At 39.5% G+C, this 282,605-nt stretch overlaps 25 protein-coding genes across 36 annotated transcripts in view; 11 read left to right on the forward strand and 14 right to left on the reverse strand.

The window, feature by feature from the left end:
- Positions 1-1,452: 1,452 nt before the first annotated feature.
- Positions 1,453-6,999, forward strand: phkg2 (phosphorylase kinase, gamma 2 (testis)). The gene is made up of 10 exons (XM_023294258.3): positions 1,453-1,655; positions 3,092-3,203; positions 3,297-3,472; positions 3,568-3,622; positions 3,714-3,779; positions 4,189-4,352; positions 4,452-4,542; positions 4,632-4,785; positions 5,775-5,900; positions 6,005-6,999. The coding sequence occupies exons 2-10, from the start codon at positions 3,109-3,111 to the stop codon at positions 6,248-6,250; spliced, it is 1,173 nt and encodes a 390-aa protein (XP_023150026.2). The 5' UTR covers positions 1,453-1,655; positions 3,092-3,108; the 3' UTR covers positions 6,251-6,999.
- Positions 6,597-13,246, reverse strand: cfap119 (cilia and flagella associated protein 119). Of its 2 annotated transcripts, none has more exons than XM_023294274.3 (9): positions 11,264-13,246; positions 10,327-10,361; positions 10,178-10,243; positions 9,918-10,081; positions 9,603-9,673; positions 9,237-9,353; positions 9,023-9,101; positions 7,312-7,416; positions 6,597-7,225 (listed from the first exon to the last, which is right to left on the reverse strand). In XM_023294274.3, the coding sequence occupies exons 1-9, from the start codon at positions 11,279-11,281 to the stop codon at positions 7,077-7,079; spliced, it is 804 nt and encodes a 267-aa protein (XP_023150042.2). In that variant the 5' UTR covers positions 11,282-13,246; the 3' UTR covers positions 6,597-7,076. The 2 variants fall into 2 exon arrangements, with proteins under 2 accessions (XP_023150042.2, XP_054860822.1); XM_055004847.1 differs by having other exon boundaries at positions 10,327-10,380.
- Positions 13,247-13,446: 200 nt separating this feature from the next.
- si:dkey-220f10.4 (tubby protein homolog) lies at positions 13,447-19,885 on the forward strand. Its single transcript, XM_035940961.2, has 12 exons — positions 13,447-13,665; positions 15,559-15,718; positions 15,828-16,058; positions 16,134-16,268; positions 16,402-16,563; positions 16,649-16,809; positions 16,901-17,062; positions 17,217-17,329; positions 18,770-18,884; positions 18,967-19,065; positions 19,135-19,306; positions 19,398-19,885. Exons 1-12 carry the CDS (start codon positions 13,624-13,626, stop codon positions 19,529-19,531), a joined length of 1,686 nt encoding a protein of 561 aa, XP_035796854.2. The 5' UTR covers positions 13,447-13,623; the 3' UTR covers positions 19,532-19,885.
- Positions 19,886-21,992: 2,107 nt separating this feature from the next.
- LOC111584916 (interleukin-7 receptor subunit alpha) lies at positions 21,993-31,296 on the forward strand. 2 transcript variants are annotated; one of them, XM_035940958.2, is made up of 9 exons: positions 22,019-22,151; positions 22,738-22,846; positions 24,658-24,775; positions 24,872-25,068; positions 25,187-25,332; positions 28,570-28,747; positions 29,347-29,452; positions 29,555-29,633; positions 29,703-31,296. In XM_035940958.2, the coding sequence occupies exons 4-9, from the start codon at positions 24,888-24,890 to the stop codon at positions 30,132-30,134; spliced, it is 1,122 nt and encodes a 373-aa protein (XP_035796851.2). In that variant the 5' UTR covers positions 22,019-22,151; positions 22,738-22,846; positions 24,658-24,775; positions 24,872-24,887; the 3' UTR covers positions 30,135-31,296. The 2 variants fall into 2 exon arrangements, with proteins under 2 accessions (XP_023150032.2, XP_035796851.2); XM_023294264.3 differs by lacking the exon at positions 22,738-22,846 and having other exon boundaries at positions 21,993-22,151.
- ube2ib (ubiquitin-conjugating enzyme E2Ib) lies at positions 31,297-37,312 on the reverse strand. The gene is made up of 7 exons (XM_023294261.3): positions 37,154-37,312; positions 35,680-35,758; positions 35,466-35,549; positions 35,102-35,174; positions 33,509-33,618; positions 32,977-33,056; positions 31,297-32,074 (listed from the first exon to the last, which is right to left on the reverse strand). The coding sequence occupies exons 2-7, from the start codon at positions 35,743-35,745 to the stop codon at positions 32,011-32,013; spliced, it is 477 nt and encodes a 158-aa protein (XP_023150029.1). The 5' UTR covers positions 35,746-35,758; positions 37,154-37,312; the 3' UTR covers positions 31,297-32,010.
- Positions 37,313-38,220: 908 nt separating this feature from the next.
- On the reverse strand, positions 38,221-57,225 carry kctd5b (potassium channel tetramerization domain containing 5b). 2 transcript variants are annotated; one of them, XM_023294265.3, is made up of 7 exons: positions 56,874-57,225; positions 49,309-49,417; positions 48,546-48,637; positions 48,333-48,428; positions 48,029-48,133; positions 45,177-45,302; positions 38,221-41,869 (listed from the first exon to the last, which is right to left on the reverse strand). In XM_023294265.3, exons 1-7 carry the CDS (start codon positions 57,093-57,095, stop codon positions 41,840-41,842), a joined length of 780 nt encoding a protein of 259 aa, XP_023150033.1. In that variant the 5' UTR covers positions 57,096-57,225; the 3' UTR covers positions 38,221-41,839. The 2 variants fall into 2 exon arrangements, with proteins under 2 accessions (XP_023150033.1, XP_023150034.1); XM_023294266.3 differs by lacking the exon at positions 48,029-48,133 and having other exon boundaries at positions 56,874-57,215.
- A 264-nt stretch (positions 57,226-57,489) lies between these two features.
- On the reverse strand, positions 57,490-65,339 carry pdpk1b (3-phosphoinositide dependent protein kinase 1b). The gene is made up of 14 exons (XM_023294272.3): positions 65,180-65,339; positions 62,955-63,245; positions 62,679-62,721; positions 62,430-62,567; positions 62,173-62,317; positions 61,986-62,083; positions 61,786-61,861; positions 61,624-61,692; positions 61,394-61,490; positions 61,063-61,236; positions 60,680-60,897; positions 60,402-60,459; positions 59,950-60,102; positions 57,490-59,804 (listed from the first exon to the last, which is right to left on the reverse strand). The coding sequence occupies exons 1-14, from the start codon at positions 65,201-65,203 to the stop codon at positions 59,691-59,693; spliced, it is 1,698 nt and encodes a 565-aa protein (XP_023150040.1). The 5' UTR covers positions 65,204-65,339; the 3' UTR covers positions 57,490-59,690.
- Positions 65,340-65,657: 318 nt separating this feature from the next.
- Positions 65,658-69,167, reverse strand: tsr3 (TSR3 ribosome maturation factor). Its single transcript, XM_023294260.3, has 6 exons — positions 68,744-69,167; positions 67,916-68,126; positions 67,290-67,483; positions 67,003-67,170; positions 66,287-66,341; positions 65,658-65,963 (listed from the first exon to the last, which is right to left on the reverse strand). The coding sequence occupies exons 1-6, from the start codon at positions 68,862-68,864 to the stop codon at positions 65,816-65,818; spliced, it is 897 nt and encodes a 298-aa protein (XP_023150028.2). The 5' UTR covers positions 68,865-69,167; the 3' UTR covers positions 65,658-65,815.
- Positions 69,168-69,191: 24 nt separating this feature from the next.
- Positions 69,192-73,443, forward strand: gnptg (N-acetylglucosamine-1-phosphate transferase subunit gamma). Its single transcript, XM_023294259.3, is given in 12 exon segments — positions 69,192-69,350; positions 69,482-69,536; positions 69,620-69,687; positions 69,856-69,910; positions 70,625-70,708; positions 70,805-70,838; positions 70,840-70,899; positions 71,162-71,276; positions 71,360-71,442; positions 72,608-72,736; positions 72,861-72,942; positions 73,026-73,443. Coding segments are annotated over 12 exon segments (912 nt in total). The 5' UTR covers positions 69,192-69,283; the 3' UTR covers positions 73,106-73,443.
- A 5,635-nt stretch (positions 73,444-79,078) lies between these two features.
- Positions 79,079-93,939, reverse strand: LOC111580133 (uncharacterized protein C7orf50 homolog). 2 transcript variants are annotated; one of them, XR_008599582.1, is made up of 9 exons: positions 93,806-93,939; positions 93,287-93,423; positions 93,069-93,185; positions 85,658-85,863; positions 85,057-85,138; positions 82,764-83,028; positions 82,614-82,636; positions 80,525-80,683; positions 79,079-79,587 (listed from the first exon to the last, which is right to left on the reverse strand). XR_008599582.1 is itself a non-coding variant. In XM_023287732.3 (6 exons), the coding sequence occupies exons 2-6, from the start codon at positions 93,407-93,409 to the stop codon at positions 82,849-82,851; spliced, it is 708 nt and encodes a 235-aa protein (XP_023143500.2). In that variant the 5' UTR covers positions 93,410-93,423; positions 93,806-93,939; the 3' UTR covers positions 82,661-82,848. The 2 variants fall into 2 exon arrangements, 1 of the variants encoding a protein (XP_023143500.2); XM_023287732.3 differs by lacking the exons at positions 79,079-79,587; positions 80,525-80,683; positions 82,614-82,636 and having other exon boundaries at positions 82,661-83,028.
- On the forward strand, positions 86,764-88,808 carry LOC118471434 (uncharacterized). The gene is made up of 2 exons (XM_035956040.2): positions 86,764-87,042; positions 87,513-88,808. Exons 1-2 carry the CDS (start codon positions 87,040-87,042, stop codon positions 88,587-88,589), a joined length of 1,080 nt encoding a protein of 359 aa, XP_035811933.2. The 5' UTR covers positions 86,764-87,039; the 3' UTR covers positions 88,590-88,808.
- Positions 89,718-93,217, forward strand: LOC111580125 (G-protein coupled estrogen receptor 1-like). Its single transcript, XM_023287720.3, has 2 exons — positions 89,718-89,846; positions 91,403-93,217. The coding sequence occupies exons 1-2, from the start codon at positions 89,842-89,844 to the stop codon at positions 92,694-92,696; spliced, it is 1,299 nt and encodes a 432-aa protein (XP_023143488.3). The 5' UTR covers positions 89,718-89,841; the 3' UTR covers positions 92,697-93,217.
- A 1,327-nt stretch (positions 93,940-95,266) lies between the features above and the next one.
- LOC111580128 (ubiquinol-cytochrome-c reductase complex assembly factor 4) lies at positions 95,267-97,110 on the forward strand. The gene is made up of 2 exons (XM_023287723.3): positions 95,267-95,456; positions 96,566-97,110. The coding sequence occupies exons 1-2, from the start codon at positions 95,377-95,379 to the stop codon at positions 96,906-96,908; spliced, it is 423 nt and encodes a 140-aa protein (XP_023143491.1). The 5' UTR covers positions 95,267-95,376; the 3' UTR covers positions 96,909-97,110.
- Positions 97,111-97,300: 190 nt separating this feature from the next.
- On the reverse strand, positions 97,301-99,258 carry h3f3d (H3 histone, family 3D). The gene is made up of 4 exons (XM_023287724.3): positions 99,109-99,258; positions 98,209-98,351; positions 97,865-98,018; positions 97,301-97,774 (listed from the first exon to the last, which is right to left on the reverse strand). The coding sequence occupies exons 2-4, from the start codon at positions 98,334-98,336 to the stop codon at positions 97,646-97,648; spliced, it is 411 nt and encodes a 136-aa protein (XP_023143492.1). The 5' UTR covers positions 98,337-98,351; positions 99,109-99,258; the 3' UTR covers positions 97,301-97,645.
- A 1,079-nt stretch (positions 99,259-100,337) lies between these two features.
- Positions 100,338-103,440, forward strand: c18h8orf33 (chromosome 18 C8orf33 homolog). Its single transcript, XM_035956045.2, has 5 exons — positions 100,338-100,559; positions 100,758-101,194; positions 102,131-102,221; positions 102,472-102,618; positions 102,734-103,440. Exons 1-5 carry the CDS (start codon positions 100,532-100,534, stop codon positions 102,925-102,927), a joined length of 897 nt encoding a protein of 298 aa, XP_035811938.2. The 5' UTR covers positions 100,338-100,531; the 3' UTR covers positions 102,928-103,440.
- A 667-nt stretch (positions 103,441-104,107) lies between these two features.
- On the forward strand, positions 104,108-110,049 carry anks3 (ankyrin repeat and sterile alpha motif domain containing 3). Of its 2 annotated transcripts, none has more exons than XM_023287734.3 (16): positions 104,108-104,170; positions 104,510-104,698; positions 104,787-104,985; positions 105,494-105,615; positions 105,697-105,778; positions 106,114-106,231; positions 106,334-106,483; positions 106,805-106,930; positions 107,080-107,195; positions 107,286-107,450; positions 107,542-107,666; positions 108,349-108,490; positions 108,568-108,826; positions 108,914-108,961; positions 109,040-109,131; positions 109,225-110,049. In XM_023287734.3, the coding sequence occupies exons 2-15, from the start codon at positions 104,532-104,534 to the stop codon at positions 109,120-109,122; spliced, it is 1,902 nt and encodes a 633-aa protein (XP_023143502.2). In that variant the 5' UTR covers positions 104,108-104,170; positions 104,510-104,531; the 3' UTR covers positions 109,123-109,131; positions 109,225-110,049. The 2 variants fall into 2 exon arrangements, with proteins under 2 accessions (XP_023143502.2, XP_035811935.2); XM_035956042.2 differs by having other exon boundaries at positions 107,286-107,417.
- Positions 110,050-111,784: 1,735 nt separating this feature from the next.
- wdr24 (WD repeat domain 24) lies at positions 111,785-120,370 on the reverse strand. Its single transcript, XM_023287743.3, has 11 exons — positions 120,288-120,370; positions 119,006-119,076; positions 117,997-118,481; positions 117,279-117,456; positions 116,422-117,094; positions 115,336-115,448; positions 115,117-115,244; positions 114,900-115,004; positions 114,437-114,774; positions 113,917-114,101; positions 111,785-112,460 (listed from the first exon to the last, which is right to left on the reverse strand). The coding sequence occupies exons 3-11, from the start codon at positions 118,475-118,477 to the stop codon at positions 112,292-112,294; spliced, it is 2,370 nt and encodes a 789-aa protein (XP_023143511.1). The 5' UTR covers positions 118,478-118,481; positions 119,006-119,076; positions 120,288-120,370; the 3' UTR covers positions 111,785-112,291.
- zgc:112496 (uncharacterized protein LOC541336 homolog) lies at positions 120,336-123,518 on the forward strand. Its single transcript, XM_023287744.3, has 6 exons — positions 120,336-120,447; positions 120,528-120,677; positions 121,119-121,212; positions 121,976-122,135; positions 122,384-122,536; positions 123,191-123,518. The coding sequence occupies exons 2-6, from the start codon at positions 120,553-120,555 to the stop codon at positions 123,364-123,366; spliced, it is 708 nt and encodes a 235-aa protein (XP_023143512.2). The 5' UTR covers positions 120,336-120,447; positions 120,528-120,552; the 3' UTR covers positions 123,367-123,518.
- Positions 123,519-123,979: 461 nt separating this feature from the next.
- rhbdl1 (rhomboid, veinlet-like 1 (Drosophila)) lies at positions 123,980-185,571 on the reverse strand. Of its 4 annotated transcripts, XM_055004163.1 has the most exons (9): positions 185,456-185,571; positions 185,120-185,159; positions 169,209-169,367; positions 158,331-158,555; positions 157,239-157,387; positions 156,978-157,090; positions 133,460-133,560; positions 131,560-131,620; positions 123,980-129,102 (listed from the first exon to the last, which is right to left on the reverse strand). In XM_055004163.1, the coding sequence occupies exons 3-9, from the start codon at positions 169,272-169,274 to the stop codon at positions 128,831-128,833; spliced, it is 987 nt and encodes a 328-aa protein (XP_054860138.1). In that variant the 5' UTR covers positions 169,275-169,367; positions 185,120-185,159; positions 185,456-185,571; the 3' UTR covers positions 123,980-128,830. The 4 variants fall into 4 exon arrangements, with proteins under 4 accessions (XP_054860138.1, XP_023143494.1, XP_054860139.1 ...); XM_023287726.3 differs by lacking the exons at positions 185,120-185,159; positions 185,456-185,571 and adding an exon at positions 176,795-177,299; XM_055004164.1 differs by lacking the exons at positions 185,120-185,159; positions 185,456-185,571 and adding an exon at positions 176,580-176,602.
- A 2,263-nt stretch (positions 185,572-187,834) lies between these two features.
- LOC111580131 (histone H1.0-B) lies at positions 187,835-189,349 on the forward strand. Its single transcript, XM_023287730.3, has one exon. The coding sequence runs from the start codon at positions 188,092-188,094 to the stop codon at positions 188,680-188,682; it is 591 nt and encodes a 196-aa protein (XP_023143498.1). The 5' UTR covers positions 187,835-188,091; the 3' UTR covers positions 188,683-189,349.
- Positions 189,350-190,582: 1,233 nt separating this feature from the next.
- On the reverse strand, positions 190,583-202,471 carry rhot2 (ras homolog family member T2). The gene is made up of 19 exons (XM_023287721.3): positions 202,285-202,471; positions 201,426-201,484; positions 199,527-199,608; positions 199,340-199,383; positions 198,754-198,807; positions 198,583-198,635; positions 198,004-198,112; positions 197,710-197,811; positions 197,507-197,605; positions 197,308-197,416; positions 197,089-197,209; positions 196,771-196,855; positions 196,509-196,654; positions 196,276-196,376; positions 194,348-194,478; positions 194,129-194,209; positions 193,916-194,038; positions 192,691-192,893; positions 190,583-191,951 (listed from the first exon to the last, which is right to left on the reverse strand). Exons 1-19 carry the CDS (start codon positions 202,319-202,321, stop codon positions 191,834-191,836), a joined length of 1,857 nt encoding a protein of 618 aa, XP_023143489.1. The 5' UTR covers positions 202,322-202,471; the 3' UTR covers positions 190,583-191,833.
- A 1,508-nt stretch (positions 202,472-203,979) lies between these two features.
- wdr90 (WD repeat domain 90) lies at positions 203,980-232,712 on the reverse strand. 3 transcript variants are annotated; one of them, XM_055004630.1, is made up of 43 exons: positions 232,441-232,712; positions 232,209-232,300; positions 231,154-231,330; positions 230,698-230,836; positions 230,395-230,565; positions 229,805-229,931; positions 229,298-229,365; positions 228,558-228,670; positions 228,224-228,445; positions 227,990-228,052; positions 227,811-227,879; positions 227,582-227,692; positions 227,252-227,397; positions 227,083-227,140; positions 226,673-226,791; positions 225,645-225,806; positions 225,373-225,503; positions 224,505-224,621; positions 222,998-223,233; positions 222,701-222,837; positions 222,388-222,518; positions 221,376-221,506; positions 220,955-221,116; positions 220,313-220,441; positions 219,604-219,737; positions 219,483-219,523; positions 219,243-219,365; positions 217,680-217,838; positions 217,481-217,563; positions 217,292-217,394; positions 216,679-216,800; positions 215,329-215,485; positions 214,996-215,186; positions 214,022-214,190; positions 213,720-213,843; positions 211,667-211,838; positions 209,964-210,086; positions 209,549-209,717; positions 207,960-208,090; positions 206,871-207,014; positions 205,619-205,735; positions 205,396-205,480; positions 203,980-205,281 (listed from the first exon to the last, which is right to left on the reverse strand). In XM_055004630.1, the coding sequence occupies exons 1-43, from the start codon at positions 232,451-232,453 to the stop codon at positions 205,124-205,126; spliced, it is 5,529 nt and encodes a 1,842-aa protein (XP_054860605.1). In that variant the 5' UTR covers positions 232,454-232,712; the 3' UTR covers positions 203,980-205,123. The 3 variants fall into 3 exon arrangements, with proteins under 3 accessions (XP_054860605.1, XP_054860603.1, XP_054860602.1); XM_055004628.1 differs by having other exon boundaries at positions 217,680-217,802; positions 229,727-229,931; XM_055004627.1 differs by having other exon boundaries at positions 229,727-229,931.
- Positions 232,713-232,991: 279 nt separating this feature from the next.
- LOC111579684 (glucagon receptor-like) lies at positions 232,992-242,815 on the reverse strand. The gene is made up of 14 exons (XM_035955772.2): positions 242,587-242,815; positions 240,162-240,253; positions 239,906-240,011; positions 239,066-239,176; positions 238,267-238,388; positions 236,978-237,084; positions 236,509-236,665; positions 236,221-236,380; positions 235,749-235,809; positions 235,566-235,635; positions 235,315-235,406; positions 235,012-235,150; positions 233,982-234,023; positions 232,992-233,548 (listed from the first exon to the last, which is right to left on the reverse strand). Exons 2-14 carry the CDS (start codon positions 240,219-240,221, stop codon positions 233,477-233,479), a joined length of 1,299 nt encoding a protein of 432 aa, XP_035811665.2. The 5' UTR covers positions 240,222-240,253; positions 242,587-242,815; the 3' UTR covers positions 232,992-233,476.
- A 3,123-nt stretch (positions 242,816-245,938) lies between these two features.
- nlrc3 (NLR family, CARD domain containing 3) lies at positions 245,939-270,454 on the reverse strand. Its single transcript, XM_023287081.3, has 19 exons — positions 269,942-270,454; positions 266,226-266,389; positions 259,334-259,597; positions 257,128-258,874; positions 256,961-257,047; positions 256,602-256,685; positions 255,483-255,566; positions 255,312-255,395; positions 255,117-255,200; positions 254,802-254,885; positions 254,600-254,683; positions 253,848-253,931; positions 253,014-253,097; positions 251,860-251,943; positions 251,491-251,574; positions 251,317-251,400; positions 249,293-249,376; positions 248,396-248,479; positions 245,939-247,040 (listed from the first exon to the last, which is right to left on the reverse strand). The coding sequence occupies exons 2-19, from the start codon at positions 266,344-266,346 to the stop codon at positions 246,950-246,952; spliced, it is 3,402 nt and encodes a 1,133-aa protein (XP_023142849.2). The 5' UTR covers positions 266,347-266,389; positions 269,942-270,454; the 3' UTR covers positions 245,939-246,949.
- A 1,556-nt stretch (positions 270,455-272,010) lies between these two features.
- The window catches only part of si:ch211-183d21.1 (uncharacterized), a 26,200-nt gene continuing 15,605 nt past the window's right edge, over positions 272,011-282,605 (reverse strand). The window contains exons 9-12 of one of the 2 annotated variants that reach the window (XM_035955779.2): positions 281,691-281,786; positions 280,420-280,566; positions 276,773-276,866; positions 272,011-274,310 (exon numbers count right to left, since the gene is read on the reverse strand). In XM_035955779.2, the coding sequence (XP_035811672.2) occupies positions 274,247-274,310; positions 276,773-276,866; positions 280,420-280,566; positions 281,691-281,786 (401 nt within the window). In that variant the 3' untranslated portion in view covers positions 272,011-274,246. Of the gene's footprint in view, positions 274,311-276,772; positions 276,867-280,401; positions 280,567-281,690; positions 281,787-282,605 lie in introns of both variants that reach the window. The other variant, XM_023287059.3, reaches the window with a different exon arrangement.

Consider the following 282,605-nt stretch of genomic DNA (forward strand, 5'->3'; position numbering starts at 1 on the left):
ATCTTAAACCATGGTATATAATTTCCATTTTTTTTCAGGAGTTTTACAAATGTTTCATAAGGTTTCAATCGTGTTTAAAAGACTCTTTAGCCTCTGTAGTAAAATATAGTCCAAATTTGACCAGCATATGTATATTTTTGCACATAGATCACATTAGACCTGGTACAAATCAAAAAAAATATATAATGACTGTCCTATGAAGGTTAAAGACTCTTTGTAGTGACTTTACCTGTAGTCACTGAGGTGACAGTTAGTGTCCCTTAGTCTGACGCGTGCGGCTTCAAATTAAAACAGTGTCTCTGCTCGTTTTTACTGATGTTTCATTTATTGGCGGCAATTGCACGTAAGTTATCATTCAGTCAACATTAAGTCTCCAGTAAACCAATATTATACAACCTGACAACATTCACCTGCTTGACACAGCGTTTGAGTACGGTCGAAAACTGTTCGGCTTCCTTCTCCAAACTGCACACCTGCATTCATTCATTCATTCATTAGCCATTATATATGCAGTCCACTCCCGACAGTGGGCAACCCCGTGGCTCCTAAAGCCACACCCACACAGTCATACAAACATTCGTAATAATAAAACAAAGAGATCATATTTCGGCTCCAACACTCTTTGAAACACATTTCTGATTTGTGAAACCTTTATTTCGTGTGTGAAAAACAAAAAGAGACAGAGAGATATTTTATATTGTCTTTGGATCTGGAGCTGGTCTAATATGGTCATCATGCAGAAAAAGTGAAATCCCTTCTTTCTTTCTTTTTTTTTTTTTAACCAATATTTTGCAAATTTTATTTTAAAGATTCTCTCACCTCTGTGGAACAATCTAGTCCAGAGTTGATCTACTGATGTAAAATGGTTTTTGAGCTAGACCTGGTCTAATGTGGCTTACATTGGGGGGAAAAAAAGAAAAGAAATAAAAAGAAAAAGCTATGAAATCTCCCTGTAGTTTGTGCTTGTGTGTGTGTTTGTTTGGCATTTTGACAGCTAGATAAACAAATCAAAATGTGAGTTTTTAAGAATCCTTAGTCCAGTCCATATTACATTGCTTTGTTTTGTTGAAAGAAAGAAAGAAAGAAAGAAAGAAATTTTAAGATGTGAAATCTCCCTTCTTTACATTTTCACAATAAAAGCCTTTTGTAGGACAGTCTAATCCAGATCTGACCTGTTTATATTTAGCAGTTTTAGATCTGGGCCCAGTAAAACCCAAATATAGAAAAAATAGCAATAATATATGTATATATTGAAAAGAAATAAATGAAAAAAATATTCCATACATGTGTATTCTGTAAAACCCAAATATAGAAAAAATTAGCAACAGAAATATATATTTATTTAGATATAAATAATCTAAACTGATAATTAAATAAAATATAAGTGATGATGTATTTTTGCAACAGTGGGTTTTACAGGGTTAACTGTCGAACAGGAAACTAACTTCAGCGTCCTTCGTGAAGCGTTTTCTAGGAAATAAGCAGAATGTAAACAGAGCTCAGGCGCTAGCTAGCTAGCTGTTGTTCACGTTGACAGTGATATCGGTGCTGAGTCACACACAGTGATGGATCCTCGGTAGTTTCCTTTTTTCCTCAGGTGACAGTTTGACTCTGAGTCCTCGCTGATCGTCTGTTGTCGTCTGATCTGATCCACGGTGAGTAGCTTCCTGGGCGGTCAGTGAACCTGCTGCTGCTGCTGCTGCTGCATCAAGGCCAAATCAAATGACACCGACGTGTTCCGATGGATAAACAGCACATTTCTCAACAATCAACAAGAGAGGAGAGATGTACGAGTCAAATCATTGGCATGATCTGCTAACTAGCTGTAACCTAAAGCAAAAAAAGAGGATACTTCCTGATCAGCAGTTAGTTCGGTAGTTCCTCATAATAAGCAGCACTAGAGCCCAGCAGAGTTCACATTAAAACCTGATTAATGCACATTTTTGAAGTTGATTCAGAGCTAAATGAATATAAAAAAATTCAGCATTCAGCCCAATTTCATCTCAAGTGGGCCAGACCAGTAAAATCAGAGCATAGTAAACTTTAAATAACGACAACTCCAAATTTTTCCTTTTGTTTTAGTGCAAAAAGTACATTCTGAAAGTGTTCATATTTAAGGAATTATCCTTTTACAAAACATCATGAACAACCTGAAATTTCTTAAGAAAAATAAGTAAAATTTCAGCAATATTATGCCTCAGTTTATCATTTACACAATACAACTTCCAGATGACAGAGTGTCTACAAAGGCACAAAACATTTAGTCGCAGGCATCTGGAACTGAATAATCTATTATTATTAGATTAGATTATTATCTAGTATTTTACTTTATGATCAAAATGGCAAAAGTCACACAAAAAAGACAAAAAAAACCCAGAACAAGACAAAATATTACAAAAATGAGACACAAAATGACAAAAAAAACGAGACAAACGACACGAAACAAAAAAAATTATACATAAAGTTACAAAGCTACAAAAAGAGGCACAAAATTACACAAATGACACAAACAAGACCAAAAATGACAAAAGTGAGGGAAAAAAAAACTGCATAAAATTTGACAAACAACGCAAGTGTGAGACAAAAAACCACCAAACAATAAATAAAACGAAACACAAAATGGCAAAAAAAAAGACAAAAAAACCAAAAGTGAGACGAAAAGGAAACACAGAATGACAAAAACAAGAAACAAAATGACAACAACGTGAGACAAAGGACAAAAGTCAGACAAAACAAGGAAAAAAACAACAAAAACAAGACAAAATGTGACAAAATGAGGCACACAATGACAAAAGAACAATGAGCAATCTAGTATTTTGCTTTATAACCAAAACAACTTGTCAAAGTGTAGAAATTATTATAAATTTACAATTTGCAATTAATGTCTTCTCTGTAATTTTTATACTTTACAAAGTTGTCCTGTGGGCCGGATTGGACCCTCTGGCGGGCTGCTTTTGGCCCGTGGGCCGCATGTTTGACACCCCTGCAGGAGATGATCAGGATCCAGTGCATTTTTTTAGTATTCTTACTTTTGTACAAAGACAAAACTGAGCATCACTGTAACTGTTGTTTTTTTTTTTTGTTGTTATAGCTCCATATGCTGTCACTATGACCAAAGACATAGTTGTCGGAGATGAATTACCGGACTGGGTCGGGGCCAAGGAGTTCTACCAGAAGTATGACCCCAAAGAGGTGATTGGCAGGTGAGTCCAGCAAAACACCTCAAGATGTCACCGTCAGAGTCTTGTTTGATCACGGGGAAAACATGCCGTGTTGCGTGTCGATGCTTTTCTCAGGGGCGTGAGCAGCGTGGTGCGCAGGTGTGTGCACAGACACACCGGCCAGGAGCTGGCAGTGAAGATTATCGAGATCACGGCGGAGAAGATGACGGTGCAGCAGCTGGAGGAGGTGAAGACGTCCACGCTGAAGGAGATCCAAGTGCTCAACATGGTGAAGGGACACTCCTCCATCAGTACGTTGCAACTCCTCTCTTCCAGACTGCAAGATTCTTTAATTTTCTGCTCTTGAAGATGCAAAACTGTTTTATTTTTCTCTTCTTCCTTGTAGTCACTCTCATCGATTCCTATGAGTCGACAACCTTCATATTCTTGGTGTTTGACCTGTGAGTATGACAGCTAAAATCCAGTGACGTGTACAAATTCTGCCTAAAATCTGAATGTTGATGTGGTTAATGTGTCATGTTTCATTGCCAGCATGAGACGAGGAGAGCTGTTTGACTACCTCACAGAAAAAGTGACTTTAAGTGAGAAGGAAACCAGGTGAGCTCCAGCGTCAATATATTCCATCTACTCATTTATTCTGGTAGCGTTTTTTACACAGATGTAGCTTCATGAAAGGTTTTTAATGTTTTAACCTCTCATTTTCCACATCAGATATTATTCACTGAGCATTTTATAAATTGTACTGTGGATTTATGGAGTTATTTTTAGTTTATTTTTATAAAATGGAGAAACTTTAAATCAGGCCCTCATGGGCTGTATTAGAAACAAAAATTTACACTTGGAATACATAAAAAATATGTAAATTTGGTTGCTTCTTGCATTTAAAAGGTTGCTTTTCTGCAACCATAAGTGGGATGGGACAAGTACATGGACACAGCACTGTAAAACAATTCACTGTGCTCATTGTGTGGCATCAATGTCGTATCTGTGTTTGGTTTCTCTGCAGGAGCATGATGCGAGCTCTGCTAGAGGCCGTTCAGTACCTCCACTCCTTCAACATCGTGCACCGGGATCTGAAACCTGAGAACATCCTCCTGGATGATCAGGGCCACATCAAACTGTCTGACTTTGGTTTCTCAGTGCAGCTAGAACCTGGAGAGAAGCTCCGAGGTACGACTGTGGATCATATGAAGTCAGTATTAAAGGGATCGTTTCTCTATCCATATATATATCACATAAAAGGTCTGTCTTGTGGTTTCTTATGATTAGAGCTTTGTGGGACTCCTGGTTATTTGGCACCTGAAATACTGAAATGCTCCATGGATGAGCTGCACCCAGGCTACGGCCAGGAGGTCGATCTGTAAGTTATTTGCCTCCGTACTGGTTTACAAACTGTGATCACGTGTGTTGTCCTCGCTTCTGCTTCTAATTTTTGTATCTCGTGCTAAGCTGGGCGTGTGGAGTCATCCTCTTCACCTTATTGGCCGGCTCGCCGCCGTTCTGGCATCGCAAACAGATGCTGATGCTGAGGATGATCATGGAGGGGCGCTATCAGTTCAGCTCCCCAGAGTGGGACGACCGGTCTGACACTGTGAAAGATCTGGTAAGCTCAAACTCTGTAAATATCTGTGAAGCCCAAGTGAAGTTTTTTTTTACTTCTGTCAGATTTTTATCATTTTCAATGTAATACAAAGTCCTGCACCTCTCTGGAAACAGCACAACCATGACTAGAAGTAGAGCCAAAGCAAGAATATCTTCTGTTCAAAATGACAGTTTTTTTTTATTCTATATTTTACACAACTTTTAAAAGCCTCGACTCAACATGAACGACATTTTTGAAGTGCCCTTAGGTGTTACCAATACAGGAAAACATGATGATTCAGCGTACTATGGATATTTTACGTCTTATGTTTAACATTTGTCTCTGTACTCGTCTCCTATCTGCTCTGTGTAAACACAGCCTGCAGTTCAACACAGTTAAGGAGTTATATAATAGTAATAGTTCAGCCAAAATGTCGCAGACATTTTTATCCTGTGACTGTTGGTTACGGTTGAGTTAATATTTGCTTCACGTTTGTACTGAGGAGAACAGAGTTGTTTGTTTTTCACAGAATCTGGGTAGAGCAGACGGTCACAATGTTTATTTTTGGTGACATTATAAAGAGAGATGAAGAATAAAGTGATAAGGACATAATACTATAGTTTAAAACTTAGATTTAGAATTTTTTTTCACTGATGAGTAATTTAGATTCCATATCTGGTCCATCGGAAAGTTCAAAATGTGACGGCATTTGATCATTCTTTATGTTTGTACAGTTTCTGGCTCTGATAAATGATCTGAAATTGTTAATTTCAAAATAAAAAACAAGATTATATGTCTTTTAAACCCCTCGGTGGGTTTAGAGGTTCAACCCATATATGTTTATATGTCCTCATCATCCAGCTTTAGTATCCATTTAACTCTCTACCTCTTAGGTTAGTTTCTTCTATAGCATCAGCAGTAATCATAATAGTGAAATGCTGTCATGCTGTATATTCAGTGCTAAGCAAAAGCACATTATATTTCAGTATCTGTTTCTCTGTGATGTGCAGATCTCCAGGCTGTTGGTGGTGGACCCAGCTGTCCGTCTCACTGCAGAACAAGCCTTAGCACATTCCTTCTTCAGACAGTACCAGAAGGAGGATGTGCGGCTCTTCAGTCCCAGGAGGACATTTAGGGTGAGTCACGCTGCTGGCTTTAACTTTATTTGCTTTCGGCAGCTCATACGCTGTGCGTGAAGAAGCAGCTAACTTCTCCATCCTTGTGTTCTTTCTGCTTCCAGGTGTTAATAGTAACTGTGCTCGCCTGCATCAGAATGTACAGCCGCTACCGAAGGGCTCGGCCGCTGACCCGGGAGGTGCTGGCCAGAGATCCTTACTCCCTTCGCGGCGTCCGCAAGCTGATCGACGGCTGCGCCTTCCGCATCTACGGACACTGGGTGAAGAAAGGGGAGCAGCAGAACCGAGCAGCTCTCTTCCAGAACACGGCTAAGATCATGCTGCTGGATCTGGAGGACTTTGAAACATGAAAGGTCGACGTTATTCCTCAAAACTTTGATTTTATTATTTAACCGTTCGCATGTTGCCGTCGTCGTCCGTCTTGTCGAGTGACTGTTTAATTTTAAGGTGAGGAATTCAGGGACTGTTTGCGCGCCTTGATGTGCACCGTGACTCTACAAGTTCAAGATAAGCAAATATTCCTTATCTGTGTTTCGATCCAAGGTTGTGGCTGTTTGAAACTCATCCTGTCAGCTCATCCTGTTTGTGGTGCACTTTGCAGTAGAGGACATATTGCACAACTTCAGCGTATGAGTACATTATGTATATTTAGGATTTTACCTGCTGATCGTCTGTTATAACTGAGGAGAGGATGCATTTCTAAGTGGAAAACAAAGCACTGTGATTAGTTATTTAATACTTACATAGACATACTGTACTGAAGCTCAGATTTAGCTGTTCCACAGTTACAAATCAGCACTGATGGACATGTGTGAAACATTGTTGGTTGAGAATCCTGTAGCTGTCATGCATGTAAACATTCCTCCAATAGGAAACCCACTCACACCAAGTGTGAAGACCACTTATGACTGTATTCCTAACTAGAACTAACCAGCAGCAGCATTCCCTACTTAATTCATTCTTCCGTCTGATGAGAAGCACTTTTCGTGAAAGTGCCTGCTTGAGAAATGTACAGTAATTGTACAAATGGAGACATGCAATGTACTGTATAAGCAGAAAAAAAGGTTTGTCAATAAAAACAAATGTTTGGTTTGTCTTATCTCCTGTGAGTGCTTATTTGAAACTTACTACTACTACTAATACTACTTATTTAAATGGAAAAAACTATTCTAAGTGTTATTTTTTGGCTTTGTTTGTGTGCTGTGAAGGATCTAAGTGAGGCTGAAGTGACATTTCTTTCATGCGCTGATCGAGTTGTTCAGACACGTGCATCATTTGCTCTCTGACTTCTCGCTCTATCAGTGTCTTCAGTTCTGATGTGGAACCTGAAAGCGAGGAAATAAAGCAGTGACACACATTTGGGGTAGGTTTCTGCAGTTACACTGAGTCCTGTCATGATTTGTGATCCTACCGAGCGTTGCTTCCTCATGCTCTGTGGTGGATGTTTCCTGTGCGTCAGAAGACCCATCTCTATTTGGTCCTGCTTCAGCTTCTTTCTCCACCACATTTTCAGCATCTGGTGCAACAAAAGTATTTTAAAGTATTAATCTATGTAGTCCAGCAGGGTGCATTTTGCATGATTTCTGAAAGTTTAGGGGGTCACTAAAATACTGATGATAATAGATTATTGTCTGTCCTGTCAGGTCCTGCTTTGCTGAATTTAAAAATTAGATGTTGAGAATTTCTTAGAGCTCCGCAGACTCTAAATCTGAATCATTATTACTCCCCCTGGCCTCAGCACTAACAGCATTAATTAGCTCTCCTGTGGTCTGGGTCGCGTATCAGCAAATGCTCATAAACAGGCCCAAAACCTTGGTGTTATTTTGGATTCTGAGTTGTCTTTTGATGCTCAGGTGACCAAAGTAGTGCAGATCGGGTCTTTCCTCTCCTCTGCAGACTTAGAAAAGGTCACTCATGCTTTCATCTCTTCCAGACGTGACTACTGTAATGCACTTATTCTGCTCATAAATATCTAAACTACCAACTCCAACCACAGCAGTATAAAACAGAGGAAGAACTTAACTTCCCACTCAGTCACTGCCAATATTCATCTCTCCGTTTTGTAGCCAACATACAGACATGCCAAGAAGAAAACAGATCATAATCTAAACCAATCAGCACATGATGAGCACCCAGAGCCAACGGTGTGTCTTCAATAACTGTGAGCACTCATGGAAATAATGCAAAACAAAAGCTAAATCTAATGCTTTATAAATGCTGTATTTGTCATTTCACTCCACAAAAGTCACAGTGTAGCTCATGCGCTGTAGTCAACAGGCTTCTAAAGTATCCAGTTCTCAATGCAGCAAAATAAAGTAGAGCAAATGTGGTAAATGCAAGTAGGTTGAAGGTGTTTTTTTGTACTTGTAGGTTTTCAGAAGATCTTAGAAGTTCTCAGTTTCAAGCATTTACAATTTAAGAATGTACACTTTTCCCCATCATAATGTAAAGTACTGCTGCCCTTTTCTTAAGCTGCTAATTCACAATCTCAGAACTTTTGCCATGTTTTTTTTAATCATGACTCTGCGCCAGGACTGAAGCACCATGTTTTCAGGGTCTGTACAAACCGTTTTAATATCTCAGGAACACTTTGAGGTCATTTCTGAGCATAAATGTTCCAATTATAATAATAAAAGTTCACACAAATATCTAAAAGGATGAAACAATGGAGTGAAGACAGTTTACATCTAAAAGGTTAAGGTCAAAGTCACTGTGAGATCCCAGTGTTTGACAAAACACCGTACCTCAGGAACAGAAGGGGAGATTGTGACCATACTTTAAAGTTGGTCAGACTCTGAACAGATAATCTGTTATTTCTGGTTTTATAGGTCCTCTGTGCTCATGGTTTGAAGATGTGTGTAAAGCACTAATGTGTAAATGAAGTATTGTTTACCTTAATGGTTACAACTTTGTGTTCTATCAGAATCAGCATTTTTTGGCCAAATATGAACCCATTTATCTAACTATGCTCTTTGTTTCTTCAGTCTGGGAAGATATGGATGTAATCTGCAACTTGACTTGCAGATTTAAATTGTTTTCTTTCAGTTCTAGTGTGAAAAGATGTTGTTAACACTTTGATGGTGCCTGCTATGTTTGTGCTACTAAAGCCCTGTAATTATTACCTGGCACAGAGGAAACGTCCATGGCAGCTGGCTCATGCTCAGTCATCCCAGAATATGTCAAAGACAAATCAAGTTTTACCTGTTAAAATATGTAGAAAAAATATTGCATAAAAATGCAGAATCTCATTATTCTCTCCTGATAGTCTTCATAAAAGTAACATAAAGATAAACAAAAATGAATGCGCAGAAATTGTGTAGTAAAATAATTTCTTACCTGTGGAGTGAAGATATATTTGTAGAGTTTGTAGTGTCTCATGTAGTTGTTGTGGATGTATTCTAAGATACAGTTTGCCTCCGCGGAGCTGAAGATGTTGATACTGAAAGGAGGCCGCTGTAGGGGGCAGAGACAACATCAGGAAACAGCTTCATAAAAATGGAATAATGGAACAGAAATACTTTATTAATCGCTGAGGGGAAATTCTGTTATTACAGCAGAAAGAGTACGGTTACCAGCACTATAAATACAGATAAATAAGCAAAAACATGCAGTAAGGAGAATTTAACAACAAGAAAAAAACAACAAAAATCCCTGAATGTTAAAATGACTGAGAACAAGAAGACTTTTGATAGTTTTACACACCCTGACTGAGTGACAGAGCAGAAGCTCCTTGCAGTATTTCAGACACTGTTCGAAGTTTAAGAGTGGAGTTTCTGCAAGAAAGGAGTTTCAGACACGCAGTACACGACGTTAAAGAACACTTTACATTTAATGCAGGTCATGCGGCTTCAAGTCTGTCCCCAGTAGCACTTTTCGTCAGCAGGGGTTTGACTTAGTCATGTATTAAAATGCAGTATAAGCTGTTACAACACAGTATTTTGTCTTGAGCTTATTGAGCTGGTTAGGAACTTGATGAGTATGTACTGTAGAATAAATGTCCACCTCCTCAGTACTGACCTATGTTGGCCTCGTGGATGGACTTTATGATGGACAGGAGAGCAGAAGTTTGCTCTTTTTTGAAACTGTGCTCTCTGCAAAAAAGCACAGTCTGCACATAGAGCTCCAACAGAACTCCTCTCTTTGGTTCAGGGAGGTCAACTCCAAGAACGCTGCGTAAAGCACTGTAGCAGAAGAGAAGAAGAAAGGCTGAAAAATACTGTTAGTGGTGCGACTGTTAATAAATGAATGTGTTTCTGGGCATAGATGGGAGCAGAAACCTCTCCAACTCAGGAATGGACTGTAGTTTGTCCATCTCCTCCATGTCATGGTAGCTTACATCCATCCTGAAGTGTTAGACATAACATCAAGTCAGGAAATGTGTCTATAAAGCAGCATGACATTAAAATGATCTAGACTTTACGCTCACCATAGCATCAGTCTGGCTTTCAGGGCCTGTGGTACCTACAGAAGTAAACAATGTCTGCAAAGCATTACATGGTAAGACTTAAGAGAAGAGGTTAGTTGTTTTCAGCGTAAGCTATAGGAATCTTTACGGTTTAATTATTTAAAATTACAAATTGGCTGTAAAAAAAAAAAGGGAGAAAAGAGCAAAAACTGCATGTCCACGTCTTAAATATGTGTCTTTACAAATGGCTGTTACAATGTTTGACAGTAAAATTACAATATTTAAAGATTTAGAATCATTTTACAGTTTTTGCATTTTTGAATATTTTTTATACATGGAGTTTTTAGTGTTTTTGTCATTTTACAAGATATTTTTTGTCATTTAACAAAACAGGCAAAAACCTGTCCAAAAAAATCTGTCCAAAAAAACCCATAAATAAATAATTCACCATTTTCATCATTCTTAATTTACATTTTTTGTTCTTTCAAATAATGGCAACTATCTGTAAAACAATTGCATTGTTTGCTGGTTTAATGAGTGTAATTTTATGCTCACATTTTGTAAATGAACTAATCATAAAAGAACACATTTATAAATGAAATAAAATAAAGGATTTTGATTTGGACATTACTTACAGTATTGTCCTGATTTATTCATGACTAATGTTTACATTAATACTTTTCTGTGCGATTTTACAAGTTACTGTTTGTAATGTAACAAAACTGGGATAATGCCAGGTTGTCTTTTTTTTTTTTTTTTAAGGATTTATTTTACAGTGTAGGTTTGATATGAGTGACTTTAAGGCTGGTTGTTGTTTTGTTGAGGAAACCGGACAAAATCACTTCTGTCGTGTTTGTCATTTAGCTCAACACAATCCACTTCTTTACCTTCTAACAGACAATAAACAACCCAACATCTCACTAGTTATTGTGAATCGAACCAAACTAGCAGCACCTACCTTTATTTTCATATCCATCTTTTTTTTTCCTTAAATTAGAGACAAATGAGCAAACTGCCGAATTTAACAGCTGAAAAACATAAGTGAGATAACCCAACACTAGTCTGAACGGATTGTGTAGCTAAAAATAGTTTTTAAAGTATTTTTTTTTAAAGAAGTACGTTAACCAACACGGGCCTCAGTGCAGCTGCATGGCGCCATCTTTGTTTACCTCCTTGTATCCTAGCAACAAACCACTTTTTTTTTTTTTTTTTTTTTTTACCTTTTCGGTTTAACGGCCCAAAAATCTTGTTTTCGCCACCATAATTAATTAAAACAATGAAATAAATATGTTTGGCAGCTTTTTTAGCAAAAGTATGAAGTCAAGCACTCAAGGTAAGGTGAAACGGAATCGTTTTCATTTATCGACTTATATGGGAGCTCCGTTTATTTGTATTTCTACAACTTGAGCGTCCATTATTCATGACAGGCTGACACACGAGGAAAATTTAGACCAACGTATCAGTCACTGTTTATTCATGCAGGGAATCGTCTGGATTCTCTCTGCATAATATATTTTCAGCGCAAGAGTGCTGCACTGTAGAGGGCAGAGCTTGGCGCAAAACCAGTCAGTTTTAATGAGAGTGATGCGTTCACGTGCAAGCTGCATCATTTTATAAATATCTACAGCGACTTCTATCTGGATCAAACGGTCATAATGTGCAAATACACATGACTTTGTGTCAGTGGCCAAAGAAAAAGTAAAAAATGCATCTTTGTCAAACTTTAAAGTTCCTTATGACTGAATAATTGTGACCAAAGAAATGTTTGCAGTTTATAGATAAGATAGAAAGATAGAAAGACAGACAGACAGACAGACAGACAGACAGACAGACAGACAGATAGACAGATAGATAGATAGATAAAAAAAACTTTTTTATTTGACAACTTCTAATGAAGTTATGTTCAACTAGTTAGGGGAATTAGTGTTTTTATTATAGTCACAATTCTTTTTAATCAGCAGTCTTATCCGTTTGAAATTATTCAGTCACGATAAGATGAGAGAGGAGACGTAACAAATTTTAAGAAATTCTGCCAAGTATACAAACAAAAAAAAACAACAACAAGCAATTAATCAATTAATTCATTAAATTACATTAAATTCAGTCCTGTGAAAAACAAGGCAAACCTGGAAGCAAGGATGCCAGAAACAAAAAACCTAAACAAGGGGGAAATACTCTATAGTTCAAGAACTGTAAAAAATTTAATTAAAAAAACAATGGCATATATCTGGAAAATAAAGACATTTTTAAATGATTTGAATTAAGTAAAACAGTACAATTTTATGGCCACACATTGTATAAGAAGATGCAAATGTTTGAAAAGTCACCATGTAAATAAACATTTTCTGTGATTTTACGAGATACTATCTGTAATTGCACAATACAGGGGAAATCTGTAAAATAACAGTTTAAAAATGAGTTTTCTCTAATATAAACAATTCTTCTTTGCAATTATGGCAAGTGTAAAATACTGATTTTGTTTGCTGATATAAAAACTGTAAAATAGTGTAATTTTATGGGAAATGTGATTTTACTAATTGTTAACTGCGTCTTAAACTGTTCTAAAAAAGCTTTTTTTTTATCTTGCAGTTTTTGTACAATATGTGGACAAATTGCAATAAAAAAAAGCCTTAGCTGACCCTCCTTGGCTGAGATAACAGAGATAAACAATGATTATTTTCTCATTAAAGACTCTGCTGTGGCTCTCCTCCATTACTGCATGGCAGCTGTAGCCACGGCAACGAGATAAACCTGCCTGAGTGTCCCACTAACAGCAAGCAGCTAAGTGATCTTGTTTGGGTAATTTTAACAACTTTCAAGGTGACGTGCTGCACAGGAAAGTGAGGCTCTCTAACTGATACTCAGCAGCTTTAGCGCTGTGTTGTGACTGTGGCGGATCCATGTTTGACTACTGGCTAAGTGATGCAGACTAATGACTCTAACAAGCTGAGCACCTCCCTCCTGTTTCTCCTGCCTCAGTTCTAGCAGCAGACCTCCCAGCTTCTCCATAAAGCACTCATGGAAAGCTTGCCTCGTTCAAGAGACTGCCTGTCCACACTGACTGAGCTGTGCAGTGTAGTTTAAGAACATTATCCCCTTTTAATCCACTTTGCCTTCTGCTACATGCAGGTGGACAGACTGGCAGATGGAACTGGGTGCCACAACCAAACACCCGCTTCCATACTTAATTGCGCTTTTGGACAATATTTTGAAATATTCTCATACTGAACCTTAGTGGTGGACATCACCTGCTGTTCTTAGATATTGCTGAGAATCTTACTGCTTGCTTTGTTCCTAGCAGTGAGTCTTTTCTCAGACATGGAGGAGCCTGATATGCGACAACAGAAGCTGGACAATCAGGTAAACACGCAGTGATTACAAGTAGTTGATGTCATGTGAATAGCCAAGATATATGTTTGTGTTTTTCATACTGCTACAAGGATTACAAGGAGCTTCACATAACTTAGAATGAGATGTTACTTTTCAGATGATAATGTAGATTTTTTAGCAGTGATCCTTTAGCACAAACATACATGTAGGATAAATGTAATTATCACACTTCATGCCGGCGTTAGAGCTACGACTGGAGCTTATTTTGTATTTAACTATAGTTACCAAGTAGTTTGAACTGAAGCAGAGCTTTGCAAAAAAAACATCAAGCTTTCTAGAGTGTCACAAGGTCATGACCAACTGTGTCAGAAGCACCTGCTGTGTGGAGCTGCTGCTCAACTTTAAGTCCCAGTCTTATTTATGGTGTACAGTATGTGTGCTACTGGCTGATATCCAGTAAAGTGCTGCACCAATGCCTTATACCAGGAAGGCCTGCAGATAATCCATTTTGATTCTAATAGTAGCTGTAGCAACCCAATAGCACTAATCCTAAATTAATTGTCAGAGTAGTAGTAGTGGCCGTAGGAGTAATTAGCAACATTGATAGAAGAGAACCAGAGTTGGTAGCTTATCTTCTTCAGCTGGCAATATTTACAGCAGACAATTCATTCTCTCAAATTTAATAAAATCCTGCTACCAATATAAATTACACAAATAATCAGTATAAACATAATTATCTGAATTATTCCAAATAACATTCTTTACAAGTTCCTCTTTGGTCATCTCTGTCTATCAAAGTTACACCTTTTCAGTGAAAAAAAATCCCCTCCTGCTTTGAAATAGTTTAGATGTAAGGTGTAAAAATTTGCAGATGTATGACATCCCCAGCTCTCTCTAAATGCACCACTCCTCCATCACTGCAGCCCAAGCACACCAGCTCACCTACAACTCTGCTCAAACACTGTAAAACAATGACAAGTTATACGTTCGGAGTAATTCAGCCATACACATTCAAACTGCAAAATGATTCTGAAGATGAATAATGATAGGGAAAAGTTTATAATACAGTCTGACTGGTTTACTGGCTGGTCAGTGTTATCGGTTGATATTGGCCTGCCACAGTTATGTCTATGTCAGCATATATGTTGTGGTCTTTTTTTTCATATACAGAATGTAAGGCAGAAAGATGCTTGGTATAGTTCAGAAAAGGTGTCATCACTGAGTTTCTCCAGCAGACCAGCACCAACTCCATCAACTACTGCTCATAATATGTCTTCCAGTATCTATAAAACACCATATGGACATGTTAGCAATATTATAAAAACAAATAAATAACGAACAATTTTAAAAAAGCGAAAAGAAGCAAAAAAAACCCAAAACAAAACAGAATTTTACCAGTATATTTGATATACAAGTAATATATTGTATACTTCAATCGTGACCAAAAACATTGCTCAGTGCCTCACAACATGGTCAACTGAGCTTAGTTGTCATCACGTGCACTAAAAAAAAAGCAGCTGTGCCTTCAAATGCGACAAAAAGCTCTGCCAGCACTCTTTAATGCTCACAGTTTAACCAAAATGTTGTTAAAAATGAGATAATTACTGTCAGGAAAATTCTTCAGTGGAGTCCTGACTTCTCCAAATAAATACTCAGAGTTGTCTCTCAAGTCAAAGCAAAGTTTTACTTGTGCAAGGAACCACTTGAACAGAGCAGAGTCTGAATGAGTGAGTGGCAATAGGTGGAAACAATTTAGTTTTTCAGCAGGCATTTAAACAAGTTACATTGGTGTTATCAGTTTCTGAGCAGCCAGTTTCAACTGGCTGCTTGCAGGATCAACTTGCACTACTACCTCTCTAGTTGAATGCATAAATATTGTGTGGAGACAGTATAATTTATTTGTAATTAACAATTGCCCCACAGAGAAGCCTTCTGATGAAAAAGCAGCAAAAGAAGAGGGCTGATTCTCAGATGGTGGTAGCTAATCGGGATGCTCGCCAAAAGAATCGAAAGCACAAAGCTGCCCAATCCGATGAGATGCCTTTGCTGATCAGCCAGTCCCTGAGCAACGTTTCACTGACCGGTCAGTATTAGAATCATTTTAAAATGCAGAAGAGCATGTAAGTGTGTGGTGAAATGACAATTTATTCAGCTTGATAATGGTAGACATTTGTTTTGCTTGTTACCTGGAGATCAAGTTGAACATGCCCATGACAACCCATTGGATGAGATCACACTGGGTGAATACGACACGACAGAAAGCGTGGCGTTCAATGAGATGCCTGCAGAGAAGCCTGCTACTCCCAAGAAGATGAACTTGGAGATTGACAAAGAGCCTGAGGTGAAAGGTGAAGACGACCATGAAGCCAATGTGGAAGGAAAAAAGACAAAGAAGAAAGATGTGAAAAAAGAAAAAAACAAACGTAAGAACTGTGCACTGTCTTCTGTTTTTATGCAACACTATGCTTTAATAAATTACTAATGAGCAACTTTTTCAGAGGTGAATCAGACAGAGGAAAAGGACAAAGAAAAGGACAAAGAGAAAAAAGAGAAGAAACCAAAGAAGAAGAACAAATTGACAGAAAGTGAAGATGCAGAGAAGACAAACAAAACGACTAAACAAGAGCGCAAAAGTAACATCATTCAGGCACTAACACACTCCATATTATAACAGAACACATTTCCACTGACACAAAGGTGCTTTATGTAAGCTTTTACATTATTCTACTGAGCTTTTACTGTATTTAACTGTCTGGTCTTTTGCAGAGAAGCATTTACAGGAGGCTTTAACCCCTGAGACAGAGCCAGCGATGGAGGAGGCAAGTCCAAAGAAGAAAAGAGAAGACGGGAGTGACAATGAAGAGGAGGACCATGAGCCCCAGAAGCCTGCTCCTCAGTCACCTAAGAGGAAAAAACAGCTGGACACATGTGAGTATTAATCCAGCTTAATGCACTTAGTGATCAACAACCCAGTAAAGCTGCAGTGAAGAATAATTTGTGTTTATCTCCACAGCCAGGTGCCAAATAAGTGATGAGAGCAAAGAGGACGAAATCCAGGAAAAGGAGAAAAAAGACAAAAAGTCAAACAAAGCAGAGAAAACTACACCGAGTCTAGCTTCACTTAACTCCAACTACAGGGAGAGTTCATCTTCAGGGAGTGAATGCAATGAAAGAGTGAGACACTACAAATGAAATATGTACTTTAAATGTTATCAAAAGCAAACTTAGCATTGGTTTTCTGATTTCTCACCCTTTCTCATTGCAGTCAACTTCTCCGATTTCAGTGGAGGATCTGGAGAAGTTTGCTTTGCGTCCTGCTCCCAGAGACGTGACCATCCAGTGTAGAGTCACCAGGGACAGGAGAGGCATGGAGAAGGGCATCTACCCAACGTACTACCTCCACATGGAGAAAGAGGACGGCAAAAGGGTTGACACTTTAAAGTTTTAACCAAATTATTGTGCACATGCATGTAGATCTGATAATATCATCCTGTTATGTTGTGAAGCTGTCACATTTGCATCAAAGTTCTCCTCATTTTCTGTCTCTTTTAACATCTGTTTTTCATTCTGCTACCATTAAGGTGTTTCTAATGGCAGGCCGAAAACGGAAGAAGTGCAAAACATCCAACTATCTCATTTCCACTGATCCCACAAATCTGTCCAGAGACACAAACTGCTACATCGGAAAACTCAGGTATAGCTCTGTTTTTATTTCCTCCTCATGAGACACCAAATCAACTGGCCAGTTTGACTTTAGAAACCAAAAACGTGGGTCTTCTCCAAACTCTTCTTTTCTTTCTCTCAACTCTGGGAGGATGTCACTTTAGTACTCATCATTTCAAATATTAGATATATAAACAAGATGTACAGTGTTGAATTCAAAAAATGGAATCATTTTTAAGCATGATTTCAACTTTAAATTATGTTAAATCAAGCCTAAAATTAGATGAAAACTAAGAAAAATATCAATTTAAGCCTTTCTTTAAATGTTTAAAAGTGTTTTCCTTATCAAAACCTACATTTAATCTAATTCTGTTGCATCAACACTTCATACTTGATTGAAACTAGACTGAGTACTTTAAGCTTGTACTTGATGAGGTTTAAAATGAAAAAAATGGGTAAACAAGCATCTCTATATTGATTAAACTCTTTTTAATTTCAGTTCTCATCAATGAACTTGGATTGACTGAAAAGGGATTGTTTTAATTGTGCAACAGATGGTTTATTTTAATCTTAATTTGCTCATTTTCAACCTGGTTTTGATCAACTCTGCTTAGAACTAATCTTAGATTAAATTAATCTCTGTTGGTGCAACCCAAGAGTGTAATGCCAGCAGCTCTGTGAAGCTCAGCAGTGTAAATCAGCACGCTAATATACTCACAGCGACAATGCTGATAGGAAGCAGGTATAATGTTTATTATGTTTACTACCCTTCAGTTAGTGTGTTAGCATGCTAATATCTGTTAATTAGCACTAGAAATACAATCGCTAATGAGAATGTTATTCATTTTGTAGGCATTTTAGTCATAATTGAAAGTAACTATCATATTTAAATCCCCCTAATAAACATAACAGATTGATGGCAAACCATCACATACTTGTGGATATATTTCACTGAAAGCTACAAATGCTGAGCTGAAGGAACAGATGAAAAGTCAGTGGTTGACCAGACATCACTAGGATTGATCCTCTGGGCAGTGGGAGTTGATCTAAAAATTCAAGGCCTTCCATTTATTAGTTGTGATGTTTGAATCTGGACCGACGTGATGGACCATCCCAAAATAAACTACTCTCTAAGACAGGATGAGCAGCTACATAAAAAAGATGCACAGTAAAAACAAGACAAGAAATGCAAAAATAGAAGAAAAAAAACCAAATGAAATGATTTCTTCTTCATGTTTCATACATACAGATATGGCATGATTGAAAATTGTACCCAAATTTTAGGACAAATTTGGACTTGAAACGTTAGAAAGCATCACTGTGCTACATTATATTGCACTGGAAAAGCTGGACCTGAAAAGCTGACTTTGAGTGGACACGTGTACAGGTGTAACACACGTGTTTATTATTTAATCCCAGAGTGACAGAATATACAACAGATCGTATATCTGACAGGACCGATGTGTTTCAGGTCCAATGTTCTGGGTACAAAGTTCACAGTCTTCGACGGAGGTGAAAACCCAGAGAAGAAACCTTTCGTCAAAGAGTGTGAATCTGTGCGGCAGGAACTGGCAGCAATCTGCTATGTGAGTCTCTCATACAGTAAACATCTGTTTCACACAGTGTTCAAATCAGTAAAACCTGTAACAAGCATTTATCACATTGCAGGAGACCAATGTGCTGGGTTTCAGAGGTCCCAGGAAAATGACAGTGATCATCCCTGGCATGCTGGAGAACGATGAAAGAGTGACCATCCATCCCAAAAATGTACGTTTAAGAAAATTCAGCAAATGAAAACCTGTGGTGAGAGAAAACTGAAGTTCTACTTTATCGCAGGAGCTCGAGACTCTGCTGGCCCGCCATGCAAACGGCAACACAGACAAACTGGTCACGCTGGTGAACAAATCCCCGAGCTGGAACGAACAGACTCAGTCATATGTGCTCAACTTCCACGGACGAGTCACTCAGGCGTCTGTCAAGAACTTCCAGATCATCCACCCTGACAATGGTAAGATGTGACATCTCCCTACAGGAACCACTATTAGAACAATGTCTGTCCTGTTTGTCTCAGTAACCTCATCTCCTGCTGTCTCCTCCAGAGGAGTACATAGTCATGCAGTTTGGCCGAGTGTCAGAGGAGGTCTTCTCCATGGACTACAGTTTCCCCATGTGTGCCCTGCAAGCCTTTGCCATCACCCTGTCGTCCTTTGATGGCAAACTGGCCTGTGAGTGACCAATGCTGGTGTGCCTCAAGTGACATTTACAGGTTGAAATGAGAACATACCCATAATTTTCAACAGAGCCACTTTTTTCATGTTTTGTATTCGTCCGGGTTTGTAACACTTTGTAAACACTAAATATAACAAAACAAACCACCACAGACTTCGGAGGAGTATTGTTTTATTTTATAGGTGCTGTACTATTTTACCACTGATTTTGTATTAAAGTTAAAGTCATTTAAGTTGGTTAATTTAAGGGATTTCTTGTCATGTCTGCCAGATGTGTAAAGGATTTGTGCAATTAAAATATTCAGGATATCTGTGTAAACACTACACGTAAAATAATAAATTATAATTACACAACATCAGCACGTGAATGAGCGGTCATTTTTTAATGGAAAATGTTTTCTTTGGCATTAGTTCAACCACAGTTTATCTGGCAGCAGATATTTCCAGAAACTTGATCATTACAGCTTGTGCTGCTGCGGTCGACCTCACAGATGGCCATCAGTGCGATTACCTAAAATCTGAAGTCATCTTACAAGCACCATCTCTGGCCGTCTCCTATCATGTCAGAGTCTTTATCACAAAGAAAGGAAACGTGTATCGCGTACCAAAAAAACGAAGAAGTTCTGATATCAGATGCAGCAGATCTAGATAGAGGCAGCCGTATCTGGATCTTTCAAGTCTTGCACAATACAGCCAGTTGAAAATCTTTCCATCTCACACGAGCGTCGTTGCTGATGTCAAACACATTTTCAGCACAAGTTCACACAGCTTCATGGAGGGAGACTGAAGTCATTTAGGCTGCAACAAATAAAAATAGGCGTTCGAGATGCTCGGTGGTGAAGTAAGATATTGCACTTGTGTTCACCTTAAATTAAACTGAAACCTCATTTTCATCGCTGACGTGACTCTCTGAGCTGTTTTTAGCTGCTTCCTGTTCAGATGCTCTTAAAGTCTTAACAAGTTATATTAAAAATGATGAACTTTCTTGACGTTGTGTTGCAACTTGACAAAAATTGAAGCGTCTTCGAACCACAAGTGAACATTTATGCAAAATGGATTTATTCACAACTCATGGTTAATTCAGATCAGACTAAACAGTCTGAACATAGCTGGACTGGCAGGTTACCTCATGCACGATGCAAAACCATACAAGTTCGCATGTTTACAAGCTCAAAGGCAACAAAATCACGAACCTTAAAGGAAGCCATGAACCTCACTTTCAGTTCTTATCTTTTACAGAATCACAACAACACACAACCAACATCCAGCTGCTCTCCCGTCAGCACGCAACACCCTAGTTGTAAACGCTTTTTACATTATCTCATCATTCAGAGTATTGCATAACCCTCCCATAGGTTGCACAAACTTAAAATAGTCCAGTGCCAGGCTAGTTGCAAAAATCTGATAAGTGCATCACTGTGAACTGAGTTTGGCTTTAGCTTAGTTGACAAATATGTATGGGTGCAACCGTTAAGTACCAAAATCTATCCGTAAGGATTCTATCAAGGTGTCTGAAGTGTCATAAAAGTGGCCCCAAAACAACCTGCAAACAGGAATTGCATTACTTTATCTGTCCAGATGCCACAGTCAAGCAGCCGATACATTGTGAATGTATTTATTGTTACTGGAAGTAATGTTTTTTAATGGTTTGCATTATGATATTCAGCACATAGCAATGTTCTCTATACGTATATAAGAAAATTTGTTCAAAGATAGCCGATGAATGATACTAACTAATGGGTCTTAATGTAAGTACAGAGTAAATAAAGCAGAAATAGAAGTTTCCTGTGCACCATTACATTCTAGTACGTGGATGCAGAATGTAGGCATTTAGGGACCTATTTTAAATATGTATTTCTTAAGGAATTGAATGTCAAGCAAACATCAATTGACAGGTTTTCTTCACTTGGGTGATTACAAAGGACATGCAGGGAGATTTTGTGTCTGATTTTGGTTGCAGAGCTCAAGAAATGGGTTTGCACAATAGTGCTTGTTACATGAAAAGTTTGCATGCATGTGTATATTTGTTGCCTTATCAGCTCAACAATCAATCAGACTGAATCTAACCACGGTGCTGATGTGGCATGAATGTCTTCTAGCTTTGTAAGTATTCCACAGGTTAGCATACAGCTAAAGAAATCTCACTTTAAGAATGCATTCAAATGCAGCACAGTTCACTACAGTGTCTCAGCAGAGCATGAAGTGTAAAATACTGAAAGACTAAGAGAATTTCACGCTGCCTTCTAAAGCAAGTAAAGCAGCCTCTGATTAAGGACAGGATGTGTTATTGCTGTGCAGCATTTTATGAGAAGTCATAGTGAAGTCAATGTAGTGTATGACAGACAGTTTGGTTACACTACAGCTATACCCCTTTCACACAGTTTCATACAGCCACTGTCTCAAAAAAGCACATCCTCTCCCACCACCTACATGTGAGTAACAGCTCTGGGTGTGAAAAGCCTGACTGGTACCTCCCTCTCTCAGTCTGCAACATTAAAAGTGCTTTATGAGAGTTGTCATGACTTCTTCTAAGGGCTGAGGTGATGTCCGGGCTGAGGATGAAGCTGACGCTGCTCATTGTGTTTCTGCTCAGGTCCACCTGGCTGCATGGAAATCCCACCACAGGTTATATTTCTGACAGTATTTTCAAAATTTGAAAAATTATCATTTGTATGAGCAATAAGTATATTTATATACATTTGAATGTATTTAATTTTTCTGCTCATTTGAAGGTGAATAGGAAAACTGTAAAATGCTGATGTAAGGCACAACAACGGTAGGATTTAGCATCACATAAAGACATAAAGGTGATGAAAAATTAACTTTGTTATGACTGAAGGGACAAGGTCTGCTCAGCTTGACCTTTGACCTTCAAGAAAAAGTCTGGTCAGATTTCTTAGTATGAAGAGAGAAAAAAAATCCACTTTCTATAAATTGTTTTTACAGTAGTAACTTAACTCGAAGAGTATGAATTATTGCAAAATAATGTCTGTAACTATCTACATTTAATTGTTTTCAATTTACAATCAAACAGCATGCTGGTTTAGGTGGTGTTGGTTGCCAAAGGTTGCATTTTTGGCAAGTCTCGATTTTAAAATGTTCAGAGAAAATGTGTACAATGATCATACTGCATGAAGCCTGAGGATTAACACTCTGAAAGGGTTGCATTCTTGATAATTACAGATGTATACATATATTGTTCAATATACAGGTGGATGGAACTCAGTAGGCAGAGCAGGCTGTGTTTTAAGCAGCTGGATCACATGTCAAAGAGTCCTCTAGTGAGACAAAGGACCCCAAATGTTGCTGCCATGCAGCAGGTAAATGGGTGAATAAGAGGTGGAATTGCAAGGCATCATATACAGCAGAAAAGCGTGATTAATGTGCAGTCCATTCATTTAAAGCAGGGGTGTCAGATGGTCCATTTCGGCCTGCGGGACGACTTTGCAAAGGGTAAAAATTACAGAGAAGACATTAACAGTAAATTGTAAATTTGTAAAACTGTACATTTTAAATAATTTCTAGACCTTGACAAGTTGTTTTGACCATAAAGTAAAATACTAGATTGTTCGTTCCAGATACCTGTGACTGAATGTGCCTTTGTAAATAAACTGATCTGTCAGTTGCAATGCACATGTAAATGAACAACTGAAGCATAATACTGCAAATCGAAATTGAACTTATTTTAATTAAGAAACTTCAGGTTGTTCATAAAGTTTTGTAAAAAGATAATTCATTAATTGTGAACATTTTCTGACTGTACTTTTCTGAACTAAAACAAAGGGGAAAAGCTGGAGTTGTGGGTATTTATAGGTTATTATGCTGTGATTTTTACTGGTGCTGCCCACTTGAGATCAAATTGGGTTGTATGTGGCCCCTGGACTAAAATGAGTTTGACATCCCTGATTGAAAGTGTTTACATTACCTTAAAATATTCTTCTAGTTTAAAAGTCCAGTGTTTTTGGTGGGTGATGACGCACAACAAGCATGACTGATCTGTGTACGTGCAATAAAAGCAACAAGTCTCTGTTACCTTGTTAGAGATAAATTCATCCATTTTCCTCTTATTTCTGAACATTTGGTTAATAAACATCTGTTGCTTGCTTAAGTGACACTTCAGTTAACAAAATCGGTTAAAAAAAACATTTGTTCTCATATTCGTTATTATTTTGGTGCTGGCTATTGACCGTAATGAGGATTACGTGGTATATAGATAATGGATGGAAATATTGTCAGTTTGTAAGCTCATTTTATATTTTTGCATAGAATGAAGATGTGGATTTTGTCCCCCTGTTTCTCATATTGGAGTTGACTTAACAAGAGGTCTCTCTGCAGCAAGCATTAATCACAGCAACCAATAACAGTTTCAATGGGAACCTAACCTTAATGATTGCAGCTTTTAACATCAACTCATAATGTTTAAGATGTCAATTAGTCATCAGTAATGGCTCTTGGAATGGGTGTATCTGGTATTCTTCTTCTGTAAGTCAGACAGTCCATGAAAGGTGTCCATCTGAAAATGATGAAAATGAATAAATACCTACAAAATGTGGGCTGCCAGCCTAACAAATCAAGTGTTTTACTGTGTATATTTAAACAACTTGTTCCTCTACACTGTGAAAAAAAAAATCCATAAAAAAGTACAAATCTGGCAGCAAGGATGCCAGAAAAAAAAACTTTAAAAATGGTGGAATGCTGTCATATAATAATTTTAAAAACTCCATTAACTGTAAAATTAACAGCAAATATCTGTTAAATAAAACTGATTTTAACAGATTTAAATACATTTTACAATCATGTATTGTAAAAGAAGGAATTCAAATTTGTTAAAAAAAAAATCATATATTTTTGATGGGGCACACTGTCTACAGTTTTTTCCCAATAATTTAACTGTTATTTTCTGTAATTTCATAAAACTGGAAAAATCTAGAAAACAAGAATTCAAAAAATTGTACAATATTCATTGATTTATTTATTTTACAGTGTAGACAATTAATAAATCATTAATTAACCCTTACCATTCTGTAATGTAGAGTGGCACAATTGAAACCAGTGTCTGGTTAGTTGTAATTCTGTCTACGCTGATGTAGAATCGCAAACTGAATTTAAAAGTTTCTGTTCTGTTTTCCAGGAGCAGACCATAATCTTCACTGTGTGACTGATTACTTGATCACCATCAACTGCACCCTGAACATCCCTCCATCAGGAAACAGCCCCTACTGGCTCATTTTCACAGAAACATTTACACGGTGAGACACTTTTTACTTCCACATACTAATGATGGATCACCTTCACTGTGATGACGATGATATTGTGTCTCATTACTGCCTCTTTCGTCCTCACAGAGAACCATATTTGTGCATGCTGACAAACACCACAGAGGGTTATTTCTGCTCCCTTAAAACATCCGACTCTTTTCCTGATAACGACTATGATTACTCCGAAACCTTTGCAGACATAGACTCCTATGAAATCTTGCTTTGTCACGATGGAAACGATGCCTGTGAGCTGCTGGATGAAGAATTTTTACCTATGAGGAACAGTAAGCAACATAAAAATGTTCTGTTCTCACAGCTGGATGCACAGAGCACAGATCTATGTGTCCATATGAATCATAAACGCATTTAATATGTTTTAAATCAAATGTGCTCTCTCGTCAGTTAAACCAAACACACCGTGCTGCCTCACCGTGAACCAAAACTCAAGTCAACACCACTTCACATGGATGAGCACCTATGAGAAGTACAGTCTGGTTAAGGACCTGCGGTATCAGCTTCACTTCTACAAAAGGGGAGACAAACACGAGGTAGGATTCAGATAATAAACCGGTAAGAATGACAGAGACTAATGGAGGCCTGCTTGTGGAAAATCAATCCCAATAATAGTTAAATAAATTACCTTTGTTGACCATCTGATTGGCTATCAGCTGCTTTAAACTGCCAACGATGGTTTCTGAGATGAGAAGCTACCACAGCGGTTTCACTACTGGCCTCTGTGGACGTCGGCTCAGTGCGGTGACACTCTGAGGAAGATGAGAAACTGTTGTTATCACAGACATTCTGACTCTCTGAGGACAGGCTAAACTAATAGCTTCTACTTATTAAACTGATAAAACTCTGGATTCCTTTACAATTGGTTATAATTGGTTATATCTGTGCTTTTATTGCTATGATGACATGTCAAATTACCTGCTGTGATAAAACACAAGTATTCAGATTGTTATTTAAGTAAAAGTACCAGTACTCCAAAGTAAAAATACTCACAACTCCTGCATGAAAAATCTTACTTAAATAGAACTACTTAAGTATTAGCAGCAATATGTAGCTGGAGTGTTAAACTGAAAGTACTGATTCAGTCCCTCTGGCTGATATATTTTTATATATGACTTCAGTAGATTATTAATAGCGAATGATCAGTGTGTTGGCAACATGTCACTGTTGTGGTTTTAGCGACTCTATATACACTTTTATTTACAGGATTGCAAGATAAATGTGATGGGTTGGCAGATATTTAATAGAAAAGAAAACAAAAACAATACCAATACCCAAATGTATTTTCAGTTTTTGAGCTGCTTCTCTAATCTTTTGGTGAGATATTGGATAATTTGAATGTTTACTGAAACAAAACCATGTGAGAAGTTTAGAGGGAAAAAAAATACTCTCTGGTGGAGCAGATAAACAACTCATAGACTACACACTGTTTGTAAGAGGTCAAAAAGTTTTAAAAAAACAACACTAGCTTAATATTTAACAATGTGATATATTTAAAAAAAGGTCTTTATTGGGTTCATTGTGTTCAGTCTTCATCTTAAATATAGTGGAGTGTATTTGCTGAGTGAAATTATAAAGTCCCATAAAATGGAAATACTCGCATTTACTTTAAACTACAAAATTGAACTTCAGTGTGGAGCTTGAATAAATATACACTACTGTTCAAAAGTTTGGGGTCGCTTAGAAATGTCCTCATTTTTGAAAGAAAAGCAGTTGGTAACGACTGATTTTTAATGGAATATCTTCATAGGGGTACAGAGGAACGTTTCCAGAAACCATCACTCCTGTGTTCTAATGCTACATTGTGTTAACTGATGGTGTTGAAAGGCTAATTGATGATTAGAAAATCCTTGTGCAGTTTTGTTAGCACATGAATTAAAGAGTGAGTTTTCATGGAATGCCGGAAATTATCTGGGTGACCCCAAAATTTTGAATGGTGCTGCATATAATAACTTTTTATGACTGGACTAAAGTCTGTGGCAACATATAGCTCAGACTCTGAGTATTTGCACTTTTGTTCCTCAGCCTTTGTTGTTCAGCGCTTTTCATCAAAACTAAAAATAATGGATTAAATGCTGAATTTACAAGTCTCAGCTTATCATCAGTACAGAAACAACTGTATGGGAGATATTGCACCTTTAACACACAGTGCACAAAGCTTAGAGCCTCAAAAGTTAGCAGAAACACAATAAGTAAAGCAATGTCTCCATGCGTAACATCCATCCATTATCTACACACCGCTTAATGCCTATTAGGGTCGTGGGGGGGGGGGCTGGAGTCTATCCCAGCTGACTCAGGGTGAAGGCAGGGGACATTCTGGACAGGTCACCAGTCTATCACAGGGCTACACTTAGAAACAAACAATCACATTCACACCTATGGACAATTTAAAATCCCCAATTGACCTCAGCATGTTTTTGGGCTGTGGGAGGAAGCCTGAGTACCCGGAGAAAACTCATAATATTTTGCAATCAGTGATTACAAGTTTGACTCTTGGACACCTTCAGGCGCTCATTACATATCTCTCCTGATGTTACTTCATAGAGACAGTGTTAGAACTTATCAGACTGAAATCAGAGCTATATTATTAATTTCACTCTGAGAAGCCCTCAGTGTTTAGAATTGTTACTGATTGATGAAATATCAGCCGATGAATTTGTCTGACTCTTGCAGTTTATGTTATGGGGGGAGCTGGAGAACCCAAGCGCAGACACAGAGAAAACTGACAGACAAGTGAATAAATGAAGGAGTTTTATTCAACCAGATAACTAAACCAATACATAAAGGGAGAACTGAACTAGGGGGACAGAACAAAACCAAACTACTCTAAACTCTACAAACCAACACTATGAATACAAAAAAATGGAAGTTTACAAAACCAAGCTCAGGAGGGGTACTCACAAGACAGGGGAAACTGAACACAGAGGGGGAAAACAGGCTGAGGGAAACCAGGGGTTGATGGAGATGAGACAGAACAAACAGGCTGGAGACAGAAGTAAGGCGGGCAAGAATCAGGGAGATGATCAGAGTCCATGTGGGGCAGTCCAGGGGGGAAAAAACAAAGTCCAAAAGTGGGGATGTGAGTCTTTATGATCCAGCAAGGTGTGACTGAATGAGCTGAGCTTTACGTTGCAAGAGGTGATTACTGCAGCTGACACTCATTGCAGTAATCAGCAGGTGGCAGAATGCAGGCAGGTGAAGCAGGGAGAGCAGGAGGGTGAGAGACAGGAAGAGAGAGAGACAGGAGGGAGAGGTGACAGACAGACAGAGGGAGCCAAAGAGAGACAGGTCAAAACAGAAACAGATGAGGAACAATGGGAGAAAGAAGGAAAAAGAGAGAAAAGGAGGAAGAAGGGCAGAGGCTGAAGGAAGGATCATAAAAGTTTAGGCACTGCATAATAATAACTCTTTATCTCACACACGGACTTTAATGTAATATCAGTTACCTCGAACAACAAAAAACAACTTTAGCTGACTGTATGTGCCATGTTGGAAATGACTAATGATATTTTTGATCCCACTGTGGAAAAACTCAAAGCAGAAATGATAATCAATGAAGCAACTGTGAAGCAGTAAAACGTGATGACTGAGACAATTGTTTTTGCCATTTTGCAAAAGCTGCAAATCTTTAAACAGTTGGTTGTGGTTTACCCACCAATCTGTATTTTTTCTATTTCCCTCTCATCCTATGTATTGAAGTTGCACCAATGAGGCCCCATACAGGACGACTCTTTCCTTTGCAACGCTAATTACAACCTCTTCATTTCTTCCAGGACACATTACGTGATATCAACACAAACACTGAACGCTGTTCTGTGGATGATGAGTGGTTTGTGCCAGACACAGAGTACGCTGCCAGAGTACGGTCCAGTCCTAATATGGCTTTTTACCAGGGCCAGTGGAGTGACTGGTCTGCTGAGGTTCACTGGAAGACAGAACCAGTCGAATACAGTGAGTCTCAGGAATATATACAGAACATATCCCCTTTGCGCCCCACAAGTCGTGTCCTTTTCCACAGTGAAAGTTGATCCGTTCCAACCCCACAGTGTTTGGAACAGCATCCCCAACTTCTAAGCACGATATCCCGATTTTCCTAAGTGGAATTCTGAATGAATGGCTGGTTTTATTCCTTTGGGAATCATGAGAAAGAAAGACCTGACTGCCTCTACAGGCAGTCAAAAAAAGGCACTACAACTGGTCAATGTGCCCTTTGATTGGCTCCCTTGTCTCGAGCAGCTGTATCCTCCTCTACCTCCTCTTCTTCCTCCTCGTAATTCTCTTCCTCATTATTGTTCATGCCATTTCTGTGATCTCCCTCCTTTCTTGGTCCTTCCTGGCGTTTGACTTCATCCTGTCCGATGTCCTCTCCTTCCTCTTCCACCAGTTATGTCCTCCTGGACCTCATCTTCCTCCTGGTCATCGTGATTGTCTTCTTGTAGATCTGGGTTTCCAATCATCACCAGTTACAGAAACCAGCTGAATGGGACTCGATCAATAGGAATTCATTTCTAAGACGATTTTTAAAATATTTTCTGTGTTTCTCTGCACAGGTTTCTCAGCAAACATTTTCACATCTGAAGTGGGTAAGAAGGTGTTAATCCCCTTATGTGTGATGGCTCTACTCGTCATACTTCTCTGCTACGCTCCTGTTAAAAAGTAAGGCCCTCCTCCGGCTTTTGACTGCTCATCATATTCCTGATCACAGCAAACACTACTCAGCTGAGGCAATTTTAAAAACGAGAGAACGTTGTTTTTCAGGTGGAAGCAAAGTGCCTTTATCCCAAATCCAGCTCCCTATTTTGACACGCTGTACACTGACTGCCAGGGAGATTTCAAGGTAAGTTAAGCACATATAACACCAGCAATTATCTCCCGAGAACGTCCCTGACCACGGCTGTGATTACAGAGCTGGGTGGTTACACAAGAAAGCACAGCAGCCATGTCGAAAGCAGAGGAAACGCTGCACATCGACACCCTGACCAAGTGTGCAGACGCCCAGCAGGAAGAGGAGGAAAAGTGTCCACCCCAACTTCACCTGCAGCTGATGGAGGGCAGCGCATACAGTAATGTGATAATCCCAGTGTGTGATGAAGCTCTGCTGGGCGTCCCGTACGCCGTCTGCACTATGGCTCCGCCGTCGGACCAGAAGGATGATCTGGAAAGTCTAACCCTGAGCTCAGAGCCGCAGAGTCCAGGTGCAGACTCGGGCTGTTGGCTCAGCAGCAACACGTCTCTGGAGAAGGATCTACCCTGGTACTGCAATGAGTACTGCACCCTGAGCGCCTTCCAGCAGTCTGGCTGTCACAGCAGGGCACTGTGGGAGCTTGTAAACAAATAGGCAGTGGTTGCTCCAGAGGAAGCATAAAAATCTGTTTTTGTAGGACAGTGAAAGGGGGAAGTTGTATTTTTAATCATGTCAGGCCCTATAAAGCTAAGTGAAATGCATGTACAGAAGAAAATGTAATGCTTCTGCACATGTTCCAAGCACTTAAAGCTCACAGTAGCCACAGTATGCAAAGACATTTAGCCAATGGGGCTGCAACTAATTATTATTTCCAGTCTTGATTGCTACATTAGTCGTCCGCTCTATAAAATGTCAGAAAATTGTGAAAATTACAACCTAGCATGACATCCTCAAATGTCTTTTTTGGCCCTAAACCTGAAAATATTAAGTTTACTGTCACAGAAAAGTGGGGAAAAACTGAGAATGTTTAAATATATATAAAGCTGGGGTTTTTCACCTTTTCTTCAGAAATTTCTCAAATTACCATCAAAATAGTATGATTAATTTAACAGACGTCAAGTGATTATTCACTGCAGCTTCACTGGCCATTTTAATAAACAAGCTCTTATATATTTGTAGCATGTTTCGTAGAATTTTGCATGATAAAAAATATTAACTTCATATCTTTGTGCTTTTGCTAAGCGATTGAATGTGTAACGAACTGGGCTTAAACTAACCATTACTTCCACTGTTGATTATTTTCTAAATTAGATGTTTGCTCAATAAAATGTCAGAAAATTGTGAAAAATATAGAGCAGCATCATCCAAAAAACAGCATTACGTCCTCCAATGTTTTCCCCAACCCGCTAATATTTAGTTTACTATCATAATAAAAGGGAAGAAACTGCACAATATATGAAGCTGGAGGCTGAATTTTCATTTTCTTCCAAAATTTCTCAAGCTAAACATCAAAACAACTCATGATCAATAGTCGACAATTGATTACTAGTTGTAGCTCTATTTGCTGTTAGTGTTAACAAGCTGCTTATACAAGTTTTTTTTTAGGTTTTTGCATAATTGACATGATATAAAATATTAATCGCATTACCTTGTGCTTGTGTTCAGTAAATGTGTAATGAAACTGCAGCTAAAAACATCTAACAGATCTTAAACTTCCTTTTGTGACTACATTTATTTTGCTTGTCAAAAATTAGAGGGTAAAGTGAAGTTATTATATATGTTTCCTTTCATTTCTTTCAATAAAGAAAACGCCACATTTTGTAGAAAGTTTTATTATTAAGCCAACACATACATGAACAAAGCACCTTAAAGTCTGATACAGAAGTAAGCCTACCTGCCTCAGTCACTGTGGCCATTTTTATTTATTCCATAGCAAACACTCTGAATAACAAAAAGACAGCCAAGGCAGCAGATTCTATTGTATATTACAGCATGCTGAATAGAAAACCTGGGAAAGAGAATTAGACAGAGCCATCTAGAGACACTAGTGAGATACAACAGTATAAAAGTGCCATTCATTATACAGCAGTTGAAATACTGACAATGAAATAAGCTAATTTTACATTAAACTTATGGAAAATAAAGAGGGGATACAAAGGAAGAGACCCTGTGAAAGAGCAAAATAAAACAAAGACATTTTCTTCCTTGAACATTGATGACAGCCAGCTTGCATGGAGTTGTTGAAACTGGTACCGAGCTGTGTCCCTTGCACCACATAAGACAAAATGTTTAAAAAGAAATGACCAGGGTGCTGAAGCACCCATCCCCCTCCCAGCATTATGCGCCAACCGGCAATTAAGAACAAAAATGATAGGTCAGAGGAGAACGGATGGCACAGAATGTGTGGAGTTTAAATAGAAGTCTTTAAGCAAGTCCCGATGTGAGAGGAGCACATTCATTGAGAGACTGAGCGGGGAGGTGATTCTTGTTAAACCCATTCCTTCTGCCGCAGCGGAGCGAGTCTTCGCCCTTACGAGGGGGAGAATTTTTTGGCTTGTGCTCGAACTCTTTTTTCATATTCTACTCTGTTTTGGCTGGAAAGGGGTTAAAAGTAGTTATTATGGTGTAGAGCCCTTTTTGAAATCAGAAACACTTAAAGCATTACCAAACCATGATATTATTTTTCCCTTTTACAAATAAAAGTAGAAAATTCAGGATTTCTTTTGTCATATATAATACACAAATCATTGGATCCCCAGTCAACACAATAGCTTGTGAGCATGAGTTAAAATCAACATAATTTTCTTGTTTCTAGATGTTTTTGCAGGTTCTATATGTGAAGTAAACCATGATGAAGCTGCAGAACTTGGTGGATGAAACTGTGGGTTTAAATAAGGTGTGAAACATAATCTATTAATCATACAAAAACACACCAAGGCCTCCAGTACACACAGACACATAATACTGAGGAAAGATTCGGTGTTATTAACATTCCATAAAGTGCTTTCACCTCAGTCAGAACTCTTGAGACTCCACAAGTGTCTCTTGAAGTATCTTTTTTTTTTGCTTTGGAAGGTTTTTAACTCAGGAAAGTAACAGAAGCAGACAAGTGGCAGTCAGGATAAGAGCTGGTTGACTTCTCTAACTGCTAAAGAAAGGTGCTTCAGTGCTTTCTTTCTTAAAACATTCACCGTCCACAGCAGTAACATCCACCACTGCAAGATTATGCGGCTTAAGTATAAGTGTAGCTGGATTCTTTTAGCACTACAGTTGTCTTTTCCTGTGTCTAAAATTCATCTCCACCCCTTTCCTTGATTTTACAATGTTTTTATTAAGATCAAGGGAAGGTAAAGGAAAAGACAGGCAAGAAGATTGTAAGAACTTTTACATCAGTCTGGATCTACATTGCTCACTTAGTAACTTAGCAAAGCATTTCAGTGTAAAATCCAAATATGTCAACATCGTGTTTGGAAATGATTAAATAAATGACACTCACCAGTAGATCGTGTAAGCCTCTGCTTGGGCTGGATCCTGGATATTTGGCTCGTTTAGGAGTTCCTGGATACCTAATAAGATCTAAAGGATAAAATTACATAATCACAAATTGTTCTTGTTGCATCTCTCTGTAAGGCTGCTTAATATTTGTAGGTTACAAATGTTTGAAGTCAGTTTCTCATCTTTTAGTTGTCATTTTATTGAAGCATTTAAAAATGTGTCCCGCAATGTTCATTATATATAATAAAATGTGGCTAATAAGTTACATTTCATTCACGTCACATTAAACAGCAGATAATCTAGACAGACCTTCCACGATTTTCTTCTATGTTTAAAGAGAGTATGCAAAGAAAATTGAAAATGTCCGTATTATTCCCGCATCTAAATGAAATTTTTCCAGCTTTGTACAATAACTGTGACCCAAGTGACATGGATATTCTAAAATACAGTGAACTTCCAATAAAAACAGTATGAAACCACACAATGTGAAATGATGGAAAATCCCAGTGTTGTGAATTAAGTGTGGTCCCAACCTGCTTTATTGTGATGGCTGGTCTCCAGTCCTTATCCTCCTCTAGAATAGATAGGCATACTGTGCCTGATGGATACACATTTGGATGGAAGAGTGGAGGCTCAAATTTACCTGCAACACAATAACATGGTAAGAGCACTCGTGTTTTTGATCCATTACAAATGTTACATAAAAATGAACAAAACCTGCAACTGAACCTGGATACTGAAATGTTACAATGAAAGCAGCAGCCTTTGTTGTTGACACGAACAGTGACTTAAAGTCGCATTAAAGTGACATTCAGACGCCTCCATTAATACTATGCCTACTGCTTATTACACATCATATGTTGCAGTGCACTGACCCTGTGTGTGACCCCACTGTGGTTGTGTTGTGCTTTGATTCACAAAAAACAGGCCAGTAATGTACTCTAGACAAAGTTCTTCAGCAGCCTGTCAAACCCAGTTCAGAGTCACGACACTATCAGCTCTAAAATCAAAATAAATATTGTAAGATGAACAGTAAATAATGCATGTATGAAGGCATCTGTTGGTCGGGACCACAAATTAACATTCAAGTTATATCTCGTGTACTGCAATAGATGTAAATGAATTAGTGTCATTTGCTAATTTTATTTTGCTTCAACAACGATACAGGACAACCCTGTGTTTACTGCTGCTGGGAAGGTGAAAACACACAGTATTCAGCCAATCACAACCGTGGTGTTAAACAGACACCGCTCAGCTTTAACTTAAACATGGGGTTACCACTGAGGATGACGGCAGAACAGTATCTCCGTAGTGGAGTTAGCTCTTGAATCAAAATTCCACTCCTCATTATAACAATGAAACTTCAATATGTTTGGAGACATTCAAGATTTCATAGATGTCTTATTTGGCCATCACAAATAGTTTACAGATGAACTGAAAGAGCTGGGGAACTCCTTTGCTCAAGGCCTCACTTGGGACCATTTCAAAACATCAAAGTTGGATGTTTCCATCAGTTCAATGTGACTGTCAGTTAGCCTTGAAAAAGTCAACAAGCTAGACTGCTACTCTTGCCAGCATCAGGGTAGATATTCTGTTTTGTAATGCAAAATGCCCTCGGAGGAGGACATGACAGGGGTTTTCCTGGCTCAGACTGGGGCTTAGTGGGGCGACTACAAATCAAAGTATACTTGACTGTTTATGTGAAGTAAACACAATGAGTCTCTGTTACCTCGTGACAGAAATCTATGCATTTTCCTGTTATTTCGGAAAATTTGATTAAAAAAAACCCCAACATTTTATGCTCAAATAAACAAAGCCTAAATTACAAAGAGTAATTTGTTTATTTTCACTTATTATGGCACCGGTGATATTCTTTGGTGCTTTTTAAAGTCTCTTCAGGTGAGGCCAAAAATTCCTCAATGCAGGAGAAACCCCGCATGAACTGCAGCATAGCCCTGGCTTCCATATTAAACATTTCTTTTTGTCATGTTTGTTATTAATTCCATCCACTGAAGCAAGTATATAGATTTCAAAGAGCAGCTGTTACAGCAAATAACAGTTAATTTTGTGGAGGAATAATAATAACTGCTTAGTTTCTGCTGGATTCAGATCAGACAGCAACTCACATTTTGGAGGTGAAGATGGATAGTCATCCTTGAACAACATGCGCAGTTTGAACAGGCCTCCTTCCCACGGAGTCTGAGGAGACACAAAATCGTTAGTTTAGGTTTGTAACATGAATTTTTAATTAACATGAAAGTTACATTGTGAGAGCAAATTTATAACTCATCACAGCTCAATCAGTTTTTAAAAACTGGCTGAGTAATTTGAGTATGGTGTTTAGCAACTATGCTGATACAAAAGCAAAGGAAACACATTCCCCACAAAAACTTTGTGTGATCTTGTGCATCAGAAGTCATTACTGTGTTTCTGTGGTCACTACTCAAAGCCAAGCTGGTCTGAATGCAAACACACAAGAAAACACATTACCCCTTTCTTGCCAGGAATAGCACATTCCCAATTCATGAGATTCATGGTTCCGTCTGGATTTTTTGTTGGAACAGCAACAAATCCCTGGAAAATTGAGGGTGCAAACAGATAAGATTTCAGCGCACAGTAGGGAACATGATACCATCTGAATAAAGTTCAAACAGACTTTTATTGAAGAAATCACAACAGGTGAATCTCCTGAGATCCTACTCACAAAAGGATGGTCCTTCCGCCATGCCTTGCGCTCCTGGGCAAGCCGGCTCAATGCAATGCCTGACATGATTTGTAGACTCCTGCAATGGAACAGAATGACAGGTTGATTCTTCGAAGACATCAATCAAATCAGTCATTTATACAGCAAAAAACGCCAATCCTCTAGTCATCTCAGCTGCACTAATATAAGGATTTGAAGCTTGTCTCTGCTTCAACTAAATATAAATTTAACATCTTTAGGTTGTGGACTATTTGAATAAATTAGCCCATAGTAAATGGGCTTTGAAGATGGGCATTTTAGTCCATTTTTCCAATATATTATATACCAAACTAATAGTAAAAGACTGGAACTGTTACCAAAAATAGTCATTAATTACAGTCTCAATTGTTTTTCAGATTCTGGCAGTTTGTGTTACCAAAATACATTGGATTAATCAGCCCTCTCCTCTTTAGATAAAGGTGTGCTAATCAATTGGGAACACCTGGGTACAATTACAGGTAAATATAAGTCGATTTATTTTCAGTGCATCATGGGAGACTGCGTGATTATCCCGACTTTTAGTAACTTATATGCTTACGGATGTGGCTGTACGGCAGTCTGTTTCGATGCTAATTAAGATTTCTAATTAGGGGGCTCCAAAGTAGTGTGCAATAATCTCTATAGCAACACTGCTTTGGAGATAATGGCAACGAGGTAAACCAGTAAAACAACATTAGCATTAACTAGCAACTGTCACCGCAGTATCTGCAAACTTATTAGCAATACAGTCGGGCTAGACGTTACACTGTCAATTTATTACCTAATGATAAACCGTTTTCACCAGCCTTTCGAACAATATGTTTAAAAGCAGCTTTTAATCCGACATGTCTGGACCGCTAAGAGAGCTAGCCAAGTTAGCCAGCGGTGATACAGGTCTACAAAATACGTTTTTCCTGCTGTTAACCCGCCTGGTGTTTAAACGCCAAAAGCGGGGCCGAGAAAACTACGTCTTTAACATTTCATTCGTTATGTGTTCGCGGGGCTTTATTAAAAAGTTGTTGTCACCGCGAACTGACTACTAAAGCTATTTGATTAGCAAGCTAGCCGGTTAGCTCGACAAGCTAACTCATGTGCGCCAGAATCGTGCTACATCCCAACAGGCGCTGGCGCTGTTAGCGTCTGACACGGCCTGATGCAGCACAAAAATGCGCAATTGCACTTGATTTGGATACAATTTTTGGATGAGAGAAAGTGATCGCTGCCTTTCGCCTGACGCTTAATATCACCCATCCTGGCACAACAAACCGGGATGTGAAATATTATACGGGATTAAACCATATCACAATCCATTAAAGAATAGGGACAAAGAACGCCAGAGCTAAAAGGCGCACATTTATGCATTACCAAACTAGCGAAAATGGCGCAAACTGAAGCGGGTAAAATATCATAATACACGGTAAAAATTTGAGTTGCTGTTATCGGGGTGCACTCCTACCTTTCAGTAAGGCTGCACTGGCTCTGGTAATTAAGCGAAATGAATTAATCGTGCTCAAATCCCGTTAAAGCTTGTAAAGTTTCCCTCCTGAAAAACCACCCGCTCTGACTCCAACCAGACACAGCGAAGCGAAACAGTCACCCACCGTTTACTTCCGTCTTTGCTTAAATACCCCGAGGAAGATCCGACTGCGCATTTATCGTTTAGCGACTTGTGCTTTGCGTGTATTTTCTCAACTGCCAAGGATTGAGGCAAAAACTTCATCTGGCTAGATATTTACTGGTTTCCATTTGACTGGAGAAGCACAGCAGCTCGCGATAGCATCTCAGCGCATCACAAACACATCTAAGCTAGTAGCGACGGTAATCTTTGTTTTGCGGTTGTTTCTCTTCGCCTCTGCGCCGTGACTCGCTGCGTTACCGGCTCACAAAAACATCAAATAGCGCTGAAAATATACAAAAGCATGCGCTATTTTTCTATTCAGGACTGTCCTGTTTCAATTTCAACCGTTTATAGCCATTTAAAGTAAATACAATGCTTCTTTACATTAGCGGGAGAGCGATGTATCTCATTAAAACGACCGGGCGGATTTCTATCTTCTCCTATATATCATCTTTGTCCAGACTACGGCCCGTTAACCCAAACAAACATGTCTGACAAAAATGTTCTTATCTGTAACATCACAAAACACTTTAGGGTACAGTAGCATGCATTTTTGAATGAAATATATATACATATATATTTTAGAAAAGTTTTTGTAGTCAGGTATGAATAAAAGGAGTTCAAAAATTTTTTTCGTCTAAATTTAAACAGGCATATTTTCAGGCTACTCAGCCACAAGAGCGAGTTTTGAGGACACGACACACGAGGTCGCTATGTATCAAAAATTATGATTTATTGTCACGACTTAACCATTTTTTGCCAGTTTATACAAGTGCAAATGCCCTCCGGTATCATGTACCGATGTAATTACTGATGTTTACTATTGTAAAACGACAGTATGACATTAAAGTGAGTCCTACCAATGGCATAAGAACACACGAGAAATAAATGTACACCGACAGATATGAATGACAACATTTTTATTGGGTTTACCTTATGCAAGACCATAAAGATCTATCCCCTTAACCCTCATACTTAGTTTGTACATTTGCCTAACATTGCATAAGATCATATAGAAGTGATCTATGTAGTGATATGAGAACCATATTAATGTAATTGTTAGATTGAGGAAAAATGACACATTCATTCCCTCCGATTACAAGTGTGATCATCATCAATCATGCATTACAGTGGTCTGTGGTTTATGACTCGAATGCAAAACAAACTGGGCACTTAAAAGTATTAGGCTACAGATTAGATAAGTTTGTCCATCACATGAAAAATTATCAATGCCAAGATAGTCGACCAGACAACCTGTTTGTGAAGGGCGTTAAATGTAATGTAGCTGCTAGAGGGGTTTAAAGACCTCAGACCAGAGCATATCAAAACAGCTGAACCAAGCAATTCAAAACACAAATACAATTTAAATCACAGAATAAAAGTCTTAAAAGACTCAAATAAACCTTAGCTCTGAGCAGGTTCATCCTATTAAAAACGAGTATTTCTATCATCAGGGAAGGGGTGGGAAGCAAGATTGTCTGCAACGCTCAAGCATTGGCTGTTAGAAATGGAGTATATTCACATCAGAGTGATTATCAGCTCATGGGGAGTGCTAGTTGCCATCGGTGCAGTCAAACAAGTCAGACGTAGGTTAACGTGTGAGGGAGTGCAAGACAGTACATAATTGGAAGGCTTCAGAATACTATAGCAAATGTAAACATAGCCTAGCTCTGGCAGGAAATCCAGTCTACTTTGATTGAACCTCTGCAGATTTCAAATTTTGCACTTTAAAAGCCCTTGTGTGCGTTTGTGTTCATAGATATATATGTGTGTATATTAATTTCAAAAACATGCATCCATACTTGTTTCCCCGACAATATAAAAACCGTTTTAGTCAAGTGTATACGTGTACATGTGAGTAAATGGAGGTTTGTGTGTCGTTAACAAGTCTATATGTACAAAGTGTGCCAGCATTAAGAAAAGTTTACTCATCCCTGACACTAAGATCAATGTGTACAATACACATAAGACATTGGATTTTGGTCACTGGGAAAAAGGCAGCACTAAATGATTATTTGTGAATGAAATATCCAACCTATCAAAACCACTCATCAAACCTGAAAACAACTTTCTATTAAAAAAAGTGTTCTAAAATGCAGTATTTACATTAACAACATTACAGGCTGTAAGCAATGTGCAGTGTTTTCCACTGTAGTGCTTGTAATGCTGTGTACGAAATCTACACAATTCAAAATGCTAAGAAGAATCTATCACACTGCAAGAAAAAATACATTTGTGTTTAAATGTAACAGTCAACTTCATAGCCAGCCAAGTATAGCTTTGTTATTGGTTATCAAAACATGTTCCAGGCATGTTCTCAGTGAAAGACACTGTATTCAGCATCAGCTGTTTTAAACCCCAACTCAGAAATCTCCTGTACAAACAATGCAAAACAGAAGTTAACATTGTCAAGATTTTCTCATTTTTAAAGATCCAGTACAAACAACTTCCATTTTGAAGTCGTGTTTTCTATACAGTGTACAAAACGTGCAGTTGTCTTAAGAGTTAAATATTAATATTGAATTTGGATTATTTACATGAAAACAAAATCTTCTTGATATGAACAGAAAGTCCTTCACCACCATCTTCAAACAGTTCTAGTCCCCCAAACACCACAAATACCTCCCCTCAAAAAAATAAGAGAAAAAAAAAGGGAAAAAGGTCATAAACAAGATGTTCCCTCAAACATATGAAAAAAATGAGTTAAGGATAGCTCAGATGCCAGTGGGCAAAAAAAATGTCCCCGTTGTCTTGAGGACATTTTTCCAGACAGGAACAGGACATTGTTGGACAGTGATGATTAAAAAAATGTTATCACTTTCTAACAGAATTCACATTTGAAACACTGTTTTTGGCAGTTGACTTTAGATTTATGAACATGAGGTCTCAAACTAAATAAGAAGTTCCAAACAACATAGCTTTAAATAAACCGTCACTTCAGAGTCATTGTAGTTCTTTACATCACCACAATTTTGCAGAAACTGCAATAATCTTAATCTCTACATATGCATCCTGAAAATATAAGAACTTAAATCCCACAGAACACCGGTATCTGTGGCAGAGCTGTAGTCTCCAGGTCAACTTGTTGGTCAATATGCTCTCATTAAACCAAACTTTCAGTGGTAGGAGAATCGGCGGTGTTGCTTTCATAGAGAGAAAAATGCTACATCGGTAGCCTCAATTAGTTGACACCATGTCAAAGAAGTCGCCAGCGTGGCTGCATTTGTGTTAAAACAAATGGCCAAAAAAATCAAGTGTAAACTTTGCAAACAGTAGTTTGCAACAACCAACATGGCAGATCATCTAAAAACAATAGGCTTAACTTGTCTGCATTATATTTATCAACATTTCTTGTGCTAAGATCACCAGCTGTTGCAGTTCTATTTTCGGAAAACACGAGTAAGGGCAGGTGCACGCTGTCGGCTCCAAGTCTGTTTTACTATGTTAGTATCAAATAACAAGCGTAAAGTGATTTAATGCTGAAAATACCAGATTTTCATGTGTATTTGTAATTTATTTAGGCTAATAAGGCTAGTAGGTGGCTGATTTTTTTTTCCTCTTTGACCAATCGATTGGTTAAAGAATAGGTACTATTTTAGTCGACCGAGATGTTGTTTGGTTGACTACAGGCTTAGTTGGACTACTAAGGTGGCAAGATACACAATACTTTTATTTCTAGTACAAATATTTTAAAAACTATGTAACTTCATAGCATTGCCATAGAAAGGAGATATTTCCATCTCAAAAACAGGCTTGGTCCATTTTTAAATGGAACTTTAATATACCTGTTATTTCCTCATCATGAATAAAAGCCGTTTATTTACCCAATGCCCCTTTATCAACAGTCAAATCACAGACATTTTTGTTTTGTTCTCATACCCTACTGTCCTTTTTGACAGCATATTCTTACTGAAAAAATTCAAGTAAGACTAAAATGATTCCTCAAATGCATCTCTCAAAATGTGTGTTGTGTAGTTGGAATCCTCATGATCACAAATCTCAGTAAAACTGTTTCAAATCTTTGGATTAACATTTTGCTTTTGGGGTGTATTTCTTATTTAATAGCCTGACCCTTTATCAAGTAAATGCACAATTCCCTTCTTAACATCTCTTAACAATGATTTTGTGTTTGATACTCAGAGTTATAAAGACCATACTGATCCCTTACCAGACCCTTGAGTTGGAGGATATAAGAATTAACTCAATAGATGACCCTGAGAGAATCATTGGCCTTATATGACGCTGGCCATATTTTATAGCATAAAACATTTGTAGATAACAATTCCTTACTTTCAATTAGAAAAAAAAACAACTTTCCACTAATTCAAAATGGTCCAGTTTTAACGTACAGGCACAAATTGTCAGTAAACAGACTTATTTACATCAAGAAATAAAAACAAAAGTGGAGGGAAAACACAAAATAAATGCACAATCCCCCTTTAAATCTCCATTGTGCCAAACGTTCTTCCACAAAGATGATATGTTTGCATCATAACACCTGGAGCTCATAATACTGAGTCCCTTTCACATCCGGGAACCCCTTTCCTGAAGAATCTGCAGAGATGAAGACAAAAATTACACAATGAACAAAAACACATCATACAACATGGTCTGAAAGTCGCTCAATACTTGACACTACACAGCCTCCAGCATGTTGGTAGTCACAGTTGCTTTTATAGTTCCCCCCCCTACAGAAGCATGTGTTCTTGCCACAGTGATTACTCTCCCAGCCAAGAGCACTCATACATTTACACTATGCGGTAGGCGAAATAAACATTGAATAGAGGGCAGAGAAAAGGAACTTGCATGAGTGAAAGCAATGAAAGCGTGAAAGAAAGAGTTCCTTTATGCAGTTTACTCATAAATTTGGGAACCTTGTCAAGCAGAACAAACCTTGGTGCTGGAAAGACATGCTGCTAAAATATTCCTCTTAAGGTCTGAACACTGGTTCAAAGCACTTTTAGTGAAACTACTGTGGGTTTTAGGCCACCATCATGCATGTTGTGAAGAGATCATTTCAAGAATCAGACCACATTTCCGTTCTCTGTGGTGGTAAGTTAGGCTTTTCTCATAGTACAAGCCTTGGTGCTCAATTTGGATTTCTTGCTCAAATCCCAGGGTTGTTCAGTATTTATCTCAATCATAATTCTGGCTTCCTAGAATTAACAGTTCATGTTTGATTGTAATATTTACATTTAAAATGCATCCTTGGCCACATACTTGTCTGAGATGCTGCACCACTGTACCAAAAAGGGAGACTAGAAGCTTCTTTATGCACAGCTACCTAGTTTGCATCTACCGTAGCCTGCGTGTGACGCCTTCACTGAACATTGGTAAATTGTAATGTCTATTGATAAGTAGCTGTTTAGCAATTGGGGCATTGTGGGTAAAATCCTATTCATATTTTGTATCTGGGACAGGTTTTAGGTGAAGAACTGTTTTTAAGTCCTATTTGGATAATGAATAATTGTGATAATCATGCACTCAATATTGATCATTTTTGAACACTGTCAGATCAGATTTTTTGTTTGGCTCGATTCCGGTGTTAGCAGGTCATGGTCCTGAACTGACCCGCATACACGAAGAAACAAAGACATCACGCACAGCACACTGCCGTACGAAACTAAATATGGAGGCCACTAATGGCAGCATTCTATCTATGACTCGATGTGCACTGGAAGGTAGCGATAAGGAAAAAGAGAGCCAGACTTTTAATTATTACTTTTTGTAGAGTAGTGGCTGCTACTAATGTACGTATGTGTGTCGTGAGTTGTACTGTAGTCTCAAGTGGTACCATGGAGACATAAAGGGCTTTACGCGAATAGATTTCATTAAAAAATTTTGGTTGTCAAAGACTATTTTTACCTATGTTGGTCAGTGTCTCGCTAATAGAGTCTCGCAGCAAGGCATTTGTTGAAGGCGTCCGATCTCCTTGAGAGAGGACACAGGGCTAGGCTGTATTGGCTGGACACAGGGCCCGGTTACCCTACGTTGTTGAAATTAAGAATTGTGATGAAGGTCGATCTAGAGGAATGTAAAGGTTGCATTATTTCTGATATGACTAATCAAATTGAGGTCCCATCCTGTCTCTTCAGGGCAATATCTGGAAGTGGCCCAAGCTGGTATTGGCTGAAGGAGAACTATATGATTTGTGTTGTTCAAAACTGATCTGAGTCACATACAAGCAAAAAATGAAGACATTAATAGGAGAAATGTTGCAGTCTAACTGTAGTTTTAGTGTTGGGCGATATGACATGGAAGACAAATGGTCATTTTTACTACCAATGTGTAATTTTGAAAAGCTCATTGGTGGTCTGACTGTAAGAACACATACATAGAGACTACTGCTAGTTCTGATAGAGAAGTGGCAGAGGGAGTGCATCAGTCCATCCTTTCCTTTCAATGTCATTCTCTGGGAGAATGAGTCAAAATGCAGCAGCTGATGATTCAGCATGCCCTCCATTAACCAAGGCGATGAGCATGTCAATAATTACAAGGGTCTGAAACAAATGGAGTTCTTCCCATCTGGTTTCAAAGAGAGCTTCACCTGCTACAAAGTCTCCAGTCTCAGCAGGAGCCATCTGGCTTTTGATTTAGCTTTGGCTTGCACACTTTATTCCAAAGCTGATTTCCAACCTGGATTCTGTCACTAGACTTTGGTGTTAAGTACCTCATATCAGCTCTTGTTGTCTTTGAAAGCAAATGTGAAACAGGAGTGTTAAATGCATCGAGGGGAGCTGAAAAAGGAAGAAGGACAAACTAAGGAGGTGTGGTGGTGGTGGAGGGACTACGAGCTGTTGAGCGCTCACCAGTGAGTCATAAGTGCTCAACTCTAATCAGAGTCATTCATTTCATAATCCGTCTCTTCGTCCTCGCTCTGAGCAACATGCAGCATGCAGACGGCACAGAAGAAGACAAAAAGGTGTGTTGTAAAATAACGGAAATGAATGAAGGTGTAAAAAGTTGGGAAGGAGGACAAGGTGAAAAATAAAACTAATGATTATGTTTAAAGGGGGTCAACATTATCAACTAACATGCAAAACTCAAAAATAATATCCAAGGGCACCTTCTTGCCAAGCCCAGTTCTTTTGCTTTGAACTGTGTGCACATCAGCTTTGACAGAAGAGAATTTCAGATCACAAATCTTTGTATAAAAAATACAGAGTGTAAATAAGTCATAATTAGGAAGCTGGTTTGGATAAGGTGCCTTGGAAGGAATCACAACAAAATCTCTACATTTGCTTCAAAGATGCACTGGTTAATCATCTTACTAAACAGCAAAATGCAACCATAAATATAGATGTAACAATGTACAGCTGTCTTCAGAGAGGGCGTCCCTGCAGCTCACAAGCTGATGGAGGTTCCTCTGGGTATGAATTCTATCTGCATCACTCCCTAAACCTTTGAGAAAATGTCAGACCTTGCCAATCGCCCCACTAATCTGCAGACCTCTGCTCTCTTAATGCTCCTAGCATGGATTATACTGTTTAGACTTCCAGTTAAATGTAACATGGCATACATTTTAGCAGTAGAGTGTAGAGTGAATGAAGCTCTGTTTATGCCTAAATCCAAACAGAAGCAGCAGTTATTAAAACATCAAAACTCATATCTTCCTTAATTCATACATTTTATGTTCATTTTTTTTGATTGCTCGTGGTTATGCAGGCAGTTTTTTCACTGAGGGGCTGAGTATTCACAATGCAGTCCTTCATTGGGATTTGTCATCAATAAACCAGAGGTGCTTTCAGTCCCCCCGGTGGCACGTTCATAAATGCAACACATTTAAAAACATCCAGCACAAGCCATCTTTCACAGCTGTTTGCTGTGGATGGATTTTCAACGGTCCTTTCCACACGCTTACCTTAGCCTTCTCACTGGGCTCACTGTTTGTCCCATATGATTGATTGTGCAGCTCCTTGGAGACTACACACAGGAACTCAGCTTGGTCTTCGTTTCCGTAGTTATAAGAGGAGCCGATGCTGACCAGCTAAAGAGACACGAGAGCAGAGCACACAGGAAGAACTGGCTTTAGACTGATGAAGTAGAGGCAAAAACTGAGTTACTCATTTTGGGAAAACAAAAATAGGGGGACCTTAAATTAATGTAAAAGAAACCAAAAATGGAGCACAGAGAGTGTACAGGGTCCTGCAACTTAAATTTAAGCTGTGATAGTTTATTATAGATGGTACTTTGGACAAAACAGGACACGTTCTACGAATTAGACATAGCCCAAAATAGTTCTTATGGACCAATCCAAGCATGACTGTATAATTCTTACTTTGTAGTTTGCTTCTGAGATTAGTTACCTCACATTTATAGCCCTTTCCATATAGATAGCAATGCAGAATGCCATAAAATGTGGGATAGGGTGGGGATGACACATGAAAAATCCTTGGTCAACCCAGGAGGCCATGGTTACACAATTACATGGTACACCGAGGGCAATAGGATGCGTCACTTTAAAATTTAAACTAGAAAGGTAACACACCATGAACGGATACATTGAAACATATGAGAATTAGGTCATTATATTTAGAAAAAAAAAAACAAACACAAATTCAAGACCTGCAGGCATACAAGCATGGAATCAGAAATAAAACATTCAGAAGATTTACAGGGAAAACGGAAAATTGAATTATCGAAGCAGACATACGGAAAGAAAATGATCAGTGGTCCACAAAATAAGCTAATCAGGAAAAAAAAACAGCACAAAGACACTATACACAGAAAAGGTTGATCAGGAGATAGTTATTGACAATATACAAGTGCAGGGACTTGACCACAGGAAGCAAACATGCTGGTTGAAAATCAATGGGGAATGGTAGATTTGACTTGAGGACCAGGCTTGTTTAAAGTGAACAAGTAAAACTGAGGCTTTGAAAACTACAGCATCTCTTACAAAGCAAAGAAAAGAGCAAACAACAGACAATCACTGCCGTCCATGGATTCAGATCCAATTTTAAGCTCTTTGACTCAAGATCGAACTGTTAGTATTAGTATGATGTAGATGGCACAAGTGAGATTTTTCTCCATTTCCTCCATTGTCAAACTATCTGGGATCAGTACAATCAACACAGCATTAGCTAAGCTGCCTTCTGTACTTTGAGTCTGTCTATTAAAAGAGTTTACTCGAGACTAAACTGGGACTGGGCCAACCCAAAGTTAACCAAATGAAAACATCACAGAAACTACCACTTGCAAGAGCAGGTTAATGTTTACCTTCACACAAGGAGTGTTGTCAGAAAATCCTACAAATGACACCTTTAAACTATCCAAATAACAAAACTGTTCCTGTCTCTAGTCATGTCACTCCAAATAAACAACAAAAACAACACAAGAGGACAAATAAAAGCAACTTTAAAAACAAACAGCATGCACACCTTGAAACTCAAGAGGAAAAAAAGTAATTCCCGTTTCTGAATATCTGCTGTTGAACATGAAGTGTGTGTGTACTGCAGGCTACATGTATATGGCCTGTACCCAGGTGTGCATGTTCAGACATGCATCGCCTCATTAGTCACTGCTGCCAGAGACTTGTTGTTGTTAAGTCAACTCTCGAACATTAGGCATTTATGTAGAAAAACTGACCAAACAATCTCAACTAGCTAGTAACTATTCCACTTGTCACTCTGCTGAAACACTCAGCATGCACAAACTCTATTGACTTTGAAGGTAAAACAAATTTAGACAACAAACTATCAGTTATAGTCTTTAAAACAGTAGTAGGTAATTAAAGCTCTTCTCTCCAAAAGACTCACCTGGGCAGATGCTAGAGCTTTAGGCTTTTTACCTTGTTAACTTGTCCATATGGTGTTTTGTTATATGCTGGAAGACCTATCATGAGCAAAGTACGCAGTAAACACCACGGCTGAGTATTTCCACCTTGAAACTGTAGTTGTACTGATGACTGTCTCAAAAACACAGAATTAGACTTCCAAGGTTTCATGGATAACAAACCTAAAAAACACAATTCTATCAGTTTGTGAGGTGGGGCTTTCTTTAAGATTACTCTTATTTTTCAAAGCCTGTTTCTGGTTTCAGCATGCATGGAATTACTCTAACTTTACAACTTGTAAATAGTGTAGAGTTGTGTAGGTTTACAGTGTTTGATCAGAGTCATTGGTGAACTGGTGTGCTTGAGCTGCATTCGGTTACAGAGGAGAAAGTGGCATCGATTTTCAAATTCTAAAGTACACAGCAGTGGAGAGTTATATCTAAGCTATTTTAAACAAGGAAGGAACGGTTTTCATGGATTTCATGGATTTTTAGAGGCTTAATCAATGACCTGAGAGGGATTTTAATGTTTGACTATTTCAGTTAAGAGGTACATTATGTACTTGGAAGGAGATGAAAAAAAAACAAAACAAAAACTGTTCACCTCCACAACAAGAACCAGAACTACGTTACAGCCCCAAAAACAATCAAGTGTCTACATAAAGGCAAAACAGAGAAAGCTTCTGACAGGCTGACAAACTGTGAATGCAGAATGAACAAAAAAATAAAACAAAATCACAGACAAGACTAAAAGTGTCAGGTTCTCTTAGCCTCACTGGTGAGCAAGCAGTACAAATGAACACTGAAAATAAATATCAACTCAAAAAGTAACCAACAGCTACGTGTCTACTTGGGACAAACAATGACCAACGGGGTGTGTATGGACAACATGGGGACCATGCAGTGACCAGCCCGTGGACAGAAATTTGTGGGACACACCTCTCCGCTGTTGTTTGGCAAAGCAGACTCCTCTCCCTTCACCTCCCTTGACACAATCAGCAGAAACTCTGACTGGTGGGCCCGCCCGTAACCTATACTGACAAGCTGCAACAACCAATCAGAGCACAGAAGGGATGCCCGGATCATGTATGCGGACATTGAGAAAGATGTGATTTGCTGTTGGCTTTTTTTTATCCATTTCCAACATTGAGGATTGGACTTTCTGGGTCAACGTGAGCATAGCGGGGTGGGTGAAGCACATGAAAGGAGGACTGCTGCTGTGGCCCTGCGGGAAGAGATTTACCTGTTCAAACTTCCAGCCGTCAGACATGGTCGACACCATTTGTGTCAGCTCCTCCTCCTGGCACTGCAGCACCCGATATACGTGCTTCACTGGAACCTGAAGGGAAGGACGAACGCATGTGAAAAAAATTAGCAAAAACAAAATGAACTTTAATCAACATAACTTACTTATTTTGTTTGTAGGAATTTCATAATTTAAACAGAAATTTCATACCTGTGATGTTTTGCAGTCACGTTCCCTGATCTTGTCCTTGATGAGCTTTATTAATGATGTGATGTTGTAGAATTCAGCTTCCTCCAACACACCTAAAAACAGGGAATGAGAAACACTTTTTGAGCAGATATATTGTGTTACTACTCCTTAAAGTCATGGTTTTCTACTAAGAAAAAAAGGCATCTACTATTTGGAATCTGCAAAGATGCACCGGCACAATGCGTCGGAATCAACCTGTACACTTGTCTGGCCAATTGAAATATTTGTACTGCAACTGAATTCTGCTAACCAGGATGTGGGTGGACATGTAGGCAGCTCAAATGGATTCATTTATTTTTTATTGATTAATTTTCTGCAATTGCCCTGTGTGTTTTAAGTTTAAAAAAAATATACCGTGTTATCTTACATAGAGACGGACTCCTCTGGCTTGTAGTCTTTTTGCTAATTTAAATATTTGTCAACAGTCTATATCCTGCCTCCTTGTAAATATTTCTCCATTTTACTGCTTTAACTGATGTGAATAATCAATGCAGTACTGATACGTGTGTGGGAGCTTATTTGTTCAGTAAGTTGGATGTCTGAGAGATTGAACTCCCTGCACCACAGAGAAGACCAAGCAAGTGATGTGCCTTCTTCTAATTTGCCTTTATTTTCTTGCAACAACTGCCATCACTACTATTTAGACACCAAAACATTACCATTTAGAATATTTAAACTATGGTTGAATTATTATTATTTATTTTTTTTTACACAGAGACATTACCTTCCTCTGCCAAGTCCCTGTTGAGCACCAGTTTGCCATGCCTCAAGTAGTTAAGCACTGGCCCAAAGTATGTGGGGTCTCTGTCTATGAGATAGGCACCAGTTTCATCCTGAAAGGCAAAAAGCGAAAGATTAAATTAACGGAAAAATACTGTACTCCATGTGAGTTTTAAAGAAACAGAAAGACAACTAACATTTCTGTATTTCTATGACTGCTCTACAGAGATGAAACAACTGCATTTCCTAAAAACGACACTGTTTTTTTTTTTTTTTTTTTTAAATGAATCTTTCAATGAGCGGGTGTAAACCTTGATCGAAACATAATCTGAGCGGAAAAAAACTCCCAGTGCACATCAGTGAACAAAACTCGAGGGATGAGAATTATCAGGTCAGCTCCTGTGCTGATAATCTCCACAGCGGTTGAGAAGACATGCGCGTGCAGGGCCACACATATAACCGCTTTGGGATATCACACCCCTATTCCCACAGGCCTTGGGTTTTATCCTGATTCCTTCACAACCGCTGGGTATTCCCCTATTTCTGTAAGTACTGTGATTAGGCCGTCTCTGTCTCATGGGGGAAGAGGAGGCTAAAACAATTAGAGCAGAACAAAAAAAGATTTGGAACAGCAGGCTGAATCCACCGAGGGGACCGAGAGAAAGCACCTTGGCTTACAACCAAAAATTAGCCTAGTCTGGTCTGTTAGATAATTGGCCTCACACATAATATGAAAGTCAGTTTGTACGGCTGTCTACCATCGGTTTACATCTAAAAGTTGTTTGATTCAGTGTAACATTTAGTGAGTCATATGTGTGTGACATTAAGTGAAATACTAAGCACAGAGGAAAGGCCTTCAGCAAATTTTGTACTAATCCTCAAATGCTACAGGATGTTTGCCTTTGCCTCAGATGAGTATATGGCTTCAGGAGCAATCTTGGCGAAGAAGCAGCATTGCAGGTTGATGCAACTTGTGACATTATTTACTCAAGAACACGGAAATATCGTCATACACTCCAGGCTTTGACCAAAATCAAACATGCAGCCAAGCCTTCACTGACAGACACGTCTACATTCAGTTAGTTTCCTCGTCTAAAGATGGATTCAACTCAAAACCCATTAATCTTTACAATAATGAGACAGTGTCCCAGCGCTTCTCTTTTGTAATGAATCTGAGCCCTCTTGGCTGGTTGACCTCTTTTCCATGGCAAAAATACTCCACAGGAGCCCAGTGGAGCTCTATTCAGGTTTCGACTGCCCAGTCTCAGTTTCTGACACTTCCATAGTCCTTAGGTACAGGTGGGCCTTCATGGAGGACTTTCACATGTTCCATGCATAGTAAAGGCTGATGTACACCAAATGTTCCCATTTCTGTCTAGCCAATGGCCACCTGTAACCATGGGAAATCCCTTGACAAAAATCCCTACAGTGCTGAACAGGTGTGGAAGGCACAGAATCACTCACAATAGGACACTTTCATTATGCGTCGCCCACAGTGATGATGGTATCATGATATATTTTGAAAGACTTGATACATTCATCTATGATATATCATGATAGATAGATAATTGTGGAAGAAAAAGTACCCCTAAACAGGCATAAAGCAGGAATAATATATTTCTTCACTGCATTGTGATAAATGTGGGTCTGTATTCATAATATTCTATTTTGACAAAATGTCAATTGAAATAATGAGTTCTCTAATTTGTTTTTGTTTACTTGCCATCTGCTCTGTCTGCCACTTTGCTTGTGAGGTTCTTCTTCAATGCAGGTTAGTTAACTTCCATTCAGTTTATCAGAAATAATTTTTCAAGCGCCACTACAAAGAGTCATATAGTAGTAACTTTGGTAACTCAAAGTTGCAGGGGAGTCTGTCTTACAGTGCCTTCATGTTTTAGTAAAAATATCTATATTTGGCAGAAGTATATCAATAATATATCAAGAGAAAAAAAAATCACATGAAGCATCACCGTACTGATATTTTGTCCCTGCCCTGGTGAAGATGGTAAAACATTAAAAAACTGCATTAATGTTCAAATGTGCCATTTCCAAATTCAATTTATTTGTTTTGTTCATTTCAAATATGTACATTTATATGCATGTCATTCTCTTCCATCTTAATAAACATGGATTACAAATAATATGTGAAGAGTCACTTTGATAGTGTACTGAGCAAATTAAAACAACTGACTCATTTAGGTCATCATCAGTTAAAATATTCAAAACATTTTCATTAAACAGTAGTTTCCAACCGTCTTCTGTCCTACCTGCTGTGGAAGCACAAAATGTTGATTTTTTTTAAAAATCAACTTGTGAAAATATCAGAGAAACGTGTATCAAAAGTAGAATTATACCAACATCACATATAAAACAGCAGCTAATATGTTGTTGCATTACAGTAATTTATCTTGAACACTGCAGACATCTTTTATTTGTCTGATAAGTATCACCAGTTTTGTCTTTTTTTCCCTGTCAAAAATCTTGTAATATACAAGTCAATTTGCTTTCTGAATAAACATTGAAAACACGAATCTTTGCTAGCACCAGTGTTCTCACTGAATGCATCTATATGCCTTTGTTTAAAGCAAGCATTTTTGACTTGTTATAGCAGGAGAAGCACAGGTGGAAGTTTAATGATGGCTGCATTAATGCCACTAAAATGGAAGTAGCTATACCTGTGTCTGATTGTCCACGTCTGCTTTAATGAAAGAACTCTTCAATTTTAGTCTTACACTCACTGCAATTACTCTCTAAGAACATGGTTTGGTAACCTGCACAGGAACTTGTCGAGGTCATAGCAAAAAACATCAACATTTATGTTTCATGGTGGATGTCATAAACAACAACACCAACAACTAAGGGTTTGTTTTTAGGAAGCTTTCCCCAGCTGGATAAAATAAACTTGGATGAGTTTAAAAGCACTATGAGCATACGTGTGCAGCATTTTTCTCAGAAGACAATGTGACTGTTCCCAGTAAGAAAAGCACAGGATTCTACAAAATTAATAATAGGTGAATTCCATTTTGCTGCTTTTGTTTCAGTGTTCCTGGTATTGTGTGCACTTGCTCACTGTCGCACTGGGAGACTTGAATAACATGGACAATGTTAATGTTATTCATAACACCTGTGCTCATCTTAGTATAAGTCAAAACACCTGCTGAGAAAAAGGTCAAATGCACCATGCAAATATACTTGATTCGCACACAGACTGAAAGCTATGAACAGCTTTAACAGAAAAATACTGGTGCACTCCTACAAATGAAACACAGATACCCTATGTACTCCACACTTCTGTAAACTTGCTGCATGCTGACCTGCTGTACTATAACGTCTGTTATACAAAAACCCTCAGCTCAATGGAGCTGGTCCTCTGGGTGCACATGTTTCTATGGGGAACTTGGGGTGGCAGTGACCCAGTTCAGATAGAGATGATTATGGGGGCTCTGATCCAGGCCCATGTGCACAAAGAGGGCAGTGTTTTTAATTAAAAACAAAAGGCTGTGTCTCTGGGGGCCCAGGCTGGGGAGCACTGGGCAACAAACAGAGGGGTGGGAACACTGAGGGAATAGGAGGATGGCTGCTGCTGCTGGGATGTGCGGCAGACGGGCAGGAAAGAGGTGGAGAAATTTATTGAATTAGAAAGCTCCAAGTGCAGCCTGAGAAAGTTTACCATCACTGTGTAGTACTACAGTCATGATGAGAAAAACTATCTTGACAAATATGAATTTAAAGGTTGTGAAAATGGTTCTAACACTGGTGACAAAAGAGAGACCTCCGAAAACCTTATAAATGTTTATTAAGTACACAAAATGTGAGGCTTATAACCACTTAACCAAGAGGTCACATGATATTAACACATACACTGACAAGGGCCATCACCACCTACAATAATCACCATAAATCGGTCGGTTTAGTCTAGACCAGACATGCAACATGGTGCGTTTGGCCAGCAAATACTTCTGTATATACAGCAACAAGAGCCAAGTCGAAGCAGGCCTAACCATGACTAGATTCAAACCACAGACAAGTTCAATTTTAGATAAACAAAAGCCAATCAGATGGGTGGGTTTCACAGCAAAGGGAAGTGTGGTGTATGAACCTTATCATTCTTCTCCTACAATACATATCCTCCCACAGGAAACACCGCAGTGACCCGCCCTTCAAGCACATGATGTCCAAAAAGGCTTTATGCAGACATATTAATACTGAAAGTCAATCCTTAAGTCAACAAAAAATTACAAGTCCCTACATGTTTGCTTCAAATGACAACAATAAGTGTGCATGAAAACTCTGTACGGATCCATTCATGAATTCAATAATAACAAAAGATATTGATTGCTAAATTTCATACAGACTTTTACTAAATATACCAGCTGGTTACCCGTAATTATGAAAGAAAAGGCGACAACAGCGGGAGAGAAAAACAATTAACACTGTCATGCGAAGCCATTCCAAATTGCTCAGGCCAAGAATAACAAGAATGAAGACATTATCAAATGCTGCTCTGCCTTCCCAAGCAGAGTTGCTGTACAAGCCTCTAGCAGAAACACAGCTTAAAGATGTTGCAGTAGATCTTCTGAGTCACATGACTGTAGCTACTTAGCCAAGTGGAAGTCTGATCCTTGTAGAGCAGGAGCCAGGAGTCCCTCTGGAGTACAGGCAGTAATGGCATAGTCAACTAGGCCTCCATCTTTTAAATAATACACACATCACATCAAGGCTATAATATGGGAAACTATCTCCTATTTCAAAGTATTTGACACTGACATCTGAATTCGAGTTGTGGCCTTTCACCAAGGCTGGAAGAAACTTCTCGCCTTTTTACCGTTTTCAATTTTGCAAAGCAACACCGTCGGTGCATTTTGCAGAACAATTTATGACTGAGGAGTGTTTTTGGCACTAAATGAGAAGCTCCTTTTAAGTCCCCTAAAAGCTTTGCTGCCATGATGAGAGGCAGTTAAGTAAAGCTCCACAGCGATGCTGGCAAACCATGAAAATCACTGCAACCTGGAGCTTTCTCTAGACAGACCTAGAAATGTTGATTGCAATATAAAACGAAACTAGATGCAAAGACTGGGTTTGGTGCAGAGTAAAATATCTTCTGACAACACTTTAATCTACTGCAGCACAACTCAGTGATCAATTTTAAGTGCCTGGATTTTGTGAGGAAAGATGCTTTAGACTGATAAAGGTGATAAAATCCGACTTGCGTCAATTCTTATTTGTCAGTAGCACTCTGCAGTGTCCTTTTGAGCACTTACTGCGAGAAGACAGTGCAGGAGGAGACGATATCACCGTTAAATATTTACGTCGCCTCCCACAGTGGGCTCAGACATGACACACAACCTGAATCAGGCATTAAATGCAGCCATATTTCTCTCACACATGCCGCAGAGAGAAGTTCTGCAGGAAGCAAATGGATATGAATATGAAAAGAATAAGATGTTGAAAGAACAAGAATCCTTTGTGATGGATTTCTTGAAAAATTGATGCAGCTCGAAAGCTGGGTCTCTAGTGGAGTGGTCCTGAGCTGAGTACTTTGAGAGCAGAAGTCTGCCAATGGGATAGAAGTGCATCTCTCAGCTCGTTGACTGGGCAGTTTTAATAGCAACAATGACGAGCATCAGTTGGTCACTTAATCCTTACAAACCTAGTAACATCAATATCACTCCAACATGACAACAGTGATCGGCATTTGTCAATCCCAGGATAAACAAATAAAAAGATGACTATTAAATACACAACTACCAGCTGTTATGGCTGTGCACGTGACAGCACTTCTTCCACTTTCTCCCTGGTCTACCCCAATGTGCAAAACAAGCTCCAGTCAACAACATGAATAATGCAGTTCTCCTCAAGAGTCCTGCTGAAGCACGTCAGCCTGCGTGACTGAGAACTGAACCACTCATTTCCTTGGCTGGGAAACACAATACTGCCTTCGTCCAAAAAAAGACCTCTTTACTGATCTGTCAGTCTGATGGGCTTCCTATTCACATGCAGGGATAAGTGACGCAGAAACACATAGCTTTCTGGGCTCAGTTGCAAATAAGGTGAAATTATGTCAACATAAATAGTTACAGGAACATCGGCAATGAAATATTATCTAGTAATAACCTTCCCTGCAGCGGGAGATATCTTAAACTTGACAGCCTGCAGGAGAGAGGTACCGAGATGGTTTGAGAGTGTGATACACACTTAAGACAAGGGATTGAGATGGACTGATCCGTTGCTCGTGGAGGATAAACTGACAAAAAAGAAAGCTGATTATTCAGAGATTAAAATATTTGCATTAAAATACGAGATGAGCCACAGTCTCAGCTTAGCATGGGGGGTGGGGGGCAGAGGTTAAGATTAAAATCTAGATGAGAACAATGGATAATGGGGCAGTAAAATGAACGTGGAAAAACAGAGCACAATACACTATGTATTCAGACACTAATACATTGTGTTTGACAACGGTGAGGGGCCTTAAAGCGCACACGCATTCTGCTGTTAAAGTGGGCAGATGGACAAACAGACGCCTGGAGCATCGGGGTCATGCAGGGAGATGAGTGACTTCATCAGGAGCTCTCAGTTGTCAGCAGCACCTCACCCCACCTGGCAATGACTTATGTACTAATTAGGGGAGCCTCACCAAGAGCACAGAGGCTGCAGAGCAAACAAAGTAAGGGAACAAATAAACCTCAAGAGCAATATTTGATGTGTCGGTACTTGTGAGTTCATTATAACAACAATGCTCAGACATTACAATCTGTAGGTCGATGGGTGGAGCATCAAAACACATCAATATGACAGAACGTGATATTTTGTCTGAGGCTTTAATAAGTGAATGATTACTCTACAGCCATGTGAAAGTTAAATCTAACCGATGCAGCCTTTCTATATGTATTTGACTGGCAAATTTTAAGGAAATAACACAGCCTTAAACCCATCCAAAGCTTTGTTTAAATATTGCATGCAGTCATGCTTACACTATCTACTTCAAGGCTGACAATGTGATATTTATATTTCAACACAGTCCAGGTGAAGAGAAAAACGAGGCTGCTGTGAACTGTTACTACGGTATCTGACATTTGACACCTCGATGAGTGCAACGCCATGCAACGGCCTCACTCGGATGGGGGAAAGTTTCCAACTACTGAGGCGACTTGATGTTTTCACTGCAAAAGCTGTAAAAATAGTTACCCACAACCCTGCCCTGCTTTTTTAAGATTCAATAATTTAAACGGTACGCTTATGTAACCACAACACCTGCTAACTTATCTTGTGAAAAGAAACATACACACGCAAGCTAGCAGCGAGATCGTATGTCATGTGGTGACTGTCGGAATCTAGCTAGCTTAGCGGGCTAATGCTAGCTAGCCTAAAAAAAATCGAGTTAGCACTTAGTATATTGATAAAGACTGATTTCTCCAAACGAGTTGAACTGTTTGAGCAAGCGGATAAGTACAGTTATCAGTCCTCCTAATTTCTCCACAGTGTCGTGAGTACATATAAGCAAATTTAGTGGAAAATAAATTGGAGTTAACCAAGTGTGCTCCTAACTAGCTCAACTAGCTTAGCATTTACCTTGTCGGAGTCGAGCTCGGGGTCAGCTTGGCTCAGTCTGTACAGAAATGATTTTGGATCTCGACACAGCGTCTGTCTCGTTGTTAAAAAATACGTCCCCCCGACATTTAGTCGAATCCATTTGGACGCCCCGACGCCGGCTGAAATGTTTCGCTCCGCCGGAGAATGGGCCAAACATCTCCGGTGAACGGAGCCGCTTGTCTCGGAGCTGTTCTCTGCCATCCCTCTCCTCGCCTCCTCCGCCCTCGCCTCGGCTCTGTCTGCGCGGCTGACAGGAAATATCGAAGCTGCAGCCACTAACTTGGACTCCACGATTCATGCAAAGCAGGCTGCCAGCTCCTCAGCCACTCCTACTAGAGCCACTCCACCAGCGCTAACAGACACTTGCATAAATTATTCCAGAGAAAGGAGGCCCTCCCCAGCTTGATCTCCTGACGCTTCAATATGGAGAATAAAATCTCTTGATTCCGGGAGCCTGTAAATGTCAAAGCGTATGACAATATACAAGCACAATCTTTCGAGCTGGGCTGACAAATCGTACATTTCCCCGAGTATTATTACTTTATGGGCATTACATACACGCTAAAAATTAAGTTTCACGACACAAAAACACTGATAATGGGCCGGTACTTTATTTACAAGCTGCAAAATGTGAGATGCCATTGCCACTGAATGCTGCCGTTTTGCTGCTGTGTCATGGTTGTTAACAGAAGACAGGACACATGGCTTTATTTGTATGCCTAAATCCCTACATGCTTTAATTACTGGACTACCAAGCATTAAGTGGAAAATTCATCATTCAACATCTACTGACCTAGCGCACAAATAATCAGAGAGAGAATGAACAGATTCATTAAATTATCAGAATATGATTAAATCACTGAGCAAATAGAAAATGTATGATATAGTAAGAAAAAAGCTGTAAAATATTATAGTTTACAATAATTATTCACATTCAAAGGCTTTACATCTCAATACATACACAACATGGCCCCTGAACATGACTTCAATCCAAATATGATTCATATATTAGAATTTAAATAACACAGAATGAACTATAGGCTAAACAATAGCCATCAAATAACCTTATACAAGAATAAAAATACAAAAACTGTATCCTAATATCATTGCATTACTTGCTTCAGATTTTAATAATACATCATCTGTACATCACAGTTCTAGTCAGTTACAAGCCAGGTAGAGTATTCCATACACAATGCAACCGACTGCCATCGACTTGATTCAAACAATTTTTCTAACTAGAGCAAAACACTTCTCTAGTGTTTCCTCGACTTTATAGACAGATACAGCAATTTCATCGGTTATTTGGATCAGATAGATATCCTTTAACTGACATCCAACCACATCGAGCCCTGGGCCCCAGGGCCTGCGGGTCCTATTCACCTATACTCCAGTCACACACTGCACACACAGACTCAGCTGAAGGAAGAGGACCTTTGGAAAGGACCTTAAGGTACTATGTCAAAAATTAAAAGCATTATGATAATACATATTGCTAAAACAAGAGCACAAGTTAAATCAATCGCTTTAATTTCTATTGGGCCAAACATCTGAATGAAAACAACAAAAAAAAACCAACAAAAAAATAGATGGGCCGATGAGCCCAATGAGGCAGTTCTGCCATCTTGCCCAGGGACAACAGCGTTACTGTGATTGCTTCCAAGAATGATAGTATGTGTGTATGTATTTCTGTTGATGAAGGTTTTCTGTTCAGCATGGGGTGGTCAGCACATAAGATTTTGTTTTCAATGGGACGTACTGAAGATGAGCCGACTATTCCACCGAAAAGGAAATTGAAGAATTCACACCACAAAGAAATAGCCAGTGAATGGTACAGAACAACCATATCATCCAATAATATTCGCTATGGTTACCAATGCAGTCAAAAATACCCACCTTTAAACTTGAATAAACTATATCTCCAGTGCCCTAGGAGAGAGAAGCGGACAAGTCTGAGCTACAAAACTGGCCATGCAGGAAAGATAAGCAAGTTATGATTAGGAAGTACAAGCTAGTGGCATGTTTACCCGCCCCCTGTTAGCAAAACATCCTCAGTAATGGCTATGGAAGGCTCACACTTAGAGACAGGTTTAGACCGATGTCTCACTGCAGACCAGCACTCCGCTTTCTTACATAGAGACCTTAATTGGACTGCAATAAGCAAGTACCAAGAGACTAAAAAAAGCAACTCAAATACCGTGGGAATATTTGGGCTCTGACAAAAATATATATAGGATTTGAGTTTGGTAAACGTGTGGGACTGAATCAGTTTACAGTATCCGTTACAACTATAGAGTATATGCACTAAAATTGGGGCTTGACTACAGCTTGCACATACGATGTAGGATTAGGATATGGTTTAATTAAGATATCATGACAGGCTCTGGTTCACAAAAGCTAGATTTTGTGTTATCATTGAAGCAGGAAACCAGTCCTTGCATTTGAGATAGTCCCAGCGGTACCCGAGCTTGTGTCACTCTACAAGACAAGCTTCGCCTTCTCTTCCCCCCTGCAGAATGTACAAAAAGCAGATGTGCATGGTGGAAGTCTTATCATCCATACATGGAAAAATGCAATAGAAGCCTCACAGAGAGCACAAAGAACAAGCAAAGCAACCCTGAATCCAAAGTTGTATTTTTCCCATGGTTCTACTCAGGAAAACAAACAAGGTCTAGATGCCAGCGTCTCTAAGAGTTTGTTTACATTGCGGTGATGAAGGGCACTAAAGAGGGTGTTACTCTGCTCAGTGATTGGCCTCAGAGCTAAAGAGGAGAGGGCACAGGATGAACAGTGCTCCTATAGGCCAGGGTTTTGGTGCTTTTGATAGATCTTTCTCCACACTTCCTGGATCTTCTTGCACCATCTGTCTGCATTTCCGCTGGGGTCCATCAAATAGTATGTCCGGTTAGGCTGCAAACATCAGAGGGCACACAAAAAAAAATACATTTATTAAAAGAGAAAATCACATTTGTGAAGAGATTCCAAACAGTGGGCTAGTAGCAACATGCTGCTGGGAGAATATTTGCTGGACAGACAGAGATAAATCATTGTGTACCGTGTGAACAAAGAACGTTTTGAAGTTCTTGGCCTCGGGGCGTAACTCAAAGGACCAAGGAATCTCCCCTTTCAGGACCCTGTTGACAGGATCCACGTAGTACAGGTGTGGTCCTTCAGTGAGAAGCAGCTGTCTCCGTCGAGCAAACAGACCCTGCAATGGAATGCACACAACTCAAGACATTATTTCACCAACAGAGGGGGCTATGAGGCCAGCGAGACTTTCCACTCCACAAGAGGGAATTCCCCTTTACTTCCTATAAGCCAGCAGTTGGAGCAATGTCATGGGAAGTGACTTCACTGATGTGGAGTCAGCTAATACAGGGAAACACTATACAGTCTAGCTTGCAGGAAAGTTTTAACCTCTACACAAGGTGTAACCTGGAAGGATTTATACTACTTACAGATTTTAAATATCTAATGAATAAAGTAATATAAGAGTTTAATACACACCTTTCTTTTATCAACTGGGCCCATTTTCAGGATCAGGTTATTCTCAACAAACTGGTGCCTGGGTACATAAACAACAGCAGATTACTGACATGCAAACATTAATTTTTTTTCTCAACATCTGAATGTTTTAGTTGCCACATAATCACTTATCTACAAAACAATAGTATTTCACTTTGCTCTGCATTTACAGAACATGAGCAAAATTTTGATTCCGATACAAATACAATGATACACACACATATTAACAAGTTGACAAGGATAAAACACTTGAGGTTTACCATGGGTTTCCAGAGGTTTGTTTGTCCAGCAATAACCGCTTCTCTTCTTCAGTGAACTGCAGGTCCAGCTCAAAGGAGTTGTTGTCCAGGTCATGGATGTACTGTTCAATGTTGCTGCTGGACCTCTGTGGGGGTGTGGATTCGTGTGGCGACAGGGAGTGTGATGAGCTGGACTGGGCCACCTGCATGTTGCTGAACTGGCTCAGGAGGTCATCATACTGAGATTCATGATGAGACAGGTGAAGCAAGAAGAGAAATAGTATTTGTAGATAGTTTTAGACATTTGGAGATCTATACCTTTAAACAAGGCATCACAGTTCACCCTGACTAAACAAACAAAAGACTAAAAAAAGTTAAATGTAGGCCATGATAAAATATCTTACATTTCCATAGCAATCCTCATCATCTTCAGACATAGCCGGCAAATAGGGTGTGAGCTTGGGGGGTGTCTGTAGGTGTAGGTCACTCCAGGAGATGGTGTCGAAGAAGGGGTGCCGCTTCAGCGGGTCGTACCCTCCCATCTCTTCACACCCAATCCTCTTGGAAGGGTCCAATGACTAATGGAAAAACAGATACAACATGTGTTCCCACTCAAAAAAAAAAAAAAAAGCACTGTGGCACAACAAAAAAACTAATGTAAGTATTTGACTTCACTATAGATATGAGGAACACTGAATTGTGTCCTACATATATCGCAGTGGTTTGGTGACTTACCAAAAGCTGTTCAACGAGATCCTTGGCTTTGGGGAAGAATTTCTCTGGGAATTCGTACTCCAGTTTTGTTATTTTCTGGAATATTAGGTACTCATTTCTATAACATGAAAAATGGGTGAAAAAGGACAAAGAAAATACACAGTTACGCAGTGTATCACAAGTGAGATTCTGTATCCTCGATTAACATTTGCTGCATGTAAATAACCTTAAAGTACATCATTATTATTTACCCAGCTCTGAACGGTGGTAAACCAGCCACCAGCTGATAGATAATACATCCCAAGGCCCACAGGTCCGAGCTTTAAAAAAAAGAGAGAAAAAAAAAAAAGATAAACAGTTATAAACTGTGATGCCCACCTTTATCTGAATAGTCTTAAAAATAACCTCCTTACCTTTTGCAGGCTGATTTCTCTGTTAGCAGCTCTGGCGACACATACTGCGCTGTTCCAACAAAGGAGTTTGCTCTCGCTGCAAAACAATATGAAAAAAAAAAGTAAAAAGACAAGTTTTTCCTGCTTAAATGCTTAGTTCATGACACTAATCTGCTGGTTATACTTAATCGTGAGAAGTACAATCAGAACTGTGGTTATACCTTGTTTACTGTCTGATGATAACTGTTTTGCTGTCCCAAAATCTGTTATCTGAATGTGCATTTCTTCACTCAGAAGAATATTTTCTGGTTTCAGATCTCTGAAATGAGAAGAAAATGTTGTATTATCAGTAAAAACAACAACAGCAAACAACAGCAAAAAGGAAGGGGAAAAAGAGTGACATCTTACCTGTGTATTATCCCCTTATTGTGTAAGTATTCTAGAGCACAAACTATTTCAGCTGAGTAGAATCTAGTACAGGTCTCATCAAATGAACCAATTTTGCGAATGTATTTCAGTAGCTCGCCATTCTTTGCGTAGCTGAGACCAAAATCTAAGAGAAGCTAGTTAAGGAACATTTTTCATAAAAACACAAAACAGCAAAAACTCTAGAAAATTATTAATGTGCAACATGCCTTGGCAAAGAAAACTTGTTAAAAGGATACACAACTTCTCATCATCTTGAAATGTGAAGTAGAGCTTGACGAAGAATGGATGATCTAGATTTGACATCAAATCCCTTTCTCTTTTCACGTACTGGGCTTTCTTCTCCTTCATAATATGGCGCTTCTCTAAAATCTTAACTGGAAAAGATAAAAGAAAATATCAATAAAAGCACACCTAGCACCTTCTGGATTGTTGTTATAATGTGCAATATCACTGCATTCATTCAAAACTGTTGCATTATTACTTACTTGCATATTCTTTCCCCGTTACCTGCTCTCTTGCCAGGACAACCTTAGGGTAAAAAAAAACAAAAAAAAAAAAAAAAAAACAGAAAAGCATAACATGGCATGTAAGCAGTTTGTCAGACTTAGGAAGAACCTTAATAACTGTTTGGACCCATTTGTCAGTTCACCTTAAATGAACTGAGGATGACTCATCTAAGTCCATTAATCAAAAGAATGCTAGCATGTAGCAACAGCTACCCAGGTATAATTCAAAAGCTAAGTGGAATGCAAGTTACATACCGTCGAGAAGGAGCCCTCTCCCAGTATCTTTCCAAATTTGAAGTCCTCTGGCTTCTTCTTGCGTGGCTGAGGGGCCTGGACGGCTGGCTGTGTGCGGAGGTCTGAGCCCTGGCTGCTGGCAGACGCTCCTACAGCACGAGCCTCTGAGGCTGAGCCCTCCATGCTGGGGCAATGGCTGCTGCTTGCGCCTGGGATAGCAAGTGGCGAGCAGGAGTCAGGGTGGTTTCTTACCATTGATGGATGCGAGCAGGAACAGATGACAACGCTGGGCTGAATGGGCACAACATCATACTGGAACAAAAGAGGGAGCATTGAGAATATAGCAGTCAGCAGGGTGATGCAGTTGTAGTTGTTTCTATTTTTTTAAAAATAAAAGCCATGTGCACATGTGGTTTAAATAGAGAATCTTTACTTGAGAAATATGGGGGAATGAAATAGCTTGTAATGCACTCAAGAACTACTATTGGAAATGCTAATTTCGCTGTGACTATCAACTGGTATGTGGGCAAGTTAATGCCCAACAAATCCTGCAACCATATAATTATCAAAACATAACAATAACTGCAACAAGTAATTCGAGGACTACTTTTAAGTATTTTAAATGACCAATCTGTAAACAAAAAGATTCAACAGTTGCGTGTTGGTAGTACATGATAATTCACATTTTCTCTGAATCCCTAGTAAACAAGAGGACAACACTGAATACCTTGATGTACTACCTGTCTAAATAAATATATGGTGCAACTGTTCAATGAACATAATATAACGTACCACAAAGTCAGCAATTACCCGACCCATTTCTTAAGGAGTGTACATGATACTACAAGAGAAAGGGTTTTGATCACATAGACACTCCACTTTCCACAGCTGTTGAATACAAATTACTGTTTCTGACACTGTTGGTAAGCTATCATAACTTAAAAGTGCAATTTCAAGTGAGACCACTTGCAGAGCAAAGTCTAGCTTTGATAAAGACATACAACTATTGAAGGAGCAGCTTCTGAGCCTGGTGGTCCCACCCTACAGTGTTGAAGTTGTAAAAACTACGACAAAGATACTGCTTTCATGTGACAGCAGTACTACTTAGTACCATAACTGCGCTAAAGTGTTCCCATTTGTATAAACATAATCGAATTGACATGGCAGCTGAAGTACACAAACAGAGAAATACAACAACTGCCTGTTGAAGGCTCAAGGACAGCACACAGCGACAGCTTGTGCTTTCCATCTTTTTTTGTTTGGTGTTCCTACAAACAATAGTTATTTACAACTTACTGAACTATTGTAACAATCAGTGTGTAGTTAACGTTAGTTAGTTCAGTTGGCCTTAGCTTCTTCTCATTCAAAACCAAGGTGTGGCCATTTAGCTGCCTATTCCGGACTTGACTGGGTGGTTGTCAGCTGGCCATATAACTATCTACTCACTCCTTACGATTAGTCAACCATGTAATGGTTGACAGAAAACGTCAGCTAGCGATATCCTAACACTGAGTACTCGGGTAACAACAGGCCTGTGCGAAGTTTCTTTGCTAACTAACGCCTGCTAGCACGCTAACGTTAGCTCCTGCTGCCTTGTCAAATAATGCCGGCCATCACTGACAGTGAGTTACAAACTTAACGCTAACAGCCAATTAGCTAACGCTAGCAAACCAGGTAACATAAGTAACTTCAAAACCCACCGGTGTTTTCACGTAACCTTACTGAATCGTCCTCAAAGTTAGTGAGCTGGTGTTAATGTAGAAATTTTAAAGTTGACGGGTTGACAGTCAAACAGTACAACGTTACCCTTAAAAACTATGTTCTAACGAAAGGTGTAACGCAATAAAGCTAATGTTTGCTCGCTAGCAAGCAGGAGCATCGTTCGAAAGCGCGAACCTGTTAAGCTAACATTAGCCAACAGTTACTGAGCAGCAGAAAATGGTCATACATCCTCTAAAATTACTATCAAGCACTGGCAGATGGTTCTCCAACACCAAATAACTCGAAGAACCTTTAACCACGAATCAAGTTAGGTGATGGGCAACCCCGATTAACGTAGCAAACACTGGGTGTTGTGTTAGCCAACATTAGCCAGCTAATGTTGCTAGTGAGTCGTAACGATCTTTTGCGGCTAGCACCGCTCTTCAAATGAAGGCCCGACATAACTATTTGTTACACAGCCACCACACTGTACATTTTGAGCACCGGCTTCGAATCGTTATTCACGTCAAAGTTGCAACACTTACCAGCTGACTTGTAGCTCTTGCCATGGGAGTTTTCCGCGAGTATTTATTTGGAATAAAATAATTAGAGAAGCTCCAGTAATGGCTGCCTCTGCGCCTTCATTTTCGAGCTGTGACGTCGTTCCACAACAATGTTACCGCAGGACAGCAGAGGAGAGTCCCGCTGTGTCCGCCCCCACCACACATTAACAACCTACTGAACTTCATCTCACTGATGGCACTGGAGCCACACGACAGCAGTTGTTGATATTCAAATATCGCAGTACACGTGGCCTAGAAACTCTCTTTGCTCCACTTTGTTTTAGTTGACTAATAGTACATCAAAGTGAGGCCCATCTACAGGTCCTTTATTCAAGTCTGACTCAGCTTCACTGTGGAAGGAGCCTGAATTCACACCATTATCCATCAGAGCATGTGTATCCAACTTTGTACATTCTAATATGTATTTCAAATGAAGCATATATTGCACGTGTAGTCTGTGTTCACGTAAAATAAGAATTTATTGTATCACTTTTATTAATTTTTTTAGTATACAAACTTTTTGTGTATATGAAAGACTCAGGGGTGTCAAAAGCCTTTTGTCAGTTCTTGTATTAAAGGATCCATAGTTAAAATATGGTTTATTGTGAAGTCTTTCATTTAGTCATCATCATCATCATCTTCTTTTTCGTGATGATGTGAGACTGCTCTTGATTCATCATTGCTTTCTGGTTTTTCATTTTCTGCTTCCTCTTCATCCTCCGCTGACGTTTCCGCATCCTCACTCGAATCATCATCTTCAGGTGCACTAAATACAGACATTACAATTTGATGACCTCGGAGAACATATTCACTCACAAAAACAAATAAGGAAAGCCTATTTTGAGAAAATACAGTGTTTTCCACAGTAACACTGGATAACAGATTTTCACTCCATATAAACATTCAACTAGGAAGCAAACATAGTTAATTATGAATAACTGACGTCACTACAATAACTATCAGTACTTATAATTAATTTATCGATATGTGCATCACGACAAGGTTTGCCAATAAACAGTTCTCCAGAGGGATTACCTAACTCTGACTGAAGCTATATATTTAATGCCTTCATGAGTGTTAGATGCTTACCAATGACGTCTGTTGAGGTTCATACATTCTACTCCAGAGTTTACGTCAAATGGATCTGGGAACAAAACAGATGAGCAGCTTTCACAAAGAGGAAAATTTGCCTCAACATTACCGGTTATAAGTCAGCAACAAAACACAAATTTCCAGACATCTCCAAACAATCAGCCTAGATCCAGACTTCTGAATCACTGCCCACATTTCAGACGTCTCCAGAGATGCAAACGGACTCAAATGCGTCAAAATCAAATTAGCCATAGTTAAGCAAAATGACAATTCAGTCTGATTATCTGGACAGGAAACAGTGCAATGAACACTGACGTCAGTGTTCATAGAATTATGAATCACTACTCAGTGACCTTTATTTTTTGATGCATTATATTACTCATAACTAATTCAGAAGCTTCACTGTCTTAAGAATTATGTTTTATGAGTTTTGTATCCCAAGAAGGGAATGTGAGACTAATGGTTCCCACATACTGGCTTAGTAAAGGGAGCAAATATAAAATAGAATTGTAATATGTTTGTCCAGTTTCCCTAAATGCATTTACTAGTGATTTGGCATTTTGAAGGTGAGCTTTTCCATAATAAGGTTTAATGAATGTGAATTATTTTAGGGCCACAAATTGTATATGAAGTCAAATTAAAACTAAAAGATACACAAATGCACAGGGGAAATATCTTGTAAAAACAAGGGGTGGAACCCCAGTTTATTTTACCAAAGTCATCCTCCTCTGGTTTAGACACGAGAAAGTCCTTCTCAACCGAGAGCAGCTCCTCCTCTGACTGACATGCAGCATAGCGTTCAAGAAGAACTTTATTGAGCTCCAGAAACACTGTCCCCCACTTGAATTTCTTCAACAAGAGCACTGCCAGTTCCTCAAAACCTGAAATGTTAGGTACAGTATGTTAAGGTTTCACTGTCGTGACTTTTAAAAGGATAAGGAAAGCAGTCTGTGAGACAATATGGTCTGTGACTCCTATATAACTAAAGCTAAACCCTTACCTACAATGCAGAATGTGGCAGCAAATGCTTCAACACAGGACAGTTTGCAGGGTTTGCCGTAGTTGACAGGGTTTGCAGCTACAAGGTACGGCAGTAACCTGGGGTGAGTTCCCACCATCTTATTGAAGGGCGTCTCCTCCAGTTTGGCCCACGAACAATCGATCACTGCCAGCCCGTTTTGAGCCACAATCTCTCTGTGCATAAAGGTTCACACAAATGTTTTGATTCACATTCGATCATAATACAGGACATGCATCAAAGAATATTAGAATAAAAAATATTGGTTATGGTCTAATGGTAATTTCCTAATTATTCACTAACTTTACATACAGTAAAAAATTGAGAACAATTACTATTTGCTGTTTGGGCCCATCCACAGATTCAAAAATACTTTATTTTATTTTTAATAATAGTATTATTATTCCATACATTTGAATATCTCAGATTTGTCCTTTTCAAGTCAGATACAACAAATCTTAGGATCTTAATTTATCATTCAATTATGAACTTATTGATTATTGACTTATGAATCATCATTATGTGTTGGAATAATAAAAACATACAGATTCCATGAAGGGTTGTACTGACTTGAGTGGGAGCAGTATGAAGGAAACAGCTCAACAAACCTGTCAGCTGGCGTCACATACTTTGTCCCCATTGGACTCAGTATGAGTCCATTAAATCTTTGATTAAGGCGCAGGTTGCGTACAAAGCCCTTCCGTACCAACTTTCTGCCAGTGCAACGTTTGGGATCGCAGTGACCCAACTCCCACATGGCAAGTGGACACGGCAGTTTCACCTGTGGGGCCTCTGCTCCCTCCTCTACGTGAAGACTTGCTGAAAGACAAGTTACAGTGGACAGAAAGTACACATTATGTTGTGAAAATGAAGAACACTGTTCATCAGGTAAAAAGCAAGTTAACCTTTACAGCCTAGACAAACTATTTCAACTTGTAACTTGAAACAATGCAGTCGGAAAGTGACAAATAATGCTGTGATTGAATTTTATTTCATTCAAACAGATTGAAACTTTCAGCGGTTGCTTATGCTTGCCCATCCATCAATATATACTATGTGGTTCAGGCTAAGCCCAGTCTTTTTATTTAACAGTCAGATTTTGCACATTTTCAGTGCATCTCACCCAGGGTTCAGTCTGTTGTGTCAAAGGTTTTAAAAATTTATGCTCCATGATGTTTTAAATCTATTCCATGGTGAATATTGACTGAAGTCTGCTTAAAAAATCCTATCAAATCAAAGCTATAGCATTAATAAGTTCACAGTTATTTAGAATTTCACTTTCACAGGTTAACACATCAAGGCCTTATGGGCCTAAACTTAAGTAATGTCATGCATTAAACTACCACTAAACTAATGAACTTATAATGTGGGTAAAATGTAGGTATTAAAGAAAACATACAAACAGCTGAAACATGTTTGGGTTTTTGCATTATTACCTTCAAAAGCAGTGTGCATTTCTTCTGTAAAGGCCTCTAAAGATTTCCCTTTCATTTTATGCCGTTTGTCTTTACCCTTGTTGTCAGAGCGCACAAATTTCCCCTGTTTCTTTCGCCCCATGTTGCAAACGCTGGTCTACTAGTCAGATCCTGTCAGATTAAAGCCTGCGCTAAAGCTAACCAGCATTTGTTTATGTGCTTCACCCTGACATTAGCTAGCTAGCTAAGAAACTGACACAAGCTTATCTAAATAGTATATCCAAAACAATCTATGCGTACATAGTTTTAACGCTCAAAGCGTTATCACATTACATCTAATATTAACCCACGTTACTTCTACACCACTTAAACATAATTTTAAACCCGGTTCGTAGCTCTGGCTGCTTGTATCGTGTGAAGCACGTCGTAGGCTCGTATGTGTATTGCGCATGCTCAGAGTTTATTTTGATCACGTGATTTGTCATCTGACGAAGACCAGCAAAGGAGGAAATGTGGCTTCAAAACTAAGCCGTAAGAAAATAGTACCTCAAAAAATTAACAATGTATTGTTTATGTAAGGGAATATTTCGTTTAGTACGGCTGTGGATAGTCTGTGTGTCTCTTTTAGGTAAGTACTTACACACCGTAGTGTGCATTTAGTATGACTCACAGTAATTAATGATAGACATAACCAGCTGCGCCACATTGTGCTGCGCTGCTGTTTGTTACTGAATGAATGTCGACTTGTTTTTAATACAGTTAATCATGGATTCGCCGGTAAAATGAAGATAGTTGAAGAGCCCAACACATTTGGGTAGGTTAACCTAAAAACATATGCGTTGAGTTGTTCACTGTGCGTACATTAGCCCCCACCTGACTGGTTTTCTTTGTGTTTAGGTTAAACAACCCTTTTTTGTCTCAGGGAAGCAGACTACAGCCTAAAGTCACACCATCACCAGTATCTGGTAAAACAATCCGACAAGTTTTAAGGCTCACATTTATTTAAACGTGTGTCTGAACATTATAAATGTATAGAGATTGAAAAGTTGATGCTGACTGAAAGTTCTTAAGGTTTTGTGTCTATCAGTCAACCACTAAATACATATTATATAAACAATAATGTCCCCCTTCAGGCCCAGAGCATCTTCATCGACTTGCTGGAAAGTGCTTCAGTCTCACAGAGTCAACGTATGTAATTAGCATCACACCTTATCATGTGAGCACTATGTTTGTGTTCACAGTGGTAGAAAATAACTCAATACGTTAACTGAAATACTGTATTTGAATACAACACTGAGCACTTGAATATACTTGATATACTTGAATATTCATTTTCCTACTTTATACTTTCATTCTTCTACATTTCAGAGGGAAATATTGTACTTTTTATTCCCCAAATGTATTCGATAGCATCAGTGACTTTGCAAATTAAGTTTAATTGTACATGTACAATCAACAAATAAATTGTGATGTTACATTATAGATTAAGATAAAACATTATGGATTCCGAAGGGGAAACTCACAAGATACAAAGCAGAATAACTACATAAAGTAGTTAATCACCTTTACCACTGAACATTATGCATAAATAACACATTTGTGAATCAATAGTTATAATCCGAAATACGCATTTTTCTGAAATATGCCATACTGCATGAGGAGTATTACCTTTTAAAGCTTTAAGGATAGTTTGATGCCTACCCTTTTGAAGTTTTTCCTTTAAATGCATGACTTTTTCTTGTTATATAGTATTTCTACACTGTGGTATTGCTACTTTTACTTAAGCACAAGATCAGAGATCAAGATCACCACTTCTAATTCTGTACTTTCTACTTTACAATATTTCTACCGTGCTGATTGTTGAATTATTGTTGTAAACACAATATGTTTGTCACTTTGTAGGTATAAATATGAATTCTGTCCATTCCACAACATCACTCAACATGAGCAGTCATTTAGGTGGAATGCCTACAGTGGGATACTGGGGTAAGAAGGTGCAGAAAACGTAAACATTTCATGGGAATGCTTTTTTTTGCAACTATACTATAAGTACATGAATGGACTTTTGTGTGTTCCTTAAAGGATCTGGCAGGAGTGGGAAATGGCAAACAACACTTTTCACAGGCATGTGGATGAGAGACGGCGATACTTGTGGAACCAGAAACAGAGAAACAAAGGTGTTAAACACATTCTGTTAGTCATTTCACAGAATCTAGGAGTTCATGGAAGTTTCTTCCAGTGTCTTGCTCTCTCTTAAATAGAGCACCTGTTAAGTAACGCTAATGGATGAATGAAACACATCGCCACTTCCTAAAAACACCATTTCAATTAGTGAAAAGACTAATGTCAAATGAATACATCAATTTAATATCATGATTTAATTAGTAGTACAGACAAGAAAGCTTGTTGTGTAACCTGTGTCTCGTCATGGTTCTGCAGGTGATTCTGGTCTGCAGTGCAAGCAGCAAGCTTGCTCAAGTCTCAGAGCCCAGTACCTGTGTGTACTCGCTCACCTTTGAGACTCCGCTTGTTTGCCACCCACACTCCCTGTTAGGTAAGACAAAAGAAACTACTCAATCGAACAGAGTATAGCAGTGGTGATTGGGATTACTTATCATTTTTGATGTTCTTTTTAAGTGTATCCGACCCTGAGTGAGAAGCTACAAAGGGAATGGGATGAAGCAGAGCAGGCTCGCTATGAGGGTCTTATTACTGAGCAGGTGAGAAGCAGTTTGAGCGATAACACAGCAGGACTTGTTTGATGTAGAGCTAGATCCAGTTCAATAGGTCTTGCTTCCAGTCAACACAGTTTGCCTAATGCAAGACTAAACGTCAATATGTTTACAAGACGTGATTGGAGAGGCTGCTATCTGCTGATAAACGCTGTTGATAGGTGCACTTAAACTTTGTTCATTCATGCGTTTAGTTTTTTTAATGAGTTGTAGACATTTATTTACTTGATACGTTTTTTATTTAAAGTAATTGTCCTGCAAACAGATCTGCTATAGCAAACGCAGACAATGCAGATGACAGCAATGTTCTGTTATGTTCAGCATTTTTACTGCTGTTGTTGTATTCTATCAACATCAACATGGCATTGGCATTAAACATCAGCTATCATCTGTCCTGTGCTCTAAATATCTTCATTGGCCATTAAACAATCGTATCAGTCCACCACTAGCTTGTGCCACTTGCAAGATGACGAAATGTACATGCACACTTCTATTAAATGCTTAGTGTAGTTCAAACAGAGACATGTATTCCTTGTTCTGATTGCAGTGATTACAGTCAGGCCCATAAGTATTTGTCATGAAATGATAAGGATTCATTTCATGACAAATCCATTGCGGTGGTGCGTAGAGGCAAAAATAAATAGATGATATCACTGTTAGAATACTTAAAATTCCAACTTTATTAGACATAGTGTAAACTTACACTACCAGTCAAAAGTTTGGGCACACCTTCTCTTTTAATGGTTTTTCTTTATTTTCAAGACTATTTACATTGTAGATTTTCACTGAAGGCATTAAAACTAAGAATGAACACATATGACTACCTCATGAAGCTCACTGAATGCCAAGAGTGTGCAAAGCCATAATCAAAGCAAAGGGTAGCTATTTTGAAGATTGTAAAACATATTTTAACTTATTTCACACTTTTTTGTTTACTAAATAATTCCATATGTGTTCATTCATAGTTTTGATGCCTTCAGTGAGAATCTACAATGTAAATAGTCATTAAAATAATGAAAAACATTAAATGAGAAGGTGTGTCCAAACTTTTGACTATTAGTGTATTTACAGGTTCAGTTAAAGTCCCTTTTGAAGGTATTATTTTTTCTGAATTCATCAAAAGAACCTTGCCCACTGTGTGTGTTTGCTGCAGGGATACAACAATCTCTTGAGGGATATTTTTGAGGATGCTGGGCTCCTGAAAAGCCATAAAGTGAAAGTCACTCTGCCAGAGGTTTCAGCGGATTCAGAAAGACACAACTCTTTACAGAAATGCACTGAGGTATGTAAAGTACTTACCAAAAATGAACCAACTTAATACTAGACCGGAAATGGAGCTTTACAGTATTAGGTTTTAACATGTGATAGCAACTTATTTATATTCTTTATCATATATTTTTCTATAGGACTATCAAAAACAGAGGCAGGAGATCGAGAGACTGCGCGCTCTCCTTACTCAACACAATATTCCTTTTGATTCAAAGCCAAGTAAGTGAACTTAACCAGGCTGTCTGCACTGTTTTAAATCATTCTTTGTTAATATTGATGTATTTCTTTTTTGTACGTGTCAGATGAAGCAAAACCTACAGTGAGTGTGACGGTTAAGGACCAACACTTGAGAGGAGACAACGGCCTTATGGACCTACAGTGAAAACCATCTGGACTAAGTTACGATCTCCGTTTACAAGCTACCTGACAGGACTTGAAGACTTTGATGACCAATCTGAGTAACACAGACACTAACTTGACTGCATCGCTTTCACTGGGGCTGGAGAGACCACAGCTGAAATTCAACAAAGAAAAAATGACATCAATTTTGGATCACACAAACTCGTCAGACTTTGTAGACTTTTTTAAAAGAAGTTGCGAAGCCCAGCAGCTCTCCAAGACTTTTAACAGAAAGCATTATGTTATCATATGTTCAAATTCTGTGTGCATGCAAAATCCTGAGAAATAAAAATGGTTTTTGGAAACAAAAAGTTCAAAGCAGTTGTGTCCCAACTTTCGAGTCTTTGGCAAATTCACATTCTTTACAGAACAAAACAGAGCCCCTAATAAGTGTTTCAGATGAAGATTTAAACACATTCTCACTGTTTTAAGTGGTGAAAACTGGATGCCTTGTTCCACAGCATCTACAAGAGCATATCTGTCTGTGAATTTCACAAAATAACCTTTTTTTTTTCCTGTGTATGCAATGATAAGTGAAAAAGGTGAAAATAAGAATATTAACAGTTTACGGTGTTAAATACAGGGTTAGGTCAGATTACTTACTTTAAAATGTAATCAATTCTTAAATAGAAACTACCAATTAGATCGCAAAAAATAACCTGATTACTTTTTGATTACTTCAAAATGAAGGATTGAAAATATTGCACCTTGTGTTAAAAAAAAATAGGCCTCCACAAAATCTTGAGTTCCACAAATACTCTTTTTCTGTTAAAACATCTCAACACAAATACATTTTGCATAATTAACGTGTTCTTTGTGTGAAAACTCAGAGATTTCAGGTATCAGAAGGTGGTTTTCAACTTTCTTTGTTAACTTTCTGCTTCAAATTTAAATTAAATTTCCTTCACTAACCCAGCCCTCTGGACTTCCAGTAAGCTGTGTTCCTATTGGCTGTCCAGGTGGCTGCTTGGTGTTATCAGGAACACCTGAGCAGCTCAGTGTCTTCCTGCTTTATTTAGCTGCAGCCAAACATTTCCTCTGCTTCTCTCCACCACACAACCGTGTTTGGCTCCGTTGCTTTAGGTTGTTCTTTAGGCGTTGGCTTGCAGCTTCCAGCAGTAAAATCGTCTTTAATGTGTTTCTTGGTGTGTTTTAGGGCTTTGTACTGGATAGTTGTCTTGGTAAATGTGGTTCTTTACCCACAGTTAGCACATGGTGCTAATGTGTGCAGTGATTAGTGGATTTGGTACAGCTGAGTTGTGTCTTTATCTTGGCTGTAGTGAGTCTTCAAAGGTTTTGGTCAGACACATTCTGTATTCTTGTTTGTGAAGCAACGTTGGTTGTCCAGAAGGTAAGAGATCCTGTCCTGATTCTCTGTTCTCAGAGGTTCTCTGGTAGGCTGCAGGAGACTTAAGCATTTGGGTTGTGCTAGTTTGGTTTTTGTATGGTTTCATTTGGACGACTATCTTGAGGCCCCTCCATGTGGTTTAGTGAGGTTTTCTGGAACAGTTCTACAAAGCAACCTGCAGCAGAAGAGACTTTGAGAGTTTTTAGGAAGTTTTGGAGACCAGACTTTAGAGCAGCAGAAACATTTGTCAGCAGTGTGAGCAGGAGAAGGTGAGCTTCAGAGTAGAAATGAGGAGAAGGAAACCTTCTTGACCCGTGTGGTGAGGTCCTGTACCAAGAGTTTGAGCAGGTTGTGAAGAGTCTGTAGTTCTTTGGTCTGAAAGTACAAGAAGAGTCGACTCATTAAAGGAGAAAACAGGAGATATTGTTGGTTCTTCTGTCGCTCTGCAGTTTCCTTACACTGAATATCAAATTTATATTTTAAATGATTTCCCATGTGAGCCCAAGAAGACTTCAATAAACTCCCTCCATCCCCTGGACACAACATATTTTATTACCATGTTAAATCTTTTTTTTTTTTTTTTTTTTTTTTTTTTTTTTTAATGAGTTTTAATCATAGTTTGAGCACATTTTTTTCTCTTTGCTTGTTTAGTTTTGTCATCTGTGTGGAAGTTGCTAAACAAATAAAGTTGAATTGATAAACTGAATAATTGACTAACTCATGATTGTGACAACAGAAGTATTTTCATTGTGATTTAAGGGTTTATTTCATTTTTAAGGTTGGGGTTAAAATCTTGACAGAAAAAGAAGATTAAAGAAATAAACTACATAACAAAAAGCAATTAAATCAAAGGAAAAAAATAATACAACTTTTAAAAAGTTTTATTATTACAAAGATTTAAGAAATTTAAGATGTAATTTTCTAATTAAACATTTAATTTTTAAATTAAATATTTTGTCTTTTTAAAGGTTTAATAATCGAATTAAATGTTTTGCCTTTTATAAAATGTTTAATATTCTTCTTGTTTAATTGTATTTTTTAAATGTTTAATTATGGAAAATATTTTATCTGTAATTTTTAATATTTGTATTTTAAAAATTTTGTTTAATTTCATAATGACATGTATTGTATCTTGTTGAATTATCTGATTCAATATTTTGTCTGTTTAATAGAGTTAAACATTAAGTACAATTAAATTATATTAAACAGACAAAATATTGAATCAGATAATTCAACAATATACAAACATTTAAAAAGAAAAACCTTCAAGATTTAATCGAAACATTAAATATTGTGAAAGGAAAAAAACTCAAACAAGCCGATAAAACATTTGAAAAAACAAACATTAAAAAGACAAAACATTTGGAAATCAAATCAGACATTAGAAAATAAAAGGTGAGAAAAGAGCAAAACTAAACATTTAAGAAGAATCAAACTAAAGACAAAACATTTGAAAAGATACCAGTTAGACTTTAGAAGATCAAATTAAACAGAAGAGACAATAAAACGATCAAAAAGAGCAAAAACAGATAAAGGTTTTAAAGCGTTTTCTAGTCTGAAATGAAAACATCAAGTTGTTTCTTCAAACATTTCCTCTTTCTATGTTCTTGGTTTGATTGTGGACAGATTTACTAAGAACTCATTTCAGAAAACTGTTTTCCAGATAAAGTCTACTAGTAGCTGAAGGCATTTATCAAACTAATGTTACCTTCTGATCTCCACAAACTTTACTGTTCAGTGAAGAGAATCAAAGTTTGTTCAGGATTTCTAAAAAACCCACAGGTGAAGGTCTGAGAAGAACTCAGATGGATGGTCTACATGTGAAATCAAGACTCATGGTCACAAGTTTTAAGGCTTCTGTTAACCAGAAAGTTCAAACTAACAGAGAAGTACTGAGAAACTTCTAAAACTTCAGTCCTCAGACTTTCTGAAGGTTCAAACTAACAGAGAAGTACCCAAGAACTTCTAAGATTTCAGTCCTCAGACTGTGGAAAGGTTCAAACTAACAGAGAAGTACTGAGAAACCTTTAAAACTTCAGCCCTCAGACTGTCGAAAGGTTCAAACTAACAGAGAACTACTGTGGGACTTAGAAAATTTCAGCCCTCAGACTGTGTGAAAGCTCAGGTCCTGAGGACTCGGGAGGTGTGGAGGCTTTGGAAAGTCTTGGAACTGAAGGTTCAACCCACCAGCACAAAGGCTGAAGCCCAACCTCCTGAGAAAAACGGTCGAGTCGAGACTCGAGTTAAAAAAAAAACTCGAAAACGACAAAAAATAGATGATAAATGCGCAAAAAAAAGAAGAATTAGTATCTGAGCGAGTAGCTCAGGGGGATAAGAGGAGAGACTACAGAGCGGAGGGTCGCAGGTTCAAGACCCACCAGCGGCAGTTTTCTTTCTTTGTCTTTGTCAGAATTTTGAGAAAATTTAAGAAGTGTCTGGTCTTGAACCAGCGACCTGCAGCTCCATAGGCAAATCCTTAACTCACTGAGCTACAGATCAGATGAAAAGAAATAAATTCGTCGTCCCTTTGGCATCGTAGTTCGTGAAGTGACCACATGGGCAGGGCCAAGGCGGAGTCTGGGTGGAGTCAGGGCGGAGAGTAGGCGGGGAGGTAGGTGGCGGCCTCCCCCCTCTACTCCCCCACCACCCACCACACCTTCCCCCGCCCGACGAGTTCTTCGAGTCTCCACGAGTTCTTCGAGTCTCCATGGGTTTTCCCGAGTTTCTGGAGTTTCCACGAGGTCGGAGGCAGAACAAGCTGTCATGAAGAGGTGTTGAAGTCGGTCAGGATGGACTGACTTTTTACAGCGACTAGAAGGAAGATGACTAGAAGAGCAGGTCTTTAACCACCATCCATAAAATCCATGGAGTCGCTCCAGAGAAATGAAGGGAGGTCAACTTTTACCAACCTCCATCCAGATGTTCAACTTGATATCTTTACTTTGACATTTTTAGCACCACAAACCTTTAGTATCACACATTATCATTTATGAGGACTTTAATGGAATCCACCAGCAGATTTACTTTTTGTTGACAAACTTTATTCTTGTCATTGTGGGACTGCAGTATTTAAAACTGTTCCTTCTATTTGACCTCATGTTTATTAGTTTTAGTGGAGAAAGTTATTTTAGTTGTCGATTAGTCTCTTAAAAACCAAATAATAAATTGGATTAGTCAAGAGGTTAAAATTTCTTACTTTGTCATATTTTAAATATGACAAAAAACAAAGTGTCTTGAGACAATTTGACCTGTAATTGGCGTTATATAAATAAAATTGAATTAAAACTGTATGTATCTTGTAATGTTGGAGTAATTCAGCCATATATGTTGGAAAACACATTTTCTTTGTCCATTAATCTGTTGATTGTTTTCTCCAGTAATTCATTTCTTGTTCTGGTTTACAAAACGTCAAACCCAAATATATTTAGTTTACTGTCATAAAAACCAAAAAGATTTACATTCATGATGCAGGAATCAGGCAGTTTTTCACTTTTTATCTTAGTTTAGTCAGAAAGATAGTTGATAATGTGTGAATTGTTGCAGCTTGTGAGCCGTAGAAGGTTTTAATCTTTGGGGCCGAGTGTCAGAAAACATTTAGAAACCAACATCAACAAAACACTCAACAAAGATTTGAACATCATTAAAGGGAAATCCAACTTTTGCATGACAATGTCTAATTAAAGGACATTTATTTACAATGTAAATGTGTGATATTCATCCTCTGGAGCTTTCTCTTCACATCGTCTTCCACCTGGACTGGTTTGGTCGGGAGCATGTGCAACAAACATTTGAAAAACTGCACTTTAACATCAATGAATGACACTGAAGTTTAATCTCTACATAAATGAGACTGAGTCTGGATGTGCTGCTCTGTCATTAACTCCTAAGTTTAGGGAAAGTTCAAACAAAAGAGGACAGTTCAGATAAGACTTGAGAATGAGCTTATTTTGAACAAACATCTCAGACTTTCTGAGCTTCAGCACCTACAGCAAGATATTTTAACAACAAGCAACTCAAGAGATCCACAAGTTGGAGAGAGTTAGCTTTAGCTGAGCCAAAGTACATGTGGGACGCTAACCTAGCAAACATTTCAGACTTTTCTCTGTGAATTCTGAGAAATAATTTCCTATTTAATGACAGAGCTACACATCTTAACTCAGTCTCATTAAAACAGACTCTAATTCAGTGTCATCCATCCATATTAAAGTGCAGTTACCCAAAATGTTTGTTGCATGAGCTCCAACAAAACCTGTCCAGGTAGAAGGCCACTTTGACAAACAGGAAGTGGACGATTCCAAGCAGATTTATAGAAGGGGGAACTGGACTGTACTAAGTGTGGTCGAGTATAGAGGGGTGTTTTGTGGGTTTTTAAGGCTGATAATGATTATTAGCGAGACATTTGGAGTAGATATTCATTTGCAGTAAATGAAAGTATTTAAAATCTTGGAGTTAAACTTTGAAGAACACAAACTCTAACAGAAAACTTTGTTGATACGTTTTTGTTGTTTCCAGATGTTAAGTTAAAGGAGTTTTATCCGTGACGTATAACCAATCAAATCACTCCAGAAGACAGAGCGACCACAGGTAGATAAATGTTCAGAGCCAAAGTAGCGCCATTTTTAAATTAATTTATTACCGTAAATCAGTAAAAAAATAAAATACTGATAATCAGTAAATCAGTCAGCCCACAATTACTACAATTCTACAATGTATGTCTCTTTCCTTTGACTTGTTATTTGTACAATATACGATGTATATGATGGCGTTTTTTCATCCCAAAGGCTATACTATGATGTTTTCTCAGAGACATACGATGCTACTCTGTTTGTTCTGGCTCTGGGCTGCTGCACTCCTCCTCTGTTGTTTTCTGGATTGTACTCAGCTGCATGCCTTCGTCCACCCGGCCTCCGTTGACTCGTCCCGCCTGCCGTCTCTGGAGCTGAAGCTGGATTGGAACAGACCAAAGTACAGTCCAATCACGATGCCAGCTGCCTCTGAAAAGGCTCCTTCATCTGGCAGGTGGCGGCACTTCTTCTGAGGGGAAGCTGAGCTGGCCCGGCAGAACTTTGGAGATGTGTTCCAGTGGTTGGTGGATGTGTGGGGAGATAGAGAGGGACCTTTGAATTGTTCAGAAAGGAAAACAGAGAACCCATTGGTAGTTTTAGTTTAGGGTGCTACTGCGGTGTGTTTTTGGGTTTAAAGAGGTGGACAGGAAGAGTTTTTTTTCGTATTGATTATCTTTTACTTTGTTCCTGGTTGGAATGCCCATCAATGTCAACATGAAGTTCACTTTTAGTTCTGTTGATTTATTTTTATTTTAATAACACCCATTTGTTTTTAACCCCCTCACATGTTGTGTTGTTGTACACTTACTCTTTCAAATAAATTCTCATCTAACCCTCTGGAAACCAGCGTTTGGACTGTTTTTGTGTTGCTCCTCACCTACTGACAGCTGTGGACTAAAGGCTATACTCTGACGTTTTTAGAGCGACATGCTATACTATGATGTTTGTTGGGCGACACGCTATACTATAGGCTTTTTTAATTGACATATTACTGTGACTTTTTTTGTTTTATTTTGTTTTGTTTTTTTAGCAACATATAAGAATTCGAACAGTTTTAAAAGTTACTACACTTTTACTTGTGCAATGAAATTATTATTCTATGGCATTTTTTAGATGACATATTATACTCTGATGTTTTCTTGAATTACATACTATTTTGACAATATACTGCAATATGACATTTTTTGAACCACATATCATACATGACAATTTTAGGCAACATCCTATCATTCTGCGCTTTTTGAACCACATAATAATCTATGTTTTGTTTTTTTTTCTTGCCAACATGCTGTACTATGAACTACAGGCCATACTATATTATTCTTGAGTAAAGCATACTATACTTTGACATTTTCTGAACTACATCCTATACTATGGCGTTATACACAGAGTGCTTTGGTTACATGTTGATTTATAATCTAGATTTTTTTCTGTTTTGTTTTTTGACGGGATTACCACAGACCTGACTGTGAACACCGTCGACACCCACCTCAGGGAGACGCTGCCTAAGATCTCAAGGCTGCTTGGTCGTGGTCTTTCTGGCACGTACTCTTCCAAGATGAGCCGGGAAGTTTAACACTGATGGAATGACACCAGGTCTAAGCCGACAAACTTCCAATTCCTCCTCAACCCATAGTCTCTGGGAAACCTACATGGAGTAAGAAAAGTAGACAGAGACGTAATTAATCTGTACACAACATATTAAAAAGAAATCGTGCTAATAAATTAAGTACAAAGAACCAAATTCGCCAATATACTGGAGACCAGAGCTATTTAATTTGATAAGTATAACCTTGGTTTGTAACATTTCAATTATTTGAGAGCAGTCCTAAAAAACTGCCTCTAATCCCAATCATAAAATGGGTTTGGAGGAAGAACATAGATGGTAATCTGGATATACATGAGTTAGGCTTATAACTACTATTGGTAGTATTGGTGGTAGTAATAGCAATGTGACTACTACTACTAGTAGTGGTAGTACACTAACTACTGCTGCTGATACTGGCACTGCTACTACAACTTGTAATACTATTACAAATGCTGATACTACTTCTATGACTCTAACAGCTGTTTATACTACTACTGCTGCTTGTACTTTTAGTATTACTACTACTGCTTGTACAACTATACGACAGCTACTATTAATCATCTGGTATTTGGCTGTCAAGCTGCTAGCTCGCCTTAGCGTTTTGCTAGTGGCTAACTAGTTAGCTCTCATAGACTGGAAGCTCTCAATAAGATTTCATAATGAAAAAAGAGCCAAAAACTATTCTTAACTACGAAAAGTCATTCCAAGTTTCCTTGTCTCAATCGCACGACGTAGTGTGTAACTGTATGCAGCACAGTGAGACGGCATACTTGCTGTTTCCATTTTCACGCTGTCTACATCAACGGAATGCACTGAAACTTCCCCCACTAGCTTCGCCTCGCTGTAGCACGCAGCTCAAAGGGGCGTGTCCTATCTACTCATTCATATCTATGACAACAACGATGGCTGCACATAAGGACGTCTGACGTTGATTAAATACGTAAATGCGTAAATACCATTATATACAGTCTATGGTAAATACGTATGTGAATCGCATCATTGGCTGCAGCAGCCAGTCACCGGTCACTCACTCACATTGAAAAATAGCACAGAAGGAATTGTTACGTGTTTATTTAGGTTGGATTTTTTTTTTTTGTGCGCAGCACAGATTTTCTGTGCGCGGAGACCGTGTCAGCAGTGCGCAATTGCGCACGCGCGCAGTTTAGAGGGAACAGTGGTTGAAAGGCTGATTGATGATTAGAAAACCCTTGTGCAGTTATATTAGCACATGAATAAAAGTGTGAGTTTTTTATGGAAAATATGAAGTTGCCTGGGTGACTCCAAACTTTTGAACAGTAGTGTGTGTGTGTGTATGTATGTATGTATGTGTATATATATATATGTGTGTGTGTATGTATGTATGTATGTATGTATATGTATATATATATGGACTTGTTATGCAAACAAATAACTTGATTTTCACCAGAGGGGTCTTTAAGTGTATTGCACTTGGGTGTATTCACCTAGGTGGAGTCTACATATAGACTCTGCTTCCTTCCTGTGTGTTTGTAATCTGTTTGTGACCTTCCCCTGATGCTGCACTCAGAAGTAGCAGCTGCTCTTTCTAATCTAAATTTTTGCTTGTTTGTGACACAAAGGGGTGTGACTGCAGAACTATACACAGTGCAATATATGAACAGTCTGTTATGTGAAAGTGCCAGTTAGATTATAGCCACAGCAGTCTTATTTGAAATTAACATTGTTTATCAAGTGGATAAGCACAAATCTAGAAGTATGAAACATGAAGTACTGGTTTAGATGCTTTTGTCACAAATAAGTTATAAAGGAAAACCTGTTTATCATGATTAAACCTTGAGTGGATAAGAAAAGCTGCTCACATCAGTGACTTCACCGATTATGGGCCTCGACACGTACAAACATGTCTGGACTACAAACATTCCTGAGACTTTTAACTCCAGAAGTGTCTCAGCTTTCTGTTTTACCTTCAGACATTCATAACTCTCCATACTGGTAAAAAGTGACCACTTACTTCTGAATTCTTACAAAGTAGACCTGGAAAGAGAAATGACAATCAGCTACAATAACAGAGTTTAATTAAAACATGAGAGCAACACTGGTGAATTAAACAAATAAGAACCATTCCTAAATACTCGATACAGAACAACTGTTTGGTACAAGCCTGTGATCAGGGCTGTAATTCAGTCCTTTGATCCACAAACTGTCTTTTTGCGGCTGATTTCGTGTTCTCCTGTTGTAGCTGGAGGTCAGGAAAACAGCTGGATAACTTCTTTGGCTCTGTGCGCCCTCTGCTGGACAGCTACATCATCTGGTGCTTGTCCCGATTCCTCCACCAGGGATAAGGCCTTCTGCACTGTTGTGTCCTTCGCACCTCCACGAAGCCCCTCCAGGTACTGAAGTAGCACAGAGAACTTCTCATCTGGAATCTGGGAAGAAGTAGAAACTTCTTTTATCTTGTTTTTTGATTATTAGTTTACATAGTTATTCTTTGCTGAAGGATGAGACAGGAGAAACCAGACTGTAATCTCAAGACTTGTCTATGCATTCTTGCAGAAATTGCAGTGTGATTGCTGCTCCTCTCCTTTGTCTGTTGCTTGCAGGTAAACAGCTGAAGTGAAGTAACTGGCTTTAAACAACCAACAGACAGGCAGCTTTGTGTCTTGACACAGTGAATTCTGACAATTTATTCTTAGTTTCAACGGGACGCGATCATACCAAAGACCTTATAGGAAATCCTCACCACTGGGCACCCAACTTGGTAACACCCCTGAGCAATTATATGTGGCTGAGAGACCAAATTCCTATCTAAATGAATGGGCAGACAGCCATTACTGCAGTTTCAATGGTCAATTGGTCATAAAAACTGCTGTACAGAATCATGAGTCAAATCTGATGAAATTTGCTTTCTAAGCTCAGTGGCTTTGCCCTAAAATAAGATTTAAAAAGTGGTTTTCCTCCATAGGTTATGCTTTTACCATGCACCTGCAGTTTCACAACACTGTGCTGAATGTTTCCTGGTTAAACTGTGATATAAAGTTGACGATTTGCTTTTGGGGTTAAGGGCAGGACGTATCATGCAACCACCATCTTTGGCGTTACGAAATTCTCCCACAGATTTCTATTCAAGAAACTGTCACATCTGCATTATAACGTGTCTGACTGCAGGAAACGGAGTCTTTGAGCTGTTTGCTGGTGGGCATGAAAGCATCTCTACTACTTTGTCTGTCTATCAAAATGATTGCCAGTCAATATAATGTATTGGAAAGTGATACGAACACGATTGTGTCTGTATGTGTGAGGACTCAGTGAGATGGCAGAAAATGAAATAAACTGCGGAATGACTCAGCAAAACTGGACTAAGAGAGTATTTCCACTGACACCTTTTCAACCTAGTGGAAATCAATGTGTGTCTTGTATTGTAGTGTGGAAACAGTCAGTAGCAGCTATGTGAGAGAAATGCTTGTCATGCATGTGTCAAGAGCACAGAGACCAGAGACGCTACACATTAGTAAATAACCATCAGCCATGTGTGGTATAGGTAGTTAAGGTTACCACGGTGATGGTACCTGTGATATTCATACTCATCGACTCCTCTCGCCTCCCTAACTCTGGCAATTGAGTAAAAAATTGAACTTCTACCACCAAATATTACCGGCAGACTTTGCTGAACATGTCAGCGGAAAATAGAGCGAGTTAAAGAGTCCATGTAATGCACATTTACAACTTTAGATTTCTGTTTCTGGGATCTACAAAAATATGTTTGCATGCTTTCATTTTTAAGTTTGTAGACCTTTCACATGCACAAAAAGCTATTACACACCGAAGGAAAGGGAAAAAGCCCAAAAGCCGGAAAAAAAGCCTAACTTCTGCTTTTCTCTGAACATCCAGGTCTCAGTTTGTGTTGCACTTTGTAGTGCAGTGGGAAAGTACTCTTGCTACTCAGATGTTTGTAGAAAAATACAAACCAAGTCATATTATGGGAAATTTGAAGGCAAATTTTCCTGTCTGGTTAAAAAAAACCTGTAGATTGAAAATTGTCAGTGTAGCATCACATTAAATGTACAATTTTCTGAATAATTATTCACCTTCACCCACTTTGTTGGGCAGATGGATTGCTCATTTTGGTTTCTCACTGGGGTTTCAAAAGGTTTTAAAAGGCAGCACAGATGTGAGTATCTCCTTTCAATGTCCTCTGGCGACAGTTCTAAAGTCCTGGTTGTACAAAGATGACACAGCTCTGTAAAATTCTGAAATTAACTTTTTGCACACTAACACAACTTTCCCTCTGCATTTCATCTCATCTATCAAAGCAGATGAGAGAACGAGCATGACTCTCTAACCACAGCGGGACTGTCTAACAGTCACATATAGCTCTGAGGTCAGTATCTGCAGCACTTTAAACCTCAGCTGAGAAACCCCCCCACCATCAAGCGAGAACACAAGGATAACTTCACCTTTTCAGAGTCGAACATGTGCTGCAGTAACCATGTCTGCCTGGTCTTCTGGAACTTCCACGCTGAACGGTTTTCAGCCCAGCTGCAAAGACAAAATACAGTGTGGTTTGTGTGTGTAGGCTGCACTTAACTTTTGCTAAAACCAAACACTCTGCATAAAAACAAAACAACAGCAACATTTCTGACTCTTACAATACTTTTGCAGTAATGTTCCTGTAATTCACCCACTTATATACATACGACAAAATAAAACAAACACTTTGAAGAGGTACCTCTAGTGATCTAGTGGTGAAAAGGTCAAAATCAAAGCAGCAGAGTTTTAGTAAGTCTTGACTTTTTGTAAGTACAAGGTGCGATTAAAAAATTCCACAACTGTGCCGATAAAAATCTAAATTTGGTCACCTTCCCTATCACAGTAGTTCTCTTGTAGACTGCTCCCAAAGCTCCTGTAATGCATGTAATTATCTGTGAAAGTCGAGTAGAGCAACTTTTGCGATGGGTGCTGGCTCCTACACTTCCCATAATGCAATGTGATAGCAACTTGGAGATACTATGGCTCTAAGAAGTGACAGGCAGGAGGTCAACGTTTTGCTTTTCTTACCACGTGAGGTAATCCAAGGCCTGCTGAGATGCACTTGGTCCTGATGTTTCAGTGTTCTGTGATGTTTTTCCCTCTTCTTTAAGCCTCTTCTTCTCTTCCTTTTTCAGAATCTTCTTCATCTTCCTCTCCAAGACCCGCTTCTCTTCCGGACTCAAGTCCTCCTCTCCCTCCTCCCTCTCCTTAGGTTGACCAGGAGGATCTGAAATCTGTCACAGCAAAGCAAAATAAAGCCACAAGGGAGGTATATATGTTAACAAAACTTACTCTGTAGAAATTGTGAAACAACTCAAACTGACTGTGGCTGTGTGATAAGGAAAATTTTGACCACAAATTCAATCATATTTAAGTATTTACCTTAATATTTAAATTAGTCATGTAAATTTGTATCATATATAATACTGTAGGGTCATAACTATACAATGCAGTCAAGTAAGCTTGTATAGTAAATGATATTCTAGGTTCAGAACCCATATATTTTAACAAGTTACTCACATTTGCAATGTTAATCTTATCTCTTTATTGAAAAGAAACAATCATCTGAGTGTACAATATAAAAGGCAGTGACTTGACTTCATTTTGCAAGTTACTTAATACCATTTTTTGGTATTTTTCTGATGTGTTGTTTCTACTAAACACAAAACAAATGTGACATTTTGCTGTGCCACTGCATAAAGAGGAGTGAAACCTAAATGCAGGTTTGAAACATCCTGCTGCTCTGCGGCTCAGAAGGATGGTTCCTGTATTTACAGTTTTACGAGGTCACCATCACACGCATTTATTCTGAACTGCAAACAATGCACTCACTCTTACCCACAGCATTAGCATGCACTGTTTAAAAATAACCACCTGCTGAAGTGAGCTTTGTGTCAGCCTCAAAATTCTGTATTACAGAAATTCTACAAGAGAGAGAAAGGAAATAATAATAGCCATTTTTCACTTGCTTTTTGGGTGCAATTTGTCATTTATCAGCACAATAATTGCTGCTTTGTAAAGGACTCATGAAAATGTGCCCCGAGGAGAACTGCTGAAAAAAATTAAAGCTGTTTCCGTGCTGGAAACTATAACCACAGCTCAACTTAAAGACCGTCTTCACTCTCAGGCAGTCAGTCAAAGTTAAACAAGGGACACAGTATGCTCTCTGATTTAACGGACCTCAGTCACGGTGATGAAAAAAAAAAGAGGGAGGGGAGGAAAAGACTTTGATCACATGGCCACGAAGTCACTCTGAAAGTATGCTGCCACTGTATTGCCCACACAAATATAAAAACCGTTCAGAGTGAGGAGCCGTGTCCATGTAACGAGCATCATTTTCAGAGCTTTGAGTCAATCGGCAGCATTGGGCTGGTGGATACAAAACAGACGAGAGGGTGACGCAAGCAAAAATGGTAAGTGGAAACATGTGTGAGCAGGGACAGACAAAAGCTTACCACCGGGGACGTGGTCATAGAAAAGATTTTTAGAAAGAATGCATTTCTTTAAATGTAATCAGCACTTTGTGTATTTTTTAGAGACCTAAACCAATGACCTCTAGTTCAGCTAAAATTTTAGCTCAACTTTTGAGTTAATTTGGGAAGGAACTGCATGTTGTAAGGGTATGTTCCTGTGGAAAGTCCATATAGTTACTCATAGGCTGAGCAACAGTAAATACTGATTAAAATGTCTTCCAAACAGCTGATAAATGACAAACAAGGTCGGTTTGAACAGCGTGTTTCTGGTTGTTTTGTGCAGTAATGGAACAGCTGATTTTTAGAGCCAAGATAATTTGAAAGTAGCTGACTAATTTGTTTTCATCCTCCCAATAAGAGGAAATGCTTGATGAGAAGTCATCAGTTGGTGTTTTGTGTTTCATTTCCAGTCAAATCACACCACGGACGTTTCCCCCACCCAAGGGAGCACCGTGCCTTCTTTTTCCAACAGCTCTACCATCATCAGCTCCACCATCGTGGGCAACTCCACCTCAGTAAACTCCTCATCCTCTCCGCTAGACGAGATTGCAGCCAATGACATCATGTCCACAGCAATCTACGTCTACAGCTTCTTCGCTGCCCTGGGCTTCTTGGCAGGCTGCTTCCTGCTCTTCAGCTTCGTCCAGACCTACCGGGCCCACCAGCGGCTGGCGTGGCTCGACTGCCTCCTCTGGGTCTTCTGTGGCCTCCAGCTGCTGCTTCTGCTCCTCTCTCTGCACACTGTGACCAGACCCAAGTACCTGAGCATCACAGCTTTGAGCTGTGCTGCTCTCTCCTTCACCATCAACACGGTGTCTCTGTGCGGTCTGCTGGTCTTGGTACTCATGGCCTACGTCCTCACCCTCGACCCACCGTCCCACGCCCTGCTGAGGAGGCCGGGGGTCTGTGTGACGCTAGTAGTCCTGACTTCTGTACTGATCTCTCTGGTGCTGGCTGGGGTACGTGGACCGCGTGACGGTCTACATGAAGTGACCGACTGTTCTATGGATCCCACCAGTGCTGGGGTTTCATACGCAGCTGCCAGACTGTTCATGGTTTTTCTGATTCCCTACATCCTCCAATTGGGACTTCTGATAAGTGGCTGCGTCCGGCAGTGGAAGTCTAAAGGACGCTTCCTCTCCGGCTCCGAGGAAGGTCCCGTGTTCCTGACAGTCACTGTGTTCATGTTTTTCTGCCTGTTGTTCTACAGTGTGTCGCTGCTGAGAGGAGCTCAGCTTGAAAGTGAGAAGACGCTGAGCTATCACGAGCGAGCGTTTCTGACCATAGCCGAGTTTGTGTTGTTCTCAGGGAGCAGCATCAGCCTGCTGCTCGTGCTCTTCATGCACAGGCCGTGTCGAGAGAGCCTCCACGGGGTTATGAGGCAGCTGAGGGACTGCTGTTATAGTCCTGGGCGCACACAGCCCAACAGAAACATCATCGCTCCACACATCGAGATCACAGACACTCTGCAGGACATAGAGTCATAGAGGACAAAAACTCTCTTATGTCTGAGGACAGAGCTCTTCTGGTGCATCAAACTGAAGACTGTGGAGATCTCTCATATTAGAGATATGGTTAAGTGATCTTTTAAAATGCCTTTTCTGTTCCTGACTATGTTAATGTTGTTACAGACATGCATTTTCTTTTCTTTTGCAGAAAGTTTTCAAATAGTTTTTTACACATCTGCAATAAATAAATGCTGGTAACACGTGGCCACAGTATTGTTATTTTTAATTTGTATATCGAGTTGTTGTGAACCAGCAGCTTGAATAAGAACTGACATTGGGTACAAGGTAAGAATTTGTATCTATTAGACTTGTTCATGGAAACTCATACCGTTTGCATCAACTTGATTAGCACAATAACGCATTTAGACAAAAAGCCTGGAAAAACCTCCGCAGCTCCCAAAATGTCACATAGGAAACATTTAGTCAAGGAAAATAAAAGTCAGATTCTAAGTTTAGGGCGACAGTTTCTAACCTTTATGTAATTATTTTTTAAAAGCTGCTAAAGAAGCAGAAAACTGTACCAGTGAGCCTTCCAAGAAATTGGTGGGCACCAGTTCTAGGAATTACTGACCTGCATGGATAATATACTGCATCAGTGCCACCACAGAGTGGCACAAAACCAAAGACCAGCAGCAAATGAATGCAGGAGCAGGGTTGCATAAGATGCAGGTGTTATGTCAAAAAGTCAGATTCACACTCAGTAACATCACAGCAGCAAGAGTCAAAAAATGCCTGAAAACCAAAGCAAAAAGCCACATAAACTGCTACATAAAGCATCTTTAAGAGATTTGAAGGAAGGAAAGATGATGCGAGATAATCTCTGTCTGTCGTTTCATCTTGTTTTGTGTAAATATGTTAGTGTGTCTTTGCTAAAAGTCGCCTGACTCCCATATTTACACATTTGAACTTTATACAATTCCGACTGTGTTCACCTACTTCAGAGAAAAAGTTGTTCTTATCTAACCTAATTATGAAAGAATAAAATGTACTCGGATAAAAATACACAGTTGGATGTTTTATATGACTACTTTCTCTTTTTCTAACAAACTCTGGAATATATATAATCAATAGGTTTTGTTTTTGTGTTTGGCCAAAAAAAATGTGACTTATGATTACACCTGTCTTGTGTGTTTGTGTTTCTTGCTGTAAGTGGTGGGCGGCACTACCACACTACTTTGGATTTACTCTTTCATAGTGATGACCGAGGGACAGGGAGGATTTTAGAGACCGCATGCGGTAAGTTTAGACTATTTTATATGATGTCTTAATTGTTTACCACAAGTTATTTAGCTCAAAGTCACTATTTGTTAAATATAAAATGAATTTGTTAAGCAGCTGTCATCAACAAAAGGACAACCATGTTGCATGGTAACGAGTCTTTGGGCATTTAAATGTTCAGATAATTAATAGTAGAGAAATATGAAGAAACAACAGAGAGAAACTGGACTAATGTGCAACAAAGATCTGTCGCTGGACACAAATCAGTGATTCTGGGGTTCATTGTTGGACCCTTAAACATGGATCACCACAACTGTCCATTTCTATGCTCACAATAATCTATAACAATTCTAAAGTTGCTCAGCTCAAAACAAACATGATTTACACCAGACTTTGTTGATGTTCGGCCTAAAATAATTTAAAAACTGCTGTAAATCTGACACACATAGGAACAAGTACAGTGGGACTAAATGACAATGAACTATATAATATATAATGTTGTTTTGTATCATATCATGTTTGAGTGACATAAAATGTGTCTATGGCACACATATTTCCAAAGTAATTATCAATTCACATATATTTAATGTTGTTAAATGCATTATTATGTACTGAAACTGTGTACAGAAGTTCTGCCTCCTAGAAATCTGTTCTTCTCCACTAAGTCTAGCGGTGGAGGAAGTACTCAGATCCTTTACTTAAGAAAAGTACTAAGAGCATACAGTAAAAATACTCTTTTATCAGCTAAAGTACTGCTCTTGAAATGTTACTCGGAATAATATGCAAGAATAATCATGACAATGTAGTTAAAATATTGAAGTAAAATCCCTCAATACAAGAAAATATCTCCTGTGACTTATATTATTATATTATCTAAGATATCACTGGATTATTATTACATATGCATTTTTGTAAAAGTAGCATTTTGTTGATGTAGCTGATTGAGGTGAAGCTCAATCTGACCTATTTTCCGGAAGACTGCAGGTAATTTCCATTATAAATATAGATGTGGATTTTTTTTAATGAAGCAACTGATTGTTTGGCTTTTGAAAATTCTAAAAAAACAGTCAGAAATAATTATTACTTAGACCCCAAAGCAACACCTTCATAACCAATCACCCAAGCCTCAAAGTATTTTAAATGATTAAATGGAAAAGCTGCAAATTTTCACATTTGTGAAGCTGACAATGTAAAATGTATTTACATAAAAAAATGACTTACAAAATAGTTGCCAATTAACTGTCTTGTCATTTAGTTAACTGTTTAATTGACTGTTTGAGCTGCTCTTGTATAAACAGTTGTGTAGTTTAATGAAAACATATTTTCAAAGCTTTTAATATGGTGTGTGTGTAAAAAAGCAGATTTGGTAAGATAAACCAGATAAAAGCAGTGAAGTGAAAAGTAGGATATTTCCTTCGTAAATGTAGTGAAATAGAAAGCGTCATATAAAGAAAATGTTCAAGTCAAAGTACCTGCAATTTGAACTTATGTCAATGAAATTAGTTAAACTCTGCTACTAAATCTTAAGAGGCTGAAAACAAGCTGTTGACTTCCTTCATTTCTCCTCTGTCTAGAACAAACAGCATCAGCTCCTCAATCTATCCAAGCAGCCTGAAAGAGGAACCGAATGGCACCACAAAAGCTCCAAACTCTCGGAAAACTAAGAACTATTACTGGTTAAATACTGCTAACATCAGCGGAGCACATAAGTGTAACATGGACACAACCATGTACTACAAAGTCATCGCTCAGAATAACTTCACTCTACATCCAAATGACACACAAGCAATCCTCTCCGATTTTCTGCAGGCGGCGTCAGAAAATCATCAGAGTTACATCATCAGCCTCTTCCTCTCCGGCCTCTACACAATATTTTTCTTTCCTGTGGGCTTCATTGGGAACATCCTCATCCTGGTGGTCAACCTAGACCACAGCGGCCGGCTGACAGCTCCAGACCTCTACTTTGTGAACCTGGCCGTGGCCGACCTCGTTCTGGTGGCCGACTCTCTGATCGAGGTGTTCAACCTGAAGCAGGGCTACTACGACAAGGCCGGACTCTGCACCTTCATGAACCTTTTCCAGCAGGCCAACATGTACAGCAGCGTGTTTTTCTTAACCTGGATGAGCTTCGACCGGTTTGTGGCGCTGACCAGCACCGTGGGTCGCAGCGTGCCGCGTGCTCGCCTCAGCTGCTGCCTCATCTGGGTGTCCTCCTCCTTGCTCACTGTGCTGCCTTTCGCTATAGCTCAAATGCAGCACGCAGGAGAGCTGCACTTCTGCTTCGCCAACGTGACCCAGATTCAGTGGCTGGAGGTGATGCTGGGATTCTTGCTGCCTTTCTGCATCCTGGTCCTGTGCTACTGGAGGATCGCACAGGTGCTCCTACGCAGCCAGAGGGAGCAAAACGGCCCACAGCAGAGGCCCCGCAGGCAGAAAGCCCTGCGAATGATCTCAGCAGCTGTGTTGGTTTTCTTCCTCTGCTGGCTCCCGGAGAACGTGTTTGCTAGTGTTCACCTCCTGAGAGGCGACACAGACGGCGGCACACTGTGGCAGGACTACCCTCTGACAGGACATGCTGTCAGGCTGGCAGCCTTCTCCAACAGCTGCCTGAACCCGCTCATCTACGGCTTCCTCGGGGAAACCTTTCAGAAAAAAATGAGGCTTCTTCTCCAGGGGAGGAGCAGATGGTCCAAGCTGCACAGGTCAGCCTCAGGAAAACTCATCTATGTACCCGCTGCACAGAAATGCCTCCATGTAACATGTCATAGAGCAAGTCAGTCCACATGTTTAGACCCTAATATCCTCCCACAAACTGTTATGCTCCCTTCAAATAAACTGCATACAAAAGGAAACACAAATTCTTCTTGAACAATATTTGTGCCACGAGATTGAAGACAGTTTGTTATTAATGGACAGTATGGAATGAAGGACTTCAAGTGCTAAAGGAATATTGAATCAATTGTTTTTAAAATGAAAACAGAAAAATCAAATTTGTGTCATTTAGACAAATGACATGAAAATAAGTTCTGCTGACTGACTGCTCTGAACGGCGCCTTCAATCCCTTTTCAGTTTCTTTCAGAAAAGACATAACATGATATACAAGATGAAGTTATGACCAGCACTGGCATGCAGCATCTCAAATGTAAAATCAAACTTCAGTTAACTACTCACAAAAAACAGAAACAAAAAACCATCAAATCTCTTTAAATCATTGCATTTTCAGCAGTTAATATCCTCACCTTGGTTTGCTGTGTCTGTGGTTGCTCAGTCATCTGTTTCTTTTTCTGTTTCTTGTCCTTTTTTTGTTTTTTATCATCTGCTGTGATTGTTTCAAGAGGAATCTGTACCGGAGCCTCCTGGATGAAATAAAAAGAGTCATTATTTTTGACTGCTTTCAGGTGGTGTCATTACAAAAAAGGTTCAGAGGAATGAGGAACATTTTTACTGCAGTACTCACCTCTACTTCCAGCTTTTTCCTCTTCCTTTTTACTTCTTCGGGGGGAACATCACTTTCATTTGAAGCAAACTTCTTCCTTTTTGGAGTATTTGATTCTGATTTTACAGACTTGCTCTTGGCCATGATACTAATTAGTCCTACAAACGAAAACAGATGTGTGTGCTACTAAATAATAGCATACAGATATATTGTAGAAAGTTAAACATGGAGCCACAACAAGCCTTAGAGACAAATCTGTCTTTTGCAGAGACATACGAACCCTAATAAATACAAAACACTGCCGTCTAATAGAAGTAAACACGATAATTCAGCTGTTAACTGCATAGAAATGTTTCTATTCCCAGTTTTATCCTACTAGTGCCTTTGGTTTGAGGGATAAATAACTACAGAAACAACATTAACATTAACTTAACGCTGGCCACCAGTGTTTTACTTGTTGAAACATGAAAATAATACACCACTTAAACTAAATCATGGACCAAACGACCACAATATTTTGATATAATATCGTAAACTTACTTGAAGTAACAGCGAAACGTGCAGGAGCCTGGAAAGCACACAAGCATGGGAACTCAACCAGGAAGCAGTACCGCTCAAGCTGAAGCGTGATTGGACAAGAATCTGAACGTGTTTTGTGATTGGTCGACGGGTGTAAAGACTTTCAACATATCCGATACAAATATTTATGTTGGAAAATGACGGTAAATGTAATATGTAAGTGATGTGGAAATATTTATGGGCGAAAATATGCAAAACAAACAAATAAAATGCTCAGCAGACCAATAAAATAACCAATAGAATAAAATAAAAGTAACACGTGATGATTAGACACCGGAGTAGCTACACTTGTAAAGGCTCAATATAGCGTTTTACTTAATTTATTGCGATATTTATACAAAAAGATTAAAAAAAAAAAAAGAAAAAGAGCGACAAATTATGTAAAGTGATTCCAGTTTTCTCGAGAAGGGTATGTCTGCAGAGCCGCAGGCTGCACGGAGAGGGCTGCACACTTCCGGTCGCACATTTAGAGAAGTTTTTTTAGAAGTTACCACAATAGATGATCACTAAAGTACACAAGTTAAGGTTTAAATGCAGAACTTACGGTTTTAAAGGATGATTTCACTCGAAATATACTTAGAATTTAAAAGGTTTTTTCAAGGAGTATGCAACTTTCATTTAGGCCCCAGTAAATTTGTCTACAGAGCTGGAGGCTGCACTTTCAGGACCACATCGAGTATTCCACACAAAGTACTACTTCATATCCTACCTAAGATTTTAAAGGCTTGATTCACCCAAATAGCACTTATTACAATATCGTGACTGGGCTGCTAAGACTTGTGTTTAGCAACATGAAATGTATATGTCTTTACTCATTGCGTTTCGAGACATGCTTTTATTTTGACGGAGATGTGCACTGATACACGGAAGTTAAGTATTCTGTGACTTCCGGTAAATTGTTGGTTGTCGTTTGACGGTCTATGTTGATGAAGTTCCGAATACCTGTTCCATGAAGAAGCCTGGAATTAATTCCTTAACAATCTGTATTTGGACATATTGTGAAATTATCAGGTAAAAAAAAATAATGGAATTATGTAAGGCACCTTTGTGATCTGAAAGGTTGGAAAGAGGCAATACACACGGACAACTCTGGAGGCAGATATATATTTATATTTATTTCATACAATAACATTAAATAAAAATAAAAGTTAAATACACAAACACACAAAGGTAAATTAGCTCTATTACTCCTTGATCTGCATAAATCTAAATGTTTATGACGTTAAACATGCACAAATAAAAATGTTTATAACGTTAAACATGCATAAATATAAATGTTTATAACGGTAAACATGCATAAATATAAATGTTTATAACGTTAAACAAATAAAACGTTATAAAACAAACAGCCCTCTCCATGCAGTCCTATTGGTTTTCTCGGCAATTTTGCGGAACTAACCACACCAGCGCTCCAGAGCTACCCCGGATGGAATTCGATGTTGCACAACTGTAGGTTACATGACCGTTTGGTTAGAAAACCTTTGCTTTCTATGACCTAACGTCGTGTGGAGTAAAATGACCAGTTGCCCGAGATGTCTACAGTAGCAGGACGAGTTTTTAGCGGTCTGACGCGGCTGACTTTCAGTAGAGGGATGTTTGTCCGGACCGTGAGGTGAGTTTAAATCTGTGGACCGACACGTTCTGTAACGTGTCGGTCCACAGAGGAGGCTAAGGTTCAATGACAGGAGGATAATAAACTGGAGACACTGTGTAAGCTGCTATCAACACTTATGGATAAATCCACGGAGGATAATATTTACAGTTGTAGCTATTAACATATGACAGTATTTCCTTATTTTGCTTAGAGAACCCAGGGAAAAAGTCTGTGAGTCTTCAGTGCATTCATTCATTATTCATATGAATTCACTTAATTAAAAATAAAAATAGCCATGTGTTGTTAGTGTTTAATTAGATTATAATTAACTGTCAAAGGAGCAAGTTCAGGATTTGTCCCTAGATGGCATCATCTCTGTGTCCAGACTAAACCCTGGTCACAGCATTTTAAACAGAGTTTAAACAAAGGTTTTTTTTAAAAAAAGGTATTAAATCTGGACCAACACTGGATTAGCCAGAATTACATTTCAGAGCTGAAAAAAAAGATTATTCTTGATGTTTTTGTTTCTAATGATTCATTATTTTTACATAATCATATTTACATTTTCATCCCTGGAACTCAAAATGTTCTGTGTGGAACATTTTACCTCATCATCTACTGCCAACCTCTTTCAACACCTGCATTTGCCTGTCCCAGTCAAAAAAAAAGACCAGAGCATGAAGGAAAATAAACGTTTAACGCTCTAAAATTTTGTAGCCTAGGACCCTCAGACCATAACTTAATGAATACCCCAATGAAATATAGAGCCACAGTCTCTACAATAAATCCAGGTCCTTTACTCCAAGTTGTAACGAAACAATGTAAAATTAATTACAAGTAAATGCCTTCAATTCCTGATCTTTATTATTCAAAATAAATCTCTCAATATGCAGAGAAACTGCAGCTGTCAGTGATATATATTATTACTTATGTATTTATGGGTATCACTTTACTGTTGTAGTTCAATGTGGAGCTTTATTGTTGTACTGTATATTTTATAACCTGATTTTGTTTGTTTAGTCTCCAAAGTACAAATACTCAAGTGAAGTACAAATACTTCTAAATTGTTATGTACTGTACTTTCCACCGGTCAGTCTTAACTGATGCTGTTTTTTTTTTTTTGTCAGGAGACTGAACGGTGTGCGGTCTCTGGCTCTGAGCTCTCAGATGTCGGCCAGGTCTAAAAAGCCCATGGATGAAGAAAAGGAGGTAAACAACGAGCCCATCAAGTTCTCCACCAGTAAAGCCAGTCACAAGGCTTGGAATGTTGATCGCTCCATGGGGAGTAATTTTGAGCGGCCCTGGTGGAAAGTCCTCCCCATCAGCCTCATCTTCACAGGATTCCTCCTGTGGTGTGCAGTGAGAGAAGAGACGGACATTGACGTAAAGCTGGAGAAGCAGCTGTACGAGCATTTACCCAGTTTGCTTCCAGATGAAGAGGAGAAGGAAGTTCAAAATAAACCAACTTAACATATGTGGAACTTAAGATGTATATATTTTAGGTTATATTTATTGTGTCGCTGTATCATTTCTGTGGACCAGGGGCATAAATGATGAAGCCGGCCATTGCCACAGAAATGTATGATTTTTTTTTTTCAGCAAAAGACTTCTGGATTGTTAGATCATTGCCTTTACAAGCTAAAACATGTTTATTAAATATGCCTTGATATGAGTTACTGAGCTTCTGAGCATTTTTACAAAATATTGATGGACCCAATTTACACTTAACTAGGTTTTTCAGTTGCAAGACTCCATCTAAATGCAGTGAAATATTGGTGATCCTGATGGCTACTGTAGGGCCCATCCATTTACAGAGTTTCTTGGGATTCATTTCCATATACAGCACATGTACACAAGTCAGGTTGAGGTAGCGGAAAGTTTATTTACAGCACGACAAGAAATCCTATGACATGCACACACAGGATTAAAAAGGTACAGATTCTAAAATATATTTGCAAACCTGAGAAAGAAAGTGGAATATTCCGTTTGAGCATTTACAGATATGAAGCTCTACTCTACAGTGAATAGGACAGTGGAAGAGGAAAAAATTGAGTGAAATGATAGATGTAGTACAAAAACATTCCTGAAACTACAAATGACAAAAATCAGGTGGCACACATGCTGGTAATAGTTCAAGATTTACAAAACAAACCCCAGACAGTCCCACCCACCCCCACTAAAAAGATAAAACCCAAAAGGGAGCAATTTTATGCACGCTCTCCTCTAATTCGCCTGGCCAGCTGAATGTCCTTGGGCATGATGGTGACCCTCTTTGCGTGAATGGCGCACAGGTTGGTGTCCTCAAACAGTCCAACCAAGTATGCCTCACTGGCCTCCTACATGGGGGAAAAAGAACAAACAAGAAATTATAAACACACAATGACATAAATACACAACGTAGTAATAAAGTATAAACGTCATCTCACCTGGAGGGCGCCAATTGCTGCACTCTGGAAACGCAGATCTGTCTTGAAATCCTGAGCGATTTCCCTGACAAGACGCTGGAAAGGCAGCTTCCTGATGAGCAGCTCAGTGGACTTCTGGTACCGACGGATCTCACGCAGAGCAACAGTACCGGGCCTACAATGACAAAAAGAGGAGGTGCATTTAAAAAACAAAGACAAGAATGCACAACAGGTAGTAGCAAAATGATCATTACACATTACATTAAAGCTAACAGTTTATTATCTTGGGAAACAAATTTATTCTGTCATTTGCTTTTCAGTTTTTATAGCCTTTTGAGGACGGCCAACAACTGAGCTGGGGTTACCTGTATCTGTGGGGCTTCTTCACTCCGCCGGTGGATGGCGCGCTTTTCCTGGCAGCTTTGGTGGCCAGCTGCTTCCTCGGCGCCTTTCCTCCGGTGGATTTACGAGCGGTCTGCTTGGTACGAGCCATTTCTCACCTGATGGTCTGAAGACAAACAAAAGATCGAGTCAACAAAAAAAATACGATGCAATCTCGGAAACGATACACACGTGTTTACTTCATCGAGCCACCTGAGCAACAGAGCTATTTCGCTATGCGGTCCCACCGACGACATGGATGAGTCACATCCTCGTTAAAATGACACAATATAGCCGCTGAAGCATTAACGATAAATACAAACACAAACCGAACCAAGCCATTAAGCACGGCAACTCAACATAAACGAGGGAGGCGCTTCTAAATAAACGGAAACCACGTCTAAAACCGAAATTGTTTAAATTAAATATACGCAGTGTACAAATCTTTTCAAATCCTCGCCACCATTAAGCTACAGAGGACACACACGTTTCTTTGCTCGTCTATCGAGCAAATTTAAAGCTAGCATGGACGGTTGCAAAATGGCGCCAGCTAGCTACCACGGAGGCTTATGCCAATATGAAGCCACCGTTTCCCTGAAAACTAGTAAAATATTCAGCCACACAAGTGAAGTAAACCCTAAACGTGTATTTTAGAAGGTTTATTATGATTAAAAGTTCGTATAAAACACATTAAATGTAGCCAACAGTTAGCTACCCGCTATGGCGCGCACCGTTTTGTTGTCAATCGGTTGACGATTAAGGCTCGAGTCCGACCGCATTTAAACGGCCGTAAATGTCTTGGAAATTAAAGATCACTACACAAATAATGACGACTAAAGATTTCTATAAAACATACAAAACTAATCGTGAAAGCGGTAACTTACCTTTTGTGTTTATTTTTCCGGAAAACAGTACGTCCTCCCTGCCTTTCAGTTCAATGTGTCCTAAGGGGGAGCAGGAGGCGGTATTTATAGTCCGAGTGGAGGGGCTCTCTAAATCCCGCCCTCCAACCGAAAGGATTGGCCCAGACGCAAACCCCTGACGACATGTGATTGGTGGAGGAAAATGGAGGCTCTTCCTCTGCGTTTGAAGCAGCACGGATCTAGAAGTGGATTATTTTAAAACCAAGTATCGACACGACTTCATTCATGCAGCTGAAACTTCCTCCTCTAATCCCACACAATTTAGCCATCGGCTTTTGGTCCTACAGCTTTAGAGTTTTTCAAGGATTTTTTTGTAGCGTGGAGCTCGCTGATACTCCTCTTTGTGAAAGAGAGACAAGACGGCACAATACTGCACAACAGTTTCCACTATAAAAGCAGATATGTCATCAACGCAGATGGCAATCAGTTTCTGAAATGCAGTTCTACTACTTACACACATCACACTCATACAAAAAAATTACAAACCAGTTTTAAATAAACAAAGAGAACCAAGCCACGTGAACTTGTGTTGCAACAGCAGGAGCTGCAAAAACAAATGTCTGTATTTACACAAATGTTTCTAAAGAACCGCAGGCCACTGTAGATGTTCACACAACAAATCCAGCATCATTCTGCAGCTCACTGGAGGGATATTTATTGTTCAGGCAGCAGCCCTGATAGTTGTGGGGTCTTGTCAAGCATCCTGTTGGAGGGTCAGTCTGATTCTTTGTGTTTGTTAAAAAAGGAGGGAAATGAACGCACAGAGCACCCAGCCTCTTTGAAAACAGCTTGGTGACAAAGTCTTGTGACTTGTTTGTCTTTAAAATTACCCTATGGTGTCACTGATGCATTAGATTTAACAGCATAGCGATATCTTTTTTGCTTTTCACATTTGTACCTACTTTTGTAGTCATCAGTTTAAACCTTATACATTACATTTGTTCATTTTTTTCAATGAGCAACATTTATCCCTATTATCTAATGTCTCATTTTCCTTGTCTTCCGATATTTTAGATTTTAAAAATGAAAATCAGCCTAAAAACTCCTCCCAATATTGTCTGTTTATTTTTTTTTCAGGTAAAACACCGTTCTTAACAACAAATACAAAATGCGTGTCAATCCGCTCACTGGGTCACATGAACGTCGCTAAACGGAACTGTAGCGTTGGTGTTGGGGAAACATTACCAGACGGACCTATTCTCGAGTGACACAGGTGGTGAGTTTCTGGATTCGACATGGCTTGATGGAAAACAGGGAAATAGAAGAATTTAGGCTCCAACTTGTGCCTGTTTTGGTGATCATGTTTAGATCTCACATGTGGCGTTAAATAATTCAGGCGAACGGACGCGTTTCAGCTGAAAACCTGCAAATCTGAAGAACCAGCATGACTGAGCAGAGGTTGCTGTTTATAGGTACATCAGGGCCAAATTACATGTTCAGTACAGCATAAGATAAATAGTTTTCCTACGAGCCTTTATGTTTGCATGTGTTTGGAATGTTATACTAAGAATTAGTGGACAAAATGTGGGTTTTAGACAGTTACAATTAAAATCTAACTAACATTTTCAATTCTTTGCCCCTAAATGTAAGTTTCTACGCTCATTCAACAGATATAGATACTCAGTCAATCAGCTCCACACCTGCAGAAGGCCGAGCCGAGAATCCCCTCTGGACCCGCAGTGACAACACCTTCAGATTTAACTTCCTTGCCGACAACGATCAGGAGAAAACATCCCCATCAGACAGCACAGGGACATCAACAAGCCGGATATCCTTCGCAGGGCCGGGATCAGATTTTGCCTTCAACTTTCAAATCCCGCCTGCAGAAGACATGGACACGACAGACGCTGCCGCAAACGCCTCTTCTCCAGGCAGCCAACAGTGCATCAAAGATGAAAAGCCTTCTATTTTGCAGGAGGGTAACTCTGCATCTGAACCGTCTGTGCAATCAAAATCAAAGAAGAAGAAGAAATCTGGAAGGAAAAAAACATCTGAGCCACCGCAGAAGCCAGCTGAGGGGAGTCAAGGAGGTGAAGAAGCAGAGCTGGTCAGTGTGAAGTGTTTTCCTTCTTACTTCTGAATCTAAAGCATTTTCTGGGTGTTTTTTTTGTTGTTGCTTCTGTTACATTTGTACTCAATGTAGACTAATTTTTCACTGCAATATAAAGTCCAGGATCTCTATGGAAACAGCACAACCATGACTAGAAGTAGAGAGAACTCAAAAAATTATAGTACAATAAACCATAAAAAAGAAAAAAATATTAATTTCTTTGATTGTTTAGTTTACAAAAATGTAAAAAAAAAAAAAAAAAAAAAACTGGAATCAACATGTGCAACATTTCTTCCAAGTTCCCACAAACTGGAAAAAAAAATGCGGTGCTACATGCAATAGATAATATTTTACTACTTGCATTTTTACAGCCTGTACATATGAGGGGTTTTTCACATCAACTCTGCAAAAGAAATAGTTCACCTTGTAACAGTAGCAACTTTTTTTAAACTATGCCATTCATTTATTTTAATGATTAACTCATTTTTTCCTCAATCTTTCTTATCATGTCCTCTCTTCTCTGTGTAAACACATCCTGCAGTTCAGCTGAAAAGTTCCTGAATTTTTGTCATGTGACTGTTGGTCAGTTATGACTTCTCAGTTGCGGCAAGGAGCTCAGAATTTTTAGATTTTTACAGAATTTAGTGCAAACGCTTAATTTTGGGCAAATTTCTAAATTAGACACACAGAATGAAGTAAAAGTAAGTAAAAAAAACAATTTTGTATCTGTCTGAAAGTTAAAAATCCAGTAATTCTTTCATTTTTTTTAAGTTTCAGGCTCAGATACATGATATAATTATGGTGATTTTTAAGCAGAAAACATACCTTTCAAACCTGACAGTGGCTTTTGGCGTTCAGAAGATTGAAGTCATCGTGATGGACTCCTGTAGATTATTTCTGTGAGCTGATTTCATGTCTGATTGTGTGTTTCAGAGTGCAGAGGAGCAGCTGAACAGGCAGCTGGACTGGTGCATCGAGCAGCTGGAACTGGGATTGAAGTGCCAGAAGGGGACACCAAAACAGAGTCAGTGTGATTTTTTTACCTCATGGTACTCATTTACACGCAACGTTAAATTGCTTTTTGGGTGAACTGATCAGAAGGCTCTAAATACAAGTGTGAATGTAAAACATGCATAGATCGGTAGAACCACAGGTGTTCCTTTAGCACTAGTTGTAAATGGGGTCTAAACCTACACAGAGCCATGTAAAGCAGGTAAATGTGAAGGAAACTGATTTGTTTTGAGGTCTGACACCTTGAATATTTCCCCCTTTAGAGGAAGAGGCCTCTCGTGCCCTGAAAACTCTGCGGAGCTCCAAAGCTCCTCTGGCCAAGAAGAGGCAGCTGATGAGAGCTATGACCGGAGACTACAGGAAGAAAATGGAAGAAGAGAAGAGCAGGCAGTTCAAACTTATTCAGAGCGGTGAGTAGATTGTAGCCGTGGGATGGTTTGATAAGTGAAATTTGGAATGTAGACAAAAGTTTATCTTTCAACTGTGAACGTGTCATAAATTGACAGATTTCTCTGTTCCCGACAGAAATTGCATCAGCTCGGGTCAAAGTTGTATCAGATTCCCCAAAGAAGTCTGTGTTCCACCGGAGAGCTGAAGTGAAAACGCAGACACCAGCAGCAGAAGACAACCTGCAGCAAACTGCAGTCCAGACTCAGGAGGAGACGTCAGCTTTTGTCTTTACTCCATCAAAGGAGGAATTTCGATTCAATTTTCTCTGATTTTTTTTTTTTCTGTCCTGAAGACAAACCTTTCACCATCAGCAGTGTGTTGGAAATAAGTGACACTTACCTGAACAGTCTGAACCGTGTGACGAAGACTCTGGTGATAGAAATATTACAAAAAAACATAAAAATCCATGAACTGCAGCTGAAGATATGCAGAGAAAACATACTGAAGTTACAAGTCTTATATTCAAAAACATTCATTCTTTCGGTTTGTAACATACTTCTAAATAAAAACATGTTTTTGTTTTAAGTGGTTTGTTTCAGCATGAAAATATAAATGTATAATAAAGTAATTTTTACAAAAACATGATTTGATACAGTTTTGGAAAAGGTATGTACCATCACTTCATAATGTGAGTTTTAGCAATTTTTGATTTCGGTGCTTTTCTTTATTGACACAAATCAACCTCCATGTCTACTGCTATCTATATTCTGTCCACCCTCCTCTTTAAAGTGGTCAATTGATGTGACGCCGTTTCTAAAAAAAATAAACTTTTACTTCTTCGATCAATTTGTAACATTAATCTTATTACTCTACTAAGAAGCACTTTAGCTCCAGTCCTCTAGACTGAGTCAAATGTTTGTCATTTTCTTTATACAAATGAGTATATGTATATTCTGTCTCTGCTAACTTGATCCATTTAGTATACTGGTGCTGGTTATTTGTTAGGCTATCATAATAACTTCACAGAAAAAACTACCTTTAAGCCTTAAGTCTTCTTTTTTACCTTCGTTTTTGTCTTAGTATGTTCGTTCTTTCATTTCATTCTGATCCTACTAAACTAATGTCTACCTACCACATGTACATAAAGTGTCAATAACTCTGTTAATTGTTAGTAAAATAGTATTTCGTTATTATCAGAATCTGCAAAATTTGCATCAAAAGCCTGGGTCATTTTTAAACATGGACTTTCACACATATCCAAAGCTGTATGTAGGTAAACCCTTATGAACCCTATGAACTTTTATTCCTTGTCACCTTTAAAAATAGCAAGAGCCCAGTATTGCAAGGGTTAAAGAAAAACAGACAAAACGTTAGATAACGTGTGCACCAAATAAATGACTTTTTCTTTCTTTCTTTTTTTATCTCTGATTATATTTTAATCCTTCAGATTTTTTTCTCTGAAAATCTGTCGAACAGGAAAGGGCGGGGTGTGTTTCAACACGAGCCTAATTGAGTGTGACACACAAAACACGAAAAGTTTCTACTGCTGAGAAGACAAACTGCCTGCTGACTGTAAGCTTTTAACTCGTTGTTTTTAATCTACATTATGAAATATTAGTTTGTTTGTGTTGCCGTTTGACGGTTTTAGAAGTTTATTTTAGTTTTTGCTCGTTGTGTCCTTGTATCGAGGAGAAACGTTTAAACCGTTATCTGGCTAAGCTAAACTAGCCAAAAGACTAAAGTATGGAATTAGCTTCAGCAAGTTAAATATGAAATCATCTCTAGCTTTAACATTTAAAAAGCCTGTATTAGTTAGCAGTGTTTGTGTGTTAATTATGAACAGAACTCTACAACATCCAGTGGCTCTTGCTGTTTAATAATCAGGTAACAGATGTTTATGTCTGTGTCCAGGTGTGAGGAGTCACCTGTGAAAATGTCCGAGTTGAGCGATGAGGCCAGTGAGTCGGAGCAGCTGGGTGCCAGCCTCTCCCTGTGGCTGGGTGACTCCCTGGTGAGACCCGAGGAGCTGGACGTCCCTCTGGACCTGCACACCGCCTGCTCCATCGGCCAGTACGACGTGGTGGCTGAGTGCATTAAAAAGTGTGTTCCTTTTCTGAAAACACTCCCAACGTTAGCAGGTGTTCCCATTTCCCCCTCAGCCCACATCTGTGATCGTGTTTGTTTACAGGCGTGAGGTGGATCTGAATGGGAAAAACATTGGAGGATGGACCCCGCTGATGTATGCAGCCTACATTGGCCATGACAACATTGCAAATCTGCTGCTGGAAGCAGGTGTGAATGTGAACGCTACCACTGCTAAAGGACTGACGCCCCTGATGCTGGCAGCGAGCTGTGGCAATGAAAGCATCGCATACTTTCTGCTGCAGGTACAAAACAAACCCGTTAATAATTTACAGACGTGTAGCAATCTGTTTTGTTAGTGAATGTACGCTCATGTGATGCTGGAAAATCAAACCAAGCCGCCAAACTACACAAACATTGTTTTTGAATTAAGCTGCGTTTTTAAAAAATTAATAAAGTTTGTTTATCTTCTGTCTGCTCTGTGTAAAAGCCTGCAGCCCACAGTCAAACGTGGTTCTTCCGTTGTGCTGAGGAGTGCAGAAATTATAGTTTGTTACAGAATCTGGTTCATGCTAACAGTTTATTTTTGGTGATTTTTTATTTATTTATTTTTTGGAAGGAAACATGTAGAATTAAGATTTTTTTGATGAAATATCAGAATTTCAGCCTTACTGATGAATGGTGTAACTTTGAAACATGTCTTTTAATGTCAGAATTTCAGTCCTATGCTGTAATATTTAAAATGAGTTAAACAACCTGAAAGTTTAGCATCAGCACCCTTCATTGTTCTTTTCTTCTTCGTTACCCTTAAAGCAAGGGGCCGAGTTGGAGCTGAAGGATTGTCGAGGCTGGACGGCTCTGTTCCACTGCACAAGCACAGGCCACCAGCAGATGGTCAAGTTTCTGCTGGATAACAATGCTGACGCTAACGTCAAGTGAGCGTCTTTTTGTACATTTAAATCACAACAGTGACAGTCTGTACACATTTTTTTCATGGCTTTTTTTCTCACCTACAGGGAGCCGGGGTCCGGTTTCACTCCTCTGATGGAGGCTGCTGCTTCTGGACATGAAATCATTGTTCAGTACTTGCTTGATCATGTGAGTTGGTTATAATCTACAAACATGCTTTTTTGCTGTTTGTCAAAGATGGTTAGGATGTACACTACATGGGGCTAAAATACTTTTCACACCTGACTTCTAAGTTCAACTCTGAAAGTAATTCTTTTGCTCTATTCCCCTACATTTTCTGTTCATCTCTACTGAGCTCTCTAAGATGGAAAGTCAAAGATGGAGCCACAACACCAGAAAATGTACCTAAAATGATTCACATGCCACTGAGGATGATGTTACTAGAAGGAAAAAGTTCAACGTCCTGCTCACACAGAGTTCAGACCTTGTGAGTCTAACATCTGTTTTCTTTCATCATTTTACAGAAAGTTAAAGTAGATGATCGCAACGCTAAAGGAGAGAGTGCCCGAGCCCTGGCCATGATGTACGGCTACACCAAGATTGTCAGCCTCATTGACTCACGCACTCCAAGAATGAAACCAGGTTCTTAGCTTAACACCTTAGTTTTCATTTTTACAAAATAAACGGTAGTTCTTTCTTCGTCTTTTGCTGTCTGATTGATCTGGGTGTGTTCCACCTTGTCAGGACACTTTGAAGACCTGAGCTCCTCCGAGGACTCGGACAGCGCGCCACCGAGGACGAGGCCGGGTCGAAACCGAGTTAAAGGTGTTAGCATCCACGATGGGCCTCAGGCCATCGCCAAGTTCCGAGTAGGAGGAACCAGCAAACTGTGTGGTAGTGTCACATTATATATCCGACCTGTATTTGTGCTGAGCCACAGTTTTTACAGTGTGGTGGATCTACTTATGAAGGAAACTTATACAAAAGATTTAGATTTTAGGAGTAAATTCAATCAGTCTGTGCATGAAGCAGGCTGATGACTACTTTTTATGTACAATTTTTCCTTGAATGCTGAAACACCATTGACATTTCATGACAGAAATTAAATCAAATGCAGTTAATTAGACAGCTTTATTCTGTATAGTGAAATGCTTCTATTCATGGCTAAAGTTGTGGGTTGGACAGGGGTTGTTAACGTCACTTTTATCCTCTCAGAGCCTCCTGCTGTGCTGCCAGGCTACATGACGTTTCGTGATATTGGTGAACAGAACGACGGCATCTGCTACCGAGACGTGACGTCACCGATCAACGAGATGGACGGCCAGAGCAACAGCAGCAGAGGTGAGAGTTGTGTGACGTCTGAAATACGTCTTTGGAAAAAATTCACCGCAAGAAGTACAGCAGACGGTGATTAAACTAGTGTCCTCTGGCATGCTGATGAGCGGCGCTGAGTGTCAGCCAAAGAACTTATTTTGTATATGTTGCCGCAGACGACAGCCCGTTCTTTGACAACGACATGCCCACTATGAGGAGCAGCAGCAGCAGCAGTGAAGGCCTCTCTCATGTGATCGGCCTCAACTGGGAAGGCTCTGTGGAGAGTAACGAGGTGAACACATGACCTGCAGTTTTATGGACAAACTGCAGATTTTTTTTTTTTTTTTAAACTGTGACCTACAATTGCACCTTTCTCCACCAGGACTCTGACCAGTGTAAAAAGAGCAGCTTTCGCAGAGCAAATAAGGGGCATCACTCCAAAGGCAAGACTCGCCATGGAAGCAACGATGCAGCTCACTCCAGTGGGACAGGAAACTGTGGATTACCCACACATGTCGGTTTGCCACCTTCCTACACTGGTCCAAAGGCATGCTCACTTTTTGATGTCACACTCTTGTTTATAGCCAGTTCATGCAGATTTGATTAATTTCTTAGCCTAAAATCTCACATTTCTGTAGGATCTGGCAGAGTTCTTGGAGCAAATTGGCTTCTCCAAGTATCTCCCTTTACTTGAAGAGCAAGACATCGACCTGCGGATATTTCTCACCCTGACAGAGAACGATCTCAAAGAAATAGGGATCACGTAAGAAACTGCAAAGCCATTCTTTCATATTTACCCCATAAATGCAGCATTAGTTCTCTTATTGAGAATCAAAGTTCAAACCTTCTGGTGCAGCACATGTGACCTTATCTTGAAAAATCTAATTTTGTGGTCCTGTTTGAATTGTGCAATGAATTACACATATTATGTTTTCCAGTTTAAAAGATCATTTTGCAAGTCAAGAAAGTTGCATTTTGTTGCAAAGACATAGTTCAGCCCTAATTCTATTTGTGTGAAGATGCTCAGTATATGACAACAGCAGCTGTCTGTCCTTCCAGAATGAGGGGAAAAAGGATTCAAAGAGGTAAAAATCACAACAAGTCTCACATGTTGAGAGCTAAAGTCATGTGAATATAGTAAATCTATCAAGATCTTCAGTGGCTTTGGGTAGATTATAGAGAGAAGGTTACTGTGACATTTACTTGCTATTTTGGAGTGTGAAGTCTATTAACAAGTTCACATTTTCAACAGGTTTAAGAAAGACTGCGACTTTGACTTGCAAAAACTGTTTTAAAATGTGTAACTTACAGCACAATTTCAACAATGACCTTTTTCTCGCTGTGCATTTCTTTTCTGAGACCAGTTCCAGTGGCATACACCTGTGAGTGGTGGGACGTTGCCATTGGTATGAAAAACTGACTCCCGTCTTGCTTTCCTTTTCCAGATTGTTTGGACCAAAGCGCAAGATGACTTCGGCCATTGCAAGGTGGCACAGCAGCGCTCGGCCTCCCAGCGACGCTCTGGAGCAGGCTTATGCTGACCAGCTTGAGGCCGAGATGCAGGAGATGGCCATTCAGCTACACAAGGTAACCATGAAGAGAATTCTCACTGTAACTTCACTTCTGTGCTTTTTCTCAGCGTTTATCTAACCCTCCATGTGTAGCGCTGTGAGGAAGTAGAGAGCCTGCAGAGTCAGGTGTCTCAGGAGAAGGAGCTGCGTACGGTGATGGAGGGATGTCTGATGGAGGACAAAATGGCTTGGAAGAGGGTCCACGCTGAGCTGGTGGAGAACCACCGGCTGGCTCAGGACTTGAGCAGCACACTGGCCAAGGCGAGGGCCTCCCGCACTGAACTGCTGTCCTGTTTCACTGCAGATGGGAACAGCATGGAGGATAAAACTAAAAGTGACACTGGTGCTAAAGGTGAGTTAAGGTCGCCTGTGTTGGACAACATTGTAATTTCTAAACTGAAATTTCAAACATATTAAGTGATTTGACTTCTTGTTCCAGCTGGGGAGGAGCTGATGAAGAAGCTGGATTCCTTTGAAGAAGAACTAGGTAAGACGGTGTAATCTCAGTGATTAAAGCGGTTTTGTGTCAGTCTAATGCTAATGTCTGGTTGTTTGATTATTACAGCAGGGACCTTGCAAATCATGCTTCAGAGTCTGAGGCGACTGAGTGCTCCTGAAAAAGTCTCAGATAGCTGGGAGCGGCCTTAAGCTTTTCAGGTGACTACAAACTCTCACTGGACTGACAGAACAAATGTTGGAAGAGCTCTGCAGCTACTGTGAACATAACTTGCTTTTTCTTGTATTTTGAAGGGGCTTCTGCCAACCTTTGACGGAGGGTGATCTAACCACCCTGAACAATCTCAGTGAAATGGGAAAAGGCCAAAGACAAGGCCGGCCCTGCCGGACCAGAGCAGCTGGAGGAGCGAAGCAGACCCGCTGCTCGTCTGATGAACGAAGGCCGAGGGCAACGCAGCTGCTGCAGGAAAATGACAAGCAGGCAGAAAGGGTATCTGACCCTCACACGCTTGTGCTGGTGTTTACTGGACTCCTGTAGTTGGATGCAGATGCACAGAGAGGAGGAGGGACTGATTGTGGATCAGTAATACTGTGATTTTACAAAACTGTATTCTCTTCCTGTATGAAATGTGGGTTAAATTATGTTGATGCCACCACATGGAGAAGTACATTTTTGAAAAGTAGTCTAGTAGACAAACTTAAAATAAGTTCTGCAGAGCTACACTTTATTTGAATGAAATCTTCTGGTTTGTATGCTGTTGTTAGGGGTTTGAAATGATGTCCTGCTGAATGCATGTTTAAGAAGCCACACAAGAAAAATGTATGAAATCTATAACACATTATGCTTCAAGCACGGCAGCCTTTTTTCTCCGATATATTGGACTCTAACATATGTTGACACAAAGTTATGAAGACAGTAAGATGTCAGAATGGCCACATTTATAGAGCTAAATAAGTTTAGTATTTGCTCAGACAACAAACACCTGACGGTCTGGTTTCTGATTTCTTTCAAGTGGTTACTAATCACTGTAGAGTCCATGAAATCTCTGAAATCTTTAAAATTCCATGTTTTTTCTTGTGATTTTAAATTAACAGGTGCATTAAATATGCAACAGATGAGCCTTTTTTCTCATGTAAAGATATTTCAGTGTCACATTTTAAAGAACAGCTTCCTTCTAAGAGACGTCTTTTGATAGATTTGCTCCATTCATCTACCAGCTGATAATTATGTAACACACATGCTAATTTCATGACAGCACTGTACAGTATTCCTGTTAGCAGAGCCTGGAGAAAACCAGAGTGGTATACATGGGCAGAATGATCAGAACAAACAGAAGAGAAAGAAATAGAATACCCCACAGCTTAAAATACTTTGTAATATATCTAAATATTTGTCTGTCCTCTTTTCCTCTTACTGAGATTTGTGGTGCTCATTAGGCTCTGCGTTATTTTTTTGTGAACTACAGACATTTTAGGATTTTCCTCTTAAACCAACAATGAACTTTGCTGGTCTCTGGTCCTGGATGTGATTTGTGATTCTGACACTCCGTGGCATGTTGTTCGATCTAATCAGGCGGTTCAGTTTAGTCTGACTATTAATGTGGTCAATATTTAAACTGTTGTCACTACAGCTTAAAGTAGTTCAGAGCAGACTGAGCCTCGGGGTCAGGGAATCCCCTCTTGATTTTCAGGATGTCCTCACATGGAGTACATTTGAAAATCCTCGATTGTGCCTGGGGCCTTGGCGGTAAATCAATGTGGTGACACTTTCTGCACAGTAACAACCTTGGCACCATGTGGGTGTTGGCTGAGTTTAGCTTTAACAGCTGATCCAGATACACCAGCCTCAGGCCTGCAGGTTTTTCAGTGAGCACAGACTCCATCCAGCTCGTACATCTGCACTGTGCACTAATGACAGAACAACTAATTTATTACCGAGACTAAAGATGTCAAGAAGACAAGATGATCGCTGTTTTTACAGTCGTAAAAGCGACCCTAAGCAACTGGCTGAAGTTCTGATTTCTCCGGTTTGCCTCCTTAGCATCTGTGCTACTTTAATATTTATCTTTTGGCTTTAAACACCCAAAGTACAAATAATATCATCTGATTTTAACTTTACTGCCATGAGGGGATGTCATTTTGAATTAGTCTGTAATCTGAAACCTGTGAAAGCTTTCTTGTTTTGGACCCAACACAGAATGCTTTGAACACTAAGCTGAATCTTCAGTTAATAAGGTCTCTGGTCATCCGTAGTGATGCTCTGTTGATGATTAACACTCTAAATGGCAGACAATAGAAGAAAACACTTGTGATGCTGAGTAGCCTCCAAAATGTAAATGTGCCCAAATAAACACAATCAGACTTAGGACTGGACTAATAAAATATTCTGCACCTCCCAGAGATCATTTCCATATAAAGACCTCTAACCAGTTAGAATCAAGCCACACAGCAGCACAAGGATATATATTTAAATATTAAAATTCACCCAATATGGAGCAGTTCTGTTGAGCTTTATCTGGACCAGAGATGTCTCTGTTGGCTCCTACACTTATCTGTTGTGTATCACACCAGCAGTGAGATATGCAAACTATGACAAGCGACTGTTACTCTGAGCAGCACACATTATGTGCAGCTGCTGGACTGGAGGCTAGAGACGTTGGCAGGTTGCCAGCTGGGATTTCTGGGCCCATGACAGTGAAGTGTGGTTGAGGAAAATGAATAAGTAGTGTTCTTTCTGTAAGGTGCCCTCGAGTGTGACGTTTTACTCACACGGCTCGACGGAGATTAGATGTACTGCAAGGAAGTGAAGCTTTATCTTGTGAATGTCAGACTACGCTGGACCAGGACAACTCAGTGTCAATTCAAAATGTATTGCTTTAATGTATTGCTTGAATATAGTCATTTATCTCTCTAATATAAATTAATGCAACATTATCTACAGTACTTCAAAATAAACCTTATGTACAAACATTAACAATTCACTTATGATGAGCTAACATTTCCTCTTGTACAGCCTTCTGGGTTTAAAAACAATGTAAAAGCAGCAAGTGTGAACTTTGAATATCTTTTGTAACTTCTGTTTATACAAATCCACCAGAGGTTCAAGAACCAATTCAAATGCAAATATGAATTCACATGCGATTGTGTTTGCTCTTGAATGGCTGTCCAGGAGAGCACACAGAAACCTCCCCCTCTTTCAGACCGCTGGTCTAATCTCACTTCAAAGCCATCCTTCTTTCCACAGTGACAAAACGCTCCAGGCTCCAGGGACGGAGACATCCCGTCTGTCTGTGGTGTGTGTTTGTGTGTGAGTCAGGCTGGTGTGTTTCCCCTCTCCCACAGAGGAGCAGCTGTAACTGGCTCAGGTGTACTCACACAGGTGACCACAGCCGGCAGGACAGTGAGCGCTGCTCTTGAGCCAGTTCATCATGTGCTCCAGATGTCCACCGTGGCTGCAGCCCTGGCACCACACAAACAGTCCCTTCACCACATGGTGACACACGGCACACACACTGGCACACTGGTGGCACCTAAAGGAAACACACATGATGCTTGTCAGAACCTGTTCCATGTCAGAGATAAATTAATTCTCAGTGTACAGCGACAAGTGGCATTTAAGACCAAAGAGAAAAACATTAAATATAAGAATCAGCAAAGGCTAGGGAACCACTGCTAGGCAACCAGGGGAATCTCCTGACAAAGTGCATCTCTCAGTGTTTTATCATTTTTGCACGTTGTTAATTTCATACAGAAGAAATGAATAAGATCCAACATGTTAATCAGAGAGCTTCAGAGGTTCTTCTAGCTGTTTTTTTTACCTTTGGAGAGCAAGACCAGCTATTTATCACAGCACCCAACAGGCTTGTTTTAAGTATTTCATGATCGCCTGATCACTGCACAGTGGCGTAGTGGTTAGCACTTTCAACTTGCAGCTAGAAGATCCCCAGTTCGCGTCCCGGCCTTCCTGGGATCTTTCTGCATGGAGTTTACATGTTCTCCCTGTGCATGTGTGGGTTTTCTCCAGGTTCTCTGGCTTCCTCCCACAGTCCAAAGACATGCTGAGGTTAACTGATTATTCTAAATTGTCTGCAGGTGTGAATGTGTGATTGGTTGTCTTTATATGTAGCCCTGCGACAGACTGGTGACCTGTCCATGGTCCCCCTGCCTTCACCCCAAGACACCTGGGATAGACTCCAGCCCCCCACGACCCTAATGAGGATAAAGCGGTGTATAGATAATGGATGGATGGATAATCGGCTGATTACAATTATTCGAGTTAACTGCAAAATTTTTGCACAATCATTAGAAATGTTTCTATTCACCAGTATAAGAAGAGCTGGAGAAAACTAACAGAAATGTCATTTTAAATGACTGTTTTCAAGTTTTTCATCGGTTACTTCCTACTTCTGCTGTGGTTTAATGGCAGCAACTATTTATCCTGCTGAACTTAATTTCTGGCTATCAGTAGCAAAGAAGGATTTAGTTGCAAAGCCAAACACTACAGCACTGCTGTGGGCACATTTTGGATTTAAGCCAAATGAAAAAAGCAGAGCCCAACAACATGCAGGAGATGATTTGCCAGATTTGCAGCAAAGAGGTGGCATTCAAAGGCACTAATACTGCTAATCTGAAGCTAATGGAGGCATGAAATTAACAAAAAAAGACAAACCATTAATTGCAGCTGCTTGTACAAGAAAGAATTGTCAAATTTCATGATCATGACAGCTCTAGTTCCTTTATGCTGAGTTAGCCCTCTTCTAGCTGTGGCTTCATACTTTCCATACAGACAAGATAGTATAGATATCAACCTTATTTTCAATATTAGATGTTAACATCTTGTTTGTTGTGTCATAAAAGCTAAAAAAGCAAGTAAGTCGAAACTCCCTTTTATTAAAATTTAACTGCAAGAGACAAAACATCATGAGAGTGACCAAGTCAATCTGATAATTGTATTTTAATACAATAACAGTGATGCGGTGCTCATACCTGTCACATATCCAGCCCTTATTGCTCATCGGTCGCTTGCAGTTGCTGCAGTTGATGTGCAGCGTTGTAGACGTCTGGTTCAGGCAGGTGATGGCGCTGCACGTACTCAGCTTGATGACCTCATTAGACACGTTCCACAGCTCGAAACGCTGCAGCAGGTCTATGTAGGACATGTACCAGTGCTCCTGAAATGGAAAACACAGTTGGTTTTGCTATAACTGAATCATGTTTTAGTAGTAGAAGAGAATTTACAGTCAAACATATGGCCTAAAGGCTCTCTAAAGCTTGCTGGATTTTTTTAAACCAAAAGAATCCAATGAACTTCTCTGTGGAAACAATATTTGTTCAAACAACGTGAGCTTATCTGTAATTAAAGGAGCTAAATCTTTCAATTAATGGCTCTGCCAACAACAAACTCTTACGTTCAACCCATGAAATAGTAAAAATTTGAACACAACTACATTTCAGAGCAGTTTTATCAAATTCAAGTAAGATAGTGCTTTTTTGTTTTGTATCTGACCTGCGTGAGGTCATCTATCTCTTTACGGATTCGGTCCCCCAAGACGATGAGCACGGACACGGCCATCTGCACGTCGCCCTGCTCGGCATAGTAGCTCAGCATCTCCCGTACGATGGGGCAAAAGAAGCTGGCGGGCAGATGTGGGCTGTACAGCGGCTGGGAAATGGAGATGAGAGAGAAAGACTCGATGGGCGTCAGACAGGTGACTTCGGCCTCGTTGCCGCTGACGTGCGGAGAGTCGGCCTTGTCCTGCTGAAGGTGCTCCGGAGCAGATGGGTTGTCCATGATCTCGTGGCGCAGCTGGAAGGCCTCCTGGGGCAGCGCGTACTCCTGTTCTTCTGTTACCACAAAAGAAGCAGGGATAATATTAGACAAAAGACCGCTGAGCACAGAGGCAGGTATAAATAGCAGGTACTGACGTAGGCAACTCTTCCGTTTCCTCCGTGATGAGACCGTGACTGACCTGTTTGGTTGTCGTGCTCCACAGAATAGAGGTCATCGTCGTCTAACTCAGCATCACCAAACATATACTCAGCCTGGCCGTCGCTGCCTTCTGTCTCCTCATTTTCTGAAGGGAAATGAAACAAATGTTGATTATATAAGTCATGAAAAAACAACATAAGGACATTAAAGTCCTGAGTGCCCAGACTAGCCTCTAAGAGTTTAATGACCACTCTAACCTTCATTATTATTGCTGATGTGCGAGTTCCCAGGCTCCAGGTGGATGTTGTCCTGCCTGCTGTCACCTTTACTGCGCTCCAGTCTGCTCTCTGTGCCCATCCCCGAACCCATTTCCTTCATACTGAAACTGAAAGCATCACCGGCACAAACATTCAGTTTCAGTGTGTAAATGTCAGGCATTATTGTTTTGCAACGGCGCACTAAAAAGCCTCATTTACCTGTTCATTAAAGGCAAGGTGCCGAGTTTACTGAGGTTGTGGTTTGGACCAGGCGCAGTGAGGTTCGCTGGGTCAGAGAACATAATTCTCAGCATGGTCCATGTAGTGGAAACCTTTGTATTAAATTAAAGAGTCAGATTGTTCACAGCACAAAATGCGCTACAAAGAATACGTTACTGCAATCATATTACTCTTTACTAAACTGGGACACAGCTACTGTATACTACAGGTTAAGTTCACATCTGTTATTACTTACGGTAGTTAGCCCAATAACGTGGGTTTAAGTCTACAGTATTTCTTTACTCAAAGAATGACTGATGCACCTTATTTAAAGGTTTAAAGCAAATATAACAAGCTGTTTGTTGAGAGCTCAAAATACTAATCTCCAAAAATGTAGATAATTTTACTAATGGCTTGAGCTAAAGCAGCAATAAATCCCTGAAATGTGAACATATTCTGTTTTTTTTTTTTGAGTAATGTATGATAAACTGAATATCTGGTTGGCAAAAGGCAGATCAGAGCTGTAGTCATTTTGAACTAATTGTGTTTCTTTTCCCTCTTATTGGTCAAAATTAATGCATTTTGTTATTTCCATTTCTGCATTGTATTGTGGTTTTATCTGAATGAAATCTGTACGGTGTATTTAAATGCACAACAAAGATCATCAGCAAGAGTTATCAATATGTATAACCTCTCTGTGCAGCACGTCAGCTTCATGCTCTCGATTGAAACGTTGTTAAATTGCATTGTAACTATCAAATAAAAGGTCAATTTAAATTCACTATCTTTGGGTTTTAGATATTTGAGGACTTCACATTGAGTTCCCTGTATTTGTGACAGCAAGTGGGTTTTTTTTAGCATTTGCTGTCATTTGCATACCAAACAATTTAAGTGGTGGATTAGAAATAATAAAAATGTCCACTACAATCCTACTGCAGTTACAGACATTCTAGTAGTATTGGAAAAATGCTGCTGCTTCTGTTAAAAACCTACCCAGCTGAAATATTTGTGGGAAAATGAAGCAAACAAACAAAAAACCAAAAGCAGCACAAAGTACAGATTTGTTCCTGTGCTGATGTGTCTGACCTGAGGTCTTTTGAGCTCTTGTGCCACCTTGGCATTGTGATCACACAGTTCAGCAAACGGTTTGCCGCTGAGGAGGTAGAGTTGTGCCGTCTTGACAAACCAGTCCATGCGGTTACTGTCCAAGTCTGTCTCAAAGACGCTAAGAGCACTGGACACATGGGCAAACTGTTCTGTCGGGTCGGGCTTCTTGAAGAAAAAGATGGGGTAGCGGCGGTCGCCTCCAGGGTAGGGCTTTCTGTTGGCGTCACTGCTGATCAGACTCTCCTTGGCTGCAAAGGCCAAATCACCCAGCAGTCCAAAGCACAGACCCTCGGGGTTGGCCTTGTCCACAGGACGAGTGGCATCCTTGAACATATGCTGGTAGAGCGTGCTGTCTTTAGAGCCCGAGAGCAGAAAGTGAGGGTCGTGCTGGTGGCGCCACACAATACCAGTGGTCACGTCTTTATGCTCCTCGAAGGTGGCGAAGGGAATGAAAGGTCTGCGAATATCCCACACATAGATGTTGTGGTCCACCATCATGGAGCAGGTGGCTAAATGAAACTTCCTCTCAGGCCGCCATTTAACTCGTGCTACTGAGGCTATCGTCTGGACGCAGTAAATCTCTTTGGCCCTGTTGGTGGTCATGTCCCAAACCTTCACCATCTTGTCTCTACCGCCTGTGGCCAGCCAGCCCCTGAAATAGAAACAAGGTGAAAATTGACAACCAGACTTGGACGAACGCGTGCTTGATGTCTCGTAAATATAAAACTACTCTGTGATTTTAGAATTGCAAGTGACATAAAATGAACCAAGACAAGCTGAGAAAGGAAAAGACTGAAATCTTTTCCTTTGCTGATGCTACAATGTTACTTTTTCACCTGTCGTCAGGGTGCCAGTCGCAGCAGAACACGGGACCAGTGTGGGCCGTGAACATTCTCTCATAGCGGTCTGGTCGCCTGATGTCCCACAGCTGGACGTTGCCATTTTCAAAGGATGCAGCAAATGTAAAATAATCCTTCATGCTGAACTGCACATCCCTCACACTCTCCGACTGACCTAGAGGAACGGGAGTATCAACAGGGGGATATTAATGATGATTACTGATTAGTGAGAAGGGCTTCATTAATTTAAATGAACAGTTTAAACTCTAGAGATTAATTTTCGATAATAACATGGCTTTTACTTAGCAGAGGCAAATCCTACTCTTTGTATCTGTGTAAAACAAGCATTAACACTGGTACATCCTTAGAAACAGACACTGTACTGCTGTGAACCACAGATATCAAGAGTGTAAGTATAGAGGGTTTAATGTATACACTGTAGAGGGCTCTGAGGCACATTTATGATTTGTAAATGACTAGATATAGTTTGCTTCCTCATTGCTTTCAGAGAAAATGTCACTTTCCCCAACATTTAACAACTGCTGTCGAAGATTAAATGCAACAACCCGTCAATAAACTTGACTATTTTACACATAATCACATTGTGAAAATGTATGAAGCACTGTTACTTTTCATGCAAGGACAACAGAATTTACACATAATGTCGAGGATTTTTTTCAGTCACCATTACATTTGCAAAAACATATCACCCTACCTGAGAAAGTACTAACAGACTCCTTCTTGCGCAGGTCAAAACACTTCATGAAGCCATCCTGTGAGCCACTTAGCAGCATGTAAACCTCCGTGGGATGGAAGCACACCTTGTTGACGGTGCGTTTGTGCTCTGTAAACAGCTGGTCCTGCTTGTTGCGAGAAGGTTTTCCCAGATTCCATGTGACCACGGCTCCGTTGGTGGCAGCCGTAGCCAGTAGGTTCTCCTCCATCTGATGCCACATGACATCAGCGCAGCTAAAGTTCAGGGAGGGCTTGCGACCGACGCGTAGATTCAGCTTCTCCACAAACTGCTCCTCCTCAAGTCCGTAGATCTTGAAAATGTTGCGTCCAGCCACGACCACCTGCGTGGCGTCACGGCACACGCTGATGGCGTTGGCTGGAGCGTCCAGGTGGCAGAACATAGTTCGGCCACTGATGGTATTGCTGCTGAGGGCGGTGGTAACCCGTGACATTTTCTCCATGTTCCTAATGGTGCAGAAGAAAAGTATGTTTTCTTCAGCTCAAAGGTAAATAAAAGGGACAAGACAGATAGACTGCAATTTCATTTGTCATCTTAATTTTACAGCATTGCTGAAAAATGTCTCCATTACACAACCATATCACATTTTTGTTTGGTAATAAATTGAAATAAATAGAAGGAAAATGCAAAGATTTGTGTCAAACAAGCTAACAGACTCATTGCCTTTACAATACACAGAGCGATCATGCTAACTGTTGTGTGTAGTCACCCCACCAAGGCTCATTCTGAGTCAGGAAACACCCTGACTCCACCAGCAGGTGGCACTAAAGGAAAAACAATCAACTTACAAAGCTCTTGGTTAAAGGTGGCAGGGTGTAACAAAGCTATATATATATATATATATATATATATATATATATATATATATATATATATATATATATATATATATATATATACATATATATATATATACATATATATATATATATATAGTCATTTTAGTGAATGAAAAACCTGCAATACTTACTTGGTGAAGAACTGATGGCCTTGTCAAAGTCTGCAGCAGGACAGAGTCCTCTTCATGTGCTCCCATGAGAGCTAATTAGCAAGTGAGAGAATGACATCCAATCAAATTAAATCATATATACAGAATATTTTAAAACAAACCTGAGCTGACTGCTGTACAAGTTATAGGACAGACAAGAACAAAAAAATGTGTAAAAAGCAAGATAGAGAATGGAACAAAACATATAAAATCAAAATGATTAAAAACAAGACAAATGGTATGACACCATGTAAGATCAATTTGCTGAGTTAAAATAATTATGAAATCCTAACATTTTAGGACCACTAAGAGCAACCGAAAGCCATTGAAATCACATGCATAGTGAGATTTTGAAGTGTCAACTGAAGAAGAACATTTGAGAAACATTTGATTGAAAGAGGAAAGCTATTCCAAAGTTTTACAGCATGTCAGCAACACACAGCATAATGATAGTAGGGTTTATGGTTAGAACAGACATCTTATGTTTATCAAAAAATACAACATAAAATATACATTCGCTTGGTGCAGTTCTTTCAGTAACATGTGAAATGAAACACTGACTGTTGTGCGCTGAGCTGCAGACTTTAAAATGAAATTTCTGTAAAGATCTAACTATATAAAATATTACCAAACTATTTTTATTGGATAAAACCACAACATTAGCATTCTATAACGTTTTATTAGACCAGTACACATTGGCTACCAAGCTCAGGCTATCTCATTCAACAGATTATTATTTGATGCAGCAAGGCTAAAATATTTTCAGCTGTCGATGTTGTGGGTTTGTGTTTTTTAATCCTCTTTCACCGGCTGCTTGGTGCTCACATGGAGATACAACATGTTGGAGTGATTTACTCATTGAAGCACCATATTCATACATACTGCCCAAGCTGTCAAATGAACGTCTTAACCATAAAATTGCTAATATAACACTCACTTAACTTCGCACATTCACAGTGGTTAATTGTACTCCAAGGTGTGAATCCATAATTTATCAGTCTGCTGCTTCTGGGTGTTCAGTTGTCTGCTGGTGAGTTTTTACTACAAACAGCTCCACTCGCTGCACTTCAACCATAAACATGACTGATGCTAATGCTACTTACCTACCCTAGCCGGGCAGTTTTATAGAGACAAAATGCGGACGACACAAGCTCGTATTCTCCCAAGTATGTCAAACAATTTGAGAAATATCACAAATGCGTCCTATTAAGTAAACGTGTGAATGCAGAGTAAAAAAAACCCCAAAGTATTTCAATCGACATACCTTTCTGCTCTGTAGCTGTTGCTAACTGCTTGCGGTATCGGAAGTTGTGGTTTGCTGTAATCTCGCGGGAACTCCGCGTCTAGTAACGGAAGCACCATGACACTTGATTTTCTACCAAACTAAACGCGGTATTTGCTCAACAAAATCGGGGTGTTTGAAGGTGAAAATACCACCTTTTTGATGTTACAGTGTTGCGGTGCATTATTCCTGCTAAATTAAGACTCTGTCCTGTTCTGGTAGGTTATGCTGGGAGCTGTGTGCTGCCATGGCTGCTCTGTTTGCCTGTGAGGATCCAGCCACATGGAGGAGAGTGTTTGACAAATACTGGGATGTAGTGGAGGCAAAAAGCAAAGGGAAGAAGCCTGAGAAGCTGCTGAGCCTTGACAAGTGGTAATCAGCCCTCTGACAGCTTCACTATTGTTTGTGTGAGGTGGACACACTGAGCCTCTTCTTCACTCTGCCCCTGACCCAAGATCCTCTTTATTACTTGGTATTCAAGAACTTTTCAGCTGAATGACATTGTCTTTGTCAAAAGAGGATTTCTCTGTTGTCATGGAGATAGTTGATTGATTTCATCAGCAGTACTTTTCATGCACGAGAACTTATGTTACGTGATAAAAGTTCTGTAAACAGCTTGTAGGTGGACAGTAATCTGGAGTTGTATCATCTCAGCCTGCTTTGACAACATGTTTTATTTTTTCACAACTGTTGACATAAAAACTGAATCTGTGTCTGTAGCTGTAAATGACGTGTTTATTTCCACTGAGATGTCTTTGCTTTGAGTGTAAGATTAAAGGTAGCTGATCCTAATCGGTGTCAACCTGTCATCAGGTACCAGGAGGAGCTGCCTGCACTGATTTCAAGTCGACCTGACAAACATGTTACTTTGTCAGAGCTGGTGAAACTGATGGAGTGGAAGCTCACTGTGAGTTACATCTCAATATCAAACAATGAGTGAAAGCTTGAATTAAATTTCCTCTCTATCTTTCTGTTTAAGGTCGTCCTTTGCAAGTGAAACTCAGACATGAGATTCTCATACGAGGGCTGAACGGTTAATTGATTTCAAATCGAATTGCAATTCAAAACGATGCAATCCAATTTAGGATACACATTATGCAGTGTGTGTGACTCAGGGTAGGGCTGAACGGTTAATCCAATTATCGAAATTGCAACCTGGCCAAGTGAAATATCCACATTTCAGGAGCTGTAATTTTATGAGTCACTATATAATTATAAATGAAGCATTGTGGTGCTACAGGGATGCTGCAACCTAGAAACTATATTCTCCAGGTGTTCAAGAACATCTTTTTTTGTAAAGACTGCAGTTAAATATCACATAATCTTTTTTTATATTTTTCCGAATGGGGAGAAAAAAGGAAAAGTGACGTTTCCCACTTAAATCGTGACTTGTATTGCACTTGCAATGTGTGTCAAAATCATCACATTTTTTATTTTGCTACTTATTCAGCGCTCTAACCCAGGGTTTAAACTGTTGTGTCAGGGATTTTACAAATTTATGTCATCCTCCTTGTGTGACAGTCGTGCTTTTATGGTTTTATGTTTTGCACTTCAAATCGTACCTGTCAGAAAGTAAACGTTTTCCTCAAATCGTTCAGGTTTGAGTCACACTGCTCCAGTAAACACTCCTTCAGACATGTATTGTGGTTAGAAGTGTTGCTCTCCTGCAGAGAGGGAAGTTCAGGCCGAGGCTGCAGCAGCTGGTGGCGTCCAACAGCGAGGACTCGGTGGAGAAATGTTCCAGAAAGGCCTTCAGCCTCCTGCCTGATGTACCGGCGGCGATCGCAGAGCTCAGCCTCCTGAAAGGCGTCGGCCCAGCCACAGCTTCAGGTCAGCACAACAGCTCCTTCTTGAAAACAACTTAATCAAACCTTCTATTAGCAAATAGATGAAGCTCAAAGACTCAGCAGTTCACACTGATAATATGTCTGTGATCCTCTTAAAGGATCAAGTCATTGATTCTCAATAAGGTCACAGTAACACTGACTGACTGAGGATGGGACTCTGTTTAAATAGGTTGTACACACTTAATGGCAACATTCAGCTCAGCTTGTAGCTGACTGTTTGTTTTGTTCCAGCTGTGTTAGCAGCTGGAGCTCCAGAACAGACTGCATTCATGTCTGATGAGGCCATGGAGAGTGTCCCAGGACTGAAGCCCATCCAGTACACAGCCAAGCACTACGCTCTGTACCTGGACAAGATGGTTGAACGGACCGGCAAACTAAACAAAGGTGAAGTAACAGTTGCATTTTGTGGTACAGCTGGTGTCTGTATTAACAGTGCAGTAAACAAAGTGTCAATACTGCTAATTAAAATTAGACTGCAAGCTCCAAATCGCCTGCTGAGATTCAGTGCTTTCAGATCACCAGAGTCAAAACAAAACACAGATCAACATGTTCAGGTTTTTTGCGCCACACATCTGAAAAAAAATTCTGCTCCAACTTTCAGTTTCTCTGTATCAGTAAAAACCTTTTCTGTTTGCTTCTGCCTTTAATTAAACTAAAACTGGAGTTATTCATTTTTCTCTTGCTGTGACTAATTTTTATTCTCCTGTCTAATTTGCTTTCATTAAATTTAAACGTAATAAAAGCGCTTCAACTAATAAAAAAATGAAACTGTAGAATTACATTCTAATATTTTATGAAATGTAAATATTTTTGTCCAGTACAATTTAAAAATGTCTTGCTGTTTTACAGTATTGTATAAAGTTAATTTATTGTAGCTTTCTGACACTTGAACAGAAAAGAGACCTTTAATGTCTTTTGCCTTGTCAGGCTTTGTTAGACAGCTTAAATGCTTACTGCATATCACACATTCAACTATTTATGTTGTTGAAAAAAGCACTGTATAAAATAAACTCTTGCCATTCTGCCTGTCGTCCTCAGTGGATCCGCAGCAGGACTGGACGCCCCACAGGCTGGAGTTGTGTTTGTGGGCGATGACCACAGCAGCACAGCAGCAGCTCCAGCTTCTGAAGGACGTCGACGTGACGGACGGCAGTGCTCAGGGAAACGGCTCAGACTCCGACCGCAGACCTACGAAGAAGCTGAGAACTGCGTAAAATGAAAGCCTGTATAGAAAGTCTGTATATGAAAGAGAATCTGCTGAGGAGCTTTGTGCTTTTTTATTGTCGAGTTTTTCAAAGATTAAAAATTTGTGGGTTGTATTTTCAATTTAATCACACTTCACACATAATTAAAAGCCTTAAAAATGCTTTCTGAATGTGTAAAAGTCTCCAAATGTAGGTTTAACAATAGTGAGGATCAGGGCGCGGTTAAGAAGAAACATCAATCACATTTGAGAATTGTTGTCCTTAAAGATGCCTCAAATATAATCAAAAATGTTGCAAAACTAATGATTTTTGTTGACCAATACAAGTTTTCAGGATCAATACTTGCAGTAAAATGAAAAATCTTGGTATCAAAATTTAGAACAACACAAACTCCAACCCAAAGCTTTGATTAAATGCGTTTGTTTATATATGGTGGTCACATATTTAACTAAAAAAAGAACATTTCTGGCTTTATCATTTTGTTTGCCGTGAAAAGTCACCCATCAGACATTCATTTATTTTATCAGGAATTACTAAAAGTGAAACACGTTGCCAATAAGTGACTTCATTTGATCTAGCTCTAATGATAAAGATGCTGAAGCAAACTAAAAAAAAGCCATCGTTGTTGCCACAGTATTGTTCTTTATTTATATTGTTTCTAAATTAAAGCAAAGTACAATGAACAGTACAAAATAAAACAAAATATATTCATATATATACAATATAAAATGGTTCCGTTCAGAACATTTAAAAAGTACAATAGATTGTGAAATAATTAATGAGGACTTTGATATAAATTATCCATATGTAAATTTAGTTTTCCTTTAGTTTCCTCTTGACCGAGAGAAAAATAGCTTCTTCTGCTTTGTCTTTTTGTAAACGCTGTGTTGGTCCAACCTCTTGTCTGGTCTCAGAGGTTGAACCTCGTAAGCTTGGCACCATTTTTTTAAATCGATACAAGTAAGCAGCTCGTGAAAAACTACCACAGCAGCACAGATATGACTTCTTTGTTGTTGGAAACCGTCGGAGGGAAATGACTCGTTTGAAGAAAACTGCCTCGGGATGTTTGCGTGAGCTCGAGTTGCTGCGATCGTGGAAATATAATCTACATTAAAGCCAGAAATCCAAGACTTTAGCGGTGTTGCAAACCAAAAAAAACGGTTGCTTCTTTTACATCTGTGCTCTAATACAGACTGATAATGTGCAAGAGTTAAGTTAATTTAAATTTGAACCCTGTTTTGCACATTTTGACGCATCAATATCCAGAGAAACTTGTGTACTAAAGCTGAACGTCTGCACTTTTGGGGCCCTTGGTGTAAAAATTCAGGTTTAAACATCTTTACTCTCACTAAGAGTGTAAATGTTTGTACTCGTGAGCATCCAATAACTCTTACTTGCAATAAAACTCCAAGTAACAAGCTACAGCGGCTTGCTTTAGAGTTACTACCATCCAAGTAGAGCTAAACTAAGAAAAGGCAACCTGACCGGCTTGTTGGCACACAGCTGTTGAGAGCAGCTACAGGATATACAGATGTTTGCACTGCGGCTTCTGTCTCTTATGAATTATGTGCATGATCATGTAGAATATAAGATACAGCGAAGAGCAAAGCAGCCTTTTCTGCCCGATGCTTAGTTTTGGGCTTTTCTATATGTATAGCTATATATATAACAAGGCATTGGGCATAACAGCACAATGGATTGGCATAGGGAGGTAAAAAAGCCTTAAAGAATGATCATGGCAGTAGAGAATATGGCACACAACATGTCACATTATAAGAAGTGCAAAAAATAAAAGCTAAAAAAGGCCCACTCATGACAAAATACAAGAGAATGTCAAGTATGTTGCTTTGAAGTTGCTGCATTTTTGAAAGAGATGAGCACAAACGGTCCCATTAACAAGGGTTCGAGGACGAAACCCCAGACATGCTCGGCTCAGAGTTCACCTTCTGTGTCCTAACAGCAGTTACGATCAGCTAAAAGGAGGATGAAGAGGCTGTGAGAGTGATGGATCGCATGTTATTGATAGGCTGCTACTATTCAGCTCACCAACGCTTCCCTCTTCACTGTGGCGAGCGAATGTGTCACTTAACACCAGCGATTAAATTAACATCACGCCACCTGTCAGATCCACTTATTAAAGGAGGACATCCTGTTTGGCTGTGGGCTCCGGAGCGTCCTCACAACAGCCATGAATCATCGTGACGCTGTGGGTGATGTGACATGAGGATGGAGCAGAAGCACTGCTGGATGAAGAGTTGTGTTTCCTCACAAAGCCAAACTGAGGATGAGAGTCAGGCGTCTCCTTTATGAGGAGCAGGAGAGGCTGGTTTTTTATGAAGGTGTGTTGGTGCTGTTGGTTGGCTCAGACTCAGGGCCAGGAGATTTGGCTCACGGAAAAAGTAATAAACTACTGCTGAAAATTCCCCCCCGCCGGTCGATATTTTCTCTTCTGTTGTCGTCTGAGGACACGACACTGGACACTTGTATGGGGAGAACTCAGCCGAGGATCTTTTATCTTTCAGTTGTAGGGGCAACATGAATTCACGAGCCTCTGATTTTAGTCCTGCATGTACTTCCAGGAGGGGTTATGTTCACAGTTAGTGTTCTACAAAAACATAGCCATTTACTAGCCCTTTTTACAACCCTTCTGGGTTCCTATGAATCTTAAGTTAAAGAGGCACATTAACCTCCTCTCAGGCATCCTCTTTATCTTCATTATAGGCTAACAGGGTGGGTATGCATTATTCATCAATGTATCGTTGCAATTCCAAGCAATAATATTTCCTAGTATACACAAGAGTTTCCATCAAGGATACATCACTAACGCATAATGGCTGATCTTTTCTTGTTTCAATGTATCAGAAAACTGCTTATTATGGCTATTTCAAACTCATTCCCTCATTTAACACAGAGTCTTCTGTCACTACTGACAGTTTCATGTGGAAGTAAATGCTGAGGACTGCCAACTGTCAAGTCAGACAAATGCAAAAAAAAAAAAAAGAAAAAAGGAAAAAGTAAGAAAAAAACATTTTCCCCAGGCAGCCAGTGGACATTCAAATGAATTATTGATTGAAAGACTGAAAAATGGAACGTAGCATTGAGTAAATGTAATGGCTATCCTCGCCTCGGCTCTCCAAAAGCTTCGAACCACTCTGGAGATAATATACGACAGAGGCCCCGTTCATAATTTCTGATTTGCAGAAGAAGATTTGCGGCGAAGCGTCCGCGCGCTGCAGGGGGAGAGTTTGGAGATGTGGGCACTTGTAAAATTAAGCTGCGTCGACTGCAAGCATAAAAGCTGGCAAACGAGTTGTAAAAAATAAGGATTCTAGCTACATGAAAACATCTCAAACAGTCTGGGGTTTCACAGGCATCTACTTGCACAGTTTGTCTTCTTTTCACTTCACCTGCAGAATATTCACAAAGAAGAAATTACGTTCTTTTTCACACACACAAAACAAATGAATTTCAACTGAAGCTACCAGTCAGCGGGTTTGAAACCAACAAACACATTTTTTTCCCCATTGCTTTTGCCCTCTCCAATTAGTTCTTTCTATGGCTTATACTGTAAAGCACTGAAGATTTATAAAATCAAGTGACTTGTTGGTCGGTCGCCTAACAAACCAGGGGATTTCGCCTCGTTATTTTTGAGAGGATCAAAGCCATACAGGAGTTATCAGAAGGACAACAATCATAGAATCAATTTTGCACCATTTGAAACTTTTTCTCTTTTCCCCTTGAAAGAGGAAAAAAAATACAAATAAATATACTCTTGGTTATGAACATACAATATACACATCCACTATCAAATGAAAAACGGGGACAACTTAATAACACTTTTTTTTCTCTTTATAGGTACATTCCTTTACAAATGTATACAGTCCCTAAGAATGAGAAACTGAGGTATCGACTGGGCCTGACGTAGAGACCCCAATGCCCTCTGGGACGCAAAGGTCAGAGGTCAGATGATGACACATCCCTCCCCCAGTTCAGTCTGTCAGAGCGAGAACAGGCCGAGGCCAGTGTGTGTGTGTGTGTGTGTGTGTGTTTGTGTTCGAGTGTGTGTGTGTGTGTTTGTGTTCGAGTGTCTGTGTGTGTTTGTAGTGTCTCTTCTCTTCAGTTTGTCCTACAGAATCAGTCGGCGGCTGCTCTCAAAGACAAAATAGGAGAAGTGTGTTCGTGTCGGTGTGTGTCCTCGTCTCGCTGAGAGCCACAGAGCATGACATGGCATATTTTACATGGTGCGCTTAGCAAGTCGGTGGTTGACGCAGCAACAGGAGGAGTCCGCTCGCTGAAGTGATGACCGTCCGGGAAACTTCAGCAAGCTGTCTTTTCTTTTTTCTTTCCTCTCCTGTCACACGGTCACTTTAACTTCCCGCCTTCGCGTGTTGTTTTTGTTGCTATGTTTCTGTATCCACAGTGTAGGTATAATGTCAAGGAAATAATGCAGAAACGTCTTCTTCTTTTAAAGGACTCCATGGAGTGAAAATGACAGTGGTGTTTTTTTTATCCTTAAGGTATTCCTTGAAAATGACAGAAGCTGACAGAATCACATGAGATGTGCCTGAAATCGTGAATTTGAAACTTGTTCCTCCGTTTGTTTTTTCCACTCGGGGCGCCGCATTTTTACTTTTCGTCAGGCTGGAGATCTTACACTGCAGCTCCATTTGAAGGAAAAGTTCTGTTAGTTGGTTTTTCACTTAGTGTCCCAGAGGTTTTGCAAATAAGCCACAGTGAGTGACCTCTGTGAGTTACAGCAGGGATGTGAAATTAAAAAAAAATCATCTCAATAATTCTATTTCATTGGTGCTTTGTGTATTTTTTATTGCCGCCATCAGAAATAAACATGCTCTTCCTGAAAATCCTCTTCACATCTTCTCCTGCAGATCTGATTTGTGGTGCAGATTCAGGCTTAAGTGCCTTACAGCAAAAACACTGACACCCCATTAGTTGAAGGAGCGTCGCTGCAGCTGATCCTGATCTCTCACTTCTCATCCCTTTAATTCACTTTCCTTTTCACCAGAGGCACACGTCATGATTCTTCTAATTTGAGGTCTTTACATGAGTGAAAGATGCACTCAAAGAAAAGACGGATGAAACCTGCTTTCTGAGGTTCTGAAAAAAGAGAGAGCACGACGGTTAAATGCTCGCAGAAAGGTTAGCGCTGGCTATGTGGATGAGATTCAACGTATATAAAAAGATATAATGCTCCTCAAAGTGGATCTGAGGAACTTTCACCTGTACTTGTTGCTACTGTAATCCCTCTTTAATAAAAGAGACATATTTCTTTGATTTGCAAAGTACCTGTAAAAAAGGATTCTTGGTCAATTTTTAGTTTGGAGGATTTCATATCCTTTCATTTGGGTATAACTTGAGAGGAAATGGAGAGTTAACTATGGTCAAAGGGGAACCTTTGTTTGGAGCAGGGCTAGAGTCAGTGTGTACATGGAGGAGGCCCGCTGGGGGGCCGTCATCAGGGGGGAGGTGGTATCTGTACCCCCAGGAGGTCGTACGCAAAGATGTTCCAGAAGATGGCAAAGAGGAGGAAGGTGATGAAGGAGAAGACGATGACCCACCAGGAGCACTGTTTCTGCAGACTCTCCTCGTAGCTGCGCAGGATCAGCAGGCCCATGCTGATGCCGACCACTGCCCCCGACAGGTGGGCCATGAAGCTGGGCTGGGGTCCCGAGGAGGGTAACGGTGGTGAGAAGCGGAGCCAGACTGCACGACCCACCTCTGAACTCACTACAGAGGAAAGACACAATCAGATTAGTATCTGCCGGAGCTGCGAGGAAGACGGGTCAGAAGACACTCCTGCTCCTAAAATGGGATAGAAATTGTTTAACTTATGGGGGAATACATTTATTTGGCTTCAGGAGAGCGAGTTAGATGAGAAGATCGATGCCACTCTTTCATCGTGATAAATATGCAAGCTACAGCCAGCAACTGGATAAGCTTAGCTTAGCAAAAAGACTGAAACATAGAGGAAATAGTTGGCCTTTTCACAGGTCAGAAAATCTACCTTTCTTTACCTCTAAAGGTTTGTAATTAACAGTTTATATCTGGTTTGTTTAATCCATACCAATGTCTAACGTAAAAACTAAAATTTGATATTGTACGGAGGGTTATGTGTTGGATCGTTTCTTGGATGGCACCAGTCACTTTCTGGAGTCTTTGCCATTTGCCTTGCCAAGAAATACTCTGGCACATTATCCCTCTGAAAAATGTCTGTCTTTTGTTCACACTGAGATTTTCTTGTAAAGAATACAAAAACAAGATGTTTTACTGGAGTACTAGTGACATTTACATTTGTTTTGTGCCTTTTGTCTAATGATTATTTACCTTAAGTACATTTCTACAAATGAATGAGTGTGTGAGACAGGACTTAAAAAAAAATATTACATCTAAGTCTCTTTCTTGTTTAAGTTTTGTATGGAAACATCATCAAATTGAAAGCACAGAAGTTGTTTTTAACTGGTGTACGATGAGCTGGTCAGACAGCGTTGAGGCTATAAAATCTGCATTTCAGCGGTACAAAGCAGCAGCCTGGAAATGGTTCTGAAGTGAGTGTGTGTGTTTTAGTGGTCATTTATAGCTGTTTCCTTGTCTGTCAAAGAAACAGCTACATTTGTAAATGAGAACAGATTCGTTGGGCATTCAGTTGTATTAAAACACAGTATATGTGAGCACAGAGAGCAGGAGAGAAGCAAAAAGCTGTGAACACCAGCTGAGTTCAGGGTGCACTGAAGAACAACAGGCAGCATAAAAACACAGTAACATACTCAGTGCTCGTTTACTGGTTTCAAATCTGTCTTAATCACACAATCAAAGCTAATGGGAACGTTAGCTACACAACATGCTAACACTAACGATTTCCCTGTTTTTGCGGTAATATTGTCATCAATAATAAAAATAATCCACTAGGTATTCAGTTCCTCAGAACCTGGGGGTGCATGAAGACTTTTGTGTTCATTCTTAAAGCCAACAGCGGAACTTTGGTGTGCTTTGCTCGTAGTTGAAACATTTTAAAGTTAGCAGAAACACCTTCAGAAAGTACATAAACCTGGTAGACTGAGAGGCAGTTACTTAATTGGAATGGATCACCAGGAAGCAGCGGATAGTGTGGGGGCAGGATCATACAAAGTTTGAGCTAGACGATAATTGGTTCCACAGTTGGAACATAGAAACAGAGTAAGACTCTTACTAGCTTGTGAAGCTGGGAGTCTTTCCTGTTGTGTAGAGGCTTGAGGAATGACTAAAGTAAATGTCTTCATATCTAACAGCTTTTACTTTACACTAGTTTAGAATGACCATAAAACACAGTAAAAATTGATTTCCACCATATGGGACCTCTGAAATCCAAACATTTTCATTATGTTTCTAAGAAATGGAGCCACTTCTCTAACTCAGTTACCCATGTTTAAAGAGCAGGGCTGAGTTGACTTTATGACATTGCCTGAAGATGACTGAGACGGTGTACTGCCGTTTAAGTGCTTTGTCAAAGTCTGCGTCTGCAGGCAAACAAACGTCCCAGGAGGATTTAAATGGCTCTTTATTCTAAAAATTGCCCTCAAATGTTATTTGCCGTTGTTTGTTTCTGCTCTTGCAAAGTCTCTTTAGCTGAATAAATACTCAGCACTGATACGATAAAGCCAGAGCAAATGGTAATTTAGTTTTCACAGTAGCACAGGCAAATAATGTGTCACATTTTATTTTGAAATATCTATCCCCATGTTTGTAAAAACACTGAGGAAATAGAGCATTCCAGCAGGGATTCGCTGCTCTCTCAGTTCGGGGGCGGAAGGCTCGGGACAGATGGAGGGAACATATTGCTCACTAATGAAAGTCACAGTGTATCGGCCCTCGTGTGGAGAAAAAGGACAAGTAGTATGACTCAAATGCTTTGAAAACAAAGCAACATGTCCAATCAGAGAGCCTCTCACTCTGAGCCATTAGTGATGATAGCTTAAGTAGTGCATCTGCTGCTCAGTTTCGGGAGGGTTTCTAAAGCTCCGCTCGGATGATAAATGTTGTGGTGCTGTGTTGAACTGTGAGCAGGTGTGTGTGCATTAAAAACGCTGAAAAAAGAAAAGTAAAGGACGGACTCTCTGTTTAATGACTGGACTATGAATTAAACACAAACAGCAGCAGCAGACAGGAACAGAAGCGCAGCGGCTTTGAGAGTAAATCTAGAGAACTTACTGCAAACTAGCGCCAGGATCATGCGGAGCAGCTTGTACGGGCAGCGCATCCCGGCCCAGTTCTGCAACAACAGAGCAAAAGTGTCTCGTCAGCGCAAACAATCACGACACAAACAAGCAGCAAATATGTGACTAGCTTCCCCGCCTGGCACTCACTTCCTATCTTCGGGACATATTTAGACCACTAAGAAAGACAATCCATATCCATATGAGAGTGGCAGCAGCACTTACACAAGACAGAGATGCGATTATACACCTGGCTGCTCTCCACTTACTGGTTCCAACCCAGTGGCACTCTATTAATTAGGGCTAAGATAATTTAAGGGAATGGGAGAATGGGCCAATGAATAGCCCTTGTGATTCTCCGGGGAAAAAAGAACAATGGCATCCTGACTTAGAATAACACATTTACTCCCTGGGATGAATATTTGCACCAATCCCTTCTTTCCTTAAGCTGTAGGAATATGAATCAGAGCCAGAGTTTCTCTTCTTTCCTCACAGCAGAAAAAAAGAAATGGAGAATGACATGTAAAATTTAAGAGAAGTGTATAAATAAAACCTGATGTGACCATAAGTTTAAAAAAAGGTAGTAAAGTGGCAGTACAGGTGATGTCCCGATACTTTTCACAAATAAATGATTAATACTGGTGGAAGGAGAGCATGAGAGGAGGTCTGAGATGGGACTGATGTGATGTTGCTGCTCTCTGACGGGAGGCAGTTTGCTTTGACGTGCCTCGACTCTTACAAAGGGAGAAGGGCAAATCTTTAGCCAACGCACGGCCGATCCATCTTGTCTGTTACAGATCTTGTTATCACATTCAGGACACCGAAATGGAGAACTGCTGAAGGAATCTGACATGTGTGTGAGGTGCGGAGGGTCATTCAACAAAAAGAGTGCTTGCCGATCAGGAGTCACAAAACTTGAAGGCTCATTTTTCCTAAAAAACAACTATAAAAACACTGAAGTGTGATGCTCAAAGTTGAATCTGTCGTGCTACATTGTTGGAAGATGTATTCTGACAACTGCATGGCTTCTAGGGCGTCAGGTACACGGCAGGGCTCGAAACTTCACTGAACCTGAAAATGGAATTTGAGTGAACCGGATGATGACGCCTGATGGCAGATGGTTTGGGATTTACTGGGTCGAGACCGGACGAGAAGAAAACAAAGTCACCGAAAACTCATCAGAGTAGAACTAAGAGGCGCCTTAAAGGATTTCCTAACAACACGCGGGCAAAAATAGCTGCTATGAGCACACAGTTACAGTTATAGAGGCCCATCACTGCATTTTGATTTTCATTCCTGTTGGCATGTGCACTGCCCACAGTGAAGTGACATTAGTTAAAGTGATTCGTCAGATGTAACACCGCCTCGAGAGCGGAAAAGAATGTGGAAGGCATTTCGCACAGAACCTTGTGACAGAAACGCACGCAAACAAATGCTGGAAAAAGACTCGAGCAGCGTCGAGGGAATTCACTTCATGTTTCTTCAGTGGCCACAGATAAACAAAGTCTTAACAATTAATACATAACATGCCGATTCACTTAAGATTCATTGATATGGGTGACAGAACTGTGAAAAAAACTGAAACGTTTAGCCTTTGGGGTACGTCACTCATCGACAACCTTCAGCGAGGACTTTTATTTGGCTAATGACAAGATAAGAGATAGAATATCCAATTTCCAAAAAACCGGCGGGTAATAAAGAGTACTTATCGCATCATGTGATCCTACTGTAGCGAATGAAGAAAAAAAAACAAACCAGACAGCAGAGAGGCCCAGAGTGTTGGTTGGTGGATGCCTCTGACATTTCGCCTCTATTAAAAACCGATTTTCAGACGTAACAATGGAGGAGGCGATGATGATGATGATGATGATGATGATGATGACGGTGGCAGTTACCATGACGACATTGGCCAGATGCGCTGAGCACAGAGCGTAGACCCCTCCGGAGCCCCCCACCACTGGAGCACGCATGTCGGTGATGGACACTGTCAGCGAGCCTGCAGACACAGAAAGAGGAGATATTAGGACTGCAGATGTATAAGGGGGAGAGGGAGCACGCAATGCAGGCAGAGTGTGTGTTCTGTGTGTGTTCGGAGCAGAGGGAGCGTAAGCAAAGGACAGCGTTTTAGAGCAGACGGGGGGAAAACAAAGGGAGAGTCAGATTACTCATCACACAGCAGCACAAGTCACCTTCCTCGCAGCATTTTTCTAAAAATCTCAGTGTAAAAATCACAGGGGCCACGTTACATCAGCTGACCTTCACTTGCCCTTTTATATTACTTCCACAATACACACACAAACACACACACACACACACACATGTGCGAGGTATTGTACAGGCTTTTCTTCCCCATCTGCTAAAACTGGAGCTGACTAATTATATTAACATAGTAAAGAAATGAAAAGGAATATTTCCTAATTGGATTTTGCTTCAGGATACTGCAATTTAAAAAAAAAAAAAAAAAAAGTCCGTCTTATAATGATCTCTGATCAAAGTGAGGCCAGAAGAACAACGTCAAACCTCGCCGAAGAGGATAATTTCCAATTTGTGTGTTCTGAAGATGCTTTGTCTAATATTCATGAGCATGTCTAATCTGGGATATGTAGATATGGAAAGAAGCCCAATGTGTTTAAAAAAAGAGAGTTGTTAGACCAAAAGTACAGTGGTGGTCATGGCAACGACCAAGGGAGGCTGCACACTTATATCACAGCTGCATACGGAAGGTTATTTTTTTCCACACGGGACATTTTGACATGTCACGGCAGGAAAAGCACAGGTGTAAATAATAAAATTAATGATGGCTGAATTTCACTTAGCTGCTCCTCCCATATGCTGTCACACTGACACACTGTCACGGTTTAGTGGGACGCCTGAACGGAGCAGAGCAATAATGTAAATGGCAACAGCTGTACCTTTCCTATGATGACAAGTCAAAATGTCTGTTGTAAAGAGGCTCATTTGTACACAAGCTGGGCAGTTAAAGACCCCACTCTGAGAATCTTCTTTTTTAAACACCATTAACACATCCATATGGTGTATATTATATGCAAGAAGACACATCATGAGCGAAATATGCACTCAAAAACATCGATTCAGACTTCTAAAGTTTCATACATAACAAATTTAAAGAGCAAATCCTGTCACCTTTCAGGGTGAAGCTTTCTGTGTTATTCTTTTTTATTTTAAGGTTCAAATGTGACTGAAATTCTCCTACTTGCTATTGTGAAGTGTAGAATAGTTTTACAGTCTTTGAGCAGAGTTGTAGGTGAGCTGGTGTGCTCGAGTAGGGACACAGACAGGATCTACAAATAGATCTACAAATTCTGGAGGAGGCAACAGTGAAGACTTACATCTAAGCTTTTTTAATAAACATATGTAACAGGGATACACAGAGGTGATTCTTTTAGGAGTTTAATTAAAGGCTAGAGATGGATTTCAAACAACAAAAAAAAATCTACCTGCAGTGATTTGGTGCCTTGTAATTTACTACATAGTGTGAGCAATTTAAAGGCCTGCATATGGGTGTTTTCAATTACCGTAGCTGATGAGACGTCTGGTCAGGTTCCTTTTGGTGGTGCTACTTTTAAAGAGCCCATTTAAAACTTTGTGGGTTTTTCCCTTTTCTTTAGTGTGTCACATGACTGCTTTTTGTGCATGTAAAAGGTCTACAAACTTACAAAACCTCCAGTCTACACCAAAGGGAGTTTTTCTCTCTCACAGAAAGCACTGCTTCCTCACCTGCCTGAAACACCTCATCTGAAGCGTAGGCTTTGCTTCTGTGACTTATTTACATCACCATGTAACACATTAGCAGAACACCTACCAAGCCGATAGTTTTGCACGCCCTCAAATAAAGAATAAGCAGCGTTCTCATATTATTTTCTCACTAGAGCTGCTTCTGTTAGGAAGTTCCCTCCACTTAAAGATCTGGGCTGACTGACCAATCAGAACAGACTGAGTCTTAAAGAGACAGGAGATAAAACAGAGCATTTTAGCTTAAGGGTTATAAGAGGTGCGATACCATTGTACGGTATGTAAAAAAAATAAAGTTTTTTTTTTTTTTTTGCACATTAGAGCAACATAAAAATAAAACTTCCAATGTGCAGGACATGAGCTTTTTAGAATGATGCCCTGTCATTAAACCATATGTTGTGATGACAGTTATAATTATGTAAACTGTCCCACTCTGACAGGTGCAACTAAATGAACAAAAGAGGACTGAGGGATCTGTCAAGCAAGCCCAGTCTGCACACGCCCACACAGTGTCGAGAAAAGGTCTAATCAAGCAACAGAAGTCAAAACACGTGTGGGTGAACAATACCTGCACACAGGAGCTGTCTCATGTATTCTACATCTATTCAAATGAGTGATAGCAAGACCGTTTTCTGACAATCATGGCCTATTATACTATCAATTATATGTTAAATGAGATAAAGCGACGTTATATGTTGAATTACATTGTGGTCTATAATTTTAATAGACTTGGACTCTTGGCTTCCTAATAAAAGATTTATATAAACTATATATCTCCTTAAGTTTTATTGTGGTACTTATAAAAAAAGTGCAACATACAGTATTAAAAATGTAAAAATCTATTTATATGGATTTCAGAGATCCATTTACATTAGAAATATCTGCACCAATGTGTGCCTTGTAATCATATTTTAAGACCAGTCAGAGATTCTATCAGTGGAAAACCTTTTCCTTATCCGCTGGTATTGATTTCATCATGTATAGATGCTGATTGTAAATGTAGAGAAAAATGGTAAGCCTTAAATTACACTCTTATTCCTTAACAGTCTGACACAGAAAATTTGTATTACTATTGATCTGATCTTTGCTAAGATTGATTCAACTGTCATATCTGCACATTAAATATGCAGCTCCAGCCAGCAAGCCGGATAGCTTTGTTTAGCATAATACATGCTGCTTAGAACGGAGCCTTACTCTGAATTATTCCAAGGTGGTTAACACTTGTGGCACATCTGCAGCAATTCTACAAACAGCTTGTTGACATGTCTGTACTTCTTTTCACCAAATGGGAGGTACTGTCTGTGTCAGAAATTCCAGATATCTTCAACTGTAAATCACAACTCAGAAGCTGAAGTGTTATTCTTTACCCAATCTGACAAATATGTGGTAATAAAGTGTTTCACCTTCAGACCTCAGACAAAAATTCTGTTAAATTCAGCGAGTATCTCCACATGAGCTGCTCACTGTCCATTGTGTGTGTGTGTGTGTGTGTGTGTGTGTGTGTGTGTGTGTGTGTGTGTGTGTGTGTGTGTGTGTGTGTGTGTGTGTGTGTGTGTGTGTGTGTGCAATGGAAAAAACATCTGATGTTCACAAACAGCCCTGGCTCTGTAAATGTGACACCAATTCACACAACACGATTTCAGCCAGCTAGCAGCGGATGACATTTGTGCTCATGCACATTTAGACTACGAGGAAAGGACGGAGCTATGAATCTCTATACATTTTCCAGAGTACAGTATGAACACCTTTCCCTACAATTTTTTGCAGTGTATGTAGAGCAGGAGTGAGACAGTAGCAACCACTCCTCTCTTCTCTGTTGCTGAGGGGAAATGTCGAGCAAGAAACTGGTTTAAACAACCCCGGCCTCTGCTTCTTCACTCATGGACACAGACTGAGACCCCTGTTCTTCCCCGGTATGATGAGTGGATAGTGCCCTGGGCTCCTACTGTGCAGCAATCGCAGCAGGAGGCCCCTCCAGGTGCTGCCTATCGGGGAAAGGGTGGTGGCTTTTAAACGGCTCTGTGGTTCTTCCAGTCAGTAAGAACAGTTTTATATGAAATAATAGGGCTGTGTGATATAGCTGAAAAGTTCATCATCACAATTTTGTCTGTATCTGTCAACACTCATCATTTTAATGACCCATTTTAACTAAGAAGCACAAGGAAAAAGGTTTAACACTTTACTTTGAATTTAACTTTAGCCTATTTATGATTTTTTTAGCATGTTTTTTTATATGTGAAATACAATTACTGCTGGTCCTCAACCGACCACAGCCTTGACCACTGTCAGCAGGTGACCAAAAGCTCTGGTGGTCACAGACTAGCCTGCCTCGGGAGACCTGCACAGCAGCCACGAGAACAGCAATGTCGGGCTAATGAGCTCTGTTATCAAGGCATATGACAGACTGTTTATGAATGAGAAAAGGAGCATGTATGAGGTTTGTGCATGAAACCATACTTTGCATTTTCTTTATGTCCTTTCATGGCAGTTTTTGATGCATTTATTTGAACTACCAAACATTTTTCAAATTATTTTTTTAAATCTCTATTTATGAAGAGTCTATCACTGGTATGTCTTGCTATTGTTTTATTGCCCAGGCCTATTATACATTTTCAGCTATGACAGATAGACATCCACTGCCATGTCTGTAAGACTGGAACATTTCTATTTTAGTCAGCTACCTCAGATGTTAGCGTTGCTGCCATAGCAATGAGCATTCATAAATTTGAGTGACAAGGCTTCTGAAGGAGCACTGAAGTGAGGATTGCATTTGTTTGACTGTTGAATTCAAATAATCTTTCTCCAAAATTGTCGACTTCATCTTCGAGCACAGGGAATATCTCAGTGGGATGTTTGGCCAGTTTTTAATAAGAGTAACAAAATTACAACAGACAGCCAAAGGATCTAGAAATTAACTTTACATAGCCAGTGGCTGTTTCGTGTTTGGGTGTTTAAAAGCTATACCTCTAAGTGTGGTTTTCTACACCTGTTGTCGAATTCACCGAGGCTGGCTGTGACACTATGAAGTAGGACAGAATTCCAAGCTGGAGAAATCACTGTGGCAGTTGCTTCTGAGGACGGCGTCAGCCTCTGTTAATTATGCAAATGAGCTGATAAGGGAAGCGGAGAGGGCTGATAAAACAAAACAGCCTCTTTTTAATCACAGTTGGGGTTTGCTGGAGTTGTGATCTCAGATCTATAATGCATGTTGTAACATTCACAAGCCTGTATGTGTGTGTGCGTACGTGCTCTGGGACCGCACAGAGTAAACAGCGTCTTAAAGAACGCCTTGTCAGCCCCTGGTGCTGGTGATGATCATGGAAAGACAGATGGTAATCAGAACGTGTTCCTGAGTCATTCATCTCTCCTCGCTCTGACACCTATGAGCTATTTTATGTGGATTTATGGGACACATGAAGGTTGGTGCTTCAGCGAAAGATTTGAGGAGAGTCACAGTGCCCCATTTTTGTAGTTCCACTAAATTGCAATTACACAGTGTAGCATACAGTATGTGGTCTCTGATCTCTTCAAAGTAAAGAAAAATTGAATTGGAGCAACATCAGCAGCATCAACATCTGAGTTTCTCGTTTAGGCTTTTCTGGGGCTCTGTAACTTTTTTGCAGTTAATTTATTATTTCCACGTTTCAGGGATGGGTGATACAATGATATGAGTGATAACATCTGGGGTTTTAGTTCTGGTAATACTGTGATTATAGTTAAATGCAGCCCTTTAAAGATTCAGTACAGTTGATTGATACGATTTATGTAATGTATTTTTTATTACTGGATTAGAGCGAGATGCCCCAGTCACATATATGTCGATATGATCCTGATTCACACTATCTCACCTCATTAATTTGCTACTACTCAGATTCACATTTCATTTGCAGTCGACGACACTAAAACTGATAACATCGCCATTTGTTTATTCGCTTTAATCTTCAATTATTTGTGATGTGCACAACTTTTACACTGTAGGTGTAAGTGACCATGTGTTCTATTAATTGGTATTTCTTTGTATTTAAGTTTCTTAAAATCTGAAATCACCTTGTCAGATCAAACCATGTGCTGCAACGTCATGGAAAGAACTTGGATTTAGTTGGGTTTTCTTTGTATATAATTGCAATTGGTGTCCATCTTGTATGGCAAAACCACTATATGCACCAATCATGGACACAGGACCTCTGGGTGTGTACTGTAGTGTTTTTCATTGGGATGGCGGCAGCTCCGTTGGGTCCTGTGGGTTATGGGTTTGGGCCTCTGTGGACCTGACTAGTTTCTGTGTATCCGGTGGATGCTTGACTGGACTGGGATTTAGGGAGTTTGGCAGCTGGCTCAACAGTCTAGACTCTTGGCCATGTTCCTCGAGCTCTTCCTGAGGCTGATCAGTGTATGTTCCCTTGAATGTCATTGCGTCGGGTCACTTTTTTCATTTAACATCTTGTATAGTTTCTGTAATATTGAGTGATTTTAAAATCTGTTGACCTCTGTTAGAGGCCGAGTTGTTAAACGACTGGTTTATATTGGGGTTATTTTTGCATTTTTTTTTCATGTTAAATAAAACCTAGCTGTTCCTTTATGACTCCTGTTTCCTCACTGTCTCACTGCTTGATCCCCAATACAGAGTGGCATGCTTTTTATTAAAGTGTTTAAAGTCTTCAATGTAAGGATTTCAAACTCGACACTTTGGTAAAATCCAGTAGCTTGCAGCTGAAATACAGTTATTACAGTTTGTAATTCAAGAATACGTTAGACTATCTGAAGTGCACCGTCTTCAAGAAAATAAAAACTACACTTAAATACTAACATCTCATCACCTTACAAAGCTGATGTAGCGAACACAATAGCAAACTCTTCAGACCTTGAGCAACATTAGCATTGATTTGGGTCATGTTTCTGGGCACATGACAGATACAAAGTACAACATTCACTCTCTTTTAGCTGTCTTCCCTCCACAAACTCCTGAGGGGAATTATTAGAGGTTTTGCTGCTAAATCTTCTACAAAGTTTAACAACTAGTCACTCACTTCAGTTACATGTGTTTGGCTGCTGTTTGGTGCGAGACAGGTAGCAAACTGAATTTTCAGAGCTTTGGCGGTGTAGCCAGAAGCTAAACTGTAGGTGAGAGTGATTGTTTAAAAGAAAAAAGTAAAGTTTCAGGCTGTAAAGACATGAAGTTAAAACATATTTCCTTACAGCTGAGAGGAGCTGTTTACAGGACATCCTCAGTGGATTCATTTCTACCAACACTTTTCACATACATGACGTCAACTGAACCGAAATTAAAGCAAAAACTTTGGGTTAGAAGCTTCATGAGCTGCGAAGCTGTCTGTTTTGTTGCTAAAATGACACCAGTCCAGACCACCTCTTCGTAGGAGACACTTGTCAGTGATGTGACACCACCATCTGTGGGTGAGGACGAGGAGACAACCTGAGACCTCCGGCTCAGAGGAAGAGACGAGCTCCGCGGGGAGGATACGAACTGCTCTCTCCTCCTGCTTTGGTGAGACGCTCCCCAGTACAGTATGAATACTAAACAGGCCTGTCATGTGGGCTCTATTGCTTGAGGGGGATTTAAGATTCAGGATTCTCGCACTCAGCAGGAGCTGAGACATAAGGTGTACGATTATTTCAGCACTGAGCTGACACATTCCATCTCATGCACATAATACCTATTGTCGCCGTCCCGAAGTCATCATCAAAATCCTCAAATCTTTTTTGTGAGCTTGCAACATTCACAAGTGCTCTGCAGCGTAGACAGCAAAAATGATGCACTTTGTACAGAGTGTAGGTCAGCTACACACTCAGGGCTGTACTCCATCTAATGCTGTACAGTCATCAATGCAGCTCAGCGAATGGAGACTCTCTGTCAAACCAAAACCTGCTACGCCATTACTGTTACTCCAGGCTGCCCTAAAGCTATGGGTCAACTTTGTACTTCCAGTCTCTCTGGGACAAGGTGCAGACAAGGGATGGTAAGCTGATCCGAGGACAGACTTTGACAGTGCCTGAGGCTGCGCCGCTCTGTAGCCACTTCAGTGGAGGCTGCAGTAAAGCAGAGTAAATGCTCTAATCCTCGGAAAATATGGCGAATCATGCCACAAGGCTTTTCACGCTCTGCTTTATAGGCTATATATATGTGGGCAGCTATAGATTGTGATTACTGCAACTATTTATCTTACAGTTACCAGTCTTAGGCAGCATTTTTTTCAGAATACATGTTTACAAGTTAATAGTTGTAAATGTTTTAGGTTAAAATCAGGACATGGTTCAAGAGTGAAGTGCAGGTTTGTATGCTTTCAGGCCAAAATGAATCACTGAAACCACAAAATGTCTGTGTAATGTATTCACTGCTTGGTTTAAAAGTGGGTTGTAGTCAAAAGACTGGAGGATTGAATGTTAAATCTACATTAATAGAATTTTTGGGCCACTTGCGTAGTAGATCAAGCTGACTAACAAATACAACTTGCTTACAAAGCTGATATTGTGAACATTTTAAAAGCTGACTATCCGGCACACTGTTGGTCTTTCAGCAACTAAAAAAATGTCTCCATTTTACTGCGGTCTGTCTAGTTTGTCAGCTGCTAAATGTACTAATGGTTTTCATATCTATTTGCTTGCTTTCTGTGGTGCTCGTCGGGTAACGTCCAGCGGGTTGTAGCGTTTTTTTCCACTACAACATTGCCTGCTGTGCTTACAAACAAAATCGATGAAGGTGAACTGAAATGTTAAAGCTGGAGGCCATAACACCAAAACAATGAGTTGAAAGACGCAGAAACTTAGTAGAGATGAAGGGAACTGCAGAGCTGAGTCATAATTATCTGTTGACGTCTCAGAACCTTCACATTAACTACAGTCTGACCCATTCCTGATACAAAAATACTGCTTTTTGCAGCTTTAAAACACAGATGTCACACTAAAAACAAGTTCTCACACCTTCAGAAGTCAAAATCCAAACCACACAACTCCATATCAGCAAACTGTTCATTTGCAGAGATCGTTTCTGGTGTTTCCTGATACCTTAAAGGACAACTGAGCACATTAATATGCAGTGAGTTGGATTTCTTGGTTGGTTAGCCAATAAATTACTCAGAAGAGGACAATTAAAGGACAGTGAGTGTTTATTTATTCAGGTGATTTAGTTTGGATAGATTAGAAAGAGCCAGATTTATCCTCTAATGCTGTCTGCAGGTCTAAGCTGTAAGGAAAGAACTAAATTTATTGCCTTTGTCAAGAAAGTTTTGTTTTCAGTAGTACTTGTTTGTCTGTTTGTTAGCAGGATTACTCAAAAACTACTAGGTGGATAATCACTGAGAGGTGGACCATAGAAAAAGCAAGTATTAAATGGGCACCATAGCCAAATTATTAAAGACTCGAGGATCAGTAAGCTCCAATGTTATCAGTTCTGCTGCTACTTGTACTGAAGAAATTAAGAAAATAGATTGTTTGTTATTGTTACACAAAGATTATCTTGCACATTTTATCTCATTGACTCCATTTCTAATTCATCTGTGATTCATTTTCATCACCTGCACGCTGCATCACACACAGACCCTGCTCTTAGTGGCAATGTTGAAGAGAATTAAACATTTAAAAGTGTTTTTACACTTCAATAGAGTCAATTCTGACAATGCTTGTAGCCACAAATACAACTACTCTTTAGCACGTAAGAGTGAATAAATGATGAATCTGTCAAATCATCCGGCAAAAGTCCATCACATACAGGCAGAGAAATGCCGTCTGACTGCATGGCTCACAGTTCATCTCTTCCTGCTCCAGGTAAGTTATGCAAAGCAGCCCAGAGCCAGCATATGGAGTTAACTAAATTATACAAGCACGAGTTAATGATTAAAAGTAACCTGATGTTTTAGTAACCTGATGGTTTATCTTTGGTGTGCTCATAAATTCAGTCTGAAATGGTCAAAACATCATCTGAACTATTATTCAGAAACTCAGAATTTCATTTTCAGAGACGTCGGAGCAGATTTAAAAGTGAAGAGAGGATTATTTTTTTCAAAGAACAGAAAAATTAAAAGATAAGATTACCATTAAAGTGCTGGATCAATAATCAGTAGGAGTTGTAGTACTGCTAAAATCTTAACGATACCAATTCCTTTGTAAACCTTTTTCAGTAAAAAAAAAAAACCAGTTGTTTCTCTCTTCTTCAGCTCACAGCTCAGAACAATAGCAGGACAGGCATCCTCTACCCATTGATACCATGGAATTGTTGCCTTTTAGGTTTGTGTAGCTCTATTTGTACACACTTGCTCCAGACATCCTGTATGCATTAAATCTAGTGGCCCTGCACAGAGATGTGCTGCAGTCAGCACCTCTGTAGTCACAGGGCTGCCTCCGTTGGCTAATAAACGGAGGAAACGCCGGATCAGATTTATTTACTAAGCACAAATAAGAAGAGGGGGAGACTGATGGAAAGAGTGGGAGAGCGATGATGTGCAGGGGGAACAGTGACACACTAATGCTGCAATCACACAATAAGATCTACAGGTTTTTAGATTACTGAGTATGTTTCTTTAGCTGCAAGATGTGAAGAGAACCCTGTTTCCATTAAATCTACAGGTTTAGTCAGTGAGTGTGTTGTAATTTTTTTACATTTTCTGGAGCCCAGAGAATTTCAGCTAAATTAGCTAATCATGATGGAGCAGTTTGTACCTGCCGCTTTAATTATTTTGTAGCTCCAGCTAGAATTACATTAAGTAACAAATGAGTATGAGCACACTGTGGTTTGCGGTTCGTTTGTCTGTCAGGTTTCTTTAAGTTGAGAACCTATTAGCTAAATATGACAACAAATTTTATGTTATGTAGTTAAAGGAATAGTTGCAGAAAAAGTGATGGCGTTATTAATTATTCGACCTGTCGTACTGAGAACAAGAAGGAAAACGTTGGATTTCATAACTGCTATCAACACGCGTGACCCTGTAATTATCATGTTTCACATCTATACCATGTCCATGTAACACCATAATTATATCGCTGTGTGTAGGGGTGAAAATAATAGTTACTTTCAGATCACATACTAATCATTTAGTCTATTAGCTGGGAGAAAATATCTACTTATCAACCATAATATACACTAACCTGACAATACACCAATACTGGCTCAGCCAACACAGTGACATATACGAAAGGATAAATGTAAAAAAAGTTAAAATGAAATGTAAATAAAGAAAGGCATTTCAATAAAGTTCAATATGCTCTTAAATCACACAGAAAATAATAATAATAATAATAATAACCAATAAAATATTTTATTTATGGAGTGGTGTTCAAGATAGTATTTGCACAGAAGAAGCAAAAAATCCCAAAAAAGACAAAAGCACAGAATCTTTGTTATTAAGACAGAACTACCAAATACATGATTTTAGCAATGCAATATTAGAATTGTTGCAAATAAATTCTGTGCTATCTTAACGTGTAATAAAAGGAGGAATATTATTTGATGTGATTTTGATTTGAACTTTCTTTAGATGGGTTTTGTGTGCAGACAGTTTGATGGCGACTGGAGTCAAACTGTCTGGGTGACAACTGGAGTCAGACCATCTGTCACATGGTCTTTTGTCTACTTTACAGGCTATCTGAAAAGCTCATAGCTTGAAATGTCATTTACTAGAGTGGTGTCCATTTCAAAGCCTCATTTTCTACTATAATAGTGCTGTCAGACTGGTGGAGCTCTATTAAAAAAGATATTTTTGAACCTGGGAAAAGGAGATGGACACTTCTGTGTCACCCAGACAGAAAGAGATAAGGGGGAAATATCGTCTCTGTCGCCGATGCTTTCCTTCAAGTGCAGCCGCATGACTCGCAATCAGTCCCCATCCAATCTAACATCTTCATCCATCTCCATGGGCCCTGGTGGAACGTGGGCGGGAGGGGATGAAAACCCTCAGATGATGCAAAGGGAAAGACAGTGTTTGCAAAACTTTTTACTTATCTGCAGTGTCAAGCTGTGGCGGAGCAAACACACTGTCACCAGCCTCAAAGTGACAAAACACTACACACCTGTGCTGCAGCGCTGCAGTCACAGCAGATCATTGGAGGAACAACTTCAGTAGCAAACACACACATCCAAAGGCAAAACACAACATAAATCAGAACCTCTCCTGTCTACTTATTCAAAAACACAGCATGATTCCATCACTGTCAATGTCACGTTCTGGTCTGGTGGAACAAATGCAATTCATCAGTTCACAGTAAACACACCTCGCCCTTGGTCTCCTTAGAGATTTCACAATTTTCTACCCTGTCCAAAATTTCCACACGGGGAATATGATAATATTAATGCTACCCCGGAGCCCAGGGGGCATCAGGAAAAATCAATAGACTCCACAAGAAACATCCTCAGCTGCTGAGAGGAGACCACTCAGCTCAGCTCAGCTCAGCTCCAACAGTCAGGAAAAACTACAATCATATCTGATGTGGCGGAGTGTGTGGGCACATGAGCACAAAGAAACAGAAAGACCACATTCACAAATGAGTGTATGTATGTAAAAATGTGCTCAAAGCTCTTAAAATTGTTTAGCTCCAATGCAAAAAAAGGAATAAATTCTTGTCACGACCAACACAACGATTATCACTCACAGCTGCTTTTCAGCTAACAAGCACAATGGCCGACCTTGGACGGAAATTACTAAAATCCGTCCATCATCGGCATGAAAAAGAGCCTGAAATCACTTCCAGCGCTCAAGGTTATTAAGCCACAGTGATGGCTACAGGGTTCATGATGTACTTCTTCATCAGAGAACCTTGAAACTAACCACTGAAGTAAATGGAATATAAACGAAGCAGAGAAATCGCCTCCTCTCTGACTCCAGCAGAGTGCCTGAGAAATATGACTGTCCCGAATTGGCTTGGCACAGTAGATGCAAATAGACAGCTATAAACACAGTGGTCTCGCTCCATACAAATGGATACCATCAACGAGGCTGCATTACAGTAAAAATATTCATCGTCCTCAGTGTTGTTATCAGAGGGGCTGCAGGGGACGGTTGTAGAGGAAGTAAGCTTGGTGTCACCTAGGAAGAGTTGTCTGTGGGGTGGGATGGGGGGGATTGGGAATTACCATAATCATGCTGGCAGGCTCTGCAACGCACCAAGGTCACCCTGCTTCCTCAGTTCAGCAGAGTACAGCAGGAACACAGGACCAGACGCTTCATATGCAGCATGGAGGTTTGTATACATACAACAGTCTGCAGCTCTGCTATAAAGACAAAAATCTGACCTTGCAAATCCCACACTTCAGCAATGTTGCACTGTCACCACCAGAAGGCCTTCAAAGCAAGAAAATAATTGGATATTCAGCTGGCAATAGCAGCACAAAAATGTCTCCACAGCTCTCACAGTCCTGAAAATACCCCACAAACTTCCCCAAATTCCCCTCCAGCCAATCAAATCAGTGCGTGTGGTTAAATGCCTCGACACCAGCGCTTGAAGTGAGTCACCACCAAAGTCAGGGAATCAGAGGCCGAGTCACATCCCTCTGGTATCTGATTAGTTCAGCCCGTGGTTCTCTGATGCTTTCTCTCTCCTGTCCTACCCTCTCTTGTCTTTTTATCTCCATCTCTTCCTCATTAACTGTGTTCGGCTGTCGATGCTGCTGATGCAGTCAGAAGGTGTGGCGGCGTCCGTTTATCTCACCCAAACTTACTCTGAGAAATAAAACTATTTTCCCCCCAAATCCCACAATTGTCTGCTCACAGTCAGTGAATTTACTGATCCCATTGTGAAACAACCCTTTGAATCTAAAATAAAAACTTTTTATTTCAGCATTGCATTCATTTCCAAGCTTAACTCTGTGTCATACAGTATTGGCAGTAAGATTCACAACTGATATACATTTGTAGATCTGCTATTCATCGTGCTTTTGCTAAAAACTAAGTTTAAGCTAAAGATCAGCAAAAGACTGAAAGGAAACTGGAAAAGGCAGTAGGTGAATTTTATTCAACTTGTATTTGCTAATAGAGAATAAACGATGAATTGATGAATTGACTAGTTGTCAGCGTGTTAACTCTACAATTGTACAGTTGTATTAATGAACAACAACTTTGCCAGTGGAATAATTTGTGTGAGTGTTTTTTGAAAGAAAATAGTGGTCAAAATTCTCTGATTTCAGCTTCTCAGATTCTAATAGTTTGTGGTTTCTTTCCTCCTTAGTGACCGCTAACTGAATATCTTTAGGTTGTAGACAAACACTCTCCAATCACAATCAATGTTTTTTCTCTCAAAATGGGTATTAAAGCAAATGTTTGAACTTAAATTGAATTTTAAAAAAATGAGGAATCCAAAGCATCAAACTGTGAAATTACATGTTTACCAAACTGGAACTCTTAAATAAAAGTTTTTTTTTTTGCTATTACACAATTGCATTTGTTGATTTTAATCTTGTAAATTCCAACCCAGATCTATACGGTATTTGTGGACTTTTGGGCATTTCCATACAATAACATCACTTGCAGCTTGTGTGCCTCAGACAAACATCAAACATCAGCAAAATGGATGATGGACAAAGCCACTCTTGGCTGTGCACCAAGGCCCTCTATTCACTGGCAGCAGATATAATCAATTTACCCTGCCTAAATACGTGCAGCGTGCTTTTATAAAGCATCAATCAGTTACACAACAGGAATGTGAACACAGTAGAATAAGAAGCAAAAAAGTCTAAAGACCTTCAGTAGTTCAGAGACTGAATAGGCTTTTATTAGCCTGAGAGAATGCAGAAGCAATCATCGGGCTAAATTAAGACCAACAATACAGCAGGTCTCACGGCCGCAGCAGAAATCTGACACTGCTGCAGTCCTGCCTGGTATCAGAACAACATTAATCAAACGCAGAAGGATGAAACATCACATGTAACTTGGCGTGGTGCTTTTAAGAAACGACGACATTAACTGGCTTGCAACAATGAGGTTATACCAACATGCAGCCATTTATCACATTGCCATTACGATTTCCCTTCAGGCCGCATATCTCTGCCTTCCTTCTGACTAAGGACAGGAATAAGCACTGCTCTACCTCTGCCTGGCTGGTAGATTTCAGTAAACAGTTTATTCTCTTGGTAGATTCCTCATGCACAGTTCAAACTATCGGCTCTATCGGTAGAAGAGGCAGTCAGAGGTGAGACAGGAGCTCGTAAAGTGCTCACTGACACGGTGAAACCTCTCAGTGTTTCCACTTCAGTTACTCAGTGACATCTATAAGAAATATTTAATCTTTACTTATCCAGGGACAGTGGTGGAGGAAGTCCACGTATCATTTACTTATCCCTGTACCATAGTATATAAAGTACTCAAGTGTAAAAAGTCCTGCATTCAAATTTTTGCTCATGTAAAAGTTTAGAAGCTTTTCAGTGACAGAAATATATCGTGAAATAGACCCAGTAACCTCAGTGTCTCTAACATTTAACTGAATAGGTTTGGATTTTGGACTATTGGTTAAGCGAAACATCATATGTTAAGACATCTCTATGAATGACAAGAAGGTATGACATTGTTATTTTTTACTATTTTATATCATTTTATACACAAAAATCCTCAGATGCCCAAGTTTCTGAAAGATTTTTGCTTCTGGTACATTTCTGCTCACTATGGGTTCATTTTTCACTGCACTACAAAGTCCTGCACCTCCATGGAAACAACAGAACAAATAAGAGAGAATAATCAATTCATTAATTTCCAACTTTGCAACAGTCTTTGAACTACTGTTCTAAAACTTGCAAACATACAAATATAAGCGTAAAATTGTGGAATTTTAACAAAGTTCCTTTATTCTACATGTTTGGCTTAAAAGATGGCCAGAAATAAACTATCTGCTCTAACAAGATTCTGTAAAAAAACTAAAATTCTGTGCTCTATGGTGCAAACGTGAAGCCATTTGTGACTGAACCGCAACCCAAAAGCCAAAATTTAGAGACTATTCGGGTGAACTAGGCTGAAATGCAGGCAGTGTCTACACAAAGCAGGTAGGAGACAAGGATGGGAAAAAATGAAAAGTTATAAAACGTCTAGTGTGTACAATCATAATTTTTTTCCTTGCCCATTTTTCATGATTTTTGGCATCATAAATTTGTTATTTAGCACAGAAGACATTTTTTAAGTTTTCTCTCTCCCCAGCCATAGTTGTGCTGTTTCCATAGAGGTGCAGTAATTTATATCGTGAGAAAAAATCTGACAAAAGCCTAACAAAATTTTTTAGAAAATAAAAAAAAAAAAAAAAAAAAAAAAAATACCCAGACATGTCTTATGGTTCAGAGTTAAGTGAGTTGGTTTGTACCATCTGGTCCCCCAACAAAGACAGTTAAGGAACTTATTCAACTCTATTCAAAGAGTTTTGAATGACAATATTTCAGTAGAACTAAAACACACTGCATGTATGTTCCATCTAATGGATTTGTGCTTTATTGGACCACTGCCTCCTGTCAGGCTATATAACTTTCAATATGTTGATTCCATCAACTAGCTTGGTAATGTGATTACAAGTCAGAGTGATGACAGCTCAATCAAGTGCCAAAATCACACTTCTGGCCAAGCGGAGATGATACTTGATGCAGGTGAAGGAAAATTTTTATAGAGATTTTTTTTTGTCTGCTGCAAAGAGATAGAAACTGATAACTTCAGTTTTGTATACTGGCTGACGATGAAGCACCAGTGAGGTGTTTGCGACAACAATACAGATGCTACGATGGCTTAATGAGAACACTATCATACAGATTCGTGTAGCATTTACACACATGGACAAATCATATCTTTGATATACTGCAGCTTTATTCAGTCCAAAATGGCCCCTTACGTAAATTTGCACATTTCATGATTTTTTGTGTGCCTGCATGCATTGTGCATCTGTGTGCAGTGTGTGTTCTGCAGGCTAGATGTGTCTTTATTAAACGTTAATATCAGTATCTGGCATTTAAGTCATGGGTAATATGGATCCTTGCTTAGAATTTTACCTTCTATTAAAGTACTTTCATTATCATTATTTCCTGTTGTTTATTTGCATATGTACTGCTTGCAGTTTTATTGCATTTATGGTTGTATTTTCCATCAAACCCCATGTGCACACAAGCATCGCAAAATAATAACTGCTGTGATATCTGTCATTACTGTGCTCAGGGAATATGCTGTACTTATGTCCTCATTAAAATAAACTAAATACAAATAAATTAAAACAAGTGTAATTAAATTATGTTCTGAAACTGTTTTTTTTCTGCCACAGTAAACAGAAAAGAGAGACGGGGACGATATGTTAAAATTCAAAATGCAGGATACATGACGCACTTCTCTGAGTGACAGTCTTAAAACTTGTTTCTTTCATGCTTGACTTGAACTTTTTTCTTCACAACCCAATATGAAATTCTCTCTCCAACTAGAACTTGTTGACAATTCTGCAAAAATCTGATGACTCAAAGTGAAAGTTTTACCCTAACGCGATGTTCTGTTGCACCAAAGACTGCAGAATAAACTGACAGGCAGCAAACAGCAGAAGAAAAACCTATTACAGTGTGTCAACAGTGAAACCTCATCAACACGCTGATATCCAAGTTGAACGCAGCATACTTCCAGCAGCCTCTCTTGCTGTTATGAGAGCCTGGTGGATTTGGATTGTCTCAAATGTAAGGTGCTACAGGAGGCAGACACCCCGAGGCACACACAGGGCTACCAGGAAAAGAAAAAAACATGGTGTTCTGGCACCTGTTGATGTCCTGAAGCACATAGAGAGGCTGAAGGATATGTCGGCCCGAGGGAAAGGAACCAAAAGCTAGTGTGAGGGGGAAGAAGTAGATGGGAAAAAAAGGATCCCCTGCTGGTTTTCTTTCACAACCCAACATTTTTACCTTCATCTCGTCAACACAGTCTGTAACTCTGACCGACACTGCTCACGAAATTCGAGTGGAGCTCTTCACCCACTCTTTGTGCAGCAGAGTCATGAAAGGTGACTGAGTGGACGCCAAACGAGCAAGGACGAGGAACAAGGTCTGAATAGCACTGTCAAAAAATAATTACAGAATTGTTCCTTTTCTCACCACACATCCTAGGACAAATTGTACAATGTCATACTTTATTTTCAGAGGGTGCAGTACAGCATAGCACCAATGCAATTGTGTCAAAATCAGCCCATATCAAAGATTCATATAACACTATATCACCGGGATTAAAATCTTTCTGTTGAACGTTATGTTCAAGATAACCACTGCAGAGATGCGTGTTCATGCATGTAAAATAAGAATAACTGTAAGAACTGTTTTACACTTTCACAGCATTCGAGGCATCTTCGAAAAAAAAGACGTGGTTTTTCTTTGGGCTTTGAATTCAAGCCCTGCAGAGCAGAAATCCTTGCAGTGTGTTCAGGCAAATACATGAAGGCACAATACCTGCAGCACGTCGCTCCATAAACGCACCCATTGAGTGCAGCTATAACCCGAAACCTCTGCTGCCCTACAAAAATAACAAGCAACACGCGTGCACAGGCGACATGATTGAGCTCATGAGCTAGAATAAGACTGCATGAATATAAACATGAGACAGCCATGGGCAACAAAATTGGAGAAGGAAACATCAAGAATTTCACAGAGTAACCTAAAGCGCTGGGTGTAATTTCTAACATCCACAAGCAGCCAGAAGTTTCTAAAGATTGAGGGAAAACAATGGCAAAATGCAAAGTGCAAGACAGGGAAACATCATGTAGAATCAAAGTTTGCACCCATTCAGACTCACACATTGTGAAAAGGACATGGACAAATACACTGATTCTATATTCCAGATACTTATAGGCCCCCTCTGGTTAAAATCTACTTTTATACCAACTTATCAATGTGTTGCATAGAACATTTGTTGTAGTGGAGGTGGTGTGCTCGAGCTGTAGTGCGTTTAGAGCGATGGAAACTATGTAGATTCATGCATTGTAAATGAAGCAACAGTGTAGTTACATCAAAGCTATTTTTAGGGCAGGAAAGGAAAAAAACTTTGAAATACTTAACTGTTATAAGGAGAGTTTTTAGAGTTTAATTTCATGACTGTGGAGGGACATTAATTTTTCTATCTATCTAACTGCAATATATTTTTCCTAGTTTGGTTTACGATATGAAACCATTCCCAAACATGTGGACAGATGCCACAACAGCAGCTTTGTGAACCGGTGCTAAGACACAGTGATGCACAGGTAGGTGACGCAATAACATAAATGCTAACATGCTGACGTTAAGCCACTATGACGTTGCTATGCTACATGCTATGATGTCATGCAAACATATGCTAGTAGCACTGAACACATAGTTCAGCTGAAGGCAAAAGGAGTGTTAGCGTTTCAAGTATTTGGTCACAAACTGAACTATTGGACACATTTATGACCTGATGGTGGCGCTAGATGAATAGTCAAAAGATCATCAATGGGGTTGTCATGATTTCACATTTTCACTACGCGATTATTACACCGAAAAAAACTCACGATTAAGATACTATCAGGATATCTTGAGAGAATTTGAAGACAGAATAATGCTATCAGTCAAATTCATCTTTAACTTTATTCCTCCGCTAAGGAAACGGAACCTCAGCAGTGTTACGTGATGATCGGCATTGGTTTGTCTGTCTGTTTTGTCTGTTAGCAACATTACTCAAAAATAGACAAATGGATTTGGATGAAACTTTTTAGGGAAGGTCAGAAATGAAACAAGGACCAAGTGATTAGATTTTGGCAGTGATGTGGCTTATAGACTGGATCCATCGATTTGTTAAAGATTTCAGTATCATTGCGAAATAGTGTCATGGCATTGCTGAAACTTTGACAACAGGTGAACACTACATCAGCTGCTTGCTGATAATCACATGACTGCGATCCTACTACAAATCCACCGCTGCAGACATATCAGCACTTATCTATTGGAAATGATACAGTGACTGAACAGCCTTGGCAGAGTCTGTGCTCTCTGAGTGTTTTTCCAGTTTATTGTGTGTTAGGCTGCTTTTTTGAGGGAGAGTCTGTAACCATAATCATATGTTCACCCTACATATATTGCAATGTCAACCAGATAGTTAGTTATCATAGATATATTAATAATCCAATATCAATATTTAATTCATCATATCAGTATTATGGGCATAATAATCAGAAAAGGAATTGTCTCAAAACTGTGACAATCCCTCTTATAGATTTTGAGACATTTCAAGTCGAGAACAGTCTGATATTACCATCTACGAGTCAGTTCATACAAAAACTCATTTTTGATAACATTTTTGATACATCCATATTCATATCCTCACATGTCAAACCTGAAAATGTCAAACAACTTCTTGTAAGGTCATTTTTTATTTGCTCTAAGGGCATTGCTTATTATTTATTTTATATCTTATGACCATGAGTTCAGCTCTACCAAACTGATTTTCTTCTTCTTCCTCATTTGTCAGACAAAAACCTGATCAGAAGAACTTAAACTCTGCTAGTGTTGACTCCAGTAATCGTGATGCTTATTCTGACGGTATTCAGTTAAAGGTTAAATGCAGTGAACTTCAGAAAGGTGCACACAGCTCCAGATTGAACTTGCATTATATGTATTCAGTATTTGATCACAATGTAGGACAAGCATATAATTCAAAGCAGAGCATTTTTTGACTGCAGGCTCTGGGGGGAAAAATGTCACCATATACGATCTCCTTGCTGCTTTATCCTCCTTTTTGATTCGAGCTGCAGCTTAAATCTCCAAACAGCATCTCAGACTGCACTTAGGCTAATTCTCCAGAGAGCAACCCTGCATTACTCTCCCATTTCTCCTCTTCTAAGTCCCACGCTTGCTTGCTTGCTCTCTCTCTGTCATCATTGCTAAAATAAATCAAAGCTACAATAATTCATGAGTGTTAAGAGTGTGTGTGCATGCGAGTGTGCAGAGGAGAGGGGGTCTTTTTTACAGAGGATTTTTGAGCAGCTCGAGTCTCACTTTACTACGAGCAGAGAGAGGACAGGAGAAGGAAAAAATGAGGAATTTGTATTTTTAGTCACACAGAAAGAAAAGCCTAAAAATCTGGCTAGTGAAAATAATGAATTTAGGACAATATGCATTAGACTGTCGCTCCCAACGGTAATGAAATAACGGTTAGCAAGAGACGTATGAGATCCAACATGGAAAGTGTTCCAGTGAAGATGAAAGGAACAAGAGTTTAGAGCAGAAGTGTTGATGTGACTTCTGTAAATGCAATGTTTGTAATGCAAACACATGAGCAGCAAAAAGAAAGAAAAAAAACTCAGCATGGATTTAAAATTTCCAATCTCCAAACTGGCTTGGAAGAGGATAAAAGTTAATGAGGTTTCTTGTCAACAAAGATTTGAGAGCTGCAGTCTGACCTCTGGGCACTGTGAGTCACTGCATTCAGTTTGCTGCATTCTGTATTTACATTCAGTAGGTTCTTTTAAAGGGCTGGGCTACCCGTCAAGTCAGGTTTATCAAAACTATCAAACAGGGACATCATCGATGTCGACTCAAAGACAAGATGTTAACAAATCCGGTCTCACTGGAAGCGTATGTGCGCGTAAAAGTAGCGGCAAACAGAGCAAACATAAAATGCAATACAGCACCTTTAACTTGATAAATGATAAACCGCTGGCAAAAATAAAAAAGAAAGCATTGGTGAGTTGCAGATTGTAAACAATAATACAAGATAAGGGGGGGGGGGAAGAAAAAGTAGGTCATCACAAAAATGCTGCAGACTGGCAAAAACACACATGAACAAAGAGCAGGGCAGAGTAGAAATAGCCTTTTACTGTTTTAAGGAAAGTATAGACCATTACGCACTAGAAATGATCTCACATTTCAGGTAAAAATGACACCATGGATATATCTTATTAGTGTTGCACTTCTCATGATTGGTCTTGTTCTCGAAACCATGTTTTGAAGGTTTTATCTCAGAATAAACTGCCTTTTTAGTCAAACTTGTCTTGGTCTCTAACAAAGAGACTCAAGCCTTTATTTCAAAAACAGTCAAGTCCAGACCACCACTGCAGGGACATCACTAAATTGTCTGATTTATTTGGTAACATCATGACTGTGTTTGGATGTAAAACTTCAAATGCAACCAATAACTTCACTCACTTCTAATTTGAAGTTTGTGTTGAACAGCTGTCACCCCTTCAGGCCTCCTTCATACCCACTCCAATGAAATGAATGCAGTACTAGAGGCAGGAGAAGAAGAAACTGTGGCCGTCTGGGAGGAGATGTCAGCCAAATCGTCTCGAGTAAAATTTTGCCACATAAACCGCAAGGAATTGATGTGCAAAACAGTGCCCAAAACAAAACTGACAGCAGCATGTAAATCCTGGGACGACTGGGACCACGTTAAAATTTTATTTGCACTTCAAATTGAAACATAAGGAAAGGTGAGCTAAATGTAAGTGACAGCAGCAAAGCTAGACAGCTAATATTAGCAGTCTTTCTCCCAAGAACATTTAGCAAACATTAGCTATACATGTGGCCTTAAGCTTGTTCATCCATCACATCACCAGTACGCCCAACTCAACAACCTTTTCATCCTTACAGTCCTCATTAACAAGGAGGATTCTCTTGTTTCAGCACACCTAGCCAACGATGAAGAACCACCTGCTGCTTAAGAAGCAAAGCATGGAAGTGGATAATCTTTTCTTGATTTCTAACTCTATAAAATTTATTGGTGCATCCAGAGGCAATACAAAAGCACCCCTCGTTGCATCGCTTTTTAGTCTGGAGTTCCTCATTTTCCATTTTGTCAGTGCTGTCATAGCTAGTGAACCCAGTGATGTTGTATTGTAGGCTAAGAGAAATGGAGTTACACTTAAATCCAATTTCACTTACAGTGTTAAACCGTAAAGTATTTCAAGAGAGGGTATCCGGGAAATTATGCTAACTTCTACATCTAGGGTTTTATGCCTACTTTGACTCCTCAAAGTCCTAGTCCTGGTCCCGGTTTAGTCTGTGTTTAGGTGGCCTCCATTACAAGTGTAAGTTGAAGTTGTTTTCTTATTTTGCCCAGTGAATGTGTAACATTTAAAAAGTATTGTAGTTTATTTCTGCACCTGCCAGTGCAGCATCGCAATAGGAATTGGCATAATAATATGCTGATTCCACTACAGGAGAGACCTGATGTTCCCTGCAAGTAGGTGGAAAAATACATGTAAATATTAGTATTGGCATCGACAACTGGCCAGAATGATGGCTAAAGATAGAAAATATTAGCATATCGGATCTCTGCAACTAAATGAAATGACTAATACTGTTTTAAAATGTGACATGCAGTGTATTAACCAACACAAACATTGAGCTAAATAATATAAGCATTATCAGAATTGCTCTAAATGAGTCAGTAGCTTTAGACAATTTGGTTTGCTAATTTGCAGATAACATAAACACTGAAAAAATAATAAATTATGACAGTTCATTATTTTTCAACATGATAGCCATCATATCAATATAATTAACTGCAGCAATGCTATTTTTTATCCTATCATTTTTATATGTTTGCAAATGTAAAGTATCAATGTTTATTTGTGGTTGATGTGGCATCCTTTCTCATGCAAGGAAAATGTGAAGAACAGAAAGGAAATCTTGCGTCATCTTTGGCCCCACAGTGCTCCTTTACGCTCTTTGTGAAGCATTCATTTACACAACAATACACTTCTTTTAAAAAATCCACTCACCGGCCAACACTCCCGCCATGTAAAGCAAACTTATTCGTAAGATGCCGTGGACCATCTCTAAAGGGACACCGATCATCAGCTGCAGTAAAGCATTGAATCCCAGCTGCTCTAAACTGAAAAGAGAACACACGGAGGAAACAAGACTCAGTGACAGCATGTGATTTTTGTTTCTGCTACAGTTCTGTGTCATCTGCAACCAGACATTAACTGAACTCATCCTGCGGAAATCGAGATGTGGTAAGTGGAGGGTTACGAACGTACCCGACGTGCATGAACATGTAGCTGAAGAAGCGCCACACTTGTGCACGGTGGCCGGGATGGTAGACCAGAGGGCTCTTCATGAAGTCAGGCTGATACGTCTGAAGCACCCACTTGTTTAGCATGATGCCATAGCACATGAACACGATAATCTGCAGCACAGACACGGAAATGACACCAAAATATCAGTTCTTGCTGACATGTCTATAGCTTCATATAAAAGCTGCAAACTGCCCCACAAAACAAAACCCATTGTGCTTTATGGAAGACACTTGATGTTTTCTTCTTTTTTTGTATTCCTCAGCTGATGCTTATTAGACTTGTAGAGACAATTACTGACTGCAGAGAAAAAAAAAACGGCACATCTGGTTCAATTCCATTAATTTCTTTTCATAGAATAATGACTCATTGTCTCTGTGAATTAAAATGAATGTGAACTGTTATTATCATATTCTCATTGTCATTACAGACCATTCAGTGCCATTTGGAGGCATTATAGGAACACTTGGCTTACTTTCCGAAGAATTATGATGATTTCAGGGGAAATGATGAAGTTTTGTTAAGAAGCTGTAGGTTATTTTTGCTGCTTAATCTCCAACCATTCAACTGTGGTCCACGAGGCTTTCATGCTCATGGTTTTCTTTTTTTTTTCAAATGAACATAATAGGTCAATTAATGCCCCTGTGGTGGCCAGGGTGCTTACTGACCTGGTTTCCCAGTTCCAAAATCGGTGTTTGAAAAAAAAAAAAAAAAAAGAGTGAGAGAGAAATCCCTGCATGCAGGCTGACTGAGGGTTTCAGCTTGGAGGAATGGCATTAAATGCACCCACTAAGCCCCTGACTCCCAAATGGGTTACGAGCTCCTATCGAGCTCACAGAAAAAGCATGTGATCAAAGGCAGAAAATCTTTTCAGGGGGTCTAACGCGAACGACTGAGCCAACAGACTCGAGTCAGTTTTAGGGGTCTGTAGCACTGCCTGCTTGAGTTTCCAGTAAAATGTTTCAGGAATACGTGAATCAGTGGGGATAAATCAGCAGAATTCATCGAATGACTTATTCGGTGACCTAATACAAGCCAATTATGTCATCTCCTAACCTGGACGATGGTGACGATGGCAATGAAGACAGGCGGTGGACATAGGCGGTTCTGGTGGAAGTACCAGCGTCGGTCCGTCTCGCAGGGCAGGATCTCGTAGGCCACATAACGAACAAAGCGTTTGTACAGACCCAGCCCCGTCTCGTCCAGCAGGATCTCCCTCTGCAGCGTGCGGCGGCCATTGGCGATGGCCCGTCGGAAACTGCTGGAGCGTTTGCTGCTCATCTGAGGAAAGAATGAAAGCCATTCATGAGTTCAACAGACGTAAGATCTCGTTGGCAAGAGCTTACGTTTTGCAGAAACTTTGAGGAATACTGAGCATAATTTTTCCAATTAGACTCATGGGATCATAAAAACATCTGTTCACTTGCTATTTGTGGTGTTTCCAATTCTTACTTTATTTAGTTTGACAGTTAAGGGAAACAGACTAGATAAGAAGATCAATACAACCACCAGTTAGCTTAGCATAGCAGAAAGTCTGGAGATAAGATAGCAGCTAGACTGACTCTACAGCAAATCTGTCTACCAGCACCTCTAAAGCTCTCTAATACATTATATCTCACGCAACTTCCTCAAGGTTTGATGTCAATGTAAGGTTGTCTATAAGGCAACCGAAAATCTGCAAATAGCCCCCTGATCAAACCACTTGTCTTTTTACTTTTTTATACTTTGGACAGCCACAAACTATTATTTTCTATCAATTATTCTATTGACTATTTTAGTCAATAATATGCATTTTTAAAAAAAACAAGCTAAATGACAGTTTCATTTAGGTTCCTTTATTTTGACAAACTGTATGTCATCGTATGCGGCAGGTTTAAGAGGTGAACTGGAAACTCCAACATGATTAAATTAAATAAAAAGAGGGCTAACTATTGCAAGTCCAAAAGAAATCAAAGTTTCTTTTAAACCCCCGGCAAAGTGAAAAAGTTCCATCTGTATACTCAAAGTACAACATAGACATTGGATATTCTGTAACATGGATATTTTACAGATGCTGGGTATTGTTTGTTCTCTTCATATTCTATGAAAATAACACACAATTCATTGCACCACTGCTTCTTTAAACATGTGTGCAGTTTAGACAACTTTGGAGACACAAAAACTGGATTTAAGCGTAACAGAGCAGCAGCTTCCTGTAGTCTGAATGAGCCGTGCTCCACTCATTATTTCATACTCGCTCTGTTGTCTGGCAACAGGAAGAGAAAAATATATAAATGAGAACTGCTCTATTGGGAATTTGGCTGTATTCAATACAGCATGTATGAGCATAGAGAGAAGGAGAGAAGTGCCTCCTGTATGCTTTCTGTGCTGCCGTGGCATGCTAATGAAACTCTGGACAGTGTGCAAACCACCTTTTAATTGTGTGATAGTTAAAAGTACTTCCAAACTCTGAAAGCCTTGCATGCTTTACACTAAAACGAGTCAGACTCTGCAGCCACTGCCATCATCTTGAACTGCAGCTCTAACTGCAGTTGACATATAACTGGAGCCAAAAATGACTGATGTTGCATTTGGCAATATAATTGAAGTTAAAAGAAAAAAAAGCATCATGATGTTGGCACATTTTCATTGTCACTGTCCTCAGTTATGCTTCCTCTACAACTTATTAATAAGTGAGCTTCAGATTTGCTAACAAAAGGGCTGATTTTGTTATATTTGGACAAAGCCAAGCTAGCTACCTTCAGTCATTATGCTAAGCTACGTCAGCTAAATGTGTTGGGAGACTAGACACACATCGGAATGGTATCAGTCTTCACTTCTAACTTTCAGCAGCTGAGCAAATAAGCATATCTCCTAGCATAAATTGTCAAGCAAAGTCAGCTTTGACTGCTTTGTAGGATAAAAGAGTCTGCGTGGCATCTCAGAAGACACCAGCTATGGACACCATAATAATCTTAAAGACTGTCTGCTGAATATAAGACTTTGTTTCCATTCTTTCTTTACTCATTTCACACAGCTCATTCATTCAACTGCATATGAGAGGCCATCTAAATTCAATATACAGAAAGACAAGCGTTTGAGGTTGTGCTGTATTTAACAATGATTGCCAACTTTTTAATGTCAAATGTAATGTTTAATGAAAAACTGGATTATGGTCCCTTAATGAACAGGTGAGAAACTTAAGACTAGTTTCTTGTGACTTTACAGAATCAGCACACAGCATTTTGCATTCATTTGCTGTCTGTGTTTGTTTGCTATACGACGCCTTAATGCCTTTTTGCAAAAAACCTTGTCTCGAGTCATTTTATGTGCATTACTGCCAGCAGCTGGAGGACACCTTACCAGGATAAACAGATCTCATCATCGCCTGCTGCTGCATTTCTCATCTCGGCAATTAAATCCATAACTTCCTTCACACTAAGTGGATCAAACATCAGCAAAGGAGGAGAGTTTGTTCGCATATAATCTGGGGGAAGCTCATCAGCGTGACTAATCATCCTCGATGAGGACAAACTAACATTCAGAAAGTGCTGATTTCACAAGGGACAGCCAGGAAGAGGGTAATGACACTTCTATCAGACTTTTCTTTCTTTTTTTCTGGCATTGTTCTGAATTCCTACTTTGCTATTCACGCTAAATTGTATTCTTCACAATTCAGGCCCATTCACTTGGTAGTTGACTGTACTTCAAATTCCATTTTATCCTTCATCTATGTGTGATTTCAATGTTTCAAGTATCCATTATTTGCATTTTGCATGTATGGACTAAGTGGAATCGCCCTCTTATAATAAAGTAAAATAAAGCAAAAAATGTCTGAAAAACGTTTGTCACACAAAATGATTAATCAGCATCTTAAAAGAACTCAATTTTCTCTTGTTCAGCACTTTGACCCTCTCTTTAATCCCATCTGTGTAACACCGAGATAAAAGACAAACGCTGGTACAGAAGCTATGACGCAGTTTGGTAAAAAAATACGAGTGACAGTTGAGGATTTTGTTCTAATTGAAGCTGAATCTGGAGGTAAAACAGTACTTAGAGCTTAATAAATCTGTAATGAGTGTCATTTTTAGGAGTCAAGAAATATATTTCTCTTACATATTCCACCAGCAACTATAATATGAACATCAAAGCAATGTTTAAACAACTAGTGATTGTTTTTCTTGCCACAAGAAAGATGATAAAACTTCAGCCAAATATTCACATAGATAAGGAACTTAAACAATCTCTAAGTGGTTTGTGATTTAGCCTAAATGTAAGCGCGACTGCCAGCAGGGCTGATTGCTGCACAACAAATGGGCTGTTGAAGTGATTCTAAAAAGCAAATCTTTGTTAACAGGAACTATTCCGTGGAAAGCGAGAAAGCATGTGCGCTCATGTTATCACAGACTCCAGGTTTGCTTAGTGAGCAGGGACTCTGCAGCAGCCTGCAGGCCAACACAACCAGCGCTTGATAAGTTCTTTAATAGAGGCTTAGGATGAAAACTATCCTAATGCCAGTATTTTTGACAGCCCAGGCAGAGGACTGTCGGGATAACAAACACAGGGAGTTCTTTTCCACCAGAGTTACCGCTGAAAATGTTGTGGGACCAGATACCCACAGCAAGAATCCTTGAGAGTTTATATCTGCATATCCTTGCAGACAACAAGCTTGTATATCACAGGAAAGATTTACTTAATAGCTGAAAGTCTCTAGTGTAGCTGTGACAATACAACTCGCATGAAGCCAACTGGCTGACTAAGCAGTTACCTTTAAAGCAAACTACTGATGTGATGTGACACGATGAAAATGAGTCTCTAGGAAAAACACCGAGGAAAACGAGAGAGATGGCATGTGGGCAGCAGCTGCATGAGTCTTGAACAGCAGACCTTATGTACAGCTTTCACATAATGGTAACCTTAGACAGTATGGCAGCTTCATATGAAGCGTAATGAAACCTCTGGAGGGGGCCTGTAGGAAGTACAACCCACCATTAAAGCACACCATTCGTAATTCATTAGCCGGGTCCCGCTGCTTGTAGACCAATTATATGTAGAGACAGCAAGGGGCACGGTGAAAGAAATTGGGGGTCAATATCCATAAAAGCTAATGAGTTAAATATACTGCAGGACAATGGCTGTAAATAAACGAACAAATAATGAGGAACCACGAATAGAAGCAGCTGTGTTTTTCCCCTTTTCAAGTAATCACTCAAGAAAAACAGGAAAAAGTGCTAATCCCTTTTGGAAGTTAGCAGAGCAGGACGGGGTAACTAGCCAAACTGTGGGTAATTATGACACCGGTGGTTGTACAGCGAGGGTGTGAGGGCCTGTTGCTCAGTGATAACCACAACGATGTGGAGCTGGGCTGCTGGCTTCTCCCACAGATGGAGGGCTGCATATTTAGTATGGAAATCAGGCCTAGAAAATGCAATTATGTTATACTTGAGGCAGGGAGTGAAAGCAGGAGAAGAGGAGTAGGGGGACATTAGAAGGGAGAGAAAGAAAAAGATTAGATGCTGGCCAGGGTGAGTTTGATTTAAAGATTCAGGAGGCCACAAGTGGACAATGATGGAAAGGCAGCCCTTCTCTCACTCTAAATGTCTCAATATTATTCACTAATACAAGATAAGGGAATGTGTTTTCTTCTGTGGTTGGGTTTCTTCTCTAAGTAAAACCTCTGTTTTGGAGTTTATTGAATCTGGCTGTGTGACAACACCTGCTGCCTCTCTACGTTGCACTGCAATCTCTCCCATTCAAACTGGCTCGGTGAAAATTCGTTCCCCCCTGAAGACACGACTGAGCGTAGCTGTCACTCTGCTTCACCTTCTCTGACATGCAGGACCGCCGCCTCTAAAGTGAGCATTAGCAGCCTTTTGAAGTGACGACAGGAGAGAGACGGCGAACACACAATGAGGAAACACGCAAGCAGTCAAAACTTGAGACAGCGTGCTTAGAGGAGTGACAGGGAAATCACATGGCATCAATAAAATGTTAGAGGAGGGTGGAAAACCTCTGACATAGGCATCAGTAACAGTGGAAGATCCCTGATGAAGCAATGTCTGCCAGGGAGTAATTGATGCCGAGGCTAAGAGCACGAAGATAAAGATAGTATTACCCCTTTAGGGATGGCTGAATGGTCCAAACTGACAGCAGTGTGTGTCAAACAGCGAGGGTCCATCCTCCTCCTCTTGGTAGCTGCATGCTGCCTACTGTACATGCTGCTCTCAGCTCAAGTCAATCGTCCTTGATGGATTAATTAGCCACACCACATGGTCAATACTTCACAGCTCAATAGTAATTAGTAATAGCAATTTAAAAAATGTGGTTTAAAGGCCATTCAGGTGTCTGCACTGCAGGTACAAAAAAAATCCATAAATTATTCTGATTTTGCTCAGAGTTTAAGCAGGTGACTATGTGTGATTGAATGCCCTTGACACACACAATAAATCAGTTATCGCTGTTAAAACATCGCTGGACTGCGCCAATTAACTGGGCTTCCATAGTGCTTCACCATCACCAGGCTAACAGCGTTACTATTTCCATTTACTATCTAATTTGTGAGTCATCCAGAGCGCCAAAATTCTGCTCTCCTTTGCTCTCTCTCTCTCTCACTCACAGCAGAATCTAAATCACTGCGGATCTCAGCCTCGCTGATTCTACCCTGACCCAGATACTCAGGTTCTTTCTTGCTCAAATCCTTTTAAAATGAGAGTCCACCTTTTTTTCCTTCAGCAGTTTGCGGCCACAACCTTCCTTCATGGTTTAATAATTGCAGTGCTAAAATTCTGAAAAAAAAAAACAAAAAAATTGCTCCGAACACTTAGGCAAAGTGCATCACTTTTAGTCGGCAATTCATCTAAAACAGAAAGCCTTGACAGGAGCTTGGTGAGGGACGTGATGTTAATAGGTAACATCTGTGTCCCTGGAGACAGATGCACTTACTGTGACTTAAGATGACTTGAAAACTTTAAAATACTGTATATCAGCTATTTGCAGAACTGAAGTTTCTGCTCTCAAACTCAATCAATTCAAAGCAGAAGCACTGAATACATATTACACAAGTGCTTCTTTAGCTGTACCTCCTGAGGGAACAGAAAACGTAAGTGCAACATCTGGGCAGGAGGGTAAAACTGAGGCACAAAACAACAGTCTTAAAATCCTCCAACCTGAACAAAGAGAATCCTTTACTATAATCTCTAAAACACATTCTCCATCCGTGTAATTAACCATGGCAGCCATTTTGGATCTCCGTCGAACATTAGCCAAATTACCACCCGAAGGAAAACAATGACATACTTCTTCAATTACACAGCTGGAACATGATAGCATCGGAGGACTCTCTTTAAAGAAATCGATACGTGCAATTGCACACGTAGGAATATATCCGACTCCAGGATGACCTGTTTTACCCTCAGTTCAAAAATAGATGCTGGTCTATCACTAAATATTCCCCCTAAAGCCCTAACATGTGAACTTTGACACGTTCAGCGTCTCTCAGCCACCTGCACTTAGTCTGTGAGTTTTAGAGCAGCTGAGCGTAAAATGTGTTGGTCTTCTCGCTGTCTGAGCTTTGTGCACAAGTTTTCTGTTGATTAGCAGTCAGATACAGACCAATACTCTTTGTAAGTGCAGCTTTATGCATGAGAGTGTGTGTGTGTGTGTGTGTGCACAGTTCCCCAAGAGAGGTTTTAGCAGAGTGTTACTTATTCACCCCTCTGGCTGAACTGATGGAGTTCTCTGGCTAAGATCGGCCTGCGTGAGAGATGGGTTGAACATGAGCGATGTGCGAAGCAGTCTTGTACTAGTGCGCACACACATTCGCACAAACACCAGAGAAAGCTGTTGCCTAACGGTGCGATTCAAACACATTTACACCCACTGAGGTTGAAAGAAGCAGTGCGGATTCACGGCTGCTAAACTCACTGAGTGAATGTAGAACAACAAATCAGAAATATGTCGAACACACCCACCAGAGACACAACTGAGAGAAATCTCACCAGCTTGTAAACAGAAAGCAATGACAATGCATAGACTGAGCACACACACACACACACACACACACACACACACACACACACACACACACACACACACACACACACACACACACACACACACACACACACACACACACACACACACACAGTCTGCACTTTGCCATGTCCATTCTAATAATGCGGAGGGCTGTTCCATCTTCCACTGAGGCCAGACCCCGAATCAATACAGACACCAGACTTCAGGCAGCAGCTCTAAAATAATGGCGGTACTGAACTTTCTAAATCAAAATAAGACTCTCATCTCTTCTGGGGAGAAGTTGTAAATCTGCCAGAGATACAGAGATGTGAATAGAGTTGGGAGTGACTGATATGGGTTTGTTGGGGCTGATATCAATATCAACTGATATTTGGACCTAATTATGTACATTCCCAGTAAAAATTAAGATCTTCTTGTCAAAATTTTGAACCAGAAAAGCACTCAAAGAGCGCACAGTGTTCCGCCAAGGCTGCTCACTGGTATCATTTCCGATGGATGAAATCGTGACAAAAGTCGTGGCAGAAATCACGGCACTATAGAATGTGGCCTTTTAATACAGATGCACCCACAAACAAAATGACCTTGCACTGAGCACAGGCGTGTGTTATGCATGTGTACATTATTCATGGACACCATCACGTGACCTAAATATGTAGCGGGCAGCAGGAATTGATGGGACTCGGAAACACCCCCACAATTTAATCAATTGTTCCTTGCATCATTTCCAATGGATATGTCCTGATAAGTCTGTAGTGGTAGAGTTGTAGTAGCATCGCAGTCATGTGATCGTCAGCAGGCAGCTGACATAGTGTTCGCTTGCTGTCATATCTATATCCATGGATCCAGACTATAAGCCACATCACTGCCAAAATCTAGTCACTTGATTCTGGTGTCATTTCTGACCTTCCCTGAAAATTTCATCCAAATCTGTTTGTCCGTTTTTGAGTAAAGTTGCTAACAGACGGACAAACAGACAAACCAACGCAGATCGTCTGCCGAGGCTCCGCCTCCTTGGCGGAGTAATAAAACTAACTCTAAGACAACACTCTGTTGAAATGTTTTTATTTATGTTTCATATATGTTTAACCTTGTAACCCCCAAAACCTGCCAGTGGCTTTTTAAAAGTCATTCTATCTTTGAAAAATCATAAAAGTCTCACCATTTCTCTCAGTGGCATTGTAAAAATTGGAAATTTTGTGAGATTTTCAATTTTCCCTGCTGATCAATAAAATATGCTTGATGTGCAGTTCTGCTGGGAAAATTAACAAAATCTAACCTTTAAAATTATAATTCATAAAAGTCACTTCATTCTACTTGTCTTGTTTAAAAAATTTGCCCAAAATAAAGTGTTTCCTCAAACCAGATGCTGTAAAAAACAACTGAGAAGTCATGATTCACTCAGCTGAGACCAAAAGTCGGGCTACAAAATATTCAGAAAATGAATGCATACACTTGGAAAATGTTGCACTTGGTGATTTCAGTTTTCTTTTTAATTAAAAAAAAGATAATTAAAGACATGTAACTTTTGTTGTGTCAGGTTTTTAAGATTTATGGAATTACAACTTATTTATACTCCACAAAAGATATATGTGAGTTCGCTCTCTTCATCTTGTCATAGTTGTGCAGTTTCCATGGAGGTGCAGGACTTTATATTAGAGTGAAAAATGATCCCACATTGAGTAAAAATGTGACAGGGGCAGAAATGAACCAAAAATTTCATGGAGTTAAGAGGGTTAATTAGAAGAGACCTTTTCATGAGACTTTTTACTTGTTGATGGGCTAATAATTTTTGAGTATGGGTGACCGATTCAGAAAGTGCAGGACATTGCTCATGAACAGAAAACAATGTTTAGAAAATGAATATGAAAGATGGAGAAAGCCTAGATATTAGATCTAATACTCAGCCTAGGCCAATACTTGGTCGACTGCTAGAACAGGGGTAAGCAAAAAAAGAGGAAAGAGGACCAGACCAAAATCAGCAAATAAGAGATTCCGAGAGTGACACAAACTTGACAGATGTGGTAAAAAAAAAAAAAAAACGCTAAAAGTCACTGAGCAGCAGAGTGAATGACAGCCAAAGGTGTTCGCTGATGACCTGGTTGATAATGTCAGGCTACGGTTGGCACCGTCCCTGTGGCAGCCTGGACCTCGTCCCAGAGAACAGAGACCTGCAGAGCCCACACATCACATGCTGCACGACGGGAGGCCAGATTCACATCAACATTTGAATATCCTCTAAATTAGTCAGCAAATCTGTACTGGCAGGGCTCATGTGTATGAATGAGAGTCTGTCTGCGTTTGAGACAGTGTGGGTATGTCAGGGAGAGTGGGGGGAGGCAGTGAGACAGACAAAGAGGAAGTGGGTGGCTGCATTAATTAGTGATAAACTTCTTGAAGGTGTTTGTATGTATGCAAATCATATGCATGTGCAAAGCAGAACAGCGTGAGGGTGTTCTGTATGCATTCACGCGTCTATCAGACGAATCTTTAAAATCAGATGTGGGGGTCAATATCTGTGTGAGGCTGGGCGCTCTGAAATTACCTCAGATTACTGCCTGCTACTACCAACACTGGGCTAATCGAAGGCAATTTGCATTTGGCTGATGGGCAGTTTCAAAAGTGTCTCCCTGATGCTGTTAGAGGCGAAGCAGGGCTTTTTTTTCTGCTGAACATATGCTCGCAACGAGAAGAGAAGAGAAGAGAAGGAAAGAGAAGGAAATGAAATCTGAGAGTTCAAGGAGGCAGGTTCAAAATGGCGAGGAGGGGGGTGACAAAGCACAGAAATGAGATGGACAGAAAAACACACTTCAAGAATAGTAGAGGAAGAGACACTTCTATGAAGGAGAGCCGATGTGTGCAGGAGAGGCTGCGCTGCGGGAGTAGCACCTCTGCTGCTATTTCTCTGTAGTGCCAGAAACCTCAGAAATGGGACCAACTCCAAACTGAGTGGCCTCATGTGGCCTTCATTAGAAACCTCGGATAGCACAACACAGGGAGGGAGAAAGAGATAAGAGGAAAGAAAAGAGGCAGATAAACAGAGAGAGAAAGCAAGAGAGAGAGGGGGGGAAATGAGCTTAAGGAAGTGAAAATATGCCAAGAATTGCATTGCGTTGAATTAATCACGGCGCTTACACCCGTATGGTGCCAGGAGCCAAAGGCAGGTGTACGTCTATGTGCTCAGAGAGAATCAGCCTCTCACACATGAAGCTGTCAGTGAATAGGAGCACAATAGTGCACACAGATAGGTGAAGAAGCAGAGAATGAATAAGAAGAAGAGGCAAAGAAACAATGAATGAAGAGTCTGACCTCACACTCCATGCAAAAGGACAAAAACTGCCTCAGAATAAGGCATTTGTGGCTAGTTAAAAGAATATAATAGACTGTCCTCACATCAGTATGTAAAACATGTTCTGGCTCAGTTTCAGTCTTCAGCTAATCAGCCATTAGAAAATAGAGAAAATACAGTGGTTCAGAATTGAGTGAGGTGTGTTTGCTAAATTACAAAAAAACAATGATATGCAGCCACACTACATTTAATACATTCATTTGTTCAGGATATAATTGCTTTTGGATATATGAGGCATAATAAATAAAACGTATTGCTTTAATACTGTGCTCTGTCAGCTCGGTGTGGGTGTTTTTCTAGTACTTGCTGTGCACAGCTTGTGAGGTTAAGTGTCTGGATTTACCGACACATTAACTGGAAAGATTGATCCTTCTTGTGCAGGACAGCGACCTGAATGGTCGAGTCAATTTTCGCCACTGCAGAGCTCACAGGCTCAGTCTGAATCAATTCTGTAACCTTTCTGAAATCCAACAAAAATGTGTGGAAATTTGCGTGCGACTGTGCTGCAGAATCTCAAGCTATCTGATTGCGACTCCCTCCGCATAACTGTGTGCATCAGCGTGGTTTGCACTCACCAGCTCGATGAGCTCCTGGTAGCACACCTGTCCATCTTCGTTGCTCTGGACGAGGGCTAACAACATATCCAGCTTGGATGGGTCCAGCTGCAGCTCATGGTGCTCCACCAAACTGGTGAAGTTCTCCACTGCGATGAAACCGGTGTTCTCTGGGTCCAGCTGAAACAAAAAACAGCCCACTCTCAAACCATTGGGATAAAAAAAAAATAAAATGCAGCAGTTGCATTGCACTGTTATGCATCCTGACTTTTAATAAGCAACGCTGCAGAGATAAAGTTTTGGTTTGCCCTAAGGGAGAATGAATCAGTAATAGACAGCTAAGATGTGGAAACAGAGACAATATAGATAGTCGTAAAGAGAAATGAGAGCTACAGAGCTTTTGGCACAAGCTCAGACAGTGACACTGATATTATTAAAGCTGTGATGCCTCTATGATGCTGCTGAAAGAATTAGACCTGCCCCATTCAACACATTAAAGAAGCAAATCTACAGGATGGTTGTTGTTGTTGATGTTGGAAGCAGAGACAGAAGACATGAAGTTAAGTCATTTTAATAAATAGCGACTGCAGCTTCCTAGAAAATAAAAAATGAAAAAAAATCCCTCAGCATTAAATGAGGTTGACTTTTCAGTCTTCGGTTCAGAGCGGATGCTTCATTTGACTGTGTGAGTCCGTCCTTGGTCACATTTGCAGTTCGCAGTCAGTGTGGTTTTTATAATCACTACTCACTCACTGAGACACACAGCCCCATGGGTTATTACTGTATGCCAGTGCTGCTCCTCGTAATTGATTTAAGCAGGAGAGTGTCATAAAAACGGCTGAGCGCAGTTGTCTGAAATAGCAGCAGGTTAAAAATGGCTTGTAAAGTATAGGGTCTGTATCTACGCTCGATTTATGTAATGTGGGTTTTTTGAGGCGGCAGCTTCATGCACTTATTACTTGATTTTTCTTCACTACCTCCTCTTCTTAAATGCAATTCAATTGCTCTTCAATGAAGCGTTAATTTCTCATGCCAGCTCTCCTCAGTGCATCTGACTCTGTTTGTGAAAATGTGCCCGAGGACAAACTGAAGCAGTACAAAGAGACCACATGGGAAGAGTCCTTGCTGCTTCTCATTTTACTGTTTCCTGAATGCTAACACAGCCTCATTAGGTTTTGGATAGTAAACCAACAGCCTCTTGTTGCCCCAGGGAGGAGGGAGCTTTCAGATGTTGCGTCAGTGTGTAGTCAGTCATGCTGGATCATCGCTGCCCATGTCATGAGTCCACGAGAAGAAACCAGACTCGGGCGCCTTTAGTCTGGACGCGATCTGCTCTGACACGGTTAGACAAAGATGTTACACTGGCTGCATGAGGAGGACGGCATTAAAATCTGCTACACCGTGTCAGTCTCTGCTGCAGGAGGCTCAAAGCTTACGGCTTTGCTGCTCAACGAAGGAGCAAAGAAGATCAATCGGGGAATCCAGTGGTGTGTTTGTGTGTCTCTGGCTGAACATGTTTACTGTGTGCTTTGCTTCCCCCCTACACTGTTTGCAGTGTTTTTACAGTCATTTAGTTAAACACAAGCTTCCCTTTAATTCCATTTAATCAGTTCTTTTCACTCTCATGTATTTATTTACCTGGGAAAGCGCAGTGGGGGCAGGAACTAATGGGTTAGTTTTGATGATGCTCGACTTAGAATGAGTGTCTTCCCACTGCTAGTTGATCTATTGAAAGGTTTTTGTTGCTTATGATACTTTTGCAATCCTCAATGTGCAAAAACACAGCTCTCACCGGCAGAAAAAAATCCTTTACCCAATATTAACAGAGATTCTGGCTCTATTTACTTTACTGAAAACACATAATAGGTAGAATCCAAAGAAAATCTCACACATCTCACTGTAATGTCGATACTCAGCTTCTGGTTGGCAGAACTTGATAGCCAGCGATGTCAAAGCATCTTAAAAAGCATGCAAAACCACGTGGACGAAAAATGAACCAAGATGTTAAAGAAAACAGGGCCCATGTCTATTTTTAGTTAATCCCCTTAACTCTGTCTTCCATGGATGTTTGTTAAAACATGGTCCCATTCTTCCCTTGAGGAGAACTGAGCGAAACGGTGCAGATAGCTCCAGCGTTTGTGATTTGTGAGTGTACCAGGATGACATGTGGGTGGGGGGGAACGAGGGGGAGAAAAAGCACAAAAAGACAGCAGAGAGGCAAGAGGTGGAAGAGGGGAGGTGGGGTTGATGAAATGAAAAAAATGAAAAATGGTGAAATTAAAGTAGAAGGAGGGGAAGGCATGAAAATAGAGGAGCGAAGAAGTGCCGGAGAGGCGATGGCAATGAAACTAAGACGCACAAAGAATAAAAATGCCTCACCACTGTCTGTTATATGCGCGTCTGTCTAAGCCAGCGGTCTGGCAGTGAGTCCTCTTCTTCTCTTTCCTGTAAGAGGGCTGTGACACACTCCAGTGCTCTGCATCCACTTGCCACAGAGGAGAGATAGATCAGATTCTAATGTGCTCCTGGCTCAGCCCGGGCTGACAGGGGGAACAGAGAGCCACACTGGGGACGTCTGATTACTGTCAGCCTCCATATGTCAGCACATCACTACACTACACATGCAGCAGCAGCAGCACAGACACAAAGGCACACTGTATATGGCTGCGCGCAACATACACCGACCAAGTGTTGATGCTGAGCTGTCACACTGCACTGATACTCTTCGCTTCGAAGTCTGACCTTATTCAGGAAGAACGTAACACAGGGGAGACCGTCTGCTGAGGATACAAGGAGGTGGAGGATTGGTTCTTGTAGCCAATTAGGGTTATCAATTACCGAGATGAGGTACACCGAGATGAATGAGAGTTGGCAAGGAGAGCCTTTTTCTTTTTTTCTTCCTTGGACAGGCTGAGGACGTGCACGAACAGGGGAGGAGGGCAGAGAAATGGAGAGAAGAAAGAAGGAGGGAAAAAGCACCGAGAGGGAAGCGGTTATTGAAGCGATCCAACACTGGTGAGGGCGACACTTTGACAAGCTGCATGCGTTGCCATGGTTACCAATCGCCTGTGTGTCATCCCTTTCTTGCATTTCCCCTTTTTTCCCCGACATATTGGCATTCGAGAGGCAAAGGAAAGAAACAAAAAGGAGGAAGGGGGGGTGAGAAACAGACGATGAAAGGACGGACGGATACAGATGCCTGAGAGGGAAAGGAAAAAAAATGAAATGCAGATGGATGGAAGGAGACCAACGAGATAAGAAAGGGGCGGTAATGAGACGATGCCATGGTTTGAATGTGAAGGGAGGCAGGATGGGAGATTATGGATTGAAGGTGGAGGTGTCAAGGTGGGGATGGTTGGCTCAAGAGCAAGTGGTAGGAGACAGACATGGGATGAAAATGTATACACAAGTACGAGGAGGAGGAGGGCAAAGAGGAGTGGAATGCTGACTACAGGGGAATGATCTCAGTGTTAACCCCCGGGACCTCGATTACCTTCAGCACAGCTACTCTGACTGACCCCAGGCAACGGCTGACTTATCAGACTGCTCCATAGGGGGCTCCGGCATGCACCCTCCAGCACAGCGATAAACCAAAAACCTCAGCCATGATAGAAATACAGCCAGCGGGCTGAACACAGCCACCTCTATCACCCATTATACAGAACACATGATACTGCCTCTGTACTGTATGGAGTTAATGCTAATTTGCAGTCACATTATAAGGAGCAGAAATTAGAAATAATAAAAATGTCCACAGTAGTTACACCTTTCATACATACTGAAGATGGTAGAATTTGAAAAGTTTTATCAGAATTCCTGCTTTTGTTCTGCTGAAGGTAATCATATTGAATGATGCCGAAAATCTGAGCAAATCCAGCTTCTTGAATGTGAAGATTTTCTGTTTCCCTTTTCTTCTCTAAATTTTTTGGACGTTCACCCATTGATCAGAGAAAACAAGCAATATGAAGATGTTACCTTGAGGAAACTGAGAAAGACATTTCTCACCATTCTCTGACATTGTATAGACAAAACTATTAAGAGGATAAGCAGCCATAAAGCTTTAACTGGATTTACTGGGACTCCAACTGACTTAAGGTCATCCATGTTGTCACACAACTCTGTATTAATTACCACCTGTCATATATACTAAACTTAATATTTTGATCTGTATAGATTAAATAAGCAATTAGGCAATCAAAACAAAGGTAATTACTCACTCGTGCAGTACAGTAGGTTCACCAAAGCCCAAAAAGCTACAAGCAGAAGCACTAATTTAATTCACCTACCCATTTTTAATATATAAATGATGTAAGAAGACATCTAATAAGACACTAAAGGGTTGGCTCTAGTTGTTAATAAAGAGTGTTTACTCTTTGGGAGATGTGATTACAGTAAGTCGACATGACAGGAATGCAGCAGCAGCACTGGTGTGGTTTCCAAGCCCAGTCTCAGTAACAGAGTGCTAACCCTGTGGCACAGCGCCAACACCACAGACCACTTTGGACTCTGTGAACAAGACCATCAAGCTTGAACAGGGCTGTGCATCAGCACAGGGGCAGTGGCATTTACAGGGAACAGTGTATTTGCATGGCATCGGATAAAATCCTTTGAATTGTGTCTGCTGCCCTCAGGACACACTCATGTTCACCAGCAACTGGGCCACCGACTGTAATTATCCCAGTGCATGCTCTGCTGTGCGGTTGCTATCAGCGCGTTCAAACTTTTCCACGCCGATGGCCACAAGATGCCAAGCACACTCTCCTCAAGTGGACACTACCGGAGAGACATCCAAGGAATTTTGCTCGATGCCAACAATCATCTAGCTGCACTTCCTGCAGTTTAAACAGAGCACAAACAGCCAAAAGCATTTTCAAATACAGCTCAGTGCAAATTAGCATCAGAATATGAAGAAAAGGCGGCTGTGTATAAGAGCCCTGTTCTCTCTACTTGACATAAATATGTCAGAATAGTATTCAGAACCCCAAGTCCTTATGGGCTGGATATAAATAAGTTAGATAAGAGCTGAATGGCACTTAGGGAGATATTCACTAACAAATGATGGCACACTTTAGTGGCTGACTGCCACTAACCATTAAGTTGCCTTATCAGTGGCGCTGCAATGGAAACGGTAGCAGACAAACTGTGTTTTTGTACGTGTATCTCTGACGATGAGCAGATGTGTGAGCCTGCACAGGCCAGAAATAGCCTGAGCTCAGCATTGCAACCTCCAGCAGACAAAGACTAATAAACTCACTCATGTTGCCACTGCTGCTTTCTCTTTCCCTCTCCCTGCAGCTTTTTTCATGTGGTTCAGTGTGGCAGGCTTGCAATATCCTTTCTCCTTTAGACCTGCAGTGCACATATACACTGAGCATGTCCAGGCTGCCTTTGGAGGCAAAACATCCCATACTGATTAACAAAAACTACAGTAAACCCAGAGGCATTAAAGTTTTAATGCATGTCTGACTGAGGGAAATCTGGCTCCTTAGTAGTAAAACTCATGGTGCATAACTGCAACATCTCTGGTTTGATTGCAGCAGGGGAGATCTGTGTTGTATGTTGTAACACCTCCCCCCTTCCCCACTACGTTTCTATCTGCTTAAAGCCTTAAAAAAAAATCTGAGAAATACAAGGCAAAAGAATCTTGATTGTACAGAATTTTAAGATTGCAAATTCAGAACCCAAGACTACAAAAAAAATTAAACTGTGAAAGTGACTGAATAATCCTTCCCTTGCACTTTAAATGTCCTTAAACAAAGCACTTCACTTCCACATGCTCTTGTGGATTTGCTTAGAGGCTGATGGGACAAGGTGGCCATCACGAGAAGCCTCCGATGACAACATAAATCTGGAGGGTAGAGCTGCAACAACACGAGGCATGCCCTGCAAAACATTTACCTGGATAAAGATGAAAAAAAAAGAAAGGAAAAAACATGCCCACTGTTTAGCCAGGCAGCAAGCTCTGGTAAAAACATGCTTGCCTGTTCACAGTCCAAAAACTGTTGGCAGATTCCACTTCATTCTAGTTTAATTAGAGAGACCCTTTTCAAATCAAAGGCCGCTGCATGGAGTCCCAAAGGTGGAAAAAGTCTGTCGTCAGCCAGGTTGAGTGATTGGGCCAGACTTGAGCTTAATGGAACTGTGGTCTGCTCAACTGTGGCCTCACAAACTGTCCATATGAACATTCAGGCACAAGCAAAATGAACCCTATAATCAATAACACAACTAGCCATTTGCAATGTGGAAATATTGGCTTCATCTCCAGGCAACATTGAAAGAGGATATAGACACAGATGAGCCAGCCTCTCTGAGGTACATTCAAATATATGTATGAAGGAATATGTATTATTGAGGTATCACTAAGTTGTTATCACTAAAGTGCTCATACAGTAAATGACTCACCAGTGCGACCACAGAGCATCTTTTCACTCAACCCACACAGGCTTCCTCCACTTGTTATAATAACACGCATTCATAAAAAGGCAACTGTGCACATGATCACGCACACACACAGATTTCTGCGTTCTCTAGAGACTGCTGATCAATGGGTTGCTGATTGGGCCACTCGTGACCCCTATACCCTGCAGCTGACAATCAATCCGTCCCTCTTGGATGAAATGATTGCTCAATCTATCTGCCAATCAGTTCAACCCCCAAAAGGCCAGTTCATCACCATCAAAACCTGGAGAGACATGCGTTAAATAACAAATCAAACAGAGCTGCAAACACACACACAAACTCACTTTTGCCTTCAAGAGGCACTACCCAAATAAACATGTTTTTTGTTTAGAATCTGATCTCTATTTCCATTCATTTTGGTTTGTTAATTTTGGAGATGGCAGACCGAAGCTAAATATGATGATATGCTAAATATATGGGGAGTAAAAAAAAAAAAAAAAAGTGGCAGTTTGGCCAGAGGATTCTAAGAAACCAGATGTCAAGGGGAACATTTTTCACCGGCCTAAATATGGTCACCAACACTGGGTTTGGACTTGGCAGGCATCTCCAACAACAAGGCTGAAAAAAGAAAAGTTGAAAGTCAAATAACAGCTTCTGAAAAACCAGCAGGGGCTTCACAGAAACTGCCTTGTTCTTTGACCCCGAAAGCAAATAATCTTGCAATCTTTGCTTCTTGTGACTCTCTGATGATAGAATGATGTGTATGGTAAGTACAGAAAAGCAGTAGCGGAAAAAACCCCCCAAAATAACACTCACAGACAAACAACTATTCACATAGAGCGACTGGTCAATGCAGCAGCTAGAATGGACCAATAACTTCATTCATCACTTAGAGAACATAGCAATCAATGCATCTATCGTCCATTTGCACACACGTCCCCTCTGTAAACCCTGACATGATGGTCCCCCTCCTGCTGTGGCTCATGATCTGACCTCACATTCTCGGGGCCATCACAGCTCCGTGATGCTCGCATCTGTCGTGTCGTCTCATGCGCTCATTCTGCCCGAGCAAACAGCCTCTGCTATCTATCCTAACATCAGCTCTCACCCCCAGCCTCCACGTCTCGGTCCCTGGATAGACGGCGAGGTGGCCAGGAGCCTGTAACCATAGAAACCCTCTGCCGCTGCAAACCTTGCTCGTTGCTTACCTGCTCTTGTATGAGCTGAAACAGGGAGCTTCTATCCATATACTGGCCAGGGAGGTGAGAGGAGCCGCCGAGGACAAGGGCATAGGGAGGAGCAAGAGAGGAGTGGTGGTGGTGTTGGTAAGGATGGGGATAAGGTGGAGGGGGGGTATGGTTAGGTAGCAGCTGGTGCCTAAATTGTGGCGTTCAGGCCGCTTTCGCTGCTGCTGATGTGTCCCCCCCACTGCTGCTGATGGAGAAAGCCTGGCGGTTGCTTGGTCCCCGGTTTTTTTCCTTTGCTGGTGGTGTCACTGGAGGGATAACCGGTGCTGAGTGGTGGCGTCGGCGGTGCAAATGGGCCGTGACTCTGCTCTGTGCCAGTACAGCGTGGCGCGGTGGTAAACCCAGCTTCAGCAGACGACAGGCAGGCGGGCAGGCATGCAGGCAAGGCAAGGCAGATCCAGCAGCTCTCATTCACTCTCCTCCTCCTCCTCCTCGCTCTCCTCTATCCCATTGCACTGACTGCTACCTCGCTCTCTCTCTCTCTCTCTCCTCACACACACACACACACACACACACACACAACTGCACCGCATGCATACCAATGAGGCAGGGGAGGGAGGTGGCCTCGCTCTTCCAATTGCAGGAGGGGAAGGAGTGGTCAGGGGCTGCGGCTCGTCTCCTCACTACAAGTCTAAGGCATCTCAGGGAGGGAGCAGAGGATGGGTTCCACTGCGGCTTTGCGCTTACTACTAGCACAGACACACACACACGTCTGGTCTGTTACTGACAGCCATACACAAACCCACACACTGTAAACAAGACAAAAGCGACTAATACGCAGGCATGTGGGAAAATCCTATCTGTGCTGTGATTGTGTTTATTATAGCAGGACGTGATGAATGGCAAAGGAGAGACAATATGAAATCACTACTGGTATCAATACCACTGCTGGAAAAACCATAGACTGCTGTGCAACGTTCCTTTCCATCTCTGTGCTAATTATAAGCACAGGCACATTAGCACGCTGTATGGACTATTGCAATGATCAAATGCACTCCCATCTGCAACACACACACATTAAACTGAATTAGATGGTTTGGATGCCTCACTGATCGTCCAATGAGCCCGAATGAATACCACAACAACAATAACGCAAGACCAGAATCCTTAATGCAATAGTTCATTACCAGTATTATCAGCACAAAGGCTCATTTCATGTTAATTTGATGCATAATAAAGAGACGGCATGCAGGGAGCAGAAAAAGATGATCAGAACCAAGAAAGGATGGAAAGTGAACTGCTCGTGTGGGTGGCAGACTTTCTTGAGATCCCCTCTTTTAAAGATGTTTTCTCTCTGCACAAACCCGCAGTGACTCCTCCTCCTCCTTCCTCAGGACAATGGCGATAAGGGGGAGAAGCAGCAAGAGGGACATAAATCTCAACTCGTAATAAAAGTGAAGAAACGCTCTGGAGCCGATTGTGGCTGAGGATGTCAGCAAGGTTGTGACCTGGTGGTATCCTAGCTAACATCACGACTGTAGCAAGGATGTTTCTTGTCTTCTGCCTCTGTGATAAACAGTGCCTCTGCCTGTTTAAATATCATGATTGCACCACATGTTTGATTCTTACAGATGGGAATCCTCTTCAGAGTGAGAAAAGGTTGAAAAATATCTGAACCTCCAAACTACAGCTATGTGTCTTGTGCTTTATTGGGTCAAATGGAGGCAGCTGACTATATGAAGCCAGGAGTAACTGCTGTATTTATCCTAATGGATTGGGCCGAGGCCACCTTGAGCATGGCAGAGCTCCCAGACTTTCCCTTTGTCACCTTCCATTATGCCCATCTGACACACTCTTGTTTAAACAAAACCTTAACAACGACCCTGCGAGTCTATAGAAACGACAGGATTCCCTTTTCTGCGTGGAAAGGCTGAAGTCACTCCATGGGGTTCTTTGTTCAACTACTAATCAATGTTAAGAATTAATTTGCCTCCAATACTCTGTAGTTGTGAGCATGAATAAGACGAATCTAATTATGAGGTCACTGCTGAGGATTTGCAAACTGCAATAAATGAGACAGATTGAAAGAACAGGCAAAATGAAACTGGATTCAACTGTTGCCTTGGTAACCTCAAAGGACTTCCATCAAACAATGATACACAAGTACCATGAAGTTAAAAAAAAATCCAGTGCAATAAGAAAATAAAGCAGGCAGCCCTCCTAAGAAATATACCCAGGCTCTCACATGTTAGAAAGCTGAACAAGAGGCCAAAGTCTAGATAATCTCTGCTTTTTATCAAGAAAACCTATATATTATATAGTATATGCAGCAATATTCCACCACACGATGTTAAATGAAAACGCTCAAACGGCCTTGATGGTGCAAATAGCAATAGAAACGGGTAAACAACACTCCCAAATGTATGAATGAGATGCCAACTACGCTCACAACCCCACCAAGGGTCATGCCAGTATCATTGTTTCCATTACACGGCCACCAAGGGATATTATACAGATGACTGACAGAGCGAGATAACCCTCCCAGAAAATACTGTCTCCACTGCCTGAAGCATCCCCTACTGAATGCTCTCTCTTGAGCCTGACTAAACCCTTCATGTTCTATTCACCTCTGGTGGATAGATGCAGACGGCCGGACAAACCCAGGCAGCCGACTGCACTTTAACAAGGCCTGGGAGCAGCAGACAAAACACTAGTCCGCCCTCTGCGTGAGAGCAGGCAGAGAATAGCAAAGCCTTTTAGGGAGGAAGAAACGCACATTAATTAGACTGCCAATCTGCACTTTTTCCTTACTTAATGACCTTAAGGAACATAAGGCAAGTGTTGCTTTACATCCTGTTTCAAAAAACCAAGTAGGCAGTTGTTAAATTCTGAACTTGTGGCTTCGGAATGGTGGTTCACAAACTATGGCTAGACATTTCAGTGGAAAGCGATAGCATCTGCTTGACTCAGCTGGTAATATAACATCTAACAATACCTTCTATACTATATTGGTAAACTATGATGAGGTGGCAGTTTGGTGTGAGAATATCCGTTTTCTTTCATTTAATGTCTGTTGCCATAATTCACAATCCCAAAGTTAGGAGTATTAATGAAGTTAACACAACAGAATTTAATGCACAGGCATCCTGTCATTTTCACTTATGGCTACAGATGCTGCTGTTGCCACTGCTCAATAAAAATAACCTAGTGTTACTTTAATTGAGCTGTCTGAAAGTTCAAGATAAGACAGAATGAAATTTCAACCACAAGATTAAGAGTTCAAGGGATGAGAGCACTAATAAATACTGGCACCTGTATGTAAAATAAAATGAACACTCAGCATGTTGTTGTCCAGGATGACATCATTACAGTGTTGCTCCATTGTTCTCTTTGTTGACATAATCTTTTACAAATTAAGAAGAGGAGTTGTTCTGAGGGTTTTCCAGAACCTCTTAGCCTCCACTAATCATGAGAGTTTAAATAGATGGCACTTCACACTTAAAAACTCTGAATGTCAAGGAGTAGTGATTGTGCAAGGGAGGGAATCACCCTTCAGATGAAAAATGGCAGAAAAATGAATCAGGTCACTGAATGACACAGTTTTAATGCAAACTGCTCCACTTAGACAATCTCTGGGGAACATAAAACGGAAGAGGCAAGGAAGAGGAAGGAGAGAGTTAGAGGAAGGAGGCTGAAATTAGAGGGGATTAAGAGGAGAAAGGGGAAAGCAGAAGGGGGAAATTAATAATTAAAAAAAGAGAGAGATGTATTACTAATTCTACAAACTCTGCCAACTCTGATATATTTCATTAGATGAACACTGTTTCAGCTCCATCTCTGCAATATTCATATGTTGTACAGGACTAATTAGTCTGTCAAATGTCAATTGCTATGTTTGACATTATGATGTTACAGTGCCACTTCTTGGTGAGTTGAGAGCAGGTTTTCTGCTACTTATGACAGGTTTGGCAGCAACAGCAGTAAAACTGAAGTGTGGAGAGACCTCTGGTGTTTAAACCTGCAGTTGCACCACCTGAATAGGAACTCGTCAACGTGTACTTTCATGCAATACCATGTTTAGGATTCAGCATACAGTATTGCACGTATGGTAAGAGTATGCAGATGGTACTATTCACTCAAAGCCCTGAACTCAACATCACAGACTGAAGGCAAAATGTAGTCACACCAAATACTGATTTAGTTTTTCTGCTTCTCTGCATTTTGTATGAAATTAACCAAATAAAAGCTATTCATAATACCATTATGGTTTAAACACTTGCACAACGCTGAACACTGACGACAGAAGTTTGGATCTTTTCTGCCTGCACTCATTGCGCTGGTTCCACTTTGATTACCATCTGACACAGACATAAATGTCCGACACAATTATGCGTCCTCCGCTCATGTAGCAGCACTAATTACATTCATGCCAAGTCAAAGATTATGTGGATGGAAATGACACAATTAACTAACTAGTGTCTTTAGGCTGCTACTGCCCTCTGCTGGTAAAATCAGTTCACATCAGAAGTCACGTGTAAAAAATGTAAGCAAAAAAATATACTGAAACCACAAGAAATATTAAAAAAACAGCATTTTTTTGTAGTTTTCATGTGGAGGTTTCAATTAATACTATAAGACAATGTTGAAGAAAGAAATGCCTCTTCATAAATGGCTATTTTAATTGGAGCTCCAGAAATTAAGGACTGTTTTGGTTGCAATATTTTGAAACAAAAATCCCAATTACAATGAAATCTGCTCATACAAGATGATTCTGATCTAACACATGTATTTTGCTGCAGCTTCAGCTTAAGTCACTCATGAACTCTACCTAAGTCCCAGTGTATTAAAGGGGCAAGGGTTAAAGTCAGGATTAGGGCTAAATGTAGCATTCTTCAACAGCAAAGTATCTGACAGATCAGACGAGAAAGCTTATGGTCAGTATGTCACTTATGACGGGTAGAAGACAAGTTGAAAGTAAGTTTTGCTCTGAGTTTTCCTGCTATTAATGACAATGCACATAATTCATTTTTAAAAAGCCTAGTGATGCGTGACTTTCAATGGAGTACTTCACAACCGACAATACCTCACAGCAGCTTCTGCTAGATTGGTCCCAGCTGCTCTGACTGACAGTCCACAGGTGCTCTGACAGACGTCGTCCAACGAGAGGCCTGTCATGTGAGAGGTGGTTTGACAGCTGACATTGTGGAAATAGTTACCTGCTCTACATACTGACATGAACGAAGTTGTGTTTTTGAGCGAGACGCACACACAAAGAACATCTTGGTGCGGACCGAACTGATGGGTGTCTGTTGGCTCGGCTGTGCAGCACTTGGCTACTGACACCTGCTCAGACATCCAAGTGTTGACACAACTGTCAAAATCCGATAGCACACACACACATGTACATGTACACTTCCTCCACAGAACGCAATCACACCCCAGCTGGCCCGAGGACAACTGTATTAAAACTGCGTGTCAAAGACTTATTCGCACTTTGTTGCCTCAACATGGCACGCTGTTACTTTAGTACAGGTCTAATCATCAAGACATAAACAGTTTTAAGCATGATTGGTAGCTGAAGTGAACAGTGTCCCCCTCATGGGCACAGCTGGCATTTTAAATTGTACATACTGATCCTTCTCTCATGGATTTTTTTAATCAATCCAGAGAACTTTTTTTTTTTTTTTTTTTTTTTACAGAACTCCGCAGCTTTCTCTTTGGATGCTTCTATGAGCTACATCCTTGCCTTTTCTATTTGTATGTTAAAGTGAATCCACTGAGTTTCTGGTCTTCTGTTTGTTTACAAGGAAACGTGTACACCTCCGTCTCAGACAGCAGTACTGACTCGCTGTGCAGTCATAGAGAGATTTTTCGTCACCATGCAACAGATTTTCCGCTCATCTACAACACTTGTGCTCCTCGGCAAACCAGGTCATTTCAATCAATTCGGAGCCACATGTGAGCTCTTTGCAGCGTGAACTAACAATGAAACGGCACAGAGCTGCCCAAGAAACATTTAGCAGCCAAGTGTCCAATTACATGCGGGCCAATGCAATATGGGAGCTACATGCTGAAAAAACTAGATCTCAAACACAGTTTCTTTTAACATTGACACAAACAAACCCAAACTAAATCCAAGACTTGGCACTTAAATTTTTGCATCCACTAGTATATTTTAAATTGAATGCACTGAAGCAAAGAGCCTGAAGAACCAAAAAAAAAGCTCTTTCCACGCCTATGCAAGACAAAAAGGTGTAAGAAAAGTTAAAGTATCTCGAGCAAAGAAAGGTTTCTTGTGTCAATAAAGTGTACCCTATAATGCATACATTTCTTTTTTTGGTTTCGATTTTTCTTACATAACTCTGAGAGCAGGACTAATATTACAGCCTCTCACATGCAGATGATGGTATAACTCAGTATATGTAGAAGAAAACACATTTGGTGCATTGCTTGGAAATGTAGTGGATAGTTGTAAGTGAGGGCTTCTGCAGTTCAGGAGGTGCTGTAGTTATTTGTTTTCGTGACTGTAATTGTTGTGAAGTCCTTTGAGACTGTAGCTACGCAAATATGTTTGGCTTTTGCTCCGTGGCAATCTACATACTTCCTGACTTTAAAATTGTATTTACATACATTTTGTAACAATGTTTTGAGCTATTGCATTACTTTATAATATAATACGGGGAAAAAACACTTTATTGTCCTTTTATGGACATTTTTCTACTGTAGCTGTATTTAAAGTGGGAATCTGTCATTCCAGAGAGAGGTAGTTGATTTTAGCATGTGTCCGATTTTCCGTCCCCCTCGTTGCCACTGTTCCATTTCCCCTCATCTCACCTCCCTTCCCAACCGTCCTGTGCACAAGCACTAATGTGAACAGGACACGCTTGAACAGTGTTGTGTGAATCAGTCCGAGTCCCTCTGTTTGTCTCCCTTTAACAGAGCCAACGTTGTGTACAAATTCAGATTTTGTTTTTCAATGCATACACAGACCGGAGAGCTGGCGGACCATGAGGAGATGTTAAAAACAACAACAAAAACAACAACAACTAAAAAGTGTGTACTGGATTACTATCACTAACTCTACCTTTTAGATACACTTTCCATACACAGACAGTCAATCATACACTAGTGTACATGTGTACAGACATACTGTAGTTAAACAACATTTATGTGAATAAAACAGAGCAGCAGCAACAAATGATCCTTTACAATGAAGCAGTGTGATCCCCCCCCTCACATTTGAATGTAAATAGCACTCTTGCTCTAACCTACTGGAATTTTTTTAGGTGCAAGTGAATTTAAGAAATTATACTGACATTACTTGAATAGTGATTAAAATAGTTGGTGTGATATATTTATAGAAGTGTAAGGCAACTCTTAAGATTCACAAAAAAAAAGATTATCTAATATAAAACCTGTCAGGTGACTTCTTTCTTTGCCACCTGAGTAAATAAAAAATGTAATTCATTTTGACCTTATTTGACTTTCACAGCCGCACAGTCTTTTAATCAGTGCACCTCAGAGTTTTTCACGTAACCCAATGGATCATGTGCTGGAGACTTTCAACCACATTGAGGCCTTCAGATGTGACATGGTGGAGGATGTTTTCCAGAATACTTTGGGCCAGAGACAGGACAAGACTTGAGAGGGTTTTGGCCAGCTAAAATTACAAACTGGCATCAGATAAATTTAGAGGCGCGCCACTAAAACGTACCTGACCCGATGGTGTGGCTGTCTGCCGTAAATACATATGTAATGTAACTCCCAAGTGACTCTCTCTAACTTCTGACAAATAAACCAGCGCTGGCATTATGTAAACTGAATAGCTCTCCACCTCAGACTCTGGCATGACTGAAGATAAAATTAAAAGATGGATTTCAGTGTGGTGGCTTCAGAAATGAATGACTATAATGGCACACTTGTTTCGCACTGTTGGAAGAACTGACCCACATCCACATGAGACTGCAACTACTAGATTTTTATTAATGTTGATTCTATGAACAGCATTCTCTGCTTTTTGCACTGCATCATGCAATTATCATTTGTACTACTGTGTTTTATAGCAATTATCATTTTTGCACTACTGTGTTTATATATTCCTTTCTAGCTGTAAATGTCTGTATATATTGTCATATTTAATTTTATTACTACTATTTTTTTCCTCCCTGTTCCTCTTTGTATAGTGTCTTTATTTTTTATTACTATCTTCCATATTTCTAGGGTGACACCAGCAACCAAAACCAAATTCCCTGTATGGTGTGTACGTACTTGGCCATTAAAGCTGATTCTGATTCTGATCATTTCTTGACCTAATCAACTGAAAGCAGAGAAAAGATGCACACCTACCGCCCAATCACCTAATAGCTTCTTTTGTTATTCAGGTTTTCTGTGATGGGAGACAGAAAAGCAGCACATCATCACAATGAAGAAGGTGGAATCCAGAAATATTTGAAATTTTGGAGCTAATCAGCTGTCAAAATGGCTTCCAATTAATATCTCATTAATAATTAATTAATTAATTAACTCATCTTTTGAGCTATCTGTCCCCTCTGGCAGGGATTTAAGAGCAGCCATTGGATAATTACACATTTTTATCCAATTATCAGTCGCCTATGAAAGGGGAACGCGCAGCACGTGGCCTAATAACACCGTCAAGTTCTACACTGTTCCAGTGATAATTACTTTGATGGTGTGCGGATCCCCGGAAGGTCCAGTCACCGGGGAGGACGTCCCTCTGTCGGTGGATGAAGGGAGTGGTCTAACCGGGAGAGAAGTCAGTGTTTGGCTGCTGCCCTTTCTTTATTCTTTTCTTCTTCTTTTTTTTTCTTTGAGCACCGCTTCCCTAAACGCGGCACAAGACAATAACATCACTGAGGGAGAATCATCGGTGACAAAAACAACCCAACGCAGGGCTATATATATATATATATATATATATATATATATATATATATATATATATATATATATATATATATATATATATATATATATATATATATATATATATATATATATATATATATATATACATATACATATATATATATACATATACATATATATATAAATAAAACCACACATGCACGCACGCACGCCACGCACACAGGGCGATGCACGACAGCTCTCCCTGCTGCACATGGCCCGAACAGCCAAACAATAGGCATCACATTAACACACAACCATTACCGACTAGTTACACAGTCTGCGCACAACTGCACACCCCAATTACCTCCCTCCTCCTTCTACTTCCCCCATGCAACTGCGCCATATAAATATTTTTATTCACTCAGTCACCCCAGCTCGCCTCAGCTTAATTTATTCACTCCTTCACCCCCCCTCCCTCCCTCCATTTTTTTGCACTTGTGCTATAGAGTATAAATACTGTTTGATATGGACCCTCCCACACACACACACACACACACACACACACGCACACACACACACAGTCTCACCCATTCACCAACTCATCCTCTCATCCATTCCCTCCCTCTTCAGCTCAGAAAAACACTCACTCATTCACTCCCCCTCCCTCCCTCATCGTTTTCACTCATTCAATCCCTCCTTGCTCCCTAATTCACCCATCCTCTTAACAAACACACCAAAAAAAAACAACACACTCCTCACCTCGGTGGACACAGGTGGGGAGATAAAAGAGGGAGTAAAATTCAACTAATTTTTGATTATTGTTTATCAGCTGCAACACAGCAACAAAGCAGACAGATGAGATGTGATTGTAATTAATGCAATTTAAATTTATAATAGGGGAGTCTTCATCGGTTTAAAATGGGTTGAATCCCTCAGTAGTGTGCACAGTAGAGGACCTCCTTCACTGACAAGCAGCCTGTTTGTCCGGCTTTGTCGCGCACCATTGAGCATGGTGAGGAGGAGGACAGAAAATGTCCTTATTGTCCCAAACATAGTCCTCAAATAACGCCACAAAAGTCGAAGGAGGGGAAAATAAGCACTACTCCAGTGGCTGTGACTTTCATATAGGAATCAAAATGGCGTTGCAGGGAGGGACATGAGACCTGATGTTAAAATAAGAAATAATCCTGCGGAATTAGTGCAAAGTTTATAATGTGGCAGGTTTTTGTTCCTGTGCACGGGCTCCTCACATTAATAACATAATGTAGGGGGACCTCATGTCAGAGCTGTTACTGCCTGTGGTCCTGATGCGCCAGTTCCTGAACAAAAGAAAGCCATCACTGCGCTCTATATTGAAGGACTTTGGTTTTGCAGTCCCCCCCTCCCTCCCCGCAGCTGGACACACACCTGGCCACGCAAGCACCCCACTTGGCTTTGACCCCTGTCAGAAATAATGTGATCAGTTTTATTAGCCGCTATCAGAATCCCTGATCTTTGGAGGTGTTGGCAACTTTCCTGACAATGGAGCTCGAGTGGCGACTGCCATAGTGACAGTTATAACCAAATCTGCCCCAAAACCGGCGAACACAGCAAACCCGCCCGCCGAGACACAACCCGAATAAACCCCCGTTACCGTCCCAAGTGTCACCTGTGACTTACATATTGTGACATTTCGTTTATAGGAGGTTTAACAGTAAATAATCTCGACCACGTCACTCAAAGTCAATGGCCGGACTGTGTTAGTTGGGAAAATGTATCGATGTATTAAAAGGAAAAACGGGATTCTGCGCCGATCGAACCTCTCGCATCACACCGAGCAAAGATTCGATTTGGATTTGCGTCGCGTCATTTTGCCACAGGTTCCGTCTGTTTGGGTCAATTTAGCGCGAATTGTGCAAAATTGTTCACGGCACGCGTTACTTCCAGCGGGTTTTCCTGGAATAAAAGTTGTTCGCCGACGCGCACCGAGCTGGACAAGTGTGTCTCCGTGAAGCCCAGTGTCTCTGCTTTCAGCCCATGAGGCTCTGCGGACCACAACTCATCCGCAGTTTTTATATTTGTCGCGAGTTGGAGGATGAAGAAACACAAACGGGACGGCGCCAGTTCCATGGAGTCCGCTAGATCAGCTGCTGGCAGTTGCTGTTCTCAATCACGTCCGCAGATAGGCTTCATAGGCTCACTGAAGCGCCTGTGGAATAAGACACTTAAGTGATCCAGTGTGCAGACGCGTCACTTTGCGTGGATGATTACATTAACGTTTTTCCTTTCTTTTAAAAACACAGCGTGACATTGTCTGACTACAAGGACTTTGTGGGAGGATAAAGCGTTTATTTCTGGCCGCGCATTTTTTTTTACGCTCTTCCTGACGTTCCAGCGCAGCGAGCCGGCTGAAATTACACCTCCAGGACTTGTTTAGTAACTTATTAGAAAAGACAAGGAAAAAAGTCACCATGGCAGAGACGTCGGCAGCTCCAGCCAAAGCCAAGAAGACAGCAGCCAAGCCCAAGAAACCCGCTTCTCATCCCAAATACTCGGAGATGATTAAAGCCGCTATTGTTCACGACGCGAGCCGGAGCGGAGCGTCCCGTCAGTCCATTCAGAAGTACGTGCGCAAGAACTACAAGGTGGGAGAGAACTCCGATGTGCAGATTAAACTGGCCCTGAAGAGGCTGGTGCACTCCGGGATACTGCGCCACACCAAAGGCGTCGGCGCGTCCGGATCCTTCAGGCTCACCAAGCCGGAGGACTCCAAAAAGCCCACCAAGGCAGCGCCGCCCGCCAAACCCAAGAAGGCGGCGAAGCCCACCAAACCCAAGAAGGCAGCCAAACCCAGGAAGGCGATCAAGGCGCCGGAAAAACCCAAGAAGGCTGCTGCAAAGAAAGTGAGAAAGGTGGCGAAGAAAGCGACGCCGGCGAAAGCCAAAAAGGTAGCAGTTAAGAAAGCCAAGGCACCCAAGCCCAAGGCAAAGCCAGCAAAGAAGGCAACCAAGCCCAAAGCAAAGACGACCAAGAAGGCAGCCAAATCAGGAAAAAAGAAGTAAAAAAAAAAAGGACACTGAGAAAGACAAAGTCACTGTAAATAGTTAAGGAAATGTTTTCGTATATGTATTATTTTTGTAAGGTCTCATGCAAACTTATGCTGTTTTTACCAGTAGTTTTCTCTCCATTGCACTATAGCCTGAAGAAGCTGTAGAGATAATTGTGAGCGTTTTTATTGCGTTAATAATACAGTTAATTTCTGTCTGATCCTTGGATACATATAAGCTAGACTGGGATCTTGCTGAAAGTGTATATACAGTTCGACTAACTATAGTTATCGTTAGTGCACGGGGTCATACTGAAAATACAAATGTTTGAATGGTGAGCATTGTTGAGCCTTTACAATGTACAGACCATAGGCAGTGGACGTCAGCAAGATTTTTCCTAAAGGCTCTATAGTTGTCATTCAACGTCCATTCTGTAAATTATTCTCATGTTCAGACGACTCATGATATACAAACATCCCACTGTGTTCAGTCACTTTTAAAGACTGTTGACACTGCAGTTCAATAAACCTTTGTCATCTTCTAAAAAAAAAAAAAAAAAAAGTGTTTGTGAACTTTATTGCGCACATTTTTCGCAAAATGCTTGGTGAAGTGTTTGGAAGAATTTCTGGGCATATTAAAGATGGAAAAGCTTTCATATAAAATTAAATCCTCCACTGTGAAATATATGTGTATATATAGAGGTATTTCAGACATGCAAACCTCCTTAGCCTGATTTTTTTTACACCAAGACATGACAGCTATTGTGCACCAAGATGTTGCAGACAAAGCTCAACTAGAGCAGCTTCAGTGGATGTTTTTCTGTCACTGGAGGGCTGAATAAATATAGTGACACTTAAGAAGACTGCAAGTTATAAAGTGTTAAATGAGCACTACATAAGTCACATGAAAAGCAGTAGTGTTAAATATCACCAGGTTACATTAATAACTGCAGTCTTGCCTCTAAACAACTTCTTTACCAACTATCCATGGGGGCAGACAGGGGTTTTGTAGTGATATAAAGTGGAGTCCTGCATATCAGATCAAACAGGTAGATGGTGATCAGAAATATAACACTTTGGGGTCAGAATATTAAGTGGGGGGGATAATGTGGGGTTCTTTTGCAAAACTGTCCTAAATAGAGGACATAAAGGCTAACTTACAGCATGCCAATTACTTTCTCCACACTGGCTCGAACATGCTCTCCAAATTCAATCGCCTCCTTCTCCGCGAACGGCTGCGCATCACTGAGGAGATGCCTTTGCAGACACACCCACCGCTCACTGTCCTGCTCCTCACCTGGCAAACACTGCCATCTTGTGGTGCCTCTCAGGAACAGCATCTCCACTGCAGTTGTGGGACTGAGGCAGCAGCAGCCAAACCGGAGCCAAACTAATGATGAAAGTCAAGATTACACAGAAATTACCATCTATACTCTGTTATTCATTACGCTGCTTAAAGACAAGAGTAAGATCATCAAACGAACCTTGTTAAACAGCTCCTGGATGAATGATCAAAGAGGAGCACTCGTTCAAGCTTGTTGCTGCATTCTGAGATGTGCAAAAGGGTAGTAATTGGCGTTGCATCAACACAGTAATCCAATTTCCAAAGAACAGCAGAATATCCATTTCGGAACACATTGTTTGACACAAACGTGGTTTTTGAGACTAAGATCATATAGCATTTAGACCATAACACTTGAAACATCAAAGCTTCCTTTGACTCATTCACTCGTACACACATACAGCATTATGCGTGTAGTTACGTCTCTGAGGTCTGATACTTGTGCATAAATCCTGGAAACAAAATTCTGTCAAATCAAGATCAATAAAGCACCCACTGTCAAATATATAACATATTAACAGGAGGCAGAGCATTCACAACATCTTTCATCCCAACACCCACAACGTCTTTTGGGTCAAAGTCCCCACCCAGTGTGGTCTGGTCTTTTATTAAGCATCTAAATCAGTTCACTTTCAGTAAGAAAACAGCGTTTTAAAAGTCACAGAAATGTGTCCTGCAGAAAGAGCAGGCCCCCGCCTTAATTAATCAACAACACAGACACTATCATGACTGACTCGTGGTGAAAACAATACAATGGCAGATTGTGTAACACAGTCGAACTGTATGCACAGTGGCAGGTGCATGTAGAGAAATCACAAATTACTAGTCTATTTCAGTCTCAATTAAAATGAATTCCAATTCATTCTGAAAAGAAAAGTGGGGAACTGAGCAGAAGCAGAGATCAATCTGACCACATTTTCTCTTGCATTTTATAATTTTCAAGTTTTACCTGGCTTCATATTAGAGAAGACGTCTTTCGCTTTCTTGTAAATGCAAACCTTCGTCTTCCACATAAAGCAATCTTTATCATGCACAAAGAGAAATCTCTCCCTGCTACAGCATTTCCATAGATGCCTTACTGCTAAAAATATTTTAACAATAAGATTCAAGCTAAATACAATGTATTCTCAGGCAAAATTATATGCCTAAGGGCAGGCAACATGCTACGATTATTCATTGCTGCTGGAGTTATTTGGCAAAATGGACAGGACCATCTTTTATCATGTCTTGGAAAAGGAAAAAATATTCATTTAGGATTTTGTGCGACAGCCAATCATTTGCTAAAAAGCTTCATGTGTTCCCCGTGCTCCCCTTTGGTTCTATAGTCTGTTTATTTTGGCATTTTTCTATTATGCTTGGGAAACACTGCATGTATATAAAAACCTCACTATTATCACTCATTAGAAGATTAAGGTGAAAGCACTGCTGTCTTCCTGCATTTCTTCCCCAATGATAAAGCACCTTTTTGGACACTAACAGTAGCAGTTCGTTGTGCATCAAGCGCAGACAGGCTAACCTCTACTTAGCCTGGTTAGATAAGGCAGCAAAAGCTGGGCACGGCAGCACAGGGAGTAACACGATCATCATCAGCTTCCAATTGCCTCTGGACTGTTGCGATGAACTGACTTCAAAGTGAAGAGGTCAGACAGTGAGAATGGCAGAGATATGGAAAGTTTCCTTTGAGTCTTCAGGGTAAAAAGTATGATGATGAGGGCTTCGTCAAGTTCAAACTGCAGTGGTTCTGCATCTGGCCTCAGAGGTTTGGTCTTGATGGATGGAGCATCAGGTTGACAAACAAATAATAAATCACCCAACTAGCTGTTGGTCATTTCAGTCTGGCAACGGCTCTGTAGATAGCAAAACCCAGAACTGCAACCACAGCCGAGCCCAATGCCACTCTCAGCCAGAATGATGTGTTGCTCATGTCTGAACCATTCAAGTGTCTGCAGATGGGAGGGGGAAAAAAATCACAAAAGGTTAGCAACAATACATAATAAAGATACTACATTTGAAGAGCTATATTATGCATAATTACAGGTTTATAATGATATTCTTAGGGTATACTACAATGTTTATATACCTAAATGTTCAAAAACATGTGTTTCTCTCATTTTGTACATTGTTGCAGCACTTCTTCTCACCCTGTCTGAAACGTTCCATTTTAGCTCCTGGTTCTTTAAGGTCCCCGTCACTAAAAAGCTCAGTCAGCTCTCATTGGCCAACTTGCTCGACAAAAGTAAGTCAATGCTGGTTACGTAATGTAACCCCAGATCTTTGAGAATAGGGATGTAGCACTAGAAGAAGCAGCTGTAGCCAAGACTTACTGTTAAACTTAAAGCAGAAAAGCTGGGGCTTCAAATCATATGTTTCAACCAGGTAGGGAGCAGTGTAGGAAGGAATTAGCTCCACTGGTGCGGACTTTGGTCTTTCTAAGTTTGTTGACCATTTACATGCACAAAGCATGGTTCTAAAGGAAAGGGAAAGCTTAAGAAGCATAATCTTGTCTCTTTAACAATACAAGCGTCTATATTTTTTTACTTTTCTACACCACCTTGATTATAAACAGTACACCAGGGCACACTGAGAAGACAATCACATCTGATTTGTAACATTTTTATCCTTCTTAAAATTCATCTAGATGTCAGTGAGTGAGTAGCAGTAGTTTGTGTAACTCAAACGTACGGGTACATTGCTGCCCAGCCAAGCCTGGTGTAGATGTTCTTGCTGGTGGAGTCGAGTAACAGGCTGGAGAAGGGCAGTGGTGGAGGCAGTCTGTGTTTATAACAGAACTCTGCTGGAGTCATCCCATGAAACTGCTTGACTTCAGAAAGGTCCACCTTGGAGGCAACCAGCACACATGGGATGTTGCTCTCCATGTAGTGTTGCTGAATAAAAAATGGGATAAAGAGTTTAGTCAAGACAGAAGTCATTGTATTTTCTAACAGGGGCCCTGAAATTCTGAAAAAGAATTGTAATACATGACTGTGATGTTGCTAGACACCCATTGCAGTTAGCAGTTTTTAAGTGCTCGACAGTAAGGAAATTATATCACAAGTTGTGTTTAAATGGCGCTTTTGATTCAACTAGTAATCAGAACAAAACCATAGCAATTAAATATTCCTTCTGCAAACACCATGATAACAACTGAGACCCAATTCAGGAATATTTTTGAAAAGGTAGTTTATGTTCTTTATAATTCTTGTGACAGATAACAAAATGGACATGCATGCAGTTCTCATGACTTTTTTTGGGCCCTTTTTGCCTTTATTATATAGAACAGTGGAGAGAGAGACAGAAAATGTGGGTAGAAGAGTGGAGGAGCCCCTGTTTACGGGTTGTCCGCTCAGACAAATGCCCCGTCCTGATTACTTTAAAAATTTTCACCAATGTCCCTCTTCATCTCAATAACTACCCTGAAACATTTATAGCCTTTATCCAAGTGGTGTATCTTTCCAATGGTAAATCTTTGTCATGAGATCTCTTTACCAGGTGATTCTGAATCATGGCAGGAGCTGGAGGCAGCCTGTCATCTCCTGTTTATTAAATAACAAATAGTATTTACAGATTGAAGTTTTGCTTTGCTTGATTACAAATCAATAAAGCAACAATGAAGATGGAAGCAGGTTAACATATCTCTCTCTTGCTATTCTATTTATTATTACGGATTAGCTAACCCTGGCAATTTTCAGCTCTCCATAATCTGCTTTTTGTAATTACATATATGGACAGTAGAGACTGCTAAAGACTAGAGAGAGAATTAACACACTATCAACTAGGCTGATTGTGTGCAACCACAAGCACAAAAGACAGTTAAGGAGATAGAAACTGATCTCAATAATACAAGTGAAAACGACAATAAATTAACACTTAATCACTTAAAAGCTTCCTTTACATTTTTGTGACTGACCTTGTATATGCTGGCACAATAGTCAAAGGAATGCGGGTCACTGGTGTCATACATGAGACAAGCTACATCACAGAACGCATCTGACGCCTTCAGGAACTCTGTCTCCACATCTACTTCATTGAGCTGCAGAGGAAGGATAAGAGTGGTGCTCAAACTTTAGCCAGGGTCAGATGGCAAAGGGTCAGCATTAGGATAAGCATGGGAGCTACTTACAATAAGGTACTTCTCCTGGTTGCTGACTTGGACAGTATTTATGACGTATGGGGAGAAGGCACTGGTGGAATTTCCCTTATTCTATGAAAACCAAAGAAAGGAGAAAAAACAGCCACATCTCAGCAGTAGCAATATAATTAATGATGGAGACCAATATATCATGCCTTAATAATGCAATATATGACATTTTAAACTCCAGATCAATTGTTGGTTCCATACCGCAATGTTGCGGCCCACAAAGGCCTGGAGAAAGGCGGTCTTGCCCGTCCCTCTCGGTCCGATCACCTTGCAGAGAAACACAGTCCGCTGTGTCTGGCGCTTTTCCAGGTCTACCTGTTTCTCCCGTGTCACTGTAAAGCACACAGATAGAGAATGCAAACACAACATGCAAACTCATCTAAAAACTAGCATGTTCTTAATTTTCCAGGCAGCATTCATAGCTCTGAGGTTGAAAGCCAACATCTGCATTAGAAAGGAGTCAACAGAGGATATAATTCTTGCACAAGCTTAGACAGATGAAGCTGCCACATGAGTTCGAGTTCTTATATATGGCAAGAAGAGTCATTTCTCTAGTGTTTCATCGCTGTTTCATTCATTTCATTCACCACACAGAACATAACAGGTTACAGATCAGCTTGTAGAAAACATCACGTATGCTGACCAGTTTATCTTTGAGGAATTGTAACAGTTCCATCTAAGATCTCATCAACAAAATGTAATGTGCAACAATAGGAATGATAATAAACAATATGAAGATTCAGACTGTAAAAAATGTATGTCCCTCTTAACAGGTCTGCTTAGTTTCTCAGATAATTACTAACCCCACTCTTGGTTTTAAAATGTATTACAACATATATGATAGGGATGTACAAAGTGGCTGCTTAATTTAATTCAATACATTTACGCTGTGCTGAACAAGTAAAATTAATGCATATATTGATGAACTCAAACCTTAGGTAAAGTGACCTCTAGTGGCAGTCAACGTGCTACCACAATGTACAACAACCACAGTCTGTTTAGAACATTCCTATTAAGTTTGTGGTTAGAGGAAACAACACTCATAACCGTAAGAAAATTTGACTAAAATTATTGGAAAGATAAAAGAAGGAGACAGAAATTCTTGAATTCTAAACACTAACCATACACAAACTGTAACATTTGTCCTGGACGTAGTCGTACAGTAGATGTTGTTATCCAAATCCAGAGGGTTTATCCTCTGTAAAGTAGCCATTTGAGGATATGTGTGACCATCAAGAACCACTTTGAATAGTCACTCTTGACTCGACTAATTCTAAATCTAAACTGTAATTTGTCAGCTAAAACTGTTCTGTAGGGAATCACCAAAGTCTTCTGACTTAGTCCTCCACAAGCATTATTTCAACTCAGAATCAAAATATGTGACTGACAACCGAACTGACAGGTGATCAGAGAAACCCACTGACACCAGCCTTACCTGAATGATACATTAGCATGGCTAAACATAAAGCACAATAGCAATTAACATCAATACTACTTAATTAAAGGTTGATTCATCACTGAATACAGGTTAAACCAACAACCATTTACCTTGTAAAAAAAAAACCAAAAAAAAGACCTAAATCAGTCTTTTCCTGGTCTCTCTGACACCTATGGGTCAGTTCAACTAAAAGGGTGCTTGCAGAGAGAGACAGTGCTCCATTAACAGCAGTGAGACATAGTACAGCACACTTTCAATCTTGTTCACACATTCTTGACAACTGTTCTTTAAACTGGCAACAGTATGTCTGCAGACACCCTTCTACTGACTTTCATCTCCTCATGCAAGCTCAATTATGAATCACTGATTTAATGTGCAATTATGACAAAAGTGCATTAAATATCGTCATGCATACCTAAATGGATTGACAGAAATACAATTTAAAAACTCACTACTCAATGTGAACTATCTATTTACATCTTATGCAGCAAATGCATATGTATGTTAATCTATCAGGTTACAGCGGGCAAGATTAAGGCTGGTAATCCTCCTATAGTGCTTAACTATGAGAATCGGATAAAAGAAAGATCCATGTCTCCCATATTCCATAGCGATAACGTCTTAACCTTTGTAATATTCACAGTATGTCATGTGTCAAGATTGCCTAGAACTGGCAATGTCAATCACACACCTGTGACTGCAGCAGTCTGTGACTCCTGTTCAGTGAGGAGAGGGAAGCCTAGGTATCCTAGATGCTCCAGGCAACGGTGGATGTCAAGGTATGCAGAAAGCCTACATGTGAAAGGCATACATGTGAGCTTTGAACAGTGCAGACTAGAAACTGCCTTTAAGTGCAATAATGTGTAATCCTACAGCATGCTTACCCATGCAAAAAACACAGCAACCATTTAATAAGATACTTACATCCACTGGCAGAGGTAGCCATGATTAGAGATGTAGCCCTCGTCTGTGGTTGGGACAGTCATGTACACTTCTGCGCCCCATGGCATGTAAGGACATACGCAGAATAAGTTCCTGAGTTCTGCCGGTGACAGAGCAGAGTCCTTATCCTAAGAGGGGAAATGAACCACTTCTTTAAAACATGGAAATCTTGTACTATTTAACAATGAGATTGACATTGACAACCAGATACATTGTGACTCAAGCAGCAAAGATTGCTACTCACTTCATCATATTTGTCAAACAACCGCTGGAGGAACTGGTGACCTAAATGATTGAGCTCTGTGGTGCAGCCTACAGGAACTCGTAATCTGACAACAGAAAAACAACAATTAGATATTTACATAATTGAGCATTCCCAACTAATGTGTGCAAACAAACAACACAAACACAGTGAAATGGAAACAGGACAAATACAGCATGACTGAGACAGATAATTATGCACAATACAGGGATCTTTCCTGTCATCTGTTTCATTATAACCCACTGAAATACTAGTTACAAGCGATGTAAAATTGTACAAATGGACAGACACTACACATACTCAGGGTAAAGATAATCATCAGTCAGCTCAAGGTTGTCATCGTAACCAAACTTCCTGAGGATTGTCCATGTGGTTTCATGCCGGCCCCTCTGGATAAATAATGTATTAAGGAACAAGAAACCTGCAAAAGAGGAGATGTGATACTTGGCCATTAGTTGAATGTGACCCTTTAACAACAAGGTTTCAAGTTACGTGTTCTCATTCATGACTGTTTTTTACCATTTAGCGTGAGGCCATTGTCCTGTACCCCTTCGCTGGTGTTCTTCCAAACTACAGTCTTCACATCTTCTAAGGCTTGAGGCGCCAAAGGATTCCCGAAACAAGATTTCTACATAAAAAGAAGGATTTTTTTTCTTTTTTTTATAGCTGGCAAAATATTTTGTCTGACCAATACCTGAGAAAACATGCTAATTGGCACCTGAAAGCTATTGAGTTCAGCATCACTTAGAATGCGGTCATTGTCCTGGTCGGATATGTAGAATATTCTGCTGAGTGCTCGAACACATAATGGTTTAAGCTGGAGGAAAAAAATGGAAATTGAATGTTGGTTATTAATTTGTTTGTGAGCACTTGTGTAAACAATTGGATGAATCCACAATCCATAAGTGGCATCTAGCTGACCTGTTTGTCCTCAGGGTCATAAAGTGGAGCAGTCGGGTGGAGAACTGCCTTCTGTGCATAGTAGAACAGCTCTGAAATGTTTTTAAGGTTCTTTGCAGAACACTTGGAAAAAAAAAACACAGCATAAAGAATATTTCAGATAAAACTATCAATGCAATCTAAAGGTCAGGTAATGTGTGTAAATATTTGTGTAAAACCAGGCAACCACATGTGATTCAATGGTGAAGTTAGCTGGTATGTACAGACTGGAGTAATTAGCACACTGGATAAGTCTCTGAAAGAGTTAAGCTTTACCTCAACACACGTCTCGATCTCAGAGAACTGGTTCATGATGGGAAGAATGGTTTCCATTGAACTCCCACTGCGGAGATCAGACTTGTTTCCCACAAGAATGATTGGAACCCTGATATAACAAACAGAGACAGGGTATCACTCAGTACAACACTACCACGATTCCACAGTGCAAGATAAAATTATGGGATTCAAATACTGTGTCATGCAAGGCACTCATTCTACACATTTGGGGCATTAAGCTGATGCTCTTGAATGCTTCTCAGGTCTAGTAAGTGAAATGGTAAAAGTCTCTGGTCTCTAGATTACAAAGTTTGTCACCACTACATGCAAACACTGAGAAGCAGTCCAAAGTTTAACAGACAAGCTAAGCTCAGGCAACACACACCCATAAACGACTAATACATACACTCTGATGAAAGATCTCTGAGTCAAAATCCATCAATTATTCATGTAATAATTTATGATTATTAATCTTAAAACCAAAGTTCCTTGGAAACTCCTAGGACCGCTGACCAATAAGGACTTCAATTAATAGGAAATGTTACGCTCATTATTTCTTCATCTTTAGCTGGTACATACTTGTTCCCTTTCTCTGCATCTCCATTGACAAGAGGTATCCATTTGGTTTTGATCTGAAAAACGGAGGATGGGACACAATTATATTCTGAAAGCATTAAGTACATGTAATATGCAGTATTTGGAATGCTTGCAGAGTATTAGAGAATATTGGCCAAAGAAGCAGGGTACTACCTTGTCTATCGTGTCCTCATTGGTGACATCATACACTACACACACCACATTAGCCTGTGTGGGTTGGAAAAAGGAAACTTACTTTATACAAAAAAAGACAGACATTCAATCTTTTCCCATTTAAATCCCTGACTTTCAATATACATATATATTTCATCATTTCATAGTAAATGCACAAAAAAAATTGACCTGAACAAAAGTAGGATAGTAAAACTGATTGATCGAGTAATAATATATATTTAAAAAGCATGCAGTATTCAGGTGCAAATTACAACGGGCAAGAAACTCTATGTACAAAAATACCTGGAGCCAGAGGAAGGAAAGGGATCAGGCTCAGGATGTTGTTGCTTTGGGTATTAGGGTTACAAAGCTTAAATCGACATCGGTTCTCCAAGTATATCAGACTCAGGGAGACTGCTGGATGGACCAGAAATATGCTTTTTGTCTCAGGAAAATTGTGGAAGCATTTTTACAGGCAAATTCTGCCTTGATTGCATTTGTTTGTATTGTTTCATAAAGTCCACAAGTAGCGCTACTGGCGGAAAGTATGTTTGGTGTGTTCATTTGTGCTGTGTGGTGTATTTACCTTGATGATCTCATCTCTGAGAACTTCATCACTCTGCTCTTTCTCTGTTGGGGTTAAAGACAAACATGGAGAAATGTCAAAGTCATGTCATTCAAACCCACACGCCCGCACCTGCAAGAAGCACTGAGATCAACCAAACATGTAAACATAATGAGGGTGCTACATGTTTGCCTTCACGCCATGTTACCTGAGTAGTCCACTATGTGCGTGGGCACCTTCTCTGGAGTCACGTCAGCAGGGATGGTGATCTCTTCAGCTCTAGGTGGAACCTGTTAAAAGATTTTACACCACAAGCTGTATAAACTTTGGGTCACTTAATCAAACTCCAACAGTCTGTAACACAAGGGCAGATTATTTAATTATTTAATCACACAGGAAACATGGTGTTAAGTGCCTGTTCTGACGCCACAAGAAACCTCAAGTGACAACATGATTGATCAGAATAAAAGAGTACAAGGCAGAGTAGTCCTGAGTTGATTTAATTGTGTAGAAACAGTACAAACACGTGTCAAAAGCATATCAAACACGACAATTAAATTGAATCTTTCTCGTTCTTCCACACAAAAAGGCAGTTTTGTTAATCGATTTCGCAATTTCAATCAATGCAATCAGCAAAGCACAAAGCCTGCAATTTAAGATACAAGTATGGCGAATAAATGATGACACTAATGATAAAATTTATTTATTTAGACGAGATTGAAACTTTCAGGGGGTGTTTATGCTTGTCCATTGACCAGTGTATACTATGCGGTTAAAGCATGCATGCTGTGGTCCACCTGACATAAGCCCAGTCTCATTATTTAACAGCCACACCTTGTGCATTTTGCAACAGTTCTGACCCAGGGTGTAAACTGTTGTGACAACGGTTTTACAAGTCATGTTGTCATACAGTTACACATTTGTTAGTGTGTCATGTGACAATACTTCATCACATTTAAATCTATTACATGGTTAATACAGAACTGAGGCTTAACTTTTAGAAAACTGTATCACAAATCAACTCGTAATCTGTCAGAAAAATAACAATGGTATAATTTCATAAATTGTTTAGTCCTAGTTCAAAGTCCTATCAAACAACACAAGATTTAATGATATATCATAATAGTTTTATTACTATGACTATGACTTGTAACTGGGACACTAATGTCTCTAAATTAGACATTGGTCTGCCTTGTCCTGTACCATCACATGCTGGCAAATACTGTAGTATAATATTCTGTGAGAAGTATATGTGTGTGAAGTACTTAATGTTGAATATTGTAACAACCACCAATGCTCTGATTGTACTGAAAGTGTGTGAAGGAAAAGAAGGTCTAGAAACTGTGTAAGGATGACTGAAGGGTTGATAAGAGATCACAAGGTAAAATCTGTAACCTTGACACTGTCTAGGAGATGAAATGTGGAGTGCTCAAGACATAATGGTGTATACTTACGGTACTATCACTTTTAAAATATATTTGAATCATAATAATACATATAAGTATATTACGCATGAAATATGTCACAAAATAATAAGGGTAAGATGGGAAGCAAAAAGTTGAACATGTCTGGGCATACTCTGTGAAACACGACCTGTCTACTGTAAAATGTAACCTAAAAATGAAATATGATATCTTGGTGACGAGATCTGACCAATGGATTTAGAAAAGTATAATGATGTCAAAACTGTCACTCCTATCATATGCCCTATGGATGTGGAATAATGTTCAACTCTCACAGTATGAAAGACACAACTCAGTATCTTCAGTTTTTTTCTTGGGGTGTTAATCACTGTTAAGAACTATTCCTGGGTTTTCTATTGACAATAAATCCTGCTATCCTCGAATGCTGACTCTTGGTGATTTTTTGAAGACCCTTAATGTTTGAACACGATCAAGTCTTAAGACTCTGGCCCTTGATTTGGGACTTCATCAATACATAAGGCTACTAAGGAATTTGTGATTACTGTAGCATAACTGCACCACTACTTGGCTGACAGAGTGCAAGGTAGGGAACAAGAAGAAGATGTTTAGTGACTTGGAGTCAACAAAAGGCACGTCTAAGCAGCTTAAACAAAGCAGGAGTGAGTATCTGTGCTCACACTTACCTGTTCAGGGAACTCCTCACCAACCAGAGACATGATGAGTGATGTCTTCCCCACCTTGGCTGTTGGAGGAGAAAATATAAAGATGAGAGACAGGGATTTAAGTTTCCAATCGGGCTAACACCACCTGTAAAAGCAGCTACATATGCTATCAAATTTGCTAACGTGCTATTCTTTACGTCATCATTTGCAAATGTTCTGATATAGACTGAGGTGCTCCTTGTTTATATGGAAATAAGCCAGCACTGTTCTATTCCAATTGCACAGTATGCAGCATAAACATTTAGTTGGACGCAAATTGTTTCACTCTCAAGAAAGCGCAGCCACATGAAAGTTTATTCTAACACATCATTTTTAGCATCTTAACGGTTTTAACGCTAATAAGCTAATGAGGCAACTGCAAGACTGCAGCTAATTCCGGGCAAGCTAACATACCGATGCTTTGCAACTTAGGGATACATTTAAAACAACAATAAACGACAGCCTAAATACATCTGTGTATTCTATACTGTGAATTTCTGAGGGTAATTGGTTAGTTAGTCGATTATAACTAAAAGTACTACCGTTAGAGCAACAATCCAAGGGAAGTTAAAAACTAGCGTAATTAACCGTTACAACTTTACAGCAAAAACACTGTGAGCTAACATGGCGGAATTTGACATTTGGACAGCTGCCACTTCACATGAAACACCTCGTTTCATTTCATGGGGCAAAACTACTCCAGAGACTTTAATTTCCACTTTTAAGCGGGTATCGCCACTAGGAGTAACCGAAGTAAATTCAGCTCCAAGTTAGTTAGCGGCTGCAGCTAATGTTTGCTAGCTGTTTAGCTTGTGGCCAGCTGTCAGTTTGAAAGACTTACGTTCCCCCAATAAAAGTATCCTGACGTCTTGTTTCATGTTTCCTCTCTCTTCGAACAACAGCTGGACGAGCCGCAGTACTACAGCGACATTTATCTTTCATTTGAATGTCAAATTTCTAGCTAAAACCAAACGTGTGCCTCCTCACAGCGGTATGCACCCAAGGTGAAACCATACCGTTCCGGTTCACGGCGGCGCTGCAGAAACACGCCCCCTGCTGGAGCAGCTGAGTTTACAGCAGCTGCTCTGGATTTCACCTGTAAATGGTACAAACACATAACCTGTACGCGGAGTGGAGTGAAAATATTTTATTATGTAATATAATTTCTTTAAATTTCCTCTACAGCAGAACGCCAGTATACCTCCGAAATACACATATACATATTTCTGTAAATATTCTTTTTTTTTCTGCCTCTGCATAAAATGATCATAATCCCCCCTTTAAAACAATTGTTTTTAATATACGTAAATATAAGGCAAATTAGAAAAATAGTTTTTATTCCCAGCAGTAAAACTGGTTATTTAGTAACTAAATTATAACAACTATTATTATTATTTTTTAGTAGCTGATATCTCTAGAAAAAATACAATTGAAATACATACGTATTTTGTTTTCAGTAATTTTAAAATATTAATAAAATATCAATGAACTGCATCCTTATTAACAACCTTGAGTGGCTGAGTTATTTTTTAGACTTTTGTAAAGTACAAACACCACAATCAAAACACTCAGTTAAAGTTTTTACTATAGTAAAATTTAAATATTAGTAGTAGTTAGTAGTAAATGTACATTTAAAATATTCATGATGAATGCACAACGGTTTCTGAATAGTATAGCATTCTGTATATAGTATTAGCATTTAATTAGTAATGTCTTAAGGTAATAATGTGTGGAGCTCAGTCTACTTCAGATCCTGACAAGTCATTTAATCGAAAGATTTATATTTTTAAGCATATCATAGGTTGATCAATCTTGAAAGCAATGTCCAGGTCATGGTAATCCTAAGTGCTTCAGTGTAAGACAACTGAATTTTTCTTTTTGATTCTTGAAAATGTTTAACCTTCAATGAGCAGTCAGAGGCATTTCTTGCCACCCTGAAATTATATGGTTCAAAACTCATGAATGACCCGAGTCACATGGTAAAGTGTGAATTGTGGTGAAACTGCCTGAGGACTGCATTATAAGCACCTGATAAGTGGTGTCCTACACCTTCGTCTCCATTTAGAGTTTAGCGTAAATGGCTTCCTTCTCTCAAACCATCTTCTCTTCCAAGAATGTGAACATTGCTGTGCTCAAAGAAGTGTCCCTTATTTTTAGATGTAGGTGGACTGCTGACCTGGTTTTTCTGTGTTGAACCCTGCATTTGTAGAGCAGCTGTTTACTCTCCCCTATGTGTAGGTCTGTGCACTTCTTGCTGTGTTGGACTGCACATACAACCTTACTTAGCTTGTATTTGGGTGTTTTCTCCTCAGGGTGAACCACTTCTCATCCAGGGGTACTGCTGAATCTGAAATGCACTGGGACAATGCGTTTCTTGGATACAGACATTGTAAAAGTACAGTATTTTTGATACAAAATGAAGAATGAAGCAGCAGAAATACGAATACAGAAAGTACAAGGACCTCAGAATTGTATTGAAGTACAATGCTTGAATAAATGTACTTACTCTCCCACTACTGATCACAATACAACTCTCCCAATTTCAACACTATGCTGTTTAATCATCCAAATTATAGACCTCTACCATCTGATGTCCGATGTACAGTAGTTCTACAAGAGCAACATATGAATGCAAAATTGACAATACTAAGAAAACTCCATTAACTGATACAAATGTTAATGTTGATGATTATATATGATCTGGGGTATTTCTGGAAATCTATCCTTTCTGTATTTCCAGCGTTCTGCTCCACTAAGAAAAGTCAAAATTAGGTTTTTGTTGTTTGCTCCATTACACAGTGAGATCTCAAGTTCTCCTAAGTACCAACTAGACAGAAAATAGAAAGGGCAATTTGCACCCTCAGCAGTTTGGTTTCACATCAGCTGGTGTTTATGACAGTCTTGGTGCCTGTTAACTGGCTTTACTGATCTGTATTTTAAGTAGCTGACCTATTTTTTTCTAAGCCAATGCTATCAGTGCGTGCATTTTTATCATTGAATCACATTGTGGGCCATTTTAAACATTTACATTTGTAAAGTTTTAAGCAGAGTTATTCTTTTTTTTTGCAAGGGGAGGTGGTGGTTTCTACAGAGAATATGCGTCATTTCTGAATACCCAACTGAAATCTTCTGACAGAAGTATGACCCTGTACCAGTAATTAGGGAAGCTGTCATTCAATTTGACAAGCCATAATTTAAATCAAGACATAGTATTATGGGGCTTTTTTAGATTTCCTTTTATAGAAAAAGAATCTGAGCAACATCTAGTATAGTTTTCTGAGCAGTGCACCCATCCACTGGCGTTTTGGGCAAAACACTAAATAAAAATACAGATGTCTTTGCCTGCACTATGTGGTGGGTCATTCGAACAGCCCACAAACAACAATTCCATCTACAAGTGAAAAATAACAAACAGGAAATCATCTTTAATCTGTAATCGGTATCCATTTACATTCTGACTCACAGTAAGAAAACCTCAAATAAATAAACATTAGAACAGACAAAAGATGCAAGAGAAATTCTCTGTCACAAACCTTACAAAAAGTTTCCTAAAAATATTGAACCGCTAAAAAAAATCTCTATGAAACATTGAAATTGCATAAAGTAACAATAAAACCTAGGCACATGTGAAAGAAGATAAACCTGCAGTGTTGGAGGTTCAAACAACAGACCAGAGGCGTTCAGAGGCCCTTCACGTCCCACAGCATGATCTCATTATAAGCCACAGAGAAGAGAAGCGTCCCAGATGGGGAGAAGTGACACGTCTGCAGTGAGTCGCTGTGCTGCAAGAAGTCCTGAAACCTGCCGCTGGTAGACTGGAGCAGCTTCAGCACTCGCTCTGAAAGGAGATTAGACACATAGTGGCAATTTTATAACACAAATGCTACAAATCTGCTACAGACGTTTCTTTACTGGCACCATACGGTGACAAAAAATGAAAATCTGAGTTTACCGTTTGATCCCACAGCTACCAGTTGACTCTCAGAAGAGAGGCTGATGCATGTGGCCCAGTGTGGAAGGGCAATCTTTTTTATTATCTGCAGAAAAATAAAATATACTGTAGGAGATTCCATACACATTTGGGAGCATTCTGCCAGTCACATCTGCCCCGTACAGATAGGAAAATCCACAACACAGTAGTGGAGCAGCTAAGCAGAGGGACACCAAGCTGTTACCTGTTTTTTAGTCAGGCTGTAAAAAGACAGCTCTTTCTCCACCCCGTAGCCAGTGTAGACCACCAGGCTGCAGTCTGCTGGGCAGAAGGCAGCCAAGCTGGGCGGCAGGCTGTCACCCTGCAACACACAAAGTTTACAGGGATATTAGATTTGCAGTGGTCAAAAATAGACTCAAATTCTATGTAGAGACTTCTGAAACAGGCTACAAGTTCACATCTGTTTCCCTCCAGTATTTATACAGCTCTGCACGTAATGGAAAAGTGGAAAAACCAGACTGAAAAATGAGTGTAAACTGGCTCCCTTAAAATTGAAGATGAAAAAACAAAGGCTCTTTTAATTTATGCTGTGTATTTTTGAGGTCTAGCAGGCATGGTAAAACATTTCCCTCCACTAAATTTTGCATTGTTAGCTTTTGCATCCATATTTAAGACTGTGTCTGTGTGGATTCTCAGTTATCCAGGTCATAGTAATTATGGGGCTTCAGTAAAAGCAACTGGACTTGCTCACTTACTCTTGCCGTAAATCACTTCATGTGTGTACTTATAAAATTCATATTAGTTTAGATTATTTATTATTAGTTAGTCTACTTATAATGTTCTCTCTTAGTCCTGGAACTAAAATATTGTTTTGACGCTTCCAAAAAAGTATTTTAAGATAATTAAATTAGTGGGAAAATAAGTGACGGCAAGTCAAGTTTGAAGCCACTTGGAAACATTCTTATTTTTGAAAGAAAAGCATTTTTTAATGAAGATAACATCAAATTAATCAGAAATACAGTCTAGACATTGTTAATGTGGTAAATGACTATTCTAGCTGGAAACGGCTGATTTTTAATGGAATATCTCCATAGAGGTACAGAGGAACATTTCCAGCAACCATCACTCCTGTGTTCTAATGCTACATTGTGTTAGCTAATGGTGTTGAAAGGCTCACTGATGATTAGAAAACCCCTGTGCTATTATGTTAGCACATGAATAAAGGTGCAAGTTTTCATGGAAAACATGAAATTGCCTGGGTGACCCTAAACATTTGAACAGTAGTGTATATTTTCACTTCATCCTGAAGAGGGTTGGAGGGGTCTTTGTTGCCTCATTCATAGAGAAAAGCTGAACTTTTCTAAAGTATGTCAATGTGTTTTAACAAAAGGGGTGCTCAATATGAGTGAATTTTAAAACCAGAGAGAGAGACGGCAGAACTTTGGAGTGACATTTCAAGTCATTCCCATGTATTATCATTTAAAACATAGATGTACCGCAAAATATGCTGGAGCAGGAAATGTCAGCCAGTCTAGCAGGTCACACTTGTCCTTCAGCCAATCAGAAGCCCACACACTGACTCGTCTGTCCGCACTGGCAGCCAACCACATTTCGTTTCCTTCCAGTCCAAACTTCTTACACTGGGGATTAGAAGATAAAACATCCTCACAACCGATAAAATAAAATGTCATAAAATGTCACAAGAACCAAAGAAAAATCGTCTTTAAATCATTTTGCGTTAAAATAATATCACAAAGAATCTATTGCTTTGTACAGCGTAGCTTAAGAGGTAATAAAAGGAAATGTCAATAAATTCTTCGTATGACAGACAGAAAACCCTGAAAGTGTGCTTGAAAAGTTTTTTTTATTTTTCTGTCAAATAAGTGTAAGTTATCAGTTAATATTTGAAAGACGGCTGAAGGCTGCTTCTAAATGGATTGAGGCCACTTGGAGAGAATGAGTCATGATGTTTTTATACAAATAAATGTCAGAATTGCTATTTCTATGACTATAAAATAGTGTTTATACAGACTATAACAAGTTAACTAAACAGCTTACATTTGTACTAATAGGGTAAGTCTATTAATGTAACAGTCTTTTGGCAAACAGAGTTGATGTTTTTCAACTGCATGAGTAAAAACATCAGTTTAAAGTAAATTTTCAAGCAAGGGTGTTATTAAGGCCAAAATTTTGCACTTTTTAAAAATTTTAAAAGGCCAATAAGTTAAAAATTGGCTACTGATCGAGCCATTTGATCATTTGGATCAGCTGTAATCAATTTCGTCTGTTTCCTCACCAAATTTAATGACTGTGGGAGTAACTATTGAACTCTTAAAATTCTCTCCCAGGTAGGATGTTTTGATGGTGAAACTACATGAATGCCCAGATGTGAAAACATGAAATTCTCAAAATTCAGAAAACATATTTTATACAACTTTGGGTCCTAAATAACATGGAAACTCTGAACAAAACCTAAGATGATGGAGCAACACCTGCTTTCTGAAGCTACATAACCTGACCCTGCTGGGCTGCCATGTTCAGCTCTGATAACGCTTCTGTTCTTGGTGTGATTTCGGCAAACTCACCTGCTCATTCACACACTGAATTGTGGTAATCGTCGCTCCTTTGTGGTCCCTGATTACACGAATAGTTCCCCCATCTACTGGGCTGCTGACAGCTACCAAACCATTCTTCCCCGCTGAAAGGATTACGTGACCTGTGGGAATCAAAAATCAGTTCAATCGTCAACTGGATGAAATATAGCAGATTTACTATAACATTAAACTTGACTACACAGTGATGTGATTATGGACCTTGAATTCAAAGTCTTTGTCTTGACTACTCTGACTTGGTCACTGATACATAGTTCTATCAGTGTTTAACCACGACAGTAGCAACCTATTACACTGGAAAAAATGCCCCTCCCAAAACAAGAAAAAAAACTTATTTCAAGGAATTTTTACCTTGAAATTAGTGAAAAAATCTGCCAACAAAACAAGTAAAAAATGGCTTGGTAAGATTTCTTTAAATAACATATGATATTTAGAATATTGAGATCTTAAAATTAGCTGTGAAAACTTATTTGAAGCTATATTTTACCAGGATTGTCAAGCTTAGGTGTCTTAAAATAAGCCACACATGCTAAAAAAAAAAAAACAAACAAAAAAACCCCCCAGTTTTTCACTCAAAAATCTATTTTTGCTTTCATAACCTCCTAATTTGAGATGTATTAACCCTCCTGCTGTCTTCATTTACGGGCACCAAAAAATATTGTTACCTTGTCTGAAAAAAATCCAAAAAATCAGCAAAAAAATTCCCCAAATTTCTGAAAATTTGCAAAACCTTCAGGAAGAAAACTCCAATAATTCCGTAAAAGTTTCTCTTAAAAGTTTTATTTTTTTTAAAAAATCCCCCAAATTTGGCAAGAAAATTCTTGTAAATATTTTCAAAAAATGAATAAAAATCTTCCAAAAAAATCCTAAAAATATCTAAAGTGATTACCTATATATCAGTAAAATTTCTAATATTTTCTTTAAGAATATTCACAAAAAAAAAATCAAGCAAAATCCAGCAAAATTCTCTGGATTTTGGTTGATTTTTTTGTGAATTTTCTTAAGAAACATTTTTAACATTTCTTTTTTCCACCAAAAAATGTTCAAAGATTTCCCAAAAATGTTGAAAATGTCAGAAGTTTCACTGTAAAAATATGTATTTTTTCCACATTTTTAAACTTTAAAACGGGTCAATTTTGACCCGCAGGACAACACAAGGGTTAACCTTATTTTGAGTTTTCTTGCAAAATACAGCTCAAAACAAGATAATTTCAAGATTGTTTGACTTAACAAGATATTTAAGATACATTGTCTTAAAACAAGTCCCTCCATCTTGCTGAAACGTCACTTGTTAAGTGAATTTATCTTAAATCGAGTGGGATGAGACATTTTGATTAAAAATAAGACAAACAGACTTGGTAAGATTTTGAGTTTTTGCAGTGTAGGAAAAGTTTATGGCTTCTATGAAACAATTATATAAATAAGTAGGTGTTAACAAGAAAAACTCAGGCAAAGTAAGGTGGCCCAAAAATCTATTTTTTGTAATCACAAGCTAACTTCTGCAAAGCTGTAGTATAATTACTGTAAATAAATACAGGAGATGCACTGCAGTCCTCTCTCACCGTTAGCAGAGTACTGGATGGCAGTGACAGCCACCTGATGAGGATGAAGCTTCAGCTCCATTTCTGTCGAGGCGAGCCGGAAGATCCTCAGGGTCCCATCACTGTATCCTGCAGCCACACATGTGCTGTCTTTACTAGAGGAAGGGCTCCAGCACACACAGCCGCAGGCCTGACCAAGAGATAAGTACAATACAGACTTTGAAGTGCACTCAGATCTGCTGTCACGTTAAAGATTTTAAAAAATGTGACACTATAGTGAAACAAGTTGCAGAGTACAGTCTGTTATATTTATGTCATTTGTGTCAATATCTTCTGTGTGTTCATTACAGTTTTGGCTTGATGCCTGAAAAATAAATGGGTGTAAAACCTAACACTCATTTTCATTTACAACCTTTTCTTGTGTGTACTTCCTCACCTGGTTGAGAACCTGGAACTGCACCACCAGTTCGTAGCTTGAGGTTGACCACACTCTCACACTGCCGTCCTCGCTGCAGGTGGCAAAATGGTTCTCATCGAAGCTAAAAACTACATCATTTACCTGGAGAACAGAGGGGGAACACAATCAGAAGCAATTTCTTTGGCTGAAGACATACACAACAACCTGCATTGCACTGTTTCTAATCTAAATTAGATGGATCTCTGCATGCACATCAGTCACCACACCTGTCACGGTTGGTAAATTTTTAACGTGTGGAAAACACTGAGATACGTGAAAAGAGGCAGCATTAGGCAAGGCATTTATTGCAACAGTGCAGCCAAAAAAAAGCACAATGTCTCCAAGAAACCCATCCTATGCATTGACAGCTGATGGAGTAGAGCCCCTCCACAGTTGTAGATCCCAGCAGTGAGCAGTCAGGAATGTTAATTAATAAATGTATAATTTTAACAATGCTTATAATAAAGCCAAAGAGCTACCTTTTACTAACTTTAAGTCCCAGATCATACTTATAAAATAACAAATACAATCTACAAAACATGATCACTCATCAGCACCTTTATTCTTGTTTGTAATCATTTTATACGTTTTATATTAAGAAATTCCCAACTTGTGGGAACTGACAAGAAAGCTACTGAAAACCACATTATTTACTGCAGCTTTCTCTTAGATGCTCAATCTATTTTCTTGACTTTCAATGCACTTTTATTAATTCGTCTGGAACAGGTGAAAGTACATAAGTAAATGAATGTGTAAAATAAATTAGAATAATAAATAAAAACAATAGGTTGATAGGGTTTCCACAGTCTATAAGCCCTAAAGACAAAAACTTTTCTTCTGAGTCAGCCTTTGAATTTAATAAACAAGCCAATTATCTGATGAATTCTATTTTTTTAACATTAAAACATCCATGTAATCAAATATTTTCTGTTCTTCCAAGCTCTACAAAGTTATTTTTATCTTCCTGTCTTAGAACTACCAGAAACTCAAAATTATTTAAACATATTTGTTAACTGCGTTGCCATCTGCTCATGGAAATTTCATCAAATGTTGTTAATTGCTTCCCTACTGTTTCTTTCCTTTTTAGCTTTATTCCTGGTTCAGACACTCTGTCCTCAGCACCTGCTTCTTCTCTGATATTCGACTTTGATGTATAATTGACAGTGCAGACCTTTGGATTTTAATGCTGGCAGGAAAAGCAGACATTAATGATGTATTTTTCATTTAAGTGAGTCAGTGACCAGCCTGTAAAGCTCCAGCAGGGATTTCTGTAGTGCGTTAGAGAAAGCAGACTGACTCACTTGTAATTACAACCACCCCCTTTAAGGTCACAGGAAATGATCACCTTTCAATATATAAAGTGTCACTGTTAACTGTCTTTTGAAGAAACATTTGGAAATAGTTGTACTTCGTGTATAGTACTGTACAAAAGCTTTGAGCACTTCAGATGTTTAGATTCTTGTCTATAAAGGACTAAAATCAGAGAGGTGTATGGTCAAGCTGGCTGGATATATTATCATGAATATTTTACTAGTGCAGCTACAGCTTTTAGGAGACACATTAACACGTGGAACAAGTGTCATCACATCAGGACTTTGTGAACATATCATAAGGATCTGTTTTCATGAAAATAAATCATGTGCATGGGGTTATCTTTTTTCTTTTTTATCTTCCATTGGTACCTTGGTCTTGTGCCCGCTGACCAGTCGGATGTTGCTGTTGTCTGCCCAGTTGATGTACCAGAGGGTTCCAGCTGTGGTGCCAACGATGCCCATGTCCATTGTGTTATCAAACGCTGCACTGACTATAGTCCCGTCCAGCATTACCTCTTGTTCCAGCACCACCGTTTTCCCACTGAAAGACAGACAGAGGTCACCAAAAAACAGTGTTCCTATTATCAAACAGAAAAACTTGAGGTTTCAGAAGATATCACATTTTCTTTCTTTATCTAATTTAAACATTTTCACTGATTTCTCACACTTTGTGTGGCTTTTTCCCCCCTTTTTTTTTTACACGTGACACAGAGAACTAACTGCAAAGAAAAAAAAACAGTAAATGGATGAGCAAGTAGGGGGACAACCACCTTGAACGCTGCATTTATCCGTAATTACACGTTTGCATAACACACTTTGTAATTAGGAGAGCCCCTATATTAAGCATACTAAGGTATTTTAGTTTAAGTGTTTAACTGTATGATGTTGGTTAGTACACCTTTTATTTACTGAACATAACAAACAAAAAAAAATTACAGAAGTCATGGCCTGTGCAAAGGCAAGCTAGAAGGCTTTCTACGCTTGATTTACATATTTTCACCCACTCGTTCTTGCAAATCACTTCAACTTCTGAGATATGTTTGCACAGACAGCATTTGACTTCTACCCACAACGATGGCCATTCTAAAAACTACAGTTTTTGTTTATTGAAGTATTTTACCATACAACCACAAAGCAGAACATTTCCATCCCCATGCTAACAGTAGGCAAGGAGTTCTTTTCATTTCTTTGGTGATTGTGGCCAGATGGAAGAATTTCAGCTTCAATTGCCTACAGCATGTTTTGAAAATGACTCATTTAACTGGATTTAGCTTTGCACCATTCTGACATTGACTTTATGATAAAGTCAAATAATAGGTTTCTTTCTTATGATGCATGTGGACCCTGCACTTAACCAAGATATCTTAATGACATTTGACAAATGTATTTTGCTACCTTTTTCAAACCTTTCACTGCTCTGTAGGCATCACTCAGCTTTAGAATACATCAAGCTGTAGAACTTTCATCAGCTGACAGATCCTAACAAGTCCTAATGAGTGAATTAGGGTCGAACCAGTAAATTAAGCTGTGAGACTTGACAAGTAGAAGTACGCCAAAACCTAATTATGCAAAAACATTATGCGTTAACATTTGGAGAAAGTTAATTATTCATGTCTGCGCTGCAGCAGCATTTGTTTTTTTAACTTCAAAATTCAACTTAAGACACCACAACTAAGTGAGCTCAGTAAGAAGAAAGAGACCGTCGTTTCTTGAATCTGCTTGTAGAACAAACTGTACAAAGCAAACCATCAAAGTAAAAGGTGGCGACTCATGGTTTAGATGTATTCAGTGTTGTTCAACACTGTATAAAATATGGAAAATAAGAAAAACCTTGAATAGGTATTCTTAACCGGTAGGGTCTGCCCAACACTTTGGCTAACCAAGTCATGAGACAGCTGAAGTCAACAACATCATATTGATTGCAATACTGATTAGCATTATTGACAGAAGGAAAACTCATTTAAAATGTATACAGAAATAAGCATTTTGCCACAAATCAGATAAACTAACCTTCTTGAAATGCACATCAAAGGATTGATTAATATGTTACCCAATATAAATTTTTTGAATCATTTTGTGTACCTTGTTATAAACTCATGGGAAGCACAACTACCCCTCCCAGAAGTCTTTGATATATACTATCACATAGCAAAAGGAAATGCATGGTGGTAATTCAACAATATAATGATACAGAATGACCTGTGGAAAATACGGTATGAAAACACAAGTGATTCTACAATTTGCAATCTCTCTATGAGAGGAAATTTAGAAAACTAATTTACCTTTTGCTAGTCTGTTCTCTGTGTCAATTAAATTCAGACTCAGGATGGCATGTATGTGTACATCACAAATTATAATCAAATAGGTGAGGACACTACCAAAAAAAGACACAGGAAAGGTGATTAGAAAATGAGCTACAGACCTGTCCTCTACATTGGAGACCTTTTCCTGAGGCTTCATGTCCTGTACAGCTTCTACCTCCCACTGCCGCAACCAGCGGGTGTTGCTGCCTGTCAACAGACGGTTCCCTCGACACAACAAGACTCCTACACCAAGAAACCACATCAATTCAGCTACCATCTATATAGGCTCTGGACTAAAATGCACGTAAGCTATATGACTAAGCTAATATTCTGTGCAGTTTTTGCATGTGGACCCACTTTAGAGTATTTAACTAAAATTATTGCCAAGTACATGGTCAAAATATATAGTGTCCGTTTGTACCGATCTCTCCCTCATCGGCCTCCCAGGTCATGAAGCATCGCTGCATGTTGACGTCCCAGACGCAAACATGTCCTCGATTTGTGCCAGTGAACAATAAGGAGTCCATGTGGTAGCAAAGAGCAGTCAGCTCCACATCACCCACCTCCACAGGTGTTTTCACCCTCTGGACCTACATAGGGGGGAGAACTGTGAATCCTTATGTACCAAAGCAAACACAAGCACAGCCCTACTTATTTTATAGCTAGATGTGTGTTTTTACATTCTAAATATATGCATAACACATTTTAAGGCAATAAAAATAACAAGTTCAAGAAGTTATAGACAGTCTACCGGTATATGACAAACAAGAAAAGCACTCAGAGAGCGCAGTACTCCGCCAAGGTTGCTCAGTCGTATCATTTCCAACGGATGAAATCTTGGAAAATTTGTGGCAGAAATTGCGGCACTATAGAATGTGGCAATTTAATATAGATGTACCCACAAACAAAATTACCTTATGCTGAGCACAGACGTGTGTTATGCATGTGTATGCTATGTACGGATACAGAATTGTGTGATCTAAATATGTAGCGGGCGGCGGGAACTGATGGGACTTGGAAACATCCCCACAATTTAATCAATTGTCCCTTGTATCATTTCAGATGGACAAGTCAAGATAAATCCGCAGCGGTCGATTAGTAGTGGGATAGCAATCTTGTGATCATCAGCAGGCAGCTGATGTAGTGTTCACTTGTAGTCATAGTTACAGTGACGCCATACTACTATCTCGCAATGATACAGAACTCTTTAAGAAATACGTGGATCCAGACTATAAGCCGCATCACTGCCAAAATCTAATCAGTTGGTCTGATTAGCGTTCCTTGGCGGAGTTATGAACATCTGCTCCTGAAAACTGTGTTACATGGTGAAAAGCTCCAGAGCGAGCAAGTAAATCTTGAGTTGTGATTATATGTAGGTCATCGATCATCACTTACCTTAAGCTCTACATCCAGGCCCTGTGAGTTGATGAGGCAGAAGTAAGCACCTTGACTTCCCACACAGGCCATTTGGCTGTGAGTTGAAGGGCTGAAGGCAGCATCATGGATTGGGCCTGATACATTTACGCTAGACAACAGCTTAAAGTTCTTTGTGCTCCACAGAGCCACCTCTGGGTCAGAGAAGTCTCCTGCAAGGTGTTGTGAATAAATAGTTGAGTCATTTATTACTGTACCAATGTCATATTTTCCATATATTAATTGTACCCGAGTATCATATTTAAAATTGCATAAAACTCTTGTCACTTTGTGTTGCAATCAAGATTTACTGACCAACAGAAAGAAAAAAACGGTCATCCCTGGAAAAAGCAAGACACTGCACCGAACCCCTGTGGTAGGAGATGGTGTTACGACAGATTCCTTTCTGTACGTCCCAAATGCAGATGAGGCTCTTGTTGCCGTTACTGCTGCCAGCTGCCGATGCCACCGTCTGTCCAGGAGAAAATCAGACACAAAACACCACTGACTCCAAAAAATTAAATGCTTAAAATACTAAATTTTTAGGACAAACAAAAGCCATGATGATGTTGATGGAACCAGTTGCTGTAATAATTAGATGGAAGACTACTGTGAATTTGTTTTTGCCACTGATAATTAATTTTGTTTATTTTTAGAACTTGTGGCACATTCGAAGTGTTTTCAATGGGATTTGCTTTGCTTTAAGGGAAAACTGACTGCGGACGACCACCAGTGCTCAACACAAACACAGCACTGACCACCCACGCAGCAAAGTAAGCAGGAAAATGCACCCATTCCCTGATCATACATGTCCCTCTTTTAAAATCCTGCTAAAAAGATAGCTAGTTTCTTTTTGCACCTCTTAGTTGGTCAAACAATATTTTCCTTCTGAGGTAGAAAGTTAAGCTACAGCAAAGAACTGTATCTTACAGAAGCTATGATGCAACACAACTGTGGTTCTCTGTAAGCACATTCATTCTGTGTTAGCATTGCATTTTGTTCAGATAATATGATTATTTCTCACTCTCTTGCTCATCCACTTGTGGTCACATTCCCTCTCTTCTCTCTCTGTTTATGTCAGAGCAGTTATTTGTTACATAAACGTGAAACAATGTCAGAAACACTTAAAACTCTGCTGACTTACTGGGAAGTTTTGTGCTAAGCATAACACTTGTGCTTTTACAATAATACAGAAGTAATGTTAATTAGCTGTAACTGATAACATCAGATGGTGCAAACTCTTCTTTCACATGATGAAATCAACTGTCAACACCTAAAAATGAGAAGTTTTCATTCATTAGAAGCTTTTTATTATATGCAGAGTAAAAATCTAAATACACTATAATAATAAAATAGAGTTTTAACTTTCTATGGACTGGCCAATCGGTCACTCAGGAAAATCTCAGCATGGTGAGTCTGCACAGACTAATAATGTTCAGACTGAGAGCACACAATGAAACTAAACAGTTTAATATTTCATGTTACCTGCAGCAACATCACCAGCTGCACCCCACACTGTTTAAAAAAAAGATATCTATGAAACCATGTTAGGAAGATATGATAGACCTGAATGGATAATAATGCCAGCTCTTTGTTATTACTACACACATCACTGTCCCACATACAGCGTTCTTTAACTGTAAAGTGTAGAATTGAAAAATGTACCTGTGCATCATTTGTGACTGCAAGACAAGAGATCTCCTCGCTGTGGCCCTGAAAGTGTCTCTGACGTCCTGTATCGAGGTACTCCACCACCACCACACAGCCGCAAGAGTATGCAAATAAACCTGCAATGGAAATTAATACATTACTAATTACATTAACGAAGGCTCTGTTTTATTTAGGTACAGAGTCTTTATTAATGTCAGTAGTACAACCCATACTTAGCTGCTATTTTGTGTCAGAATTGCAGCTTTGAAAAAGGTCTAATACTGGACATAACACTCAACCCAGCACCTTGTTTTCAAAGCTGGCGTAACAGACAAAGTGTATTGTGTATTTCATTTAAATTGTATTAAGGTTTAAATTAAAGGTGAAATTAAAGGTTTACATTTCAGTATTCAGTCTAGTTTTAGTCAGTATTTGGTGTACAATGGATTCATTTTACCTGTTCAATGTTAGGTCAAAACCTGAATTAGAATTAATGTAAGCCTAAAAATCATGACCTCATGTTTAATTTACTGCAATAACTAAGCATCTGGATTTGACAGTTTGTACATAAAGTGTTCTCACGTGATATTTCCAAACATTTTTTGTTATTTTTGTTTTGAAGGTTAACCTTGGTCAGGGCTCCACACCATGTTGCCACGCCCGTTGCCATTGTAGCCAATAACTGCTTTCAGTTTTATGCCCTCTTCTTGTGGTTGTGGAGCTACAACAGCCTGAGTCAGAAAAAAACTTAATTTAAAACACCAAACTCAAACACACTCAGTGACTGTAGTCTATCATTACACAAAATGCTCTTTACCTGATCAAGAGAGGAAGTCTTGAAACGTGGGATAAAGTGCCTGTAACAATCTGGACGTACAGGCTTCTTCTGTTTCAGCTCAACTAAATGACAAAATACCACACATTAAACCACAACAGAAAAGGCTCAAATTTAACACAAAAAAAAAAGACAACAGTCAGGTGAGTGGTAATGCCATTACAAGCAATACTGTACATACCAGTGTCCATAACATTGGTGTTCAGGGGAGACATGTGGACGAGGTCCGTGACTTTGAGGAAAGAGGTGGCAGGATCAGAGGAAGAACCTGGACCAGAGGCCTCAGCTGGGATGGCTGGGATTACTGGAGTATCATCACAAATAGACAAGGACCCCAAAGCTGAGTGATACAGGAGAGAAAATATTGGTAACAACTGGGACTATTTTACAGGCACAGTTTACTTCACTTTGTATGAAGTAAACTGATCAAAGAAAACTACTCAGGAAGTATTTTTAAAACCATCCTTACTTTGTCTTTGGTACCAAAACAAACCACAGCAGCAGGGATATTCTTTGTATATGCAAATAAAATTAGCAAGATTGTGTAAAAAAAAAATCTGAGGCAAACACTTAGCAGTGTAAATATTTACAAGAGATACAGCATCTTAAGGGCATGTATTTCCAGCAGAGCTTTGCTTATATGTTTTGTATACTGGGGGTGCATGAATGCAAATTCAATATAGTTTATCTTTCTTTCTTTCTGTCAGTACAGCACTAATGCCTAATAACTTATGGACAGTCTTTTTTGGCTCCATATTGCAGCACATTCATTCCTTTCATAGTGGACAAAGTTTAGTGGTTCAAAAATAATGGGACAGATGCACATGAAGTCATACAAAACAATCATATTCAACATTTAGCATTTCACATTTCCAAATTCCTTTTGCACTTGATGACCGCTTCAAGTGTTAAACCCACAGACAGCAGCAGATGCTTTGCATCTTTGCCAGTGATGCTCAGGCCTCACTGTAGTGATCTTGGGCAGGGAAGGATTCCCAGTTTGAAGAGACGATAAAATGGTATCATCACGTAAACTTTAACTTGAAGTGAATTACTGTCTTCCTCATATGCATGGCCATCTCTCTTTATTCGTCATATTGACAGACAGCTTCAAGTCATTCTAAACCCTCAATTAACTCTGAGCCATATGCGAGCTCTCTTGTGCAAAAACTAATGCCAAAATATGACACATATGCCTAAGAAAACATTTAGTGGATGGAATTACTTTTGAGTCATTGCAATTTAGCCACTAGTGTTCAAAAGGGCAGCATCTCTCACACACTTCTTGAATACAAATGTGAACCTAAAAACCATAAAGCTAAGATTTTCATGTAGTATCCTTTATTTCTGAATTGAATGTGCTAAAGCACAGAGACTGAGGAACATAGAATGTGTAAATACACTTGTCACTTGGAACATGAGATGAAACTGAAGACAAGCAAACATATACAAAGCTATTGATGATGATTTAAGGGAATGTCATCAACAGTGAATAGCACCTAACTAAATGCAATTTACAGATTTTAAGTTCCACCTGTTTATAGCTGTTTTTTAAGCCACTGAAAATATATGAACCTATCATGCTATTGGTAAGTTACAAACAGGCAGAGTTGTGTGTATCTTATATTTCACAATAAACTTGAAATTTGCCAGAAGTGATCATCCGTCACAAATGTGTGCACATGTTTTCTTCAGATTTGCATTTTGTCAATTACAGGTGGGTAAATTAAAATTGAAAACATACGTTCTTGGTCAACTTGGTCAATTGTGCTGATGTCCAGTCGAGGTGGTGAGGAAGGGAGGGGCGCTGTCTGTCGAGGCATCCCATTGGACAGCTGGACTCCACTTGCATCAGTGTCTGGTGGAACTGTTGCATTTAATGATTAAATCACAAGACCATCTATTTCTTTACAACTGCAAAGAGTAATTGAATCATTCACATTTTATGCTTTTATAGTAAGACTGTGAACTCTGAATAAAATACCTGTTTTACAAGCCGAGATGCAGCTGACTTTGAGAGGTGAACTGCAAGTGAAGACAGGGTGAATCAGACATTTATAAATATACTCACACATTAATGAGAAAAATGAAATAGTGATTATTACCAGCTGTTGGTCAAAGAGTCGACAGGATTTGCCAGGAAGTCCCAAAGAAATATGGCGTCTCCAACTGAGACTATGCCCAGCTGATCGGGAGTGAAACTGACTTGGCGAATGGGCTGACTGTGACCTATGAACATCTGGTTCAGAAAAACACATTTCAGCTACTAATACCACAATATGAACCGCTAATAATCCCACAGCCACATTATATAATGACATCATTTTTGCAATGATAATCAGTGAAGTGTTGCAGCACATAACTGGTCAATCATAACTGCTCTCATGAGCTTATTATTTGTACAGAAATTACAGTTAGAGAGTTGTCTTAAATAATTTGATTCATAATGACATAATGTGTATCTTTTCGATGACACTAAATGGACACAGTCCATGGTTAAACAATTTGTTTGCAGAGCAGAAACAATTATATGATCAATTTGTTGCTTGACAAAAAAATTATGTGAAATTGTAATCATTTTAAGATTTTTAAAGCTAATATTTACAGTTAAAATGTATTTCCACAACTCATTTGTTTTTTCAATTGCATCTATCAGTGACACAGACAACTACAGGCTTATTTAACTCATATTTGTAAAATAAATAAAGCAGCAGAATGAATGTTATTAAACATAAATATGTAGGAAACGTGTAGTTTGTATCCCTGTCAGTAGTATTCATTCTAAAAGATCGAGATAATTGAATTGTTGACTACCTGTGAGTTTGTATCATACTGCATGTTATAGTCCCACACTTTAACAGCGTTGTGTCCAGCTGTCAGCAGGAATCTACTATCCTCACTCACAGCCAGAGAGGAGCACTGGTGTTTGTGCACCTTGGAAACCTATCAGAAAAACAGAAATTCAGTCATAATCTGGCTGAAAAAAGGATCAAAAGACTCTGTAGACACAAACTGTACAGTTCAAAACTTTCAATGTCATGTTGCTGCTTCTATTTTCAGACATGTTTTCAACATTTTCCTAAACCTGTCAGCCTCTTGTTTAGTAGAGTCATATTGCTCCTGATAGCAGCTCAACTGAAGCACTGTCTGCTGTTTCAGAATCACAGTTTGTTCTTACAAATGCAGTTAGAACCTTCCAGATGTATTCTCACTAATTTACAGACTGTCTACATTCACAGATCAGACACTATAGGATCATTACTACCAGGCAAACATTGCTATTCATTTTTTTTAAACACAAGTAGTGACAGAAATTAGATCTATTTTTAGTTTCAGTTCTAGTTTTTCTTCCTTTTTAAATCTCAAGTAAACGCTCAATCTTGCACCTTGCCAAGTCATTTGTGGATTTGAAGACTTAACATGATAAGCTGATGTGTTAAAGCTCTCTATAGTTACCTCTCGGAGCAGACGGCCTGTCTTAGTGCTAACCCAGAGGATCTTGTTAGCAGATGTGGCAACTAACAAGTGTTCAGTAGAGGCTGGAGAGAAGCAGACCTTCAGTGCAGAATCCAGACGGGGGCTTTCTACATCCAAAATACTCACATCTACATGTAGCAACTAGACAGAGAAGGTATGGGTCAGTGTGGAAACATTTGAACACAATGACAGCCTTGATCTCAATGTACAAAGCTAGGATGATGTGATGAACATATTCATTAGTCAGAATGGAAAATATTACAAACAAACTGTAACATTTTTTATATGCTACAAAGTTCTTTCAAAACCTCCAGGAGCAAAAGCACACATAACCTACAGGTGATGGTCTACCATGTGTGACAAAGGTGCTTGTGCTGAAAGTTAACAGCATGCAAAATACCTCATCGAGAGATCGGGCATCAGCGATGGTTACTATGTACTCCGAGGGACCAACAAAGGCCAGACAGCGGCTGTCACTGCTGACTGAGAGAGCGTCTGGAGCACGCTCAGTGCCACGGGCCACCACATTACCTAATCAGTGACACAGAATGAATCACACAACATTACTATTGTGTACGGCTTCATTATGTGCTAATTTGTGGCTGTGATTTAAACCAGTCTACTATTGAGTAAAAGACTGCATCAAAGCAACTGTACAGCAATATTTGGACAAGACAATGTTATTTTGGTTAAATTCAGCTCTTTGCCACAATCTTTAGCAAAAAGGAGGTACATTTGATGAGAAATACACCTTCCCTGCTGTTAAAAATGAAGGTAGAAATATTCTGCTTGGGGTTATGTGACAGCCAATATCAGGAAACATTTCACTGATGAAAGGAAGACTGAATTCCACTAGCTATAAGCAAACTGCAGATGTCTTGTACTGAGTAAATAGAGTGAACAGGTGAACACTACAACAGGTCAACAATCAAAATCAAGCATCAGACTCCATGAATTATTTCAAGAAGCACAAGGTAAAACTTTTGAAATCTGACCCACAGTATCCTGATTTGAAAATCATTAAATATCTGTGAATAGATCCTAAATGTGCAGCAACACAGCTTAAAAGTATCTAAGAACTGGATCTGTACAAAAGTGGGCGAAACACAAAATTACATTGAATTTTAAACTTCAGAATCTAAAGGCTCTTAGCTGGCTACAAATAGTGTTAACAAGCCGAAACTTTTCAAGATGTAAAGAAATACGGAATTTAGTCAGAGATGCTTAAACTTGTTTATTACACTGTATATAAGTAAGTGGATGTTTTATAATAGGCTTGTCCAATTCATCTAATTTATATCACTGTTAATAAAATTTGATAGCGTGCCACATGAGTGTTTTACTCTATGACTAATGCAATTTAGGATCATATTTGATGTACAGAAGTTAACTTTGTGCATTTGTATACATACATGCAACTTTGATCACATTGTGATCTTCCTCGGAGGAGTTATAAAGTGCCAGAGAACCCTGGGAGCCAGCGCTGTACATGAACTCCCCATCTGGAGAGAAGGCAAGACCCACCACTTCACCTCTGTGCTGCCTATTTACATATGCACAAAAAGAAGCACATATTATTCTCTCTCTACATAGCAATTATGGTGACATTTGATCATTAATTGATTAATTGAGCCCACGCTGCTTTGATATCCAAAAACAAAACAAAACAAAAAAAAAAAAACGGAACCTGCTGCTGTAGGTGCTTTCAAGTAAGTTACAACATACTTATGTTCAGCCAGCAGCTTAGCACTGGAGATGTCAAAGACCCTGACGATACCAGAGGTGAAGCCACAACAGAAGATCTGCTCACTTGGATGGAAGGCCACAGAGCAGGGGCTGTCCTCGGACACAAAATCATACAGCTAAACACAGGAGACAAGACAGACTTGTACTTAAACAGTAAACAATCTCTTGAGCCCTGAAATATGTAAATATTTAATAATGAAGCATTTAAAGTAGGACAGAGTTACAATAAAAAGGTAGTATAGTTGGTGAAAACATGTAGTTGTGACACTAGTTGACCTGATGCAAGGAATCCATATTCCAAATGCGCACTGTGCCGTCAGACGAGGCTGTTGTGAGATGCCGATGAACGCCATCTACGCTGAATCCAAGCACAGTGTCTGTGTGTGACCTCATTAATGTGTTATAACCACGGCTGCTCACATCAAGGAAACCAAGGTTACCAGTAGAGGTGGCTGCCAGGACACGAAAGCTGTCAAAGGAGGCTGACACCACGCTCACAGGTCCCTCGTGCTCTGGAAAATAATAACAGTTATTGTAACAGAGTTATTTTTGAGTTATTGAAGGAGCAGGTTTCATCTGTGTGAAGATGTGATAGAGTGCACTTATACAGGATGTGCCATTTTCATTAGAATGAACACCCATAGACAGTTGCAGTAACAGCCAAAACACACAATGTGCACATAGCTTATGTCAGGTCTGCTTGATTTTCATTATTTGCACTATTTTAAACAAAAGCCCAGCTAGTACTACTGAAAATGAGCCAGAATTAAAAGAAATATGAGTCGCAGGTGTTCTATTTTTTCACTGACGACCACAAGTAGTGACTGAATCCGATACTGTACTATTAGGTCATTCTCAAACAATAAAAGTTCAAATAAAAATACAAATACAGCATTGCAGGTTAAAAGATGTATAACATTGTTGCTCTAGAGAGGTAAAAGACAATTGAAAAAAGGGTCCAACTGCAGACCTCCTCATCCTGTGAGCCAGTGGAGTTTGAGCAGGATCAATCCCATTGTACAAGGCAGGATATGTAAACCTTTTCTTATTTCACATTACAATCCATCAAAATATGTTTTGGAACAAATTTGAGGGAAAAAATAATCAGTTCTGTTGTTCACTTTTATTAGATCTGCAAGGTCAAATGTAAAGGTTTGGTCCAGCTTTCATAAAGGAAGGCCAAATTCCCAAAAGGCTACACATGTAAGTAATGTTAGTATAATAGAAGTTACTTTAATATTTGATTAACACTTCTAAGCTACACTGCAAATTGTATTTTCTTTCCATTCGACAGGTTTTACAATTATGGAATGGCAATCATCAGTGTAAATGAAGGAGTGTTAGAGCCTTATATTTATCCCCTGTGGTTTATAATGATTGAAAAGTTACTCATAGTTTATATAGTATAATGTTAGAAACATATAGGTATTAACTGGTAATTATACCAGTAATCATTTTAGTAACTGATATTTATGTAATTTAATATTAGTTAGATATATTTTATAAGCACACCAGTGTCTGGTGATAATAACTGCCAGAGGAAAGAGGTCAGGGAGGGGCTGTTGAAGAAGATGTGGAAGTAAGCAATTCAAGTGAGACAGCAAGTGCAAAACTCCTAACTTCCAGTTTCTTGGCCAAAATTTACTTTATTGGGATTGTTGACCTGGAAGGATGCAACCTGACCAAGATGAATATGACTAAAAATACAAGAACTAAATATTGAAACACTGTCTGTTCAAGAGGGACTGTTCACATTTACTGCAAGTAAATGCTCTGTGCCTACCAGCCTCCAGGAAGACAGCAGAAAAATCATGGGGCCAGAGTCGTAGGAAGCCATCTTCAGAGCCTGTAGCACAGAATGAGGAGGAGACACTGATGCTGTTGATGGCAATGCCTGGACCTGGGATGCAACACACACATATTTGTTGTGAGGACATAAATCAGTTTACACAGTCACATTATGGGGACTCAACTCCCTTTCAGGGACAGAAATGAAGGCTCCATAGTGTAAATCATCAAATTGCACATTGAAGACTTCAGGTTAGTTAGGTTAAGGTTAGGTAAGTAGAAAGAATTGGTGATTTTCATTTTGCTAACTTATGCTTACTCATTTACTCTCTTTTCATGCCTTCGAAATTATTCCGTGTGCCATCATGGATTACTTAAATACATCTCAGGGAAAAGACGATCAAGAAAAGAGGAGGCGTCAGAAGGAACTTAAAGTAAGAAGATATGGGTGTACCCTATGAGGAAGTGTTTTATCAAGTGATATGACATATAACCTTTCTAAGTATCTGTTGGATTTGACAGGTGGTGGACTATGCAGCATGTCCCAAGTAACTGCCATGGCTTAAGACTGACACTACAGAACATTTGGCAGCACTAGATCCTGAATACTAATCTCTCTCTCACAACTTTGCTGGGAGGACACAATGAACAGACATGAATAAAGGAAGCAAGGAGACACGTTAGCAGAATGAAAAGCACCCGATGGTTAGTGTACAAGTCCAGGAAATTAATGTTATTCAAAGTAATGTCCTTGGAAATGAAACACTCTGATGTCCTCACAGGGTCTTCACAAAGTTTTTTCCTCTGCCCAACCCTGACTTTAAAACACCTGACTTTCTCTGTCTCACTGATTTCAGACCCACCTGTGTTAAAACTCCACTTCTCCCTGCGGTCTGCATGCTGCTGCTGTGCAGGTAATAGCCTCCTCACATTTCTAATGGCAACCCTGCTGTAGTCAATCTCAAAGATATGGCCACTCCGACTGCTGACAAATCTGTTGGATGACATTCACAGAGGGGGAAAAATATATATATTATGCATTACAATAGCATTTTTAGTGGATTCTAATTTGATTCATACTTGCTCCAGGGCTAAACGAACCCAGACAGTTTCAGTAATTGATTTGTGCACTCACAGTGTTCGATCATCAAGATGCTGGTCAGAAGAGTTTCCCTCCTCAAAGGCCACATCGGTAAAGTCCATCGAGTGGTATTCACCCAGGTTGACCGGACAGGAGCGCAGCATCCCATTTCGCACTCGCCACAGACGAATATTGTCCCGACCACATGACACCAACCTGAAACCAGCACACTCACAGATCAACCTGTGATCTCAGACTTGCAGTGAGATCTACTTCTTTCGTTCTGCTGCAGCTTGAACCTTTTGATCTGTTCCCAGGTTTTCATCAACGCCTTCTACACCTATACCTTCATAATGCCTGACAGCAAATGATTGTCCAAAAAAATCTGGTCAGATCAATATGCAGGCTTGACATTTAGATCTGTTTTTCTCTTTGCAGAACACCTAATACCATAAGGAGGATCAGTTTCTTCTGATGTTCACCAAAGTGTCTCTCAACAGCACCATGGGGAGCGTGGCTTTTCGTACGCCTGCATTTAAAACTGAACAATCCCCTGAAATGAGATGTACTCAATCTGTCCTGAGGGCGTAGTGCTGTGAGAGTCTTCCAGTGGACTGCCTTGTTGTCATTGCGAACTGCCAAAGGTACTATCCATGAATCAAATTATGGTAATGTGGTATTCAAACATAGACATGACATTCTTCGCTCTACATGTTGTAAAATAAGTGACATAGCTCTTTAGCATATCCCTGTATGTTGTCTAAATTTGTAGTCTTATCACAGGAATCTACGCCCTCCTCATACTGATGTTGGTGCTGTCCAACTAGCTGTTATTAATCATAAGTCTCAAAGCCACATCAAGTCATTGTTGTTTATATAGCACATTTAAAACAACATACATTGAGAGAAAGGGCTTTCTAGTAGAGTAATAAAGTTACCTAAAAAGACATTTTCTCCAATCATTCCACCTTAGTATAAATGCACAAATATGTTTTCAAATATGCAAACACGCACTACTGGTGAAAAATGGTGCTGGTTAAAAAAATGAATCAAAACATGCATTTATGCAGTTGGCAGGGTACCTTGTGTCATCGAAGAAGGTGACCTTCATGGTGTGAATGTCCACATCTGTGTGCGCTTTGGCTAAGATGGTCACTTCTCCACCTTTACTAACACTGTGAGTGTTCCATACCACCACCATCTAGAAAAGGTTGATTAATAATGAGAATCAGCAGGCAGCTTTGTAGAGTACAGACTCCAATAAAGGAAGCATGTTACCGCATGGCACGGCATTAAATATTATGCTGATTAGCCCGCCTACATAATAACAAAAGTGTTGCTTAGGATGTTTTCCATCTTGATCTAATGACACCCCACTGCTCTGTCTACATATTTAGAGTGCAGCTAGCGATAATTACATTGATACACAAATAATGAAACAAGCTCTTGAATTTCCATGTACTGTAGGAAAATTTGCGTCAGTGGAGCTTACTGTTTTGTTGTGGTTATCTTTCCCAACTCCACAGAGAATACCACTGCCACGTGAGAAGCTTCAAAACGGAACAGGATTAACGAAAAAGTCAAAATTGGCCGAAACAAGCAGCGTTGAATTCTGCAAAACAACTCTGTGTACATGAGTGAATGTGTCTGCAGCTGTTTACCTAAGACAGGATAACGAATGAGCATGAATCCTGAACATGGCCAAGCAGTTCCCTTTGTGGTAGTTCCATACTCGAACTGCACTATTGTTGCCAGTTTGTGCTGAAGCCAGGAGTGTTGTGTTGCCATTAAAAGCCAGCGCAGACACCTACAGAGAAAACATATGGATAGATGGTGAATTTTTACCAAATTCCCTCCATCTACTGAAGGTAATTGTACTTGAAGACCAGGAATTAAGTGAGTCGCCAGTTATTTAGGATTGTCAGAATCAGCTGTGCTATCTTATACACTGCTGTGTGCAGAGGCAGAGGAACACATCACAGCTCATTTACCTTCTCGGTGTGGCCGATGAAGAATCTCTGCTGATTAGAGGATATCTTCATAGAGACGATAATTGCATGACAGGGATACACCACTGCATCGCCAGATTTGGTCCACAGCACCTACAATGAAAAAAAGTACAGTTGTTGACCCTATTTCAGGCTTGGACTAAATGTGTTTCATTCGTGACCTTCAAAATCACACTACAGAATATGTGCAGCGAGGGTGATAAGGGCGTACACATTTAGTAGTGGCTCCTCCAAAGCCGATGATTCGACTGAGTCTCAGAATCGGGTCTGGCAGCAGCTTCTAATGAGGAAAGCAGATGCAGGAAAAGTGAAGGTTTTACAATGAAATCTCAAACGAACTCTGTCTTGGCATCCATTTTCATTTCACTCTCCACTGTCCTCATCTCTTACCTGCTGTTTGGTTTTGTGGGACGACAGCAGGGAGACAGGATGGGGGACTGGAGTGCACACAAACTGGAACACGAAAAGATCAACAGATTTTCTAATGCTGTTAGACAACAGTGCAAAAGGCATAGTGTAATCAATGACAAAAAGATGTACAAAAAGAGAAAGCAATGCCATTTTTTCATGCTTTTACGTTTGCTGGAATGTACAATCTAGTCAATATGAAGCTCAGAGCATCACCTCTTCTTCACTTTCCCCCTCATGTTGGCTGAAGAAATCCTCGGGATGCACATACACATGAACTCCGCCATCATCAGGATCACCGGGTGGCCTTGATATCAGCTGATGTGAACTGGAGCACGGTGACTCCTGCTGTCGGTCATCACTATGGCAGAGCAAGTCTCTGGGGACTACATCCAACTCAGGTACACTAGCTACCACAGAGGTCTGATTCCTTTTCAGCTGAGAAGACAGGAGGTGAAAACTGAACAAAATCTGAACAGCAGCCTTCCACATTAAGCTAGATTTGAGGGTGAAGGCAGCTTGAAAAGGTGCTAGATGTTTTCAGTCTTACTAATTTTGGATTGGTGATTTGCTGGATGAGTGACACACGGTCTTGAACTGCTTTACTGAGGTCGACACAGCGAGACCTGTCCTTCACAGGGCTTCTTTGGTTGGATGCAGATCCTGAAGGACAGATATTTAAGTCAGTCAGCCACATTGTCATTAGGGCTACCTTGCAGTGTTTAGGTTTAAAGAAATTGTCTTCCCCCCCCCACAACATCCCACATATCTGTCCTGTAAATAGAGCTGCAGCAATTAATGAGTTCCTTTACTTTCTGTCAACTATTTTGAGGTTCAACTGACTGGTTTTACCATACTTTTTAAACTTTTGAAATGCAATGATTCCACTTTCCTAAGTTTGAACATTTTCTGATGTCACTGTCCTCTATGACAGTAAACACTTTAAGTTGTGGATATTTATCATGTTGGACTTTGGGAAACATTGATCAACACTTTTCACCATTTTCTGACAGATGAAAATATATTGGTTGCAGCTCTTGTGATATTTTAAAAGTTTTAATGGGTCTAATGTATTAGAATGAATCAGTAATATGCAGTAACTTTAACAGGTAAGCGCAAAATTAGATCAATTCACTTCTCATGCAGAGCAAAGTTATTATAGTTTCTTGCTACAGAAAGTGGAAAAATGTAAAAAATTTTTAGACAAAGTTTTCAGGGAAAATTTAAAAAACTGTCTGATCAAAAGACTATTTCAAGGATATTTTAGTGAGCAGTGTATTTTTTACTTACTAGCCTCTGGCTGTGGACTGGCTTTTTGAATGGAGTCAAAGGGTAACTTTGTTCCTCCTGAGGGAAACCTGTTGGGGTAGGACAAGATGAAGGACACTATAGCAGTAATATGGTAATATAGTTACTTCAAAATCAATAATAATTAGGGCTAAAAATGTTATTTTACACAAACAGTGTCTTGAGCAAATAAATATGATTGTGTTATACTTTATAAATATCAGTAGTGACTGTAATATAAGAAAAAAATCCACCCTATAGGCACACTTGTAGAGCTGCATCCTCACATATTGTCAATCTGCAGTATGTGCCATTATTTTCATTTCTCAGAATGACTTGGAGTTCTTTTTGTAAAACCTGTGCAATATTGCTTGGCTCAAACAAGTCAGTTCAGGTATGACGCTGATCCACTACACATCAAAACCTCCACACAATGTGTATCCAAGAAACTGGTTTGGAGTGGATTTTGCCTTTAATACAATGTCCTGCTCTGTAATGAGGTAACTGTACTTGATGTAATCATAGAGGTCATGCCAGTAGCTTCCCTTGGGCACAGGAAATGACATTTCTCTGGGCATGGGACCTGTTCCCAGAGAAGAGGCCAGGCCCATTAGCTTGGCTTCACTGAAGGAAATTCCTGTTGAAAGAGAAGAAGAATACTGTAATTTAATCAGACATTAGAGGATATGTTCTGTTCAAACATCACCCTGAATGAAACTGCATTTATGTGAACAAAGCTAAATGACTTTAAGTGCTTTGAACATCTTGTCAGTATTTAGTTGCTTTTCATAAAGGCACATGCCTGCTTGTTGAATTGAGTGGTTTGAATAAGGGTTTAAAATTGATGGAGGTCTTGAAAGCTCAGATAATGATAGCATGATTTTATGCTCTGGAATACTGAAAAACACATAATTTATCTCTTCAATAAACACTAGTGCATTTTTCAATCATCCACCTCAGGACAAACTAGAAGCAAACAACCTGTGACTAAGCTGCAGAAATGAATTGTAAACTGTAACACAGGGCAGTAGCACATTAAAAGAATGACAGTTGTATATAGTTTTAGGGGGAGTTTAAACGTTAAAAGTCTTGATTCTCACCTGGATCTAGCAGCAGGTCAGTGGTAAACATGTTTTTCACTGCCATGTTGGCACAAAGCTTAATGCTCTTCAGGTGACTGTAGCAGCGGTTGAGGTAGATTGAAAGTATGTACTGCAGATCCAGCATCAGGCAGGTCCAACGCACTGAGGTGGGAGCTGGACCCACCAAGCCTGGATCACATACACATATTGTAAATACTGACAGCAATGTAGCACGGCATGCAAGAAAACCGATTAAAAATAAATGTACATGAGCAAAGGCTCAAGTGTACAAGTATGGTTGCAAGTGTGCATGTATTTTACCATGTTTTGCAGATTTGGAAGTGCTTTCATAAACTGAATCCTTTGCAGCTCCACACAGGAAAGGAAACTGAAGCCACGTAGCTGTCGATTTAAACTCTTTGAACATGTTGGAAAAGGATATCCGGATCACCTGGCCCTCCTATGAATTACAGCACAGAGAGAGATAGAGAACGGGAAAGAGGTCTTCATTTTTTTCAAATGTACGGATGGTATTTAACGTGAGAGAACTTGCTTGTACTCTGGAATTTCAATGAGATTAAAACGTCATTTTGATATGTTACATTAAAGTTTATAATACAGAGTCTGGCGTTAGTCTCCCAATGCATTGCAAAATCAATTCCAATCACATGATGGTAAGTACAAAAATAAATGGATTCACTAAATGGTAGATTGTTTAGATTCTTTTCATGTCATCACACATGGCGCAGGTTCACTCCATTAAATCAGGTCTGATACCTCTGCAGCAACATCCAGGTGGACTACAAAGTATTTGCCAGGGGTGGGTCTGAAGAGAAGGTAGAAGAAGTGTCCTGTCAGCCCGAGAGACTGGCTTATGATTTTGGGAACCAGAATGTAGCTGTTAGCAGGAACAGGACCCCTGATTCGGTACACTGGACACTTGAGTTTCTTGTCCTGGGGGATTTCAAAGTGAACAAAAAGGAAATAAAATTTGTCTGAATATTCACAGCTAATAAAACTGAACTCCAATCACAATCAATTTGTTTTTTTGAGAAACAAATTATTACCCTTAATAAAATACAAACTGGATGCTATTATTATTATCAATCTGTCTGATTTAACACAATTTTCTTCAATTTATGGGCACTTGGATGCAGAGCTGTTTTTTTTTTTTTTTTATTTATTCACAAGACAGCATTTCTTGGCATGCAGGCTCTACATCCGCACAACAAAATGAGCGGGAAACAGGAAAGAAACATTAAAAAGGAAGATGGAAATATTTCAACAACAGAAAGATGATGTGGACCAAAACCAGGTTATCTGTCGGCACTGTCTTGCAATTGTTACCAACACAGAAAGCAACATAAACAACTTCTTTGAGCATTCAAATTAGCATAGCAAAGCTCTGTGTGACAAATGCAAAGCCAGATCTAAATGGCATTCAAAGGAAAAAAATGTTTTGGATACTTTTGCCAGTGTTACATAATATAAAAATGGTTTTAAACAGGCCTTTTCAGCTTTTAAAAATATATATTTTTGTCATTGCAGATGCACTTCTCTAAAACTTAATCATTTTAGAGTGACTAATTTTTTTTTAAAAAAATCTGTATTTTTTTTGTAAAATACATATTGCTGTAAAACAAAATGTCACAATGTCAGTTTATACAGTATCATGCAGTCCCACTTGTAGCTGACAGCACAAATGCCCCTGCGCCTTATAACAAATTTGTGGTCTGAACTACACACACTTTATAATACACTTGGATCACCGGGGTGTTCAATAGAGAGTTTCTTAACGTTAAATATCACAGGTATAGTGTGTAGTCAGTTACCGTGTATGAGGACACGTCCCCCTCCTTTGCTGACCTCCTCCAGTCTTCAACTTTGACATGTTTGAAAATGTTCACGTAAGGATGCTGCCAACCTGCAACAAACAAAAGGGTTTTGGAGGAGTTAGGCTCCACTTCACACTACCAAACTCGTTTCTAAACAGCAGTCTCTGTCGTTGGATTTGACATGCCCATACTTGGAGATTATAATTCAATACCTAAACGTTCATTTTACCTTTGGAGGCCATTGATAGATACTGGAAAATCCACCTGTAGATGTTTCAGTCTGGATGTTAGCTACTCTAGCAAGTTGACAGTTAACCAAATAGCCGGGGAAACTCCTCCTTCGTTTAAAGGTAGATGAACACGATAAATATGTTCACGTTTCACATCATTATAAGCTTTGAAAGCTTTTCCAGCTCTCCCGGGTAGCGACTAAACAATAGCCGACGTAGCTGCACTTAACACAGGAGTTATCTCCTTCCCGCTCCAGCCTCCGCCGTTGCCACCGACAGCATGATGCTGGTGACGTCATGACGTATGTGCGACAATGGTGCTTCTGGGTAATGAAGTTCAGGGAGCAAAAAGCGCACAAAAATGAAACTGGATTTGAAACCAAATAAAGCGTTTCCTCAAAAAATATGTTGTATAAAAGACATTGCATAAAATTTTACAACCTTATTAGCGTCTTCTTTTTTGACTTTTTTTTACTAGCCAACTATTTAATATACTGTGATACTGCATTTATCACACATGAGAAGAGTAAGTTAATATACTTTTATTTTTCAAACTTAGTTTGTATTGTTTACTTACAATATGCAATGTCTACAACGATCACAGCTATTCACAAAATTTTATAATTTACATAAAACGTATTTGCATCATTTTTTTTATATTTACAACAAACCACACTGAATTTTCAATGTGATGCAAGATTGCATTCAGTCTGAATCTGTATTTACAACATTTGGGAGCAGCTCTATGGGGTCTTTAAGATGAATGAGGCAGGACACCTGCATTCCCATAGACAACTGTCCAGCCACATCCTGATCACCACATTGCAGGGTGTTCCTGTTTGCCGCCGAACCAGGGTGCAGCAAAGAAGCATCAAGTTGTGGCGGGGTTTGTTGAACTTGACGTCTGAAAAGCTGTGAACTGTCAGGAGTGGGCGAGCCCTCGGCTGCTGCCCTGGCTGCTGAGACAGAGGATCTGTTGCGCTCTGGCACTGAGGCGATGGAGAAAGTGTCCGCTCGAGAGTCAAGCATAGCTAGTCATGGTCCACAGCATACAATCTCTGTCTCTGTTCTCCAGCTGCGGAGCTTCCTCTTCAGCTCTGTCTGCACCTGCACCCAGAGTGGAGGTGAATTATTCACCAGAAAATGTGACACTCATTTAGTAATATATTCCAGCCTCACACTTGAGAATTGGATGTGAACTGAAAGGTAAAAAAGTGAATATGTCATGGTGTAGATCAATTAGCCACCATAAAGAACTACAATTCAGATTTGGAAAATTAGACCCCATGATGAAAATGTTTTTAATAACAATGTAAATCCATTTATTCTATTGCATCCTTAGATGACTTGTTCAGCTGCGAGTCCCAAATGACAACCCTACATGGGTTTCTTAAAAAGATTAATATAATCTAGGTCATCATTTTAACTATATGATTTACAAATAGTATATAAGTACTTTTACACTTGGTACACTGGTATATATGGTTAATATGCAGTACCTTCTAAAAATGAGATGAGTTTATCAAATGAAACAACAAACCTCTTTATTGGCATAGCAGTAGAGTACAGCCACCAGAAAGCCCTGGAGAGAGGGCAAATTTTAAGAAAAGACATTTTTGTAGTTTCTAACAGGTATATTGAATACCTTGAATCCTTGAATTATACACTGATCAGCCATAGCATTAAAATCACTAACTGGCAAAGAGAATAACATTGATTAATTTCTGATTATCTCGTTACAGTCACATCTATAAAGAGGTGGGATATATTGGGCAGCAGGTAAACAGTCAGTTCTTGAAGTTGATGAGTTGGAAGCAATAAAAAAAAAAAGTGCCCAAGTTGCCCTGTCCACTACAATGGGCACATCAGCATCCAAACTGGACCATGGAGCAATGGAAAAAGGTGGCCTGGTATGGCAAATCATGTTTTATTTGGACAGCTGGGTGCATGTGCATCATTTGCCAAGGAAGAGACACCAGCAGGATGCACTATGGGAAGGTGGCTCTAGGAAGGTTCTGCTGGGAAACCTTGGATCCTGGAATTTCTGTGAATGTTACTTCCACACATACCACCTACTTAAACACTGTTGCAGACCACATACACTCATTTGCACCAACGGTATTCCCTGATGGCAGGGGTCTCTTTCAGCAGCATAATGCTCCTTGCCAAGCTGCAAAAATTGTTCAGGAACATCTTGAGGAACATGCCAAAGAACCCAAGGTGTTAGCTTGGCTTCCAAATTCCCCAGATCACAATCTGATAGGATGTGCTTGAAAAACAAGTCAGATTTATGCAACGTACAGAGCTTAAAATAATCTTCTGCTAATTTCCCTGTGCCTCATGCCACAGGAGTGGTGCAGAGTTCATGTCAAGATGGGTCAAATTCATTTTGGCAGCACAAGAGGGACCTACACAGTATCAAGCAGATGGTTTTTATGTTGTGGCTGATCAGTACATTTACTGTGCAGGAACCCAATAGATAATGTCTTGATAGTAACATGGTTTGAGAGCGGTAAATATAGTATACTTGCAACAGCAGTCACCTAAGTCCCAAGTACTGTTGAACTCACCTGGAATGAACTGATGAACAGGGTGAAGAACACTTTAATGTAGTGCAGAATGCCTGTTGTCTGCTCGTCTGTGGCGAAAATGAAAATTACCTCATGAATTCCAAACAGAGGAATGAGGGTAAGAGTGGCCTTGGCGAGCCTAAAAGTACAATCCAGACAGAAAAGCAATTTGTCACATACATGCTTTGTTTCAACAGTCATTTTTTCCTTACAAATCCTATTAATGCTGGGGAAGTTTTGGCGTCATAAGACAGAGGCTCAAACAAATGTAATCGTCACTGAAAACAGGATGAGATGACTCGCCGAAGTTTGTAATCAGGGTATCGACTCTGGTTGTTGGCGCGTAATTTGGAAAATATGACCCTCAGGATCTTCATGAAAATCAAAAAGTTGATCTGTTGATCAGAAAATCAGAACATGAATTGTTGTATCCCGTGCAAAAGATACGTGAATTGTGACATATTTTATGCAAAAGAGTCCAAAATATGAGACAATGATGCAATCAAGGTATGTGACTAGACACTGAGTAGATTATTTGTTGAAGTCATCCTTACGAGTGAAGCAAAAAGAACTGGAAATCGAATAATCCACCAGTAGTTCATGTTTTCATTGACAGCCCAACACCTGAAAAGAAAAGGCAGATGTTTCTTTTCCTCCCATAGATCTGTGGGGCCGAGTTCTTCACACTAATTGGTCTGACACAGGAGGACACCACAGACACATGCAGACTCACTTACTCTTTATTTTCTTTCAGTGTCTTCACCACCACCCAGGGAACCACAAATAGCAGTGGAGTTCCTGAGGTAAAAGAAACAAAGCCTGCAAGGTTTAGAGCTCAAAAACAAGGCTTTGAACTGCATGTGGAATCTGTGCAAATGTTTCCATGGCATCCATCTAAATAAAACACACTGCTGTTACAGGGCACACTTGGGTGTCACATAACCCTGATTTGATGCGTATTTGTTAACAGCCTTGCTAGAGAAGGGCAAGGGCTTGATGGTCAGATGTGCTTCCTGCTGCTGCTTCTGTGCAATGTCCTTTTAGTGTAAATTCTGTTATTTCTCTGATGTGCTTTTTGGTGCAAAACAACTCTTTGGTGCAGATTTTAAAGGATAGAAAAGGGAATCATCTCCCACAGTTGTAGATAATAAGCCCCCAGAAGAACTCTGTAGATGCATGTTATGTTGGACATAAAGAGATTGAACTCACCCCAGCCGAGACAGATGTACGGAAGGTATTTGTTGTTGTCAATAAACACGGACGCAATAAGCACTGTGTACAAATAAATTGCCTCTCCAAAGAACCAGTAGTGATTGGCCAGGACGCAGTACTGCATCATGACCTGTGCTATCCTGCAGCCAGTAGCAGCCTAGCAGAAATATAACATAAACACAACAAAGACTAAATAAAAACTACACAATATGAACATAAAAAAGCATATTATAAAACACTAATTTTAACAACAGCAAGCGCTCATCAGCAAATCTGAAGACCTACCTGATGACTGAGCATCTCACTCACATCCGTCTGTTTCATGATTTCTCTTCCCCAGTGGCGTTCCAACATATTGTCCTTTACCATGACAGCAACAGCTCGCAGGATGAAGGACAGGAAGAGGTTAGCATGAATGTAGTTTCTGGTGCAATGCAGCTTCCTGGCAGGGGGAACATTGAAATAACAGAAACTGAATGTTGTATGTCAGGGCTTTGTCTTTGTTCCTGATATTGCTGATTTTCTGGTATCCAACACGCGCAAAGCTAGTTTCTGCTTGAACATATTTGTTCTTGTTATATTATGTGATGATTTATTTGCATTTGAAAGCATCTCTCTTAGTATCTGGAAAGGCGTGAACATGGCAAATTGTCAAGCAGACTCTTTGTAGTCCATACTATTATCCTTGTTGTAAGGTACAATTTATACAATACAATAAAATACAAAAGACAGGACATTGATCTGATCAGCTTACCTGAAGCTTAGAAGAATGATAAGAGCCATTATAAGGGTGGACAGGGACAATGAATAGCCAACGGTGTACAACATCCTGAAGGTCACCATCAACTGTTTGAACCACAACTGTAAAGACAAATCCACACTCGTCACTTTACTGTTCTCATAACATTACTTAGATTATAAAGATACTGAACACAGAACTAACACTGAATCATCACATAATGGTGTGCTTTATTTGCAGATAATTGCTTATCAGATGACTGTCACTCACTGCATCAACATATTGTAATTCACATAGTGTTGTTGGATATAAATCTATCGTTAAAATCTACTACTGGCACTGCTAATGTATTTAATGTTATTATGTTAATTTAGCATTTTTCATAGAACCTTAAGGAGCCTTGTGTTTCATGTTTGAATAAAAGACATCTGAGGTATCTAGAAATGTTTAAGGGAGTAGGTGTGACATGACAACTTTAAACAAAAAGTCTTTAAAGGCCCCATATTGTGCCCCTTTAAAATATATTTCTGAAAGTCTCACTTGTTCTCTGAATATGTCTTTCAATTTTCACCTCAAAATACTGCAAATAAGGTTCATTTCACCATCACTGCATAACTGTTGTTTTTAACTCGTGTCTCGTGAGTTTTTCAGATGATGTTACAGTTTTAAAATCAGCTTTTTGTGGTGCAGAGCAGCAGCTTGGAAATGCCTCTGAAGCAACTGCTGGTTAACATGTAGGGCTGCATGTCAGTTGCGATTTCACACTTGTTCAAACAAAAACAGGAAAACATGTAAATTAGTACAATTTTACATGTGAGCACAGAGATCAGGAGAGAAGCAAACAGATGTAAACAGCTTCTGAGCTTAGGTTGCACTGAAACGCATAATACATTAACCAACCCAGTCCCTGTTTATTGATTATAAAGTTCCAGCCTCTCTGAATGTTCCTCAGTTTTGCAATTTCCATAAAGCTCTGACCTGTGGGTATATGAGCAAAGCCGGTGGTAACATTAACCACATAAGCTGAAAAACATGCTAGCACTCAGGATTTTCCTATTAATGTGGTGACATTTCCATCTACAATACAATTAATTCACTGAATTTTCAGTTTGTCAGATACCGGAAGTGCATGAAGACTCTTGTCTTCACTTTTGCAACCAATAGTCAAACATTTGATATACATTCCTCATGGCTAAGCTATATTAGAGTTTGCAAAGGCAGGTTTATAAAGTAATTAAACCCTGGAAAGTTTAGCATAGTTAATAAATAAACCCTTTAACCTGGATACATTCTTGTTGCCATACCTCTTGGGATATGACTTCTTTTTCCTCCTCACACTGGGTCATGTCTCTCCACACTTGTCCGCTCTGCTCTCTTTCCCAGAGGCCATCAGATCCACATCGCCTACGTACAACACCCTGAGACACTGGATGGGAAACAGTCAGTCCTTCAGTCATTACCTCTCTACTTCCAATTCAAAATTGTACTGGCAGAGAGATTGTATAAGTAACATCGAAAAGTTAGCATTTTAGCACAGAGGAAGGAAACACAAGGAGATATGCATAGCCACATGAAACATACATGCACAGAGGCAAACAACTTGTCTTGACTTAATGTAAAGATAAATAGTTCCGCATTTGGGGAAATACCTTTATGTACTTACAGATCGTTCAATGAGAAGTTCAGTACAAATCTTAAGTCTTTTCAGTAAACAAAAAGATGTAGCCAGTTGACCATAAAAGTGCAAAAAAGCGCAACAGCTAGGAAACATGTCATTTTAGCACTTTGCCTTCACTTTCCGAGTAAACACAGAACAATTAATGTGTTTTTGAAGGTCTGTTAGGTTCATTTTAAGTTTTTCCCCTTTTGATAGAATCTGGATAACATCTGCAGTCTTTGTGCTAAGTTAAGCTATAACTGCCCTCACAGACTGTGTACTTTGTTCTCATTAGTGGGGATTAAAATGCAAAATTATTTAAATATTATTTAAATATCCACAGCAAAGTTCCACTTAACTGTATTAACTGAAATACGGATGATAAACTGACAAAACGCTTATGTCACTTGAACTTATGCTAAATGTCAGTTTGTTGTTGCTATTACCTTTATCATACCAGGGCAGGTATAGAGGACATGAGATGTTGACCATACTTCCAGCAGGAGTATCAGGCCAGCAGGCATATCTGTCAAAAGTCCTGTTACAGAACAAGCCTGCTAGAAGGACAGACAAAAATACACTAAAAAGATATCTGTTGCTTAGCAAAAAGACATAGATGATTATTCTATGTGCAATTTAAAATGACTTCCCATACAAACTTTTCTGACATTTGTGGCAGACTTGCGGTTCTACCTATCTTTGTGAAAAACATATGACAAACAGTCTGATCCATTTGCTATTCCGACTTGTATTTTCACAGTGTCACAGTGTAACAGGCCAATTTAGAATCTCCATTTAACTTACCATGCATGCCTTTATTCTGCAGTAAACCTGACATATTTTTTTCCACAAAGATAGACAGAAGTTTGGAAAAATAAATTTGCTGTTAATTTGTGGCAGCATTGACAAAAATTTGGAAATTGAAACAATTTTTTGCCAGAAATACTATCACCGGCAAACTTAAACTTTCAACTAATTGCAAACCTGCTACCAGAAGGTTACCTGTAGCTTAGCAGTCCTGGCAAACTGTGGTGGCAAAGAACTGGAAAATATGTGCACCAGTAGTGTTAAACTGGACACTGTTACCAGAATGTTGCTGGGGCTTTGCTGCCGGCAGCCAACACTGGAAAATTTGAAACAAGTCCTGGAAACCTCATTTAGTTGCTGCAAATCAACCTCAAGCTTGTTGCAAATCTGCCACAAACATTTTGCTTTGGTAACATTTTTTCAAGTTCCTTTGCCAGATTCCCCTTAATTCTATTCAACTGAACAAAGTTTCTCCGTACCTTCAGGCAGCGGCTCATTTTCTATCATTTTGACACAGTTATCTTTATACTGGACCCATTTCCGGTAAGTCTCCTCTAAGACTTTCCCAGTAGTGACCATCTCAAACTGTAAAGACATATTTTATATATGTGTATTTAAAAAAAACATACTTCAGATATATGTTTCTTCACTTTTATGTCTTGTTGGAAGATTAAAAAAAAAAAAAAAAACTACAGTAAAACTGATCCTTGCATACTACTTTTTTCTCAAACTAACCTGAGGAAATTTGAGAAACAGCAGGAAGATCACAGCTATTATGTCGTGTGCCCGTTCCATCACTGCAGGCTTGGTGTTCCTTATGGAAAAGACTGTGAGGGAAAAGTAGATCAGAACACTTGTGACTGCTGAAACACAAGATCACACAGTCTGAGTTCAATAAGTGCTAACTTCATATGTCAAATCCACCTTCGCGAAGACCACCTATTCATCTATCGGCTGATCAAGAACAGTGAAATTAGTGTCAAGCATGGTGGTGGCAGTATTATGAGGTGTAGCTGTATTGCTGCCAGTGCAACTGGTGCTTTACATAAATAAAAAGTCCAATCTGATATCAAAACTGGTAAAGAAATGGCTAAATCAGGCCAGAATAAAGGTTTTAGGCCGGTCTCCCGAAAGTCCTGACTTAAACCCCAAAGGAAGTGGTCAAAGAAACAAACCAGAAGCTTGTGGATGCTCTCAAAAGTACCTTTGAGGTTCTTGTACTTTACTTGACAGATCTGTTTGGTAATTCTTGCTTCAGGCTATGATATAATTTCTGAAGATTATAACAACGCTTAATTGTGCGGCTTGTTTATGAAAACCAGACAAAATGGTATCTGCATAGTAATTTGGAATAAGATGCAATGGTGCTGTGCAGCTCCCCACATGTTAACCCACGGCCTTGCTGCCATGGAACCACATTCATTAACACAGTGGACTCAGGGGGCTTCATGTCCTCATCATCTGTAGGGGTCCCACCTCAGGCTCAGTGCAGCCTGTCGGGTGGCATTTGACAGTCACTGCCTGTGGCAGCTTGAGGAATGACAGAGACTTAGTTTGTTATTGCAGGAACTGCCTCATGTTGAGCTTTCTCCACTCTCCTTGGTGTGATGGCAGGAAGCAAAATGCCGCTTACTGATTTCTGAGTGGCAATTAATACAACATTTTTTATTTCAGATAGTCGTGTGATGAACAAAATCTTCTCTCATGAACCATTTCAGGGTTTTACACAACTTCCATGCTTTCTTGCTATTTCACACCTAAAATATAACGTATGGCTTCTCCATACACTGTTAAAAAAAAAATGTAATTTTACAGATTTTTTTCCTTTTAATTTTAGAGATTTTTTTTTCAGTATTTTTAAAAATATATGATAATGTTAATAAAACTACAAAAACTGAAGATAAAAACGAGATGTTTTCACAAAAAAGGCAAATAAATGTGTTTACATCATTCTTCGTATTATTAAAAATTTTTATTAATTTAATTGTTACACATATAAATATCTTTCAGGAAACATTAAAAAGCTTTCATGAAAAAAATATAGCTAGAAAATGTTTTTATTTCTGTAAAGTTGTATTTTTATGAGATGTTCTTTTACAGTATTTTTTTTTAGAAATACTTTTTAAAAAAAAAAAAAAAATCAACCTTAGCTTAGTTTTTATGAAAGTCATCTTCTTTCTCAGTTTTCAACCAGCAAGGGGTAAGATTGCTAGTGTAAACTGATTTTTTGTCATCCAATCAGGACTCGTTGAACTGTCTGACTCTATTAAACCTACAGGACTATGATTTTATCTGATTTGATCTGAGTGCTTGTATTTCAGCAGCTGGGGTACCCAAAAATAACCATCTTGTAAAAACATATATTTACAATATTAAACTTGAATTTAACAGTTTAATCTATTTAATGAAAAGGAAATATTTGGAAAATCATGACAAAATTCAGAAACTGCAATTTCCTTTTTTTTTTTTAAGGATTAATTTTATGGTTACCTGCAGTTACTAGGTTTACTCTTTATTTACATTAGACATGTAAATACACAGTCTATTTGTATAATTTTATTATTATATTTTGTGTAAACAAAATACAGCAAAATTCAACAAAAAAACTACTTTTTTTTAAAGAAAGTCAGTGTGGGCTTACTGACACAGCAGGGGTTCAGCTCTTGTAGCTGCTTTGGGACATCATAAATCACAATAGAAGTCAAAACAACGCTACTGAGCACAACAAGCAGATCCTAACAGATCATCGAAACCATGAGTATGTGAGCAGCATATGAACGACTAATAAACGTAAACAAGTGATGCCTCAGCTAGAAATATCCTTAAGCATCCCTTACATTCTGTACAAAACAAACTATGGTTACGTTTTCCAACAAAGAATTAAAGATACTGTCAGATGTGGCCATATTGCTTGAATTGTCTTCAGATTAAACCACAAAACCACAACAAAAATAGATATTTTTGCCAGCGGCCATCATAAAGAAAGCATAACATGGTTATTTAAGTAGATTTTTTTTCACTTAGCCCACAGAATGCTGGTGTTGTAACATGTTCCTTAAAAATGCGTTATAGAAAAAAACTATTTTCCTATTTTAAAACATCTACATAGAACAGCTCCAGTAGACAACTGCTAAAGAATACAAAACATTTAGTCACTTACTGTCAAACGAGCCTTTGGAAGAGCTGCTGTCAGAGATGCGGATGTCCAGTCCGGAGCGTTTCTATGTGTGTGAGAGAGAAGCTGCACCTGAACCTCATCACAACCTTCCTCTCAATACACCGAGTCCTCCACTCGTCTTCATTATCAGCTATGATCAGGCTGATTGTTTAATAGTCCCCCAAAACTACATGTAACTGATGCGTTTTCTATCTTCCACTGACACCAAATGCGCGTCAGAGCAGCTTTACCAAATCGCTCACACGTGTTTTTCTGTTGTGCATTTAAAAAAAAAAAAGTCCTCGATCTGTTTTGAGGAACAAAAGAACGTTTCCGAATTGTTTTTGACCGGTTATGTGTGTTTTCGTGACTCAATGAAGCAGCCTTTTAGGTTGTTTTTGCGCAACTTACATAATGGAGGAAACTTGAGAAGGTGCATTTTCAGAAATCCACAGTATCTTGGTCAACATCTAACAGACTACCTCGAGGGGTGCTATTATTAATTACAGGGCTACTAAATGGCTCAGCATGGCTAAACTTTGCGCAAATGTGGATACTAGTCTATTCATTTTGGATGTCGTCTCCCCCCAACACAAAGTAGAAAATATGTTAATTATGTCTTCCTTTTACTATCGGTTTGATATGTCCTGTTTATTCTCAATGTATGTCTGTTTGCTTGGAAAACGGACGCGCAAGACTCCCCCTCCCAGTTCTCCACTAATTAATTAAATCCCAATTACGCATGGTCGGCTCCATTAAGCAACAGTGATCGTCTTGTGGAGTCACAAAAAAAGGGCACAACTGAATTCCCGAATATTTAGACCAGAGCTCAGCATATTTGTGCTCCTCATCATTCACCCCTGTCATCAGTCATGTGTCCTGGGGTAATCGGATTATTCTAGTCGTTCAGCATCACATCTCCGTCACCCAGGCGACCCAGATCAAGACCCAGCCTGTGTCCGTTTGGGTTTTTAGGACACACATGCTTGGTCAAGGAGGTCAAAGCTTTGGAAATAGCTTTATAAGCCTCACCACAGCTTTATCACAGGATCTACAGAGAGTTACTTAATGGTTGTCTTTTTGTTCTGACAGGTATGCGTGAATTGTGGTGTGGGCCTTTCTAAAATACGTCCAGTGGTGTACTCAAGCCAAGTTCAAGATTTCAAGAATGATTAAAGCAAAAATCATCCGAATGCTATTTGTAAATGAGAGACTTCAGCTTGTGTTTTCAAAAAAGTTGCAAAAAATGCTAAAAAGATGTTTCTGTTTGTCATTATTGGCAATTGGATGTAGATTAAGGGCAAATTCATGTACATTTATGTGTGCAGAAACTGAAGGGGCCTGGCTACTTCCTGGACAACTGTGTGACAGTGTGTGTGCCTTCTTGACTTGTACTGAGTTTGTCAGAAGTTTTTACCTTTGAATGTGCAAGGGATAGCGTGTCAAAACTGTCACATTGCCCAAGATACATATCAAACTTTTTTCTCTGACATTAGCTTCATCTGTGAAATTCAAAACAAGCCTGAAATGCTGTTGATTTGTGCAGAAAACGTGGAGGAATCACTTCTTCAGATGAGACCACTTAGTTTATACCGAAGCAGAACTGAGAGCCTGCGCTGATAATGTCACCAGAAATAGGTTTCGAGCTTTGTTTACCATCCTTCGAAATAAATTATTACTGAGATCTCTAAAGATTAAGGAGACAGAAAGGTTCCTGAGCACAAACTATCAGATGCTATTTCTCCATTCAGGTTTTGATTGGATTCTTTTATTCTGCATTCGTTTCTTGGACATGATTTCTCAGTACCTGACACACTTGAACTTTGTTGTTTTTGTGAATTGGAAAGCTGAAAAGAAACTGGGCTGTTCAGTCTGCATATTAATGCTAACTTTTCCGCACAGACAATGGTAACTGTTGTCTCTGGTGTGACTGCAATGGAGTGAAGATAAATTAGTGGCAAGTTTCATTGGAGTCTGGACTCATGACTGACAGCAACAGAACAGACAGTTTTAAGGAGGGGTTGAGCTATTTTCTTATCACATCTCTGAATTTATTCATACAGAAATAAAATGTCATTTTAATATGCACCGTAGATAAAATGGCAGCCTTTATTCTCCCTGCACAATGATCAATACAATTAACTTTCAGGACTGCATGATTCGAACAGTAGGTGAATTTCACTTCTTGCCAGTTAGACATGACATGTGCTAAGATGAGGTTTTTTACAGAAGCAATATGCTCATTGAAAGAACAGGTTAGATTAAATGACAGGGCAATAAATCAAATGTCGCTATTGAATTTCTTTTGAAGTACAAGTCCCGATTTAAGAAAAGGCAACTTTATATTGAAAACTTCCCAAACAATGATAGCCTGTTTTAAACAAGACATCTTGCTAAAAATTCAGAATAAATGACATGGAGTGGATACAATATCAGACTGAAAGAAAAGCAAAAGAAGTCAAGAGAATAAAATAGAGGAGAGAGAATAAAAATTCTAGTGCATGTGTAGTCTAACAGTCCAAATTTCAACAAAGAGCAAATAAGGACAGATGAGTTTTAAGCTTTGCAAAATTCAAACTTGAGGTCCGCTCGATGTTGTTTTGATCCGTTACTATTTAGTGAGTGCTAAAACTTTATTTAAAATCACTTTTTTGTGTAAATGTAGACATCGTAGGACCAACCCTGTTTTCTACACATTGTTCTCATAATAAACCTTTTCTACAACAGACATTTTGACTTGACAGTTCAAACTAATGATGGATCAGTTGCATGAAGTGTCTCTGTAATAAACCATGACAAGGAACCAGCATGCACAGTTGTAAGACCTCCACTAAGTGGAATGCAGCTGATGTTGATACATTTGTTCTGTCTTTGATGTGAAAAGTCAGAATGTCTGCTGTGAAGGCGATTATGTGCACAGGAAGCTTCTTTTGTTTTAAAACAAATAAAATGTCATTTCATTTGCATTTTATTTAATAGTCATGACAAGGTGGCTGGCATTGATGATGGGTGTACAAAACTCATCAAAGAAACAAGGGCTTGCATTCACACTGTGGTTAGGTTTATGTAAGAAAAACTAGTTTTGTCAAGGATACCACAAAAATGTCAGTTTCGATTAAATGTAAGTGTGTCTCCAGTCGTGCTGGAGTTTTTCTGTTTTAAATCAGAGCAGCTTTTCCTGAACCTTAACCAAGAGCTGGCATTGCTTAAATATAACAATGGCTCATAATGCCGTAATCGTCACAAGTAGAAATTGTAATACTAGATCAGACATTCTGAAGCCGAGAATATGCCAGTATTACGGAGGAGGTTAGAGGCTCACACACTGGATGACAAAGTAGCAGCACACCAATACTTGAATAGAACAATAATTTATTTACAACAATATATATACACACAATTATGCACACAGAACTGGTGGCAGAAACAGAAACTTCTGATTAGTATATGTAGTAAGTGACTAGCGAACCCTCCACAGCATTTAGACATTAGTTCATGGCATAAGTCTTTACATGCAAAATGTTTGAACAAGTTGTCATAATATGTCAAGGATATTTCTATACATTTCTATTAAACTTTTTTTTCTAAATGTGTCCTGAATCTGTAAATTGCTCCCAGGTGAATCTTGACTTTCTCTACAAATGGCCCTCAAGATGTTCTTTCTGATTCTTATTATATCCAGAAAATATGTTTGCATCCTTCACATGCAAACACAAGTAAGATCCATGTTTCAGCCAAAGATTTGTTCCAAATGAAGTCCACTTCAAAGTGAAGTCTTGGTATAAACAATCTTCCTCACAGATAGAAATGATTTCTGCAATGAATCATATCGGTATTTCTGGTACGCAACTGTTGCCAGGAAGACATAATGAAGCCAACAGATGATGGATTAGACAAAAGTTAGAATAAATGTGTTTACAAATCTTGGCAGGGTCATATTTTAACAGGTGGAATAAAACTGCTATGCATTGTGTCTTATTCACTTTATTACTATACATCAAATTCAATTGTGCAAAAAGAGCAAAAGTACAGAATGACATCTTTACTAGGACAAAAAAAGGGATATCTGATCTAACTTGTTGTGCATACTGAGTGTATTTTACATTATATTCTATTTACATTTTACGATATGGTGCCATTCATGTATTCTCTTGATTATTTTCCTGTCATGAACCTGAACTGTAGCTTCAGGATTAATGTGACTGTCAAAATATATATTACAATATTTATCTGAAAAAATAAAATAAAATACAGTGAACCTTATAAAATGAATCTTTTGTACAGCTAGAGTTTGACTAAATTACATAGTTTACTGGTATGCTGGTGCAGGCATGATTTTCCTCGCTAAAGGCTGCTCTTTGCTGGGTTAGATGTCGACCACACAGCCGGAAGCACTGGCCCTTATAGCATCAGATATGACCTTTGCTCCTGATTCTCCAATGCCATTTCCCTGCAAACTAGATAGATGGATGGATGGATGGATGGATGAATGGATGGATGGATGGATGGATGGATGGATGGATGGATGGATGGATGGATGGATGGATGGATGGATGGATGGATGGATGGATGGATGGATAGATGGATAGATAGATAGATAGAGTTTCCAGTCATTCCAATAACTCTGAATTTTGGAATCATTACAGTCATTACATCTTCTTTGTCATAAAAAACAATCATGTATTTTAGTTCTTTAATATTTTCACTATTGGGTCAAAAGTATACATACAGCATCCATACATTGGGTTTAATGGCACAGACTTTTCAGCACAGTCCAAAAGTTCTTGAGGGAATTTAGGTGAGGATTTTGGGAAATCTAAGACCTTAGCCTCTCAGTCCAGCCATAATTTGGTAATTTCTTCACAACTTTTGATGTACGTTTGGGGTCATTGTCTTGTCAGAACACCCAACTGTCTCTAGGACCCAACTTTCCAGATGATGATTTTAGGTTTTCTTAAAGAATATGGAGGTAATCCTATCTTCATAGCTATTCTATTTACTTTATGTAAGCATCAGTTCCACTGGCAGCAAAAGGGCCCCAGAGCATAATGCTGCCACCACCATGCTAGGTTCAGTGCTCCTGGTTAAAGGCCTGAGCATCTCCCACCCAAACACACTTCTGGTTGTTGTGGACAAACAGCTCAATTTTTGTTTCATCTGACCACAGACCTTTTCTCCAGAAGACCTTTTCTTTGTCCATGTAATAACGGCAAGCTTCAGTTGAGCCTTAAGGTGCTGCTTCTAGAAGAAGTGCTTCCTTCTTGCATTGCAGCCTCTCAGCCCACGGTGATGTAAAGCACACTTGACTGTGGAGCAGCATGTGATAACTTCTGTTTTCTTCTTGATCGTAGCAGTGACAAAACTGTATCGTGCACTTTATACTTACAATTATTTGCACAGATGACTTTAGGATTTGTAGCTGCTTTGAAATGGATTCAAGTGACTTTCCTGACTTGCTCAAGTGAATGATTTGCTTTTTCAGATCTTTTCTGAGCTCCTCAGACTTTGCCACTGTAGTATTTGTGGCTATGTGTGATGAGTGTATCAAATGGGCCCTACTGACATTGGCTTTGAGATGTCACCAGCTGTAGTCAATTGTAATCACTCAGGAGAAGTTAAGAGGTCATGCCAACAAGAAATTTTGATTAACACCACTTTCTATGTCACCAAAATTGACATTCAAGGTTGCGTATGTATATTTTTGACCCAGCAGATTTTGTCATATTTCCTACTACTGCCATGATATAGACGGTATTTAAAAGTGTATGTAAACGCAACAACTGTAAACAGATAGATAGTTAAGGAAACTCACTTGATGTATGTCAGTTGGTGGTTTCCCTTCAAGGCTGTTGCGATGAATATGGCTCCATCCATACCCAGAGAGTTCTCCTGCAGACTGATGATGTCAAACTGTTATTGCTTCTTTATCTTTAATCAAATGTCCAGAGATGTAATATAAGGCTTGAACAAAGAATAGAGTGAACATAAATCAAGGTAGCTCGTGAGCCTCCTGCAGCTTTACAAAGAATTTGATTTGTACATGAATCATAAATTGTTCTTGAGGTTGATTAAAAAAAACACAGAAATTAGGCGTCTGGAAGAGCGAAAGCTGCAGGGAGTTTGTGCTAGTCACACTGATATACACTGTTTACACGCTGCTTTATGCGACTCTTTTTCTACTCAATCTAATGGATTCAGGAAATGGATTTTGTTGAACTTTTGTTCCCAGATACGAATAAGTCACCTCGCAGATATGAATCCCCACAATAGGAGCTATGCTGCAGCTAACCAAGCCATGAACTCGCATTTTTAACAGTCATTTCCGTTACTGGTTCAACAGATAAGTAAGATATAACATTAAACTGCTGCAGGCTGCTGTGGAAGAAGTTGCAACCTCATGATGACAATTTATAAACACCCTCAGCCAAGTACACTGTATGTAAGAGGTTCAGTCTTAATCACGAGAAATAAATTTATACTGCACCTGTTCTTATAAATGCAATAAAATCAGTCATTGCATTCAGTGTCAGCTTATAATGCAATTAAAATACAATTACTGCTTGATCCAGTTACATGAAGCAGTAGAGGCAGTAAAATATATTCTATATCAATTGCCATGACAGTTTTTATGCATTCTAAATTAGTTAAATGGCACAGTGACCAAAATTTTGGTTTGCATAGATCATGATAAGCTCCAGTTGGGCCTTACTTCAGTGACTTGAGGCTTCTGTTGCTTTTCAAGGCATTGGCCAGAGCCTTTGCTCCTTCCATCCCTACAGCGTTCCCACGCAGACTGAAAAACACAGTAAAGAAAATGGTACAATTACAAGTCAGGGACACAACTAAATGCAGAGAAGGATTCCTATAGAACCAGATCATTCTCTTCCTTTACTGTATGTCACTTGGAGGTGACATTCTGAAAATTGGTTCTTTAGGAGGATTGTGGTCATTGACAGCTTTACAATAAGCTGTGGTATAAACACCGCACAATCGAACATCTAATATCCTTCAGTTAACAATGTGTTTTCTCATAGACGTTTTCTTTTCTTACTCTCCATATATATTTTAAGCTTGTTCACCCACAACACTGGGCTGTCTTCTTCATTACCCTGTTTCTCTGTTGGAAATAATTAAACATTTTGCTATATTTCATTTGTCTAAGTTGTAGAGAGACCAAAAAAAACACCTTTATGAGAACATACCTTGTTGGGCGGAACCTGAACATAGTATAAGATATTTTATATGGTAGTTTAACAAAATAATAAAGTGTATTTTCTGGAATTCAATTTCAATTGAGAAAGAGGAGAAAGTCTGCGTTGGTTATTTCAGCAATTTAAATAATTAGCGTTTTAAAAATTTGCATTTATTCACTGCACACCAATGTGCAAAACTACATAAACTGGGATTATAGTGCCCAAACAGACAGCTGTGAACACCATTGATGCCTAGTTCTTCTAAATTATATTAGTTTTTAGCCTGCCTAGAGAGGGTATTCCAGTCATGTGCAGTAAATTTACATATTCTGTGTGAGTGCACCGCTGCTGAGCATGTGCACTAGTGCTAGTGCGGGATAGTGACAGCATGGATGCCACACTGAACACAACTTTCGGGCTTCACACGGACAAAGTAGGGTTGGCATAAACCCCCACAGGCCTGGACAGATAATCAAAATGACATCAGACGGGCCCGAGGAGATCCTTCATCGAAAAGTATAACACTGTCTTTAGAATGATCTAATGCAGGGATAATCAATTTTCTTTACCACCTTGCAAAATGAAAGAGGCTAGGAGCCTGATTTTAATCAATAATATTTTTCTGACACAAAAAAATCTGATAAAAAGATCAGATTTACTGAGTAACAGCCTAGGGACATTACTGAGCATTTACTGGCGAGATCAACAAGAAAAATCGTCAGTGTGAATCAATTTGTTTTCCTTCAAATTAGATAGTAGTTGACCAGCCTTTCAGCACCATATAGTGGCCTTAAGTTGGCCTGTAGACCATAAGCTGAAATCTATTGATCTAATACAACCAGAGATGTCAATGGGACAGTTGCATTAACAAAATCTCTAATTACTTATTGACTGTTATAGGTTAATATTGTAATATTATGTGACCCTGACTGTGATATATTTAAATAATGTCAACAGAGCATAATAAAGACACATCAGCGCATATAAATCGAAGAAGTTAAAACATTTCAAGTTTTGGTTCATCTACGTGAATCAAACATTCATTGAGCATTGCTAGGAAACTCTTAGAAGAATTTCCTATCTTAGACCTCACATTTGTTCAGACAGAACATTTGACAGCGTTCCAGAGATTTTTTTTTATAGTTTGGAACATACAAATAAAGAACGTTTGAGCATCTACAGCCGAGTGAGTGACGCATTCATGCAGTGAGGCGTAGGAAGAAAACATGCCTATGACCTGCCAGTTATCTACTCGCACGTCTACGCACATCTGAAACAGCGAGTAATCAAAAGAGGCTACATGTCTTTCCAAAAGAAAATTATCTTTAAGATGAGTAACTGCTTCTTGGTCTCATTTTGAGCCAAACATTGTCTTGGTCCAGTCGGTAAACAGCCTGATTTGAAGAACAAAGAAGAAAACAGCAACATCACCAACTAGCAACACAAAGCTTCGCTGGATTTAAATTGCTTTCCTGTTTTATAAACCTGAATGCAAAAATAAGAAAGGAACAGTATGACAAAGGAGCGGTCTTGGACTCACTCTAATGTTTGCAGGGTTTGGTTGGTTGTTAGAGCTTCTGCCATTGCAATCGCACCAGTCATGCCTGCAGAGACTCCCTGGAGGCTGAAGAGGAAATACGTGTCATTTGTGTCATCTCTAAGACCAATAAACTGCATCTATCTGTCTATCATCATATACAATTGTAATGCCAACCATAATGTACGCAGACACGTGTTGGTTTTCAGAGCTTCAGCAAGACAAATGACTCCTTCGTTCCCAATAGCGTTTTCCTGTAGACTGCAACAAGACATGGAGACATGGAGACATGGAGAATGCACACGTTGTCACAGCTGAGAAAAACAGCACTACTGAAAATTCACATAACTGCTTGCAAGCTGATCAAATCACGATCAGTCAATGAAAGCCCCAAGCAAGTCATTTATTCACAGTAATGCCGGCACAGGCTTCCTCAGTGGAATACAGTTTTGACATTTTTGGAAAATCAATGTAATTACAGAGAAAAGAGCATGTAGGGGGGAGTTGGGGGTTAATAATAGGATAAAGGGGCTGACAGGGCCTTACTCCAACAGCTGCATGGTGGAATTGGACAGAAGTGCGTGGGCCAGAGCTTTAGTAGCCTTGGTCTTGATGAAATTCCACTGGAGACTGCGAAAAGAGAGGAACAGACACGAGGTCAGTTATGAGGCAAATACTGTATTTATGACATTTTGGCGGAGGTGGGAAGACGTGTATTTAATCCTGTGGTGTGCTTTGGATTCCTCACAGTCCAGAGACGTGCATGCTGGGTTAATTGGTGGTTCTAAACTGGCTGCAGCCTCCAGTGACCCTCCACAGGATAAAGCCGCTATAGCAAATGGACAGATGGATGGAATCCTGTAGCGTACTCAAGTCCAATTAACCACTAGGATTATTTCATTTTCTGAAGGTGCAATATGCAAGATTTTGAGCTTAAATATGTATTAATTTAGCAGCAAACAACTATCTGTTAATGTTAAACATAGTGATGTGGTGTCACTCCTTTTTTTAACTAACTAATCATGTATTACATTAGGCAGGACTTGCTGACGTAGTAACTGGAAAATGGTGGAGACGCTTGAAATATGTAGTGAAAATATGATATTTGAACACAAACCATATTTTTTTTCTTATTCCTAACCAAGTCATTTGGGCACGTAAAGTTAACCAAACTTCTAATGTGTTTCTGACAAAGCATTAAATCTGTTTAATCTCAGCCACATAGCTTTTGATGTAAACCCAATCAGAAAGACAATGCAACGCATTATAGAGCATGTGAGTTCCTCCCTTTGAAACTGTTAGCTAAGACTGACAGTGACCTCTCACGCTGCATTGAAAAAGAGAAACAAAGTATTCTCTATGGCATTTACTTAATTTATGTTCACCTGTTTCATTTCAGTCCAGTGTTGCAGTGATCAGATTTTATGGAATGCAGACCTCATGCTTGCATAAGTCACAAATCCTGCTTGCAGAGATTTTAGATATGCTCTGAGAAACTTTCTACTTTTGGCTTAAGAATTTAAAAATACCCCTCCAATTTTAAACTTTGAACATGCGTCATTCAGCACGGCGAAGTTCAAACATCAAAGAGGAGTAACAACTACCTAGACTGGGACTGTGTGATCAAGAATCACTTATCTGCTAATAGCTTCGTATCCATCTGCATGCATGCTTGTGTTTGTATTACAAACTCCACTCACTGCAAAGAGATGAGGCCGCGATTGAACTTGATTGCACCGGCTATTGCTTGAACCCCTTCATCATGTAACAGGTTAGCTGTGAGACTGGAACACAAACACACAAAGACACACATATACAGAACAGATGACGTACAAATAGTCACACAGTATGAAAACGAAACAAAATGCTCCCAAAAGTACAGCTGCACAAGTTAAGTGTAGTAACAGGATATCAGAAACATCATAATCTATGTTATGTTTCATTTAAAGCCTGTCACTGCTTACGCATTGCTCTGACGTCTGAAGATCATTCTTTATTTAACTGAAATTACAGAAATTATGACTAAGGCTGCACAGTGGCTCTGTTAGCACTGTAGCCTTGCAGTTAGAAGATCCCCGGTTCAAGTCCTGGCCTGTGCCTAGGGTTTTTCTGCATGTAGTGTGCATGCGTGGGTTTTCTCCAAGTACTCTGGCTTCCTCCCAAAGTCCAAAAACGTGCCCAGGTTAATTGGGGATTCTAGATTGTCTGTTGGTGTGAATTGTCCAGGGTGTCCTCTGCCTACACCATAAGTCAGCTAGGATAGACTCCAGCCGCTCCACCGGGACCCTAATGAGGATTCAGCAGTGTACAGATAATGGATGGATGACTAAGGCTGTCAGCGTCAAGTTGTGAATGATGTCATATTTCTTCAAATACATTTCATTTCAGAGTTTTTGTGGTTTTCCATCACAGCATAGCACTACATGAGACATCACAGTATAAGGTGAGTGACATTTCAAGCAAGACTGAACAGTTGACTATTTCCATCCACCTGTGAGGCAATATACTATACTGCTATTAATTAGGCGACTCACTCGAGGTCCTGCAGAGAGTGGTTCTCGTGGAGTGCATATGCCATGTTCTTTGCTCCCTCCACACCAATGGAGTTCTCCCTTAGACTAACCACACAGAGAAACACAGAGAAGTGAGAAAACTGATAAAAAAAACAGCCTCAGTGAAGCGCAATTTCAGTCCCCATATGCCATATTTTTTACACTGATTAGCCACAACATTAAAACCATTGACATGCCAAGTGTCAAATATTAATCATCTCATTGCATACTTTGATACTTTGAACATACCACCCACAAGACCATTGGTGCAGACCAAGCACACCCTCCCATGTCAACAGCACTCTGTGATGGCAGGACAGCAGTACACTGCAACCCGCCACACCACAAAAACTACTCAGGAACAGCTTGAGGAACCTGAGAAAGAGTCTGGCCCAGATCCCAACTTGGTCAAGCAATCACAGGATGGATGGGAACAAGCTTGATGCATGGAGATGTTTTAGCAGCATGAAGCAGACCTACACAATTTAAGGCAGGTGGTTTTGACGTTGTGGCAGTATACATTTATTCACATGTACCCTACTCTGAGAGAGGAAGATGTACAGCCTGAGATCAGTCCTCAAGAAAACATGAGCCTTTCACGAACTGATATGAAACATAGTAGCTAAAAGCTTCTTCGTATGATTATAGAATCTTTGTAGGAGGATTGTGTCCTATTTAACAAGACATGAAAGTCTTGGGTCATTACAGAGAGAAGCTGTACATTTAATGCTCACTTCAAAGAGACAAGGCCACGGTTCAGCCTAAGTGCTTTGGTTAAGGCGGTCATTCCACGGTTGCTGATTGAGTTGCTCTGAAGTCTGTATACAAAGAATGAAGACAATCATAATGAATGATTTGCAAGACAAACTGCAGCTTCCACTTGACTTTTGAACTGAGAGGGATGGAAAATGAAGAGGATAAATTGCAGGTACTGACTGGAGCGACAACAGAGTGTGGTTTAGTGTCAAAGCTTCTGCCAGAGCAACTGTTCCTTTGTCCCCAAGCTGGTTGCTGCAAAGACTGAAAGCAAGAACAAAAATAGACCTTAAGACAATAGGTAAAATCAGCAATTAAACGATTACACGGTATCTGACCCAATCACAGGCTTTGTGGTAAAAGCAGGTATTATTTATACTAGTTTAACATGAAAATTAGCTTATTCTATGAGCTGCAACTTAGCCTGTTAATGAAAATAATGCAGTATGGAATGATTAAGATGAGCAGATAATAAATATATTGATTTAAGGTTACATCAGCTTTGTCAGAGTCCGGTTTATCTTCAGTGCATCTGCAATCCTTTTGGCTCCACCTGCTCCAATTGTGTTCTTCCGTATACTGGAACATTACAGGCAAAGAGGGAAAATCCAATGAATACTCCACATTATAAGTGCAAATACACAGATACTACATGTAAAAAGCAACACTTGAAATGTAAACAACACCTACTTCAGGGACACTAGTTTGCGGTTGCACTGTAGCACATCTGCAAGTGCCTGAGCACCTTCCTCCTCAATGGCATTGTTCTGGAAGCTACGGGATATTAAGGAGACACTGAAACTGTTACATTTGCATTTTATTGGATGATTGTGTGTATCTCCTAAAAGCAGTTCTACTCACTTGATTGATATTAGAACTTGATTCATCTTCAGAGCCTCTGCCAGGAACTTTGCACCTTTGGAGCCGATGTTGTTGCTCCGGAGACTAAATTATAATCAGATGATAAATGAAATCATAATGACATAATCAGTGTATATGCTTTTAAATTTGCTAACAATTACTAAACACTATTGAGGGATTTGAAGATAAGATTGTTATCTAAAGAAATAGACTTCAGAGAACAAAATTTGATTTTATATGTTGTGATATAAAACCACACAGACTTAGAAAATATTCATATGGAAATGAGCATTAAAATGTGACAAATGTATGTTTAATAACCACCAGAACATTTTAAACATCAATCATCTATCTTTGAGCACACATTAACAAAATAAACTATAATGCCAGAGTCACTTAATGATATTGTCTGACCCAAATGTAGTTTATTTATTTTATTTAACCAGGTAAGTTAGTTGAGAACTGATTCTTATTTTCAATAACGACCTGGCCAAGTAGTTGCATGTCCCAGTCTTACAAAACACGACATAGAAACACTTTGTTTGCTTAAACTTGAAAACTGATCAAGCACGTATGAGAAGCTGTAGCACAAGAACAAAAGTATAGTAGAGAATAATAGTAGAAAGCCTAATCCAAATAGAACTGAGTGCTGGACTTTTAAAAGCGGTTTCCAAAAACAGCCATGTAGATTATTTAATCTACCTGTCCAGCATTGTAGTATGACTCAATGGCACAATGAGAAAAAGCGGTGCAAATTTCAGGCTTCTATCTTTAATAGTTCCCGAGATGTTGTTGTTCAAACACAGCCTTGAATTTCATGCCAAAAGTGGGTCGAGAAAAATTATCTTGAAAAATATTTCATATATCAGTCTAAATTTCACAGATACCACTTTAAATAACCAGTTTATGATGAAAAGGTTTCTAGCGAATCGAGTAGATGGTTGAACAGAAGGTCTCTGATAATTTAAGATGGAATGACCACCACATTTTCTTACTGAACGGGTTCTCACTTTATTGAGGCAGAGCACCCAGCTAAACTTTAGTGCAGAGGAAGAACACAGTTTCCTCTTGTGACATCAAAAATCTGCTTATTAAATTCAGCGAACAAATAGATCTTACTTTAGAGAAGTTAGCGTGCGATTCACCAGGAGGGCTCGACTCAGGGCTTTGGCCCCTTTGTTGGTGATGGAATTCTCTGCCAAACTGAGGTGGTGAAAGAGTTGCAGTCACATAGTGCAAAATATTAACAGTCATTACATTCATCAAGATACTTGCACTAATCCTACAATCTTAAACACTGAGTGGTTCTTACACCTCTGTAATCAGCCAGCCCGGAGCTAAATCATAATTAAAAAGTTGTGCTGTTTCTCTAAGTAATCAAGCAACTTGATTTGATGCATTGGTTCAGAATAATTAGATTGGATCTTGTTCTTCATTTGATGCACTGATAAGGAACTCGGCTGTAAATGTGATCTCACCTTACTTTCCGGATATGACAATCTTTGGCACTCAAGAGGCTTCCCAGCAATTCCATGACATCATCTTTGAAGCGATTGTTCTCTAACCTGCTGAACGGACAAAACATGAGTTCACCCTTCAGTGCTTCTCCTAAGCTTCTTGAGAGACGATGCTTTGAGGAGCTCACCTGAGATGGCTACAGTACAGCAGCTGTGGAAGCAAACACTTCACCGTTGCGTAGTTCAGAGAGGATGTTAGGTTGGTCTGGTTGCTGCACTCTGGAGACACGTGCAGCAGGTATCCCAGCACTACGCAGTGAGGTCGTGTCAACTTCCCAGCGAGATTACCGAGCCGTAAATCGTCCTCTACACTCCGCAGCAGCTCTGTATGTTGCAGCTCCTGTAAACAGTAAGCCAGGTTGACTGCACGCAGGGACACCACCGCTCCCCCACTGACCAAGAGGCCTTGTAGAAACCCCGCTGCCCACGTCTTCTGACTGCCATCATCTTTCCCGATAGCCAGAAGCCCAGCAAGAGGTTTGACAGCCACTGGGCACAGCAGGCCTGTCAGGAAGCGCACAAACACATCCAAGTGACCATCCTCAGCTTGTTGAGAGTGTTGAAAAGCACTTCTGAAGTGGTTCTGGAAACCAATCTTGGGCCAGGACATGGTGCTCTCTGAGAACAAGTCAAAGATGGCCCGCTTGGAGGAAACATGGTAGAAAGTAGCTGCAAGAAACTCCTGCAGAGTCAGATGTGTGAACCTGTATGTTGTGTGTATGGCTGATTCCTCCCGAACAAGAACTCCAGCTCCAAGACTGCTTTGAGTTAGCAGTAGATCTATACCATAAGCCCTGAGGTCCTGCTCGCTGAAGGTGTACTTGTGTTTGAGGAGGCCATAGAAGGCCAGTCGTCCCAGATTCCCCAGCAGCTTCCGATTGCTCCCGTGAAGCTGCTCCATTTTCACAGGCTCCCTGCCTCTCGGCTCACCTAGTTCGGCTTTCATGGAACAAAAATGGGCATACAGCTCAGTACAAGTCTTTGGAAGGCTCTCCTGCGTTTCACCTTGCATTATGTACAACAAAGTATCAGCTACTATCCAGCAAATGCATGGTATGTAGCACATCACCATCAAGATCTGGTTGGACTCCAGGTGGGCCCATATTTTACTGCCAAAATCCCTCTCAGAGAAGTGGTGGTTCAGGAAGATCTGGACTTCATTAGGGCTGAATCCAGGGATCTCAGTAACTCTGTCCACCAGTCCTCCAGGGATCAGAGAGGCTACTGCTGGCCGGGAAGTCACCCAAACTGCAACATCGGGGAGCAGATTCCCTCGGATGATGTTCGTAATTAAGTCGTCAATGGACACTTCTTTCTTTGGGTCATTGCAAGGAGCTGCGTCTGAGAAATTTAAAGTGCAGCGGAATTCATCCAGACCATCAAGTATGATCAGTGTCCTGCAGGAGCTGTTCAGGACCAGACTGGGGTCTGTTAAATGAGGAAAACTCATTTTCACCAGCTTCTCGGCAGAAAGCTTCTCCATTGAGTTCAGCTCGCAGAAGGTGAAAGGTAAGACAAAGTGTACATCTGTACAGATGGCCCCTTGGCTCCACTGTCTGATGAAGTGTCGTACCCAGGTTGTCTTACCTATACCTGCCACCCCGACTGTGAGGGAGACTCTGGGAGGCACACTGACTCGGGTCAGGGGCTCAAACAGTTTCACCAGCCCCAGCTGCCTCAGATGATTTCTTTTCCCTCCTCGAGTCACTCCCACCTGCATCAGGTCATGTTCCTTTTGTTGGAGGTCAGAAAGTCCATCGACCAGGAGTAAGGTTCTTGAGGAGATGTTCAGTTTGGGGCAGCTGACCGAGTCTCTTTCTCTGTATTGTTCATATCGACGTAACAGCACCTCTTTGTGCTGTTTCACCATGGAATCTACAGAAACAGAGGATGATCCAGGTTACTGTCAGTGAAAGGAAAGGAGTTTTGTTTTTTGATGAACAAAAATTAATAGTGGTAAATGGACTGCATTTGAATACAGTTTTTTATCAAAATCACTGAGCAGCTTGGGGCACACGTACCATCTAACCATCATATGGTATGATTACTCGATGGTTGCTGCCTCCTGAGCTACTACTTTTGATCTGTAAACTAGTAGCTGTGAGCATTTGTTTCTTCATCTTTTAAATAAGGACTCAGAATCCTAGGGGCTTCAGTAGAAAGCACCTGCACTTCTTGAAGATGCTTTACCTCTTGAATGAAATGTCTTAACCTGAAAGAGAAGTCCAGCTGCTTTCTACTGAAGCTCCTGGGATTACCATGACCTGCATGACTGAGAATCTACACAGACATAAGGACTATTGAAGAGAGCAAATCCTAATTCAAGTCACTTACCGTGGTTTATGATGAGCTGGGCAACCTGAGAACTGGAGCTTTCTATGAACCCCTGAAGGGCATCAGAGCCTTGAATGTCTTTGTCAGTGACAATAGTGGTGAGCATGTTAACCTGGTCTTGTAACTGTCCTGCTTCCTTGATCTTGGTCTCCTCAGCTGAACTCAGCACATCCACCTTCGTCAGGTGGCTTAAAATCTCCTCCAGGAAGGGGGGCGTGATGAAGCTTTGCAGTTGGTCTTGATGCTTTGGGATCCAGCCAAGTTCTAAAGTGAAATAGAACACAAACAAAATCCTCAAGAAATCCTTTATGTAATTGTCAAGCAGTGAACGACAAAAACAATTCCATGAGCTAGTGCAATACTTTCTGATGTACTGAGGGAAAATGTGATGCCTCATTGTTTGCCTTTTTGTCAGACATTACAGAGACTACTTAAAAAATGTGGTTCTTAGTATGTGCACCAGATGACGCTGTTAGAACCTGCAGGTTCATGCTGCTACCCAGTGCTTCGTTTCACTTTAATTCCCCTAATATTTACAATAAATGTCATATGTATTGATCGGATCAGTCACCTTCATTTGCTTAAATGCTGTCACCTCCACACAACACACTCATTTTCTGATCCAATTTCTGTCTGTTGTTTGATCAGTCTGCTGGTTCACCATTCGCATCAAGACCGGAACACTTTCACATCTATTGGATTGACATTTGTGACACCCAGAGTGTCAATCTCAGCTTAAATCAGTCCTTGACAACCAAGTCCAGTCAGGTCAGTTCACAGCTCTGAATCACAAGGGTCTTTGCAACCTGTAAAGCATCTGGCATCTTCTATCTTTAGGCCCTCAGGCAAAGCAACAGAGGAGGCGTCCATTAATGTAAAATGTGCCATTAATTACTCCAAGGAAGGGTGAAGTTATGTGATGGCGTATGTTTGTCTGTCTGTCTGTCTGTGTGAAACGTTACTCAAAAACGGACTAACAGATTTGGATGAAGTTTTCATCGAAGGTCAGAAATGACACAAGGACCAAGTGATTAGATTTTGGCAATGATGCAGCTTATAGTCTGGATCCACGGCTTTGTTAAGGATTTCCCATTGCCAGATATAGTTGCCAGCATAGTGTCGCTGTAACCACGTGAACACGGTGTCAGTTCAGGGATGAGAATGACAAATGGAAAAAAAACTCGGAAAATGTCTGCCGAAGCTAGACAGCAACAGCGTGGAACCGTTTTCGTTAATCTTTACGTGAATTTTCGGACTTTTCGGCAGCACCTTCGTCATGTCAAGAAACCTCTTCTTGGATAAACACTTCCTGTGCCGCTGGAACGGTGACAAAATAAAAGTCCGCAACATTAAAAATACGTCTCCAGAATAAAAGCATGAATGGAATGGTTATTTTAACACTAGCAAAACAAAGGCGTGGCAAAAGTGATGAACTGATCAACAGACCTTTATAAGAGTAATTTACACACAATTCAGTATGCATACATAACATGCACATGCATAACACATGCCTGTGCTCAGCACAAGGTAATTTTTTATTAAATATTTCATCCATCGAAAATGATACGTCAACTGAGCAGACTTGGAGGAGTACTGTGCTCTCTGAGTGCTTTTCTAGTTTGTTGTGTATCAGTTCTGACTTGTGTCACGTGCAGGTCAAATATATCCTGGGATTGCTTAATGGACTTTAAGAACATTTCATATGAATCCCACTGACTTGAGTGGTTCCTCAACTTTAATTCTAGTGTTACCGCTTTGTTCAAATTTGTGGTTGAGAGATGAAAAAAACTAATGGATGAAAACCAATCAGAAAAATCTGATACCGACATCCATACCATAGGATGAACTGGTAATCCGCTGAGTTCTCATCTAGCGCCATCAGCAGGTCAGCAGTTGAAACTGAAGGTGTCTTGTGTTTTGTGCTTGTTAGCTAAACTAAGATGTTGAGGTAAACATTATACTTGCTGAACATCCATCTGTCACCATTACTATTCTGAGCACGCCAGCATGCCGATATTAGAATTTAACTCCAACCTCCCTGTATTGAAGTTCATCCTCAAAGGCCTTGTCGGTTTATCTGTTGAATTGATTTGTACTTGCAATACCACACTTTTAACACGATGCAGTACCAAATCAATAGCATTCAACCCTCCAACAGAAAATGATATAGAGAGGGGAAATGATTCTGCCAAAGAATATTAGCGCGGAGCTTGAAATCAATATCTGCTCATGATTCCTGCCATACTGAAAATCTCCACAAGCATTAATCCCTGCAACACCTCATAAACACACAAAAACTGTTCTAGATTAGAATCCGTGCGGTAGATATCACATTAGTTTGGCTTTATAGAAAAACCTTGGTGTTTTGTGGATATTAGTTTGAGCTTATAATTTGATTTGTGCTCCCTTAAATCAGGATTTTAAAATGGGTTTTCTTCCAAACTCCAGTTTGTCAAACAGACAGCCATATGCAAAAGCATGCAAAAACATTTTGCTGCTCACATTTGTCTGTTTTATTTGGTCTCATCAGAAATGAATCATCTTCTGATGTGGAGATTATTAGATTCTGATCGTTTTCTTCTATAGTTTTGTCAGGTTTGTCTTACACTTTGTCTTGTGGTCAGTAAGTCATAACTATAAATTGCCAAGGCACACAGCTTTGCAAAAAAAAAATTACAATTCTTTGAAAAAATATCTTCTTAAGGTGGTTGCTATGCAATCAGAGAAAATTGTCACAGGTGCAGCTGAGCATGGGGGTGAACATTACGATCCACACATTTACCACTCACAAATCATGTTTTACGTCCCCTAAATACCTCTAAAGAAGTTTGATGGCAGCTATATCTACTGATTTAAGCGCCTCAAGGCCGTATCATTGGTGCTGTTCATAAAGTTTGAAGGCGAGAAGTGTGCCTTGCTTATGACTCATAGACCACATAATCTAACCTCTCCTTGACATGAACTGAACGCTACAGGAGATCCTTTGCCCCCACAGCTATCAGGCACGATAAAACCTCAGTCTAGTGCAGCGGTTCATGAGCTGAACTGTTGGCTGCTGCACTCCAGTGACTCAATTCAACTGTGCGATAAAACAATAATCCAAGCCCACCAGGACCGATGTACTGCACTACTCTAGTTTAACAATAAATAATTTTGCATCTCATTGTAAATACCAACAATTTTTTGCACCTTTTTTTTGTAAAAAGCAGCATTTTTAGCATCCTTTTCTAATATTTCTTGACCAACACGATTTGCTCTTTAATTGCCTGTTCATACATGAATGGCACCATGTCATAAAATATAAACAGAATATGATGTAAAATACATAAAGCTACTTAGACTGGATTCCTCTTTTTTGTCCTAATTAAGATGTCATTCTGTACTTTTGCTCTGTTTGCACAACTGAATTGATGTATAGTAATAAAATGGATAAGACAGACAATGCATAGCAGTTTTATTACACCTGTTAAAATATGCTAAGATTAATTAACACATTTATTGTAACTTTTGCATAATGCATCATCTGTTTACTTCATTTTGTTTGCCTAGCAACAGTCGTCTACCAGAAATACTGATATGACTCACTGCAGAAATAATCTGTGAGGAAGATTGTTTATGCCAAGACCTCACTTAGAAGTGGACTTCATTTGTAACACATCTTTGGCTAAAACACGGATCTTACTTATTTTGCTTGCATGTGATAGATGTAAACATATTGTCTGGATAAAATGAGAATGAAAAAGAACCTCTTGAGGGCCTTTTTTTTGTTTTGTTTTAACCATATGCATCAGTGGCCTTGTGGACCATTATCTAATGGCACTCCAGTTCCATGAAATCCATCAAATGCATTTTCTTCCATTCTCAAAAGATTGTTGGACTGCCAAAAGGTCAATAGACCTACTGTTCTGGAATAAAATTCAATGTATCAGTCAGAGATGAAAGTATAGTTAGTTTGACTCCTATATGGTGATTAACTACGATACATGAAAAGTCGGGAGGTTCACAAAAGGTACTGAATGTCCTTAAACAAATGAATGCTTAAATTTAAGTAATTTTTGAAATATTTGGATTAAATTGGTGGATTGGCAACTGCTTTTCTATCTATCTATCTATCTATCTATCTATCTATCTATCTATCTATCTATCTATCTATCTATCTATCTATCTATCTATCTATCTATCTATCTATCTATCTATCTATCTATCTGCACCTGTTTTTATACTTACATTTGCTAAGTAGCATTTCTCAGCTGGCGCTCTCTAAACACAGACTTGAGGCTTGAATTTGATCCCTGAGACAAATTTCTAACATTGTGCAATCTCATTTTAGATGCCAATCAAACTGTGTCTCATTGGTAGCTCAAGAGCTGGTTATCTCAAACAAATGAAGATCAGTGTAGTGAGCGACATCAAGAGCCGCTTAAGATCTTAAAATTGGGATTAGGCTGAGATGAGAGGAAGGGTATTTCTGAGCAGCTACATTTAATGAGAAAATGGTTAAAATGTCATATTGATGTTAAAATGAGCTCAGTTATGTCAAGCAGAAATAGGCTGGACAAAAAACAGGATCTTATTTTGAATTGTCTTGTTGTCTGACGGCATTGAATCAAAATGACAATGATTAGTTATCTTATTTTCAAGGTCATTATTGTGTCTGCTACACAGAGACAGAATGAATGAATGCAGAGCTTTCAGACAGCAGCTGCTTTGCCGTCGTTTGCTTTGCTTTTCTGCCTTGCATGGTGCAGTTTTATCTGGAAGGTTTATTTTTCATTTAGGTTCTGTCTCGTCTGCCGCAGCACCCCTTCACTGCCGTTAGATTTCAGACAGTGAAAATTAAAGGCTGGTGGCCCTTTGATATCCTTTTATAACCATCCTCTGCTCCAAAGGAATCAATTACCTTTACTTTCAGATCTTCAGACAGTAGCTCAGAGGGTCCCATGGTTGATGAGTGTGACCTCAGTTGGCTCTGACTCATCCTAACGAGCTAATTAAGGCTTAACAAGTTAATGAAGTTCTGAGGAAGGACATCCAAATTTTTACACATGCCATATTTTTATTCTGTTCTTTAAGTTCAAATTATAAATAGAAATGAGTAACGGTGTACTATCATGGGAAGAAACTTCCATTTTGCACAAAACTGGTGACAGCATTGCTCAGCATGACAGTGCCTCAGTGTCTCCACGGCGTTCAAGAACGTCACTTCGCAGAACAAATTTACACAACACAGCTTCAGTCTGTTCTTAAGATATCTTCAAAATCCATCCAAAAACACTGAGATGGCGTCATTTGAAGCAAGTGGGTTTTAACAAAAAAAGAGATATTCAAGAATAAAAGAAAAATAAATCACAATGTTCCTATTAAAGTCACACATATGTTACGATTATTGTATTCATAGCTTTAAATGCAAACCTGAAAATGGGGGATCTACGAGGAATCTTTGTCCTCTATAAATATTGTTATGCCTCCATGGCAACAACCTCTTGCGGTTCCAAATTCGTGAGAAACATCAAAGTGATTTCTATCAAGTGTTCAAGCCGTCTGAACTATGTAAGTTTCGCCCAGGAAATAGATCAGCGGACGTGGTAAAGTGTTTGTCATTGCTTGTGACCAAAGGGTAACTAGGCAACAGTCTACTGTACATTTTACATAATGTTTATGGAAGACAATCTTGTCAGAGTGGGCTTTGAGTATGGATATTATTAATGTATACTCTCCAAAACCTGCGAGTGGGACTGAAAGCCATGTTTTCATAAATAAATGGCCAAAACAACACTTTCATGTAGAGCCAGAAACCATGACAACAGAAATAATTAATGGAGTTTTAAGTTTCTGACAGTCCTTGAACATAATAAAATTAACTAAATATAACCTTTAAATTGTGATATTTCATCAAAAGGAATTTATTCTACATGTGTTTGTGTTTTTTTAATTGATAAAAAATAAACTTTTTCATACTAAAAAGACTCTCTGGACGCAAAATTTCTGAACTCCTTGGCACAACTGAGAAGCCCAAACTGACTCAGTTGTGAACAACAGCCATGTGACAAAGTTTAGAGATGTTTTAGGACATTTTCAGGAAAATTTAACACATTCGATCAATAAAATGAATGCAGCATGGCTCAAAAACAGCGTACAGACGAACAAGTTATCAGCAAGTTATTGTAAGATACATTCAGCATGGTGCAATATCTAGAGTTGATGAGCAGTCGTGTGGAAAAATTGTAAATAATACTTATCAAATAGCCTCTCTGTGGCATGTGGATGTCATTTTTTTTGCCCAAATTTGGTAAAACCTGTGGGCACTATTGAATAATGTGCATTTTTTGTCTAACAAATAATCAATCAATTTTTTTTCCAACATTTGGAACACTGACAAAAGGTTAGGCTTTCATTAGTTTTATTAACACAGTCGTCACTGATAAGGCTCGAATCTCACCTCTACAGCTCTGCACTCTTGATAAGAATCTGAGTGAAGATGATGTGGATGACTGATGATAGTGCCAAAGTGTTAATTGGAACTGTGGACTGATCTTTGATACAGTAAAAAAAGGAATCTTTGTTTTGCTCTGTTGAAAATGAACTTACTAGTCTTCACTGGAAATCCCTTTAATGATGTCATAATTATTACTGATGTACTGCATTTCATTTGACCGCCATTCATTTGCCTTCTCTTATTCTCAAGACCAAAAATTTCTGTCTTCATATTTACGTCCACCTCTACAGTATTTGCTGTTGTGATTGTTTTTTACTCTGGTCGCTGTGCACCATTTTCTGCTCAGAAGAAAGACTAAAGATTAAGAAGATTTTTGCGGACACTGGAGAGTAGTTCTAACATTAACCAGCATCACATCAGAGATTTAATGCCTAAGTGTGTCAAAGGAGCTCTTACCCTCTGTTTCTGCTCGTGATGAAGCAGAGCAGGTAGACTGAAGATCCACGTAGCAGTCATCCTGCCACGTGATGCGTTTGCTTCGGTCCATGATGGAATCGTAATGTGTCTTCCTCTCCATGAGAAAGTTTGATATTTTCCTCCCCTGATGTTCGTGTTTGTTTCTGCACAATATATAAAAAAACAGAATGTACAACTGTCATAAACTGCTTTTATTAAAGCTTCAAATGTGAATTCACCATGTTGTTATTAATTTAAAATCTCAGTTATTCAGGATTTTTAGCTTTTTGAGTATTCATTGACGAGACATTACAGATGCTCTGAGCTACAAAAGCAGACTCCTGCACACTGTCTAACTCGCAGTCATAAACTTATTAGCGTTTTGGTGCTAGACTTGTGTAAGACAAATAGACAGTCTGACCTGAAATAACTTACTATTCCTGGAAGCACTGTGGTTTTGCAATGCAGTTACAGCTTTCAACCCGACCTTTTTAGGTCAAAGCAAATGATCGTACATTTTGCATGAACAGATATTTAAAAACACTTCACCTTCAAGAGAACAGAGACGGTGTTTTGATACAGGCTGAGAAATGCAATCAATAACTGAACTACCACTGGCCTATTTGTCACTTGATGTTGGAACACTTCAGGAAAAAAGTGGTTTACCTTCAGTTGTCGTGTTTTTCAAATTTAGATAACAATGCATTCCAACTTTGACAAATGTTGTGCTGAAACTGGTAAAAGTTATAAATGATATTATCTGCAACTTCTTGATCTCAATCTTTGCCACATTTAATATTACTGATCATGAATCACATTATTAAGATGTTAAAGATATGGGTTTGACTCTCATTTATTACCAGTATTTAGTGTCTATATGTGACAAAGAAAAGAAACCATGCAGTCCATTATATATGTGCTATTAAGTTCTGTTATTTATTCATGATGGGTTTGTTTCTCCGGTTTGACAGATGACACCCACCTTTATGTTTTTGCTTCTCTGAAAGAGCTCAGTCATTTTAAAAGCAGCTCAGATTGATTTAAGTTAATCATCTAAATCCCCAAACTTGACTATGCAAAAGACAAAGAACAGACATAACAAAGAACAAACATCAGGATCCTGAATTTTGAGCTTTCAAAAGGTCCTTGAACTAATCATGTGTGATGTATGTTTATGTCAGAAAATGGAACCAAATCTAACCTGGAAATCATGACATTTCATGAAAATCCCTTTATTCTACATGTTTACTAAAAAATGATCTAAAATCAAAGCACTTGCATTAAATAGATTCTGTTCAATAAAGAAATCAATGACATAAAATCTACTTATCGGCATAACCATGAAGCCATGACTGACTGAGCTGTGACTCACTATTTGCTGAGAAAAATTCAAGGACTTCTTAGGTAAGCTGCAGACTGTGTTTACTCAGAGCAGAGGAGACAAGTATGGAAACTAATTATAGGTATTTAGGGCAAAATAAAACATATTTGATTAACAAAAGTGCAGCGAGCCTCAAAAATGGTACACACAGGAGCAAGTTGTCAGCGAGTTGCTGGAAAATACATTCAGAGTGGTGAAATATGTTTGCAGAGTTGATGAGCAGAGAAGTAAAAATGCCCCATTTCTAGAGGCGGTAAAAATAGAAGTAAGTATAACGAGTCCTAAAATTCCAATTGTTGTTTTAATTTAGACATAGCACCATTTAAGTGACATGGCTACGTTGTTAGCAAACATTTGCTTATTTACACATTCACTCTTTATGGAGCAACATTATCATTTACTCTGTCATGCTTCTGGCCATCTGGTGACTAAAATTCTAATTTTACACCCTTTTAGCTTCATTTTTGTTCCATGTCAGCTCTTATTAGGTTGATCCCTTGGAGCGACTCCTTTCACCATGTCATTTAATACATTCTTATAATGGGAATATCTATTATAGCCATATTCAGCACCTAACTGCCAAAACTGGTATAAAACAACTAGAAATATTCCAACACCAAAAGGAATGCACATATGACCCAACTGCTCTAAATATCTGTATTGGTTTCCTATTAAGCTAAGTCCTTGCACTCATGCACAGAAATTTTCAGTGAAATTAGGCCTAATTTGAAGGAGGTGTGCTCGAAATGACACCATAATACCAAACGTCACAAACCAGTAGCAATGTTAAGGTGAAACAGCAATCAGCTGAGGGCAATCCGCCCACCTGGCTCTTAAGTCTAATCAAGCAACAAGGGGAAACACCAATTGGGATGACCGTGATTGTGCAGGGCTTTTGAAGTGCTTCTTATTGTTTTCAAATTATTTCAGAGCCTTGATTAAAATTACACCAATGGCCTCTGCAAGTCTCACACTTTAATCATAAGAGGTTTTGATGTAGGTCAATGTGTTTCAATCGGGATCTTCCAGTGATTCTGCATTCATGTAATTCACATCCCAATGCTCTGGAATAGATTATGTGCCTCTTTTAAGGTTTTATGGTTTAAAACAAATACACATGGTTTGTTATAGCCAAACCTTATGTATAGTTAATGCTGCTCATTTATGCATAGTACACAAAACTGCAGTGAGAGTGGTGCAAACAAAAATTTAAATTATGTTTGAGGTTTTGCAGAGACAAACGGGAAATGGCAAATACCTTCCCGTGTGGTTTGTTGCTGATCACGTACCTTCTCACACAGGAAATTATTTCAGTAAAGTCAGACCTCAGACAAACTCCACAGCTTGCCAGCTTCCGGTGTTAAATTTATGGCCTTAATAGCCAAAACCACATCATGAAATACTTTTGGTGCATTTTAACTGCAGCATTTATTAAAAATATTCACCTCCTTTGGAAGTTTTCAGCTTTTACTGGGTTTTACTGGGTCAATCTGATTGGGCTTCTTTGACAAGAAGAATAAAAAATGACTCTTTTGTGTAAAAATGAAAGCAGATTTCTACAAAGTAATGTCAGTTAGTGAAAAATGTAAAATAAGTGGTTGCTTAGGTATTCACCCCCTTTAAAGTGACTAAAGGGGGTGAATACAGCTAAATGAATAAAGCTAAATGTTCTGGAGTCTGAGTCAGAGCTTACACCTCAACCCAACTATGAATTTCTAGTGGACTAGAAGAAGGCTGTTCTGTTACAATCCTTGTGCCTCACAGAGCTTGAGCAGTTTTGCAAAGAAGATGTGCAAAGCCGTCTCAATGCTGTAATACAGCCAAAGGTGCCTATACTAAATACTGACTTAAAGGGGGTGAATACATATGCGATCAGTTATTATACATTTTATAACTGTAATTAATTTACACTTTTTTGTCAAAAAAAGCTACACTAAAATGACAAAAATTCTACATTCAAAAGCGATAAGGGAAAATTTCCAAAGATGGGGCTACTTTTTGTAGGCATTGTATGTTTGGGAGTTTTGAATACAGTACAGCTATGATTAGCAGCATGCGGCATCTCTTACAAGATGCATTGCACCAGTATTACAGTGCAAAACTAAAAGCCACATAGATGTTACACAAGAAATGTCGCATGCTGGCTTACATTAGAAATATACTGTTGCTCATGGTAAAGTGAATGAAAGTCTGTTGAAGATCTCAATCTTGTTCCACTCCATGTGTCTGGAGCTTAAACAGACTCAAGTGCAATGGCGGAAAGTTTATGCTAGCTGTGGTGGCATAAAGTTGTGTGGCAGAAGACAGTAAAAAAAACAAAAAACTAACAACTCACCATGGGTGTCTTGACGGTGTTGGAAGGCAGGTCTGTGGGTGTCAGTGTCACCTACATAGATGTCTGAAGTAGTAACACCATAATTCACATGCAATCAGCCTTATGAGAATTAAAAGTGAGTTGGAGGAATCTTTAGGGTGAAATCCAGTTGTGCACTAGCAAACAGGTTAAATGAGCGTCAAGAACACGGCCGCTCAAGTCATTAAAAGTCAGCACAGTTTCTGAAGAAACTGTTTCACGCTGCAGCTCCTTCCTCTGTGTCTTATCTGGCTTCCTGCATTGCGGTTAGCAGGTCGAACAGTGCAAAAGAAAGAAAAAAAAGGCTTCTGCTTTGTGCATGCAATGTGACGTTATCCGAGGCCTGAAAGTCAAACCTGGCTTCAGTCTCGACTGAAACTAAACTCTGCGACTGGTGTCAAACCACAGATGAGCTGAGACGACGATAGAACATGGTCACTGGTGCTGTAGTTCAACAGAGGCATGCACAGCAAATACTGCTGCAGACAGGTGATGAATAAACAGCATTTCTGTTAGAAAACACAGAGGAAAAAAGTTCTGTTGATGCTGCCAGGAAACAATACTGCCTTCAGTACATGTCTCAAACATGCAGTGGTGGAAAAAAGTTTTCGGACACCTCATGCATTTGTGAAATATTGCATTAAGAATCACTCTTAGGTCTTCAATGCAATTTCTTTTACTACAGTCACAGTCAGAATACTAAACAAATCCTAAAAAAAGCCATTAAAAACTGAAATTTGATTGGTTCCATAAAAATACATACAAAATTTTGAGTATTGGGTCATTTTGGTACCAGTGATCCACTAATGAAGGTTGCACTTTTTATTAAAAGACACTATTTTTGTTGCCATGTTTCGTGTCTACATAAAGCCAACATATCTGAATGTTCTTCAGAGACAAAAATGGCTAAAAGAAGGAACCTAACGCAAGAAACACGCCTGAAGATACAGATTCTCAGCCAGGAAAGGTACAGCTGCTGCCAGACAGGCAGGAAGTGCAGATGCAGTCCTTCCACAGTTGGATACGCTCTGCAGAGATACAGACGAACCAACAGCTTGGAAGACAAACCAAGATCTGGGTGTGTGAGGGTTTCTTCAGTGGTCAAACCAAACTGGTGTCCAGTGTTCTACCACGCTGTACATGGTCGACTTTTAGATCATGGCTTAAGGTCCTACAAGGCTGTCAAGAAGCCCCTGGTCAATGAGAGACAGACGTTAGCTCGGCATTGTTGGGCCGACGCACAAAAGAACTGGTCGGCCAGGAATTGGAAGAAGATTCTGTGGTCAGAGGAGTCCAGTTTCCAGCTTCATTTTCCTCCTGCTAATGTGAGGGTACGCAGAAGGCCAGGCGAAGCAGTACCTCCAGTGTGTGCAGTACCTACTGTCAAGCAAGAATTTAGAACAATTAAAAGCAGTAATTCAAGAAGAATGGGATGGAGTTACCGTTCAACAGTGTGAAGGGCTCGTGGGGAACACACCAGCCAGGATTAGAGCTCTACTGCATGCTAAAGGCAGGACTACTACATTTTAATTTGATGATGTGATGGTTTATTTATTTTTTGTTCAGTTTTGAAAACATTCTCTGTTATTTGTTGACTTTGATACCAACAATGTTGACAGCTGACATACTGAAACTGTAAATAATTTAGCTTTGTTAGTTTTTCTTGCAAACAATAAACAAACAAAAAAAAATACAATTTGCATTTGTTTGTGTCTGTCTAATGCAGCCACACCTTTTGAAACACAAAAAAGGTTTTCCAAAAATATTTCATGACGATATTTGAAATCGTGTAAAATTTTAAGGGTGTCCGAAAACTTTGTTCCACCACTGTATGGAACATAAATAGAGTTCTCACTGTGCAGTACCTGCTCTGCTCATACACAGTTACATTCAAACAATCATATATGTGAAAATATGCATGCAAAAGTAGACTGTAGGAAGAGCAGGATGTCTGAAGAGTAAAAAATTTAGGCCCTTTAAATAACTGGAGAATGGAAATCAACGACATCCAACAGAGAAGCAGGAGAAACAAGAAGTAAAACTCAGTTGCGCACCTGTAAAAGTATTTTATTTTAATCCTGCAACATGTCCATGACATTGGAAGGAAAACAGGAAAATGAACCGGGAAAAAAAAGGCTTTAAATTCATGACTTGTTGGTGCAGGTGACAGAATTCTCTTTCCAGTGCTTTTTTTGTTGTTCAGTGTGTAAGTCTTCTGCTGCAAACCATGAATACTTACTGCATGTACACAGTGTTTTAGTAAAAAGGAATTAGATTTGCAAGATCCTGTTGTGGTACATTTTAATATTGCTGATTTGCATATGTGCAACTGAGGATTAAAAAAAGGACAGAAGTGTTGCATTAAGTTGTGTTTAGATGTTTTGTCTGCATTGTTTAGCTTCTTCAGGATGGAGATATATCTTGTGTGTGAATATATCATTTGTAATGTTGAGTTTCATTTATCCTGCTTTTTCTATTTCTAAATTACTACATGCACTACTTTTAAAAAAAATCTAAACATACAGACATCAATGAGAAAATACACTTTATAAACATTGCATAATAACATTTCAAGGGGGAAACACCACATTTGCTGATTGCAAACGCCATAAAAGCCTTTGTTTGTTATTATTTGGGTAAATTTATAATAAAATTTTAGAATTTTGAAACTTAAGAATGTGTATCTGGACAGTTTTATATATTTTTCCTTTATAAAATTATGATTTTAACATTTCTTTTGTTTGAGTTGATGTATTTTAGGCTCTTGTTAGACTTGTACAGTTATACATCCACAAGTGGGACATTTGCTATTTTATGTTGTACATTTTCTCCTAATTTTCTTTCTAAATAGTCATATAAAAGCAGCAACACTACCATAAAATAAATCTGATTTCACCGGAAAGTAACTTAAGTGAAAAAAATCTCCTTACTAAGGTAATTTAAGTATATGAACAGAATTCTGTGCACTTCATCAGATGACAAAAGCATCATGATGAGGCAAATGACAGTATTAAAAATGGAGTGCTCTCATGGCACCTTCTCAAGATTATTCTGAATAAACTCAGATTTTTATAATCAGATAGAAGTGGAGCCTTTTGCGAAGATTTGATTTCATGCAGTTTTGATTTTAGGGACTGGAAATGTGGGGGTGAGAGTCAGGGAACGAGGTCTCCAGCCGGGATTTGAACTGAATATCTGCTGCTCAGGACATATGTGTCCATGTGGTTTGGACCCTAAACACGCCGTTATCACTTCATCTCAGTGAAATCAAACTTAACCAATCAAAATCTTACTGTATTCTTACTCACAATTATTTTGCATTGCCGATAAATGCTCCCCCCTGAGAACTTCATATCGTACATAGTATTGACGGCAGAAATGGCTGGAATGTCATTCAAATGAGGAATCATTTGATCAAATAACACACAGGTCAAAGGCACGGGAGAGGTTTCCACTAAAAACACAAGTGAAGCATAGAGTAGCTCTCTCATCTCTAAAAATAGTCTTCATTCAAGAAATTACTTCAACTTTCACACAGTACTTTCTTCTAAACAAGAAAATGTAAACAGTTTGCTTTAAGCAAGCACACGCAAGTGGTTACAGACACTCATTACAAGTTAGAGACATTCACATTTAAAGGAGCCCCTCGAGTGGCAAGAGTCTAAAATGGACGATTACAGCATATAGAAGGAAAACAAAGCAGGAGGTCGACCCATTTTGAAGAACAACTGTGAGCTTATTATTAACAAATATTATCTTGGTTATAAAACCTGTTAAAACACTGTACCAGATGAGCTTCCCGCATAAATCAAAAGCATAGTCATTTTAAATTTGCAAATTTAAAAGGCTTTATCCACAGTAACATAAAGACGTCAACAAAAATGACCATTTAGGACTCAAGTATTTTTTAAAAAATCCCTCCCATATATCTTCCTTTCCCTTAAAAGTAGTAACCAGCACTGTTCACAGGCAAAGGCTGCATCTCCTTCCTTAGAAAACTACCTTATCATGCCATGTTGCCTAATTTGATGCGACTAGTGCCGCGCAATATCACGCTGCACCGCACGCAACCACTTCATTAACCAACAACTACAAGTCGTTTTCATCAGGGATCTTCCAAAGACACAGAGAAGGACACTTGGTGGCATTCATTTCAGAACAGCCGCACAATTAGTTATGAACAGGTCAACTGAGCCTCTGATTACCGCTGCTGCTTCTCTCTCTGCTGAAGTCCTCCAATGCCCACGATGCACTTCCAGATGCAAACACATAGATGGAAACTGTGGATTATAGGTCTGACAGACCCTCTGCGTGTTCACTCAGCTCCATGGTGTAGTAGTCCAGAGGACGCCTGAGAAAACAGACACAGACGTTAGCGAACGCACACTTGCACAGACCTGAAAAGACTACGCATTTGCAGTCACACCAAAATTTCAAGTCGCCCACATCTTCCAGAAGCATTAGTCCTCACAGGTAATAATTTACCTTGATTGCTGCCACTCTCCACCTGCCTAAACTACGAGAACTACTTCAAGCTTTGATGTGCTTTCCCAAAATGACTTTCAACGACTTCCTGAACACAGCCTGTAATTTTCTGTAATTATTACGGAGTTACACACAAAGGAAGGGGTGGCGATGAAGATTCCAGCCAAGACAAAGTGGCAGCTAAGATGTGAGCTGCAAATCTAAAAAAACTAGGAGAAAAGAATGTTTGAAACTAATTTTTTAGAAATATCAAAAAAAGTCTGGAGTTCCCCTTAAAATACCATATTTCTCCCCTGTCCCACACCCCTGATGACCAAATTGAATGTCAAACAAAACAGTTAAAATGAAATTTAGATCTCCTTTTTTGGTATTATTTTTTTCATTGATGTCTCTTTTAATTGTGGGAACATTTTTTTTAAAATAATATTTTAAGTAATAATTATTATGCATGGAACATGTGTCCCACAACAACCCTGTTAGCATAACTTTTTTAGCATGTGAATCACATGAAACGCTGGAATTAACATCATCAAACAGTTTTCCAAAAGAATGGGTAGAGCAAAGCTATGTTCTCTCTTCTACTTTTCATATAACAACTAGTTAATATCTAGCATCTACTCCTGAGAAACGGCATGGATTAGCATCGATGTAGGGTAGGGTTAGCAAACAACAAATAAAATAAAAAAACAAAACAAAATGCAATAAAAATGGTACCACTGATGTGTAAGCTGAGCCAATCAAGTCTTTGATAGTTTATTACCTATTTTTGATGAATATGTAGCAGAAAATTGCAAAAGAGAGGGTCTATTTTTCAAAAATTGTGAAGCCCAAATGTCCTCCAATTCTGGAATGACCCAGAAATATAGATGTTTGAACCTCAAATCCACACTGATGTCAGTTCATACTTTAACGCTCTGAACCCCAAGCAGTTTCTGGATGCGTTTTATTTATTTATATTTTGCTCCAGAACAACAGGAGACCTACAGCTAGATTTTACACAAGACCTTGTTAAAAGTACAGTAATAGCTGCACATTTTCTTGATACATTTACTTGATTTCCTGTCAAGAGTTAGATGAGGACATTAACACTGTTCTCATGACTACTGAAAGCATCCAATATCCTTTGCCATCCTATATACAGAAGACTGCCTTTCCTTGGTGTAATTTTCTTGTCATCGGTTGCTGCTTAAATTGTTCAGATGTGTTTTGGTCACAAAGCTCACAAATGTGGGCGTCACCAAGGAAACGGGATCAACTCACATTACTGTTGCGACTCAAGAGAACCATTCCTCAGTGCTGGAGTTGGTTTTTGTTGAGAGCCAGGTTTGTGATTGAGGTATATTTCACTGTGTTATTTCAAATAAAGCTAATTAATAAAATATCTGTGTTAAATCATCAGCCCTCACTTGTGCAACCTCAAAAGACAAAGACATAAAGAGAGTCTGACTCTTCTTTTTAACCAAACTCACAAGATTTGGATCAGGGAAGAAGAAATAAAAGGCCTCTGTGTGCAAGAAACTAAAGGAACACATCTTCAATCTGACTGGCCCAACAATTAAACTAAATGAGCAGCATTGATTCTCAGCTACACACATTTGAACCCTCTGAACCCCAAGCAGTTTCTGGTGGTTTGTTTACTTCCTGTTAGATTTTTACTTGCAGTGGGCTCATTGTTCACTGCAGTGTAAAGTCCTGCACCTCTATGGAAACAGCAGAACCATGACTAGAATTGGAGAGAAATCAAAAATATAGTATAGTAGTTGAAATTATCTCATTGTTTGTTTTACTAAAATTTTAAAATACCTTAAATCTACATATATAACATTTTTGTGCCTACAGGTGCTGCCAAAACTGGGGGAAAAATGGAAACTCCACCTACTATGAAGGTTTTACTAGTTATATATTTAAATTGTGAGATGTCATGATATAAAGATTTGATTAATTTTTCCGATAGAACTCAAAGTCAGATATGATTTGCTCCAAGACTGATGAAAAGTTGAAAATCTGCTATTTTTTTTTTCCACTTTTTACAGTTTCTGTGTATGGTAGATGATGTCATTTTGGTGATTTTTTAATATATATATTTTTTTTAAAGATATGTTTTTCACTGGCAGATTTTGGGGTTAAGAGGATTAAATATTTTTTCCTCTCTCCACTGTGAAATCATACGAAGCATTAACATCAAATGAATGCGAAACCATCTCTGAAGATTTGTAACTAACAATACAGACATGAAATGCTGGTGTAAATATGTGATTAGAAACATCTGTGAGCATGTCCAGAGCAACAAAAAAAGAGATATAATTGGAATAATGTGAGTCTCCTTACCTCCTCCTGTAGAAATATGTGAACAGAGCAGCTCCTAGTCCCAGCAGCAGGAGAACCGCTACTATCAGGCCTATCTGTAGACCCAGTGCAGACGCTAGGAGGGAGGCAAATAGAAGCACAGTCACACTTTCTGAACAAGTTTCCTTCGGACTTCCTAATGAAACGTGTAGATTTTTGTTCTCCACTCATGGAACAATTCACAGAAGCCCAGCTGTCTTTGCAAAATAAACCTTCAGATGCAGAACACGGAGGGAGTCGCAGCGCAACGCTGAGCAGAGCAGAAATTCAGATTTTCTCATTTACAGGCCTAAACTTTGTGCACCTGCTGTGACATTTGTGCCTCATTGTATTTTTACTTCATAGTGCTACACCCACACATTTGATCTGTAATATGTTCCTACAGTCTGGTGTGTTTTTGACACCTTAACAAAGCCCTTTAACGGGGAAAGAATGACTTTATCAATCAAAACATGGTGAAGTTTGGATGAACAATTGCAGTCAAACGTAACCGGGGTGACAAATGATTAAACTGTTTCCGAGTCCCATCAATTCCCGCCGTCTGCAACATATTTAGGTCATGCAATTGATTATCCGTACATAACGTACACATAAATAACACACGCTTGTAGGCCTGTGTGAGTACATCTATATTAAATGGCCACATTCTATGTTGCCACGATTTCAGATCATCAATAACTAATAAACAAAAGAACAACAGTCTTGGTGGAGTACTGCGCTCTCTGAGTGCTTTTCTTGTTTGACACTTTAATTCTTTTAAATGTGTAGCAGTAACTTAATACAGCTTTGACTGTTCTGATCAAAATGAAAACAGTAAAGCTGTATTGCATCCATGCACTGTAATTGTAGTGGAAAAACTGAATCTGCCAGCCATTAAAAATGATTAGTTAAAGTACTGTCAGACTCAGAGGGCAGCAGTTTCCCTCATTATTTTACATTTACAACTTATTCTTTCAGATGTAAGCCGCATCTTTGGTAAGTAGGTGCAATTTTTCCTACATTAGAGCTTTCAGCACATACATCAAGCTCACAAATGGTTCCTCACGCTTTACATTGAAATGTAAATATACATTTCAGTGTTTGTTTTGTTGTTTTCTTTTTCAAAAACATGTTCAGGGAATATTTCTTCAATACATTCTATGTGGTGAATATACTACATATATCAACCAGAAAGAAAACTAAATCTGGAGTCTATAGGCAGTTCAGCACAATGCGCCAGACAAATTGATCCATTTTCTTTTATTGTTTATTGTGGAAAAAAAAAAACCCACAAACACTATGAAAACATAAATTAAAATCTAATATTTAACAAATAAATTAAGAAAATCAAGAACATGACTACTAAAACAAAAAGGAAAAAAAATTCCACCAGATTCTGGTGCTCAAACCCAAATTTTACTTGTTCCACATTTTCATAGTTTGCCTGGTGGATGGTTCTGAATAGTGCACCAGTGAGTAACTATTGAGTATGTCAGAGTCTAGAGTGCAACCATGCATTCTTTAGGGGGACACGTCTCTCCTCCCATACTGAGGAAATATTGATCTAACCCTCCAGTATACAGTAGAAAATATGTTAAATATGTTGTCCTTTTACAAACCCTGTCAATTGATCATCTTTGTAATTTTCAATTTACTTCCATTTGTTAAGGAAGACTTCAGACATCCCAAATATGTCCTTCATGCATCCATGAAGCAGCGCTGAAGACTCTGCTAAAGCTTTAAATGTGACTTATTATTCTGAATATTTAGAGCAGAGCTTCACATTTCTCATCGTAACAGAGAGGAATTAAATGTGGAATGCCGGAGGAAGGGAGAAAGTGTTGAACATTTCAAGACACATGCAGCCCATTGATGAATTACAGGCAGCAAGCCTATTAATGAGTGCAGCAATCATCCTTATGCACCTGAACACATCATCAGTGATGTTTAATGGGCTTATCAGGTGTTTCAGGTCGATAAGCTTCACACACCGTCACCCAGGCAACCCTGATCAAGCCCTGGCTTGTGTCCAGGTAACAGAACAGCTATCAGGGACACACAGACAGTTCTGATACTTAAATGTCGTAACCTCACAGTGACGTCCTGATTTCACTGAATGTATCTACTACTTGCTGCCCACAGCTGGCTCTCCCTTCCTCTTACTTTAATAAATACCTGCCACATCCCACAGCAGCAGAAATGATGATTGCTTTTGTAAACTGCGAGTGATGTGCACATTTACACTCAAGGCACAGCAGCAGTAACATCATCAACACAGGATCCGACGAAATAACGTTCTGTGTTCTTCTACACAACCAGCAGGTCAGCTGGTCCACACAGAATACGAGTTCATACAGTGGAATTATTTGTATTGAAGCATTCTGGGTGAAACCAAAGCTCCATCAGAGCTGTCAGGATGTTAAGATAACACTGGCACTACACAAAAAAAGAAAATTCCATCATTTTTAACCTTGAGTTCAGTTCAAAACATGTGTTCTGGACTTACTTTTTAGCAGCTTAAATTAATTTGTCTGACTTTAGTCCCTCGTGTAAAGTTGGAAGTTTTAGGATAAGATCAGTGTAATTTTTGATATGATTTCAATTCCTCTTTGAAGGAAGTCATTCAAATAGGTATTCATTCATAAAGCAATCATCCAGTCTGGACAAAGTATCCTTAAAAACCTTAAAAACAAGAAGGTATGTCATCCTACTTTTGTCGATACAGAGAAAATAGGTAATACATTCTGGAGATTAACAGATTATATATTAACACGTATGAATCACTTGAAGATGGGCATCATCAGTCTGTCGGTGAAGTGTGTTTCACGTTTTAAGTTTCCTTTCCACTTGAGATTCTTTGTTCATTTAGCTGTCAGACACTGTGCATGCATGCGTCTTCTTTCTTTGTAATCTTAGTTACAGCTGACAATAAATCATGGATATAATTTCACATAATAAAACATTCTCGGTGCAAACTTGAATGTCTTTGTGGACTCTGTGTAAACTTATCCAGCCAAAGGTGATGAAGAGTGTCCATTATTTAATAGAAATATAGCAGAGGGAATGTGAATCTTAAAGCTGCATTTGTTGTATGAAAGGTACTATATAAACATCACTATCGTCTGTTAGAAACAGGCCTTTCTATGTTTGCACTGAAAAGGAGAAGCTTTCCAGTCTCATTGTACACTGTATAATGACAAAAAAGCACATTCTATTCTATTCTATTCTTTCTACAGCCTATAGTGTGCCTCCACAGTGATGAAAAATCTTGTATAATAATTAGTCACTCTGCCTCTGTTGCTAAACTGGCACATTTTTACCACAATTCAATCCCTATTTCACCAGGATAACTTATTTAGACACAGATACAGACATTATGCGTTATATCTGGAATTTCATGAAATTAGTTTAATTTTCCTCCTTGTATTTTCAGGACCTTTGAGTTCATACATAGAGGACTAATCAAGCCAGACTTTCACAGCAGAATGCAGACTCTTAACTGATTGATTTAGCTCATTAGTATCTGTTTTCTTTCTGAAATGACGATGAATTAGCTGCGGCCGCTTGCGTTTTAAGCATTTGAAACCAACTGTGCCGTGTTGAGGAGCTTAGGATATTGGGAAGGTTCTGACCTGCTCCCGTGTACCGACCGGTGGTGGGAGAAGAACAGACGTCCGTTTCAGCAGATGACGGATTCATGTGTGACGTCTGGATGATGAGGGCCTTCTGATGGTCCGACAGCGCTTGGATGTTCCCCCACACTCGCAGCCACCCGGACACACAGGAGAAATTGGCTCCTTGAACATGAACAGACAAATGCTTCACTATTCAAACACGAGAAAAGCACTCAGAGAGTAGCAGTACTCCGCCAACACTGTTCATTCCCCCATATGGCATTGTCAGAAATGTAGCTTTTTTTTTCTTTTTTTAGAAATACAGCATTTGTTTACTAGTTATTGGTGATATGAAATTACAGCACTATAGAATGTGGTAATTTAATATAGATGTACCCACAAAGAAAATGACCTTACGCTGAGCACAGGTGTGTGTTATGCATGTGTATGTTATGTATGGACACCGAATCGCGTGATCGACTTGTATGATTTCCGACAGACAAGTCCCGATAAGCCCGCAACGGTGGATTTGTAGTAGGATTGTAATCATGTGCTCGTCAGCAGGCAGCTGATGTAGTGTTCACTTGTTGTCAGATTTACATTGACACCGTGCCGCTATCTCTCAATGACACAGAAATCTTTAACAAATCCCTGCATCCAGACTATAAGCTGCATCACTGCCAAAATCTAATCAGTTGGTCCTTGTGTCATTTCTGACCTTCTCTGAAAATTTCATCCAAATTCATTAGTCCGTTTTTGAGTAATACTGTGCACAGACGGAATAACAGACGGACAAACAGATGTACGCCAATCGTCACATAACTCCGCCGCATTCCTTGGCGGAGTAAAAACATCACTCAGGAGGTGCTTTAGGTTTGTGGATATATACATTTTGGAAATAAGGAACTATAGATGGGAGTTTGAATAGCATACTTCCTGACAGTTATTTATCCTACATTAGCAATAAGGGATGTCAATAGTCACACCTGATCCTGTCTATCTCCAAAGGATTTCCCTCTGCAAGGAAGAGCTTCCAGAGCTGAAAGTGACTGATGGGGTGGCTATCGCAGTATTTCTCAGTGATGATCATCATTTACATTATTAAACTTGTGAACAACTGCTCGATTATAAGAAAATCTCAGTTGCTTCTTTATAAACTGTGTCTGCTTACATAGAATGCATCTTTTAACACCACTATTCAGTAAATGGACTCAGCTATAAGCGTGACTTCCCACAATGCTGTTTCTTTCACCGTTCTTCAATGAAAAATCAGCAAACGCAGTGTGTAGAGTGTAAAAGTGACTCACCTTGGAGGTACAAGGCAGAGATGCCACAGTGACACCTCTGCTCCAAGTAGTCGGCCACCTCAGCCACTCTCTTCCCGTGAATTAGGCCACTGCAGTCTAGGACAAACAGAGAAGAGACTGCCATCTTTAAAAGCGACCATATTTACTGAGCTATGATCCTGATAGAAAAAAGATACATATTGAAAATTCCACATTTTGACAGATAAATCACTAAAATATGAGCTTTTACATCTCCTGTAAAGTCTCTCCACTTGTGAACAACTGCAGTATTACCCAAATTGCACTTTTTGGTGTTAAACAATTTGGAATACAGCTGAATTAATATTTTTTCTGTGTTAAATACTAAAAGTTTTGAACTATTTATTAGAGGTGTAATGATATGTGTATTTGTCCTGAAACGTTGCGACGATGCGACATTCAATTCTTGAGGAAATTTCCTCAGGGTGGCTCACCCCGTGAGCCAAATAATTACTGTCAGAAATTCATATATATATATCAACATATTTGCACTCTGGGAATGAAAATTGTAGACTGTGAGCACCACTTGGTATGTCTCAAATATCACAATCACGATTAAAGCTCACCAAATGATCTGCTGTTGGCCTGTTGTGCTTCAGTGTAACCTAATATCAGCTGGTGTTTACACGACTCTCTTGCTCTCTGTGCTCTTATAAACTGCATTTTAATTCCCAATACGGCTGTGTAATTAATAATTTTCTCCTTCTGTTGTTAGATAAATGAACCAGTATGAAATAGTGACTGAAATCCAGCCCTTAAGTCGACATGTTAACAAGCAGTCTCTACTCTTCATTGCGAAAATACTGATTTGTAACCACATCATCTGACAAACTGCCCAAACATGAGTTAAAAACAACAGCCGTGCATTTAAAATGATCACTCAGAAAGTTAGAAAGT

This window comes from Amphiprion ocellaris, chromosome 18 (assembly GCF_022539595.1).
Source record: "Amphiprion ocellaris isolate individual 3 ecotype Okinawa chromosome 18, ASM2253959v1, whole genome shotgun sequence".
In the NCBI taxonomy this organism is placed as follows: Eukaryota; Metazoa; Chordata; class Actinopteri; family Pomacentridae; genus Amphiprion; species Amphiprion ocellaris.

Excerpts from the sequence above, each read along its gene's own strand:
- ube2ib (XM_023294261.3), bottom strand. The coding sequence starts at position 35,745 with ATGTCAGGCATTGCATTGAGCCGGCTTGCCCAGGAGCGCAAGGCATGG. Across the intron at positions 35,175-35,465 it reads CTATTCCTGGCAAGAAAGGG|ACTCCGTGGGAAGGAGGCCT; the intron begins GTAATGTGTTTT and ends GTGTCTCCTCAG. Across the intron at positions 32,075-32,976 it reads GAGGCTTACACGATCTACTG|CCAAAACAGAGTAGAATATG; the intron begins GTGAGTGTCATT and ends ACCCCTTTCCAG.
- tsr3 (XM_023294260.3), bottom strand. The coding sequence starts at position 68,864 with ATGGGGCGAAAGAAACAGGGGAAATTTGTGCGCTCTGACAACAAGGGT. Across the intron at positions 68,127-68,743 it reads AATGCACACTGCTTTTGAAG|CAAGTCTTCACGTAGAGGAG; the intron begins GTAATAATGCAA and ends CTTGTCTTTCAG. Across the intron at positions 66,342-67,002 it reads ACCAGAGGAGGATGACTTTG|ATCCATTTGACGTAAACTCT; the intron begins GTAAAATAAACT and ends TTTTGTTCCCAG.
- phkg2 (XM_023294258.3), top strand. The coding sequence starts at position 3,109 with ATGACCAAAGACATAGTTGTCGGAGATGAATTACCGGACTGGGTCGGG. Across the intron at positions 3,780-4,188 it reads TTAAGTGAGAAGGAAACCAG|GAGCATGATGCGAGCTCTGC; the intron begins GTGAGCTCCAGC and ends GTTTCTCTGCAG. Across the intron at positions 4,353-4,451 it reads ACCTGGAGAGAAGCTCCGAG|AGCTTTGTGGGACTCCTGGT; the intron begins GTACGACTGTGG and ends TCTTATGATTAG.
- wdr24 (XM_023287743.3), bottom strand. The coding sequence starts at position 118,477 with ATGGAGAAAATGTCACGGGTTACCACCGCCCTCAGCAGCAATACCATC. Across the intron at positions 114,102-114,436 it reads AGATAGATGACCTCACGCAG|GAGCACTGGTACATGTCCTA; the intron begins GTCAGATACAAA and ends TTTCCATTTCAG. Across the intron at positions 112,461-113,916 it reads AAGGGCTGGATATGTGACAG|GTGCCACCAGTGTGCCAGTG; the intron begins GTATGAGCACCG and ends TGTTTCCTTTAG.
- LOC111584916 (XM_023294264.3), top strand. The coding sequence starts at position 22,070 with ATGTCCGGGCTGAGGATGAAGCTGACGCTGCTCATTGTGTTTCTGCTC. Across the intron at positions 22,152-24,657 it reads GCATGGAAATCCCACCACAG|GAGCAGACCATAATCTTCAC; the intron begins GTTATATTTCTG and ends TCTGTTTTCCAG. Across the intron at positions 29,634-29,702 it reads ACTGCCAGGGAGATTTCAAG|AGCTGGGTGGTTACACAAGA; the intron begins GTAAGTTAAGCA and ends CTGTGATTACAG.
- rhot2 (XM_023287721.3), bottom strand. The coding sequence starts at position 202,321 with ATGAAACAAGACGTCAGGATACTTTTATTGGGGGAAC. Across the intron at positions 197,606-197,709 it reads ATGACCCTGAGGACAAACAG|CTTAAACCATTATGTGTTCG; the intron begins GTCAGCTAGATG and ends TTTTTCCTCCAG. Across the intron at positions 194,039-194,128 it reads ACCAGGAGAAGTACCTTATT|CTCAATGAAGTAGATGTGGA; the intron begins GTAAGTAGCTCC and ends CTTCCTCTGCAG.
- si:dkey-220f10.4 (XM_035940961.2), top strand. The coding sequence starts at position 13,624 with ATGGAGGAGCCTGATATGCGACAACAGAAGCTGGACAATCAG. Across the intron at positions 16,810-16,900 it reads GGAGTGAATGCAATGAAAGA|TCAACTTCTCCGATTTCAGT; the intron begins GTGAGACACTAC and ends TTCTCATTGCAG. Across the intron at positions 19,307-19,397 it reads GATCATCCACCCTGACAATG|AGGAGTACATAGTCATGCAG; the intron begins GTAAGATGTGAC and ends TGTCTCCTCCAG.
- cfap119 (XM_023294274.3), bottom strand. Across the intron at positions 10,244-10,326 it reads AAAGCCAGACTGATGCTATG|GATGGATGTAAGCTACCATG; the intron begins GTGAGCGTAAAG and ends CTAACACTTCAG. Across the intron at positions 10,082-10,177 it reads TCCATTCCTGAGTTGGAGAG|TGCTTTACGCAGCGTTCTTG; the intron begins GTTTCTGCTCCC and ends CTTCTGCTACAG.
- LOC111580128 (XM_023287723.3), top strand. The coding sequence starts at position 95,377 with ATGTCTACAGTAGCAGGACGAGTTTTTAGCGGTCTGACGCGGCTGACT. Across the intron at positions 95,457-96,565 it reads ATGTTTGTCCGGACCGTGAG|GAGACTGAACGGTGTGCGGT; the intron begins GTGAGTTTAAAT and ends TTTTTTTGTCAG.
- h3f3d (XM_023287724.3), bottom strand. The coding sequence starts at position 98,336 with ATGGCTCGTACCAAGCAGACCGCTCGTAAATCCACCGGAGGAAAGGCG. Across the intron at positions 98,019-98,208 it reads AAGAAGCCCCACAGATACAG|GCCCGGTACTGTTGCTCTGC; the intron begins GTAACCCCAGCT and ends TTGTCATTGTAG. Across the intron at positions 97,775-97,864 it reads CAGCAATTGGCGCCCTCCAG|GAGGCCAGTGAGGCATACTT; the intron begins GTGAGATGACGT and ends TCCCCCATGTAG.
- c18h8orf33 (XM_035956045.2), top strand. The coding sequence starts at position 100,532 with ATGACTGAGCAGAGGTTGCTGTTTATAG. Across the intron at positions 102,222-102,471 it reads GAAGGGGACACCAAAACAGA|AGGAAGAGGCCTCTCGTGCC; the intron begins GTCAGTGTGATT and ends TTCCCCCTTTAG. Across the intron at positions 102,619-102,733 it reads GTTCAAACTTATTCAGAGCG|AAATTGCATCAGCTCGGGTC; the intron begins GTGAGTAGATTG and ends TGTTCCCGACAG.
- LOC111580131 (XM_023287730.3), top strand. The coding sequence starts at position 188,092 with ATGGCAGAGACGTCGGCAGCTCCAGCCAAAGCCAAGAAGACAGCAGCC.
- anks3 (XM_023287734.3), top strand. The coding sequence starts at position 104,532 with ATGTCCGAGTTGAGCGATGAGGCCAGTGAGTCGGAGCAGCTGGGTGCC. Across the intron at positions 105,616-105,696 it reads AATGCTGACGCTAACGTCAA|GGAGCCGGGGTCCGGTTTCA; the intron begins GTGAGCGTCTTT and ends TCTCACCTACAG. Across the intron at positions 106,232-106,333 it reads CACTCCAAGAATGAAACCAG|GACACTTTGAAGACCTGAGC; the intron begins GTTCTTAGCTTA and ends CCACCTTGTCAG.
- rhbdl1 (XM_023287726.3), bottom strand. The coding sequence starts at position 176,833 with ATGGATAGAAGCTCCCTGTTTCAGCTCATACAAGAGCAG. Across the intron at positions 157,388-158,330 it reads CCATCGTCACCATCGTCCAG|ATTATCGTGTTCATGTGCTA; the intron begins GTTAGGAGATGA and ends TCTGTGCTGCAG. Across the intron at positions 133,561-156,977 it reads CATGGCGGGAGTGTTGGCCG|GCTCGCTGACAGTGTCCATC; the intron begins GTGAGTGGATTT and ends CTGTGTCTGCAG.
- kctd5b (XM_023294265.3), bottom strand. The coding sequence starts at position 57,095 with ATGGCAGAGAACAGCTCCGAGACAAGCGGCTCCGTTCACCGGAGATGT. Across the intron at positions 45,303-48,028 it reads TGCCAAACAACAGCGGAGAG|CTGGTCAGCATCGGCTCCTC; the intron begins GTGTGTCCCACA and ends GTGTCTCTTTAG. Across the intron at positions 41,870-45,176 it reads AGCCCAGTGAGAAGGCTAAG|ATTCTTCAGGAAAGGGGTTC; the intron begins GTAAGCGTGTGG and ends TCATCTCTGCAG.
- LOC111580133 (XM_023287732.3), bottom strand. The coding sequence starts at position 93,409 with ATGGCCAAGAGCAAGTCTGTAAAATCAGAATCAAATACTCCAAAAAGG. Across the intron at positions 85,864-93,068 it reads CACAGACACAGCAAACCAAG|ATTTCAGATCCTCCTGGTCA; the intron begins GTGAGGATATTA and ends TTGCTGTGACAG. Across the intron at positions 85,139-85,657 it reads GCCTTGGATTACCTCACGTG|CTGGGCTGAAAACCGTTCAG; the intron begins GTAAGAAAAGCA and ends TTGTCTTTGCAG.
- wdr90 (XM_055004627.1), bottom strand. Across the intron at positions 231,331-232,208 it reads GGGACGTGTCCTCATACACG|GACAAGAAACTCAAGTGTCC; the intron begins GTAACTGACTAC and ends GAAATCCCCCAG. Across the intron at positions 213,844-214,021 it reads GGCCGATGAGGGAGAGATCG|GAGTCTTGTTGTGTCGAGGG; the intron begins GTACAAACGGAC and ends TTCTTGGTGTAG.
- LOC111579684 (XM_035955772.2), bottom strand. The coding sequence starts at position 240,221 with ATGGAACGGGCACACGACATAATAGCTGTGATCTTCCTGCTGTTTCTC. Across the intron at positions 236,666-236,977 it reads ATCATTCTTCTAAGCTTCAG|GAAGCTGCATTGCACCAGAA; the intron begins GTAAGCTGATCA and ends TCCCCCTGCCAG. Across the intron at positions 234,024-235,011 it reads TGTTCATCAGTTCATTCCAG|GGCTTTCTGGTGGCTGTACT; the intron begins GTGAGTTCAACA and ends CCCTCTCTCCAG.
- nlrc3 (XM_023287081.3), bottom strand. The coding sequence starts at position 266,346 with ATGGAGAGGAAGACACATTACGATTCCATCATGGACCGAAGCAAACGC. Across the intron at positions 259,598-266,225 it reads ATCACGAGCAGAAACAGAGG|AACTTGGCTGGATCCCAAAG; the intron begins GTAAGAGCTCCT and ends ATTTCACTTTAG. Across the intron at positions 251,401-251,490 it reads ACGTGTCTGCGTACATTATG|CCTCCAGGGAGTCTCTGCAG; the intron begins GTTGGCATTACA and ends TTTCCTCTTCAG.
- pdpk1b (XM_023294272.3), bottom strand. The coding sequence starts at position 65,203 with ATGGCAAGAGCTACAAGTCAGCTG. Across the intron at positions 62,318-62,429 it reads TCAAGATGATGAGAAGTTGT|ATTTTGGTCTCAGCTACGCA; the intron begins GTATCCTTTTAA and ends AGCTTCTCTTAG. Across the intron at positions 60,103-60,401 it reads GCCCAGTTGATAAAAGAAAG|GGTCTGTTTGCTCGACGGAG; the intron begins GTGTGTATTAAA and ends ATTCCATTGCAG.
- zgc:112496 (XM_023287744.3), top strand. The coding sequence starts at position 120,553 with ATGGCTGCTCTGTTTGCCTGTGAGGATCCAGCCACATGGAGGAGAGTG. Across the intron at positions 121,213-121,975 it reads TGATGGAGTGGAAGCTCACT|AGAGGGAAGTTCAGGCCGAG; the intron begins GTGAGTTACATC and ends GCTCTCCTGCAG. Across the intron at positions 122,537-123,190 it reads GACCGGCAAACTAAACAAAG|TGGATCCGCAGCAGGACTGG; the intron begins GTGAAGTAACAG and ends TGTCGTCCTCAG.